The 280,338-nt window shown below is 47.7% G+C and overlaps 5 protein-coding genes, 4 pseudogenes and 2 gene segments (V, D, J or C); 4 read left to right on the top strand and 7 right to left on the bottom strand.

Moving 5' to 3' along the window:
• Positions 1-27,144: 27,144 nt before the first annotated feature.
• LOC100609233 (set1/Ash2 histone methyltransferase complex subunit ASH2-like) lies at positions 27,145-34,680 on the bottom strand (annotated as a pseudogene).
• Positions 34,681-57,144: 22,464 nt separating this feature from the next.
• Positions 57,145-57,968, bottom strand: LOC740965 (immunoglobulin lambda variable 9-49-like). The segment is given in 2 exon segments: positions 57,145-57,741; positions 57,878-57,968. Coding segments are annotated over 2 exon segments (372 nt in total).
• A 1,163-nt stretch (positions 57,969-59,131) lies between these two features.
• LOC100608930 (set1/Ash2 histone methyltransferase complex subunit ASH2-like) lies at positions 59,132-61,380 on the bottom strand (annotated as a pseudogene).
• Positions 61,381-79,501: 18,121 nt separating this feature from the next.
• On the bottom strand, positions 79,502-82,439 carry LOC107970312 (immunoglobulin lambda variable 5-52-like). The segment is given in 3 exon segments: positions 79,502-79,576; positions 81,905-82,257; positions 82,379-82,439. Coding segments are annotated over 3 exon segments (474 nt in total).
• Positions 82,440-89,205: 6,766 nt separating this feature from the next.
• On the bottom strand, positions 89,206-146,276 carry LOC100608824 (uncharacterized). Of its 8 annotated transcripts, none has more exons than XM_063808314.1 (10): positions 146,065-146,276; positions 141,583-141,695; positions 136,946-137,051; positions 131,404-131,731; positions 119,940-120,082; positions 106,707-106,876; positions 102,013-102,119; positions 101,457-101,567; positions 90,790-90,907; positions 89,206-90,464 (listed from the first exon to the last, which is right to left on the bottom strand). In XM_063808314.1, exons 3-10 carry the CDS (start codon positions 136,951-136,953, stop codon positions 90,436-90,438), a joined length of 1,014 nt encoding a protein of 337 aa, XP_063664384.1. In that variant the 5' UTR covers positions 136,954-137,051; positions 141,583-141,695; positions 146,065-146,276; the 3' UTR covers positions 89,206-90,435. The 8 variants fall into 8 exon arrangements, 6 of the variants coding, with proteins under 6 accessions (XP_063664384.1, XP_063664381.1, XP_063664382.1 ...); XM_063808311.1 differs by having other exon boundaries at positions 136,946-137,004; XM_063808312.1 differs by lacking the exon at positions 136,946-137,051 and having other exon boundaries at positions 131,404-131,736.
• Positions 123,311-135,404, top strand: LOC129135272 (ral-GDS-related protein). Of its 4 annotated transcripts, XM_054676075.2 has the most exons (13): positions 123,311-124,527; positions 124,966-125,127; positions 126,999-127,171; positions 128,561-128,754; positions 128,895-129,223; positions 129,991-130,206; positions 130,578-130,681; positions 131,181-131,250; positions 132,833-132,907; positions 133,390-133,464; positions 134,057-134,080; positions 134,433-134,554; positions 135,064-135,389. In XM_054676075.2, exons 1-13 carry the CDS (start codon positions 124,387-124,389, stop codon positions 135,101-135,103), a joined length of 1,725 nt encoding a protein of 574 aa, XP_054532050.1. In that variant the 5' UTR covers positions 123,311-124,386; the 3' UTR covers positions 135,104-135,389. The 4 variants fall into 4 exon arrangements, with proteins under 4 accessions (XP_054532050.1, XP_024208247.2, XP_024208248.2 ...); XM_024352479.3 differs by lacking the exons at positions 123,311-124,527; positions 124,966-125,127; positions 126,999-127,171 and adding exons at positions 128,169-128,435; positions 134,775-134,865 and having other exon boundaries at positions 135,064-135,404; XM_024352480.3 differs by lacking the exons at positions 123,311-124,527; positions 124,966-125,127; positions 126,999-127,171 and adding an exon at positions 128,169-128,435.
• Positions 146,277-151,111: 4,835 nt separating the features above from the next.
• On the top strand, positions 151,112-155,218 carry LOC458957 (sushi domain-containing protein 2-like; annotated as a pseudogene).
• Positions 155,219-162,325: 7,107 nt separating this feature from the next.
• Positions 162,326-227,627, bottom strand: LOC104003703 (uncharacterized). Of its 24 annotated transcripts, none has more exons than XR_010156190.1 (17): positions 227,514-227,627; positions 224,316-224,450; positions 223,560-223,671; positions 221,596-221,707; positions 219,495-219,606; positions 217,950-218,042; positions 212,986-213,098; positions 208,321-208,379; positions 202,752-203,106; positions 197,803-197,923; positions 191,284-191,426; positions 190,139-190,281; positions 178,049-178,218; positions 173,345-173,451; positions 173,044-173,210; positions 172,689-172,905; positions 164,179-165,561 (listed from the first exon to the last, which is right to left on the bottom strand). XR_010156190.1 is itself a non-coding variant. In XM_054676059.1 (17 exons), the coding sequence occupies exons 7-16, from the start codon at positions 213,025-213,027 to the stop codon at positions 172,202-172,204; spliced, it is 1,326 nt and encodes a 441-aa protein (XP_054532034.1). In that variant the 5' UTR covers positions 213,028-213,098; positions 217,950-218,042; positions 219,495-219,606; positions 221,596-221,707; positions 223,560-223,671; positions 224,316-224,450; positions 227,514-227,627; the 3' UTR covers positions 165,484-165,561; positions 172,159-172,201. The 24 variants fall into 24 exon arrangements, 20 of the variants coding, with proteins under 20 accessions (XP_054532039.1, XP_054532031.1, XP_054532034.1 ...); XR_010156191.1 differs by having other exon boundaries at positions 172,795-172,905; XM_054676059.1 differs by lacking the exon at positions 173,044-173,210 and adding an exon at positions 172,159-172,276 and having other exon boundaries at positions 165,484-165,561; positions 172,795-172,905.
• LOC107966288 (ral-GDS-related protein) lies at positions 195,555-206,770 on the top strand. Of its 4 annotated transcripts, XM_024353637.3 has the most exons (13): positions 195,555-195,871; positions 196,310-196,471; positions 198,341-198,513; positions 199,897-200,090; positions 200,231-200,571; positions 201,339-201,554; positions 201,926-202,029; positions 202,529-202,598; positions 204,208-204,282; positions 204,765-204,839; positions 205,432-205,455; positions 205,808-205,929; positions 206,439-206,770. In XM_024353637.3, exons 1-13 carry the CDS (start codon positions 195,731-195,733, stop codon positions 206,476-206,478), a joined length of 1,737 nt encoding a protein of 578 aa, XP_024209405.2. In that variant the 5' UTR covers positions 195,555-195,730; the 3' UTR covers positions 206,479-206,770. The 4 variants fall into 4 exon arrangements, with proteins under 4 accessions (XP_024209405.2, XP_063664376.1, XP_024209407.1 ...); XM_063808306.1 differs by lacking the exons at positions 195,555-195,871; positions 196,310-196,471 and adding an exon at positions 206,150-206,240 and having other exon boundaries at positions 198,382-199,771; XM_024353639.3 differs by lacking the exons at positions 195,555-195,871; positions 196,310-196,471 and having other exon boundaries at positions 198,382-199,771; positions 206,439-206,762.
• A 1,284-nt stretch (positions 227,628-228,911) lies between the features above and the next one.
• Positions 228,912-244,447, bottom strand: LOC740613 (ribosome biogenesis protein BMS1 homolog). 3 transcript variants are annotated; one of them, XM_054676073.2, is made up of 6 exons: positions 244,315-244,447; positions 239,184-239,257; positions 238,367-238,538; positions 235,440-235,628; positions 235,186-235,366; positions 228,912-228,999 (listed from the first exon to the last, which is right to left on the bottom strand). In XM_054676073.2, the coding sequence occupies exons 3-6, from the start codon at positions 238,442-238,444 to the stop codon at positions 228,950-228,952; spliced, it is 498 nt and encodes a 165-aa protein (XP_054532048.1). In that variant the 5' UTR covers positions 238,445-238,538; positions 239,184-239,257; positions 244,315-244,447; the 3' UTR covers positions 228,912-228,949. The 3 variants fall into 3 exon arrangements, with proteins under 3 accessions (XP_054532048.1, XP_054532049.1, XP_024208465.1); XM_054676074.2 differs by lacking the exon at positions 228,912-228,999 and adding an exon at positions 233,697-233,779; XM_024352697.3 differs by lacking the exon at positions 228,912-228,999 and having other exon boundaries at positions 235,175-235,366.
• Positions 244,448-248,219: 3,772 nt separating this feature from the next.
• On the top strand, positions 248,220-253,220 carry LOC134809749 (helicase SRCAP-like; annotated as a pseudogene).
• Positions 253,221-280,338: the final 27,118 nt, after the last annotated feature.

Genomic DNA, 280,338 nt, shown 5'->3' with positions numbered 1-280,338 from the left:
ACTCCATCTCAAAAAAAAAAAAAAAAAAGAAAACATTTTTACATAAAATAAGGAGCTTGTTTTCTTTGCTATTATCAGTCAGAATTACATCATAGAGAGATTTTTTTTTTTGAAAAAATATTTGACCATAAACTCTTCATCTAGTATACCTCTTATTGTTCCCTATGGATTGGAAAAATATTTGCATTCTATTTTTCCTAGACCCACTTTCTCCCAAAAGAAGGCAGAAGAATCATTCTAAAGGCTGATCTGAAATCTCTGTGAACCTGGGCAGTGACTGAGTGAGGAGGAGGAGAGGAGTCTAGACCACGGTGCTGAAGTTCCAAGGGCTCACTGGCCTCACAGCTAGTGTTGGACTCTCTAATGGCTCTTTTATGCCCTCCTCACCTCTTGCATAAAGGTTAGGTATTTGTGGGACACATTATGCAAATCTGAGCCTTTTATCTCTCCCTCCTCCTCCTATTCTGGTCTTTGTCCCAGGGAGCAACTCCATTGTCATGGGGAGGCCTAGGTGGCTGTGAGATCTGGCTTTGCCCTGTGGGAGGGAACAGCTGCTGTAACCTCTTGCAGGGCCTATGAGCAAGTGTCCAGGGTACCTAAAATATGAACAACCTGAACGTCAGGCTTCAGAGAGGATCCACGGCACCTTGCTGTGGTTTCCTGGGGTGGAGGATTGTAGTACCCCTCTCATTCATTTAACTTTTTTTGACATTTCTACTGTATTTCCTAGGCAAGCCCACATTCATTGTTTGTCTCTTTGTTCAGTCCTTTTTGTAGTTATTGTTGAAAATCCACTGCATTGTCTGTATTTCATTTCAGTGTTATCCGTCTTGTTTATCTGAGTGTTTTGAATGACTAAAGAAGTTATATTCATGACCATCTGATTTGAAGTTATTTACTTTGAACCTCATGCTGAATAAACTGCTTGCTTAAGATGAGAATTATTTAAATAATTTACTTTAGAGTATCTTATTTTATTTTAGTTTTTTAGACGGAGTCTCCCTCTGTTGCCCAGGTTGGAGTGCAGTGGTGCAATCTCAGCTCACTGCAACCTCTGCCTCCTGGGTTCAGTGATTCTCCAGCCTCAGCCTTCTGAGTAGCTGGGATTACAGGCGCCCGCCGCCACCCCGGCTAATGTTTTTTTTTTTTTTGAGATGGAGTCTCGCCCTGTTTCCCAGGCTGGAGTGCAATGGTGTGATCTCAGCTCACTGCAACCTCTACCTCCCGGGTTCAGGCGATTCTCCTGCCTCGGCCTCCTGAGTAGCTGGGATTACAGGCATTCGCCACCACGCCCAGCTAATTTTTTGTATCTTTAGTAGAGATGGGGTTTCACCATGTTGGTCAGGGTGGTCTGTAACTCCTGACTTCGTGATCCACCCACTTCGGCCTCCCAAAGTGCTGGGATTACAGGTGTGAGCCACTGCACCCAGCCTAGACTACTTTAAATAGAAAATACAGACACATAACCAAAGACTGACTATGCTAGTCCAGCACAGACATTAGGCTCTGAGAGACCAAGACAGGGAAGGGAAATCTGGAGCATTTCAAAATGGAGAGGCACAAACTATCTCTGTTCTGACTTAAGACAATAGCAGCCCCTCCTAAAGGTGCTCATCGACAGGAGCCATCAGAGCTTTTGATGACGTTTCCTGTAGGCTCTGCACATCAGGAGCTTTTGCTCTGTGTGTATGTGTGTAAGGTCCTAGTTTGTGGATTACTCTATTATCTATTATTTTAATAAAAGACATCTAGAGTGTACTACTGTCGGTAGATCAGTTGGCCACGTCAGGGTTCATCTACAGGGTGAAAAGGGTACCCTAGAAAGGATGTATCCGCCTTTATGCACTTTGGGGGGATTTCAACTTAAGTACAAAGCAGGAAAAGCCTTACTTTGTGACTGGAAACATCTGTGAGGTGACTCCTATATTATTATAATTTATTACTATTATTTTCATTTAATTTGTAGCCATAGTTCTATGGTAAATAAAATCTGTACAAAATTTTGCATACTTGTGTTGAACCAGATATTTAAGTTTAGGAATTTTTACAAAGTAAATGACTTGCTGTATGAATAGATGTAGTTTGAAAGAAGTTCAACATAGAATCCCTGTAATACTATGAATAAGTAATGATCTAAGGAGCTTTATATACTTGAAAACATGCAGAGATGTTGATTATGTATTACTAAATGGGAAAACACCTCGTAAGATAAATTGCATTCTGACCCTTCTTTCCTTGCCTCCTCCCTTAACCCCTTTCCCTGTCCCACCTCAACTGACATCTGACAGAGCAAATGCAGAAATCCAGAAGGGTATTTGTTGTCAAAATATATATAATGGTTATCTCTAAGTAGTGAGATATGGATAATTTTTGTTTTAAACTTTTTTTTTACATTGGCTATTACTTTTGTTCTACACACTCTTCCTTTTTACATTATTTAACCTCAAAAGAAAGTTTGGGAGAGGGGCCAGGTGAGGCGGCTCATGCCTGCAATCTCAGCACTTTGGGAGGCCAAGGCAGGAGGATGATTTGAGGCCAGGAGTTCAGGACCAGCCTGGGTAACATAGCGAGACCCTATCTATACGAAACATAAAAAAAAAAAAATAGCCAAGCATAGTGGCACATGCCTGTGGTCCCAGCTACTTGGGAGCCTGAGGTGGGAGATTTGAGCCCAGGAGGTTCAGGCTGCAATGAGCCATGTCTGCACTCTCGCCTGGGCAACAGCAGTGTTAAAAAAAAAAAAAAAATGTCTGGGAGAGGACAGAAGAGCTATCAAGAAAAAGAAGTGTGTCATCCCTGATCCTGGACAAGTCACTGGTGCCTACATCTTTCCTCTATGGCTCAACACAATTGGTCACTCAACACACAGTCATTGGTGCCTTTTATTTTTGGAGACGGAGTCTCAATCTGTCGCCCAGGCTGGTGTGCAGTGGAGCAATCTCGGCTCACTGCAACCTCCACCTCCTGGGCTAAAGTGATTCTTCTGCCTCAGCCTCCTGAGTAGCTGGGATTATAGGCTCCCACCACCACACCTGGCTAATTTTTGTATTTTCTGTAGAGATGGAGTTTCACCATGTTGGCCAGGCTGGTTTCGAACTCCTTGGCCTCAAGTGATCTACCTGCCTTGGGCTCCTAAAGTGCTGAGATTACATTCGTGAGCCACTGCACCCAGCCCATTGTGCCCTTTTATAGCTTCCTTTCCTGTGTTTGCCAGGCTGTCTTAGTTCAGGCTGCCATAAAAAAAATAGCAAAGACTGGATGGCTTAAACAACAAACCTTTATTTCTCATAGCTCTGGAGGCTGGGAAGTCTAAGATCAAGGTGCCTGCAGATTTGGTTCTTGGCGAGGGTCCACTTTCTGGTTTGTAGATGGCACCTTTCTCTGTAGCCTGGCATGGCAGAAAGCTCTAGTCTCTTTTTCTTCTTATAAGGACACTAATCCTATCATGAGGGCTCCACTCTCATGTCCTCTTCTAAACCTAATTATTTCACAAAGGCTCTACCTCCAAATACTATCACATGGGGGGTTAGGGTTTCAATCTAAGAATTTTGGGGGAGACAGAAATATGCAGTCCATACTATCACACAGTCCTTCTGTTGGAGTTGACCTCATTTCCTCCATACTTACTCTTCTTTTTCTAAGATCCCACATCCAAGGCAGACACTTTCTTGATATATCCAAAAAAGGGTGGTTGCTTTATTAGTTGAGCTTTCAAAAATCTGGTAATTCTCTGTAATAGTAATTAGCATAGAAGTTTCTATTTTATTTCTAGTATCTTCGAGTGTGTTCTCCTCGACAGAAGGAACCCTTCTCATTTGTCCTGTATTTATACTCTCACAGTCCAACCTAACATAATATGTCACCCAGAATGGGCCCTTAATAAATGTTTCATGGGCTGGGTGTAGTGGCTCATGCCTGTAATCCCAGCGCTTTGGGAGGCAGAGTTGGGTAGATCACGAGGTCAGGAGATCGACACCATCCTGGCTAACATGGTGAAACCCCATCTCTACTAAAAATACAAAAAATTAGCCAAGCGTGGTAGCTTGCACCTGTAGTCCCAGTTACTTGGGAGGCTGAGGCAGGAGAATCACTTGAACCTGGGAGGCAGAGGCTACAGTGAGTGGAGATCGAGCCAATGCACTCCAGCCTGGGCAATGGAGGGAGACTCTGTCTCAAAAAAATAAATAAATAAATGTTTGATGGTTGAGTGAATGAATTGATGAATGTATGGATGGATGGATGAAAATTTGGGCCTGAGATATATTTGTGAAAAGAAGGTTTTAGATTATATTATTATTTTAATATTATTATTTTTAAAAAAATTTTCCCATACCTACTCATCTGAGAGAATTTTAGATTAAATGATCATTGCTCCCACCTATAATCCCAGCACATTAGGAGGCTGAGGTGGGAGGATTGCTTGAGCCTAGGAGTTTGAGACTGGCCTCAGCAACACAGTAAGACCCCATCTCTATACAAATTTTAAAAACTCAGCCAGGTGTGGTGGCGCACACCTATAGTCCCAGCTACCTGGAAGGCTGAGGTGGGAGGATCACTTGAGCTCCAGAGGCAGAGGCTGCAGTGAGCCATGATTGTGCCATTGCACTCCAGCCTGGATGACAGAGAAAGACCCCATCTCAAAAATAAATAAATAAAAATAAATGGATTAAATGATGATTAATTTTCTCCTAATATTTTGTTGTTAAAAAAATAAAGATGGGACTTCATGGGTGATAATGAGATAGAATTGGAAAGCGAAAGAAAATTTTTTTAAAAAAAGCAAATTTTAGGGCACCTTAAAATGTAGCCAAATGGTAGAATTAGAGAAAATATACATGCAATGCTTGGAGATTATAAATATTCATTTCTTTCCTTTGCTCTGAAAGTTCTTCTTTTATCTGACAATTTAATACCCACCTGTAATTTTCTTTGACTGATAGGATGTTGGAGAATATATAAATTTTTAATTCTTAATTTTAGTTTTATTCAATGCTTTAATTATAGCAGTTATTTCCAATTTTAAATAAACATATCCATCTTAGACAATAGAAGAATATAAATAAATCACCCACGTAGCCCGATCTGTCATCACTCTCCCAGCTGCCTCCAGGGAGGCACTTCCAAGTTTCTTGGCCTGTTAGGATGCATCAGGGCCAGCATAAAAGGAAGAGTTGTTCAGATGGTCGTGCTCACTGCCCTGGTATTAGACTTCTCCACTGCTCTTGGAATTAGAGAAACTGCACCAAATAAGAATCATCCTCTTAGTTGAGTTGGTAATATTGATGACTGCCCTCTGCGGGAGAGGAATCTACATACATACAAGCCTGAGTGTTTTCACTCACCACACCAATATCCAGTGTCTGCTTTATGTTAGATGTATCATTCATATATTGCTATGTAACAGTCACAAATATCAGCATTTATTACTCACACGTGTTTATTTGGAAACCCAGCCTGAAGGGCCAAAAACTATCCAGGAAAAGATCTTAGTAATGAGAGTTGCAAAAGAGGGCAAACCAAGTGGTGCAAGGACATTTAAACTTAAGCTTGCATAAGGTCCACAAATGTTCCATTACTCAAAGTGAGTACAGGGCCAAGCACAAAGTCAAGGGGGATAAGTCACATGACAAAGATACACAGACACAGGTAGGAGTAATGTTGATAGGAGTAATATCAACAGGTGATATTTGGTTACATGAGTATGTTCTTTAGTGGTGATTTGTGAGCTTTTGCTGAACCCATCACCCGAGCAGTATACATTGTACCCAATTTATAGTTTTTACCACTTTCCCTCCTTCCCACCCTTTCCTCCGGGGCCCCCAAGTCCATTGTGTCATTCTTCTTATCAGGGGAACCTGCCCCCGATAATTCAATGTGGGTTCTTTTCTATTTTCCCTAAGTGTTGGCCGGTCTGAGAAATAAAGGGAAGGAGAGAAATTTTAAAGTTGGGTGTCTGGGGGAGACATCACATGTCGGCAGGTTCCATGATGCCCCCCAAGCCGCAAAACCAGCACGTTTTTATTAGTGATTTTCAAAGGGGAGGGAGTGTATGAATAGGGTGTGGGTCACAGAGGTCACATGCTTCACAAGGTAATAAAATATTACAAGGCAAATGGAGGCAGGGCGAGATCACAGGAGTGAAATTAAAATTGCTAATGAAGTTTCGGGCATGCATTGTCATTGATAACATCTTATCAGGAGACAGGGTTTGAGAAAAGACAACTAGTCTGACCAAAATTTATTAGGCGGGAATTTCCTCATCCTAATAAGCCTGGGAGCGCTGCGGGAGACCAGGGCTTATTTCATCCCTTATCTACAACCATAAAAGACAGACATTCCTAGAGTGGCCATTTCAGAGACCTACCCCTAGGAACACATTCTCTTTCTCAGGGCTGTTCCTTGCTGAGAAAAATAATTCAGCGATATTTCTCCTATTTGCTTTTGAAAGAAGAGAAGTATGGCTCTGTTCCACATGGCTCTCAGGCAGCCAGACCTAATGGTTATCTCCCTTGTCCCTGAACATCGCTGTTATCCTGTTCTTTTTTCAAGGTGCCCAGATTTCGTGTTGTTTAAACAATTTTTGCAGTTAACACAATCATCACAGGGTCCTGAGGCAACACACATCCTCAGCTTACAAAGATGATGGGATTAAGAGATTAAAGTAAAGACAGGCATAGGAAATCACAAGAGTATTGATTGGGGAAGTGATAAATGTCCATGAAATCTTCACAGTTTATGTTCAGAGACTGCAGTAAAGACAGGTGCAAGAAATTATAAAAGTATTAATTTGGGGAACTAATGAATGTCCATGAAATCTTCACAATTTATGTTCTTCTGCCATGGCTTCAGCCGGTCCCTCCCTTCGGGGTCCCTGACTTCCTGTAACACTTCTGCCTTTGCATTCTCATAGCTTAGCTCCTACTTCTTTTTTTTTTTTTAGATGGAGTCTCACTCTGTCGCCCAGGCTGGAGTGCAATGGCATGATATCAGCCCACTGAAAGCTCCACCTCCCAGGTTCACACCATTCTCCTGCCTCAGCCTCCTGAGTAGCTGGGACTACAGGCACCCACCACCATGGCCAGCTAATTTTTTTTTTTTTTTTTTTTTTTTTTTTTTTTTTTTTTTTTTTTTTTTTTTTGAGACGGAGTCTCGCTCTGTCGCCCAGGCTGGAGTGCAGTGGCGCGATCTCGGCTCACTGCAAGCTCCACCTCCCGGGTTCACGCCATTCTCCTGCCTCAGCCTCCCGAGTAGCTGGGACTACAGGCGCCCGCTACCACGCCCGGCTAATTTTTTGTATTTTTAGTAGAGACGGGGTTTCACCGTGTTAGCCAGGATGGTCTCGATCTCCTGACCTCGTGATCCGCCCGCCTCGGCCTCCCAAAGTGCTAGGATTACAGGCGTGAGCCACCACGCCTGGCCAGCTCCCACTTCTGAGTGAGAACATGCAATGTTTTCCCATTCTTGAGTTACTTCATTTAGAATAAGTCTCCAATCCCATCCAGGTTGCTGCTAATGCCATTAATTCATTCCTTTTAATGGCTGAGTAGTATATCATCATATATATATTGTTTCTTTATTCACTCATTGAGTTGTGGGCATTTTGGTTGCTTCCACATTTTTGCAGTTGTGAATTGTGCTGCTATAAACGTGTGTGCAAATATCTTTTTTGTATAATGACTTTTTTTCCTCTGGGTAGATACCCAGTAGTGGGATTGCTGGATCAAATGGTAGTTCTATGTTTAGATCTTAAAAAAATCTCCACACTGCTTTCCACAGTGGTTATACTAGTTTACATTCCCACCAGCAGTGTAGAAGTGTTCCTTTTTCACTGCATCTATGCCATCATCTATTATATGTTAATTATGGCCATTCTTGCAGGTGGTAAGGTGGTATCTCATTGTGGTTTTGATTTGAATTTCCCTGATCATTAGTGATGTTGAGCATTTTTTCATATGTTTCTTGGCCATTCGTATATCATCTTTTGAGAATTATCTACTCATGTCTTTAGCCCACTTTTTGATGAGTTTTTTTTTTTCTTTCTAGTTTGTTTGAGTTCTTTGTGGATTCTGGATATATCAGTCCTTTGTCAGATGTATAGAATGTGAAGAATTTTCCCCACTCTGTAGGTTGTCTGTTTACTCTGCTGATGTTCCTTTTGCCATGCAGCTCACCAGTCACTGTCTGTATTCACACATCCATGTTCTGATTCCCAGACGCCGATTTCATCATTCTATAAGTGATTATTTTGATTTCTTTAGTTCTTTAGCTCTTTAGTTTAATTAAGCTCTTTTTTTTCTTTAGCTCTTTAGTTTAATTAAGTTCCACCTATTGAACTTTGTTTTTGTTGCATATGCTTTTGGGTTCTTGGTCATGAAATCCTTGCCTAAGCCAATGTCTAGAAGAGTTTTTCTGATGTTATTTTCTATAAGTTTTATAGTTTCAGATTTTATATTTAAGTCCTTGATCCATCTTGAGTTGATTTTTGTATAAGGTGAGAGATGAGGATCCAGTTTCATTCTCCTACATCTAGCTTGCCAATTATCCCAGCGCCATTTGTTGAATAGGGTGTCATTTTCCCACTCTATATTTTTGTTTGCTTTGTTGGATATCACTTGGCTGTAAGTATTTGGGTTTATTTCTGGATTCTCTGTTCTCTTCCATTGGTCTATGTGCCTATTTTTATACCAGTGTCATGCTGTTTTAGTGACTATGACCTTATAGTATAGTTTGAAATCAGGTAGTGTGATGCCTCCAGATTTGTTCTTTTTGCTTAGTCTTGCTTTGGCTATGTGGGCTCTTTTTTGGTTCCATATGAATTTTAGGTTTGTTTTTTCTAGTTCTGTGAAGAATGACAAGAGACCATCACTTCTTCAATGTAGCCCACATCTACACTTGTGCTAATTGTAAATGGCCCCTGGATTTCTAGACTTACAAGGTGCTTTAGTAAATAATCTAGAATCAGGTCACTCACTTCCTTCAGACACTGTCTCCTCAAGGCATTCAGAGAGATGCTTCTCATTCAGATGTGGCATGTCACTCCCTGGCTTAAACACCTTCAGTGGCTCCTTGTTGTTTATATAAAACCTGAATCCTGTGGCCCCAGCAGCATGACCTGCACGTTGTGGCCCCTGCACACTCCCATAGCCCATCTCACAGCCCCTCCTCCTTCTGCTGGGACTCCGGCCTCACTCACTTCTTTGTCCTGGGAAACGCTGAGCTCCGGTCCCTTCCATAGCCTCCACACCAGCTCCTCCTTTGCCTGTTGGGAGAAGATGGGCTTCAACTTGAAGTCAGAATGTAAGCTTACATTTTGTCCACGTTGTTAAAAGCAGATTATATACCACATTGTTAAAATCAGGTTACATACCAATTAAAAGCAGGACATATACCTCTCATCACAGACATGGATTTTTTTAGACAGTGATTATCATGGAAATTTTTGAGTTATATAAATATACTGCGAATTGTCTAATGAATCCTTGGCACCCATCAGCTAGCTTTGACATCATCAGTGTGACTCATCTTGTTTAATCTTTCAACCCTTTTTACCCATCATCTTACTCCATCGCTGGATGATTTTATAGCAAATCACAAACATGATCACTAATGCCAACATTAGTGATCAGCCTTGTTCTCATCCTGGAGCCCAGAGATGCTCAGGAAGGCCTTTTTGGAAAACTGATAGCTTGAGAATCAGTCCTACATCCCTGAAGGTGTATATTGGCTTCTATGGATCAGAGGTTTGGGGACACTTCCTGTTCATTGTTGGTACCAGGACACAATCCCAAGACCCTTATTGCTGCTGCTTCCAGTGCAGGAGATGGTGACTGGTTTAGCCACAGACAGACTGTGCAGGTTACCAAGTGAGTTCTGACTGCCCAGGACCCTGAGAGTCAGGAGAGAGACACAGGGTGAGTGAGGTGGCTCAGTAAGCCAGGGTAGCAAGGAAGAGCCCTGGTCCTCCCAGTGCCATCCCTGCCTCCCTGTCTCCAGCTACTACAGGAGTTATTAATAAATAATTTTTAGGCAGCAAGAAAGGGTGAAAGTTCTTGGTGGAATTTTCTTTTAATAAAAAGCGACCCCCAAACCATTTCTTTGCTAACAGAAAGCGGCTTGAAAAACCAGACTGGCAAGCATTGATACGCAAATGCTGGCGGCTAGAAGCCAGGTCCACCCAATATGGTGGCTTTCGCCCTCTTCTCCTTGTCACCACATGTGCCAGGTGTCACGGCAGCTTCCACATAAAAGCCACATGTGCAGGACATCATGGCAACATGAATTTGCATATTAAAAGGCTAGGGTGGGAGGGCCAGTTTTTTTACAGGCTGCGTGAATGACACACCTGGTCAAACTCATTCCCTGGGCCCTGTGCAAATCAGACACTGCCTCCTCCAGCCTCCCAATATAACCAGCTGCTGTCCACCGCATGTGGGGTTTTCCGTTCGGAGCCCTTCCCCCTCTCTATGGGGGAGCTGTTTTTCTTCTCTCTTGCCTATTAAACTTTCCACTCCTTAAAACCACTCCACATATGTCCATCCATGTTGCTAATTTTCTCAGAATGAGACAAAAGACCCTGGTGTTTCTCCAGTCATCAGAGCCGTATCCTTTCTGGTGCCTTCACTGGGAATCCAAGGTACAAATTCATCGACGTAGTGATTAGAGGAGTGAACTCAAAGTCTGTTCTGTCATTCAGAGGTTCTTGGTCTCTATTTTAAAATCAAAATCAAATCAATTATGGGCATCCATTGGCCGTCTAGATACGCTTATCATGGCTGTTGTTCTAAAGACTTGAGTGTTAGGCTTGCTGGTGAGAACACGGAGAACCCGCAATACTCACGGGTCTTTGGGAATGTTGGTCATGCTTCAAATCAGTTTCTTTTCATGGGGAAACTTAGCCATCGCGTGTGGCTGGGAAAAGTTCTGAAGCAACTGAGAATTTCTGGCCAGGGCACACTCTGGTGTTATTCAAAGGTTTCTGGACTGGACCCAGCCTCCAACAGCCTGCTCTGGATGTTGGTAAAGGATCCCTAGCTATCCTGTCGCAGAACCTTCTTCCTTTTTTATCCGTGGTCGTTATGTCTCTTACTCTCTCTGTGTGTCAAATGTGCGGGAATTTCTACAGCGTAGGGAAGTAATCCTGGTAGGCAAGATCAGAAAATGCTGTAGTAACTGGGGAGATAGCTCAGGAAAATGCCATTGCAATCTTCTAGGAACAGAAGTCTTCCTTTGCCCCTCAGTGAGGTTACTCCCTAAAATTCCTCTGGTGAGCACATGGTATTTCTAGGCCAACAGCGCCCCCTAGTGGAAATAAAATCCTCTTTATGCGACACATTGCTGATCTCCGCGGTACACCGCAGCTTCTCAATTTTTTCTTTTTGCACCTTTCTACTGGAAACCAGGATTTATGCTGCTCCTGTGAACGGGAAAATTCTGCTTTTAACTATTAGGAGTAAAATTCATCTGCAGCCAAATTTGTGCCCCGATACTGTCCCATCAGCAGGAAAGTCGCCATTAGGTCCCCGCGTTCCTTTAAGACACCCGTTCTCTCTCCGATTAAAACAGTACTTAATTAGTAAGGAGATTTTAAGTCTGGAAGTTAACTGGAACCATTTTTCTAAGGGTAAATGCTTTAGCACAGGCCATAATAGCAGGCAATCTAGCACATTCCCTCCATTAAAGGAGCCTTTCCTTCCATATAGTTTCTGCCAAGATCTATTTTTTTGGGGGGGGGGGTGGGGTGAGACACACAGATCACACAAGTCTAGGAAGTCAAAGGGAAATCATAGGCAGAGGACTAGAGCTGCTTGGGGTAGCGCGACTAGGCCCACAAGCTTAGTTCCTCTGGTGCCATGGCTTGGAGGGTCACGCTTGCAAACATGGGTGGCACATTTAACAGGGTGCCAGGACCTGGGTGATTCTGGAAATTGAAGGAAAGTAGACGTCCTTCTAAATACTAAAGCCAATCTCTCTCTTTTCTTCTCTCTAATCCAGGCCTCCCCTCTTCTCATAGCATCACCATAAGGAGCATCTCAGGAAAAACTCTAGTACAATATTTTTCTCAACCTTAGTTGCAGTTAGGAGGACCTATTTACACATGCTTCCAAGCCATTGTCATGATAGCTTTACAGTTAGAAAAGCCTCCAAATTAATCCTGGGAAAGAACTTAACTGTTTACACCCCACGTAATGTGGCAGGATTACTGTCCTTTAGGGGGCGCTTTTAACTAACAGCCGGTAAAGCAAGAAATACATAAGGCAGGATAAGCAGTAGTCACTCTAAACAACATCTCTCCCCAGACACAAGCACTTAATTAGCTGAACTAATAGCTCTTACGAGAACACTTCAATTAAGCAAGGGAAAGGTAGCCAACATTTACACGGACTCCAAGTATGCTTTCTTAGCTCTCCATACTCATGCTGCCATTTAAAAGGAAAGACGTCCTCTTACCACTAATGGATTTCCTGTAAAATATCACCAGAAAATTAGCAGGCTATTATCTTCACTTTTTATGCCGTGAGAAATAGCAGGGATACATTATAGGAACACCAAAAGGCAGCAAATAAAGTAGCCAAAGGAAATAGATTAATCAGGCAGCTAAGTCAAAGGCAAGGAAGCCTCAAGGCATTAACACACTTCAAGCCCCCTTCTAATCTAGGAATGCTCCATAACAGAAATTAGACCTCAGTATTTTCCTGCAGAAACAGAATAGGCCACTTCTCAAGGGTATGCTTTTTATCTCTCAGGATGGCTACAGCCAGAGGATGGCAAACTCCATTTGCCAGCCTCCAGCCAATGGAAAGTTCTTAAAATCCTTCACCAAGCTTTTCACTTAGGAAAGGATAAAATTTGTCAATGTGCTCAGAGACTGTTTTCAGGCAGAAAACCTATAAATTGGTTAAGCATGTAACCTCTCTACCTCACTTCCAACAGAAATTGACACAACTGGCAGAAGCCCAACCCCAGGAAATAGAACCACCTTTATTTAACCCAGGAAATTTGGTACTAGTGAAAACTCTCACCTCTCTCTCCTTCCCTAAGCCAAGCTGCGAAGGGCCCTACACTGTTCTCTTTCAACCCCCTTGGCAGCAAAAGTTACAGGTGTCAACTTCTGAATACATCACACTTAAGTCAAAGCCTGAATGCCTGAGGGAGCAACCCCTGACAGCCCAGAGGAACGTCCTGAATATCAAAGTGGAGAAATAGAAGATCTTAAGCTGAAAATCACAAAAGATAAGTAACTGAGTGAGGGCTACTCATCCTACTCAGTCCCACTCCTACCTCACCAGATGCTTTTTATTTATTTATTATTTTTGAGACAGAGTCTTGCTCTGTCACCAGGCTGGAGTGCAATGGCATGATCTCAGCTCACTGCAACCTCTGCCTCCCGGGTTCAAGTGATTCTTCTGCCTCATCCTCCCTAGTAGCTGGGATTACAGGCGTGCACCACCACACCCAGCTATTTGTTTATTTTTTTTTTTTTGAGACGGAGGCTTGCTCCGTCGCCCAGGCTGGACTGCAGTGGCGCGATCTCGGCTCACTGCAAGCTCTGCCTCCCGGGTTCATGCCGTTTTCCTGCCTCATCCTCCCCAGCAGCTGGGACTACAGGCGGTCTCGATCTCCTGACCTCGTGATCCACCTGTCTCGGCCTCCCAAAATTTTTTTGTATTTTTAGTAGGGATGGGGTTTCACCATGTTGGCCAGGATGGTCTCAGTCTCTTGACCTCGTGATCTGCCCACCTCAGCCTCCCAAGGCGCTGGGATTACAGGTGTGAGCCACCACGCCTGGCCACTTTTTATTATTTCTACCCCTTCCTCTAAAAGTTTGCCACCAAATATTAGAACTTCTTTTTAATGCATATTCGCAGGGAGATTTTGATTATTCATAGAATTGCATTTGTAACCTTGTAGATTCCCAAAGGGAAATGTTATATCTTGGCAAGTAAAGTTTTCAATGGAAAGTATTTACTATGCCAGTCTTGTGGGAATTGTTACAGTCACACTACTATTTGCAATAGAACTATATACTATGGCACTCACAATGTGGAATTCTGGTTGTAAAATTCTAATTGCTGTAACATCTTGTCTAATTATCATCCTTATAACAGGATTAACAATTGCAGGAAAGATTTAGTCAAGGCTGTTTTGCTTATAGCAGGAGTAATAGTTATGGATATAGCATGAAAGTTTTACTATCATTAAGTTTGATAGGACTTTTTATTGAAGACTGGTTGTATGGTGCACTCTAAGCTATAGAAAGAAGGTTATAAAAGAAGGAACTTTATATAAGAAAAGATCTTGTGTGGGAAATTCTTGTCCTAAAAGCAAATGACTGGTTATTTAAAGGAAGGATGTTTAGGACAAGTCGGAAAGTTTGAGTATGTTGTAAGAGGGTCTGTGAAAGTCATGAAAGAATTTAATAATTAAAGAAAAGGAATTGTCAAGATTAACACTAAAGTTAATTTAGCCACCCAATAATGTATTTCTCCCAATTATATTGCAAGTTGTAAAAATGGTCTAAGCCTAAAACTATTCACTAATGGCAAGTAAAGGGGGGAAATGTATGGTTTTCTCAAGGAAAAATGTCACTTTCATATTAATCTTTCTGGTAATATTCAGTGACATCTAGTGGAGACAACCCAGTATTACAATCCACTGGTGTAACTAACAAGTATCAAACTCTGCTGTCATAGTTGTGGTCTATAGTACCCCCACTAACAGTGGTAATCTTAATACTCATATTCTAACCCTATATTTTAAACCTTCTTGTATGATTTATCTCTTTTCACCTAGAAGCAATCAAACTCCAAATAATGCTGCAGACAGAGCCACACATGGACATGCCATTCTTCAGAGAACCCTTAGATCAACCTCAGGAGGAGGCCCAACTGCTGTCCCCTTACATGACGCCCCTTTCCAGAAGGAAGTAGCCAGAAAGAATTGTTGTCCAACATCCCCTAACGACAGTTAGGTTTACTTCTCCTGAGGGGGGAAATAATACAGGAGTCATTAAGAAATAATTTTTAGGCAGCTAGAAATGGTGTAAGTTCTCAGTGGAATTTTCCTTTAATAAAAAGCGACCCCCAAACCATTTCTTTGCTAACAGAAAGCAGCTTGAAAAACCAGACTGGCAAGCACTGATATGCAAATGCTGGTGGCTAGAAGCTAGGTCCACCCAATATGGTGGCTTTCGCCCTCCTCTTTTTGTCACCACATGTGCCAGGTGTCATGGCAGCTCCAGATAAAAGCCACATGTGCAGGACATCATGGTGACCTGCATTTGCATATTAAAAGGCTAAGGTGGGAGGGCCAGTTTTTTTTACAGGCTGCATGAATGTCACACCTGGTCAAACCAATCCCCTGGGCCCTTTGCAAATCAGACACTGCCTCCTCCAGCCTCCCAATATAATCAGCTGCTTTCCATTGCATGTGGGATTTTCCATTAGGATCCCTCCTCCCTCTGTATGGAGGAGCTGTTTTCTTCTTTCTTGCCTATTAAACTTTCTGTTCCTTAAAACCACTCAATGTGTGTCCATGTCACTAATTTTCTCAGTGTGAGACAAGGGACCCTGGTATTTCTCCAGTCATCAGAGTCATGTCACAGCCACCTTTGCAGAGACTCAGGAGGGTGAGGAAGAGAGGGTCCAGGCCATGGTAGAGATGTCTGTAGTGCTCTGCTTCCTGAGCCACATAGATTAGGTGGAACAACTCCTTTTCCCTGGTGTCTCTTAGGGGAGGGGACTCAGTGGAAATCTATCCTGACCCCTGGCTGTGCCCCTCACATAAGATGCTGAGTCTGATTTTTCTTTTTGAGGAGTAGGTGGGTGGGAGGTAGGAGGGTGTGGTCAGTGATGCTCCAGGCACCCTGGGAGGACACAGCTGCTGTGAATGCTAAACAGCAAACGGCAGACAGGTGTCTGGTGTTCCAACTGAGTGCATCCATGAACTCACTTCCCAGGCTGCATAGAAATCCATAGGTCTCTCTTCCTATTTGATTCCTCACTAGATCAGCACATAAGGCAGAATGGTGGGGATTGGAGAAAATTGGCTAGTATATTTGTATGGTTCACTGGATTTGTTAGAAACAAGAGCTCAGAGTCACAAGGAAAATGAGCACTCAAACAGGATTTCTTGGCAAGGCAAATTTACTTCTGCAGAAGGGTGCCACTCACATCTCTGGCTGCTGTGAGAGCACACCAAATGAAGGATGGAAGGGGTTTTCATCCCTAACGTGGTTAGTCCCTGCTTCTGTGTCCTGTCCCCATTGGCTGGAGTTGTACTGCACAATCTACACTGACCTGATTGGCTACTATTTAAAATTGAATATGGCTAATTAGGTGGGAAGGGAGAGGCTGTCTGTTATGGTACAAGGTATGTTTGGGCAAGTCAGGGTGTGGCAAAGGCGGGAAGGGTAGTTTCGCGGGAGGGTTAGTTTACAGAATGGGTAGCCAGGAGTAAAAGAGGACTCTTTCCAAATAAGGAAGAGATGTGAGTTACAGATTGGGACTGGTGGGAGAAGTTGTTTACAGAGCAGGTAGCTTAGGAGAAGGGACAAGGAAGTTGATCTCAGGAAGAAAGAACAAGGAAGTCAGAAATTAAGCCTTTTAAGAGGAACTTACTGTATCTGACAGTTTCCCCCTTTTGATTTTTATAATTCTTCCTCTTCAAACCTTTTTAACATGGCTTGACTCTGTTGTTCTGCTTGGTTTTCTAAAAGTAGGAGCTTATCTGAATAAGGTGGGGGGGCAGTGGATTTGAAAAAGGTTTTAGTGAGAGTTGTTTCAATAAGCCTTTGTAGTAGGCCTCAGGTGCAGGGTATGATACAACATTCTACAAGAATAAGCAAACCTATTACAATGTCAAGAGAAGTAAAGATTGAGGACATAAGTCTTTTCCATTTGCTGAACCATTTCTCCATTAAATTAGTGAAGGGATCGTTTATTCCTGAATTTTTAGCTAGTTCATTGGATAAAGCAGTAAGACCTTGTAATGCTTTTGTTATGGTTCCATCAGGAGCAGTATTACTAGGTATAAAAGTACAACATTGAGTTCCAGTCATAACACAGACTCCACCTTTCTCTGCTAGTATCATGTCTAATGCTATTCTATTTTCCCAAACCATTTGGCTGGTGGGTCCTAACTGTTTAGCTATCCTTTTAATAGCATCTCTAGTATAGTTAACAAATCCTTGCTGGTTGTAATAGATGTAATTTATCCAATCTACATTTTTATTTACAGTCAACCACCAGAATAGTATGGACTCAAACCCTGCAAGTATCTGATTTTGGGGCTTAGATTCATCTGGCACTCCTCTTTGGACTCCAGTGACATCTATATAAGCATGAGAGTCAAAGGACCCATGAGGAGCATCTTTTGTTTTATGATGCTTTGTCTTTATCCTTTTTGGTTGACAAAATGCCAGAGTGAAAGGGATGGCCAATTAGATCAGAGTGCAAGTGCCGCTCCAGTTACTTGGAAGTGTCTAGTAATGGTCCGCAGCAATACCACCATACATCTGCTCAGGGATGGATCAGGGCAGACTGATTGATCAGCTCTTGGAATGGCTTAAGCTCACTGCATCCCTTTAGGTCTCCAAGAAATGCTAAGTTTTCCCCTTGTCGTGAGAGACATGGGGTGAAACTTGCATCGGGAGACAGAAGCTGGATGGCCCTCAGGGGCTGACCCACAGGGTGCTGGACTTCAGGAAATAGCAGAGAGAGAGCTCAGCATAATTCATTACCCCAGGCTGTGGGGTGTTGGAAGACAGCTACCATACAGTTCATGCCTGGTTGGCTGGAGGACCTTCCAAGTGGAAAGGGGACAATCAGGGCCTCTGGCCTGCCATGTGCACAAGTGTAACAATTGCTTTTTTTTAGAGTGTGGACAGGATATTTAATCCATTCCAGCCAGGCATTTGCATCTTTGTACCCTGTCTCTAGAGCTATAGTCTGCTTTAAATCTTTTACCTCCACAACCATTACCTTAGTTGGGTCATTCTGGAGATGGGAAGAGAATGCTGAGCCTGATATGTTTGGGGAGAGCATTGGCTCCCATAGGTTCCCTGGACTCTGGGTCTGGATTTCTTTATTGTTTTTAACTGATGGTCTAGCCAACCTCAGAAAGAAGATTCCTATGGGGTCCTGTCCTGTAACATCTGCTCCTAACCCATATCATTCGAATATGGAGGGTTCTTGGGTCATTGTTTGGGGATTATCTATAATTAGCAATAACGGGTTACACTGCAATGACTAACAATTTGGTGGGGTGGTACCACGAATAAGTTGGTGTTTCTGTTTCAGTCCTCAGAATTGTTTGAAAAAGGGGGCCTGGCTGTCCACCCTCCATATTGGGTGGTCCACCAAACATCTGTCCAGTCACCACAGGGACTTTTTAAGGCTCTCTACTTATACTTGGTTGACTCACTACGGTATGGACACAGATACTTATCTACATTTGATAGCTGCCTTTGAGCTCGTTCGTCTCTACATGAGGTGACTGAACAAGCATCGAACTGGAGGGTTAAGGGATGATTAGTTTGAGTCACACTGATGATGAGGTGACTTTCTGTTGGAAAGAAAAGGGAAAATAAACAAATGATTATTCAGCCCTTTTTAGAGTTAATTTGGTGCGGGTGGGCCCTGGGGTGACGGCCCATTTTTCTCTCGCTGTGAAAATCACTCCTTTCACTTGTGTGTGGGGTGTCCATCCCCTTTCAGCTGTGCGGACAGCGATTTCTGTAGTTAGAAGCACTAGATAGGGTCCTTCCCAAGCTGGTTCGAGTTTTCCTTCTTTCCAGCTTTTGATGAGAATGTGATCCCAGGCTGATGCTGATGTGCTGGGAGCTCCAAGGGTGGTGTCAGTGCTAAAAGGTCTTTAGTTCTGAGGGAAGAGAAAGTGGAAGACAGACCAATTATATAGTTCTTGAGAAATTGATCTTTAGTTTCAAATGTAGGAATGTCAGCAGTGGAGTGTAAATAAGGCAACCCGTATAGCATTTCATAAGGAGATAAGCCAATATCTTTCCGAGGGGCAGTTCGGACCCTCAATTAGGCAATAGGAAGGTAGTCGAGTCTCTAAAACTAGTTTGATTAGGTGGATTTTTAGGATTTGGTTCATTCTTTCTACTCTTTCTGATAAAGGTGGGTGCCAGGGATATGGTATTCCCATCTTATTTCTAATACTTGGGCTAGTTTTTAATGACATGTGCAGTGAAATAGGTTCCATTATCTGAATCAATATTTTCTATTAATCCAAACCTAGGTATAATATTTTCAATTAATGTCTAAACTACATTACTGGTGGCTACACTTGAAAAGGGAATAGCTTCTACCCAGCGAGTAAGGTGATCCACTATTACTAGTAGATACTTTAGGTGACCTATTGAGGCCATTTTGGTGTAATCTATCTGGATGCTTTGGAATGGCCTTAATTTCCTGGGTTTCTTCCTCCAAAGGATGGTTTTCTTAGGGTTTGCTTATTAGTTTTTTTGCATATTAAACAACTATCTGTAGCTTGTTTTGCTAGAGTATAAATTCCTATACATCCATAGTCTCTAAGAACTGCATCACACATAGCTTGAGGTCTCCAGTGGGTTCCTTGATGCAGCTGAGATAAAACCTCCCTCATGAGAGGCTTGGATAGCATTTCTCTTTGATCTGGTAACACCCATTTCCCTTCTGAGTTTTCCTTGGTTCCTATTGTTATTAATTTCTCCTTTTCAGCAGGGGAGAAGATGGCAATGGCGGTTGGGGGAGAAAGGCAAGGGGTGAGGTGAAACATGGGCGTTTCAGAGGAAATGGCGGCTTGTTTGGCTATTTGGTCTGTGAGGTTATTCCCTCAGCTTTCAAAAGAAAGATTTTGGTTTTTTACTACCTCCCCAGGAGTTTTTAATTTGGGCTTGATTGGAGGAACTGTAATTTCCCCCAATTTTCTTCTTTTGACCATGTGTCAGGATGGATACGCTCTTCATCCATGGTGGTGAGTAGGTTTAAGGAGATGAGAAATTTTCCCTGATTAATATAAAGGCCTAAGCCAAATTTTAGCATTAAATCTCTCCCTAATAGATATGTTCCTGCCTCTGGAATTAACAGAAATTTAATATTAGCTGATCTGCTTTTATATATGACTTTTGTTTCTTTTTCCCATTCAGGACATTCTCTTTTGAAGTGACCTATTTTTTCACATTTGAAACATTTGTTTCGTCCTCTTTCTCTCCCTCTGCCTCTCTTTCTCTCCCTCTCTGTCTGGGTCTCTGACTTTTCCTCACTGTCTCTCTGCCTCTCCATCTATCTGCCTCTCTGTCTCTCCCTCCCTCTCTCTCATTCTGCCTCTGTATCTCCCCCCACTCTCTCCCTGGCTCCCTCTGTTCCCTCTGTCAGTCTTTCTCTCTCCTCTCCCTGCCCTCTTGTTCCCTCTATAGGCCGATATTTCCAGGTCTCTATTTTCTGTAATTTCTTCATGATATCTGGCCAACTATTAGTAACAAAATGGAGTTTTAACATCCCTGCCTAAGGGGATCCTTTATGTTTAAGCCTGCCTATTTTCTCATCTGTTCCTTGAGTCTGTTTAAAAACTCCATGGCTCCCTGGTCTTTTCCCTGCTGTATATTAAATGCTCAGGAAATATTTTGGGTTTGAGGCACTGATTCCTGAATCTCTTTAACTACCATTTCCCTAAGGTCTTTCATGTTTTCTCAGTTGGCTGCATTGTTATTATCCCATTGGGGGTTTTGGGCCAGAAATTTTTGTTCTGCTGCAGGAGTATTTTGACCGGGAGGATATTTGCACTCCCAGGCTATCATAGTAGCCTTCTGTATCATGGTTCTTTCCTCCCCCGGAAAGAGAACACTTAAGATGGACATTAGCTCAGCCTAAGTGTATACTTGTGGTCCTACAAATTGGTCAATTTGATCCACGACCCCAAAAGGATAATCTAATAGTGGTTTAAGTTCTTCCCTCAGGTTTCTGACCTCTGAACTAGTTAAGGGGGCATTTACAAAGCCAACTCCCTCTCCTCCTAGAAACACTCCCCTTAAGGGAAAAACGGTTGGGGCAGACTCTTTTGAGGAGGAGGGGAAAGGGAAGTTTTGAATATCCTTTTTACATTGTTCTATCTCACGTTGAAGCCTTCTTGGGGGAGGGTGTTCAGGTTGGGGACAGCCCTAACAGTCAGGATTATAAGGAGGGAGGGCATAATGTGAGCAGGGGAAGGGTCTGGGTGGCTGCTTGAGAGAAGTTAGGGGTATCTGGTGGAGGCAGATGGTTTAAGGGATCCCACATGGATTGCTCAGGGGTGGGGCCTTAGTTCCTATAGGGGAATTAGTTTCTGGCTTATCCTTACTAGTTTTAAGGGGTAGAGGAGGACCGGGCCCTGCCACCAAGACACAGCAGAGTCTATTTCCTCTTGGGAAGCAGGACTTTTGTCATTTACATACTCTATTAAAAGTTGACAAATCCAACTCTCATTTGATCCAAACCTTGGCCAGAAAACTGAAGGTTTGAGAATAGGTTCTTTGGTCCAAATAAAACAATTCCCATATTTGATCATTTGTTGCTTTTTCTTGCGTTTAGTCCTTTCATTATCCCTCCAATATTTTAACATGAGACCTAGAAGGCTATCAGAGGGAATTGTGTTATCTCCTTTGCCCTTTGTAGTTCTTGTTTTACTAGGGTATTTCATATCCTGGAAGTTAATGGGGGCTCATATCTCTCATATTAGAGATTTCTTGCACTCCCGTCTTGGAGGTTAATGGGGGCTCAATCTCTCGTATTAAAGATTTCTTGCACCCTTTTCCCTGGAGGCTCAATCCCCACTACTGGAGGTTTCTCTCTCTCCTTTCCCTGCTGAGTGTGTGTGGGGCTCAACCTCTCCTACTAGAGATTTCTTGCACCATTTCCCTGGGGCTCAACCTCTCTTACTAGAGATTTCTTGCACCCTTTACTTTACTCCACACTCACTTTGCACTTAATTGTGCATCTCATTCACACATTTTCAACCTGCAGAATGTCCTGACCACCAAGGAAGTACTTCACTGCCCTAGTGGTTTTTCTTACCTTTGTCTGTGCACAGTTACCTGGTCGCCATGGTAACTGTAGGCCTTTTCTTCCTGTGTTGCTGAGAGTCTGGGTTTATTTATCATGCTGGGTGGGTCCTGATTCCTTACCCCTGAGGCCACTGCAATGAAGCAGTGGGATGCATCTCCTCCTAAGAGGTGATCAGAGGCCCTTCCTCAGAGGAGAATGGGAATCCCAGATGACCCCCTATTTTGTTAGAAACAAGAGCTCGGAGTCGCAAGGAAAATGAGCACTCAGACAAAATATTTCTCAGCAAGGCAAACTTATTTCTACAGAAGAGTGCCGCTTGCACTTCTGACCACTGCAAGAGCACACCGAACAAAGGAGGGAAGGGGTTTTCATCCCTAAAGTGGTTAGTCCCTGCTTCTGTGTCCTGTCCCCATTGGCTGGAGTTGGACCACACAATCTAAACTGACCTGATTGGCTACTGTTTAAAATTGAGTATGGCTAATTAGGTGGGAAGGGAGAGGCAGTCCATTATGGTACAAGGTATGTTTGGGCATGTCAGGGCGTGGCAAAGGTGGGAAGGGTAGTTTTGTGGGAGGGGCAGTTTACAGAATGGGTAGCAAGGAGTAAAAGAGGACTCTTTCTAAATAAGGAGGAGATGTGAGTTACAGATTGGGACTGGTGGGAGAAGTTGTTTACAGAGCAGGTAGCTTAGGAGAAGGGACAAGGAAGTTCATCTCGAGAACAAAGAACAATGAAGTCAGAAATTAAACCTTTGAAGAGGTACTTACTGTGTCTGACAGATTCACTGGAAATACAGAGAACCCTGGAAAGGAGAAGAAGAAGGTGCTGGCTGAGGTGAAAAAACAGAATCAATCAACTTCGGGCTTCTTCAGTTCTAAGCGTATCTGAGAGGTTCAAGAAAGAGATAAAAGTATGAGTGTCAACTTCAAGGACAGATGCAGAAAAAATGCCAGTGAGTTTCCTGTTATAAAGCCCTTGATAATTAACTCAAGAGATTAGAGGGGAGAAGTGGGTGGTAGCAAAGGGAGAGAGAACAAAGAAGGGAATTCAGGAATCAGAGATGTGGAAGGGGAGAGGGTAAGGATGGGCCACATTATAGGAAAGGCTGAAGGAGGAGCCAGTAAGAGTGTTGGACAGGAGCCAGAGGGAAGGTCAGGTTTGTTGTTTGTTTGCTTTTGTTTTTGCTCTCAAAGAAAGGGGAGCCTTTCCTAGCTTTGCAGCTGTCCTCCCTGGTCATCTCCCTCCATGGAGTGTGGGGTTCTTCTATCATGCAAGCTGGTAAATTCCCTATGTCAGAGATTTCTCCTAGGTTCTTGCCTGTCAAGGATTCTCCTTATTTGATACTAGTCTTATGGATATGTTGTCGTTTTTCTTATTATTATTAGAGACAAGGTCTCACTCTGTTACCCAGGCTCGAGTGCAGTGGCATGATCATAGCTCACTGCAGGTTTGAACTCCTGGGCTGAAGCTCTCCTCCTGCCTCAGCCTCCTTAGTACTTAGGGCTACAAGCATACAGCACTATGCCTGGCTAATTCATTTTTTATTATTTTAAAAAAAACTATAGAGAAAATATCTTGCTATGTTGCTCTTGGCTGGTTTCAAACTCCTGGCTTCGAGTAATCTTTTTGCCTCAGCTTCCCAAAGTGCTAGGATTACACATATGAGCCTCCACTGTTGGCTGGACTTGTTATTATTCAAATATATATGTGGATTTTGTGTGGCAGGCACATGTGAGAAATGCAGAGATTGTGTCCTCATTCCAGACCCACTGAATAAGAATCTGCATTTTATAAAATCCCCAGATAATTTGTATGCACAATAGAGTTTGGGAAGTACTGTTCTAACACATGCGTGGAGACATTGACGTAGTTTTCAATATAAGTTGTTCCTCGTACCTGAATCTATTGTGCTCCAGCAAACATGAGCGGGAAATTCTTGTTTCTCTATTTTCTGCATTGTGAAGTCAGGCATAATGTACTCAAGGCTTTCCATAGAAAATTGCAGGCATTTTGTTTGACTTCACTAAATCCACAGAGAAGACCAGGAGCATTTTAATAATAGCCCAATGTCACATCTTTGTCTGACAAGCAAACAATTTGAATTACCCCAAATTATAATTTTTCATTGGTATTCAAATAAAAATAAAATTAGCAACTACTCAAATATTTTACCCTTTCAAATAAATGGAAAACTACTTACATTAACATTAAATGACAGAGCAAAAAGCTGTATAAAACCAGAGGAATGAGCACAAGGTTTGATAACCATTGTGAAAATATTGACAACAAAAATGAGAGAATGCATCCAAATGAAGAAATGTACTTCTATTGATTATCTGGGATAAGGTAGCTTTGCAGAGAACTTGATGATTTTTAATACTTTCTGATTTCACATAATAGGCATGTATTGCTTTGAAAGTAACTCAATAAAACAAACTTTAGAAATATACAAAAGTAGAGTTTCTTCTCTTTACTCTTAGATCAGAAACCCCATACTTTGAAGATGCTTCTTTCTGGAGGAAATGCATTTAGCCTCAGCTGTTAGTGCTCCTTTTAGAATACAAAGCAATAAACTTCTGATTTTTTTTTTGATCCAGTTCTTCCCAGATCATTCTCACATTTCCTTCACTTCAGGGCTTAAGCAGGGATAGGAATCAATTCAGATCCTTTCCTTCCCCTTTCTATGGCTGGTCCACATGTAGGCTGCCTTGAGAGCTGGTGTGCGTGATCATATGATCTTCATATCACAAGGGCCTAGGGAGGTTTATGTCTCGGTTCCTCTTCTGAGTCTGTCACTGTGCCAAGCACCACTATGGTGCAGTAAGCAGTAGTACTGAGCTTCACCTCTCGGGCTGCACACCCAAGAGTGTCTGGGCAGCTTTGCTCCCAAGGACTGAGCCTGAGAACCGGGCAGGAGTCCAGGAGTGTTTGTTGCTTGCATGATAAATCAGTGTCCTGGGGGCTTGGCCAAGCTTCTGCTGGAACCAGTAAGGATAATGACCCCCATTGACTGCTCCAGTGCTGGAGCCATAGGTGAGAGTGACTGTCCCTCCTGGGGACACAGTCAGTGAGGGTTCCTGAGTCATCACAGCCTGAGAATTCGACCCTGAAACAAAAAACAGACACATGTTAGGAATTAGAAAGGGAGACACAGGAATCCCTCCAAAGGCTGGTATTTGAAATCTCTATTAACCTGGGCAGCAAGTGAGGAGGTACACGGGGAGAAGGAGAAGGAGAGGAGTCCAGGCCATGATGCTGATATTAGAAGGGACTCCTGGCTCCAGAGTCGGGGCTGGATTCTGATGGCTCTTTATGTCCTACTGAGCTCCCTATGTGGAGAGGGTGTGTTGTGTGGTACTTTATGCAAATCTTTACTACTTTTAGAACCACTCAGGTTCTTAGCCCTGAGGGCATCTACACTGTGAAGGGCCAGACCAGGGTGACTGTGTGCTGTGGATTTGCCGAGTGGGAGGAAGCAACTGCTCTAGCATTTTACATGAGCCAGTGAGCAACTGTGCAGGGTTTATTAAGTTTGAACCTCTTGAGCTTCTTAAGATGCAGAAGACTCAGACTGCCATGTGATGGCTTTCCTGGACTGAGAATGCCTGGTCTTTCACTTATTTAACAAATAACAATTGATTTATCTTTTTGACATTACCATGGTATTTCCGAGGTCAATTCCCACCCATTACTTGTCTATTCTTTGCTCATTCCTATTTGCACTACTTTTTCTTGCCATTGCTGAAATCCTGTCCCTGTGACTATAATTCAATTTTTGTATTACATGGTGTTAATTTTTATCTGAATGGTTTGAATGACTAAAGAAATTGTTTGAATGACCTACTGACTTTTTGAAACTGTTTATATTGAGCCTCATATTGGATAAACAGCTGTCTTAAGTGAGAATTTTAATAATAATTTACTTCAGAGAATTTTTAAAAAGAAAATAACCAAAGATTGAAGGTTTAAGTTTTATTGTTAATTCAATGGAAACTCAAGTGAGCCTTGAGGATGATCCACAAGGTCTACATAATAACCCCACTCTCACCCAGACCACCCCTTAAAAGCCCTCTGGACACCAAGCTTGGGTGAGCTTTCCTGGTTGGCTCACCCAGGAAATAGGTGTTTCATACATAGAATCACACATTGCTGTGAGCAAAATGAAGCACTATTTCTCCACTGGGAGAGGACAACTGGGTGCTTGTGCTTGGAATTCTCCTGAACTCTGCCCATGTGCCTCTTCCCTTGAATTATCTTAATCTGTATTATTTTGCTGTAAAAATCTGTATCAATAAATGTCACAGGTTTCAGGGAGTTATGTGAGTTTTTCTAGGGAATCATAAGAAGTGAAGGGCTGTTGGGGAGCCCTTAGGTTACAATTAGCATCAGAATTGAGAGTACTCTTGGGAATCCTCAGACCTCACAGGTTCCAATCTCACATTATTTTTTTTTTTAACTTCAAAGAAAGCTTTAATTTGGGAAGAGTTTCTCATTTTGTTAAAGCTGCAAACAGACTTCTTATACAATTACACTTCTAGAAGTCTAGTAGTTTCAGAGATCTCAGTGTTCAAAGGTATATTTCCAAATCAATAATAGAACCAAACCCACAGCAAAAGGAAATCACTTTTAGATTGGTTTGGAATGTACAACCATTGATTTTAGGTGTTCTCAGAAACAGCTTCACCACTTCTTTGGAAAACAGGTGGCATGGAGTCAGTGCCCACAGAAGAAAATGTCTTTAAATATGTTAGTTAATTGGACAAGATTATTCACTCCTTAGAAAATACAGTAAGATAACAAGTCCCAGCTGGCGAGGTATGCAGTACAGCACCAGTTTTACAGAGGGATTACGAGATCTTGGGATGAGCGGTTGTTGGCTTATGGCAAAGAATATAAGAGCAGTCACTGGAAGTGGAAGAAGAATGATGATGAGCAGGGCATCTCTCACAGTCCTACTCAGCCTTTTAACTTGGTAAATGGATAGGCTATGTTCTGTAGCATCTTTGGGAGAACATTTAAGACAGTTCAAAAACAATAATAACAACAAAAGCCACCCAATATTATTCCCCAGAAAGTCCATATCTGAAAAGAAAGAAGGACCTGTTCAGGGTTCCCATGGAGGACTGTGCCCCCCATCCTCTTTCGTCTCCAGAAAATACAAGACATCAGCCAGAGTGTGCTCTACCACAGCATCCCAGCCCATGTCACTCACAGGGCAGTAAGTGAGATTCTTTGGAGGATACTTGGAGCACAGTCCAAAGTTAATGGAAACTATGAAACTCTTGTCCAGTGAGATGGCTGAAAGTAACCCCCTAAAAATATCTTTTTAAGCCACATCTTGATTGACACCATGTTTATAAAATATTATTTTACTATATGGAGTCTGTTTTAGACTCTTCCCTGCTTTAGCCACAAAGTCTTTTTCCACAAAATAAAAATAATTGTTGAACTTTATCAAAGTCTTATCTTGGTAAGTGTCAGGCAATAACTTGGCTGTCTCTTGGGTTTTCAGGAAGATTAATATAAAATACTAGGATGTATCCCTGCCCATAGCTAAAACAGTAGTGTTCGCCAGTGGACTGGTGGAACTTGATTCCCTTTTGCTCTGCCAAGAATAACTAAATTTATCATAACCTAAGGGAGCTTCATAGTTACCTTAGGGCTGAGATCAACCCAGTCTGGCAGTGGCATCTCATTCATGGTGATTTCAAAGTACCAGGACTCTTTCCGTATCCCATGAGAGGTCTGCACCGTAAAGTAGACCTTCTTTCCAACCAGTCAGCCAGCCAGTCACTGGAGATCTCTAACTGGGGAGCTTAATCATGTTGGTCTAACAAAACCTGTTCATAGAAGCAGTCACTGTAGAGGTCTCCAGGAATAGGTTTTCCTGCCCAGCAGTTAATTTCAAGCTTCTGAGGACCAACCGTGTGAGGATCAGGCTAAGTTAGACTATACCAGTAGCCGTCTTCATTAAATGTGTGATCCAAGGGGTGTGAGGAGGACAGCCCTGAGCGGAAAACAAAAAGTCACTCTGGGCCTTCTTGGTGGTCCCTGTGGTCTCCCCATCCTTCTGTTTGCACTGAGCTGCTCTTCCTTTTTTCTGCTGCTTCCTGCTGCAGTTTCCTGACTCAGATTCCCACTGTAGACACAGCACTGCTTTGTTTTTGGTTGTCATAAACAGGGTCAATGTTACCAAGTCCTGATCCAAAAGTCCAAATCTGCGGTAGTGTTCTTTCTGGTCTTTACACCCTGGATCCAGGTGTTCCTTTACCAAGAGCACATCTCTTTTTTTACTTATTGTTTAACAATGTTATTCAGCCAAGTCATTTTCCCAGGTGTCTGAATGGTCATCGTGCACTCCTAGTATTTATCAATAAATAGTATAATATCTTTATCTTTGGAGAACCTTGTCTTTGGATATTCATTCAGTGTTCAGGACTGCCATGCCAGGTTGACCAAAGCACCAAGGGAAATTTCCTTCATGTTCGCTTGCTGCTGGATAAAATATGCCATTCTGATGGCATACTTTGCAATAAAAATTGTAGTTGATCACGACAGGTAGACAGGATGAGATTCTGTGCTAAATGTATCAACTGTGAACCATTTTGTACAACAGCAGATGCCCCACTCCAGCTGGAGGGGCTGTTACTGCTACCATCAGTTTCATCTCCCCCTTTTTGGCAGCTGCTGCATTTGCGGCTGCTCCTGGGCTGGGTCAGACACCCACCACTTACATCATGGTCACTCCCAGACTTTCTCACATTACTTTGAGTCACCAGTAATGAGGCGCTTCCAACTCTATTGGCCTCTTAGGAAGCTGCAGCCTGGCATAAAAGGAAGGGTGTCCTAAATACTCAGGCACACTCTCCCAATCCTGTATGTTTTGATTGTTCTTGGTAGAGAAACTACACTGAATATAAATCTTCCTCTTTTGTACAGTGGTAAATTATTCAAACGCAAAATTCATTATTTTAACCATTTTCAAGTGTATACTTCAGTGTCATTAAGTAAATTGACACTGTTTTACAACCACAGTACCACCATTTATCTCCAGAAATTTTTCATCTTCCCAAACCAAAACTTAACACCTGGAAAACATCATTCTACTTCTTGTCTGTATGGATTTGACTACTCTAGATACCTCATATAAGGGCAAGCAAACAACATTTGTCCTTTTGAAGCCAGCTTATTTCTGCTGGCGTGATGTCTTTAAGGTTCATCAATGCCATCGCATGAGTCAGAACTTTCTCTTTTTTTTTGATTTATTATTATTTACTTTAAGTTTTAGGGTACATGTGCACAATGTGCAGGTTAGTTACATATGTATACATGTGCCATGCTGGCGCACTGCACCCACTAACTCGTCATCTAGCATTAGGTATATCTCCCAGTGCTATCCCTACCCCCTACTCCCACCCCACAACAGTCCCCAGAGTGTGATGTTCCCCTTCCTGTGTCCATGCGTTCTCATTGTTCAGTTCCCACCTATGAGTGAGAATATGTGGCGTTTGGTTTTTTGTTCTTGCGATAGTTTACTGAGACTGTAAACTAGTTCAACCATTGTGGAAGTCAGTGTGGCAATTCCTCAGGGATCTAGAACTAGAAATACCATTTGACCCAGCCATCCCATTACTGGGTATATACCTAAAGGACTATAAATCATGCTGCTATAAAGACACATGCACACGTACGTTTATTGCGGCATTATTCAGAATAGCAGAACTTTCTTTTTAAGGTTGAATACTATTCCCTTGTGTGTGTATACTGTATCCCGTTTATCCATTAGATGACACTTGAGCTGCCTCCACCTTTTAGCTATTGTGAATGATGCTGCTATGAACAAGGGTGTACAATTTTCTCTTTGAGATCCTGCTTTCAATTATTTGAGGCACATACCCAGAACTGAAAATTCTGATAAAATGGCAATTCTATGTTTAACTTTTTTGGGGAAATGCCATAAGACCTCCACAATGGGTGCATCATTTTATAGTCCCTCCAGCAATGCATAACAGTGATAATTTCTATACGTCTTTGCTAGATCTTGTTATTTTTTATTATTTTGGTAATGCCATCCTAATGGGTGTGGAGTTGTATATTATTGTGGTTTGATTTTCACTGGCCTAATGATTAGTGATGCTGAACATCTTTCTATGTGCTTATTGCCCATTTGTAGATCTTCTTTGGAGTCTACTCAATATGAACTCAAGTTTTTTGCCCATATAATTCAGATTGTTTTCATTTTTGTAGTTACTCTTGACTGGTAGGAGTTCTTTCTACAGTCTGCATCTCTTATCAGATGCAAAATTTGCGACAATCTTTCCTATTCTATGATTCAAATGTTTGCTCGGTTGATAGTGTCCTTCGATGCCCATAAGTTTTACAATTTGATAAAATCCAATTTATCTATATTCTTCTTTTTCTATTTTTTTCTGTGCTTTTGGTATCATATTTAGGAAGTCATTTCCAAACCCTATATTATGAACCTTCTCCCTAATGTTTTCTCTTAAGATTTTGACAGTTTTGGCTCTTCCATTTGGGTCTTTCATCCATTTCCAGATTGCTGGTGAATATCCAGTTTTCTCAACAGTATTTGTGAAAAAGACTGTCCTTTTCCACTAAATGGTCTTGACAACTGTGTTTAAAATTATTTGACTATATAACTAAGAGTTTTTTTTTAGGCACTCAGTTCTGTTTTATTTGTCAGTATGTCTGTCTATATGTACCACTCTGCTTTGATTAGTGTAGCTTTGTAGTATGTTTTGAAATCAGTAAGTGTGAGATCTCCAACACTGTTCTTCTTTTACAAGATGATTTTGACTATTTAGATTCTCTCAATATTATATATAAATTTTAGGATTAATTTTTTTCTATTCTTTTTGTTTGTTTGTTTGGCTTGCACTTTTTAAAAACTATATACTTTAAGTTCTGGGATATATGTGCAGACCGTGCAGGTTTGTTACCTAGGTATACACGTGCCATGGTGGTTTGCTGTACCCGTCAACCCATCGTCTACATTAGGTATTTCTCCTAACGCTATCCCTCCCCTAGCTCCCATCCCCAAGAGGCCCCGGTGTGTGATATTCCCCTCCCCGTGTCCATGTGTTCTCATTGTTCAACTCCCACTTATAAGTGAGAACATGCAGTGTTTGGTTTTCTGTTCCTGTGTTAGTTTGCTGAGAATGATGGTTTCCAGCTTCAGCCATGTCCCTGCAAAGGATATGAACTCATCCCTTTTTATGGCTGCATAGTATTACATGGTGTACATGTGCCTCATTTTCTTTATCCAGTCTATCATGGATGGGCATTTGGGTTGGTTCCAAGTCTTTTCTATTGTGACTAGTGCTGCAACAAACATAAATGTGCATGTGTCTTTATAGTAGAATGATTTATAATCCTCTGGGTATATATCCAGTAATGGGATTGCTGGGTCAAATGGTATATCTGGTTCTAGATCCTTGAGGAATCATCACACTGTCTTCCACAATGGTTGAACTAATTTACACTCCCACCAACAGTGTAAAAGCGTTCCTATTTCTCCACATCTTCTCCAGCATCTTTTGTTTCCTGACTTTTTAATGATCTCCGTACTAACTTGGAATTTTGATAGAGAATGCAATGAATCTGTAGATTCCTTTTGGTTTGTTTACCTAGCTTAACAATATTGAGTTTTGCAGTAAATGAACAAATGATTTCTTTCCATTTATTTGTGTATTAATTTCTTTTTGCAGTGTTTTATAGTTTTCAATGTACAAGTCTTTCACCATTTTGATTAATATTATTCTTAAGTATTTTACTCATTTATCTTTATTTATTTGTTTATTTGAGACATTGCCTCACTCTGTTACCCAGGCTGGAGTACAGTGCAGGATCTTGGCTCATTGCAATGTCTGCCTACCATACTCGAGTGATTCTTGTGCCTCACCCCCGAGCAGGTGGGATTACAGACATGTGCCACCACACCTAGCTAATTTTAAATTTTATTTATTTATTTATTTATTTATTTATTTTAGTAGAGACAGGGTTTCACCATATTGGCCAGGCTACTCTTGAACTTCTAATCTCAGGTGATACCCCCAAATCAACCTCCCAAAATGCTGGGATTACAGGCATGAGCCACCATGCCCAGCCGTATTTTACTCTTTCGAATGATGTTGTAATTTGATTTGTTTTCTTAATTTCATTTTGAGTTGTTTCCTGTTTGCTTATTTAAGTATAGAATTATAAGAGATTTTCTTTCTTTCTTTCTTTTTCTTTTCCTTTCTTTCTCTCTCTCTTTCTTTTTCTTTCTTTCTTTTCTCTCTCTTCCTCTCTTCCCCCCACCCCCCACCGCTTTCTTAGAGACAGAGCCTTGCTTTCTTTCCCAGGCTGTTCTTGAACTCTTGAACCCAAGAAATCCTCCCACCTCAACCTCTCAAAGTGCTGGGATTACAGGCCTGAGTCACCATGCCTAGCCACGAGATGTTTTTACAAGGTGATTATGTATTATAAAACATTACTGAATACATTTAATCATTCTAATAATTTTTTGTGGGACTTTTAAGGGCATTTTACATATGACATTATGTCATCTGAAAACAGAGATTTTATTTTTTATTTCTAATTTTTATTCTGTTTATTTCTTTTTCTTGCCTAATTACTCTTGCCAGGTCTTCCAATACTGCTTTTAATAGAACTGGTGAAAGTGTGCATTATTACTTTGTTCCTGATATTACAAAAACCTCTTTGGTCTTTCAGATTGCATATGATGTTAGCTGTGGGATTTTCTTTTTTTTTTTCTTTTTTTTTTCTTTTTTTTGTTATTTTTTATTTTTTTATTTTTTATTGATCATTCTTGGGTGTTTCTTGCAGAGGGGGATTTGGCAGGGTCATAGGACAATAGTGGAGGGAAGGACAGCAGATAAACAAGTGAACAAAGGTCTCTGGCTTTCCTAGGCAGAGGACCCTGTGGCCTTCCGCAGTGTTTGTGTCCCTGGGTACTTGAGATTAGAGAGTGGTGATGACTCTTAACGAGCATGCTGCCTTCAAGCATCTGTTTAACAAAGCACATCTTGCACCGCCCTTAATCCATTTAACCCTGAGTGGACACAGCACATGTTTCAGAGAGCAAAGGGTTGGGGGTAAGGTCACAGATCAACAGGATCCCAAGGCAGAAGAATTTTTCTTAGTACAGAACAAAATGAAGTCTCCCATGTCTACTTCTTTCTACACAGACACAGCAACAATCTGATTTCTCTATCTTTTCTCCACCTTTCCCCCTTTTCTATTCCACAAAACCGCCATCGTCATCATGGCCCGTTCTCAATGAGCTGTTGGGTACACCTCCCAGACGGGGTGGTGGCCAGGCAGAGGGGCTCCTCACTTCCCAGAAGGGGTGGCCAGGCAGAGGCACCCCCCACCTCCCTCCCGGATGGGGTGGCTGGCCGGGCGGGGTCTGGCCCCCCATCTCCCTCCCGGCCGGGGAGGCTGGCCGGGCGGGGGCTGTCCCCCACCTCCCTCCCGGATGGGGTGGCTGCCGGGCGGAGGGGCTCCTCACTTCTCAGACGGGGCAGCCGGGCAGAGACGCTCCTCACCTCCCAGATGGGGTCACGGCCAGGCAGAGGCGCTCCTCACATCCCAGATGGGGCGTTGGGGCAGAGGCACTCCCCACGTCTCAGATGATGGGCAGGCGGGCAGAGACGCTCCTCACTTTCCAGACTGGGCAGCCAGGCAGAGGGGCTCCTCACATCCCAGATGATGGGCGGCCAGGCAGAGACGCTCCTCACTTCCCAGACGGAGTGGCAGCCGGGCAGAGGCTGCAATCTCGGCACTTTGGGAGGCCAAGGCAGGCGGCTGGGAGGTGGAGGTTGTAGCGAGCCGAGATCACGCCACTGCACTCCAGCCTGGGTACCATTGAGCACTGAGTGAACGAGACTCCGTCTGCAATCCCGGCACCTCGGGAGGCCGAGGCTGGCGGATCACTCACGGTTAGGAGCTGGAGACCAGCCCGGCCAACACTAGCTGTGGGATTTTCATAGATGGTCTTTACTGTGTTGAGGTAGTTTCATTCTATTCATAGTTCATTGGGTGTTTTTACCATGAAAGGGCGTGGAGTTTGTGAAATGATTTTCTGTAGCCAGGGTCTTACTGCATTACATTTGGAAGAGCCACTCTGCTCTATACCCACCCAGACCTGCTCCACTATATACCTGGTGTTAGAGAGGAATAAATACCTTGTGTTCACCAGGGTCTAGGGGCCACTCAACCAGACCTACAGTAGAGGTCACCTGTGTGAAGGGGTGGGGGAGCTGAAGAGGCCCTCATGGGTACAACTGTGGACTCTGCTTCAAGTCATAGTAGCTGTAGATGTAGACTTCTTTGTAGATGTTGACTGGGATGGAACTATCCCTGCCACTGGACTCAGACATGGGCAAGGGGTCCAGGGAAAACAGAGGCATGGACCAGAACCAGAAGCAATAAGGTGAGGGGACTAGGCTCAGGTTCCTGTGAGTAGTTTGGGATGACTGTTACAGCAAGTCACCCCATTTGCCCCAGAGTTGGTGGTTGTGTTGAAGAGTCTCTCAAGGAAGCCAGTTTCTCCCTCACTCTGACCACCTCCTGCTGATGGCCCTTCCTGTAGATTGATCAGGAATGAATCCTTCATAATTCCCAAATTTAGGAGACCAGCTAGACTTCTATGGATGGCCCCGGAGTTTCCATTAATGAGTTTTAGATGAAAGGAAAGGGTGTGCAATGCTTTCTTTATGCAAACCAGCCTGTCTCCCTCTTCTTGTCTCCTAGCCCCTTCATAGAACCTCAGTCCAGACAGTCACCGGAATACATTTCCCAGGTGGGGTGGAGAAAGCCAGGTTGGCTGAATCTGGTTCCCTGTGAAGACACAGCTGCTGAGCCCAGTGAGCAGTGAACAGATGATGGCTTCCCAGCTGTCATTATCTGCAGCCCCTCAAAGACAAGCCTATAGCACCCAGTGCTGCCCCAGTCTCAGACCTATTGAGCCCTTCAGTTTCTCCCTGCCTTTGTCTATTTTCTTCTTCACCAAAGTTATGACTATGAGGGCCCCTCTTAAGCTGCAGTTGTATTTATTGCTCTGCAAAGAATTCCGTACCATGACATACCTGTCTGGTCCATGCTGCTGTTTTTAGCAAAGTCCTGGGATCTTGGTCTCACTGAGGGAGATTCTCTGATAGACATCAGAGTAGGGAGTCCAGTTTGGTAAAGGGGAAGCCACCAGAAATGCACGCCTGTGAGCAGAGTTGCCTCCTTCTTCCCCACTCAAGAGTGTGGCCCCTTTTCAGGCTGCCAAGTCTTGTCCTGGAATCTCTGGGCTGTCAGGGTGGGTCTCCTCCTACTCTCAGCCCACCCACCTTCAGCATCAAAAGGACCCTGGAGTTTTCTCACTGGACAGAAGGAGAGCCATAAGAGCCATACTGAGCTCTTCTGTCTCTTACATGTTGCTTATGCACCCCTGGCTTAAACCTCACTGTGTGGGGACCGAGTAGTCCCCTTGCATCTGGTTTTGAAAGACTTATGAGGTCCCTCATCCAGAGCTCTGGCTGCAGCAACCCCTGGGGAGGTCCTGAGTCTGCAGACTTGGAGAATAATAGAAAGAAGAATTAGGGAAGTGAGTAGGCATTATTCATTGGAAATCGTATATGGTGTATTTAGTGCTAATTAACATGCTCACTGGAGGGTAGCTGTGTTAGAGAGACTCTGCCTTTGAGGTTCAGCTCATAGACCTGGCATCAGTAAGAGGAGACCAGCCCCAACACTGCCTCTTCCAAGCCTCGAATCCTGTGAGGAGTTGGTAGATAAACTACAGCACACCCAGGTAAGTTTGTATTTCAATTTAACAATATCATGTGGGAGATACACATACTAATTCTTTGTCATTGTTTTACCGAATTCAAATTTAACTGCACTCCAATGTTTTTATTTGATAAATTGGAGAACCCTACCTCCAGGCCACTAGCACTCCCTCTCTAATCATGGCCTACTGCATGAAAAGCAATCATAAAGTTGTTTTCGGGCATAAATGAGGTCACACTCTCAGGAATTAAAAAGCTATTGGTCAATAGTAAGGTTGCAGTTGTAGTAAATCTTAATACAACTTATCAAAACCTCTGGGATACAGCAAAAGCAATGCTATGAGGAATGTTTAGCATTAAATACATACATCACAAAGTCTGAAAGAGCACAAATAGACAATCTAAGGTTACACCTCATGGAAATGGAGACTCAAGAACAATGCAAACCCAAACCCAGCAGAAGAAAAGAAATAACGAAGATTAGACCAGAACTAAATAAAATTGAAACAAAAAGCAATGCAAAAAACAAATGAAACAAAAAACTGGTTCTTTGAAAAGATAAATAAAATTAATAGACCATTAGCAAGATTAACCAAGAAGAGGGAGAAGATCCACATAAGCTCAAATAGAAATGAAACAGAAGATATTAATACTGATACCACAGAAATATAAAAGATTATTCAAGGCTACTCTGATTACCTCTATGCACATAAACTAGAAAACCCAGAGGAGATGGATCAATTTCTGAATGTATACAACCCTCCTAAATTAAATGAGGAAGATACAGAAACTCTGAACAGGCCAGTAACAAGCAGCAAGATTGAAATGGTTATTTAAAAAAAATCAACAAAATAAAGCCAGGACCAGACAGATTCACAGTTAAATTCTATCAGACATTCAAAGAAGAATTAGTACTAATCCTATGACATTAATTGTGATGGTTAATACCGAGTGTCAACTTGATTGGATTAAAGGATACAAAGTATTGATCCTGGGTGTGTCTTTCAGGGTGTTGCTGAAAGAGATTAACATTTGAGTAAGTGGGCTGGGAAAGGCATACCCACCCTTAATCTGTGTGGGCACAATCGAATCAGCTGCCAGCATGGCTAGAGTATAAGCAGACAGAAAAATGTGAAAAGAGAGACTGGCCTACCCTCCCAACCTATATCTTTATCCTGTGCTGGATGCTTCCTGCCCTTGAACATCATACTCCAAGTTCTTCAGTTTTGGAACTCGAACTGGCTCTCCACTCACCAAGGGTGACCTAGCTATGGCTAATGCTGAGTGCCCAATTTGCCAGCAGCAAAGACCAACACTGAGCCCTTGATATGGCACCAATCCTTGGGGTGATCAGCCAGCTATCTGGTAGAAGGTTGATTATATTGGAAATCTTCCATTATGAGAAGGGCATAGGTTTGTCCTCACTGATATAGACACTTATTCCAGATATGGGTTTGCCTGTAAGACTACCATCCTCCATGGACTCATGGAATGCCTTATTCACCATCCTGGTAGTCCACATAGCATTGTTCTCGCCAGGGCACTCACTTTATTCATAAAGAAGTGCAGCAGTGGGCTCATGCTCATAAAATTCACTGGTCTTACCATGTTTCCCATCATCCTGAAGCAGCTGGATTGATAGAACAATGGAATGGCCTTTTGAAGTCACAATTACAATGTCAACTAGGTGACAATACTTTGCAGCGCTGGGGCTAAGTTCCCCAGAAGGCGTGTATGCTCTGAGTCAGCATCCAATATATGGCACTGTTTCTCCCATAGCCAGGATTCATGAGTCTAGGAATCAAGGGGTGGAAGTGGAAGTGGCAGCACTCACCATCACCCCTAGTGATCCACTAGCAAAATTTTTGCTTCCTGTTCCCACGACATTATGTTCTGCTGGCTTAGAGGATTTAGTTCCAGAGGAAGGAACACTGCCACTTGGAGACACATCAATGATTCCATTAAACTGGGGAAGTTAAGATTGCCACCTGGACACTTTGGGCTCCTCCTACCTTTAAGTCAACAGGCTAAGAAGGGAGTTACAGTGTTGGCTCGGGTGTTTGGGACAGACTATCAAGATGAAATCAGTTTACTACTCCATAACGGAGGTAAGGAAGAGTATGCATGGAATACAGGAGATCCATTAGGGCATTTCTTAGTATTATCATGCCCTGTGATTAAGGTCCATGGAAAACTACAACAGCCCTATCCAGGCAGGACTACAAATGAACCAGATGCTTCAGGAATGAAGATTTGGATCACACCATCTGGAAAAATATCCACGACCTGCTGAGGTGCTTGCTGAAGGCAAAGGGAATACAGAATACAGAATGGATAGTAGAAGAAAGTAATCATCAATACCAGCTATGGCCAGCTGCAGAAACAAGGAGTGTAATTGTCATGAGTATTTCCTCCTTCTTTTGTTAAAAACATGTTTGTGCGCGTATACCTTTGTCCTAAGAAAATATCTTCATGTTATTTCCTTTCTCCTTTATCATATGACGTAAGATTTATTGACTTCACATCAGCGTTTAAGTATCGTTAACTTTATGTAACAGTATTTGGGTTGGGGATTGATGTGTTTCTGTTTGTATGAATGATAGTTGTATTATGTTAGGTGTAATTATGACCTTATTATTGTCTTTATTTGAAGATTATGTATGATCTCAGAAGATATATATGGGTTGAAGTTGACAAGGGGTGGACTTGTGATGAGTAATACTGACTGTCAACTTGATTGGATTGAAGGATAAAAAGGATTGATCCTGGGTGTGTCTGTTAGGGTGCTGCCAAAGGAGATTAGCGTTTGAGTCAGTGGGTGGGAAAGCCATGCCCACCCTTAATCTGGGTGGGAACAATCTAATCAGCTGACAGCATGGCTAGAAAATAAGCAGGCAGAAAAATATGAAAAGAGAGATGGGCCTAGGCTCCCAGCCTACAACTTTCTCCCATGCTTGATGCTTCCTGCCCTCAAACATGGAACTCCAAGTTCTTCAGTTTTGGAACTCGGACTGGCTCTCCTTGCTCCTTAGCCTGCAGACAGCCTATTGTGGGATGTTGTGATCATGCTATATATATACAGATTCCATTAGTTCTGTCCATCTAGAAAACCCTGACTAATGCACTAATTCACAGGAAGGAGAAAGAGGAAATTCTTCCTAAATTATTCTTTGTAGCCAGTGTCACCCTCATACCAAAATGAGGGAAGGACATAACAAAACAAGAAAACTACAGAACAATATCCCTGATGAACATAGATGCAAAAATAATAAACGAAATACTAGCTAACCAAATCCAACAGCTATCAAAAACATAGTCTACCATGTTCAAGTGGGTTTCATACCAGGGATGCAGGGATGGTTTAACATATGCAAGTCAATAAATGTGATATACCACATAAAAAGCATTAAAAACAAAAATCACATGATTATCTCAATGCATGCAGAAAAAGCACTTGGCAAAATCCAGCATCACTTCATGGTTAAAAGCCTTTGCAAAATTGACATAGAAGAGACATACCTTATGGTAAGAAAAGCCCACTATTTCAAACCCATAGTCAACATTATACTGAAAGGAAAAAAAGTTGGAAACAATTCCCCTGAGAACTGGAACAAGACAAGAATGCCCACTTTCACCACTTCTATTCAACATAGTACTGGAAGTCTAAGCCAGAGCAATCAGACAAGAGAAACAAATCGAGGACATCCAAATTGGTAAAGAGGAAGTGAAACTGTTGCTGTTGGCAGATAATGTGATCATATACCTAGAAAACCTTAAGGACTCATCCAAAAATCTCCTAGAACTGGTAAATAAATGGCCAGGCACGGTGGCTCACGCCTGTAATCCCAGCACTTTGGGAGGCCGAGGCAGGCGGATCACAAAGTCAGGAGATCGAGACCATCCTGGCTAACACGGTGAAACCCCGTCTCTACTAAAAATATAAAAAATTAGCCGGGCATGGTGGCAGGCACCTGTAGTCCCAGCTACTTGGGAGGCTAAGGTGGGAGAATGGTGTGAACCCAGGAGGCGGAGCTTGCAGTGAGCTGAGATTGCGCCACTGCACTCTAGCCTGGGCGACAGAGCGAGACTCCGTCTCAAAAAAAAAAAAAAAAGAACTGGTAAATAAATACAGCAAAGTTTCAGGATACAGAAGTAAGGCACACAAATCAGTAGCTCTGTTATACAATAACAGTGAACAAGCTGAGAATCAAATCAACAACTCTAACCCTTTTACAAATAGCTGCAAAAAATATATACCTAGGAATATACCCAACCAAGGAGGTGAAAGACCTCTACAAGGAAAACTACAAAACACTGCTGAAAAAATCATATGTCACACATCCCCCGCTCATGAATGGGTAGAATCAATATGTTGAAAATGATCATGGTGCCAAAAGCAATCCACAAATTCAATGCAGTTCCCATGAAAATATCACCATCATTCATTACAGAACTGGAAAAAACAATCCTAAAATTCATATGAAACCAAAAAAGACCTGCATAGCCAAAGCAAGACTAAGCAAAAGGAACAAATCTGGAGGCATCACATCACCCAACTTCAAACTATACTCTAGCATAATTTGACTCTACAGTCACTAAAACTGCAAGGTACTGGTGCAAAAGTGGGCACATAGACCAAAGGAACAGAATAGAGAATCCAGAAATGGAGCCAAATAACTGATCTTTAACAAGGCAAACAAAAACATAAAGTGGAAAAAGGACATCCTGTTGAACAGATGGTGCTGGGATAATTGGCAAGCCAAACGTAGAGGAATAAAACCGGATCTTCATCTCTCACCTTATGCAAAAATCAAGCCAAGATGAATCAAACACTTAAATTTAAGGCCTGAAACTGTAAAAATTCTAGAAGATAACATTAAAAAAAAAACCTTCTAGACATTACTTTAGACAAATACTTCATGACCAAGAACCCAAAAGCAAACGCAACAAGAACAAAGATAAATAGATGGGACTTAATTAAACTAAAAACCTTCTGCACAGCAAAAGAATCAGCAGAGCTAACAGACAGCACACCGAGTGGAAGCAAATCTTCACAATCTATACATCCAACAAATGACTAATGTCTATAGTCTACAAAGAACTCAAACAAATTATGAAAAAAAATAAGCAGCCCCATCAAAAGATGGACTAAAGACATGAATAAACAATTTTCAAAAGAAGATATACAAATGGACAAAAGACATATAGAAAAATGTTTGATATCGCTAATGATCAGGGAAATGCATATCAAAACCACGATGTGATACCACCTTACTACCACAAAAATGGCCATAATCAAAAAATAAAAATAATAATAGATGTTGGCATGGATGTGGTGAAAACAAAACACTTTTACACTGGTGGTGGGAAGGTAAACTAGTACAGTCACTACAGAAAACAGTATGGAGATTCCTCAAGGAAATAAAAATAGATGTACCCTTTGATCCAGCAATCTCACGACTAGGTATCTACCCAGAGAAAAAGAAGTCGTTATACAAAAAAGATACTTGCACACGCATGTTTATAGCAGCACAATTGTAAAAGCATGGAACCAGCCCAACTGCCCATAAATCAACAGGTGGATAAAGCAAATGTGATGTATACATACACATACCATGGAATATTACCCAGCCATAAAAGGAACAAAATAATGGCATTCACAGCGACCTGGATGGAACTGGATGCTGTTATTCTAAGTGCAGTAACTCAGGAATGGAAAACAAAACATTGTATGTTCTCACTCATAAGTGGGAGATAAGCTATGAGAACACAAAGGCATAACAATGATACAATGGACTTTGGGGACTCAGGAGAAAGGGTAGGAGGGGGGTGAAGAATAAAAGACTACTCATTGGGTACAGTGTACACTGCTTGGGTGATGAGTGCACCAAAATCTCAGAAATCACCACTAAAGAACTTATTTATGTGACAAAGCAACACTTGTCCCCCAAAAACCTATTAAAATAAAAAAATTGAAAAATAACCAAAAAGAGAAAAATCACTAAAACCCTTAAAAACCCAAATAAATCAGTAAATAAATAAATATATAAATAAATGAAAGACGAGAACCTCTTCCACTATAGAGAGAATCAGAAGCAAGAGATGAAGAAGCAAGAATCCCGACAAGCCATCACAGACTGTCCTGTCACCTTAGATGAACATTGCCCCTAAAGTTTGATTTGGATGCACAATAAATTCAAACTTTAAAATAAATACATAAATAAAATCAGAAAAAAATGGCCTAAGGACCTTCAAAGGTAGTAAGGAGCCCTCTACGAGATGGGTACAATGCAGCAACAACAGCAAGAATCTCCAAAGAAGTGTGCAGAGTGAAAGAAGCCTGAACAAATGGGAAGATAATGTTTGATAACACTGATACATTCCAGAAAAGAGAAACCAAACAGTAGTGACAGAGGCAGATCTGCAACTTCCAAGGAGGGTGTTGGGGGAGGGAGTGAGGTGACAAGGGTCATGAGGAGCTATTGGGGTTGGTCACAGGTTGTATGTTGTATAGCTCCCGGTGGTGGTGATGTTTTCAAGGATCCAGAGAAATGCCAAAATTTGTCTCATTCCCTATTGTAAATCTGGGTGGTTTATTAGATGTGCATTATTCCTACATGAAAGGAGTTTTATTAAAAAATGAATAGGCTGGAGAGAAAGGAAGCACAGGGATTCACACTGAGGAGCAGGGGGAGGAAGACACCACTCTGGAGACTCCTGGAAATGGGAAAAGTAGGATGATGGAGACACAGGTTCCCCAACAGAGGTGGGTCTGTGACGACACAGCTGGACCTGCCACCTCAGCCCAGGACTTCAGTGCAGAGACCCTGTGTCCCAAGTTGCAGGAAGCAGGATGTTCTGTTTTCTGGACACCCTGTTCCTGACTCTGAGGACTCAGGGGAGGAGGAGCCTCCACTCTCAGGCAGGGCCCTGGATGCCCCGGACCCATGGGGGAAGCTGCAGCAGCAGAAGCCACAGGCCAGGCCTGAGCAGCAGCTGCCAGGGCTCACCCTCCTGACAGAGGAGGAAGGGGGTTCTTGTCTCAGTTCCCCCTAGGCCTGGAGCACTGTGGGACCACTCAGGCTGTCATCCCATGCTGCACAGTAATAATCAGCCTCATCCTCGGACCGGAGCCCACTGATGGCCAGGGAGGCTGAGGTGCCAGACTTGGAGCCAGAGAATCGGTCAGAGACCCCTGAGGGCCGCTGATTATTACTATAGATGAGGAGTTTGGGGGCCGTTCCTGGGAGCTGCTGGTACCAGTTTACAGTATTACTTCCGATGTTGGAGCTGCTTCCAGAACAAGAGATGGTGACCCTCTGCCCGGGGGTCCCAGACGCTGAGGGTGGCTGAGTCAGCACAGACTGGGCCCAGGACCCTGGAAGTGAGAGAGACACAGACATGGTGATTGACAAGAGACAAAAGGAGACAAGAGGAGAAAGCAGGGCCCCATGGGCTTCCCAGGGCCCCTCTCTTGGTCCCCATCCTGTCACCTGCACAGTGAGTGAGGAGGGTGAGGAGGAGAGGGAAGCCGGCCATGCTGGAGATTGTCCTGAGTCCTGTCTTCTCTACCCACAGCTGAAGCTGAGCTTCCCCCAGATCTCTCCCTCTCTTCATACTCTGAGAGGGGGAGAGTCCATCCATGCAAATCAGACCCCCCCCCAGCTTTGTGACCCCACCCTGAGCCCTGGGTCAGGCTCCTGGGCTTGAGGATGTCAGGGTGTGGCAGGGGTGGAGCTCTGTGGTCCCAGGGGGTGGGGAGGACACAGGACACAGCTGTCAGCCCCCAGCAGAGGACATCAGGCAGGGCAGGTGCCTGGTTCTGCTCTGATTACCCCCAGTCTTCTCAGAAATGGTCCCCATGCGCCCCCTAGTGTCCAGACTAAGGCAAACCGTTCTATGATCAGGTGACCAGAGCCTCTGAGATTCACCGCTGCCTCCGCCCCGCCCTGGTTTCTGGCCACTGCCCCCCGCTCCCAAGTCCCGGCCCAGTAAGGTGGCACCTGTGTCTCCCTCCTGTGACCTCAGGGCAGTCTTCACGCTCTACTGGACTCCTCAGGAGTGAATCTGTCTATGGCTCTTTGGCTGTACATTGTAGAGGACTCAGGTGATGTCTACACAAAGTCCTTTTATTTCAGGATCAAGCCCAGAGCGGGGACCGGCCCCACGGACTCACTTCCCCACCAGTGTTGGACACCGGGTCCTCTCCTCTCATGTGACTCCTCCCTGGTGGCCAGGGCTCCACTTCCTCTGTGGATCCTGCTGCGCTGAGGAGAAAGGGAGCTCTTCCCTCTGGGATGCCCTGGGGAGGAATTCCCAGAGGGTTTTCCTGGTCAATCTTTGTTCTCCCTCTACTTCCCCAGATTTGCAGTCATAGTCATCTGGATACTGTGACCAGGGATCTTGCCTAGGAGTCTGTCCTCCAAGCACTGAATGCCAGTCTGTGGGGGATCCTGGCAAATGTCTTTGGAGTGTTTCACTTATGAGCAAAAAGAGCAAAGATGTTCAGTCTTTGAACATGGGAAGAATTAAAATTTTAACTTGGGTTGACGACCAGAGTCTGTCCTCAGGTGAGCCTGATATGTGATAGCTCTTAGCATCGAGCACCCCAACTAGGATTTCCAGGGAAAAATTATGGTTCAAATTCAGTAGTGAGTCTTGTGGGGGTGGCTTGAAGATGATGAAAATTATTCATCTTTGGTCTGTAATGACATCTAGAATCTAATAAATTAAAATCAATAATCTTAAGAAAAAAGATAATTCTGTTAATCAAAATGAAAAATGAAATAGATTGTGTTTATGACTGCATGAGTTCTGGCATGATACACCCTGGACTCTTAACAAATATTTGTTTGGGGAATTTTACGTGGATGGAGGGAAACAGCTGGATGGTTATCTTGATATTTATACTTGTGAATGTATCATCAGGCAGTTGCAGTACAATGAGATTTTTTATTTATTTATTTGTTTATTTATTTATTTATTTTGAGCCGGAGTCTTGGTCTGTTGCCCAGGCTGGAGTGCAGTGGCACCATCTCGGCTAAATGCAACCTCCATCTCCCAGGTTCAAGCAATTCTCCTGCCTCAGCCTTCCAAGTAGCTGGAATTACCAGCGTGCACCACCATGCCAGGCTAATTTTTGTATTTTTTTAGTAGAGACTGGGTTTCACCATGTTGGCCAGGCTGGTCTCCAACTCCTGACCTTGTGATCGGCCCACCTCGGACTCCCAAAGTGCTGGGATTACAGGCGTGAGCCACCGCGCCTGGCCACAATGAGATTTTAAATGCTCCATTTAAACAACCAAATAGTGAGATTTATTGCAGGCATTTAAATAAAACCAGTCCGTATATGTAACTGAAATAAAATGGATGCTGTGTTTTGGGATTGCATTTCAAGGGTGTCATTATTTTAAATGTTCCTTTTAGTGTAAGCCATGTTCCTTTACATAATTTTCATAGTTTTTATAAAAAGTTTATTGTGTTTATATAACACATCAGGCATATTGTTTTATTTATTTCCAAGTAGAAATAAACTATTAGAGCTGGGCTTCACTTCCTGTTTCTTCTCATTGCTTTTTCTTTGATGATGCATAGATGTTCACAGTGAATTTTGTTTTCCTTTCCTCCCACCTTAATGAACAGGGGGTCACCGAGGCTGAGCAGTGTCTCACATACAGGAGAAGGCTGCCCACGGCCCCCTCCCTGCCCACGGATGCGCTTCCTGGTGGATGCCCCATCAGCTGTTAGGCTGAGGGCAGAGAGAGGAGCAGATCCACAGCTAAGGAACCTGGACACCCAGAGGATCCGGAAGGAAGGGGCAACAGTTGCGACAGTGAGCCCTGGACAGAAGACACTGACTGTGGATTTTTTATGTGATTCTCCTCAGGAACCCTCACAGACAAACCAAACCCCAGTCTCTACGTGTCTTCAGGGTGCCGGTCCTTCCAGGTCCTCTTTTTGTCACTGCCCTAGGCCCCAGGCATCCTTCTTCTATGAGTCACAATGGACAGTCTCCTCTGCAGGGTGCACCCTCCTTACCACATCTGACCCCACACCCATCTTCTCATTCCTCCATAAACCATCCCCTGCTCACTTCCATTAGCATTTTTACATCATTCTAGGATCACAGCCTCCCAAGGATGTCTCTGCAGGATATCCATGTTGCAGAGAGCTCAGACCTTTGACAGGACCACTGTGCCTGGGCCACCTAAGGCTGAGCATTTCTCTTGCTTCTCTTCTACAGCAGCTCTAGGCCAAGCCAGATCCAGACCTCTCAGAATGCTGAGCCCACGTTTTCTTAAGTGTCAGACTTCCGCTCTCACATATGGGTCTTGGGTCACACAGGCTGGATTCTCCTTTCTTGTCATCTTTCCCACAGTTTCAGAGCTCAGGAAATGATCAGCACACCTGCACCAAAAGGAGAGGACACCTGTGGGACCAGGCTGAAGGCTCCTGGACTTCTGGGTCACATTGGCTGGATTCTTTCTTGTCATCCCCACCTCATCCACACCCACCATGTGTGGGCAGCTCCTTTTGCTTCTAGAAACAAGTTGATTCTGTTTCCATTGGGGAGACCAGTAAGAAAAGGAGTTATCGTCCCTGAACCCTTGCTCTGCTTTCAGTAACACAAGTGACAGTAAAAGTCTTGGCATGAACTGGTGTTGGTCACAGGCAGGGATAAAGGAGGGATGGGGCAGATCTTTCTCTCATTTCCCCATGGAATAGGAACCCTTGGTAACATGGAGTCAGGATGCAGCTGTGTGACACTGATAACCAGCCAGTCCTCAGGCTGGAGCGCAGAAGTTGTCCAGGAGGCTGTGGGAATAAACCCAGAGCAGGAGAATCAGGCTTGGACCCCTGAGGGACAATCACTGATGTCCTAAGTCACAAAATTAGGGGCTCTTTCTGGGAGGGAATGCCTAATGTTTCTGCTGCTCCCCATGCAGAAAAAGGTGACATTGAGATGGGGGCCTTCTCAAGAGTTTCCTGGGGAGGAGTCACTTGAAGCAAACAGTATCTGTACCCAGATGTTCCAGAGACTCACTACTAGAACCTGACTCAGTGAGAACCTCCAATGGTGTAATAGAGGAGAAAAGAACACAGGCCCTGAGGGATCAGCAAACCCACCCTCAGCAGTCCCCGTGGTCCTGAGTGGAATGAGCTGCAGGAAAGTCACATCCCTGGGACCTACTTCCCCCATGGCCAAGGAGCAGCCTCAGCCTTGCCTCAGCCATGGTGGAGCCTCCCCTTGACTCTCTCATGTCCTACATAGAGGTTTTCCGGCCTCAGGTCCACAGTTACCCTCAGACGTAATCCCATCTCCTGACATTTCCACTGAAATGCAGGTACCCAGGACTGAGCCAGGTCAGCACTGTATCTGGAATTCCCTGACCTGTGTCCTCATGCAGCATTTCATATTTGAGTGCCTTGTTCCTGGGACACAGTGAGCCTCAGACAGCCCTGAGAACAGACTAGTGGGGATGGAAGGGGAGGTCTCTGCTTGTACGCTGGAAGAGCAGAGTCCATGCTGTAGGGGACCGTTCACCTGCTAGGATGTCACCAGGCTCTGACTATGATGTGAGCTAGGAAAGCCTCATTTTGCTTCCTTCAAGAATAAAAGTCCAGCTCCGCAGGCAGTGGTGTTAGCACATATGGACAACCAGCCGACACTTCAGGGTCATCAGGTGCTTTGGTTTTGTTTTGTTTTACTGAGACTTCAGAAGAATGGATGGGAAATTGAGAGAAGAGCCTTTTACAACTAGAAAGTTATTTCCAAATTTAGTTTGTCCCTTGGCTGGTTATTTTAAAATTTAAAAACTGTTACAGAACAAGACCCAGATCAGGGTGAAGTTTTTGTCCCGCTTCCCCATCTGTGTGTGTCACTGTGAGAAGCATTGCTTGGCCAAATCATACAGTAATAGTCAGCCTCATCCTCAGACTGGAGCCCAGAGATGACTAAAATCCCTGCATTGGTCGAAGCATCTTTGGATCCAGAGAAGCGGCTGGGGACTCCAGAGCCCTGATGCTTATCTGAGTCTGATTTGTACCTCAGGAGATACCGGGGAGGACTCCCTGGCTTCTGCTGGTACCAGTATATCCTGTAGCTACCAAGATTGATGCCACTGCGCAAGGTGCAGGTGAGTCTGGCTGATGCTCCAGGAGATGCTGAGAGGGAAGTTGGCTGAGTCAGCACAGGCTGCGAGAGGGAACCTGGAACACAGGCATTTATAGGCTTTAAGACAGAAACCAAGGTAATATTTTTTTTAGTGATCTTTGACACAAGAGTCAGAATCAGGCTGTGTGGCTGACCCTGGTCTCTGAGGCCTTTTCCTACCTGTGCAGTGAGAGAGGAACAGGAGGAGGAGAGGAGTCCAGGCCATGGTGGACACAGCCTCTTACCCCACAGTGGGACTGGGCTGCCCCAGGCCTCCTTTTCTTCCCACCCTTGCAGAGGAGGGGCTGCTCATGCAAATGTGTTTCCACCCAGGGATTGCTGGGCCCCTCCTTGAGACCTGGGGATGCAGCTCTGCTCTCTCTGCAGACTGAGCAGGAGGAAGGTTTGCTTTTCTTTTTGCAAGGCCCTGGGAGGAAGCACCTGTTGAGACCATACACAGGTCCCTGCTCAGGGAACTCTGCCAGGCCAGAGGGGACACAGCTGCCAAGTCTCCATCAGTGAGCACAGGGCCCAGCCTCAAGGCCTGGATTTCTTGGAGTGAATGCTCCTTACTGAGCAGCTGTGTCAGAACCACAGGGCAGCCCCAAAAGATCTGATGCTGGTCCCAGGAAACACACTTTCCCAAAGCTCAGAGACTTCAGAACCCAGCTGGTCTCTGCAGCTCTCCAGTCACTGTCTGTATTCACATATCCATGGTCTGATTCCCAGACACTGCTTCTATCATGCTATGCATTATTACTGTGATTTCTCACTCCCAGAAGTAGTCTTGGTCTGTGGGATGTGCAGCCATGTACATATATAACTTTTAAAGTTGTCAGCACCCCTGCATGGCATTCTAGAAAAATCGAATTTCCCACAAGTGCCATCAGGGTGGGCATCATGAAAAATGGGTCAGCTGAGGAGCTGGGTTGAAGGGCAGCTAGGGGTTGTTCAAAAGGACAGTGAAGAATGAGAATTTTCCAGGAAAAATAAATGATCCAATACATGTTAAAGACAGCAATTTAGCAAAAGTTATACATCTAATGGTTTCATATGTTTTATAGAGATTTGACTCAATTTTGTGATGTAGGAACATCAAGAGATTTTGTAGAGTTTCCTGTCACAGTGTGACATATATCTCTGTTTTAAGAGGTTAGCCATTATCTCCCTAAGTAAAACGTCACTTTCTTCACAGTCGTGTCATATTTTTTGGTAAACGATTTGTCCTAAATGTTATACAATTTGTTTGTATCTTGATATTGCCACCTTTATTTTTTTGCTGGATGCTTTCAGGTTATTTGAAATATCAGTATTTATTTTACCTGCAAAGTGTTTTTGCAAGTATTGAATGCCAGAGGAGACAAAGGCAGAGACCATCACTTCTCAATGTAGCCACGTCCACTCTTGCGCTAACTGTGCAAATGGCCCTTGGATTTCTAGACTCACGAGGTGCTTTAGTGAATAATCTAGAATCAGGATCACTCACTTTTCTGAGGCACGCTCTCCTCAAGGCATTTGGAGACAGATCCCTCTCATATAGATGAGGCAGGGAAGGTACTACCTGGCTTAAACCCCTTCAGTAACTCATCATTCTTATTATAAAATCCAAATCCTGTGGCCTCTGAAGCATGCCCTTCACACTGTGGCCCCTGCACACACCCACAGCCCAACTCACAGCCCCGCCCTTGCTTTTAGGGCTCCAGGCTCACTCGCTTCTCTGTCCTGGGAAACCCTGAGCTCCTGTGTTTTCCATGTTCTCCACACCAGCTTCTCCTCTGCCTGTTGGGAGAAGACGGGCTTCTACTCAAAGTCAGAGTGTAAGCTTACATTTTGTCAACATTGTACACCGGTTAAAAGCAGAACAGTTACAAACAAGGATATTTTAAACACTGGTTAGCATGGAAACTTTTGAACCATACAAATATACAGATACTTTTCTAATGAATTGTTTGCACCGATCAGCCAAATTTGACCATCATCAATGTGGTTCATCTTGTTTAATTTTTCAACCCATTTTACCCATCAGCTTACTCCCTCACCGGGTGATTTTTACAACAGATCAACGAAGCAGTAAAATATAATTGGTACATAAATTAACAAATATATACATTTGAAGTGTTCCGTAATTTTTGTGGATTAAAGCAACACATTCCAAGGACCCTCACATTAATTGATCTGTAATCATCCATGTCTAAAGTTAATTTATTGTAGTAATTGGGAAACTGAAGGAAGCACAATGAATGTTAACAATTTGCAGATGCAGGACTCACAGCATTGCATATTGGGTTAGAATAAAGTCCAGTTGGGCATCTACTTTCCTAATTATTTATCGGCTTTACCCAGTTCTCCTAGGGGAGAAATATCTCTTCTGTGGACACAGAGCTCACAAACCCATCCTTCTTCCTTCAAGAATTTCCTTATCAAAGTCTGCTATGGGACTTCGGGTGGATGAGTTTAATGTTTGAATTGCACTGATCATATGGATGATTTAAAGCTCCGTAATGAATATTGTGAAGGAAGGATATCTAATGTAAAGTTTCTTAGTTATATAAATATTGCCAGACATTTTCCCAACTCACCCATATTAGCAGTTTATTTGCTCTCGAGGGTTTTCTGTCCCCAGAATTTGCTTTATGATCTACTCGCTTCCTGTGGTTTCTTTAATCAGGACTGGGAAAGCCCATCGCATCCTCTCCACTTTCTCCACATGAACCCATGGGATCCAGTATATATGGATCCATGACAATCAGACCATAAATGAGTGAACAGAGGCTGCGATTGGCAGCTGCAGAGACCAGCTGGGCTTTCAGGTCTCTGGGCCATGGGGAGGTGTGTGTGATATATATTTGCATTTTTATATCCATATCCTTCTCCTGCTAACCAAATCCAAAGGCAAAAGTTCTTACTTAGTATCTTCCATTGAATGAGCTTGGAATCTCAAACACAAAATATTCAAATTTTTAAAAAAAATTATTATCTTGACCTCAGGTTTGCACCTCTTCCTGGGATTCCAATGTAGGTGAACTCACATATTTAATAAACATGTACTGAGTCTGTCCTTAGTGCCAGGAAGTGTTTTCAGCAATGACAAGACAGAAAACAGCCAATAAACAGTCTCATGGAGGTTGGATCTCAGCAGGGGAAACACAGTGAATAGAGTCACTAACTGTAAAGAAACATCTTCATGTGGATGATCCCATTCTAACAAGTTAGTCACCCTGGGGATTTGAAGCCCATTGCTGACAGCTGAGAGACATGCATTTCTATAACCCTGAAGAATGGATTGACTTGTGCAGAAGTTGATGGTGTTTTTTTTTGACCATGTATGTTATAAATAATCCTGCATCGACAGGATGGGGTCAATCTCCTTGGCCTCACAAATGGCTAGGATCTCACTGTAAGGGAGAAATAAAACAGAACATTCCCATCCTCAGGAAGAATTCCTAAGGACAATCAGACAACTGAGTGTGAAGAGGGAATTAGTCATCACATAACCTCTCTCTCTTGCTCTCTTTGTGATGGAGAAAGAGCAGCAGAGATACAACAGCCCTGGAACCCTGCCCTGGGAAGGAGACAAGGAAGAAGAGAGGTAAACAGAAATGTAAATAAGGATGCCTGGGCAGGAGCTGAACATCCGTCCCTCATCCAGACACAGAATCCTGCCTGTCCACTGCTCTCCAGCTTTTCAATTGACCTTTACCCCCACACATCACGGAGGACCCTGGCACATAAAGACACCTCAGGAACCTCTTGCCGATGCTGGGCTTCAGCCCTCACTGTCCCACACCTCCAAATCAGGACTGCACAGACCACAAATCAGTGTGCCCCCAAATCAGCTACTTCAGCACTGACACCTCCCGTCTCATGGTTTCTGACAGAGCTCTGGGAGGTTTGATCATGAGCCTTAAAAGCAGCCCCTTGAGTGTGTAGGGCATCATCCCATGAGCTCTACAGTGCTCTGTCCCGACCCTTAGTGCTTTTGCTCAAGAGAAAGTAACCAGGTCTCTGTCCAGGTGTGAAAAGTGATGGTTCAAATAAATCTCACTGAATAAGAGGGAAGGGCAGCAATGAGTCCTGAGTCCTATGAGCTTTCCAGAGAGAAGAGGAGAGTGACATGCTTGATCGCAGCTGCAGGCTGTTGTCAGGTTTCCATCACAAGGACAAGCTCAGGGCCTCAACCTAGTGACCTCTTTCCTCTAGTCCTTCTCACCATGGTGTGGGTCGTGCACATTCCTCCCAGCTCAGCTGCTATATCAGATGCTAGATACCTCATCTCTCATGTGCACAATGCCACTGCTTTCTAACTGGACCTTATGCCTTCACACTGTCCCCTCATTTTTTGTCTTCCTTGAAGAAGCTGGACTTTCCTCCTAAATCTCAAACAAAAGGCTGTGTCTTCCTTGCTTATGACCCACTAAAGGCGTTCTATCATTCTCCCCCTTCTGGCCAGTGTCACCTCTTTGATACACCACAATATGCCTTATTCCCGTTGACTTCTTGACTGTCTCTCTTTAGTTTGGTGTCAGCCCTATGAAGACAGGAACCTTGTCTGTCTTGGTAACTCTGTATCCTGAGCCCTCCCCATAGCCTGGCACATAGTAGGTGTTCAGTAGACAATAAGGATGATTAGACCTCTGCATTAGTGCATGTGCCTGAGAGAGAGCCACCTGGAATCTGTCCCTGCCTCCCCTGACCCATCTTGGGTCTGTCCCCAGAGCAGCCTGTTCCTGGAATCAAAGGCTTTCTGATTCTTTTGAAGCAGTCTGACAATGTGCCGTTGCTAAGGACTCCCTCTGTGGGCTGGCTCTGAGAGAACAAAGCTGCATTCTCTAGATCACTGTCCCTGACTTGAGTCCTGGGCACTGGTTAGTGGCAGCACCGGGAAACATACACACAAACGGTAAAGAGCCCAGTTGTCCTGACAGTGGGTGGTGCTGCAGGTAGCTCATACTCATTGGAAACCTGGTGTGCCTTTGTCTCACTTCCCCAGACTGCAGCACTGTGGGGACCTCGATGGAGCTGCCTGAAGCCAACAGTTGAGATCAGCCCAGAGATGCTCAGCAATGCCTCCTTGCCAGACCGGTAGCCTGAGATTCAGTCCTGGATCCCTGCAGGTGGATATTCGCCACAGGATATGGATATAAATATATGGATCCGTACATATGGATCAGAGGTTTGGGGGCACTTCCTGGTCATTGTTGGTACCAGGACACAAGCCCAAGACCCTTATTGCTGCTGCTTCCAGTGCAGGAGATGGTGACTGGTTTAGCCACAGACAGACTGGTTAAACTGTTATATTAACTATTATCTATATAAACTATTATATTGAACTCCACTTAAACTCTTGTGTCTGAAGAGTGAGCTCTATTTAAATACAGGGATATTATTTGTGGTATCCTTGTAGTGATTCGTAAGATGCAGTACACACTTACATTTATTGGCACTTTTTTTTCTAGATATCGCTGGCCTTTATATGACAATGTGCTGTAAGTGAATAGTTAGGATCATCAGCCTAGAGTTGATAACTGAGCTTGGAAAGGTGAGGAGAAACTAACAAGAGTATATTATGTGAAAAACGCCTAGCACTGAGGACATAAGATATTATTGAGTAGTGACACAGTACCCCAGGAAGGACACTGAAAGGAAGAGTCCAATGTGGGGGAAAAGCAGGAGAGGCCACTCAGGGCTCTTAATTGTAGGCTTTGGGTCAGATCAGGCTGACTCTGACTCCAGCTCCCAGGACACAGAGGAAGAGGGGCACTGGGATAACACTGCTGTGCCCAGGATCCCATGAGTGGAGAATCTCAGCAGCAGCCCCCAGATGCCTGGGGAGCAATTGTGTTGGGATGAGAGTAGATGGGGCCTCACAGGGAATGTATGGCCAGAGGGAGAGCTCATTGTGCTGAGCCCCTGGGTTTGGTTGTCACTTCAGGAGGGGCAGCTGAAGAAGAGGCACCTGTGTGCTGGTGGTCAGTTGTGCCACGGGTTTCATTTCTTTTTTAAAATTTAAAAAAATTTTATGGGTACATAAGAGTTGCTTAAACTTTCACTTTTTGAACTTTCTCCATTCTCATTATTAACTGTGGGAAGAGGAGACTATGATGAACCTTTTTTTTTTTTTAATGCTGCTTTTAAAAAATAAAAATGGGATCTCAGGCTTGTCTTGAACTCTTGACCTCAAGTGATTCTCTTGCCTTGGCCTCTCAACATGCTGGGATTACAGGCGTGAGCCACCACGCTTGGCCTAAAATGTTTCGATAGAAGATGTCATAATTACTTTTTCTTCCAATATTCTTTGTTATCTTAGCCTTGTATAATTTCACATATTTCTTTGCAGCTATCTTTGTGACTTTTTTTTTTTTGTAGAGAAGAATAAAGATAAATCCTGTAAGATAGGCTTGTTTCAGAGAGGAATGAAGCTTGTCTCTCTAACACTCTTACCCTGCAGACATTCTTGCCCTGTGCCACCCATGCCCCCTTCTCATCACAGAACCTCCACTTCCGGGCCCTCAGGAGACCATGCAGAGTCCTGCGGAGTCTCTGGAGGGAAGATGCACTGTGGGCAGAGAGGTTGGCGCTTTTCTACTGTTGTGGTGCTGAGGTTTTCCTCCAGCAAACAGGAAGGCTCGGTTTTGGTACACTGGATTAAATTGTGGAGAAAGAACCTGCCTTTACTGAGTATGAAGAGTGTGAAAGTTATGTAAACTTTATGTTTTGTATTATATTTTATAAATTAACTCCGTTTTGAGGGGATTTAAAATTTTTTAATTTTTTTTAGAATTTTCTAAAATTTGGTGAGAGGGAGATTTTTTCTGTGTTTCCATTATGTTTCTTCAAAGCTTTATATGGTCCATTGCTATGTTTATCATTATACATAGGATCATTGTTGTGTTGTGTCACTAATATCAAACTTTGCTCCTGTAATTAAATTCTGGCCTGCCCGAATCTGCGTGTGTGTGTGCGTAACTTTTTATTTTGCCACTCCTATAAATAACTCATAACTGTGCAATTGATGATAGATCTTAGTATTGTGCTTTATGAACACATTGTTATAATAACATGTTGTGTTAAAAATAAAAATTTTGCAGCTTAGAAGAATATATGTGACCACTTTCTCTTGGGCCCTGGAGAACCAGCGTCAGGAGCCCGTGTTAGCCAGAAGCAGCAGCAGCCTCTGTGTGAAGAAGATGGAGATGTTAGGAGCACGAGGTGAGGCTGAGCCAGGGTGTGTGTGTCTGACGTCCCCATCTGTGCATGGGGTCCCCACTTGATTCTCACGCTCTGTGCTTGAAGACAAGGCTGCCCTCACCATCACAGGGGCCTAGGCTGAAGATGAGCCTCAGTATTATTGTGCTCTGTGGTAGAGCAAGCAACCATCTCCACAGTGACAGATGCAGATACTCTGATATATTTAAAAATATTTTCAGTATAGGTCTAGTTTTGTACTTTTTAAAGTAGGAGGGTTTATATGAAAATAACAGTATTATAAGCTGAACTTGTCTCTCTCTCTTTTTTTTTTTCAGATTCTCCTCTGCTCCTGCAGAAGAAAAAAAAAAGCGTCAAGACTTCTTACCTACATTGGTACATTGGCACCCAAACAAGTTTATTTATTAAGAGCTTAATGGGGGAAGAGTTTATAATGTTTATATCTACAAGAATATATTTACCCAATGTAATCAACCAATGTAATTACCCAATGTAATCAACCAATGTAATTACCCAATGTAATATCAACCTAAAGAAACAAAGGGAAATATCAACCAAAATATCAACCAAAGAAACATAGGGAAACTGTTTAGAACTCACAGACCTAAACCTGGGGAAGTAAACCAGGGATAAGTCTGAGAGCCATGTCCTTAATGAGGAGGGGTCACCCTATACCTGGAAATTCAGGAGCTCCTCAAGAGTACAATCTCAAGAGAAAGAGAAACTCAACTTCCCTGAAGTTTCAGAGTTCAGGGAGTAACCAGCAAAGACTGGGCCAAGAGCAGGGACATGTATGGGCCAGGAATGGGGCTGCACATGCTAGACTTCTGCTCTAGTTGTCATCCCACCTAGCAACCCGAAAGGCTATTTGTGCTTAGGGGACAAAATTATTCTGTTAGCATTAAGAGGCCAGTAGAAAGGGAGGTATTTTCATTGAGTCTATAAACATAGACCAAGGATTGGGTATGAGAGGAGTTCAGGCAACAAGCCATGGGGGACACAGCCTCTGGACCTCACAGTTGGGCTGGGCTTCCCCAGGCTTGACTATTTTTCCTTCTGCCCTCAGGGAAAAGAAGAAGCTGTTCATGCAAATCCACTCCCTCCCTTCTGGCTAAATGAGACCCTACCTGATCACTGATTCAGGAACCCAAAAGGGGACATGAGGACAGAGGAGGTTGAGGAAGGAGCTGCTCTGAGTGTGGGCCCAGGAGGGTCCTCGAAGGAGCAGCTGTTGGGAACAGGCACAGGACCCTGCCCAAGAGGCTTTGCTGGACCCTGAGAGCACCAGGCTGCTGAGTCTCATCAGCGAGCACAGGGAGCAGCTCAGCCTCTGCCAGCCTGTGGCCAGTGGGGCTCACCCAGCTGTGAGCAGCCCCAAGGCAGGGCCTGGGACAGTTACCCATTGCTCCTGCTGGTCACAGCCCCATGTTGGTTGTCTACAAGGGTCCTCAGGCTTAATGCCTGGGAACTGGAGTCTGTAGTGGAGGTAGTCTTGAAAAGGGTTATTAACCTGTGAAATTTCACCTCAATCCAGGTATTTGTCATCAGAAAGCATTGCAGAGTGATTCCACCAGAGCTCTCTCCCTGCATGTGAAGGAATTCATTCTGTGAAGGCAGTGGGGGCCTCTTTCAGAATCTCAGATATAGAGCAGGCTCACATTCTCCTATCTTTGGTGTGTGTCCATTCTCTCTTTCTAGGGCAGCCAAGCACATGCACCATGAGAGCTCTGTGCACATGGAGGTGATTGGAGATGGCTGAAGTCCACGTCGATTATGTGACACTGTGAGTCAGGGTGAAGGCCTTGTGTCTCCAGGGAAATTGTCAGTTCCCATCATTGAATAGGCAGCTCACAAATGTTGAATATGGACAAAGGTCGTGGGAGCTGGTGACGGTGATTTCCTGATAAATGCACCTGTGAGCAGCTCCACAACCTGGAAACTTCAATCCCATCAGGGGACAGGTGAGTGGCAAAAACCACAAATGTTGGTGTGCAAACTTCAATGTTTCAAAAGCTCTTGAGAAAATATTTACACACAGGGAACATATGCTGTGAATTAGAACTCCAAAATGTCTGGGAAGGTGAAAACTTTAAATACAGAGTTAAGAGACAGCCCTCTGAAATGTGAGTCAGGCCAGTGGGAAGGAAGTGTGGACAGAGCAGATCAGCCGGGAGGTTTTTGTCTCACTTCCCCTCTGCCTGTGTCACTGTGGGTTACACGAAGTTGCTCCCACTGCCATGGTCTGCCCCACAGTGGTGGTCACTCTCATCCTCTTCCTGGATGTTCTTGATGGTCAGGTACCGATTCAGGCCTGAGCCCAAGACTGAGAAGCGATCAGGGATGCCATCCCCCTTGGATCCCACAATCCCACCAGTGCCCACTTGCATCACAAACCGGGGGCCCTTCCCTGGTCTCTGCTGGTACCAGTCCACTTTATAATTACTGTAGCCGCTGCTCAGGGTGCAGGTGAGTGTGACCGAGGCTCCCAGGGAGGCTGATGCAGAAGGTGGCTGAGTCAGCACAGGCTGGGAGAGGGACCCTGGAAACACAGACACCCATGAGGGCTCCTGTTGGTGGGTGGCTGATGAGCTGTTGGAGGGGAAGAGCAGGGATGGGGAGATGGAGGCTGGGAGGTGGGGGTCCCTTTGGGGGCCCAGCCCACTGCCCACCCTGACCTGTGAGGAGACTGAGGAGGGTGAGGAGCAGAGGAGCCCAGGCCATGGTGGAGCTGCTGCAATGCTGGGTTCTTCAGTCTCTCAGCTGAGCCTGAGGCCCTAAAGCCTCTTATCCCCTCAGTGAAGAAGTGGGCAGGGGCATCACATTCCATGCAAATCGGCTCCCTCCCAGGGCTGGTGATTAACAAGGGCAGGGCTCAGAGCAAGAGCTCAGGTCCCTTAGGATTCACAGAGTTTGCCTCCCCCTAGTGGCCAGGTGCTGCGTCACACTCAGGGCTCAGACAAGGCCTTCCTGGGCCCCTGCTTCACCTGGAGCCGATGTGGGTGTCCTGGAAACTTATCAGTCTCCATTTCTAATGTCTCAGGAATCTCCACAGTGCTTCTTTCCCTCTGGGGTCCCACAGTGGGATGCAGTGACTAGATCAGTTAATCCTGGAGCCCGCCCAAGGCACCTGTTCCAACTTTCATTATAGGATGGGCGAGCCCTTCAACTGTTACTCCACACAAACTGAAGATGTGTCCACACTTGTAGATGCCCACCTTCTCACTCTGTCCTCATCTCATTTTATGTTGTCCATTTTCTAATCTCCTCTTATAAGGATGCCTGTCCTTATGATCTCATTTCATCTTAATTGCCCTCTGTCATGCTCTGTCTCCAAATACAGTAACATTGGGGGTTAAGGCTTCAATGTGAATTATGGAAAATTTAGTACATAGTGACCAGTAATTACAGTACTTTTTTAATTGATGAGAATGAGTTAGAATAGGATAAATATATAAGTGTGAAAAGGAAAATTTTATGAATATAACATCATATATATTTTGACATTTGAACAAGTGTATTTTTAATCGTCATAGAATACACACAACATAAAATTTGCCATTTAAATCACTTTTAACTGTAAAATTCAGTGGTGTTAAGTACATTCACAATGTGATAGAATTGCCTGGCATGGTGGCTTGCACCTGTAGTCCCAGCTACTCAGGAGTCTGAGGCAGGAGGCTTGCCTAGACCCAAGAGTTCAAGGATGCAGTGAGCTATCATTGTACCACTGCACTCCAGCCTGGGCAACAGAGCAAGTTACCACCTCTGAAAAAAAAGTGATACAGTCATCACCACTATGAATTTCCATAACTTTCTCATCATCCCAAGTGAAGTCTGTACGCTTTAAACGTTTATTTCCCCTCCCCACTCCCCTAACCCCTGGTAACCAGTGGAGAAGAGGGCGATTGGGAAACTGGGTGAGGGAGAACTCAGGGCTCTGAGACACAGTCCAGGAAGAAGCAGAGCAGAGACAGCACCCATGCTGGCTCTTGGGAGATGCTGCTTGGGCAGGTGAAAGCTTTCTGTGGCTGTGTTTCTATCCCTGCATGACCACGTTGATGCAGGCTGCCCGCTGTGGGATGCAGGATCAAGTCTCGTGGGTCCCATGGCAGTGTGTCCTGTGACTCCACCTTTCTCCCCAACAATGTGTCAGAGACAAACACTGACAGCCTTTTGTTGGGGCACTTGACACATAATTCACTGCCTCTTCCTATGTGCATTCCCTCCAACAGTCATGTTACGTATCCTCCAGAGACTTCAGAAATGTCCTGCTTTCAGTCCAATTCTTTCATGATGGTCAAGGGGAATTGCATCAGTAGAACATGGATTCTGCTTGCCAATATGCTAAAGAGAGTTTGACTCTATGGTTAAAAACAAATGAGATTGTACTATAATTTTGATATCTAATACTATTCATATTGATTGTGTGCCATTCTTTTCTGGGATCAGAAATAACTTTGGATCATGCGATCTCTATTTGGTGTCCTTTGAACATTTTCTTCATGTGTGGTAGCATTGTCTCATGATGCTGCAGGGCTTGGACTTTTGAATGAAGATGTTTGATCATTTGATACACACATGCACACACACACACACATACACACACACAAGAGAGAGAGAGAAAGAGAGAGAGAGATCTGTGGACAGTTGCGCTAGCATAGGCTGGCCTAGGATACAAGTAAGGAGAGAAGGCAGGTAGAATAAGATGACCCTCAGTGTCCTTATGTTTGCCCCTGAAGGACTTTCTTGTCCAGTGATTGAATCCATTTCTAGCACCAAGACACCAGCCAGAGTGTGCTCTACCAGAGCATCCCAGCCCACGTCACTCATAGGGCAGTAAGCGAGATCCTTTGGAGGATACTTGAAGCACAGTCCAATGTTCATGGAAATTATGCAGTTGTTTTCTGGTAAGATTGCTGGAAGGTAAAGCCCCTTGAAAATATTTTTGTAAGCCACGCCTTGACTAACACCATTTTTATAAAATCTTATCTCACTGTGGGAAGTCTCTTTTAGGCTCTTCTCTGCTTTAGTCACAAAGTCTTTTTCCTCAAAACACAAATAATTCTTAAACTTTATCAAGGCCTTATCTTTGTAAGTATCAGGCAATGACTTGACTGTCTTTGTTTCTTCAGGAAGATTCATATAAAATCCCAGGATGTCTCCTTGTCTATAGCTAGAAGAGTAGTGTTTGCCAGTGGACTGGTGGAACTTCATTCCCTTTAATTCTCCCAAGAATAGTTAAACTTATCATAAACTAAGGAAGCTTGACAGTTATCTAAAGACTGGGACCAACCCAGTCTGGCAGCAGTGTCTGGTGGCATCTCATCCATGGTGATATCAAGGTAACCCATGAGAATCCCGTACCATAGAGTAGACCTTCTTGTTCAACCACAGTCAGCCAGCAGGTCACCGGAGACTTTTAACTGGGGAGCTCAATTATGTCAGGCTAACAAAACCTGTTCATACAAGCAGCCTCTGTAGAGGTCTCCAGGAATAAGGAATTTTGCCCAGCAGTCAAGTTCAAGCTTCTGAGGACCAAAGGCGTGGGGATCAGTCTCAGCTAGAATATACTGGTAGTTATCTTTGTTCAGTGGGTGCTCTAAGGTGTATGAGAGGGAAGGCACTGAGCAGAAAACCCTGGGCCTTCTTGGTGGTCCCTGTGATCTCCCCATTCAGCTGTTTGCACTGAGCTTCTTTTCCTTTTCTCTGCTGCTTCCTGTTGCTGTTCCCTCATTCAGATTCTCACTAGTAGACAAGGTATTGCTTTGTTTTTGTTGCATAAACAGGACCAATGTTACCAAGGTCCTGGTCCAAAAGTTCCAATCTAGGGTCATCTCCTTTTGGTTCTTTACTCACTAGATCCAGTGGTTCCTTTACCAAGAATATATCACTTTCTTTACTCATTGTTTTCACAATTGTATTTGGTCAAGTCATTTTCCCAGGTGTCTGAATGATTGTTGTGCACTTCCAGTATTTACAATAAATGGTATAATAAGCTTATCTTTGGAAAAGGTTGTCTTTGGATATTCATCCTCTTTTTGTGACTGCCATGTCAAGTTGGCCAAAGCACTAAAGCACATTTCCTTCACGTTTGCTTGTATCTGGAGGAAATAGGTATTCTCACTATGACTGCATATATTGCAATGAAAATATAGTTAGTCATGAAAGGTAGGCAGGATGAAGTATCTATGCCAGATATTTCAACTGTGAACCATTTTGGAAAGCAACAGATGCCCCTTTCCAGCTGAAGCAGCTGCTACCACTGCCACCAGCTTCATCTCCCCCTCTTCTGCAGCCCTTGCATTTGTGGCCACTCCTGGGCTGGGTCCGGCACCTGCGTGCTATCATTATGCCCCCACCCCGCCCCAGATTTCTTCACATTATTCTGAGTCCCCTGTAATGAGGCACCTCCTGCTCTCTTGGATTGTTAGGATGCTGCAGGGCTGGCAAAAAATGAAAGATGTCCTGGATACTTGTGCACGCTCTCCTACTACTGTATCTTTCTACTGTTCTTGGAAGTAGAGCAATGGTGCCAAATATAAATCTTCCTCTTTTTGACTGTGGTAAAATATTCAAACATAAAATTTGTTATCTTCACCATTCCATGTGTACACTTCAGTGTCATTAAGTAAATCAACTTGTTGTACAATCACACTGCTACCATCCATCTTCAGAAATTTTTCATCTTCCCAAACTAAAACTTCGCAACCATTAAACAAGAACTGCCCGGCTCGGTGTGGTGCTCACTTCCTTGATTTCAGCACTTTGAGAGGCCGAGGTCGGTGGATCACTGGAGCCCAGGAGTTCAAGATTAGCCTGAGCAAAATGGTAAAACCCCATCTCTACTGAAAAATACCAAAAGTTAGCTGAACATGGTGGTGCATGCCTGTAATCCCAGCTACTTGGGAGGCTGAGGCATGAGAATCGCTTGAACCCAGGAGGCAGAGGTTGCAGTGAGCCAAGATTGTGCCACTGCACTCCAGACTGGGTGACAGAGGGAGACTCAGTCTCAAAAACAAAACAAAGCAAAACTAAACTAACAAAAAACAAATAACTGTCCATTCTCCCCCTACTCTCCAGCCCAAGGACCTGGGAAACTTCATTATACTTCTTGTCACGGTAGCTTTTACTACTCTAGGTACCTCATATAAGGGTAATCAAACAATTTTTGTTCTTTTGAAGCCAGCTTATTTCTGCTGGCATGATGTCTTTCAGGTTTATCTGTGCCATAGCATGGGCCAGAACACTCTCTTTAAGGCTGAATACTATTCCCTTGTGTGTGTATACTATATCCCATTTATCCATTAGTTGGACACTTGGGCTGCCTCTACCTTTTAGCTATTGTGAACAACGCTGCTATGAACAAGGGTGTACAAATTTCTCTCTGAGACCCTGCTCTGAATTCTTTTAGGCACATACCCAGAAGTGAAAATTCTGTTAAAATTGTAATTCTATGTTTAATTTTTTGAGGAACTGCCATAAGGCTTCCACAGTGGATGCATCATTTTATAGTTTCTCCACCACTGCATTAACAGTGACAATTTCTACTCATCTTTGCCAGAACTTGTTATTTTCTATTATTTTGGTAACGCCATCCTACTGGGTGTGAAGTTGTGTATTATTGTGGTTTGATTTGCATTTCTCTAATGATTAGTGATGCTAAACATCTTTTCATGTGCTTACTGGGCATTTATTGATCTTCTTCAGAGAAATATCTATTCAAGTCTTGGGCCCATGTTTTATTCAGATTGTTTCTATTTTTTTATTCCTGTTGAGTTGTAGGAGTTCTTTCTATATCCTGGACACCTTACCAGATACAATGTTTGCAAAATATTTTCTGACTCCATGATTTGCATTTTCACTCTGTTGATAGAGTCCTTTGTTGCACATAAATTTTACAATTTGATGAAATCCAATTTATCTATATTCTTCTTTTTCTTTTTTTTTTCTTGGGCTTTTGGCGTCAAATACAAGAAATCATTTCCAAACCCAATGTTGTTAAACTTCTTCCTAGTGTTTTCTATTAAGATTTTTACAGTTATGGCTCTTCCATTTGGGTCTTTTATCCATTTCCACATTGCATGTGGATATCCAGTTTTCTCAAAAACATTTTTTATGGAGTCTGTCCTTTCCCCACTCAATGGTCTTGCTACCCTTATTTAAAATCATTTGACCATATAAGTAAGAGATTCTTTCTAGGTGCTCAATTCTATTCTATTTGTCTCTGTGTCTGTCTATCTGTACCACTCTGCTTTGATTGGTGTAGCTCTGTAGTATGTTTTGAAATCAGGAAGTGTGAAATCTCCAACACTGTTCTTCTTTTAGAAGATTATTTTGGCTATTTGGAGTCCTGTGATAGTCTATGTAAATTTTAGAATTAATTTTTTCTACTTTTGCAAAAAAAAATTATTGGAATTTTAATAGAGATTGAAATGAATCTGTAGATTTCTTTTGGTTTGTATTGATTTCTTAACAATATCAAGTTTTTCAATTCATGAACAAATGTTTTCTTTCCATTTATTTGTGTATTCTTTAATTTCTTTTAGCAATGTTTCTTTCCATTTATTTGTGTATTCTTTAATTTCTTTTAGCAATGTTTTATAGTTTTCAGTATAGAAGAGTCCCCTTCTTGATTCTTAAGTATTTTATTCTTTCTGATGCTATTGTAAATTGAATTGTTTTCTTAATTTCATTTTGGGTTGTGTCCTGTCTTCTTGTTTCCTGTTTGGTTGATTAAGTATAGAAATATAAGAACCCTGTTTGTTTGCTTGTTCGTTTGTTTGTTTGTTTTTGAGACAGGGTCTCACTTCATTTCCCACGCTGGTATTAAACTCTCTTGATCCTAACCAATCCTTTCACCTCAGCTTCCCCAAGAGCTGGGATTACAGGTATGAGCCATCATGGCTGTCCATTAGATGGTTTTATGTGTTGATTTTGTATTCTGAAATATTACCAAATGTATTTAATAGTTCTAACAGTTTTTGTTTTGGTGGGACTTATTTTATTTATTATTTATTTATTTGTTTGTTTATTTTACTTTAAGTTCTGGGATACATGTGTGCAGAACCCGCAGGTTTGTTACAGAGGTATATATGTGACATGGTGGTTTACTACACCTATCAACCTGTCATCTAGGTTTTAATCCCTGTATGCATTAGGTATTCATCCTAATGCTCTCCCTCCCCTTGACCCCCAGCCCCCCGGACAGGCCCTGGTATACGATGTTTCCCTCCCTGTGTCCACGTGTTCTCATTCTTCAACTCCCACTTATGAGTATGAACATGCAGTGTTTGATTTTCTGTTCCAGTGTTACTTTGCTGAGAATGATGGCTTCCAGCTTCATCTATGTCCCTGCAAAGAACATGAACTCATTCTTTTTTATGGCTGCATAGTATTCCATAGTGTATATATCCCACATTTTCTATATTCAGTCTGTCATTGATGGCCATTTGGATTGGTTCCAGGTCGTTGCTACTGCATAGAGTGCTGCAATAAACATATGTGTCCATGTGTCTTTATGGTAGAATGATTTATAATCCTTTGGGTATATACCCAGGAATGGGATTACTGGTCTCAAATGGTATTTCTGGTTCTAGATCCTTGAGGAATCGCCACACTGTCTTCCACAATGGTTGAACTAATTTACATTCCCATTGACAGTGTAAAAGCATTCCAATTTCTCCGCAGCCTCACCAACATCTGTTGTTTCCCGACTGTTTAGTAATGGCCATTCTAACTGGTGTGAGATGGTATCTCACTGTGGTTTTGATTTGCATTTCTCTAATGACCAGTGATGATGCGCTGTTTTTCATATGTTTGTTGGCCACATACATGTCTTCTTTTGAGAAGTGTTTGTTCATATCCTTAGTCCATTTTTTGATGGGGTTGTTTGTTTATTTCTTGTAAATTTGTTTAAGTTCCTTGTAGATTCTAAATATTAGACCTTTGTCAAATGGGTAGCTTGCAAAAATTTTCTCCCATTCTGTAGGTTGCCTGTTTACTCTGATGATTGTTTCTTTTACTCTGCCGAAGTTCTTTAGTTTGATTAGATCCCATTTTCAATTTAGCTTTTGTTGCCATCGCTTTTGGTATTTTCATCATAAAGTATTTGCCCACACCTGTGTCCTGAATGGAATTGCCTAGGTTTTCTTCCAGGGTTTTTATGGTTTTGGGTTTTACATTTAAGTCTTTAATCCATCTTGAGTTAATTTTTGTATACGGTGTAAGGAAGCGGTCCAGTTTCTGTTTTCTGTCTATGGCTACCAGTTTTCCCAGCACCACTTATCAAATAGGGAATCCTTTCCCCATTGCTTGTTTTTGTCAAGTTTGTCAAAGATCAGATGGTTGTAGATGGGTGGTGTTATTTCTCAGGTCTCTGCTCTGTACCATTGATCTATTTATCTGCTTTGGTACCAGTACCATGCTGTTTTGGTTACTGTTGCCTGGTAGTGTAATTTGAAGTCAGGTGGTGGGATGCCTCCAGCTTTGTTCTTTTTGTTTAGAATTGTCTTGGTTATCCAGGTTCTTTCTTGGTTCCATATGAAATTTAAAGTAGCTTTTTTCTATTCTGCAGAAAAAGTCAGTGGTGTCTTGATGGGAATAGCATTGAATCTATAGATTACTTTGGGCAATATGGCCATTTTCACGATATTGATTCTTCCTATCCATGAGAATGGAATGTTTTTTCATTCCTTTGTGTCCTTTCTTATTTCCTTCAGCAGTAGTTTGTAGTTCTCCTTGAAGAGGTCCTTCAAGTCCCTGTAAGTTGTACTCCTAGGCATTTTATTTTCTTTGTAGCAATTGTGAATGAGGGTTCACTCATGATTTGGCTCTCTGCTTGTCTATTTCTGGTGTGTAGGAATGCTTGCGATTTTTGCACATTGATTTTGTATCCTGGGACTTTGCTGGAGTTGCTTATCAGCTTAAGGAGTTTTTGGGCTGAGATGATTGGGTTTTCTAACTATACAATCATATCGTCTGCAAACAGAGACAATTTGACTTCCTCTCTTCCTATTCAAATACACTTTATTTCTCTTGCCTGATTGCCCTGGCTAGAACTTCCAATGCTATGTTGAACAGAAGTGTTCAGAGAGGGCATCCCTGTCTTGTGGTGGTTTTCAAAGTGAATGCTTCCAGCTTTTGCCCATTCAGTATGATGTTGGCTATGGGTTTTTCATAAATTCCTCTTATTATTTTGAGATATGTTCCATCAACACTTAGTTTATTGAGAGGTTTTAGCATGAAGGGATGTTGAATTTTATCAAAGGGCTTTTCTGCATCTATTGAGATAATCATGTGGTTTTTGTCTTTAGTTCTGTTTATGCGATGGATTACATTTATTGATTTGTGTATGTTGAACCAGACTTGCATCCCAGCGATGAAGCCGACTTGATTGTGGTGGGTAAGTTTTTTGATGTGCTGCTGGATTCAGTTTGCCAGTATTTTATTGAGGATTTTTGCATCAATGTTCATCAAAGATATTGGCCTGGAATTTTCTTTTTTTGTTGTGTCTCTGCCAGATTTTGATATCAGGATGATGCTAGCTTCACAAAATGAGTTAGAGAGGAGTCTCTCTTTTTCTATTCTTTGGAATCGTTTCAGAAGGAATGGTATCAGCTCCTCTTTGTACCTCTGCTAGAATTCAGCTGTGAATCTGTCTGGTCCTGGGCTTTTTTTGGTTGGTAGGCTATTAATTACTGCCTCAATACCAGAACTTGTTATTGGTCTATTCAGGGATTCAGCTTCTTCCTGATTTAGTCTTGGGAGGGTGTATGTGTCCAGGAATCTATCCTTTTTTCTAGATTTTCTAGTTTATTTGCATAGAGGTGTTTGTAGTATTCTCTGATGGTAGTTTGCATTTCTGGGAGATCAGTAGTGATATCCCCTTTATCTTTTTTATTGTATCTATTTGATTCTTCTCTTTTTTCTTATTTATTAGTCTAGCTAGTGGTCTATCTAGATTGTTAATCTTTTCAAAAAACCAGCTCCTGGATTCATTGATTTTTTTGAAGGGTTATTCACGTCTCTATCTCTTTCAGCTCTGCTCCGATCTTAGTTATTTCTTGTCTTCTGCTAGCTTTTGAATTTATTTGCTCTTGCTTCTATACTTCCTTTAATTGTGATGTTAGGGTGTCAATTTTAGATCTTTCCCACTTTCTGCTGTGGCATTTAGTGCTATAAATTTCCCTCTACACACTGTTCTAGTTGTGTCCCAGAGATTCTGGTACATGGTCTCTTTGTTCTCATTGGCTTCAAATAACTTCTTTATTTCTGCCTTAATTTCATTATTTACCCAGTAGTCATTCAGGAGCAGGTTGTTCAATTTCCGTGTAGTTGTGTGGTTTTGAGTGAGTTTCTTCATCCTGAGTTCTAATTTGATTGCTCGGTAGTCTGAAAGACTGTTTGTTATGATTTCCATTCTTTCGCATTTGCTAAGGATGTTTTACTTCCAATTATGTGGTCAATTTTAGAATATATGTTATGTGGCACTGAGAAGAATGTATATTCTATTGATTTGGGGTAAAGTTTTCTGTAGATATCTATAGGTCCACTTGGTCCAGAGCTGAGTTCATGTTCTCTCTTATTTCCTTGAGCAATGGTTTGTAGTTCTCCTTGAAGAGGTCCTTCACATCCCTTGTAAGTTGTATTCCTAGGTATTTTATTTTCTTCGTAGCAATTGGGAATGGGAGTTCACTCATGATTTGGCTTTCTGCTTGTCTATTGCTGGTGCATAGAAATACTTGTGAATTTTTCACATTGATTTTGTATCCTGAGACTTTACTGAAGTTGCTCATCAGCTTGAGGAGTTTTGGGGCTGAGACGATGGGGTTTTCTAAGGATGGGATATCCTTGTTCATTTTCTGTCTCATTGATTTAATATTGACAGTGGAGTGTCAAAGTCTCCCAGTATTATCATCTGGGAGTTTAAGTCTCTTTGTAGGTCTCTAAGAACTTGTTTTATGAAACTGGGTGCTCCTGTATTGGGTGCATATATATTTAGCACAGTTAGTTCTTCTTGTTGCATTGATCCCTTTACCATTATGTAATGCCTTTCTTTGTCTTTTTTGATCCTTGTTTGTTTAAAGTCTGTTTTATCAGAGACTAGGATTGCGACCCCAGCTTTTTTTTGCTTTCCATTTGCTTGGTAAATATTCCTCCATTCCTTTATTTTGAGCCTATGTGTGTCTTTTGATGTGAGATGGGTCTCCTGAATATACCACACCAATGGGTCTTGACCCTTTACCCAATTTGCCAGTCTGTGTCTTTTAATTGGGGCATTTGGCCCATTTACATTTAAAATTAATATTATTATGTGGGAATTTTATCCTGTCATCATGATGCTAACTCGTTATTTTGCACATTACTTGATGCAGTTTCTTCATAGCATCATTGGTCTTTATATTTTGGTGTGTTTTTGCAGTGGCTGGTAGCAGTTTTTCCTTTCCATATTTAGTGCTTCCTTCAGGAGCTCTTGTAAGGTAGGCCTGGTGGTGATAAAATACCTCAGCATTTGCTTATCTGTAAAGAATTTTATTTCTCCTTCACTTATGTAGCTAAGTTTGGCTGGATATAAAATTCTGGACTGAAAATTCTTTTCTTTAAGAAGTTGAATATTGGCTCCCACTCTCTTCTGGCTTGTAGGGTTTCCGCAGAGAGATCTGCTGTTAGTCTGATGGGCTTCCCTTTGTAGGTAACCTGACCTTTCTCTCTGGATCCACTTAACATTGTCTCCTTCATTTCAACCTTGGTGAATCTGACGGTTATGTGTCTTTGGCTTGCTCTTCTCGAGGAGTATCTTAGTGATCTTCCTTGTATTTCCTGAATTTGAATGTTGGCCTGTCTTGCCAGGTTGGGGAATTTCTCCTGGATAATATCCTGAAGTGTGTTTTCCAACGTGGTTCCATTCTCCCCGTCACTTTCAGGTACACCAATCAATTGTAAGTTTGGTCTTTTCACATAGTCCCATATTTCTTGGAGGCTTTGTTCATTTCTTTTCCTGCTTTTTTGTCTTATCTTGTCTTCACACCCATTTCAGTAAGTTGATCTTCAGTCTCTGACATACTTTCTTCCACTGGTTTGGTTCAGCTATTGATACTTGTGTATGCTTCATGAAGTTCTTCTGCTGTGTTTTTCAGCTCCATCAGGTTATTTATGTTTCTCTCTAAACTGATTATTCCATTTAGCTGTTCCTGTAACCTTTTATCAAGGTTCTTAGCTTCCCTTCATTGGGTTAGAACATGGTCCCTTAGCTGAGAAGAGTTTGCTATTTTGGTGGAAGTTTTATGGATTTTCTACATATAAGATGAGGTCATCTGAAAACAGAGATTATTTTACTTTTTCATTTCTAATTTCTTTTCTGTTTATTTCTTTTTCTTGGCTCATTGCTCTGGCTAGGTCTTCCAATACTATTTGGAATAGAAGTGGTGAAAGTGCGCATCCTTGCTTTGTTCCTGAAGTTACAGGAAATATCTTCAGTCTTTCAGATTGCACATGATGTTAGCTGTGGGAGTTTCATACATAGGGTTTACTATGTTGAGGTAATTTCCTTCTATTCATAATTCACTGAGTGTTTTTGTCACGAAAGGGTGTGGGGTTTTGTGAAATAATTTTTCTGTAGCCAGGGTCTTACCGATTTGCATCTGGAAAAGCCAATCTGTTCTATACCCACCCATACCTTCTCCACTATATGCCTGGTGTTAGAGAGGAAGGAATACCTTGTGTCCTTCAGGGGCCAGGGGCCACTCCACCAGACCCACAGCAGTAGTCACCTGTGTGACAGGGTGGGGGAGCAAAAGAGGCCCTCATGGGTAAAACTGTGGACTCTGCTTGAAGCCGTAGTAGCTCTTACCTCTCTATAGATGTTGACTGAGATGGGGCTACCCCTGCCACCCTGGACTCAGACATAGGCAAGGGTCCAGGGACAACAGGGGACTGGACCAGAATCAGAAGTAATAAGGTGAGGGGACTAGGCTCAGGCTCCTGTGGCTAATATCGGGTGACAGTTATAGGGAGTCACCCCATTTGTCCCAGAGTTGGTGGCTGTGTTGATGAGTCTTTCATGGAAGCCAGTTTCTTCCTCACTCTGACCACCTCCAGCTGATAACCCCTCTTAGATTGATCAGGTTTGGATGGCCCCAGAGCTTCCATTAATGGGATATAGTTTAAAGATAAGGGTGTGGAATGATTGCTTCATGCAAATCAGCCCTCTTCCCTTGTCTCCCAGCCCCTTCATAGGATCTCAATGCTGACAGTCACCTGCCCACATTTTCCAGGCGGGGTGGAGAAGGCCAAGCTGGCTGCACCCAGTTTCCTGTGAGGACACAGCTGCTGAGCTCAGTGAGCAGTGAGCAGATGACACAGGGTCACAGCAGGGGCTGGCTTCCTGGCTGTGGTCACCTGCAGACCCTTCAGGGATAAGTCCACAGCATCCAGTGCTGCCCCAGGCCCAGACCGACTGAGTCTTTCAATTTCTCCCTGCCTTTCTTCATCTCTTCCACTCCAAAAGAGACAACTGTGAGGGCCCTTGTGAATATGCATCTGTATTTATTTCTGTGCACAGAACTCTTGAACCATGACATACCTGCCTGGTCTACTGCTATTTTTAGTAAAGCCCTGGGATCTTCACCTTGCTGAAGTAGATTCCCTGACAGATATCAAAGCAGGGAGTCAAGCTTGATGAAGGGGAAGCCACTAGGAATGCAGGGCTGTGCCTAGAGCTGCCTGCTTCTTCCTCACTGAAGAGTGTGGCCCATTTCCAGGTTCCCAATTTCTCTCCTGAAAGCCCTGCACTCTAAGGCTTGGTCTCTCCTCTGCTCTCAGCTCACCAGCCTCCAGCATCAAATGAACCCGAAGTTGGTCTCTCACTAGATATAAGCAGAGCCAGGCTGAGCTCTTCTCTCTCTCACATGTTACTTATGCACCCCAGGCTGAAGCCCCTCTGTGTGGGGACAGAGTAGCCCCATGCATCTGGGTGTGACAGGACATGAGATCACTTGTCTAGAGCTCAGGCTGAAGCAACCCCTGGGGAGGCCCTGAATCTGCAGACTTGAAGGATAATAGAAAAAATAATTAGAGAAGTGAGGAGGCATCATTCATTGGGAATTATATCACATGCATTTCATGCTCACTGATGTGCTCACTTGAGTGTACCTTTGCTAGCAAAGCTCTGTCTTTGTAGTTAAGCCCCTAGACCCAGCATCAGTAAGGGGATGACTGCCCCAGCTATGCCTCTTCCAGGTTGTGACACTGTGTGGAGTTGCCAGATAAATTAAAGGGCACCCAGTTATGTTTATATTTAAATACACAATATTGTCTGGGGGATACATATACTGACTCTTTTTTTTTTTTTTTTGTATTTTTTTTGAGTCAGAGTGTCACTCTGTTACTCCACCTGGAGTTAGTGGCCCGGTCTCAGCTCACTGCAACTTCTGCCTCTTGGGTTCAAGTGATTCTCATGCCTCAACCTCCTGAGTCACTGGGATTACAGGTATATGTCATGAGGCCCAGCTAATTTTTGTATTTTTAGGAGATACGGGGTTTCACCACATGGGTCAGACTTATCTCGAACTCCTGGCCTGAAGCAATCCATCAACCTTGGCTTCCAAAAGTGCCAGGGTTAAGGTGTGAGCCACGGCGCCCAGCCTACATATTGATTCTTCATCATTGTTTTACCGAATTCAAATTTAACTGACCTCCAGTGTTTACATTTGTTAAATTAGAGAACGCCATCCCCAGGTCACAAACAGTTCCTCTCCAATCAGGACCACTGCCTCAAAAGCAATAATCGGGCTATTGTCAGGATTACATGAAGTCACAGTCTCAGGAATTAAAAAGTTGTTTGTCCATAGTAAGGTTGTAGTGATACTAAAGAAAACATAATGTGGTTGCCCACACAGACACAGACAGACCCCCTTGTTTCTACACACAGATCCTGGCTGGGAGGGAACATAAATGTAAGCATTCCTGGTCACTTCAGCTGAGAGAAACCAACAGGTCAGGAGACAGGATGTAGGAGGGGGAAGTGCTTTCCATAGTTCTCATGTGGCATCTTGTTTGTGTATTGCCTATTTAAAACCAAGAGAATAAAACAAAATTGTTGAATAATGGCGAGAAGTGAGTATAATCGCATGAGATGCAAGTAGGGCTGAGCATCACTGGAGAGAGAAGATCAAATGCCTACGGGACTCGACACTGTTAGGGGCCCCAGAAAATGTATTGATTTTTTAAAATTCAGATTAAAAGGAATATAGGCTACCCTGGATTCTATATGTGTATATACAAATGCAGGAATGGGCATGAAAGGCAAAATGGCTAGGGGCCCTCAAAGGTACTGATGAGCCCTTTATGGGATGAGATGTCATTCAGCAACAACAGGGAGAATCTCAAAAAGTGTGCGGAGTGAAAGAAGCCTCAACAAATGGCAAGAGAATGTTTGTGAACACTAATACCTTCCAGAAAATGGAAACCAAACAGTAATGACAGAGGAGGATCTGTGGCTTCCCGGGAGGGCATTGGGGTAGAAAGGGAGATGACAAAGGGTTATGAGGAGCTGCTGGGGTTGGTCACAGCTTTCATAGCTCGGTGGTGGTGATGCTTTCAAGGATCCAAAAACATGCCAAAATGGGTGTCATGGTATATTATAAATATAGGTGTTTTCTCGTATGGACATTATTCCTCCTTGGAAAGGGTTTTATTAAAAAGAGTAGGCTGGGGAGGAAAGAAGCCAAGCGATTCACCCTGAGGAGCAGGGACAGAAGGCCAACAGTCGGAACTTCCAGAAATCAGGAAATGAGGTTGATGGAGACACAGGTTCTGCATCAGGTTTGTGATGACACAGTTGGACCTGACACCTCAGCCCAGGACTTCGCTGCAGAGACCCTGTGTCCCAAGGTACAAAGAGATGGATGTTCTGGTGCCTGGAGGCCCTGTTCCTAGGAAGGAGCTGCTGTGCATGATTCTCAGAACAGAAAAAAAGAGAAGCCTCTACTCTGAGGCAGGGCCCTGGATGCCCCTGGACCATGGGGGAAGCTGCAGCAGCAGAAGCCACAGGCCATGCCTGAGCACTAGCAGCTGAGCGCTCACCCTCCTGGTAGAGGAGGAAGGGGGTTCTTCTCTCACCTCCCCCTGGGCCTGGAGCACTGTGTGAGCATTCAGGCTGTTATCCCATGCTTTGCAGTAATAATCAGCCTCATCCTCAGACTGGAGTCCAGTGATGGCCAGGGAGGCTGAGGTGCCAGACTTGGAGCCAGAGAATCAGTCAGAAACCCCTGAGGGCCGCTTATTATTTTCATAGATGAGGAGTTTGGGGGCTGTTCCTGGAAGCTGCTGGTACCAGTGTACATCATAACCTGCCCCGATGTTGGAGCTGCTCCCAGTGCAGGAGATGGTGACCCTCTGCCCTGGGGCCCCAGACACTGAGGGCGGCTGCGTCAGCACAGACTGGGCCCAGGACCCTGGAAGTGGGAGAGACACAGGCATCATGACTCTGCTTCTAGAGACAAGAGGAGAAAGCAAGAATCCATAGGCTTCCCAGGGACCCTCCCCTCGATCTGTATCCAGTCACCTGTGCAGTGAGCGAGGAGAGTGAGGAGGAGAGGAGACCAGGCCATGCTGGAGATTGTCCTGAGTGCTGCCTCCTGTGCCCACAGCTGAAGCAGAGCTTCCCCAAATCTCTCCCTGCCCCTCTTCATACTCTGAGAGTGGGAATCCCTACCTTGTGCAGCTGACCCTGATGAAAACACAGGCATAGGAAGAGCACAGGAGTCCTCAATTCCACCCCCTTAATCCCTGGGGCAGAGACCAGAGAAGTCCCTGCTGCACTCCAGGGTCTGAGAAGAGATCTCCACTTGGTGGGATCACAGGGGAAGAAGGAAGAAGGGACTCCAGGAGAACTAAGGTCATATGGGCATGACCTGAAGATTCCTGGGGTTCAGGTGAAGATGTAGGGAAGTCCACCACGTAGATACAGATGTATAACATTAGATAAATAACAGGATCTAGGAGAAGTGGACTCCCGGGAAGGAGAGATTGTGATTGGGAAAGACACCCTGGCAGGGCAGGTCCTCAGAAATCCAAGAAGTCCAGGAGCTTGTTGACTGGTTGGGCCTGATCTGCTGGGGCTACTGGAGAGGAAGGCAGGGAGGAGCCACGTGTCAGCAGGAGAGGTGAGGAGAGGGGGAGAACATGAGCAGAAGAAGAGGAGATGCCACTTTAGGACAGCCTGGATGGGAGGTGTGCGATGGGAATGTCCACATGTACAGGAATATTTCTAGATATGTCATATAAATGGGATCAAGTTAATTTTTAGATTGCTGTGAGAGAAGACAAATTCAAACTATCTTGCTATTATTCTAAAAGGCGGTGTATCTTCAGCAAAGGAAATTTGCTTCACAGGTGCTATCCTGGTGGACTGTAAGCACTGTGTTTTACAAAGGCTTTTTTACATTTCTTTTACCATCATACTGCTTTTTTTTCAGAAATATATATACCAATTAAAATTGTTGACATGTTAATACTACTTTTTTTGAAAGTTATGCACTTACCTTTTTGAAAATATACTCTGAACCTTTCAGACGTTATTCATTGAGAAGACCAAGAACATTCACTACCTAATGTATTCATGCTGTTGTTTCTGAGGAGTAAACTCTTGAAGAACTGGAATTAATTTTCTTAGATCTCGGGGTAATTCTTTTTTTTTTTTCTGAGACAGAGTCTCGCTCTGTTGCCCAGGCTGGAGTGCAGAGGCATGATCTCGGCTCCCTGCAAGCTCCACCTCCCGGGTTCACGCTGTTCTCCTGCCTCAGCCTCCTGAGTAGCTGGGACTACAAGTGCCCACCACCATGCCCAGCTAATTTTTTGTATTTTTAGTAGAGATGGGTTTTCACCATGTTAGCCCTGATGGTCTCGATCTCCTGATCTCGTGACCTGTCTACCTTGGACTCCCAAAGTGCTAGGATTACAGGCATGAGCCACCACGCCCGGCCAGATCTTGGAGTAATTCTTAAGAGGTAATGAAACTTTTCTTTGCTAACCCTGTATTTATCTAAGGAACTCTTCCATCTCTCTTTTTTGTGACAATGGGGGGTAGATACATGATTAGCATCATTAGCTGCTGAGGGAAAATGAGCCATGACCGGGAATGAGAACAGAAGAGTGAGTATAGAATTTTGGAAATCAAATAGCTCTAGACCTGAGGAAATAACATGAAATCATTTAGTAGAGGCGGCACTTTCTAGAAGGACACTGAGAAGGAAAATCTAAGGTTGAGTGAACTAGGAGAGTTCAGTTATCCCTTTAATAGTGGGCTTTGTGTCCTGAAGGGGCAGGGTCAGAGCTGAATCAAAGCCAGGTTGCTGCTGATCCCAGACCCTGTGACCAGGACCCAGGGAAGACTCTCAGCAGTGATATGGCTGACCTGGCGGAGCAGCCACCTTGAGATGAGAGCAGAAGGAGGCTCCCTACACAGTGCATGGACAGAGGGGGAGGTGCAGGTGCTGTGCCCTGAGTCTGGTCCTCACTTGAAAGAGGGGCAGATGGAGGACAGGTGCCGAGGTGATGGTAATCAGTGGCTTCTAGTGTGGCTTCTTGAACTTCTTCCCCTCCAACTTTTTTTTTTCACCTCTGGGCTTAGGAGGCCAACATGAGGGTGTTTATCTGCTTCCTGTCTCTCTAGAGGCTACCCGATTCTCCTATCCATGCCTTCTTGATGAGCATGGATGTGTCTTGGCCCAGAATTGATGTGTGAAAAGAATATCAGAAAGGCCAGAGAGCCCACGATGGAGATTTGTGAGTCAGAGACTCTCTTGCCTGTGTCCCAGCCCAGCTTTCAGTTTTCACAAGACAATAGCCATCACGAACTGAAGATGAGGGTGGAGGGTAGAGTGATTCACACAGGGGGGCTACTTAGGCAGAGCTCCTGGTCTTTTTCCTTTTCCTGTCATGTCTAGACCCCAGATCTCCCAGCCATGAGTTCAGCATGTAAGTGTCCTCAGCTGCAATGCTAGGGACAGGCAGTGTGTGGCCCAAACCCATAAGGTAGGCTCCCTGGTCCTCATGATGCTGTCATGGGAGATGGCATGAATGATTTAGTCTGGTTGTCCTGAAGGCTGAGATTCCTCACCAGTGGGTCAGGGAGGGCAGATCTTTCTCATTCTGGAACTTTTTTTGTGTGAGGATGTCATACATAAAACTGGAGAGTCATTTTGTTTCCAAATAGGAATTCAGCCAGGGGACAGGAGAGGTTATGGAGAACTAACATCTTATATATCTCAGAGATAAGTTTTCTTCTCCCCGTTGCCATGTGGAGAGGAAAAAGTCCTGTGACACCTTTGAACAAGGCTGGGGAGCTGTTCTCTGAGTTTTCATTGCGACAATGAGCTCAAGCCTTCCTGCAGCCCCCTTGCACTTGAAGGACCCCCCAGCAGTGTGATCACTGTGCCCCACTCAGGTCCTAAGGCCAGCCTTGAGCCTCTCCCCTCACCCAGGCTTCAGTCCCTCCTCCCCAGACACTGGTGCTGAATCTCACCACTCACTCCCGGTGACCAGAGCTGGTCCCATGGCCTTCACACTGCCTACCTCCTTGTCCATCTTCTCTGAAGCATCTGGAGTTTTCCTCACAAACTTACCTCAGACTCTGTGTCCTCCTTGTCCAACCCTCTAATGGCTCCTCTACCCTCCCCCACGCAAGCTCTCCTCCCCTCACTGTGCGATGCCACCTTATCACACCAATATTCTAACTTGATTCTCTTTTCCACGAGATGGTGCCAGCTAGAATATTCTAGGCTTATCTATCAGCCTTCATCCATTTTGGTATCAGTGCTGGGTTCGGCTACGAGGGCATAAGTCTTAGATGTCAGAGTCTCGGAGCTCAGTACAATCAAATTCCCTTGAAAGCCCCCAGTTCTATTGGCCTGAGAGTGAGGCTCAGCCTCCCCTCAATGCCTGAGTGGCCAATAATCCTTTACGAATTCTTATCTGAGGAAAGGAACCTCTTCAAAGCCTTTTTTTTTTTTTTAGCCTATTCTTACCCAAACTGGAACACACGAAGAAATGAGTAGATGGCTCAGGAGATCTGGTCCACCATCTGGGCCTCAGTTTATGCCACCCGTCCTCACTTCAGTAAGAGGGTCCTCACTATTTTCTGGTCCCAGACACCTCCTCCACCTCCCTCTACCATCTGGGGGGACTGGCTGGCTCCGCTGCCTGGTATAATGCCTGGGCCTCCCCTCGTCCTTGGTGGCTGCCTCCTTGGTGTTTCTGTAGAAAGAGAAAGCCAGGGGAGGCTGGGAAAGAGGAGAGAGGGGAGCCCTGAGTAGATTCCTGATTTCTAACTCTTTCTTCTCCTCATTGGGGCACTAAGAGGTGAGGAGCAGTTTGCAAGGGGTGGGGTTGGTGCCCTCTAACCCAGTCCTGGGCACATAGAAATAACTGTTTCTACAGATTCAGAGACAGCCCTTACAGAGTTTGGAAACAATGCCTGGGATGGAGGCCCTGGGCTGAGCAAGGTCCTCAAGTAGTCCTGAGCCCTCACCTGGCCATAGCTACAGTGAGGAGAGTGATGGCAGGAGGGTGAGGGAAGGAGTCCAGGTCTTGGGGAGCACCTCTGCTCCCTCAGGTCTCTAGTGAAGCTCAAAGGCCCACACCCCCTCCCCCCCTCCCTCCCTCCCCACACCATGGGCAGGCACAGGAAGGACTGTGAAGACACAGCTGGACCTGCCACCTCAGCCCAGGATGTCAGTGCAGAGACCCTGTGTCCCAAGCTGCAGGAGCAGGATATTCTCATTCCTGGAGTCCCTGTTCCTGACTCTGAGGACAAAAGTGGTGGAGCCTCCACTCCTAGGCAGGGCCCTGGCTGCCCCGTGGCCCATGGGAGAACCTGCAGCAGCAGAAGCTACAGGTCAGGCGTGAGCAGCAGCTGGCGGCACTCACCCTCCTGGGGGAGGAGGAAGGGGGTTCTTGTCTCAGTTCCCCATTGGCCTGGAGCACTGTGCCAGCACTCAGGCTGCTATCCCATGTTCCGCAGTAATAATCGGCCTCGTCCCCAGTCTGGAGTCCGGTGATGCCCAGGGTGGCTGACGTGCCAGACTTGGAGCCAGAGAATCGGTCGGAAATCCCTGAGGGTCGCTTATTATTGTCATAAATGAGGATTTTGGGGGCTGTTCCTGGGAGCTGCTGGTACCAGGATACATAATTATTCCCAATGTTGGAGCTGCTTCCAGAGCAGGAGATAGTGACCTTCTGTCCTGGGGCCGCAGACACTGAGGGCGGCTGCGTCAACACAGACTGGGCCCAGGACCCTGGAAGTGGGAGAAACACAGACACGGTGATTCTTGGTCTAGAGAGAGAAGGAGAAAGCAGGGCCTCATGGGCTTCCTGGACCCCTCCCCTGACCCTGTGTCTGGGCACCTGTGCAGTGAATGAGAAGGGTGAGGAGGAGAGGGGAGCAGGTCATGATGAAGATTGTCCCGAGTCCTGCCTTCTGTGCTCACAGCTGAAGCAGAGCTTCCCCAAGTCTCTCCCTGCCCCTCTTTATACTCTGAGAGAAGGAGGGTCCATCCATGCAAATCAGACCCTCCAGCTTTCTGATCCCACCCTGGGCCCTGGGTCAAGCTCCTCTGCCTGAGGATGTCAGAGAGTGCCAGGGGTGGGGCTGTGTGGTCCCAGGGGGTGGAGAGTTGACATCTGTGAGCCCTAAGCATAGGGCACCAAGCAGGACAGGTGGCGCTGGTCCTGCTCTCATCACACCCAGTCTTCTCAGGAATGGTGCGCAGGCGCCCCCTAGTGTCCATGGTGCGACATTGTACACCACCATTGTATGACAAGGTGACCAGAGCCTCTCAGAGACACCCCTGCCTCTCCGTTGTTCTGTCCATGGCCCCCTCCATCAGGGCCAGGCCAGGCAGCCCCGAGTCTTTTCTTCATGACCTCAGGGCAGACTTCACATTCTACTGGGTTCCTCAGGGGTGAATCTGTCCATGTCTCCTTGGCTGTTCACTGTATAGGACTCAGGTGGTGACTACACAAAGTCCTGTTATAGCAGAATGAAATCGAGAGCACTGACCAGCCCCATGGACTCACTTCCTCACCTGTGGGGACACCGGGTCCTCTCTTGTCGTGTGGCTGCTCCCTGGTGGCCAGAGCTGTCCTTCCTGTGTGGATTCTGCAGTGCTGGGTCGATAGGGAGCTCTTCCCTCCAGGATGGCCGGGGCACATTCTCAGAGGGTTATGCTGGTAAATCTTTGTTCTGTCTCTTCTTTTCCAGACTTGCAGTCATAGTCATCTGGATCCTGTGACCAGGGATCTCACCTAGGAGTCTGTTCTCCATCACTGAATGCCAGTCTGCAGGAGATCCTGGCGAATGACTTTGCAGTGTTTTGCTAAAGAGCAAAACAAGCAAATATGCTCAGTATTTGAAGATGGAAGAATTAAAACTTTAGCTTGTTTAGACCACAGTCTGCACTCAGGTGAGCCTGACACATGGTAGCTTTTAGGATCAACCATTCCAACTAGGATGTTTAGGAAATAATACTGTTCAAAATCACTAATGAGTGTTTTCAGCATGTCCTAAAGATGAGAGAAATTATTCATCTTTGATGTGTAATGAAACCTAGAAGATGATACATTAAAAACAATAAACTGAAGAAAAAAGATAACCGTATTTATTAAAATGAAACAAATTATGTGTATGACTGCAAGAGTTCTGGCATGATGCATCTTGGACTCAACAAATCTTTGTTTGGGGAATCCCATGTGGTTGGAGAACAGCAGGATAGTTATTTACTCTGGTGAGTCTGTCACCAGGCAGTTGTAGTACCATGAGGTTTTACATGCACCATTTAAACAATGTACTAGGCCGAGCACTGTGGCTCACGCCTGTCATCCCAGCACTTTGGGAGGCTGAGGTGAGTGGATCACTTGAGGTTGGGAGTTTGAGACCAGCCAGGTCAACATGATGAAACCCCATCTTGGGCCGGGTGCAGTGGCTCACGCCTGTAATCCCAGCATTTTGGGAGGCCAAGGCGTGCGGATCATGAGGTCAAGAGATCAAGACCATTCTGGCCAACATGTTGAAACCCCATCTCCACTAAAAAATACAAAAAATTAGCCGGGCATGGCGGCGGGTGCCTGTAGTCCCAGCTACTTGGGAGGCTGAGGCAGGAGAAGGGCGTGAACCCAGAAGGCAGAGCTTGCAGTGAGCCGAGATCATGCCACTGCACTCCAGCTTGGGCAACAGAGCGAGACTCCATCTCAAAAAAAAAAAAAAAAAAAAAAGAATGGTCTCTTTACGCAAGAATGATGGATGTGGATTTTGTGTTTAAGTCTTGAAAAAAGAGTCAGTGACCTCGAAATCTCTTGAAAGAATATGCAGAAAGCTTCCTGTGCACTCTCCTAGAGTCACCTAGTTCCTGAATTTTGAGAAGCAAGTGATAGGTCACTTGGGCCTTCAATGGGGAAAGTGATGTTCAGAACCATGTCACCTCAGGTGTACACTGCAGGTGACAACACAGTCTCAACCCAGCCATCCCCCATCCCACGCCAGCTGCAGCAACATTCTCTACACTCTCACATAAAAAGGGTTATCTGGGGCCAGGCACGGTGGCTCATGCCTGTAATCCCAGCAGTTTGAGAGGCCAAGGCGGGCGGATCATAAGGTCAAGAGATCAAGACCAAACACGGTGAAACCCCGTTGCCACAAGGAAAAAAAAAAATTAGCCGGGCATGGTGGCACATGCCTGTAGTCCCAGCTACTAGGGAGGCTGAGGCAGGAGAATCACTTCAACCGGGAGGCGGAGGTTGCAGTGAGCCGAGATCGCGCCACTGCACTGCAGCCTGGGCGACAGAGCGAGACTCCTGCTCAAAAAAAAAAAAAAAAAAAAAAGGGTTATCTGGGCTGGGCGCATTGGCTCACGCCAGTAATCCCAGCACTTCAGGAGGCCGAGGCGGGCAGATCACCGGAGATCAGGTGTTCGAGACCAGCCTGACCAACATGGAGAAACCCCATCTCTACTAAAAATACAAAAATTAGCCAGGCATGGTGGCACATGCCTGTAATCCCAGCTACTCGGGAGGCTGAGGCAGGAGAATCACTTGAACCCAGGAGGTGGAGGTTGTGGTGAGCCGAGATCCGAGATCATGCCATTGCACTCCAGCCTGGGCAACAAGAGTGAAACTCTGCCTCAAAAAAAAAGGATTATCTGTGCATTTACTCAGGTCTTCTTTAAGACCTGCGTCTAAACAATGTTTTAGGACTTCTAATGTGTAAAACAATTTTTGTCATACTTATCCTAAAGTATTTCATGCTTTATGCTATTTTCAATGTATTGACTTTTCAATTACTGATGGTTCGTTACTGACATAGAGAATACAATTCCCATCTGCATCCCTGTATTGTATCCCAAGGCTCATATTAAAACTCTCAGACCAGCAGCATCTCTGAGTCACTTCTAGACTCTGAGCTGAGATGAACCCCAACCCAGCCCTCTTGCCTTCTTCAATGTCAACACTGAGAGATTTTACCCCTGAGCAAGGGATGTCTGCCTGTGAAATGCGAGCAAGGTAGGACTTTGTTAGACCTACTTCTCCGTGGGAGCTCCAGTGCTGTTGATGAGACAACAGATGTCACCCCCTGAGCTAGATTTGGTCAGAGCCACCAGCAGGGGTGATTTCACTAGGCCAGGAGAGTAGAGGGGAGGGTTTTGTCTTACTTCCTCATGGGTCTGGAGCACTGTGTGAGTCTTAGAGTTGCTGTGCCATGTACCACAGTAATAGTAAGCCTCATCCTCAGGCTGGAGCCCAGAGACACGCAGAATCCCTGCATTGGCTGATGCATCATTGGATCCAGAGAAGCGGCTGGGAACTCCAGAGCCTTGGCCCTTATTGGAGTCTGAGTGGTAGTACAGGAGATACCGGGGAGGGTTCCCTGGCTTTTGTTGGTACCACCTTATCCAGAAGTCCCCAACACTGAAGCCACTGCTCAGCGTGCAGGTGAGTCTGACTGATGCTCCAGAAGATGCAGAATGGGAAGATGGCTGAGTCAGCACAGGCTGGGAGAGGGAACCTGAAAACACAGACATCATGGGTGATAAGGCAGTTCCCAGGGTAAAGCTTCTTGTAGGTCTGAGCCACAGGGGATGGTGTAGGTTGGACACTGAGACTCAGTTTATAAGGACTTTCCCTACCTGTGCAGTGAGAGAGGAGCACGAGAAGGAGAAGAGTCCAGGCCATGGTGGACACAGCCCCTGAGCCCTAACAGTGGGCCTGAGCTGCCCCAGGTCTCCTCTTCTTCTCCATCCTCTGCCAGAGGAGGGGCTGCTCATGCAAATATGTTCCCATCCAAGGACTGCCCAGCCCCTCGCTGAACCCTGGGGCTGAATCTCAGCTCACACTGCAGACTGAGGAGGAGGAAAGTTTGGTTCCCCCTTGGGAGGGCCCTGGGAGGAAGCACCTGCCGAGACCATACACAGGTCTCTGCTTAGGGGACTCTGCCAGGCCAGAGAGGACACAGCTCCTGAGTCCCCATCATTGAGCACAGGGCACAGGTTCCTTGGAGTGAATGGTTCTTACTAAGCAGCTGTGTAGGGACCATAGGGCAGTCCTGCAGCATCCCCTGATGGTTGCAAGGCACACACCTCCTGATATAGTGTGGATGTGTGTCCTCTCTCAATCTCCTGTTGAAACGTAATCCCCAATGTTGCATGTGGCACCTGGTGGGAGGTGGTTGGGTCATTGGAGAGGATTCTGCAAGGCTTGGTGCTGTCCTCATGACAGTGAGTGAGTTCTTGCAAGATCTGATTGTTTAGATGTGTGGAACCTCCCTGCTTACTCTCTTTCTTGCTCCCACTCTTCCATGAGAGATGTCTGCTCTCACTTCATGTTCCACCAAGTAAAATCCCCTTGAGGTGTCCTCAGAAGCCAAGCAAATGCAGGCACCATGACTCTTGTACAGCCTGCAGAACCATAAGTCAATTCAACCTCTTCTGTTTGTAAATTTCCCAACAAATTTCTTTGTAGCAATGCAACAATGTCCTAACACAGATAATTGGTAAATAAAGTATTGCTAAAAGATACCTGATAGTACAAAAGCAGCTGTGGAACTCAGTCATGGCCAGAGGTTGGAAGGGTTTGGGGGGCATAGGAGAAGACAGTGTGAAAGGAAAATAAATCTTGGGACCCCACTCAACCTGGGAACTGCTTAGAGCAAACCTGCCTCCCAGTCTATTGAAAGTCTCCCCTCTGCTCACTGAGAGAAACACATATCTGATGGCCTCCTTTTGGAGAGGCTCATCAGAAGCTCAAAAGAATGTAACCATGTGTCTCTTATCTATCTAAGACTGGAAGCCCATTCCCCGCTTCAAGTTGTCCTGCCTTCACCTGGAGCTGTTCCACCTTTCCAGACTGAACTGATGTACATCTTACACATGTTGATTGATGTCTCATGTCTCCCTAAAATGTATAAAACCAAGCTGTACCCCTACCACCTTGGACACATGTCATCAGGATCTCCTGAGGCTGTGTCACAGATGTGCCTCCTCAACCTTGGCAAAATAAGCTTTCTGAGTTAATTGAGACCTGTGTCCAATTTTGGGGGTTCACAACAGGAAGATTAGAAAATGCTTCAGACTTTATAGAGACTGGTTAAATGGTTGTGATCAAAATGCTGATGGTGTTAGGAACAATGAAGCATAGGCTGTCGACATCTCAGATGGAAAGTGAGTAACTTATTGGGAACTGGGGCAAGTATCTCCCATGTTATGCCTTAGGAAAGAGTTTGGCTGAATTTTCTTCATGTTCTAGGAATCTGTGGAAGTTGGAACTTCAGAACAATCATTTAGAGTATCTGGCAGAAGAAATGTCTAGGCAGAAAGAGTTCAAGAGGTGGCCTGGCTGCCTCTAACAGCCTAAACTCAGATGTGAGATCAAAGAAATGACTTTAATTTGGAATTTATATTTAAAAGGAAAGCAGAGCATAGAAGATTGAAAAATTTTCAGCTTGACTATGTGGCAGAAAATAACATCCCCTTTTCCTGAAAAGAATCCAAGTGGGCTGCGAAACAATCACTTGCTAGAGGTATTTGCGTAACTAAAGAGGAGCCAAGTGTTGATAGCCAAGACAATGGGAAAAAGACCTCAAAGGCATTTCAGATATCTCTGAGGCAGCCTCTCACATTACAGGTCCTGAGGCCTAGGTGAACTGAATGGCTTGCTGGGTCTGGCCTAGGGTCCCACAGTCCTGTGCAGCCTCATGGATGATTCAGCTCCAGCCTTGGCTCAAGAGGCTCTGGATACTGCTGTGCCACTGTTTTGGGGAGCAAATGCCATGATAAGCCTTGGCAGCTTCCATGTGGGTTAAACCTGCAGGTGTACAGAATGCAAGAATGATGGAGCCTTGATAACCCCCACCCAGATTTCTGAGGATGTATGGAAAAGCCTGGGTGCTCAGGCAGAAGCCTGTTGCAGGGGCAGGACCCTCCCACAGAAACTCTACTAGGTCAGTGTGGAGCGGAAATGTGGGGCTGGAGGCCCCAGACAGAGTCCCCACTGGGGCACTGCCTAGTGGAGGTGTGGGAAGGAGGTCACTGTCCTCCGTATTCCAGAATGTTAGATCCACTGGCAGATTGTATCCTACACCTGGAAAAGCTGCAGGCACTTAACAGCCTATGAGAGTAGCCACAAGGGCTGAACCCCACATAGCCAAATGGGTAGAACTGCCCTCAGCCTTGGTAGCCCGCCCTTTACATCAGTGTGCCCTGGACGTGGGAGATGGAGTCAAAAAAGATTACTTTGGAGCTTTAACATTTAATGAATGCCCTGCAGGGTTTCAAACCTCCATGACATCTGCAGCCCCTTTTTTATGGCAGATTTTTCTCTTTTGGAATGGGCATATTTACCCAATGCCTGTACCACCAGTGTATCTGTTGCAGGCACGTCTGAGGCGCACAGCCCTGATGGGAGCAGCTTGGCTGTGAGCACCAGGCCAAGACTCCTGAGAACAGGCAGCCCAGTCCTGTGATTCCCACAGCCCCAGGACCAGACACCTGGGACCTGGACACTTGATACCTGGGCCTTTAACCCCTTACTCTGTCATCTCAGACCCCAGGCAGGAGGCCCAGTGTTCCAACACCCAAGCTCCGTGCTAGCAGTGCTCCGTGCTGTTCCCCAAATACTCATGGCTCTAATTCCCCAAACCTGAAACTTCATACCCTGGGATTCTAATACCTATGTCCTGAGCCCCGACACTCCCAAACCTGAGCCTCAGATTCCAATACCTCACTCCCCAGAGCCTGACGCCGGGGCCCCTGACCCCTGATCTACGGAGGCCTGCTCCCTGACCGTGCGGGCACCAGTGCAGTGCTGCCTTGGTTCCTGGACCCCTGGGCCCACCCTGGGACCCCAGATGGGGTGAGGAGAGGCCCCAGAACCCCAGAGCAGACAGCGAGACCCCCAGCGGCAGAGACCTCCCTCGGGACTCCAGGCTTGTAATTTCGAACTCTTCTGGAAGGTCACTCAGGAACACCCTCCCTGCCTGTGCAAGGAGAAAACAAGCGCCTCGTTTCCTTCCCTGGTCTCCTGGTGTTCATGCTGCACCCTGGTTCTGGAGAGTTCCATGACCGCCTCCCAGGGTCACCACCAACCATATCCAGAGTGAGGCAGGTCTGAGCCCTGCCTGCTTCCTCCACACCCAGGTTGCCAGGGATGCTCCCTCCCCAGGCTCTCTCTCCATGTGTGCAGTGGGATGGAGAACTGTGGCCACCTCGTGGGGTCGGGGAAGCCCCCAACACAGCACAGGGCTCACTTGGGTCGCTCAGGAGATGGAGAGGGACAGCCTGGCCCACCCTCCCCCAGCACAGGTGCCACCCCCTCACCACGTCCTGGCGCGCTCTGGCAAGCACTGCCCTGCAGCCTCCGCTCCTTGGCTGGGCGCAGTCACTGGCAGGATCAGCTCCAAGTCCTCAGGAGACCAGCGCCCAGGCTCCTTAGCCCAGGAATGTCCAGAATCTGGGCACAGAGCCCAGGCCTCAGGCCACCGTGGCCCACCTGAGCAGCTCTTCGTCGGCACTTCCTGTGGGGCCCGGCATGGAGGCACAGACCCAGAGGCAGCTGGAGAATGACCAGGGCCCATCAACCTTTGTGGAGAGGGTCCCGAATGGGGGCTCAGGCAGGGTAGCATTGGTCAGATTTGCCCCTTAGGTCTCAGACAGACAAAGTGCTGGAGAGGGTGAGGCTGGAGGTTGGAGGCCCAGTGGAGAACACTGGGTGGGGAGTTGAGTGGCCTCGGTGTGGCCTGCAGCACTGGAAGTGGCCACATGGGGACAGCAGAGGGTAGGAACATCAAGCCTGGGTGGCGGGAGGTTGGGAGGGCAGTCAGCCCTGCCCTGTAGCTGGGTCAGCAGGCTTGGTCACAACCGCAGCCAAGGTGTGAGCACAGCCCACCCCTCTGCCTCCCTTCACCTGGTTCATCCCCCTATCTCACGAGTGTTGAAGAGGTTGCACAGGTCGCCCCAGGTCATTCAGCAGGCACTGACCATGGGATGGGAGTCCAGGCCTCCCACTTGCTCAGCCTTGCCCTTGGCGAATGGGAGAGCTGGGGAGGCAGAGACAGGTCTCATCTGAGGCCTTCCTGGAGGAGGTGAATGTGCATGATGGGGCACGTGTGTGGGAACCGAGCTGAGAGGGTTGCAGGGCAGGGGTGGCGGGAGGCTAGCGGAGGGGAATGGGGTCTGGCCTTCTGTCTTTCTAGAGCTCACTCCGTTGCTTCCCCATTCCCCTGGGTTTGCACCTCCAGGCATGGTGGGGCTGAGGGCCAGCCCCTTGCCTGGCTGGGCAGGTACTTTCCTCCCTACAGATGAGGTAAGGCAGGGCTCCCCTCCCACTGTCTGAATCCCCAGCACACCCCTGTGCCACGCCAGGCCTGGGCCGGCCACGTGTCAGTGGGTGAGAGGCCAGTTTCCGGGTCAAGGCCTGGACATGAGGGAGTGGGCACAGGTTTCCAGGGGGCCCAAGAGGGCAGGGGCAGCTTGGCAGCTCATCAGGTCCACTAGAGGGTGTCCCAGACAAGAGCAGCCCCTGAACTGAGGTCAAGAAACAGATTGGATTCTCAGAGCTCTGATTGGTTGGACAGGGGTTCCGGATGGACAGGGGTTCCGGGTAGAGGAACAGTCTATGCAAAGGCTCAGAGAAAGAGAAGTGCAGTCGTGTCTGCGGAATGGCAGGGGTGGGGGCCAGCCAAGGCCTCCCCTGCCAGGCCAAGGCATTTAGATTTCATCCTAAGAGCAAAGTGTGGCCTGCCTCGGGCTCCCCCACCCCCACCAGTCTCCCTCCAGGATGGGCCCTTGGTCTGCCCCCCGACCTCCCCTTTCCAGCAGGAGAAAGGGTGCCCTGACTGGGCCCCAGGCCCAGACATCAGACGTTCCCAGTGCCAGGGGCAGGCCAGGCTGGGAAGCCCCACCACCTGCCAGGGGCTTTTCCTGGGGCCCGAAAGAGACAGAGACAGGGCCTGTGCAAAAGCGGAAGGCCTGGAGCCGGTGCAGACTCTCTAGAGACATCAAAGGAAGGGACCGCTGCCTCAGGGAGATGGTCTCCCAAACAGCAGCCCAGGGCTTGCAGGACAGGCAGCCATGGGAGCTTGTGGGTGGTCCACGGTGGGGTTGAAATGATAGAGTATCAGAGTCACCCAATGGCCGGTATCATCGTGGTGGTACCAGTCAGAGTGGGGCAGATGGTAATCCAGGGCTTTGGAAACACAGGTGATGAGAGAGCTGGGGGGTCAAACAGGAGCCCATGAAGTCCCTGCAGGATCCGAAGACCCACCTTGGGCAGAAGGGCAAAGGGAGGAAGGAGTGTGCTATGGGAGCCAGGCCCAGGTCCCCGTGGAAGGGGGCGTCACGCAGGCCTGTGGGCCAAGGGGAGTCACAGAGGTGATAGCCCAGCTGCAGGTCCCCTGCTGGCTAGAGCAGGGAAGCCCCACTTCTCTGTGCCCCCTGCCCTCCAGCCTCCCACTAGGTCTCCTGTTGGCTGAGCACAGTGGGTGCGGCTGACCTGGGGGCCAGGATCTGACTCAGTACAGTACAGTACAGGCACAGCTGGGGAGCGAGGGACCCCCTCCTCTGCCAAGCTGCTTCCTTCTGCAAGCCCCAGGGTGGCCGAGTGCCTGCTGTGGGCCAGACCTCTGCTAGGCCCATCAGGACACCCCTGTCCTCAGGGTCCAATGATGCCAAGGAGGAGGGGGGGTTGGTGCAGCACATTGTAGGAGTGGGAAGTCAGGGAGGCATCGTGGAGGAGTGCGGCTTCCCACAGGCACCCCTCCAGGCTTTCACCAGCTCCCTTTGTTGCAAGGATGTGAGGATGACTGACTTTGGAAGCCATGCCAACCAAGTCCCTGCTGACCTGATCACCCACCTACTACTGTTCCAGGACCAGGAAATAAACTTCTTTTGTGATTAAGCCTTAATATGTCCGATTAAGCCTTAATATGGACTATTTGCTGAAGCAGTTGGTTGGTCCTGAGAAAGGAAAGAAACTTTTCTTTTGTGAGACAGGGTCTTACTCTGTCACCCAGGCTGGAGCGCAGTGGTGCGATCATAGCTCATGCAGCCTCAACCTCCCAGGCTCAGGTGATCCTCCTGCCTCAGCCTCCCAAGTAGCTGGGACCACAGGCACACCCAGGCTGGTCTTGAACTCCTGGGGCCAAGCAATCCTCCTGCTTCAGCCTCCCAGAATGCTGGGATTACAGGCGTGATCCACTGCGCCTGACCAAAAAGCAACTTTTTATCTGAGGAATGAGAGCCCCCTTTAATTATCAGGCCCAGAGAGGCATTGAAATGCGATGGGGTGTCATAGCAGTCACGCCTCACTCCCACCTTGACGCCACTTGCTAGGAGGGTTCTAGACTAACCGATGTCAAGTAGCCATAAAATGCCATATGCTGGACACCATAATGTAGGGCCAAGGGAAAACTTCCCCTTCACCCTCTGAAGGTTCAAGGAAAAATCAACTCACAAAAAGCAGATTAATTGGAAAACAAGGTATACAAAGTTATTAGCATGCATTGGGGAGAATCATAGAGTCATTGCCGAATATCCCAGTGGGATAAAGATGCTGATACACCCTGCTTCTTAGGGGAAAGGGAGATGGGAATCTTTCCTTTGATACTCAGCCGGAGCCAGACTCCTCCAGGAAGCCCCCCCCCGACTTCCCACTCCTACAAGGCACTACACTGGCCACTCCCTCCTCCTCGGCAGCACTGGACCCTGAGGAGAGGGGTCTCCTGATGGGCCTAGCAGAGGTCTGGCCCACAGCAGGCACTTGATCACCCAGGGCTGGCAGGAGATAGGGAGTGTGGATGATTTTAAGAGGACAGTACATGATTTGGCGTGGGGAGGATTTTTTTGTTTGTTTGTTGTATTTTAAGACGGAGTCTCCCTCTGTTGCCCAGGCTGAAGTGTAGTGGTGTAATCTCGGCTCACTGCGACCACTGTCTACTGGGTTCAAGCGATTCTCCTGCCTAAGCCTCCCGAGTAGCTGGGACCACAGGTGCCTGCCACCACGCCCAGCTAATTTTTGTATTTTTAGCAGAGATGACGTTTCACCATGTTGGCCAGGCTGGTCTTGAACTCTTGACCTTAGATGATCCATGTGCCTCAGCCTCCCAAAGTGCTGGGATTACAGGCGTGAGCCACTGCCCCTGGACTGGGTGGGGATAATTTAATGGATTTAAAGAACATACAATGGGTCTGGCTTGGTGGCTCATGCCTCTAATCCCAGCACTCCAGAGGGCGAGGCAGGTGGATTACGAGATCAGGAGATGGAGACCAGCCTGGCCAACATGGTGAAACCCCATCTTTACTAAAAATACAAAAATTAGCTGGGCGTGGTGGCGCATGCCTGTAATCCCAGCTACTTGGAAGGCTGAGGCAGGAGAATCGCTTGAACCTGGGAGGCGGAGGTTGCAGTGAGCCTAGATTGCACCACTGCACTTCAGCCTGGGCGACAGAGTAAGACTCCATCTCAAAACAAACAAACAAACAAATGAACAAACAAAAAACCATACAGTGGCCTGGGACAAAGTCTGTTGGGCCTCAAGAGCAAACAATAGATTGTGACAAGTCTGTCCAGGTGTGCTGACGGATTTCAGTCTTTCTTCCTGGGATAGGAGTTCAGTTAAGGAAGACTCACAGGAGGGACCAGAGCTCATTGTTTTCTTCTTTGGCAGGTCCAGACTTTAGGCAGATAAGGAACTTCAGAGAACAACTTCATCCTGAGCTCCGGCTGACAGATTGACACAGAGGCGGGGAGAAGTCAGAGAGACCTTGTGGCTTCTTCTTCAGTTCAGTGCCATATTTTGGGGTATCAGTTTCTGAGCCCCAGCAATAACTCATACTCTATAGTTCAACAGTAACCAGCCAGACAAGGAGCAGTGGCTCACACCTGTAATCCCAGTGCTCTGGGAGACGGAGGTAAGGGGATCGCTTGAGGCCAGGAGTTCGAGACCAGTCTGGGCAACATAGTGGACCCTGCCTACACACACACACACACACACACACACACACACACACACACACACACACACACATTTAGCCATGGCAGCATGCACCTGTAATCGCAGCTACTTGGGAGACTGAGGCAAGAGGATCATTTGAGCCCTGGAAGTTGAGGCTGCAATGAGCCGTGATGGCACCATGCACTCCAGGCCAGGCAACAGAGCGAGATCTCTAAAAAAAAAAAAGTATAGCCAATCACTAATCCATGTCATTGAAACTGCCTTTGCAAAAGTATAACTGAGGAAATTATGACAGTGAAAGAAATCAGAGGTAACCGACTCCATCTTGCTTCTAACCTTTAAGCTGTCCTTCTTCATTCCTGGGTGTAGGCTGAACTAACCTTGGGAAGGAACTCAGTTCATGCTTTGACTCTGAAACAAAACTGGTAACAGCCCTTCCCCGAAAAGACCCCCTTCTTGCCTGGGGACCAGTCTGCATTTGCAGGACTAACAAGTTAGCTACAAGGTTAAAAATTACCATTTAGGCCAGGTGCGGTGGCTCACGCCTGTAATCCCAGCACTTCAGGAGGCCGAGGCAAGCTGATCACAAGCTCCAGAGTTCGAGACCAGCCTGGCCAACATGGTGAAACCCCATCACTACTAAGAATACAAAAATTAGCTGGGCATGGTGACACGTGCCCATAATCCCAGCTACTTGGGAGGTTGAAGCAAAAGAATCATTTGAACCCGGGAGGCGGAGGTTGTAGCGAGCCGAGATTGCGCCACTGCACTCCAGCCTGGGTGACAGAGCAAGACTCCGACTGGGTGGGTGGGTGGGGGAATAAATTACAGTTTAGGGGTCATGCCGCCTCTGGCTCCAAGAGTCTGAACCTCCCCAAATTGCTCCTGGGGATAACATCACTATTGTAAAACTTAAGATCAGTGCTTGAGATATTTTGCAGACCCTGCACTCCATGGATCAGGTGACACCACCCAGACTGCTAATCTGGTTCAACCAAGTTCTGCCATCGCACCCAGGAACAGAAGACAGCAAGAAAAACTCACTTCTACCCGCTGTGATTCCATCTTCAACCTGACCAATCAGCACTCCCCACTTCCCAAGCCCCTTACCGCCAAATTACCTTTAAAAACTGATCCCCTTGGTCGGCACCGAGGCTCACGTCAGTAATCCCTGCAGTTTGGGAGACTGAAGCAGGTGGATCACTTGAGGTCAGGAGTTCAAGACCAGCCTGGCCAATACGGCGAAACCTCATCTCTACTAAAATCGCAATAATTAGCTAGGTGTGGTGGCACACGCCTGTAGTCCCAGCTGCTCGGGAGGCTGAGGCATGAAAATCACTTGAACCCAGGAGGTGGAGGTTGCAGTGAGCGTCTCAAAAAAACAAAAAGCAAAAAACAAAAAACTGTGATCCCTGAATCCTTGGGGAGACTGACTTGAGTGATAAAACTCCAGTCGACTCTGCATGAATTTCTCTTTGTCCACTGCAATTCCCCTGTCTTGATAAATAGGCTCTCTCCAGGCAGCTGGCAAGGTGAACTCATGGTGCGGTTACATTACCTCTATAAACCAGTGACAATTCCTGCTAAGCAACTTTGTATCAGCCCACTCCTTATGCTCTTTTTTATTTTTTATTTATTTTTTTGAGACAGAATCTCGCTTTGTCGCCCAGACTGGAATGCAGTGGCATGATCTTGGCTCATTGTAGCCTCCACCTCCTGGGTTCAAGGGATTCTTCTGCCTCAGCCTCCCAAGTAGCTGGGACCATAGGTGCGTGCCACCACTCCCAGCTAATTTTTTTGTTTTTTTTTTTTTGAGACGTTAATTTTGCTCTTGTTGCCCAGGCTAGAGTGCAACGGTGCAATCTTGGCTCACCGAAACCTCTGCCTCCCAGGTTCAAGCGATTCTGCCTCAGCCTCCCAAGTAGCTGGGATTACGGGCATGGGCCACCACACTCAACTGATTTTGTATGTTAGTAGAGTGGGGTTTCACTATGTTGGCCAGGCTGGTCTTGAACTCCCAACCTCAGGTGATCCGCCTGCTTCGGCCTCCCAAAGTGCTGGGATTACAGGTGTGTGCCACCATGCCTGGCCTCCTTAACCTCTTTTGCCTTTAAAAAAAACTGCTTTTGGGGCCAGGCACAGTGGCTCATGTCTGTAATCCCAGCACTTTGGGAGGCCAAGGTGGGTGGATCACGAGGTCAGGAGTTCAAGATCAGTCTGGCCAAGATGGTGAAACCCCATCTCTACTAAAAAATACAAAAAATTAGCTGGGCGTGGTGGTGGGCGCCTGTAAGCTACTCGGGAGGCTGAGGCAGAGCCCAGGAGGCAGAGGTTGCAGTAAGCGGAGATTGCGCCACTGCACTCCAGCCTGGGAGACAGAGCGAAACTCCGTCTCAAAAAAACAAAAACAAAACAAAAAAAACCTGCTTTTGGGCCAGGCATGGTGGCTCACGCCTGTAATCCCAGGAATTTAGGAGGCTGAGTTGGGAGGAAAACTTGAGTTCAGAAACTGGAGGCCAGACTGGGCAACATACAGATGGGGCAACACCATCTCTCTAAAAAAAAAAAACTGCTTGTAACAAAGGTCAAATGAAGCACTCCCCAAGCAACTTGGAAGTGTGTCTGGGGCAACTGTTCTCAACCTTGGCTCAAATAAGCTATATTAATTTTGCCTCAGTTTCTTTCTTTAGGTCGACAGTCCCTGTAACAATACACCAGAGGCATAGGTATAAAAAGATGGCCTTACCTTTTTCATTTTCCATTAGTGTGGAAAATAAATACTGTGTGTGCAAGATGAAAAAAAAATCTAAACAATTCAGGGAACTAGCCTCTGGCTAGGGGACACTGAAGCTGTGCTCAGCCTTTTGCTTCTTTAAACACTGTTGTACCGTGTAAATAAGTTCAGGTTAACCTGGAGGAGAAATTCACACAAGTAGATCGGCTGGTTAAATGGCACAAGCATTTTCTGTCTAGAGTTGTACTGGTGCAATCTCAGCTCACTGAAACCTCTGCTGGGTTCAAGCGATTCTGCAAATATTCACCCATTCTGAGTTGCCTTTTCACTGTTTCAGTGATGTCTTTTGTTGAATAGAATTTCTTAATTTTCATATAGTCCAATTTATTGTTTTTTTTCTTCTGTAGTAGTTTTTGTGTACTGTTTAAGAAAAATTTTTGGTATGCAACAAAATAAAAAAACAGAATTAAAAAAAGAGAAACATTTGCCTACTCTGAAGTCACAAAGATATTCTCTTTCTGTAAACACTACTTCATATTTTATTTGATTATTGATTTATTTATTTTTGGAGATGGGGTCTTACTATGTTGCCCAGGCTGGTTTTGAACTCCTTGGCTCAAGTGATCACTCGGTTGCTGTATTTTTAGTAGAGACAGGATTTAACCATGCTGGCCAGGCTGATCTCGAACTCCCGACCTCGTGATCTGCCTGCCTCGGCCTCCCAAAGTGCTAGGATTACAGGTGTGAGCCACCACGCCCCGCCTGTTTGTTTTTGAGACGGAGTCTTGCTCTGTCACCCAGGCTGGAGTGCAGTGGTGCGATCTCAGCTCAATACAACCTCTGCCTTCCAGGTTCAAGCAATTCTCCTGCCTCAGCCTCCCAATCAGCTGAGATCACAGATGCCCGCCACCATACCTGGCTAATTTTTTTGTATTTTTAGTAGAGACAAGGTTTCACCATGTTGGCCAGGCTGTTCTTGAACTCCTGACCTCAAGTAATCCACCTACCTTGGCCTCCCAAAGTGCTGGGATTGCAGGTGTGAGCCACCGTACCCGGCCTATATATTTTGGTACTTATTTTCTTTTTTTTTCTTTTTTTTTTTTTTCTTGAGACAGAGTTTCTTTTTTTTTTTTTTTTTTTTTTTTTTTTTGAGACGGAGTCTTGCTTGTCACCCAGGCTGGAGCGCAGTGACACAATCTCAGCTCACTGCAACCTCTGCCTCCTGGGTTCAATGAAGCCATTCTCCTGCTTCAGCCTCCCCAGTAGCTGGGATTAGAGGTGCGCACCACCACGCCCAGCTAATTTTTGTATTTTTAGTGGAGATGGGGTTTCATCAGGTTGGCCGGGCTGGTTTCGAACTCCTGACCTCGTGCTCCGCCCACCTCGGCCTCCCAAAGTGCTGGGATTACAGGCGTGAGCCACCACGCCCAGCCGAGATGGAGTTTCACTCTTGTTGCCCAGGCTGGAGTGCAATGGCACGATCTCAGCTCACCACAACCTCCGCCTCCCAGGTTCAAGCAATTCTCCTGCCTCAGCCTCCCAAGCAACTGGGATTACAGGCATGCGCCACCACGTCCGGCTAATTTTGTATTTTTAGTAGAGATAGGGTTTCTCCATGTTGGTCAGGCTCATCTCAAACTCCCGACCTCATGTGATCTGCCCGCCTCCGCCTCCCAAAGTGTTGGGATTACGGGCGTGAGCCACCACGCCGGGCCTTGATTCTTATTTTCTATGTAACTATTTAAGCGATGAATTTTCCTCTGAGCCCTTCATTAGCTGTACCCTGTAGGGTCTGACCTGTGCTGATTACAGTGTTACTTGAAGATGCCACCCTTTTGGTGTTGATTTCCTCTGTGTAACAAGATGTTTCAAGAGCCAGCTGTAAGAGTCTCTGGCTGGGCTGGGAATGCATATTGGCTGGCACGGCTGGTGGTGCAGAATGGATGTGGGGGCAGGACCTGGGCAAGTCCCCCAGGGTGGGATAAGCAGGGAGGGAGAGGAATGGGCTTCCTCCAGGGCCCTCAGGAACCAAGGAAGTCTCCGCACTACCTCCAGGCAGGGTCAGATGTGCATTTTCCAAAGCTTATTGCATTAGGAGTGGGGAGTAGACTGTGGTGGTGCCAGCAGCAAAAAGACAGAAAAGAGATAAGGAGGTGGAGTCAGGGCTGAACCACACAGCTGGAGGGGAGAGGCGGGGTTCTACCAGTAGCATACGAGGGACACGAGGCAGGCACCGCAGAGCTTCCAGCTGCCTCAGGGTCGACTTCCACTTGGCATATTGAGTCCAAGGTGCCTGTGCACTTTGTCCAGATGCTCTGGAGGTGGTTGCTCGTGTATGTGGGTCTGAGACTCCAGACAGCTCGGCCAAAGCCGACATGGAGATCCATCAGTTCACAAGTGGTGAACGAGCTTTCACTGGGTGGGTGGCAGTCCCAGGGTGGCCAAGGGTCCAGGGAGTGCACCCTCACTCTGCAGGTGAGTCAGAATCGGGCACCATGGAGCCAGGGTTGCACCCCTGCTGGGGGGAACAGGAACCCCTTTTCCTCTCCCCGATACACAGGGACAAAGTTATCATGCTCTGTGGGTGCCACTGGGAGCACTGATGGGAGAGACTGGCCAGGCCTTCCCAAGCAAGCTCCAGGCAGCCTCCCAGCACCCCGGCCCAGGCACAGGTGTGGTCTGGGAACACAGAGCCAGGTTCCCACCGTGGGGCACCTGAGGTTTATGCCTAGCAGCCTCCCCCTCCTTTGGTTCCCTTTTCCTTTTTGGCCCACAGGGTTTGGGACAGGTGGCTGCTACCAACAGCTCTCAAGGTGGCCCCACAGACCTGAGCCAACCACTTCTCCTCAGCCCTCCCCTGCCCATGAAGACTGCTCAGAGGGGCCTCATTGAGAGCTGGATCTGGGACTTTGGTTAAACTGCAGGGGGAGAAGCTTTGTCACCCTGCAGGGTGTGAAGTTCAGCTGAAGCCATTGGGATCATGGCCTGGGAGCCTATCTAGCGGGAGGCTACCGCACGGAGGGCCCTGACGGTGTGAGTTCAGCCTCTGGATCCCACCACACTGAAGCACTCCAGAGACTCCCTTCTCTCTAAACCCACCAGTTCTGCTCCCTGGACCCCTGACCCAGCCGTGCTGCTTTCAAAGATCTGTCTTCCACTGCCTCCCAAAGCCAGATCCCAGGAGAAGCTGGTGGTCTTGCGTCTGCCTGAATTCTGGCAGCGGCCCACGAGAGTCGGTGATGACGGCAGGTCTGCCCAAGTGGTGGGCCGGCTTTGCCCCCTCATTTCAAAGTGAGCCACGTTTTGCTCCCAGACCTTCCTCCTAGTCTGCCAGACCACCTCTTCCAGACACGCAGTCAAGCCCAGATTAGGAATTAGCCCCATCCAGCCCCTTTCCCACATACAACCTCCAAATACGTCCATGTCCCAATCCCTAGAACCCAAGATTAGACCTTATGTGGCAAAAGTGAAGATGTGATTCAATTAAGGAATTTGAGATGGGGAGATTATCCTGGACTATCCAGGTGGACCCACTATGCCCCCAAAATTTACATGTTGAAAGCTAATCACCAATGTGATAGTATTAGCAGGTGTGGCCTTTGGGATGTGGTTAGGTCATGAGGGTAGAGCCCTCATGAATGGGATTAGCACCCTATAAAAGAGACCCGAGAAGCCAGGCATAGTGGGCTGCACCTGTAGTCCCAGCTACTGAGGAGGCTGAGGCAGGCAGATCTCTTGGGTACAGGAGTGAGCTATGATCATGCCATTGTACTCCATCCTTGGTGACAGAGTGAGACCCTGTCTCTAAAGTAATTAAATAAAAGAGACCCCAGAGAGCTAGCTAGCTTCTTCCACTATGTCAGTTAGAAGGTGCCATATATGAGGACATGGGCCCTCACAGGACATCAAATCTGCCAGCACCTTGAACTTGGACTTCCCAGCCTCCAGAGCTGTGAGCAATAAATTTCTGGAAAATGCTATAAGCCCCCAACTTTCCAGTATTTTTATGGCAGCCCAGGCAGACTAAAACAACCTCTGTGGCACATTTGGGGTGATGGAGGAACAGCCGATGTTCCCAGGAACCAGTTGAGGGGCAGGAGTCCCAGATCCCTCTAGTGAGATCCCCAGAGAGTGCCATGTACCCGCCCTGCAGCTGGCAAAGCTGTTTATGGAAGTTAGGGGCCTGTTGGTTTAGAGCGGCCATTCTCTACCAGGGGGGATGTGGCACTGTCTTGAGACAGGTTTGGTTGTCATGAGTGGGTGTGTGTGGTGGGGAGTGCAACTGCATCACACAGGCTGAGGCACGGGATGCTGCTCAACATCCTACAGTGTGGGGACATCCCCCTAAAACAAAGAATCATTTCATTCAAAACATGGATGAGGGCCAAGCGCAGTGACTCATGCCTGTAATCCCAGCACTTTGGGACGCCAAAGCAGGAGGATTGCTTGAAGCCAGGAGTTTGAGACCAGCCTGGACAACATGGTGAAACACCGTCTTTACAAAAAAAGCAAAAAATCAGCCAGGCGTCATGATGCACACCTGTACTCCAGCTACTTGGGGGCCTGAGGTGGGAGGATTGCTTGAGCCCAGGAGGTCGAGGCTGCAGTGGACTGAGACTGCACCATTTCACACCAGCTTGGGTGAAAAAGTGAGACCCTGTCTCAAAAAAAAAAAAAAAAAAAAAAAAAAAATTAGCTGTGCATGGCAGCGTGCATGGTGGTTTGTGCCTGTAGTCCCAGCTACCTGAGAAGCTGAGTTGAGAAGATAGCTTAAGCCAGGGAGGCAAAGGCTGCAGTGAGCCAAGATCGTGCCACTGCATTCCAGCCTGGGTGACAGAGCCAGACCCTGTCTCAAAAAAATGACAGAACAGACTCTGTAGCAATAAGATACCAAATTATAAAGAGGACCCAAGGCCAAGCCAGGCAGGGGTTAATTCATGGACCCTGCACTTAAAGAATAAACTATGTTCTAACAGCAATGAGGCTTTCCTTTTTCTCCAGCAGCTAACCAAGCACCGGCCTGAAGCAACATTAATACACTTTGCAGCTCATCCAGCTCACAGATGCCGACTTACTGACCCCCTGTTCTTCCAGCCATAACTGCAGCTCTGACTGGACAAGAGATCAATTTAATTAACTTTCTCCTGACAAGAGACCATTGACCATGAACTGGCTCTGGTTGGTTTTCAGAGGCTGCTCACTTGCAGGCCTTCAGGCCCTGAAAAGATGTTTTGACAGATGGGGCCTAATTGTAATACATTTTATTTTGGTTTTTTTTTTTAGATGGAGTCTCGCTCTGTCACCCAGGCTAGAGTGCAGTGGCACCATCTCGGCTCACTGCAACATCCACCTCCTGAGTTCAAGCAATTCTCCTGCCTTGGTTTTCTGAGTAGCTGGGATTACAGGTGCCCACCACCGCACCCGGCTAATTTTTACATTTTTAGTAGGGTTGGGGTTTCTCCATGTTGGCCAGGCTGGTCTTGAACTCCTGACAGGTGATCCACCCGCCTCGGCCTCCCAAAGTGCTGGGATTACAGGCATGAGCCACTGGGCCAGCCTTGTAATACATTTTAATGTTAAGTCTCCACTGTCAACAACCAGCGGCGAACATGGGTCCTATGTTACATGCATGTTTGTTCAATACGTGTCAGTTCCACCTTCATGAATATTCACAGCTGTTTCTGTAATCTGTTGAATATTTATGTTTAGCCAACCCCTTCAGCATACAGCTCCTGCCCCAACCTCTCTCCTCCTTAGATGAACCTATCTCTGGTTTCTGCCAGAGGCTATGCTTTTGAAAGTGGCGGATGGCCACCCTGCAGGCTGTAACCCTTTATAAAAGTGCCACTGTGGCTCACACCTGTAATCCCAGCACTTTGGGAGGCCAAGGCAGGCGGATCACTTGAGGCCAGGATTTTAAGACCAGCCTGGCCACATGGTGAAACCCCGTCTCTACTAAAAACACAAAATGAGGCAGGTGTGGTGGCACATCCCTGTAATTTTAGCTACTTGGGAGGCTGAGGCAGGAGAATTGCTTGAACCTGGGAGGCAGAAGTTGCAGTGAGCTGAGATCGTGCCACTGCACTGCAGCCTGGGCAACAGAGTGAGACTCTGAAAAAAAGAGAAAAGAAAGGAAGGAAGGAAGAAAAGAAAAGAAGGAAAGAAGGAAGGAAAGGAGGAAAGGAAGGAAGGAAGGAAAGTAAGTCAGGGGATGGGGGAGAGCTTCAGGAAGAATAGCTAATGGACGCTGGGCTTAATACCTAGGTGATGGGTTAATCTGTGCAGCAAACCACAAAGGCACATGTTTATCTATTTAATAAACCTGCACATCCTGCACATGGACCCCTGAACTTAAAATACAAGTTGGAGAAAAAAAATGAATAAATCCTGTCAGGGATAGTGGCTCAAGCCTGTAATCCCAGCACTTTGGGAGGCCAAGGAGGGAGGATGGCTTGAGACCAGGAGTTCAAGACCAGCCTGAGCAACATAGCGAGGCCCTGTCTCTACAAGAAATTTTAAAAATTGGCCAGGTGTGATGTTGCACATCTGTAGTCCCAACTACTTGGGAGGCTGAGGCAGGAGGATGGCTTGAGCCCAGGAGGTTAAGGGTGCAGTGAGCCGTGATTGCACCACTGCACTCCAGCTGAATGACAGAGCAAACCCTGTCTCAAAAAAAAAAAAAAAAAAAAGCAAAGAAAGAAAGAAAGAAAGAATAAAAAAAGACTCCTTTCGCAATTTATAAATTGTGTGATTTTTTTTGTTTGTTTTTTTTTTTGAGATGCAGTCTCGTTCTGTTGCCTAGGCTAGAGTCAGTGACACAATCTCGGCTCATTGCCCCCTCTGCCTCCTGGGTTCCAGTGATTCTCCTGCCTCAACCTCCTGAGTATCTGGGACTACAGGCATGTGCCACCATGCCCAGCTAATTTTTTTGTATTTTTAGTAGAGACGAAGTTTAACCATATTGGCCAGGCTGGTCTCGAACTCCTGACCTCGTGATCCACCCACCTCTGCCTCCCAAAGTGCTGGGATTACAGGCATGAGCCACCACGCCCGGCCGCTATCAATCTTTTAAATAGATCCTAACAAAGGGCATCCATCAACCCAAAGATGCTCTGAGGAAGCTGAGTCTCTGTCTAAGGATGGAGAGGGAGTCAGCCAGGAGAATTCAGCCCCTGGAGCTGCACCATGGGCTTCTGTGGGGAATCAAAAAAATGTTTGTAGGCTGGGCATGGTGGCTCACGCCTATAATCCCAGCATTTTGGGAGGCCAAGGTGGGAAGATTGCTTGAGCTCAGGAGTTCAAGACCAGCCTAGGCAACATGGTGAGAGACCCTGTCTCTATGAAAAACACAAAAAGGAAAACTATCCAGGTGCGGTGGCACACACCTGTAGTCCTAGCTCCTTGGGAGCCTGAGGAGGAAGGATCACTTCAGCCCAGGAAGTCAAGGCTGTAGTGAGCTGTGATCGCAACACTGCACTCCAGCCTGGGCAACAGATTGAGATGCTGTCTCAAAAAAAAAAAAATTATATATATATATATAGAGAGAGAGAGAGAGAGAGAGAGAGAGAGAGAGAGAGAGAGAGACAGAGACAGAGACAGAGTAAAAATTACCACCAATGCCCTAGTGCCCCAGAAGAAAATCACTTTACAGACTGCCACAGGAAAAACAACCTCTTTTACAAATAAAGTTGCAAATATAAGTTACAAATCACACAAGGAAAAAGACAGCCAGGAAAACTCACTTCTGAAAAATGGCATCAACCACAGACCAGAGACCAAGGTGCTGAGATCCTCAGCCTGGGAGCAGCATAGACAACACCCTGCTCTCTGTCTTAGAGGCCACAGAACTGGCCTGGAGGCCACTGACAGCCTCACCCATCAAGGTCCCCAACTCCTATGGCCCCCAAAGTTGAAGTGTACCTGGCCTAAGAATCTCAGTGACTGAGTTCCTCCCAGGTGGCTTTGAGCAGCACGGACTTGGGGAGTGGGCTCTGCCCTAGGCATCCACCTCGGACCTCAGCCTCACCTGGCTGAAGTTGGGCTCGTACTCCACACAGCCCTTGCTGTTGACATGCAGGATGGGGGCTGCAATGGCCGCTCTCAGGTCAAAGCCAAGCCACAGCTTGTTCATGATGGCCTGGGGGAGAGAGGAGGGTTGCAGGGAGAAAGGGGGCACCCTGCTACCCTACATCAGCCCTCACATCCCCACTTCAGAGAGAGTCAGACAGTATGCCGCCCAGAGAGGAGACACTTGAGCCAGGAGCCCCAGACTCACCTGGGCCACGGCAGAGACAATGAGCTCCCCGCCAGCCCCGCCAGCCCCGCCAATCACTAGCTTCAACCCCTGGGCTTTGTTGATCAAGACAGAGGGCACCATGGATGGGGTACGCTCACCTGGAACTGGGGGCCAGCACCTTCCGGGAGCTCCACCCACCCTGTCTCCACTCACTGCTGAGCAAACAGCGTCTTGGCGAGTGCAGTGACCCATCCAGGGGTTAGCATGCAGCCCCAGCCCAGCCCCCTCCCTCCTCTCCCCTGGTGGGGGGCCCTTGTGCACCCCGGGTGGGAAGCCTTGTTCTCACCAGGTGAGGGGGTGGTGCCGGAACCCCGGGGGCATCGCTCGCATAAGTCCAGGAGCTCGTTGTTGAGGATGATGCCTGTCCGTGGTGAATACACCATCGCTCCAAAGCTGCAGCCGTGGAGGCAGAAGAGCCTGGGCTAGGACCCGGGGCTCCCACCACACACCACTTACCCTGCACGCTTTGCAGGACCCCCTCGTTTTACAGCTGCCCCGAAGCATGCTGAAGCCGCTATTCTCTCCCTGGCACCACCCAGGAGGGGTCCCCAAAGACCCACCTGTGCCCCCACATCAGGGCACCCTTCTGAGTGAGGCCTCCCATTCCCAGGTAAATCTTGGCTCAGGGCCACCCCAGCAGCAGCCTTTCCAGCCAGCGATGTGAGGGGTGGGAGCCTCTTTTGAAATAGAGGAGGAGAAAAAGGGCAAAAGCAAGGTGCTGCCTTATGGGGACAAGTGAGGGGACATGGGGCTGGGGGAGTGCAGGTCTAGGAGAGGAGGAATGAAGCCATCCACCTTCCCCCCCACACCCGCACACGGTGTGTTGATGATGCTGGTGGCAGCCACGGCGCTGACATCCTCCTTCAGCACAGACACATGGGACATGCCTGTCCCGTGGCCCCAAGCCCCGGCCAAGCTGTAGTGGCTGAGCTGGTGGTTCCCCCGGCCATCAATCAACAGATGAGCTGGGCCAGGGTCTCCCCCAGCAGGTCCCAGGAGGCATTCTGGGGTGGGTGGGCAGGCGGCAGGGTCAGTCAGTGAGGGCCAGGCAGGATCCGCAGAACCAAGGGCAGGATGAGATCAGCCCCCATGGGGGCCACCTCCAGTCTGTCCTCTACCTTGTGGCCAGGCCTCCCTCAAGCCCAGGCTAGGTCTAGACTCTGCTCACCCTCCAGGTCCTTTGAGATATGGTGCCACTCCTGCACCTGACTCCTGTACCTGCCACCCCAGGATCCCTTTCAGTCCTGCCCTGGCCTAGAACCACATACATATCCCTCCAACTTCCCCCTACCAGGCCTGACCCTCGTTTCATGCCAAGTCCTGAGCCAGGGAGGAGGACGGCCCACCAGCCCGGCAACCTCAGCAACCTCACCTGGAGCTTCAGGTGGCTTAGAGGGTCCCCCAGCCTCCACCTCTGCCCCTGACAAACTTGAGCGTCTCCACAAGGTGGTGGTACATGTTCACCCTCCCTTCAGGCCTGGCCACAGACTCTGCTGAGAAGTTGAACCCTGGAGAGGGGTTGGGACACAGGTTGGGGTCACCCTATGGGTTGAAAGTTGCCCCCCGCCCCAGAAAGATCCACCCGCATCCTAATTCCCAAAACCTGTGGATATTACCTTATACAGCACAAGAGTGACTAATACCTTAAGTGGAAAAGTATGTTAAAGATTTTTTTTTTTTTTTTTTTGAGACAGAGCCTCACTCTGTTGCCCAGGCTGGAGTGCAACGGCGTGTCTCAGCTCACTGCAACCTCCGCCTCCCAGGTTCCAGTGATTCTTGTGCCACAGTCCCCTGAGACTACAGGCGTTCGCCACCATGCCCAGCTAATTTTTTTGTATTTTTAGTAGGGACGAGGTTTCACCATATTGTTCAGGCTGACCTCAAACTCCTGGCCTCAAGTGATCTGCCTGCCTTTGCCTCTCAAAGTGCTGGGATCACAGGCATGAGCCACCATGCCCGGCCTTTTGCGTGTGTGTGTGTGTTTTGTTGTTGTTGTTGTTGTTTTTTGAGAGGGAGTCTTGCTCTATCATCCAGGCTGGAGTGTGTGGCACGATCTCGGCTCACTGCAAACTCCACCTCCCAGGTTGAAGCGATTCTCCTGCCTCAGCCTCCTGAGTAGCTAGGACTACAAGCATGCACCACTATGCCTGGCTAATTTTTGTATTTTTAGTAGAGATGGTGTTTTACTGTGTTGGCCAGGCTGTTCTCCAACTCCTGACCTCAAGTGATCCACCCTCCTTAGCCTCCCAAAGTGCTGGGATTACAGGCATGAGCCACCGCACCTGGCCTAAAGTATGTTAAAGATTTTGAGAGGAGGAGATGATCCTGGATTATCTAGATGTGCCCTGAATGTGACCACAGTGTCCTTGTAAGACAGACACACAGAGGAGAGGATACACAGCAGAGGAGAAACCAGTATGACCATGGAGACAGAGACTGGAGTGAGGCAGCCACAAGCCAAGGAATGCTGGCAGCCACCGGAAGTGGGAAGAGGCTGTGAAAATTGTCAAAATAGAGCTGCGGCCAGGCACGGTGGCTCACACCTGTAGTCCCAGCACTTTGGGAGGCTGAGGTGGGTGGATCACCTGATGTCAGGAGTTCAAGACCAGCCTGACCAACATGGTGAAACCCCATCTCTACAAAAATACAAAAGTTATCCAGGTTATCCAGGCATGATGGTGGGTGCCTGTAATCCCAGCTACTGGGGAGGCTGAGGTGGGAGAATCGCTTGAACCCAGGAGGCAGAGGTTGCAGTGAGCCGAGATTCTGCCACTGCACTCCAGCCTGTGCAACAGAGCGAGACTCCATCTCAAAACAAAACAAAACAAAAAAACAAAAATCAACTCTGAAAAATAGAGCCAGGGAAAGGCCATGAAGAGAGGACTCTCCTGCACAAGTGCCCCATTCTCGGCTGGGTATAGTGGCTCATGCCTGTAATCCCAGCACTTTGGGAGGCTGAGATGAGAGGATTGAGGTGAGAGGATTGCTTCAGTCCAGCAGGTTGGGGCTACAGTGAGCCTTGACAGTGCCACTGCACTCCAGCCCAGGTGATAGAGCAAGACCCTGCCTCAAAAACACAACTCACAACATTACACAAAGGCCATCACAACCTTACACAAAAAATACTTCTGCAAAGACATCTGCCCAGGAGTGGCCTGTCCAGCCTCAGTCTAGTGTCACCCTTATCACTGATCCTAGTAGCCAAGGATGATAATTCCAAAACAGTTTTATACCAAAGCTAAGCTATGAGGATGCAAAGACATAAGAATGATATAACGGGCTGGGCGCGGTGGCTCATGCCTGTAATCCCAGCACTTTGGGAGGCTGAGGCAGGTGGATCACCTAAGGTCAGGAGTTTGAGACCAGTCTGAAGAACATGGTGAAATCCCGTCTCTACTAATAACAGAAAAATTAGCTGGGCATGGTGGCACACGTGGGTAGTCCCAGCTACTCGGGAGGCTGAGGCAGGAGAACCTCTTGAACCGGGAGGTGGAGGTTGCAGTGAGCCAAGACTGCACCATTGCACCCCACTCCAGCCTAAATGACAAGAGCAAAACTCCATCTCAAAAAAAAAAAAAAAAGAATGATATAATGGGGTCCAGCATGCTGGCTCATGCCTGTAATCCCAGCACTTTGGGAGGCCAAGGCAGGCAGATCACCTGAGGTCAGAAGTACAAGACCAGCCTGGCCAACAAGGTGAAACCCTGGCTTTATGAATAATATCAAAAAAATTTAGCCAAGCATGGTGGTGGGTGCCTGTAATGCCAGCTAGTGGAAGGCTGAGGTAGGAGAATCACTTGAACTCAGGAGGTGGAGAAGGTTGCAGTGAGCTGAGACCACACCATTGCACTCCAGCCTAGGCAACAGAGTGAGACTCCATCTCAAAAAAAAAAAAAAAAAAAAAAAGGATGATATAATGGACTCTGGGTACTCAAGGGGAAGAGTGGGAGGGGAGGGTGATGAAGGATAAAAGACTACACACTAGGTACAGTGTACACTGCTTGGGTGATGAGCGCACCAAGATCTCAGAAATCATCACTAAAGGCCAGGTGCGGTAGCTCATGCCTGTAATCCCAGCACTTTGGGAGGCTGAGGCAAGTGGATCAATTAAGGTCAGGAGTTCAAGACCAGCCTGGCCAACAGGATGAAACCCCGTCTCTACTAAAAAGATAAAAGTCGGCTGGGTGTGGCGGCTCATGCCTGTAATCCCAGCACTTTGGGACGCCAAGGCGGGTGAATCACCTGAGGTCAGGAGTTCAAGACCAGCCTGATCAATATAGTGAAACCCCATCGCTACTAAAAATACAAAAATTAGCCGGGTGTGGTGATGCATGCCTGTAATCCCAGCTACTCAGGAGGCTGAGGCAGGAGAATCACTTGAACCTGGAAGGTGGAGGCTGCAGTGAGGTGAGATCACGCCACTGCACTCCAGCCTGGGTGACACAGCGAGACACTGTCTCGGGAAAAAAAAAAATACCTGTGCATGGTGCTACATGCCTGTAATCCCAGCTACTTGGGAGGCTGAGGCATAAGAATCACTTGAACCCGGGAGATGGAGGTTGCAGTGAGCTGAGATCTCGCCACTGCACTCCAGCCTGGGCGAAAGAGCGAGACTCCATCTCACAATAAATAAATAACTAAAAATAAAAAGAGAAACAAGTAAAAATAACAACCAAACAACAAAACAGTGCAGTTTATCCACTGAAAAGTGCATAAACTGAAAGTGCAGTTTAGAACTGAAAAAAAGGGCCCTGTTGGGCTCTAGGAGACCCACACCCTGCTCTCGGGGTCACCGTCCCCTACCCAGAGGCTACTGAGACAGTCCAAGCAAAGAACAGGTGGCTCTATGCACCTCGGACACCCCATGCCCAGGCAGCCTGCTTACATGTGGGGAAACTGAGTCTCAGAGAGGCTAAGGTATTGCCAAGGTCCACTTGCCCAGTTTCCAGGGCCCATGCCCCCATGCCCTGCCCTGCTTACCTCCCAATCTCTGAACAGTGCTTGGCATCCGCAGCTGCACAGCCCTTGCGTACACATGGTTGTCAGGTTCCTTGGAGGCCAAGGGCAGCCAGAGACAGAGGCCAACAATGACCAGCACCAGGACCACAGCCAGCAGACCCAGCACCACTAACTTCATCTTCATGGCTCTGCTGCATCCACGGGGCAATGAGCAGGGTCAGGCCCAGCCTCAGACACTCCCTGGCACCTCCCCAACAGAGCACAGTCTAAAGTCGGGCCTCAGAAACACAAGCCCAGTGTCTCCTTCCCTCCTCCCAGAACGTGTGCATGCTGTCCAGTCCTGGGAGTGGGCGCCTCCAAGGAGGAGCAGAGGCAGGGAAGGAGCAGGAGCTGCCAGAGAACCCATAAGCTTACCTAGTCCCAGAGGGGACAAGAGGCCAGCCAGGGGGTGCCCAGCAGCCCTGGGGGACAGTGGAAGGCATCTACACAGGGTGCAGGACAGGCAGGCCTCTCACAGAGGCCCAGCCTAGCCAGGAGGATGGGGAGGCTGACGTCACAGCAGCAAGGAGGCACACAGTGACTCTGCACGGTAACTCAGCCTGTCACCAGGTGACTAAACTTCATGCAGCCCTGGGAGGGCCCCGGGTGGGAGGTGTTGTGAGCCGGGGAATAGGGTTCCCACGTCCCAGGCTCGGTTCCCTCCAAAGGGCGCTGTCTGCCCACGAACCCCTCCAGTGAGCCCCAGGCTGGTTCCCTCTCTGGCTCTCCCTGTCCCTGTTCAGAACATCTGAACGCACAGCCAGTGTCGCAGAGATGGCTCTGGAGGCGGTGGATAGTGGCGCCCCTGGCACTAGACCAGAACCCAGCCTAAGGGGCCTCACCACACGCTGCTGTCAATGCCAAAGGTGTGTTCCGGGAACATGGCCTGGGGCCCTGAGTGCAGACTGGTTCTGCTGCCCATCCAGAAACATTAGCACCCCAGGCCCAAGGAACCACCTGAACAGCCCAGAAAGGCAGGGCCCAGAGAGGGCCTGAGCTGGCCCAAGCTCACACAGCCCAGCAGTGCACGCTTGGCCACTTGGTAACTGCCCCAAGTTACTGCATGTTTCTGACCAGCCCACCAAGAAGTCTGAGCCAGGAACAGCCGCGGGCCCAGCCCAGGGGACCTTGGACACTTCTGCCCATTCCCCTGTGGCCCTCATCTGCCAAGGATATGGGCCAGAGGCTCCCTGAGTCATGGCTCCCTCCCCTGCTCCTGGGCCTGCTGTGCCTACAGTGCCGGAGAGCCCCTGCAGCCTCCACCTGAGGTTTATTCCGTGCCCATAACACCTACCCCACAATCATGCTTCCAGGCTGCCCCAGCTGACAGAAGGGGACATGAAGGCTGACCCAATATTGCTGCCTGCCTGGGTCACATAGGCCTGTCCTGTCATCCACTGCTCTCAAATGGGCTCTGGACAGAACCCACCAGACACACAACTGTGAGATCCTCAATAGCCCTAGGGTGGAGGTGCTATGACCAAGTCCTTTCCCTGGCTATTCCTCCCGCTGAAGATCAGGGTGACTGGGAAGATGTCAGGGCAGGAACCAAGGCCCCATGACCTGTCCCTGAAGGCTAGACAGCCAACAGGAACATCAGGGGATTTGGCCCTGCTAAGTGGCTGCATTCCATGGCAGTCAGCCGGGAGGGGTCTAAAGTGGAGAGCCACAGGGCTCTGTCCCCTGCCCCGGCCTGCTCAGCAGTGTCCTCTCTGCCTGAGAGCATATAAGACAGGCAGGATTCACAGCAGCAGGTGGGCAGGAAGAAAGTCTGAGTGCGCAAAGGATGGCTCAGACCCCCGCAGCTGACCCCAAAAGGAAAACCCTGGGCTGGGGAAAGTAGGGAGACAGAGCTGCCTTTGATGGGGCACAGTTGAAGCCTGGCAGCAGCTGAGGATTCCAGAAAGGGGAGACAGGAGGGGAGGCACTTTATCAAAGGCCATGTCAACAGAGGTAGGGCCTACAGAACGAAGGAGGCTTCTCCTCGCATGCTGAGTGTGTCACATTTTGTCCCAGTCAGCCCTCTACCCCCTGAATGCAGACAGGGCACCTAGGGGGAAGTGGGTCTGGGGAAGCCATGTCACCCAAGGAAAGACTGCAGGGGCTGGCCTAGAAGTCTTCTGCAGACCCCACAGCTCTTGTCCTGGGCACATAAGGTAGTGAGTTCCCTGTCCCCAGAAATGTGCAAGCCTCACTCACCCAGAGACACTGACTCTGGTGTCAGTACCACCCACTTCCAACACACGTGCAAGCACGTGCGCACACACACAACTGAGCCTCATCTAGGCTGAGCAGAGCAGCTTCCCAGGATGCAGCAGAGAGAGGAGTATGAGGAAGAGATAGACATGGCAGCCAGTCTGAAGTTTCCTGGTTAATCCTTCAACCCAGCTTGATGGCTTTGTCACCACAACCCCAGAGCCACAAGGGTGAAACCAGAGCACAGCCCCAACCCCATTCACAGGCAGGAAACTGAAGCTTAGACAAAAGGGATTTACCGAGGTCAGCTGGCCCCAGGAGGTCTGCAGACCTGCGGGTAAGCCCAGGACCCACCCACCCCTTACCCTGCCAGCCCCCAGAATGGAGTCACTATCCCTGGGTATGAGAACGCACAGATCTCTGTGGCTTCTCCAGGCCTGTCTACATCCCTGGACTGGATGCTTACTACCCAGACCTGGAGTTGGAATCCATCTTCCACGCTGTCTACCCGTGCGGTGCAGTGTTGAGAATTAGAAAAAACACCCCTTCAGTAAGATTTAATAACCACTACCTGCTGGAAACCTGTGGAAAGAACTATATATATATCCCCATATATATAGCTGAGAGGTGGCAGGCGCCCCCTGGAGTTGGGCAATGACCCCTCGCACACCCGGCCCTGCCCCACCCCAATCCACAGCCACAAACAGAACCCAGGAGTGAGGCAAGCATGGCCCAAGGACACAGGGTCCCCCAACCCCATCACAGCTCTGGCTCTACTCCAGAGCTGACCCCCCACCCCCATTCAGGGCTGCCAGATCCTCCTGGGTCTGTTTCTTCATGCTGCACTCTCCCCTCCTTTTTTTTTTTTTGAGACAGAGTCTCACTCTGTTGCCCAGGCTGGAGTGTAGTGACGCGATCTCGGCTCACTGCAACCTCTACCTCCCGGGTTCAGGTGATTCTCCCACCTCAGCCTCCCGAGTAGCTCAGATTACAGGCATGCACCACCACGCCCAGCTAATTTTTCTATTTTTAGTAGAGAGGAGGTTTCACCATGTTGGCCAGGATGGTCTCGATCTCTTGACCTCGTGATCCGCCCGCCTTGGCCTCTCAAAGTGCTGGGATTACACGCATGACCACTGCGTCTGGCCCACTCTTCCCTCTCAATTCCAAGAAGCCACGGCTCTCTCAAGGGCTTCTTCGAGTAAGTCAGGTGACTCTGCCCCAGCCCTCCCTCACCCACCGGCATACCTCTCTCAAACCCACTTAGCCAAGAAACAGAGGCGCCCCCTAGCCCAGACGCAGTTGGATAGAGAACCCAGGGCTCTCCCCTTCTGTGGGATCCCTCTGCAGGATGTGCCCATGTGAGTTTCCCCCTTCACCCCGAAGTGCAACTCACTCCCACTGCGCAGGTGCATAAACCGAGGCTCGGAGAGGAAGAGGAACTCCTCTAGAGCGCAGCAAGCACACGGCAGAGCTGAGAATGGGACTCAGGCCTCCAGACACTCCTGGGAGTCCCCTGGCCTGAGCTTCCCCACCTATGATGTCCAGCATCTCAGAGAGGGTGAGTGGCTCCTCCGGGTCACACAGCGCTGGGCCACAGCCAGCTGCCCTCACTCACTGGCTCACCGGACTCTGGATCTGGTCGTCCAGCAGCACACTAAAACCAAGCTAAGATTCCCTGCTGTGACCCAGCTCCTCTCCTCCCCGCCTCCCCAGGCAGCATGGGGGCGGGCAGTGCGGTGCGGGGGAGGCATTAAAGGCACAAGAACTGCTGCAGGTGGGACAATGGCTGGCTGCTGGTCCCATCCCTGGGGCTGTGTGATCTGGGACCGCTGCAGGTCTGAGGCCGGTGGGGTCTCAAACCCTGAATGAGAGACCTGAGCTCTGACGGCCTTGGTGGGGCTGAATGAGGCCAGGTTTCAGTGGAAGACAGATTAGACCAAAGATTCCCTGGGAGATGGGGCCACAGAGCTGGGCTGCAGCCAGATGCCCACGCCAGGAGGGGCTGGAGATGTAAGCATCTGAGGCCCCACAAGGTCTGAGGAGCCTAGTTCACCTCTACAACCCCAGGGCAGGGGATGCCTCTCCTAACAGGCCCTCTCCCCAGCTTGCAGAGCTACAGGTGGGGCTCTAAGAGATGTCACTCCAAGGACCCTGGTCACCTGGACTGAAGGGAGTCACATGATCCAGGACGGTCCTTCCTCAACCCCCAATTTCAGGGGTCTGACAAGACAGGCTGACAGAGGACCCCAGACAGTGGGAGCAGGGGGACGAGGCCCATCCATCCATCACACCCTCACCTGCTCTGCCCCATTCAATGAGATGGCGTGGGTGCCCCCACAGGGCTGACAGGCCCAAGCCTCTAAGCCCTCAGATCAAGGTCCACACATGGTCTGCAGCCTGCCAGTATTGTCACTCTCAGCAAGGTGCACGCTTACATTCCTTCTTTCATTCCATCATTCATTCTCTCATCAAATCCTGGCCCCTCCAGATTCTTCTCTCAAGGAGCCCTGACCTGGCTGGGCATGAGACAGTATGGTCACCCCAGGGGGAAGAGCCGTACGGGAGGGGCAGACACCAGAATAGGGGCTTTGGGAATCCAGCCGGAGGTGGGATTGGATTTGGGGAGGACCTGACAGGCAGAAGGAACCACCTGAGCCTGAAGGCCAGGAAATGGAGCCTTTTCCAGGAAGTGAGGGCTGCAGGGGACCTCTTGACCACCCTAGGCCCGTCCTGAGCCCCGAGGTGTCAAAGCTGGAAAAGGAGGTGGCCGAGCTAAGACCTTCAAGGCCAGGCCAGTCTGGACTTTGAGAGCCCTGGGAGGCTGGTCAATGTGTCACCGGGCCCAGTAACCCATTAACCCTGGCTCACTCATTAAGACCCTGGTGGGTGTCCATTAGCTCCTTGGCCGGTTTCAGGAGCCGGGCAGAGGGTAGGGGTCATGGGAAGAAGGGAGTGCTGATTGGGGTGCTAGGTGGAGGCTGGCTGAGTTGGCTCTCTGTGTCCTTGTTCCTTGAGGAGCGTTCCAGGGCCAAGCTGGCCTCCAGCCAGGGGCAGCTGCAAACACAGCCCGGCGGGGATGCCGCCCCACCATCCTAGTGACTTTCATCTCCTTATCACTCCTGTGTACTGGCACCAGCAGCCCACAGTGCCTCGGGGGCCTCAGCCTGACAGGAGGCTCAAGGGGCCAGTCCAGTGCCTGGCTCAGCACCCAGCCACACTGCCCCTCTGAGAAATGGGCCCAATGTGGCCTCCAAAACCTTGTCTGTTTCAACGGGCTGGGATCTGCCCCACCTCTGTATCTGGGAAAACAAGGCCCTGGTGGGGCAAGAAGGGAGCTCCTGGCATAGGAACCTGCAGGCTGAGAGGGGAAGGGACCTGCCCAAAGCCACTCGGCCAGACAGTGACCCATGACACCAGGAAGGCTGTGCAAACCACTTCCTGCAACTGGCGTCTCATTGCAGCCCCACCCCACTGTCAGGTCCAGGAAGCTGACCACAGGAATCACCCGGAAATCCTCGTGCCCTGAGTGGGCCATGGTGAAGGCCATGGCGGGGTGGGGTTGGGGGGTGCATGGGGGCATGACATCCTCAACTGCAGTCATGAGGCTCACAATGAGCGAGCAATGCGGATGGGTCCAGATGCAAGCTGTGCCTGGCCCATACTCCAGAACCGCTGGAACAACATCTCAGGGACCCCTGGGAGCCAGAAACCCAATATTATCCCGGACATTTTGTGTCTCCTGGTGTCCTGCACCAAGGAGACACTTGGTAAACTGGCTAAATAGAACTGACTTCAAATCCAAGCATCATAGCATTGGAGTCAATATTAGGATCACGGAATCTCAAGTGTTTGCCCTCTGATCTTCCAGCATCCCAGAAAGGTCAGCTTACATACCTTCCCCAATGGGGAGCTCACTACCTCCAAAGATAGTGGGACTGTGTTTGGTTGGCGAGTTCTTCCCAACATTAAGCGCCAATTTGCCTCTTTGTAACACCTGCTGCAGGTGGGCCTGGCCTCAGATCCTGCCCACTGTCAAAGGCCACAGAGCAGAGAAACAGGGGCCACCCCAGATCCTGTACCTGGCCACAAATTCTCTGAGCCACAAAGACCACACTGAAGGAATGGGAGGAAGACTTCAGCTCAATGGAAGTGCTGGTGCCACTCAGCTGTGATGGAGGGGGGTCAGCACAGGCCAACTGTGGGCATGGGCAGAGCTCCTGTGCCCCCAGAGCCTGGCCAACACCCCCAGTGCCATTTGCAGCATTTGTTATTCCAGCACCCACCTGTGATGTGAGGACACAGACTGAAGCATGGCCAAGTGCGTGGGCCCTTCAGAATTGTCAGCTTGTGAATGCCTGGGAGCACCCAGCAGCAGGGCTGGCCTGGCACTTGATGGAACAAGTCCAACTCCCAAACTCAGAGGCAGGATGGCAGAGGCATGGGTCCTAGAGTCCCTGGGTTCAAACTCAACCCCAGCCACTGATAGTGTGGGTATCACAGCAGCCTTTCCCTTCCTGGCCTCAGTCTCCTACCTAGAGAGCAGGGATAACTACAACAGTTACTGGGTGGATTCCCTGAGACGGCCACGCACAGACTGTAGGGAGCATCTGCTACTTTCAAGACCTCACAGGGTCTCGCCAGGCTCTGACACCAGGCCTGTAGGAGCTTCTCACCTTTCCTGATGAGCAGCTCAGAGCAGGGGCCCAAAGGGTACCCCTCCTGGCCGCCCTGTCCTCCCTGCCCAAGGCACCCTCCACAGGTAGTATTTATCACATCACCTGGTAATTATCTGCAGTGTCTGAAAGCTCCAAGGAGGGGTTGGGGGTGCAGGAAGACTGTCCATGCCTCAGCCCCGACACTATCCCACGTCCTGGTCTCCAGGAAAGCCAACCCGAACCCGCTCATGTCTCAAGGCCTCCCTGGTGACATGCCCAAGCACACCTGTTCGCACACAGCCCCCTGTGACTTCACTGATGCCAAAACTGCGCAGCACTTTCCACGCACGCCATGCTCTCATCTGGACTTCTGGGGACCTCCCCCTGCCTCATAGCAGCACCTTCCCGACCTCCCTTGCTTCTTGGATACTGGGCTCAGGAATGCTCTCACTGACGAGTCTGCGCCCTGCTGGCTTATGTTTCAGACACACCAGATGGACGTGCCCAAGCCTGAGCTAAGCAGCTGCCTCCCCAGACCTCCTACCACCAGGGCAGCCAGAGTCTAGCCCTGGGCAGCTGCCCCTGCATCCTCACTGGGCCTGTCCAGCTGCTCCCACCTCTATACCCCACTCCCAGCCTCACCTGATCCCCAGTCCCCACAGGCCACCCCTCTCACCTGGAGACTCCCAATCACAGGTCCCAGCCCCTCTGCTGTTTCCCTACTGCAGCCCAGGCGCTTGGCATGCACATCTGAGCACACCCCTCCCCCACTGGAAAAAAAACACTCCAGAGGTCCCCCTTGTCCTACCTTGCTGGCACCTGTCCTTTCCTCCTTTTTTTTTTTTCTGGAGTGGGGCAGCTGGATATGAACCGTCCTTTCCCCTTGCTCCTTCCCGGTCTTTGGGACTTTGCACTGACTCCATTATCATGGAGACACTCTTCAGACACCAATCACAATGCCACCTCCTCCTGAAGCCCTCCGGCACTGCATCTCACTCTGCAGGCCGGCTGCGACTGCTGCCTCCTCCACAGTATCCACAGTGCCCAACAATTTTCACTGAATGGATGGATGCCAGCTGTCAGGTGGCTAGCTGTTTTTACTAAAATGCGTCTTCTAGGACTTTACACTGAATCTACCTAGCCACCTGACAGCTGGCATCTCTAATCTTGCAATCCCAGCACTAAGGGAGGACGAGGTGGGTGGATCACTTGAGACCAGGAGTTTAAGACCAGCCTGGGCAACATAGTAAGACCCTGTCTTTAATTTTTTAATTATATATATTTTTTACAAGGCCAAAGAGGACAAGGTTTGGGGAGCTTCATGTGGAGGCCGACAGGAAGGTGAATAAGAACTCATCCACGGCCAGGTGCAGTGGCTCATGCCTATAATCCCAGCACTTCCGGAGGGCGAGGTGGGTGAATGGCTCGAACCCAGGAGTTCACCACCGGCCTGGGCAATATAGAGAGACCCCATCTCTACAAAAATAAACAAAAAAATTAGCTGGGTATGGTGGCACATGCCTGTGGTCCCTGCTACTTGGGAGGCTGAGGGGGACGATCACTTGAGCACGGGAGGCAGAGGCTGCAGTGAGCTGAGATAGTGCCACTGTACTCCAGCCTGGGCAACAACAAAAAAACCCAACTCATCCATGTGTCCAACTCCATTAGGACAGAAACTTCTGTACTTGGGAGTCTTCCAGTCTTTGCCTTATATTATCTCTTCATCTGACTGTTTATTTGTAGCCTTTATTTATTTTATCTTTTTTTTTTTTGTGATCCGCCCGCCTCGGCTTCCCAAAGTGCTGGGATTACAGGCGTGAGCCACCATATACCACGTTCTCACTTCAAGTGGGAGCTAAGCACTGGGTACACATGGACATCAAGATGGAACAATAGACACTGGGGACAACCGCAGGGGGCTGAGAGGGAGAGGGGCAAGCACTGAAAACCTACATATTGGGTCCTGTCTGGGTGCTGGGGATCATTCATACCCCAAAGCTTAGCACTGCACAATATACCCACATAACAAACCTGCACATGTACCCCTTGAATCTAAAGTGAAAGTTTTTTTAAAATCTCATGGGATTCTTTGGAGGAATTAAAAGAGGTTGAGTCCATCCATGCCCCATTCAAAATCCAGGAGTGGCTTACAAATGCTCTGGTTTTAGAGCTTCAGTATGAGTTTTGTGATACAACACAAACAGGCAGAAGGGAACTGTATTCAATATACTTGAAATGAACCATCGCATATAAAATAAAACGATACCATTTGTGGCCAGGCCTGGTGGCTCACGTCTGTAATCTCAGCAGCACTTTGGGAGGCTGAGAAGTCCGGCGGATCATTTGAGGTCGGGAGTTTACATTCCCACCAACAGTGTTTGAGGGCTTCCCTTTCCCCACGACCTCACCAGCGTTCATTATTGCCTGTCTTTTTGACAAAGGCCTGTTTTAACTGGGGTGAGATCTCATTGTGGTTTTGATTTGTGTTTCTCTGATGATTAGTGACACTGACACACCACTGTGCCCTCGGTTGGCCTTAGCTCACTTATACATCTAACATTCACACGACTAAAATAGTCCCCATGAAGCCAATAGTGCCATTGGTATCACGTAGAAGGATACAAGACACGAAACACCGTGTGCCAGCAGATGTATCCTGTCTGTGTCTTTAGCAGGAATCCTCACGGCTGTCCACACTTCAGGCCAGGAGCTATTCTCTGGATCCTGCTCCCCAAGTGACACCTCACGTGCAAAGCAACAAGGTCACATGGGTGGGCACAGGGCTACCAAGCTTAGAAGCCTGTGTCCCAAAAAGAAACTGAGATTTCTTTTAACAGTCCCATGGTCAAAGTTTTCAAGGGTCCCAGCAACGGACATGCCTAGTTACAAACACCACTGCGCTCAGGGAAACCCAAAGTATGGTTTACCTCTTGATTTTTTCTCCAAAGCCAGCCACGAAAAAGTTGACCACAGACTTCAAAACATTTCTAACAATAGCAAAGTCCAATTGATGGCAGACTTCAAAAATTGCAAATACTCTTCTCTAACTCGAGATGCCCCCATTGTTTCACAATTCATTCATAGCTCTCCCAATTCAGATAATGATGACCAACTCTGGGCCATTTTTATTTGTAGTCTGGTAACCCAACACAGATGACATTCCACCTTTTCCATGTTTCCAAGGGAACTGACTCAGAAAGTTAATCCAAGTTCATATTCATTTCTAGAGAAAGATAAAAGAAGTTTTCTAACTTTATTCATGCATACGCAATACAAGGATCCGTGGAATTTCTGAGAGACCTTCAACCTCACTGCCAAATTTTCAAGAGCTGTGACAAACCTTAATGTCAAAGAAAGACTGCTTTCATAGCAGCAGAACTGCCATCACATCTGTCAGCTGGATCTGCCACGGGCTTTTTTTTATGTCGTATCAACTGCTTCCCCATGTCTCTGAGTTGTTGAAAGTATCACAGAGGCAAACACATTTTTCTTTCTCACTTTTTTTTTTGCTGTTGAGATGGAGTCTTAATCTATCCCCCAGGCTGAAGAGCAGTGGCGCAATCTTGGCCCACTGCAACCTCCGCCTCCTGAGTTCAAGCGATTCTCCTGCATCAGCCTCCAGAGTAGCTGGGACTACAGGCGTATGCCAGCACGCCTGGCTAATTTTTGTATTTTTAGTAGAGACAGGGTTTCACCATGTTGGCCAGGCTGGTCTCAAACTCCTGACCTCAGGTGATCCACCCGCCTTGGCCTCCCAAAGTGCTGTGATCACAGGCGTGAGCCACCATGCCCAGCAGGCAAACACATTTCTAGTTCATGCATACATATGCCAGGTGGGATGAACCTGCCCCGGGGCCCCTGATGGTGCTCATGGGTAGAGCAGGGTGATCCCCAGGTCCCACGATGGCATGGGACCTGATGCTGGCATCAGGTGGTCTGGCCTGTTGTTAGGCCCCCTGCTGGTGCAAGCACATGCCAGAAGTGGAGGGCAGGGCAGGTCTATACCCAGGTCCCTGGGTGAAGTACTTGGGTACTTGTGGGGTGGGGGTTCTCTGGGAGGGGTCAGCCTGTCCTTAGGCCCTGTGGGAGCCTGCATGGACACAGGTTGTGGTTGGTGGGCTGGGGTGATCCCCAGGCCCCTGAATGTCATCCTTGGGGACCAGGGGCAGGTGGGCTGGGTCTGTTGGCAGTCCTCCCTATGGTATGTGTCTGTGCCCATGGCAAGAGGTGGGCAGAGCAATTTCCAGGCTCCCAGGTGGCTTGCTTGGGTGGCAGTGGTGGTGACTGGTTTTGAGTGGGTTGAGTCTGCATTCAACAGTCAACTCAGAAACCCCAGACGCCATTTTCCATGCCAACTGGCCTGTCCACCACTCAGAAAGGCCCTGGACACTGTGCCATGTGGCTGGCCCCGCATTGGGCCAGGCTTCCATGGGAGGCAGGAGGTCTGGGCCCTGCCCTGGGGAGGGAGAAGAATGGGACACAGGCAGTGGTCATTGAGCGGAAGAGACAGAATGAGCACAGGATGCTGTGAGGCGGTAAGTATAAGGAATCATGGAGCTGAAGGTGTTCATCTGACATATACCAGAAACTAACATAAAGTAGGAAAATACACAAAACCAACTAATCCAACAAAACTTGGGTAAAGAACTGATAGACATTTCTGAAAAGAAGGCAGGAAATGAACAGGTAAAAAAAAAAAAAGCTTGCCCACATCACTAATCATCACAAAAATTTAAATCAAATCACACTAAGACAGTGTCCCCATCCACATAAAATGAATGTTGCCAAAAGCAAAAACAGAATTTTTAAAAGGCAATCACAAGTGTAAATTTACAGAGAGGGAAACTCTTAGACACTACTGGTGGGAATGTAAATGGGTGTACACACTATGAGCAATAGTTGGCAGTTCCTCCTCAAACTAAAAATACAATTACTAGGTCATCTAGCAATCTCACCACTGGGAAATACAAAGTACATGGATGTATTATGCTCCCTGATTACAAATGACATAGAAGAGCTATAGTGGTCCAAACAATACGGTATTGACATTAACACAAAAATACAGAACAAGACACAACGAGGGAACCAAATACCAAACCCAAATTCATATATGATGGACACATTTTTAACAAATATACCCAGGGGATGGGAGACCCCGGGCTGCCTTCGGTCGGGGCTGCAGAAGTGTCCTGGGGGGACCTGCAGCCACCTCTCACCTGGGCTCTGGATGGTTTCTACTCCATGAGGATTTCCAGAGTTTCCCCTCAGCCACCCTCAGAGTCAGCGGGGCTTCCATGGGGCTGCAACCATCTGTCCCAGTCTTTCCTGTCTCTATGACACACCGTGTGACCTGCGTACACTGCGAGATGTAGGTGCGTGCATTGAAACCGTGCAGTTAAGATGACCTACAACCGATGCTACTCTAAGTCTTCCAGAGATTTTTCAGATATCCCCAGAGTCAAACAAACTAGTGATATCCCATGGTTTTGCAAACCAGAACCAACAACTGCACAGAAACAGCTCCTTATGTGCCATCAGACACTCTCCAGACCTGCCCCTCACTCACAAATGTAACAAAGCAGCATGAACCCAGGCAGTCTTCACTCCTCAGGGCCACATAACAACCTCTATCGGTCAGGAAGCCTTTGATCTGGGCCAGGCTGCCGACCCACAGGGGTTAATTGTGCCTCTCATGCTGAGTGTTGTTTCCCCTCACTGGACTAACCCCCACCCTTCCACCAAGAAGGGCCCCCAGGGAAACTGCTGTTTGACATCCAGGAGCCCATGTGGAATGTTCCAGCAACCTGGATGGCCTTGGCCACCTCTAATACCAGCCTTTCCCTCTGTGGGGCTCCCTTCCTGGCTCTTGCTCATGCAAGTCAATCTCAAGTGGCTGAGATGTCCTGCTCTCTCACCCTCCTGGGTCACCCTGATGGCATAGGCAGGTGTCTGCATTCAAGAATGAGTTACCCACAGGCCAACTTCCCTGGTGTGGGGGACAATGCCTGGGGCCTCCAGACAGCCAGCCCCAGGTAAACAGTCCAGCTCTGACACAGCTCAAAGACTGTGTGGCGTACCTGGAGAGAGTCTCTGGTCCTGTGCCCTCTTCTGGCTCACTGGATTCTTAGGATTATTGAGAGACTGGGCTTAAAGCTCTCAGCCTAGGGCCCCCAATGCCACAGGGAATCAAATCAGCATGACCAGGGATCGAAGACCTCTCCTTGGCTGGGAATGGGGAATCAGGGTTGCAGAGACAAGGGGCACAGAGAGATGCCTGTGCCATCAGAGAAGGGACTGGGGATCTGGTCCACTCTGGGCTCCTCAACCTGAGCGTGAGGCCTTGCTGCGGCCATGAGCTCACCTGCCCCTTGGGAGTCCACTGTGACTGCAGTCCAGCGGGGTCAATGTCCACACTGATGCCAGAAAGAAGTCCTGGGAGATGCGGAGGGCATCCTGTAGCCGCAGGCAGTCTGGGTGGTCCACGGGTGTGAGCTTCAGCAGGTCCTGGGAAGGGATGAGGTGGTGAATTGGGGGCCGTGTTTTTGGGGTTCGATGAGAAGCTCCTGGGGGAATGCTCAGTCCTCACCAAAAGAATTCAAAGGGCAGGTACTCAGGGACCCACACTCATGCCTGCAAAATCTGAACTGAAAATTAGAATCGGAGCAGCAGGGTTGATTCTAAAAGGGGCTGGGCTCGCTTTTCTCCCTGCTGCAGTCATTACTCGTTTCCCCTGGCAGAGGCAGCCGGGTGGAGGCTCATCTCTTCAAGCAGCTGGGAGAGACACCCCACTACCCACCCTGCAGCTGCTCCAAGGATACTGGAGACAAAAAGACAGGGGTTGGGGAAGCAAGACGTTCCTGCCTCCACCAAGACAGCAATTGGCCAAATGCCCTGACCCTGCTGGCATGGTTACCGCAGGCCAGGCAGGCATATTCAGGGCTCAGGATCCCTCTGCCTGACTTTTCAAACGGGCTGTTCTCAGTGACTCTGGCCCCCTCCCACCCTGGGCTCACTCTTGAGAAACTCCTAAGCCTTCTCTGGCCCTTCAGGGGCCTTAACGCTTATGTGTAGGACCAGGATGCTCTGAGTGACCTACTTGGTCAGTGGGCTGCTACAGCAGAGCTGTTGGGGAAGGCAGAGAGAAAAAGGACAATGACATACAAAGAACCACTCAACACCTCAGAAACCAGCTTTGTCCCCCACCCACCCGCCTTGCTCCCCACATGAACACCTGCTTGCAGGAAGCCAAAGTGGGTCCACAGCAGCCCACCTCTGTTCTCACTCCCAGGGCAGACAAAGCAGCAAGAACAGGTGACACACAGCCCTGGTGACCCTGTCCCCTCCCTACCCATGACTACTCTCCCATCAGACCTGGCTTCGAGGGCTGCCCCCCAGTCCTGTCCAGGCCTTATCTGGCTCAGAGCAGATGATCCCCTGCACCTCCCACCCTGAATCACACAGCTACACCCAGCACATGCTACAGAGGCCCAGTACACTCTGGATCACATCCAGAAACTCCACAATAGGGGAGGAGACATGCCGTTTCCCAGGAAGGGCAGCTCCCCAGGCTTGGTCATTCTCAGACTCCTCCAGTCAAAGGCCGGGCACAGCCAGCTGGGATCGCCATGCTTCACTCTGACCCACACGACTGGCCTTGCCTCCTCTATGGGAAGAGACCCCTCCGCACAACCTCAAACCGAGACATAACAGGACAGGACAGGCTGGATGCTAGAGAGGCCAGCCAGATCTCCACACAAAGGCTCTGCTCTTAAGCAGGAGGTAGCCTGAGGGTCAAAGGTTTCCTGAAGCAACTCAGGTGAGACCTCACATACAAGAGCCCCAAAGAGGCTGCAAAAGCACCAGCTCAGCCAGCCAAGAACCCAGGTGCCACACGCTTCTCAGACCACTGAGGATCGCTGGGATTCAGCAGGAAAAGGTGGACATGACAGCTGATGGACCAATACTTCCCAACACCCTTCCAGCAAGCAGCTGTGCCCCGCCCCTCCCCACATGAGTCACTCAACTTCGGTCCCGTACATGGATGCCTTTGACCATGGGGTCATGGCTTTGGTCTCCTGCCATAGGGGCAGTGAGAGGCAGGATGGTGGTCTGGGAAGGAGGATCCTAGACTGGGTGTTCCACAGGACCAGGCTGTGACAGATCCCAGAGCCAATACTCATGTGCCAGCCAGTCCCCAAACCCAACAGCTCCCCAAAGCCCAGGATATAAATAGCCTGTGCACTGCTAAGCAGACACTTCAGGGAATGATCTGCTGGCTGTGAAGAAGATGCGGCCTCAGTAGGGTTCCACGAGCCTTCTGCCAGCAAAATCTTCTTTGCTTGGATGCCCATTAGAAACACTAAGGGAGCTCTTCAAAGAAACAGGCCAGACATGGTGGCTCACATCTGTCAACTCAGCATTGTGGGAGGCTGAGGCAGGAGGACAGCTTGAGGCTAGGACTTTTAAGACCAGCCTGGGTGGAACAGTGAGACCCCACCTCTACAAAAAACACAAAAATTAGCATGGCATGGTGGTGCATGCCCATAGTCCCAGCTACTTGAGAGGCAGAGAAGGGAGGATTCCTTGAGCCTGGGAGATCAAGGGTGCAGTGCCCATGATCGTGCCACTGCGCTATAGCCTGGGCAACACTGCAAAGTCCCGCTTTCAAAAAAGAAACAAACGAAACAAAACAAAACCAAAGATGCCTGTCTCCTGCCCCATCAAATAAATCCAAATCTCTGCAGGGTGACACAGGGTATTAACATTCTTAAATTTCGCCTTTGCTGAAGTAAACATATAGTAATGGCTGAAAACCACTGCGTTATGTAAATACACTTCCTATGACTTATTTGTAGTCTTTTCGTATCTAGCAATTTCTACAGACCCTCTCTGTGGGCTTCGGAAGCCAGAATGGGCAGGGCCAGGTGTGAGGTGTCCTAGGACACTGAGGGTAGAGCACAGCTCCCAGCTCAGGGGGACCCATTTCTGAGGCTAAGGCACCCACCTGGGGCTCAGCCTATCTTCAGAGGGAAAATCACACCTCAGAACACCAGACACCCAAAAGAAAGCTCCAGTTTGGCAGATACCTGCCAATAGACCCTGGAGTGGCTGCCCCAGGGAAAACTGCCATTGCACTGTCAGCTCCCTCCAGCCCTCTCTCAGGTCTCAGGTCCCAGCAGGAGCAGATTTCTGACTAAGCTCAGAGGTCTCAACAAATGGCAGGTTGAACATCAGAGGAGTTATTAATAGGCCTATAGTTACCTCAAGACTCCACCTTACCAGGGCCAAAAATGAGTCCTGGAAGGGCAGCCAGAAAGAAAGTAGGGCAGAGAGGAAACACAGGGAGAGGGGCCCTGGGACCACGTCAGATATGGAGGGAACCAGGGGAACGAGAGCAGCCCTGATGATTGTACTCCCCACAGCCCCTGCATGCCTGTGAACCCTGAGAATTCAGGGTGAGGAGCTCACTCTTGCCCTTCACCTGTTCCTGGGCTCTGGCAGGCTGGCCTGCTTCCTGCCCCAGCCTCACCCACTCTCCGCACTCCTCGCCACTGATGTGGGCAAGCTGATCTCTCTGGTTTGCTGGGCTCTCACCCTCTGCCCAATGGCACCGAGTTAACTTCTTCGCGTGCTTTATTTTCTGTGATTAAAAAGGGAAACGATTCTCACTAACGCCATTTCTCAGAGGAGAAAACAGGCACAGGGATGTTCTATGACTTCCTCACGATCACCAAGCTACAAGGGGGAGCTGGGCTTTGAATGGAGGTCTACCCATGCTCCTAAAGTTGAGGCGTCCTCCAAGGAAAGGACAGCGCCTGTAAAAGCTCAATGAATGGGGCGGCAGTGTCACCACTAAGCCCGACCACGCTGCTGCTCTGATATCCAACTTCCAGCCTCCAGAACAGGGAGAAATACAGTTCTGTTTTTGATGAGCTCCCCAGGCCGTTACGGCTCTTTCTTTGCTGTAACAGCCTGAACTAGCCCAGAAGTGCTATTCCATCATCTGTGTCATATTCCACCATTCAGAAGGGAGTCACTAACCCCTCAGTGCTGTCTCTGTGGACGCTGCCCACCCTAGGCTGAGATGAGGCACAGGGTCTGGGTCTAAATAAAATGGGAAGGCCCTGGAAGGTGCAATGTCATAGGGGGAGGATGTCTGAACTTCATTTCATCTCAGCCTCTACTGGCGCAGCATGAAAGACGAGGCCCAGAGCAAAAGTGTCTTTTCCCGAGATCACACTGTGGACCCCAGGCCCACTGGAGTTGCATTCCACGTTACCTCTCACCCCTTCTTGTATTTGTTCCATTTCTAAGTGTGTGCAATATCCACAGGGAACACCACACCATGAGTTTTTAAATATTTATCTCAAACATACCTCATGAGTTCCCTAGGAAAGAGATGCTAGCATAACCCCCATTGTGCATGCTGGGGAGACCCCAAAACACCAAAGGAGTTCTCTAGGGTCTCACAACTGCTAAGATAAAGGCTGTTTGACCCAGCACTGTCTCCTCAAACCTGGGACCCTGGTTATATCCAGGTCTTCCCAAGGTGCTGAAGGGGCACACTTTTTCATAATGGTGAATACGTAAGCAGGTGACGGGGGAGGGTGAGCGGTCAGAAGCCCAGAGGGGCCTTTGAGTAGGACTTATGGAAAGGAGGAGCTTACAGGATGGAACCTACAAGATGTGACCTCACTTCCTTGCCGACAGACCCCCAACAGAACTTACAATTCTGGTAACTAGGCACCCACATTCTAGAGACAGCCCCATTTCCAGCTCACTTCGTAGGCGACGCTCGAGAGAACAACATGTTCTCCTGCTGTGTCCCGACGTGCTGCCGACCTCCTCGTCGCAGAAGAGGCCAAAATGAGAGTCTTTCCCGAGAATATAGACCTTGGTTCAACCCTCGCCCTCGACGCCTCTGGCCCTTTGCCAGAAGGCACCCACAGGTAACACAGGGCCCAGGGCAGGCCCGTCCAGGCTAGGCCTCAGCTGTGCCCATCAGGGCAGCCCCAAGCCCCTCCCCATTTGTTTGGGGGAAACAGGAGATGAGGGGCCCTCCCTGGATAGGAGCAGGTAGGTTGTCAGGTGTTTGGAGCCTGGTAGGTATGTCAGGTTCACAGCCCAGGCCGTGCCTGGCAGGATGGGAAGGTGAGTGTCAAGGACACAGTTTGTCTGCTCACATCTGAATCCCAAGTCCTCAAGCTGTCATCTGCCGGAGACCTCAGGCTTCTCTGGCTGGAGGTCTATGCAGACGCTCCTATGTGCCAAATCCTGTTGGGGAAGGGGGTGCCAGGGAGGAGTTCTAATGGGGGTGTCCCACTGTGGGGTCAGCCAGACAGGCCACTGACACCTCTTGGCCCGGCTCTCGGGCACTCTCTTTGCAGAGCTCCGCACAACAGACCAAACAAGAGCTGTTGGATGGATTCAATTTCTCCATATTCTTCAAAGAAGGGCACGTGCACCACACCACCAACCACGTCCAGTGCCGGTCTGCGGTGAGATTGGGCACAGAAGGGTCTCCACAGACAGGACTTGTGAAAACCAAGGTGGGCCCAGGACTCAGACACGAATATGGGGACTCCCTAAGCTCCATCCTAGGGCGTTCCCACTTGAGTGACCCACTGTCCTCTCCCAAAGGAATCTGGCTGCCATTAGTCCCCAGTGGCAACTTGGTTACAGGCAAAGTCCCTTTCACCTATCAGAGGAAGACCAGAGAAAATCCTTCTGTTTTCACTTCAGGCTATGCCAGGAGTATCTCGGCATGTTGCTTTAAGAATTGAGTACAATGGTAACATTGCAGCAAAATACTCACACTGTTATCATTTTAACTCCCCACCCTAAGTGGAGTTCCAGCAACAGGCAGCTCCACTGCCCTGCCAGACCTCCTCCAGGACTTAAAATCCAACACTTTTGCACAAACAAGGGGTGGGGGTGGGGGGGGGGGGTGCATTGATGACAACAAAAGAAGGTGAAGCGACTCTATACATTAGTCTTTAAAGTGTCATCTCACAGAACTCATCCCTGCAGCCCCATCAGGCAGGAGTTGTACCCTCGCATGTCATTGTAACATTCCTTAAGGGAGGCCATTTTCCACAGCGGGTCAGCCTCTCAGTGCTGGTGGAGCCTGTCATGATAAAATTCCCTTTCGAGGCAGCCTTTCTACAAGGAGCATAATCCTATGCGTGTCCTAACAGGCTGGAGCAGTTTGCCAGGGCTGCCATAACACGGCACCCTGACTGAAGGGCTTAACCACAGAAATGTGGTTCCTCACAATTCTGGAGACTGGAAGTCCAACGTCAAACTGTCAGCCTGGGGTGGTTTCTCTGGGCCTCTCTCCTTGCCTTGGAGATGGCGGACTTCTATCTCAGTCAGCACAGGGTCTTCTCTTGAACTTCTCTGTGCGCTGACCCCCTCTCCTTGTAAGAACCCCAGGCATATTAAATTAGGGGCCACCCTAATGAACTCACTTCACCTGAATTACCTCTTGGAGGACTCTGTGTCCAGACACAGTCACATTCTGAGTCTCTGGGGTTGAGAATAGAAACAGTTACATTTGGGGAAGGGGACACAATTCAACCCATAAAATAAACAAATCCCCTGCAGCAGACAGACACCCAGGAAAGGGATATCTGGGTGAAAGGATATGCAGGTATCAACTTTCAACAGCTCTAGCTAGCTGACTTTCCAAAAGGGCTCCAGCTGGTCACACGGTCACCAGCAGCCTCTGAAGGTAGCTGCTTCTCTGAACGCAGCCTCCCCTGAATACTAACATGCTTTTAACTTTTTGCCAACCTGCCGTCTGTGTGGCAGAGAAAATCCTTGTTTCATTTCCACTTTCAAACATACATTTGCATAACCTTTCACGGGTTCAATACCTGCCTGCGTTTTCCCCGAGTCGCCTCGCAGATCCTGGGCCTTGGGACGCGCTTCCTCCCACCCTGGAGTCTTCCGGCATTTTCCCCTTGGCCAGGGCTGGGATGGCCGTAGCTGTTTCTCCAGACTCACGTTCATGTTAAAGGAACAAAAACAATCATATACCTTTAAGTCAAAGAGTTCTTCTAGAGCGTATTGTCCTGTGTGCTGTTGCTGAAATGAGGACGGGATGAGGCCTCCCCAGGCCTTGAGGACTTGGAGGGATGATGCTCTTCATGCAGGTTGCTGACACAGAGGGTGCTGTTGCCCCACAGCTGACAAACACCGGGACGATGCCTTGAAGGCAGGAATCGTTTTATCATTCTCCATCCTCACATGCAATGTTACTCTGAAAGCCTAGAACGCTTTTCACCATGGGCACCCAGGTTCTCCACATGCACAAGTCCCTGAAGGGTTGGTGCTTCTTGGTGTGAGTTCCAGATCCCGATCCTCTGGTGGTCCATGGTGTTACCACTGACTCCCATGTCCCTCCTTGTCCCCCTAGTATGAAAATGAGATCTGCAGGATGCTAACTTTCCAGCCCGGCACTGGGGAGAAGCTGTTGGAGTCCCTGGTTCCAGCCTTTCTAACTAAACCCATCTCCTCCTATGCCACCTGCTTGGGCCCCTCCTGGGACTTTATCACTGTGCCACACTTTTTGGAACTACTGGTTAGAAGGTGAGTGTCCATCCCCCTCCAAGACACAGAGGTGCCTCTGTCCCCTACTGGCTCTGTCTTGAAGATGCACCTCTCGGGGCCTCGGTTGGCTCCTCTGGAACAGGGAGTAGTGAGAAGACGAACCTCACAGGGTTCTTGAAGGGACTCAATGATCTAAGACACAGCAAACAAAGGGGTCCCTAGAGCCTAAAACTCTGGAAAATCTGCTGGGGGTGCTGTGATTCATGTTTGTTACTTTTCTCTTCCCCCTCACTTGAAGCAGCTCTCAGCATTCTGCCTCAATGGCCTATATCACTCACTGTTTGGAAAAACACATAGAAACCAAGTCTGCGATGGCACTGGTAAAGGATGTCTGAGATTCCTTCTGGCTGGTCTTTCTCCTTGACACAGACAGAAGAGGGGTCCCTTGGTGCTGAAAAAGGAGCCACAGGCCCACTCAGACATCTGGAGAGGCTCACTGGGGTTCTCCAAAGGTTGGGGTTCACTCATTCAACACATACATTCAAAACACCTCATTTGTGCATCGCTCTTCTTGGGGCTTGGCATCATTTCATAAACAAAGCAGATGACATCCCCCGGCCTTGATTCTACTCAGAGTCAGGCACTCACAGTAGACAGAATAAACAAGTCACATCTACAGAATGTTACAGGTGAGACCCTCATGGCCTCCTCTACGTATGGTGGCATCCTCCCAGACTCTGACTAGAATGACGCAGCCCAGCAACAAATATAAACCGGGTGGATTTAGGGTTCTGAAGGGCCTTTTCACCCACAAAACATGGGGGAAAATATGTGGACTCTGGCTGGGGAGAGACTAAAGGAGCCCTGGGGCTCATACTTCTTATAATTCCCACGAGAAGGCTGACATCTGGGGACTTCCCCCACAAGAGGCAAAAAGTGAGTTCTGTAAATGGAGACTTAGGTCCCCTGCAAAGCAGAGGGGAGGCTGGGGTCACAGCTGGCCACTGAGTAGACCCATCCCCCTCAGCACCGTGGCTTCCCAGCTCTCCCTGTCCTCCTCCCCCGCCGACATCTGCCCCTTCCCTCCTAACCCCAGGACCAGGGGACCCAGATCTGGAGCTTTGATGAGGAAGCTGCTCACAAATCTGCCTGCAGCTGCAGTCTTGAGTGCCCAGGTGTACAGTGCTGTGCTCCAGGGCCTTTGGGAAGAGAACGTCAGTGGGACGCCAGGGCTTATGGGGGTCTGTACAGCCCTGCTGCATGGGCAGGTCTGCCCCTTCCAGGACAGTACTGATGGCTTGGAGTAGGGTGGAGCTGTCCTCTGCACAGGCAGCAAGAGGCCAGGGACCCAGAACCATGCAAGGGTGCCCTGTAGGGTTGTGTGGGAGAAGACCAGGCCTCTGACTCAGCTGTCCACTCCATCACCAGCACCACCACCTCCATTTTGTTCACCTGGCCAGCTGAAAACTCTTCAGGTTGCTATCAGTCCCTGCAACAGTCATCTTTCTGGATAAAGCTGGCCTTCAAGAACTTTGCCTGGCCTGGACTGGGCTTGGAGGACCATCAGGAAATTGTCCTAGGCCAGTTGGTGCTTCCGGAGCCCAACGAGGCCAAGCCAGATGGTGAGGGGGCTTGCAGTCTGCAAGACTTTCCGGGGGTGGTGTTTTGGGGCTACAATTCCCTTAAATTCCACCCGGTCATTTCTGTGCTTGGAAAACCCAGTGAAAAATGACTGGTGTGGTGACCTTTTCTCCTTTTCCAGATCCTGCTCCACGTCCTGGGCAACACGCATTAACAATGCCGGCCCTGGAGCCAGCACCACCACTGCTGGCGGACCTGGGGCCTGCTCTGGAGCCAGAGTCACGTGCAGCCCTGGGTGCGCCCGGGTATCTACATTCAGCACCAGGGCCAGCACCAGCACCAGCACCAGGGGAAGGGCCCCCTCCAGGGACAGTGCTGGAGCCACAGTCAGCCCCAGAGTCCTCCTGTCCCTGTCGCGGGTCTGTAAAGAACCAACCCAGTGAGGAGCTGCCTGACATGACGACCTTCCCTCCCAGGCTGCTGGCAGAGCAGCTGACCCTCATGGATGCGGTGAGCAGCTGAGCTTTGCAGGCTGTGTCTCTGGCACCAGCTGTCTCAGACCAGCCTCTCCCTGAGGAGCAGCCAATGCCCTGGGTCCAATTTCAGCCCCACTTCTTACCAACCGTGGGATCTGGATGAGTTTCCTCACCCACAAGCCTTCCCTGTCTGCATGTGGACAGCAGAGATGGGACATCACCAGCGCCAGCTGCACAGAGTGACTGTGCAGACTGAGTGACAGGGGATGGACAGAAAGCAGGGCAGGGCAGGTGCTCACTGTGGCGCAGGCAGGGCCATGGGTCACTCACCCAGCTGCTCAGGAGCCTCACTACCCTCAGCACTTATTAGGTACCTGATGCATACTGGATTCTATGGCAGACACCCAAACAGAGCCCATAGTTGCAGCTGCCACAAGGGAAGTGCACCGGTACGGAGAGGAGTAGTAGAGGGCTGATTGGGATGGGAGGAAGACCAGGCCTCAGGATGGGCAGGCCTGAGCCACCTTCTAGTTCTTGGAGTGTGGATGGCCTGGGAGAAAATGTCACTCTCTCTTCCCACCCTTGTTGGGTTCTGGGCCATGATGCATTCAGGTCCCTCGGGGGCAGAAAACCAAACCCAGGGACTCCCACAAGTCTGGAGCCCATTTTAAAGCTTTCTGAGCTCCAGCTTGGTTCCTGCCAGAGACCGTGGATGACTGTGAGCTCAGTCCCTGCCTGGGACTGTGGGTGACTCTGAGCTGCAGTGTGCTGTGTCCGTGACACTCTCCTCCTCCCCCAAAGGAGCTGTTCAAGAAGGTGGTGCTCTACGAATGCTTGGGCTGCATCTGGGGCCAACGACATCCGAAGGGGAATGAGCACATGGCACCCACAGTTCGTGCCACCATCGCACACTTCAACAGGCTCACCAACTGCATCACCACCTCCTGCCTCGGGGACCACAGCATGAGGGCCCGGGACAGGGCCAGGGTGGTGGAGCACTGGATCAAGGTGGCCAGGGTAAGCTATGGTTGGGCCTGGGGATTCCCTCTTTAAAAATGGGGAACTTCCTCTTCTCCTCCATCGGCTTTCAGGATCGGCATCTGTATCTCTGGCCTGGACCCTGCACATCCCCTAGGCTCTTCTTGCCAGAGCTTCACTCACCTTGACTCCCACGGCCCAGTGGTGGCTGCTCACTTCCGACCTGGGGTCTTCCTTGGGTTGAACTAAAATCCTCCTAGAGGAGTGACATCCACTGGGCCCCAGGTCTGCCCTCCTGAGGCTCCCCAGGCCTCTGCTTCATCCAGGAGGGGAGATCTCAGCAGAGGGGGCTGAGGCTGAAGTGGGCCGGGCTCTACTCTGAACCGCACAGCTCACTCTTCCCTCTCCAGGAGTGCCTAAGCCTCAACAACTTCTCCTCGGTGCACGTCATCGTCTCTGCTCTGCGCAGCAACCCAATAGGTCAGCTACACAAGACGTGGGCAGGAGTGTCCAGGTGAGGAGGGCTCTCTCCATGGCAGCATCAGGGTTGACCTAGGGACTCACAGGTCTCCCCCCATGTGCCCTCAATGACTCTGAAAGGTTCTTGGAGTCCAGGGACACTGGAGGCAGGGATGGGCCGGTGGCTGTGGTCACTAAGCTGCCCTGGACTGCTAGGCAAGGATTTCCAACTCAGGACTAAGGTTTTTTCACCATCAGGAACAGACTGGAGCCAACTGGAGGCTTTCAGGTGTTTGTACCCAGCAGTGGAACTCTGTGTCCAACTGAAAGCTAACTGTAAACACGCAGTGGCTCATGTGAAGTGGAGATGGGGCCCAGGGGAGGAGCATGAGAGGTCCCACCCTGGTCCTCTGGAGCCCCTGTGATCAGAGGACTCCACTGAAAACTCTCACCCAGTAAGCTGGGATTCACTGGGTTTTCAAACAAAAGGGACTGGAACTCACAAATCTCCCCCGATTCCCAAATTTCCCCTTCTTTCTTTCCTCTGCCCATAGCAAAAGCATGAAAGAGCTAAAAGAACTCTGCAAAAAAGACACTGCAGTGAAGAGGGACCTGCTGATCAAGGTACAGTGGAGTCTGGGAGATGCAGGACAAGTGTTTCAGGGTCAGAGAAAAGAGTGAGTTTGGAAGGGCATTGGACCAGGTGTGGAATGGTTATTTTGTTTGGTTTTGACTTACCTACTAAAAGTGGACTTGAAAAATTCCCTCCATGCCTACCTTGGGCCAACAGGAAGAGTGGTGTGTCGGTCCATGGGCACGTGGGGGCATGGGGGCAGGAGGCCCTGGAAATGGGATGTGGCAATGGCTGCTGGGCTGCTGGGCTGCTGAGCAGGGGTGATGAGCTGCAGCATTAGCAGGGCTCTGGCTCCCATGCTGGTCCATGCTGCTGGCATGGAGCTTCCTCCAGGCTGGAGGGTGATCATGGTAGGTGGGACTTCCTTCCTTCCTCAAACCGGCCAGCAATTCCTCAGGAAGCCAGGCCTCTGCTGCTGCTGCTGCTGCTGCTGCTGTCTGCAGCACACCTCCATGGGCAGGGGGCCTTGGCCTGCACTGGGGGAGAGGGGGAACAACAACAGAGGAAGCTCATGTGGCAGGGAGTCCAGTAACTGCCCAGCTTTGGGTACCAATGGGCATACTGGGGACAGACGTAGCTGTTTGCTGGGACTCCCCACTCTGCCCTTTGCAGACACCCAGAAACGGTCATGTCAGAGGATTCTCACTGGTTAGCAGCGACGCATGCTCATGACAAGTATCTGGGGGATTCATACATTGCTAGGGGATCCTCCCTGACCAGATCTCAGAATCGTCCATGCAAATGAGAAGGCAACATGTCACCCCACCCAGGACTCTGGAAAACCCTGCCATCGCAGTCAGAGATGGCGCATCAGGAGGCTACTTCCTCAGTGGAGAAAGAGAGAGTTCCGTGCATGGAACTCCCCTGGGGGATCATTGGCGAGGCGAAGCCTTTGGCATGGCTCAAACCCAGTTTGCGTGGCAGAGATTCCAGTGGGGCTGGGATAGGCAGGTGCCACTTAACCAGGTCTCCTAAAATGCCCTGTCCCTTTCCCATCACGACTGTATGTGGCTGGAGATCTAGACACTCAAAGACTCCAGAGAACACGACCCTGATGGGTGGTGGTGCTGGGATGTGGGCTGAAGGCAGCCGAGACGGAGCCTCCAGGAGCAGAAGGAGGCGTCCTCTCTTTTGGGGCCCTGGGGAGCCACTGCCCGCTCTGGGCCTCTGTTTCCTCATCTGGAAAATGAAGGGATGCTGAGCCTGTAGTGCAGGCCTCACAGGGTAGAAATGAAGTTCAAGAAAAGAAAGCAATTTGAGGGTGCTCGTGCCTGGTTCTTCCTCAGAGGGATGACGGTGAGAACAACGGCAACAGCTACAGGAAACTGAGCCCTCAGAGGCCCTGTGAGGTAGCTGTGGTTTGCATCACTCTTTACAGAAGGGGAAACAGTCTCAGGGAGGCCCGGCTGCAAGACTGGGTGACACACACAGGGAGTGTGGATCTGGGCCAGTGGTATGAGCACGGTGCCAGGTGGCTCCCGCCACTCCCTGGGGATCCAAGTGCGGGGTGGCTGGGGTGTAACTGGGGGAGAGGAGGAGAGCCTCACTGTCTTTGTCACTGACACCTGGCAGGCGGGGAGCTTTAAGGTGGCCACCCAGGAGAGGAACCCCCAGAGAGCCCAGATGAGGCTGCGGAGGCAGAAGAAGGTGAGTGAGCCTGTGGCATGGACGGGCCGCAGGGGATCAGAGGACAGGGCTCCCTTCCCCGCCAGCTGGAGGCCTCCATATCAAGACAGCGGGGGCTTCCTCCCCAACCCTGTCCTCCTGTGGCCACTGGGCCTGGAAAACCTCCATCTGAGCGACCAGAGGAAGGGTCTGGGAAAGCTGGACTCAGACTAGATGTGGGGAAGGGTAAAGCTGGGACCACAGGCCTTTGTGACTTGTTAAAATCCCACCATAGAGGTTAACAAGGAGTGCTTGCTAGACTTGGAGGTCAGCTGGGATAGAGGAGGCAGAGAATTGGGAAAGGCAGCTGAGGGTCTTTGGCTGCTCCAACCGGGAGACCTGAGGAGGGGGCTCTGGGAGACAGGGGCTGATGGGATTTCATGGGACAGGACCTTGGGCAGGCACCTGAGGGCCAATACTCATCACCACTACCCCTCCCACCTCCCCACCCCTCCTTGGCACAGGGTGTGGTCCCCTTCCTGGGGGATTTTCTGACTGAGTTACAGAGGCTGGATTCGGCCATCCCGGACGACCTGGATGTGAGTGAGCCTGGGGCAGGGTGCTTGGGAACCGAGATCCTGAAGCTTGGGAGGAGAGGGTCCTGGACCGAGCCTTTAGATCTCAGCCCTTGGCAAACCTCCTCTCCTAAGAGCCTCACAGCTGCTCCTGTGGGTGGGGGTGTCAGGCCCATCTCATCACCTCTCAGTGATGGAGGCTCCATGGCAGCCACCAGGCCCTATTCCTGAGTGGTGAAGCTGCAGAGCTGCCTGACTGCAAAGCTGCTGAGGTGTGGGCTGAACTGGGCTCAGCTTCTCCCTAGGGTAGTCCCGTAATAGGAGGGTGAAATTGAGCCTCTCCAAGGGCAGGCAGTTCCAAGGTCACTGAGCGCTTTCTTTCTATGAGAGACCTCAGTTTCCCTGTCTGTCATCACAGAGGGTTGGGGCACAAGGTCCCTGGGCCTCAGCTCCCATTCCCCCTGCTCTAGAGCCCGGAGCCTGAGGCAGGTCCAAGTCCTGTCGTGTGCACATCCCCTGACCCTGGTGGCCCTGGCAGTAGTGCAGCATGGGAAGGGGTGGGGTGGGGCTGGTTGTGGGCCAGGGGCCTTTCTGATGGACTCTGTCTGCCTTCCAGGGCAACACCAACAAGAGGAGCAAGGTGAGCAGCTGGGGCACTCACGTTGGATGAGGGTGGGGATGTGGACGTCACAGTCCACCCTGGGCAGGACACTCCCCGGCTCCATCCTCTACATCTTAGGCTTACTGGGAGTGTTTGACACACACAGGAGGAGGGGACCTATCCCAGTGGAGAAAATGGGAAAAGCACTGGAATCAAAGACCAATTCCTGCAGGAGGGGCTGTTTATATCCAACTCTGAGAACAGGCTGGGGGCGCTGCATGGGACCCCTTCAGAAAACTGCCCCAGGGACCAGCCCCTTCTCCCTGCCTGCCAAAGGCCCCCGCAGCAACTTCCACCCAGGCCCTGTCAGCCTCCTGTCCTCTGTCTCTAGGAGGTCCGAGTTCTGCAGGAAATGCAGCTGCTCCAAGTGGCTGCCATGAATTACAGGCTTCGGCCTCTTGAGAAATTTGTCACCTATTTCACAAGAATGGAGCAGCTCAGTGACAAAGAGAGGTGAGGGCCTAGCCCATGGGCTGAGGGTGGGAGAAGGCTCTCCATTTTTTTTTTAAACACGGTCTGGCTCTGTCGCCCAGGCTGCACTGCAGGGTCACCATCTCTGTTCACTGCAATGTCTGCCTTCTGGGCTCAAGCCCTTCCTCAGCCTCCCAAGCAGCTGGGACTACTGCTGTACACCACCATGTCCGGTTGTTCTGCTGTTGTTGTTCTGGTACAGATGGGGTTTCACGATGATGTCCAGGATGGTCTCAAACTCCTGGCCTCAAGCAATCCACCCACCTCAGCCTCCCAAAGTACTGACGTTACAGGTGTGAGCCATCCCACCTGGCCTAGAGGAGGCTCTCCCGTGGCCAGCTGCAGAGAGCCTATGGCCATGACCCCACGGCCAGCATCAAGCCCTGTTGCATGGGGACCACTGGGGACCCAGGATTCCAGCTGGGCAGGCACTGACAGGGGACCTGATGTGTGGCTCATGGTGGCCTCACAGCTGCTTCTCTGTCCTGCAGCTACAAGCTGTCCTGCCAGCTGGAGCCCGAAAACCCGTAGGCTGGCAACATCCTGCAGTGGCTGGGAACCCACCGGGATGCTGGCCAGAACACCGGCTCTGCACCATCCCTCACCCAGACCGTAGACACCAGGGAACCACATCTAGGAGGCTGGCAGCTCAGCTGCATCTTGCCCTGGATCCTCATCACCAACTGCTCCTGCTGGCCAGGATCAGGCCATGGGACTTTTGCGAGTCACGCGGGAGACCATTTTATGTTTATTTTCTTTAGTGGATAAGTAAGGGTTTTTTCTTAACTTTCGTTAAAATAAAATTTTAAAAAACTATTCAAAATGTTCTGTAGTTGTTGGAATGAGAAAAGTAACTCCAGTGCGGTAACCATATACCAGTCTTTAGGATTCATAGCCTAGCATGTCAAATTGAGGCTATGGCTGAACAAGTCATGGAATAGCGTTCACATTACACATGCCAAGCATTTAATGTTTTCCTTCTTTATTCAAATTATTGTTAACTCTGTTTAAGAAAACAAACAGAACAAAACAAAACCCCTTAAAAGCCATAGTATGTCACCCAATCTATGTCACCCATAGTATGTCACATTTGGTCTACTGACCAGCTACTCTCAAACTTAAATTCTAGTTAAATTCAAGTTCCACTGGGTTACTCAACTTTCTTAAGGTTTAAATATTTAACAAATCACTTAAATATTTACTGAAGGGCTGGAGATGGGAGGTATTTAAGCAAGTGGTAGGGCTGGCCTTCTCCAGAAGTCCTGGGCAGAAGGGAGCTGGCCATCAGTCTCCACGAAATACAGATAAACTTTTTCCACTGTGGATCTTCCCAGACCTTCTGACACCGCTCCCCTAAATGAACATCAAGGAAGGTCAGAACTGTTTGAACCCAGTATCTAAAGGATGTCCCACAGCTTAATTTGAACACAACCCCCATTGTGGGATATCAGACAAAAACAAGCCAAAGAAATCAACATTTCAGGGTCTGAAACATGTAATACCCCCAAATCAACACAAAATAGACACCTAAATCCAATCCTGGAGCCGCAAAGCTCCTATAAGAAAAGCGGGAGTTTCTATTTCGGCAAAACTTGTATCTATGCACGCAGTTTGCAAAAAAGAAAGAAAAGAAAACCAAAAATTATCTATGGCAAGAAACCCTTTGACCATGCAATTGATTTGGCAATACTTTTTCTTATTTTTTGTTCTTTTTGGATGGAAAACAAAAACGTGAATACAAACACATAGGACTAAACATCATTTTAGAGCTTCCGCATGGGGAAGAGAAACAATGAACCATTAAAGAAGGCATCCTACAGATTGAAAGAAAGTTCAGCAGAATCATCTGTGAAAGGGGTTGTTATCTAACATGTACAAGAAACTAACACTACTCTTAACTGGAAAAATGAACAAAACCTAATACCCAAGCTAAAACTGGGCAAAGAACCTGAACAGGCACATCTGAAGAGAAAACACGAAATTGACTGACAGGTCAAAGAGAAGTTGCTCGACTTCACTAATCCTCACACAAATGTCTAAGTGCAAACCAGACTCAGATACCTCTCACTCTAATTACAATGAAACTTACCAAAAACAACAAAAAACCCATACGTTCACAGGCAGTGGCCAACGTAGAAACGCAGAAAAAGACACTTTTATAAATTATTGGTGGGAAGGTACATTACTAGACACATGAAGCGAAGCAGTTGAAGGTGCCTTAAACATTTTACATTACAACTACCCGTTCACCTATCAATCCCACCACTGGTTATACACAGAAAGCGCATGGAATCTGTTATGTTGAAGAGATATCGGCCTTCCTATGGTGACTGAAGCACTACTCACAATAGCAAAGGTATCCAATCCACCTACCTGTTCATGCACAGATAAAGGGATAAAGAAACTGCAGCACACGGTGGAATCCTCTTCGGCTGTAGAAATTCATGAAATCATGTCATCTGCAGCAACGTGCAGAAACCTGGAGGACATGACCTTCAACAAAATGAGTCAGGCAGAGAAAGACAAACAGCATGATTTCATGCATGTGAGAATGAGATCAACTTTCTCTCTAAACGACTTTATCTCCTAGAACTAGAAAGTTCCACAGTGGTGAAGAGAGGCGGGGGGTTGGGGAGTCCGGGCAGGAACTGGAAATGGATACAATGTTACACTCAGATGACAGGAATAAATTCAGCTGTTCCACTCCACAGTAGGGTGTCTAGAGTTAACAGTATCCTACCATATTTTCCAAAAAAGGCTGAAAAGAAGGATTCTGCATATTGCAACCACAGAGAACTAATAAATAATAACTACACAAGGTAACAGAGACAGTCAATGCCTTGCTTTCATCATTACACAAGGTATATATGCATGATCAAAATGTCCCACTCTACTCTTTAACTGTATACCTTTACCACAGAGCAAATTGGTTTTAAGGACACAGAAATAAACAATGCTGGAGTTCATGTGACACCAGGAAATGCCCTGCATTTCCAAAGCAATTCTGAGAAATCCAAACTACATTGGATGCATCACATTCTCTGATTTGAAATTTCACTCAAACTCTAGGGACCTGCTTCCACATGGATGAGTGGAAGAGAACCTGAAGTAAACCCACACACCTCATACCACCTGATTTTGGATGAAATACACACTGATAAGTAATGGGGAAAGAACTCCCTTTTCAATAGTCTTGGGGTAAGTGGCGAGCCATATGCAGAACAGTAAGTAACACTGGGCCTCTACTTCTCACCATGTACAAAAGTTCACTCCGATGAATGAAAGATGTAAATGGAAGACCTCAAACTACAAAAATCCTACAAGAGACCCTAGGAAGTGCCCTTCTCGACATTGGCTTTGACAAAGCATTTCTATGCCTAAGACCCCACATGACACTGCAACAACAGCAATAACCGACATGGGGGACCTAATACACTGAAGAGCCACCGCACAACACAAGAAATTACCAACACAGTAGACAGACAACATACAGGATGAGAGAAACTCTTCCCAAACTATGCACCTGATCAAGGTCTAATATCCAGAATCTACCTTAAAGACCTTGCACAAATCAATTAGCAACCCCCCCAAATAATTAATAGGCAATGGATATAAACACACACTTCTCGAAGGATGATGTACAAGCAACCAACAAATGTGAAAATATGCTGAACCTAATTGTCAGAGAAAGATAAATCAAAAGCACAAGGAGATATCATCTCATACTGGTCAGAATGGCAATTACACAGTTAAAAAAAAAAAAGGACACTGGCAAGGCAGCAGAGAAAGGGGACACTGGTCCACTTTTGGTGAAAATGCAAAGTAGTTCAGACACCATGGAAAGCACTTCAGAGATTGCTCAAAGAACTTAAACCAGAACTACCATCTGATCCAGCAATCCCACCACTAGGATATACACAAAGGAAAATGAATCCTTCTGTCCAAAACACACATGCACACACACGGCCATGGTGGCAGTATTTACAATGGCAAACACGTGAAATCAACCTACCTACCCAACAACAGTGGATCAGAAAAGGAAAATGGGGTACATATACATCACAAAAAACTAGGCAGCCATAAAAAAAAAAAAACAAGGAAATCACGTCCTTGGCAGCAACATGAAAAGAGCTGGAGGCCATTATCTAAAGAGAAATAAGGAAAAAACAGAACACCAAATGACACATGTTCTCACTTATAAGGTGGAGCTTATAACATTGAATACACCCTACCATAAAAGTGAAAACAACAGACACTGGTGACTATCAGATGAAAAAGGAAGAAGGGATGAGGTATGGGCTAAAGACCTATCTGGTGGGTACACCCACTGCCTGCATGATAAGGTTGCTTGGACCCCAAGTCTCAGTGTCATACAATATACCAAAAGCAGTAAGTAATCTGCCTTTGTACAATTTAGTCTATAATAAACATAGAAATTATGTTAAAAAATACAAACTTAGAAACTAAAAAAAGAATGAAAAACACAAACTTTTATAATTATCCAAACAATCTTTTATTGGCATAAACTAAGAAAGTGGACAGAATGAGTAAACCAAATACTCAACTCCAATTTACATACAGTGAACACATTTTTCAAAACAACACCAAAAAGACACAATGGGAAAAAGAGAGCCTGTTCGATAGATGATTTTGAGCAAACTGAATATTCACATACAAAACACTGAAATAGGACCATTAAATCATGCAACACAAAAATCAATGCAAAATACATTAAAGACCTAAAACTCAATCCTGAAACCATAAAACTCCTACAGGAAAACACAGGGTGCGCGTGTATTTTAGAAAAGAAATCTATGCACGCAGGCTGCTAAAGTTATTTTAAAAACGTTAAAACAAAGGAAACACTCTTAAGAAAACACCCATAGACAACGTAATGGCTTGGCAGATTCACTGAAAAGCTGGGGACCCGGTTCCACAGAGCAGTGGAACAGATTAGAAGACCCAGATATAAACCCGCACACCTGAAACCATCTGACGCTTGAAAAAAATCAACAAAAATAAGCGATGGAGAAAGCACTCCCTATCAGTAAGCGGTGTTCGGATAAATGGCTAGCCAGATGCAGAAGAAATAACACTGGGCACCTGTGTTTCACCACGTAAGAAAGCAACTCAAAATGAATCAAAGATTGAAACGCAAAACCCGGGGCCAGGGGCAGTGGTTCATGCCTGGAATCCAAGCACTTTGGGAGCCAAAGCGGGCAGATGACTTGAAGTCGGGAGTTCGAGACCAGCCTGGCCGACATGGTGAAACCCTGTCTCTAAATAAAAAAACAAAACTTAGACAGGCACGTGCCTGTATTCCCAGCTACTCAGGAGACAGAGGCAGGAGAATCACTTGAACCCGGAAGGTAGAGGGTGCAGTGAGCCGAGATCGCTCCACTGCATTCCAGCCTGTATGACAGAGCGAGACAAATCCAAGACCTGAAATGAAAAAATCCTGCACGAGAATCTAGCAAATACCCTTCTTGACACAGGCTTTGGCAAAGCATTTACATATCAAGTCCCCAAAAGCAATGGCAACAAAAAAAATTACGATAAGTGGGACCTAATACACAAGAGCTGCTGCACAGTGCAAGAAACTACCAACAGAGCAAACAGACAGCCTATAGAATGAGGGAAAATATTCCCCAACTATGCATCTGAAAAACATCTACTATCCAGGATTTATCATAAAGAGCTTAAACAAATAAAATCAGAAAAAAAAAAAACAACTTATAAATAGGCAAGGGACATGAACACACACTTAAAAGGAGGTGTACCAGTAACCAATGAGCATGAAAACATGCTCAATTTCACTGATCATCAGAGAAATGCAAATCAAAAACATACTGAGATACCATCTCACACTGGTCAGAATGGCAATTATGACACACGGTCCACAACAACAGAGGCTGGTGGGGCAGATGAGCAAAGAAATGCAGGTCCACTGTTGGGGGAAATGCAAACTAGTTCAGACCCCCTGGAGAGCAGTGTGGACATTTCTCAAAGAACTTAAAACAGAACTACCACCCCACGCTGCAACCCCACTCCTAAGGATCTACTCAAAGGAAAATCCTTCCATCCAAAACACACATGCACTCGTATGTTCATGGTAGTACTACTCACAATGGTAAAAACATGGAATCAGCCTTGGTGCCCATCAGCAGTGGATCAGATAAAGGAAATGTGGTATATACACACCAGGGAACACTACACAGCCATAAAAAACAAGTCCATGCCCTTACCAGAAACGTGGGCAGAGCCGTTACGAACAAAAGGCAAGAACAGAAAACCATAATTTTCAAAATAGCTGCAAAGGTCAGTTGTGAATATTCTCTCCACAGACAAATCATAACTCTGGAGCTCACAGAGATGCTAGACACTGCAACTTCATTATGGTGATACGTTTACATAGATCAAATTGTCCCCTACAGCCGCTGGTTATACACACATACTCTACGGCAATGAAATTGCTATCCCATTTTGGTAACATTCATTCTCACCGGAGTGAGATGATATCTCAGTGTGGTTTTGATTGACTTCTCGTGAGGATCAGTAATGTTGATTCAGAATCTTTTACCTGTGCATCCATCTCAGGTCTTCAGGTCCTTCACCCAGTCATACACATCAAATTGAAACAAGTTCACAATAAGTTGGCAAACATCGCTAACCACAAGCAAAATCTAAATTAAAACCACACTTAGATACCATCTCATTTTTTGCAACAAGAAAAAGACAAAAAAACACTCAAAGAAAGGTAAATGTTGGTGTGTGTTTCCAGAGAGAGAGACACTCTTCTCCACAGTTTGTGAGAAGGTAAACTAGTACACACGCTACAGAAACCGCTTGGAGGTTCCTCCAAACCTTAAAAGACTCCAACTACCATTTCAATCAGCAATTCTACTAGGAATACGCTCAAAGCCATTGAAATCAGGACACCAAAGATAGATCTACCCACCCGTGTGGATTCCAGCACTGTTCCCAAGAGCCACTATAAGCAGTCAACCTACCTGCTTATCCCCAGATGAAGGGATAAAGAAGCTGCTCCACATGTACACACTGGGATACTCTTCAGACAGAAAACCACAATGAAATCATATCGTGGGGAACCACACGGTTGCACCTGCAGGACATGATGGTAAATTAAATGAGCGAGGGGGGGAGAGAAACAAACCTTGAGTCATCTCACTCATGCAGAATCTGAGAAACTCTATCTCAAAGACCTGGCGACCACAATGTTGGTTTCCAGAGATTGGGGGAAAAGAGGGGTAATGGGCAGGGTTTGTAAATGGGTACAAAGTTACACATAAATGAGAGGAAGAAAATTCTGTTGTGCTATTCCACAGCAGGGTGACAATGGTTAAGAGTATCAGCACATCACTTTCAAAGCAGCTTGATAGGAGAATACTGAAGGTTCTCACCATAAAGGAATAAACAATGGGAAAAGGTAACAGAGACAGTAAGTACTCTGATTTCCTCATTCCACAATGTATGCATAGACCAAAATGCCCCACTCTACCCTCTCATTGTATGGTTCCTTTACTATGCAACACATTTGTTGAAAGAAATAGAAATGTGCGCTGCTAATACTCACATGGGACCATGAAGTGCCCTGAGTTTCGTCCTCAGCAATCCTGAGACATCCAGACTACATCGGATACATCACTCCCTGATTTCAAATTTCAGGGAAAAGCTAGGGACCCGCTTCCACACAGAGCAGTGGAACACAAGAGAGGACCAAGAAGTAAAACCACACACTGAAAACTATCTGATCTAACACAGAATCCACAAAAGTAAGCAAAGGGAAAAGGACACCCTATTCAATCAACGGTGCTGAAACAAGCGGCTAGCCATGTGCAGAAGAATAACACTGGGCCCTCCCTCTCACCAGACACAAAGAGGAACTCAAGATGAATGAAAGATTTAAATGTAAACACTCAAACTATTAAAATCTTACAAGAAAACTTGTAAAATATCCTTCTCCACATAGGCTTTGGCAAAGCACTTAGATGGCTAAGTCCTGAAGAGCAATGGTGACAAAAACAAAAATGGACAAGTCAGACCTAATATCTCAAAGAGGTGCTGCACAGCAAAAGAAACTACCAACACAGTAAACAGACAGAGTACAGAATGGGAGAACATGTTCCCAAACTGTTCATCTGAACAACGTCTAATAGGCAGAATCTACAAGGCCCTTCAACAAGTCAATCAGGGGAATAAACAGAAAAAGAATATCCCATTAATAAACGGGCAAGGGACGTGAACACACACTTCTCAAAAGTTGACAAGCAACCAACAAATAGGAAAACGTGCTCAAACTCACTCATTATCAGAGAGCTGCCAATCAAAAGCATGACGAGATGCCATCCCACACAGGTCACAATAGTGAGGACCATGCAGGCAAAGAACACATGCTGGCGAGGCAGCCGAGGAAAGGAAACGCTGGTATGCTTTTTGTGGGGATGAAAACTATTACAGACACCGTTGAAAGCAGATCAGGGATGTCTCAAATTGCTGAAAACAGAACTACCATCTCATCCAGTAAGCCCATTCCTATGCATCTACCCAAAGGAAAGTTAATCCTTCTATCCAAAAGACACAGGCACTCATATGTTCATGGCAGTGTTATTCACAATGTCAAAGACATGGAATCAACCTAGCCATCAACAGTGGATGAGAGGCCGGCAAATGGCTCACACCTGTAATTTTAGCACTTTGGGAGGCCAAGGCAGGTAGATGGCTTGAGTCCAGAATTCGAGACCAGCCTGAGCAAAAGGATGAAACCCCATCTCTACAATAATACAAAAATTACCAGATGTGATGGTGGGCACATGTAGTCCTATCTAATCTGGAGGCTGAGGTGGGAAGATCACCTGAGCCCAGAAGATGGAAACCACAGGCCACTGTCATAAGTGAACTAAGGCCCAAATAGAAAACCAAATGCCACATGTTCTCACTTGTAAGCGGGAGCTAAACTTTGAATGGACTCAAACATAAAGAAGAGAACAACAGACACCTGGAATGACCACTAGACCAATACAAAAAATAAGGAAGGGGAGCATGTGCTGAACACCCATCCTGTTGGCCCTCTGCTCACTTCCTGTGTTATGGGGTTGCTGGCACCCCAAGACTCAGTGTCATGCAATCAACAGATGTAACTAACTTGATTATGTACCCTTTAAACTATAATAATGAGAGTAGAAAGCATTAAAAGAAAAATCCAAGGTTAGGGTGCTGTGGTTCATGCCTCTAATCCCAGCACTTTGGGAGGCCAAGATGGGCAGATCACAAGGTCAGGAGTTCACGAGCACCCTGGCCAATATGGTGAAATCCCGTCTCTACTAAAAATACAAAAACTAGCCTGGCGTGGTGGCGGGTGCCTGTAATCCCAGCTACTTGGGAGGCTGAGGCAAAAGAATCACTTGAACCCAGGAGGCGCAGGTTGCAGTGAGCCGAGATCGTTCCACTGCACTCTGGGCAACAGAGCGAGACTCGGTCTCAAAAAAAAAAAAAAAAGAAAAGAAAAAAAAACAGAAAAGAAAAGAAAAGAAAAATCCAAGGTTAGAAGCAAAGAAAATAATAAGTGAAAAAGCAGTCTGTAGTTATCCGAACAATCCATGACTGTCACAAACACAGAATGAGGACCCAAGTGACAGAATGAGGTAGCCAGATACTCAACCCAATATGTTATGTAGGGAACCCATTTTTCAAAACCCCAAACAGACACAGTGGGAAAGGGAGAGTCTGGTTCAATCAATGATTTTATCTACAGGCAAAACACTGAAATAGGACCCTTACATTTCACAATACACAAAATCAACACAAAATGAATTAAAGACCTAAACTCAATCTTGAAACTGTAAAGGTCCTATAAGAAAACACAGAGTGGGTGTATATTTTAGGAAACCTGTATCTATGCACACAGGCTGCAAAAGGTAAAAAAGCATCGTAACATTAAAAAAAAAAAAAAAGTGGACGGGTGAGGTGGTTCATGCCTGTAATCCCAGTACTTTGGGAGGCTGAGGCAGGCAGATGACCTGAGGTCAGGAATACGAGACCAGCCTGGCCAACATGGTGAAACCCCATCTCTATTAAAAGTACAAAAATTAGCCAGGCATGGTAGCAGCCGCCTGTAATCCCAGCTACTTGGGAGGCTGAGGCAGGAGAGTCGCTTGAACCTGGGAGGCAGAGGTTGCAGTGAGCTGAGATCGTGCCATTGCACTCCAGCCTGGATGACACAGCGAGACTCTGTCTCAAAAAAAAAAAAAAAAAAAAAAAAAATTGTAGATTCCTCAAAAAATTGAAAATGCAACTACCATACGATCTAGCAATCCCACTACTGGGTATACCTCCAAAGCAAATGAAAACAGTATCAGAGATCACAAAGCCTCAACGGGGATAGGAGATTTTCTTCATTAAATGGTTTTGAGAAAACTGATGTTTGTATGAAAAAGAATGAAATAGGACCCTTCTGGTATACAATACACAAAAATCAACTCGAAATGGACTGAAGACCCAAACACAAGACCTGAAATTATATATCATCATCACCTGTAAGGAAAAAGGACGGGGGAGATGATGCAGCACGTAGTTTTGGGGCAACTTGCATGTAAGCTCACAGGTTGGAAACGGGAAAAGAAAAAATAGACAAAAAAAGAAAGCAGAAAGGTAAAATCTCGTGGAGAATGGAATGGCTTGTGAATATATTTATTTTTTACATTGGGAAAGCGAATCACAAGTAACAGAAGCAAAAACAACCACGTGGGGCTACATCCAACTGGAAAGCTTCTGTACAGAAAGGAAACAATGAACCAAATGAAAAGGAATCCTACAAATGCGGAGACAGTTTGGGGTAAGCATATATCTCCTAAGGGGTTTTTATAAAAAGTATGCAATACGTTTACAGTGCTAAGCAGCAACAACAACAAGATAATCAACCCCAAATTGGGCAGGGACCCTGCACAGACATTTCTGCACAGGAGACATAACACTGAGCAGCATGGAGAGAACCAGGTCCTCAGCATCCCCGTCACCAGGGACAAGTCCCCGTCAGGCTCGCACCTGGGTGTCCCTCCTCCCTGGTTAGGTGGTCGCGACCCGATGGACAGGAGGGGACACAGGCTTCTCTGGGGGCGGGGGGTTGGTGGGGGAGTCAAAGAGTCCGGATGTGTCTCGATGGCGAGAGGGCAAATTTAAAAATTCGTCAAATCCTGGAGGCCGCTGGGATCGTTTTTCCTCCATCTGAGGCTTGGACAGGAGGCGGCCAAAAACCCAGGCCTGGCCCCCACTCCCACCTGGGCCCGGCTTCCCCTTCCTCCTGGGGCTTTCCTCTCTCCCCATCTATATAGGACAAGTTCCCTCACAAAAAGTCCTCAAACCCTAAAAATACCACAGTCTGCTACACTTGCCACCCTCAAAAGCAAAATTAATGGTAAAATAAATACTAAAATACTATAAGAGAAAGAGGAAAACTAGTGAGAAGTTGAGCATACAGGGAAAGTTCCAGGAAACAAGCTTCTGTAGTCACCGTGTAGAAAAAAGTGCCCTGGAGAAGCTGAACTGCAGGCAGCTCCCACCTAAACAGGCAGGGCCACAGACAGGAGCTGTTTCCTCCCCGGAAGGAGTCTCCAAGTCATCCCCAAGCCGCCGCGGTGCACCCTCAAGCGGGTCCCGAAGGAACCGGAGCAGTTTACACCACGCACTCCACGAAGCCTCTGCGTTGAGAACACGCATGCGCGCCATGTGGGGCAGAAAAGGCGGTTTCGGCGCCCCCTGCCAGTCACAGTGCACAGTGCAGGATGATCCACTTCATGGTCCGCATCAGCCCAGGTCAGTCTAGGAAGGGTAGAAGGGTGTGTTGTGCGACACCAGGGAGCAGGAACTCCCCAATCTATGCATGTGGACCTCCCCCTGTGAAGCTCTTATTTTCTTTTTGTTTGGACAGGGTCTCACTCTGTCGCCCAGGATGAAGTGCAGTGGTGCAATCACAGTTCACTGCAGTCTCAAACTCCTGGGTGGGAGGCTGTACGGTGGAAGGGCAGGCAGGGCTGGGGCTGCTGAGAGGCTGGGAGGAGGGGGCTGTCAGGGAGGGAAAGGGGAGATGGGGCCGGCAAGGAGGACACTTACTACCAGCACAGTCGCCCTAACAGGGCCGGTCACAGAATAGCTGTGCGGCTCAGTGCAAGACGCAAATATGGAGCCTCTTGTTCAAAAACGATTGAGGATTTTTTTTTTTCTTTTAGACGGAGTCTCACACTGTCTCCCAGGCTGGAGTGCAGTGGCACGATTTCGGCTCACTGCAACCTCCACCTCCTGGGTTCAAGAGATTCTCCTGCCTCAGCCTCCTGAGTAGCTGAGACCATAGGCACACGCCACCACACCCGGCTGATTTTTGTATTTTTAGTAGAGACGGAGTTTCACCATGTTGGCCAGGCTGGTCTCCAACTCCTGACCTCAAGTGATCCACCCACCTTGGCCTCCCAAAGTGCTGGGATTACAGGCCTGAGCCACCGTGCCTGACCAAAAATGATTAAGGATTTTAAGGCAGCCCTCACAGAGCATTAAACAAGCCCCTAGAGCTGGCCCCAACCCCGAAGGCTCCAGGCCCATCTGTCTGGGGGATGCACAGGTTCCAGGGGCCCAAACCCACCCTTCACAACTCTCTTCCCCTCCCAGCACCACAGGGGCCCTCCTGGCCCCGGGACCTCCCATGGGGCAGGCTCTCTGTCCACGATGGAAATGGGGGTCCTTCTCACTGCCCTGTGTCCCTCATGGGCTGGACACACCCACCACCCACGAAGAAAGGCCTAAAGGGCTGGGCACCGCCCTTTTGGAACCAGAGGCTTGGTGGCCCTAGATGGGTCTGGCTGAACTCACCTTCGGAGGGCTGAGATGAGCCGGCTGCAGTTACTCAGCTGACACCCCCTCCCTGCAGGGCCTGTGGTATGGAGCTTCCCAGACTGCACACCTAGCCCCTACCGCACTTCCATCGTCTCCAGACACGCGCAGCAAGAGTGCCTAGGCCAGAAACAAGAAGCAGCAGCTCTCCCTCCTCCAGTTCCTGGGAACTGTCTCAGCCGAACCCCCAGCACCCTTCCCCGGAGCCTCACCTACAGGAGGATGGACACCTGCACCCAGTGCTGTAGGGAGCAACCTCAGCCCTGGGCCTGGGATGAATGTCCTCACCAGCCTGGGGCCAGGAGACAGGCTCTCCCTGGCTCAGCACCTGAGCGTCCACTCACAGGACACTCACCTGCAGAGGTGCCCTGAGCGCCATTGTGGGTTAAGGGACTTTCTCCCCTCTGGAAACAGTCCCTGAGAAGCTGAAGGTCTTGGGGGCCTCTCACCAAATGTCTATGGGAGGTGGGAAGACAGCAAATGCGGGTGTGGCTTCCCTGGAACAGCTCTGTGTGGGGACAGGAGCCAAGTCCCCCAGTGCATGCCTCTAACACCTTCAGTAGGGGCCACCTCTCTGGAGCCACGGGTGGCTGCCAACACCCTGTGGTTCCCAGCAGGCACCACCCAGGCAAGAGAGAGAACAGGCCGGGGAACAATGGGCTGGCCTGGCCGCAAGCGCTGGGGCAGATCACAGACCAGATGGCCTAAGCTCATGCCCTGGGGCCAGCTCTGACTCCCCGCAAGTGTGGCAAGAGTCCCTTTTGGACACCTTGAGAAGCTGCAGCTGGGAGAGGACCACCCACCTGTCTGGATGTCCAGCCCAGGTGGCAGGGCCCAAATGACCAGTCCCAGGCCGCAGCCCTTACCACCCGCCCTGGCTGCAGGGGCTCCCAGAAGCCACCAAGGGCCTGGCTCAGCCTTGCCTGTCTGCATCTGAGGTTCAGTTTCCTCATCTGCTCAAGAAGGGGAGGGGAACTCTGATTAAATTATGCAAACTCTGAGTGGCAGCATTAGGTGTGGCTGGGACAGCCAAGGCTCCCCAGGGTGGTGGCATCTCTGGAGCCGGGGGATGGGACCTGTCTCCATTCTGGGCCCCCAGCTGGGCACGCACCCGCCCCAGTCCCTCCCTGCAAATCTTCCTCCATGCCAGTCCCTGGAAATAGGGCCCTGCCATGGGTCTCATGGCCCATAGGAGATACTTTGGGCCCGGCGCCCACAGCCCCTCGCAGTGTGCACCCCCACTTCCCTTTCCCCACTGCTGGGACCCCTGCTGGAAACGTACCTCCTTTCCCAGAAAGGAGGGGAGCAGCCCTGACCTTCTGCCCTGAGGGCGGACCTCTCTTTGGGGTCTCAATTGCAGCCCCTGGGAGAGTGAGAAGGGTCAAGTTCAGACCGTGCACCATTCCCTACCAGACCTTGAATGGGACTCTTGGCAGCCATATCCCCCATCCCAGTCCAGGCAAGCAAGAGGGGTTCTTCTGCAGTCTTCAGGGCCCCCAGAAGGCGCACTGTTCACAGACACCCTGGGGAGCCAAGAGAGGTCGAGGCCTCCGGCTACCATGGCCCTCTGAGGACCCCCGCCTGTGGGATAGAGGACTTGGTGGCTGAAGGGCAGTCGTGCCCAGGGGTTTCTCCTGACCCTGCAGGGCTGAGCGGGTGCAGCCTTTTGCGTCTTCTCGCTGCATTCTAGCCCGTCAGTCAGGGCAACAGACAGATTGTCTGTGCTAAGATTCATCCCATCCCCACGGGCCCGTGGCTTTCTACCGTGTCCACATGGTGGCCTGTGCAGTTCCCAGCCAGCGTTCTCCTGGGGATGCTGCTGTCTAATGGGCTGCGGGAGAAACAGAGACAGGCCCTGCACATGGGGCAGCCAGTCCAGCACCCACCGGGCCAGGCCCTCAGCATCCTCTCCTCCAGATGCCCAAGAGAGCTGCTCCATGCGCTGTGGCGCCCTGGACGGGCCGTGTTCGTGCCACCCAACGTGCTCCAGCCTTGGTACCTGCTGCTGCTTGGATTTCCAGGACTTCCGCCTGGAGATATTGCCCTACTCAGGCTCCATGATGGGCGGCAAGGACTTTGTGGTGCGGCACTTCAAGACGTCCAGCCCCACAGACACCAGTGTGATCTGCAGGTTGGGAGGCCCAGGAGGCCGGGCACTGGGGCCCCACGCCCCCATCCCTGTGCATGCTGAGGGCTCAGACCCACTGGCAGGCTGAATGGAGCCCCTCAGACCCAGGACAGGCAGGAGGGCACAGAGACAGCTGGCTGGATGGGTTCCCCGGTGAGGTTGGGGGCCCAGACTGTCGAGAGGCTCAGCCTGCAATGGCCCAGCCCCTCCTACCACCACCACGCCCACAGGTTTGCATGCCACAGGAGAGCATCCAGATCCTCAGCCATGTGGACTCCTCTGGGCAAGTGCACTTCGTGTTGCCCCTGCTCTATGAGAGCGGCCGCGTCCCCTTCACCATCTCACTGGACGATGGCCACTCCTTCCCTCGTGCGGGCACCTTGTTGGCTGGTGAGCCCTCCTCCCTGCCCACAGCCTGCCCCCACGGGGACTTTCCCCAGCGCTAATCTATGCACACCGAGACTTGGCCCATCCGTGCCCTGCCGCTCTGGCTGAACCAGTCCCTTGGGAGGCCTGCCCGCCTGCGAGAGTTCCTTCAGCTCCTTTCCACTCCCTGGCATCCAGACTGCGGTCCCAGCCCAGAGCGAGTGGGAGCTGCAGGGGTCCCTAGAGAGGTGGGCCAGTGCCTATCCACTGAGCTCCGCCACGCCAGGGCAGGGGAGAAGCCAGGTGGAGGCTAGAGGCGTGGGCAGTGGAGGGAGGGCAGGCCCCTGCCTCTCCAGCCTCAGCGTCCTTTTCTGCTGTGAGAGCCAGAGAGACCATCACCCAGCTGCTGCCATGCATTGGCCCTGGAGGCCCCCACAGCCCTTGAAGACTTAGGGCCTCCTCCCTGCTTCCCTGAGCCCAGGCCCTCACTCACCCCTCACCTCCCCTGCCCAGTGCACCCCAACAAACTGTCAATGATGGAGAAGAGCGAGTTGGTGAACGAGATGCGTTGGCAATACTACAGCACCGCGGACACCTCAGCCAACCTCAGACTGACCTGGCATGTCAAGTCACTGCTCACGCAGACCATCACCATCCAGCTGTGGGGTTACAAGGAGGCAGGTGAGGCTAGCTGAGGGCTGGGGTGGCATCCAGAGCTTTGGGCCCCCGGAGGTGGGAGAAAGGGAGTCCCAGCTGTGTGGGAGGAGGAGGGGAGCTTCCAGGTGGGGCTGAGGAGGGAAGGGAATTCCAGATGGAGATTGGGGATTCGGATGGAGGGAAGTGCAGGCCAGGGCGGTCAGGCAGGTGGGAGGGGGCAGCTGCGTGGGGCCTGGCTCCCGGGGAGGAGGCTCATGAGGAACTCCTGCACGGCTGGCATGGCCCTGGGCCCGGCTTCCAGCAGGGACAGGGATTCTGGAGTGTGGCAGGAGGTGGTGGTCTCCCAAGCCAGGGTCCCTGCTAGAACAGCCCCTCCTAAGGGGACCGCCTGGTGGTCCATCCGCACATGTGTCAGGCTGCTCCAGGTGTCAAGGCTTGGGGCCAGGCCTTGAAGGAGCCCCAGGGCTAACCAGGCCTCCTCTCCCTCAGGAATGCCCTACTCACAGGAGTGGACTGCAAAGTGGTCGCACCTGTTCCCCCTAGCCACACATCCCCAACTCCGGCTCTTTCACCTTCACCCCAAAACCTGCTCCTCCCAGCTACCAGAGATGGCGAGTGGATGCACTTCGGATCATCGACAGCAAAAATTACGGGGGCAGGCTGGTTACAGTGGCTCACGCCTGTAATCCCAGCACTTTGGGAGGCCGAGGTGGGTGGATTACCTGAGGTCAGGAGTTCAAGACCAGCCTGGCCAACATGGTGAAACCCCATCTCTACTAAAAATGCAAAAATTAGCCGGACCTGGTGGCACACCCCTGTAATCCCAGCTACTCGGGAGGCTAAGGCAAGAGAATTACTTGAGCCCAAGAGGCAGAGGTTGCAGTGAGTTCAGATCGTGCCTCTACACTCCAGAGGCTGACACTCTGGCTGACAGAGCAAGACTCTGTCTCAAAAAAAAAAAAAAAAAAAAATTACGCGGGACAGAAGTAAGAAGGCGTGGAGGTGCAGGTGATGGATAGAGGGCCCGGCCGCCTGTGGCCCATCATGCTTGCCTGGACAGTCTAGTCCAGGGGTGGGAAGAGTGAGGCGACCATGGGGTGGTGCAGCCTGGCCCCAGTTCCAGCATCATTGCCTCCACAGAGACATGCAGGCACACTGGGCAAATGACCATGCACTGGCTTGGCACCTGCGCGATGACTTCTGAGAGGACCTTGTGGCCTGGGCACACACTCAGTGCCAGGCCTGGGAGGAGCTGGAGGAGCAGCTGCCCAACTTCCTGGAGGAGCTGCCGCCCAACTTCCTGGAGGAGCTGCCGGACTGCCCCTGCACCCTGACCCAGGCCCGGGCTGACTCCGGCCGCTTCTTCGTGAGCCTCCCATCAGGGCCCAGGAGAGGGGATGAGGAGGTAGCCTCCCCACTGAGGACAGCACCAGGGGAGGCAGACAGAGGTGTCCTGGAGGGTGGGGCTGGGGTCTCAGGGCCCCTGCAGGGTTGGCCTCAGGGAGGGGATGACAGAACCCGAGGCCACTGGGTGACGGCCACCTGCTGCTCTGCAGACGGACTACAGCTGTGACATGGAGCAGGGCAGCGTGTGCACCTACCACCCCGGGGGCCATGCACTGTGTGTGCTCTGTGCAGGCCAGGTGAGCCCCCAGGCCGGGGCCAGGGTGGGTATTGGGGGCGGGGGTGGGCTCCCAACAGTGGCCTGGCCCTGACCCACTGGCTCCCGCAGCCCCCTTTACAGCTGGGGTCAGCAGTGCTGCTACACAGCGGATGGGACGCAGCTCCTGATGGCTGACTCCAGTGGCAGCAGCACTCCCAACCACGGCCATGACTGGGGCGCACCCACGTTCCGCACACCACCCCGAGTGCCCGGCCTCTCCCACTGGTTCTACGATGTCCTCAACTTCTATTACTGCTGCCTCTGGGCACCCGACTGCCCCCGCTACATGCAACGGTGGCCCTCCAATGACTGCCGCAACTACCGGCCCTCAAGACTGGGTGGGTGCCATCCTGTGCCCCAGACCCTGGGATAGATCGGGCTGGGCTGGGGTGCACCCCACGTGACCCTCCACTCTCACCCCAGCCTCCGCCTTTGGAGACCCACACTTTGTGACCTTCGATGGCACCAACTTCACATTCAATGGGCGCGGAGAGTACATGCTGCTGGAGGCAGTGCTGACCGACCTGAGTGTGCAAGCGCGGGCCCAGCCCGGGACGATGTCCAACGGTGAGGCCAGGGCTACAGGCTGCTCTGGGTGGCATGGGGTAGATCCAAGGTGAGAGGCTGGAGCAAGTGGCTCCCGTTCCGCTCCCACCACCACAGGGCCGGAAACCCGCGGCACTGGGCTGACCGCAGTGGCCATTCAGGAGGGCAACTCAGACGTGGTGGAGGTCAGGCTGGCCAACAGGACCAGAGGTCTGGAGGTGCTGCTGAACCAGGAGGTGCTGAGCTTCGCTAAGCAAAGCTGGATGGACCTGAAGGGTGAGTAGTCCAGCCACACGAGGCTGCGGGCTGCCCTCACCTCCTCCCCATTCCTGCAGGGAGGCTGAGGGGAAGCCCTGAGCCTTCATGCCTCTCCCAGCCCTGGCTAGAGGCCTGGGTGGCGTCCGGGACTCAGATGCAAAGACAGAGGCCACTCTGCGCTCAGAGGGCTCCGGCATGGCACAGCACAGCTGGGTGGGTGAATCCATCCCCTGCAAACAGCTGTCCTAGGCCAGAAATTGCTGAGGCCCAGCCAGAGGTCCGACCTCAGGCCTTCACACCCACCGAGGTGCCCCCATCGTACCCACCTGGTCAAAAGCCGAGAGGCCGGAACGGTGGGACATGTCCTCCCTACGGAGGATCCCGGGAGCTGTCTGGAGGGAACTCACCCTGGTAACGTTCACAGCTGGCCTGCACAGAGCCACTCCTGTGCTCCTGTCACTCCCTCAGTCCTCAAAAGCCACTGCAAGGTCGCCAGCCCTGCACGGTTAAGGATGCCCCTGGCAAGCAGTAGCTCCTGCATCTGAACCCCTTGCCTCAGGGAACCGAGTGAATGAAATGATTCCTGGTTGGGATGGATGGGGACCTGGGAGGGGCCTGTCAGCACTGAGGGTTCAAGGACCCTCGGGACATGCCCACGCAGGTGTGGCTGCTGCAGGCAAGGCCAGAGGGACCCACACGTGCATCTCAACATGGGGGGTTCACCGCAGGGGCTGCACCTCAGGTGCCGCTGGGGGTTCCACCGCAAGCATGGCAGGGGTGGCGGAGGGTCATGGTCAGCAGAATTGGCCCTGGGAACGCCCTCCCTTCCCCTGCAGGTGCCCTCACCCACAGCCCCTGGGTGCTGTACACCCTGTCCTGGGGCTGCGGGAGGTGACACGATGCCCACAGCCGGTGACCCTGACCCGCCCCCCTTGTGCCCAGGAATGTTCCTGTCAGTGGCTGCCGGGGACAGGGTCTCCATCATGCTGGCATCAGGGGCCGGCCTGGAGGTCAGCGTGCAGGGCCCGTTCCTGACTGTGTCCGTCCTGCTGCCTGAGAAGTTCCTCGCCCACACCCACGGTCTCCTCGGGACACTGAACAACGACCCCATCGACAACTTCACCCTGCGCAGCGGGCGCGTCCTGCCCCCGGGCACCAGTCCCCAGGAGCTGTTCCTGTTTGGGGCTGACTGTGAGTGACTGTGGAGTATATGGGGCAGATGGGGTGGGGGGGTACTGGAAACATGGCACGGGCAGGGCTTGGGGACCAAAGGGAGCCATGCCCAGCCAGGCCCCGGTCATGTATCTTCCAGGGACCGTGCACAATGCGTCCTCCCTGCTCACCTACGACTCCTGGTTCCTGGTCCACAACTTCCTGTACCAACCCAAGCACGACCCCACCTTCGAGCCCCTCTTCCCCAGTGAGACCACCCTCAACCCCAGCCTGGCACAAGAGGCAGCCAAACTATGTGGGGACGATCATTTCTGCAACTTTGATGTGGCAGCCACTGGGAGCCTGAGCACGGGCACTGCCACTCGGGTGGCCCACCAGCTGCACCAGCGTCGCATGCAGAGCCTGCAGCCAGGTGAGGGTGGGCAGGTGGGGGCGGGCGGGGAGGTGGGCACCTTGTCCTGGGACACGACCCCCCGGGGTGGCCAGATGTGTGCATGCATGGCAGCTCAGGCCTGTTGTCTGCACTCTGTCCCCATCCCAGTGGTGTCCTGTGGCTGGCTGGCTCCACCTCCCAACGGACAAAAGGAGGGCAACAGGTACCTGGCGGGTTCCACCATCTACTTCCACTGTGCCAACGGCTACAGCCTGGCCGAGGCAGAGACCAGCACCTGCCAGGCTGACGGCACCTGGTCCTCACCCACCCCCGAAGTGCCAGCCAGGTGAGGACACCCTGCTCATACACCTGCCTGCACCTGTCCCCACTAACCACCCCAGAGAGCCCCCTCACTGACACTCGCTCCCTCACCAGGACGCAGCTACGCGGTGCTGTTGGGCATCATCTTTGGGGGCCTCGCGGTGGTGGCGGCGGTTGCGCTCGTCTATGTGCTGCTGCGCCGCAGGAAGGGCAACACGTGAGACCCCCCAGCCCCTCTCCCGAGACGCCGGGGCAGCCGGTGGGACCGCCGAGCCTACTTCTAACTGCCCAGCCTGGAAACAGGAACCTAAAAGTATTAATGACGGAGATAGGAGAGGGCTGGGGCCCTGCTCATTTTGTCTGGAGCTTAACTCACTTGAGGTAAAAGTTTGTGGCTGGCAGAGAGGTTGGTAAATGAGGGAGAAACTGCAAAAAGGAGAGTCACTGATTGTAGGAACCCCAAATTCTAAATATAACTGAGGACAAAGCCCTGGCTGCCCCTGCACTCTGTGTGTGGAGGAAGACTGTATGGAGCCCAGCTTCCAACTCACTTGGTCAAATGAGGAAACTCTGGGAAAAACACAAGCCTCTACAGTCAGCACTGCTTGGGGAGGAGAGTGGCTGTAGGTGCTCAAGGAGGCAGAACTTCATTCCCCAGGCCTGGGCACCGGAGGAGGGCGGCCTGTGTGCTGTGCTGGACAGTGATGTTCAGCTTCTCCCCAAGTGGGAGCCAGGAGCTGCTGAGGAAGGATGATATGGAACAAAAGAGGGAACCTGGGTCTGAGGCGTGTGGTGGTTTTAACGGATCTGGGTTTCTAATGAGACACCCCCGGTGCTGATGTGACAAAATCACACTGTTGTGTCCGGTGTTGTGTCTTCCAGGGCAGGAGATGGTGGTTTCTGTCCTGGGGGCTGAGCCCTGCAGGAGGCTGGACTAGCACGGAGAGATGCAGAGATCCATGAGCACAGGGCAGGGTCCACCCTGGGGTGGCAGAGCTGGGAGGGAGGCCTGCAGGGGCCTCAGGGGCCTGTGCTTGGGTCATATGCGAGGACAGTGAGGAAGAGGGGACCCAGGCAGGATGGGGACACCCATAAACCTCCTCCTGAGGACCCAAAGAGAAGGCAGAGCTGCCTCAAATCTTTCCATATGATAATTCATTTTGTGTGTCAAATTAGGTAGGCCCCAGAACCCAGTCATGTGCTCAAACAGAATTCCAGATGTGTCTGTGAAGGTATTTTTTAAGATGGGATTCACATTTAAAGCAGTAGACTTTGATTAGCCTTCATCTGTTTTTTGCTTTTGATTTTGTTTTTTGTTTTTGTTTTAAGACAGGGTCTTGCTGTGTTACTCAGGCTGGAGTGTGGTGGTACAATCATGGCTCACTGCAGCCTCAGCCTCCTAGGCTCAAACAATCCACCCACCTCCGCCTCCTGACTAGCTGGGACTACAGGTGTACAGCACCACACCACGTGTGGCTAATTATTTTATTTTATTTTTTGTAGAGACTGGGTTTTGCCATGTTGCCCAAGCTGGTCTCAAATTCCTGAGCTCAAGTGACCCACCCACCTCAGCCTCCCAAATTGCTGGGATTACAGGTGTGAGCCACCACACCTGGCCAAGTTCATCATTTATAATGTGAGTCATGTCCTTTACCCAATCAGTTAACAGCCTTGATAGAAATAAGATAAAGACTGAGCTATCTGTCACCTCTGAGATGACAATAAGAAACACATCACCCAGGTGGAGATGACAGAGACCTTGCTTGGGTGAGAGCCCTATCAGATCCATGTCACCCCAGGTCCATGTTATAGGTGACAGCACAGTTTTAGCCCAGCAATGCCCAGCCCCAGGCCTGCTGCACCCACACTCTGCCCATCAGCCCCAGAGCAGTGTGTCCTGCACCGGTCTGTGCCTCTTCCCAACTGCAGCTGTGCTCCCTGGCTCACCTTCTCTGGTTCCTCTAACTTTCAACGAGCATCCTTCACCTCCCCTTCCTCAGATACAAGCAGGCCATGTGGACCCAGAACAGGATTCTTTCAGGACTTAAGTTTTACTTCGATTTTTTTTTTACACTTTTCAAACTAAGCTTGGCTTGACCCAAACCAACATCTTTCAACCTCCACCAAAGTCTCCAATGAGATATTTTTATCTTAAACAAAGAATTTCTCCTTGAAAAAACATAATTAGGGTGAGGCAATATGAACAATGGATACAGCTAAAAGTTAAACTGAATATAAATATATGTCAGATCTAGTTGTTTTAGGAAACTCAGATGTTGTTTGAAGAACTGACAACAGAAGTCACTCCTGAGCTAGACTCGGTAAAAGTCACCAGCCAAGATGACTGTACAAACCCTGAGAACAGAAGGGAGGTTTTTGCTCGCTTCGTATCCTCATTCTCAGGCTGCAGCCCAGAGATGTGCAGAATCCCTGCATTGGCTGAGGCATCTTTAGATCCAGAGCCACCGCCGGGGACTCCAGAGTCCTGGTGCTTATTTGAGTCTGAGTAGTATTCTCAAGAGAAACTGGGGAGGGATCCCTGGCTTTTGCTGGGACCAGAGTATTGAGAAGTCACCAACACTGAAGCCAGTGCTCAGGGTGCAGGTGAGTCTGGCAGATGCTCCTGGGGGTGCAGAGAGGGAGGGTGGCTGAGTCAGCACAGGCTGGGAAAGGGAACCTGCAGACAGATAGTCACAGGTGCTGGGACAGTGACCAGGGTTAAGCTGTTTGGGGGTATGAGCCAGAGGAGGATGACACAGGCTCAGGACCTGACCCTGGACATCAAAAGACTGTTCCTACCTGTGCAGTGAGAGAGGAACATGAGGAGGAGGGGATCGAGGCCCAGGTGGACACGGCCCTCCTGAAATCTGAGTGCTGTGCTGGGCTGCAGAGGCCTTTGTTATCTTCTCCACTTGCCTGGTGGGGAGGGGCTGTTCATATAAATTTGTTTGATCCACTGGCGATCTCTGACCCACCCTGAGGATCAGTTGAGGTCTGAGCTTGGTTCTTTAGACAGAGGGTCTGAGAGGTGAGTTTGCCCCATGGGAGGGACCAAGGAGGAAGCAGCTGCTGGGACCTTCCACAGACCTGTGAGCAGGAGACTCTGCCCAGCTCCAGAGGACACAGCTGCTGAGTCCTCAGCAGCAAACACAGGCTTTGCTGCCCTAGCCCTGGGGAGATTGGGGGGTGGCACAGCTGCAGGTGCTCCCGTGCAGACCCTGAGACAGACCCGCAGTGCCCTCTGCTGCTTGCTGGCCACCCTGCGGTCTCTCAGTGGGAATTGTGTGAGTGGAGTCAGCTGAGAGCCAGGCCAGTCAGGCCACAGAATCTGTGAGTCAAGACTCTGGCTCTGCCCCATGTTACTGATAGGAATAAAAATCCTTTACTCATGAGGCTTTTCTGGATTTCCAAGAGAAGCCCCTGTGGGAAATCTGATGACCGTCCAATGTGAGGAGGCTGCAGGGAGCAGGGAATGCAGAGGGCTCTGGAAGCAAAGACCTGAACAGCTCCTTCCACAGGGGCCAGAGAAGGAGGCAGCTGGGTTGGATATTGTAAATGGGAAAATGTCTCACATTTCTGGGCTCCATCCTGGATGATTTTGCTCTTAGGCCACAGATGTTGCTGCCTCTCCTGCCACACAGGATGTTTCCCCTGAGACCCCAATACCATGGATGGGAGGATCAGCACAGCGGGGGCCCTGGTCCCTGAGAGATGAGTGTGGTGTCTGCTTTGCATGGTGCAAAGGGACATGCTTTAGTCCATTCCGGAAGTATTAGGAAAAGACCAGGACAAAGCAGCAGTGAGACAGGCGTGAGGATGTCAAGGGGAAACCATGGAAGGCCACTGTGGTGAAGCAGAGGACAGAGAACAGGAGCAGTAGAGGCGTCCCCAGGGGCAGCACCAGGTTTTGTCCACTGAGGTACAAACTTACTTCTTCAGGTCACCTTAGTCCCCTGGACCTTCATGAAGTGAAAAGTCACTGAAGTCTTGGTGCTTTCTGACATTCTGGGCCTCTCTTCCTTCATCTTCCTTTGCTGCCCCAGCTTGAAGAGGGTGTGCAATGCCACATTCACTGAGGAGCTCTGAGGTGGTGTAGTCCTCCCTGCATGGACATTTTCCATCAGAGGCTGAGACTTGATTCTCTCCTCCTGAGGTAGATCAAGTGCTGAGCGCCTCTTCTCAAATGCAGCTCACTCCCCGGCTCACTGAATGAGAAACTGTTATCTATGTGTTTCTCTTATTTCCACCCAGTGACCCTCTTGTTAAAACAATACATATCTCCTTTGTTTAAGGGGCAGCGGTGGCCGCAGGTGCTCCTCATGCTTGAAGGAATGGGAGAGGAGTGTCCACGTTGGCCTTCACCTCTGATCAAGACTGAAGAGAACGACAAAGATAATAAGGAGGATCACATTCCTCACGTGGAGGAATTCTACTTTAAAATGTCAATGCGTGAAGAGGCCCTTGTCCTTTGATAAATTTATAGTCAAAGATTTAACCCTTGTTCACTTTCATTACAGCAACAATGAGGATGTGATTTTTAGACACACACGTGCACACAACTTTCATATCACTGCAGTTTTGAAATTAAAATAACAACACAGACCGTAGGTTAAACCACTTATATTTCCACCGCTATTCCAGCAAGTGCAGAAGAAATCCAGGCCGTTTTGGAATTCTGACGTGTGTTCAATAGCACCTTGATTCTTGTATATGTTCAGAAGTGACATGAGGAATGGATTCCGTGTGATCCAGGACCTGTTGTGTCAAGACCTTTCCTGAATTCTTTGAAACAAAAGTCAGCACTGTGGTCACTGAGTTTCCAAAGCTACCCACAGAGATGAACTTTGCTGCAGAATTAATTTTACCATAGAAGCATGCTGTATTTCTCGGTTTTACCTGCTATATTGAAATCTTAATCTAATTAAATAGCATTCTCCATTAAGCGATGACAACAGGTGGGATTTGTGAGGGTGCAGGCTTTAGTGTCCTATGAACATTAGTGAAAGTGTCGCATCTAAATACAAAGTAGACGCCAGACGTGAGCACTAACCTCCTGGCACCCGGAGTCTATTGACTCTGTGAACTAGTGGATGAGAATATTACATCATGCCAGCCCCACCTCCATTGCTTCAGTCTCTTGTTTTCTTTGCCACCACGCTCCTCCTTACAACCAAGTCTTTAATTCTCAGCAGTACATTTGTCAGCCTGCTGTGGGCAAGGCCAGCCCTGGTGCTGCCCCTGCTGTGGACACTGAAGGGAGGACAGAAGTCTCCCTGTGCCAACGGGGGGATCTCTGAGCCAAGGAAAAGACACTGGGGAGGGTGGCAGGTCAGCTCAGGCATAGACTGAATGAGACCCTTCATTGCAGGCTGCCTTCTGGGTGTGATTGAACCTCAGCATCGTATATACATTAGTGGTAAAATTCCTCTCAGACCCTTGCAATTGTATGGTTGCATTCAATTAAGTTTGAAAAATACTTTGTGTTTATTTGATGACATTCTGGGTGACAGCTTTGCACATGGATATTTACTTTTTGTAATAGTAGAAATACATGTTGTTAACATTAATAAAATAAACATCATACGCTAGCACCTGCAGAGATTGTATTTGTGTTACATTTCCCCATCTTCCTGTGCAATTCTGAGAGTCGAGATGGTACCAGATCACAGAGTAATAGCCTCATCCTCAGGCTGCAGCCCGGAGATGAGCAAAAGCTCTGCATTATCCAAGGCATTTTTGGATCCAGAGAAGTGGCTGAGGAAGCCAAAGCCCTGGTACATATTTGAGTCTGAGTAGTAGGTCAGGAGATAGCTGGGAGGGCTCGCTGGCTTCTGCTGATGATCGTGTATTGCACAGATACCAATACTGAGGCCTCTGCACAGGGTGCAGGAGTCTGGCTGGTGCTCCCAGAGATGCAGAGAGGGAGGGCGGCTGAGTGGGAAGAGGGAACAGTCTGGGAGAGAGAACCTGGAAACACAGACACTCATGGGTTCTGAGTGTCTCTGCAGTGAGAGAGGAGCACAAGGAGAAGAGGAGCCCAGGCCATGGTGGACATCGGCTGCTGTGGCCCCACCCACGTGGACCTGGGTTGCCTCAGGCCTCTCTTATCCCTGGCCCATGGGTCCCCCAAAGAAGGGGATGTTTATGCAAATGTGTTTCCATGCAATGTCTCTCTCTCCTCCATGTATTCAGAGTCTGAGGCCTGGGGATGAGTAAGTGCAGCAATCAGCAAGGCTTCTGTTTACCTGAGGGGAAGGACCTGGGAGGAGGCTGATGGTGGGGCCACACAGACCACACACAGAGAGGACACAGCAGCTGAGTCCACATCAGTGACAACAGGGCCCACCTCCCTCTGCCCACATCCATCCGGATTTGCAGTTTCTATGGGATTTCTCCATCTGAGAACACACTGTATGGGCACCCAGCAACTGCTCCCTCATTGCCCCTGTGGAGCACACGAGTCCAGAGTCTTTGCCATTCATATTTTCACTGTGAGTCCATACATATTTATTGCAATATTTGATTGCAAGCACCGAGTTCAGTTCAATATAATTAACATAAATGGGATCTGTGTTTTTGAGAGATTAATAGTTTCAAAGTAAAAATTCACCAGGAATCTCATCCCCTTGAGTGTGAGCAGGACCTATGACTTGCTTCTAATAAATAGAGAATGACGACAATGATGGAATATATGTAATTATATTACAAAAGACTGTAGCATGCTTCTTGCAAGGAAACTTCCCCTTGCTGGCTTGGAGGAAGCACGTGGACACGCTGGGGAGGTCCATGTGGTGAGGAACTGAGAGTGACCTCCCACCAGCAATCACCGGGAAACTAAGGCCCTGGCTCTAGCAGGCCCCAAGGAACTGAGTTCTGCCAATAACCACGGGGGCCTTGGATGCAGATGTTTCTCAGTCAAGCTTTAGGTGAGCCTGCAGCTCCAGTTGGCATCCTGACTGCAGCCTTGTGACGCTGGAGCAAGAGAACTCAACTCAACCACACCCAGACTCCTGACCCGCAGGAACTGTGAAGTGATACATTTGGGTTGCTTTAAGCCGTGAAGTTTGTAATATTGTTACACAGTAATAGATAACTACTATGCTAACTATAATCTGGTATTGACTTATTGGTGCTTAATCTTAAGAATTTTTATTTATCCTGAATGATTTCTAACCAATAAACTCTGTAATTTGCCAATTAGAAAAACTCATTAGAAATTAATAACAGTGAATATAAAAGTGCCATAAGAGGAATGAATTTAGAAACTCGCACTATTTGAAGCGTTTAGAAAAACAAAATTTTAACATGTATATAAACAGAATATTATATTGAATCTTCACACACTTATCACCAAGATTAAATAAGTATAAATAATTTTAAAAATCTGCTTTATTGTAATCTTTATTTTTATTTTTGGCTCTTTATTCAGAAGGCCCTTGGGACTGGGCCAAAGCCCCCAGCCTATATCACATTATGCTGTCACTCTCTGACCAGTCCTGGGTCTCCAAGCAAACACAGAAACTCCCAACAGGTAGGAGAGTTCTTGGGGGCGTACAGAAGGCTTCTCAGGAGCCATGGGCAAGGGCCAGACCTACTTTTTGGAGACATGAAGTTCTTTATCCCACTGTGGTCTGCAGTGTGCTTAGACTATGGCTTGCAAAGTTGGGTGTGTGCTTGTGGGACAATTTCCTCACCAGAGATTCAGGGGAGTGCCACAGCTCCTGGTGTTCTAGTGGACCTGTGAGGACAGGGTGAGAGTGGGCATTGTTGCAGGTTACATTAAGTGATGGCTGACATAACAGCATCAGACCCCTCAATTCTTAGGGAAGAGCTGACAGAGAAATGGATCCTTCAGCTGCTGTTGGTCACAGGCTATTACAATGAGTGACTGACAACCCAGGGAGGCAGAGGGCAGGTTTGTGTCTCAGTTTTTCGTGTGTCTGGAGCACTGTGTGGGTGTTCATGCTTTTGCCCAAAGTTGAACAGTAATAATCAGTCTCATCCTCAGGCTGAGCCCGGAGATGGTCAAGGAGGCTCTGTTGCCTGAATGAGAGCTAGAGAACAAAGCCAGAATCCCTGAGGGTGTATTGGTGCTACCACACATGAGGAGTCTGGGGCAGCACCAGGAAACTTGCAACCAGTCAGCACCATTGTATCCAGTGTTGTTGCTGTTCCCAGTGCAGGCGATGGTGACCATCTGACTCAGAGACCCTAATACCAAGGCTTCCTGGGTCAGCCCAGGTTGTGCCCAGGACCCAGAATAAAAAAGAGAAGGACACAGGGAGGGTGATTCTGGAGTTCCAGCCAACAGCATAGCCTGGGCACCTGGGGAAGGGCAGAGCTCCTACGTCCTCCTTGGGCCATGTTCCTAGAATCTGAGGGATCGGGCACCTCTGTAGGGAGTGAGAAGGGTGAGGAGGAGAGGGGTCCAAGCCATGGTAGGGCACTACTGGGCTCTACCTTCTGAGATTCTCCGCGTAGACAGAACACCTCTAATTGCTTTTGTTCCTGCCCATACCCTAGGGGAGGGAAGCGGCCTTCATGCAAATCTATTCTTCCCCTGACTGTCTCAGCCCAAGCCTGTGCCCTAAGTCTGTCCTTTTAGGGTGTTTATTTGAAAAATGAAAGATGGGAAGAGCCTGGCCTGGCACTCCCCCGGGGCTCCAGGGAACACCAGGCAGTAGGGCCCACACTGGGAGCCAGATGGCTGGTTCCCGGTGAGAGCACACCCACCAGACCTTTGGAGTTGCTGCTGGATGACACCCCTTGCCGTCCCAGGCAGCGACTGGCTGTGGCTCTGGTTCACTTCATCTTCATTCCAGGATGTGGGCGGGCAAACCAGATTCTCCTGAGACCCCTGATGACATAATGTCAGAGAGACAGGAGAACTTGGAAAAGCACCAGCCAGTCTCCCGCCTCCTGCTCAGAAATGACCCATGTCCTGTCTGTTCATCTCATTGGCCAAAGCTAGTCACATGGCCAAGCCTGAGGACAGCAGGGTGAGAAGGCACAACATGCATTTCCAACAAAGAGGGGTGTTGCCCGTTACAAGTTAGAATTTTACTTTATTCCCATTTTGAAGGTGAGGAAACAGAGGTAAAGTTGTGCTAAGTCACCGTCCAGTAAGATCTTCTGCCATGATGGGAATGTCCTGCATCTGCACTCTCTGGCATGGGAACCACGGGTCACATGAGTTAATGACATAATTGAAACGCAGCCAGTGGGACTGAGAAATATAATTTTTAATCTTATTCAAATAATTTAAATGTAAACATCCACATGCAGTTACTGGGGGTATACTGGACACTGTACGTTCGAGGGCATGAAAGTAGAGGTGGGACCAAATTTGATCCAGCCCTATGGGAAAAGGAAGGACATCATTGTCCACTCAGCTCGGTCACTGCTCTTGTTTATTGTCTCATATATTCTAAAAACTAAACTCCGAGGGTACAAGAACTTGTGTTAGATTATTATTCATCTTTGTATCCTATGCTTGAAAAGTACTCCCTGGAAGAATAAATAAAGATGGGGGTCTATGTATTTTCATGAACTTTCTGTAAAAAATTTAAAGTATTTATGGGACATCTAGTTTGCCAAAAGTTAAACTGCACAGTGAGTGAGAGAAGATTCCATCTGAATAGGTAATAGGTTGTCTGACCCCATTTTGCGTAGAACATTATCCATCCATGAAACCGTAATTTGAGTTCTAGGCACCTGTTTTCCTACCAGATGGGAAAGCAGAAGCAGAGAGCTAATGCCTCCAGCCTCATGTCCAGCTGAATGGTACGAATGGGATTCCTTGCCAAAGCCTTCTTGACAGATGCAGCTTTTCTACATTCTCCTGTTCTCAAACTAGTGTGACCCCTCCCTGGACATATACAGAAATAGTGATATATTATTTTTGTCATAACAGGGAGCAGGTTGCTACTGGCGTCTGACTTATGGACACAAAAGTTGTTTCTAAATGAACTGTAATGCAGAGAGCTTCCCTCATCACAAGGAATGATCCAGCCCACAGTGTCAATAGCGCCGATGTTTAGAAACACAGTTTTGAATTACGTGTGTTCCATGCAGTGATCACAAAGGGATTAGAGGATCACCCGTCAAGACTGGGGAGAAAATGTTTGTGTTTTGGAAAGAAAATACAGAAACTATGAACAGAAAATTTTACCTCCAAAGTTCAAGCAGGAGACAGGAAAATGCAGCCCTCGCTGGTGGGGACAGGCTGAGGGCAGATCAAGGTAGGGACATTCTGGGGAGATTTTGTCTCACTTCCCCATGGGTCTGGAGCACTGTGTGATAACTGCTGCTGTCATAAGACTGACAGTAGTAGTCAGCCTCGTCCTCAGACTTCAGTCCAGAGATGGTGAGGGAGGCAGAGTTGGAGGAGCTGCCGATGGAGCCAGAGAACCGATCAGGGACCCCAGAGGGTCTTCGGTTATCCTCATAGATCACAGTGGTGGGGGCACTGCCCGGGCGCTGCTGGTACCACTGCACATAGTCGCTGGCAATGCTGCCACTGCTGCGGGTGCAGGAGATGGTGACCGTCTGCCCCGGAGACTCCGACACAGAGTGGGGCTGAGTCAGCATAAAATTGGCCCAAGAACCTGCAAGAAGAGAGCAACACAGAGATCAGTGGGGAGAGATGAAGACTGGTTCCCAGGCAGGAGGAACAGATCATCAGCCCAGGTGACATCCAGGAATGCTCCCTGAATTCCTTGCAGGCAGCCACCTGTGCAGTGAGCGAGGAGGGTGAGAAGCAGTGGAGCCCAGGCCATAGTGGAGATGCTCCAGGCTCTGCTTCCTGAGCTACCACCAGGACTGATCCCACCAGCCCTTCTTATCTGTCACCCATATCCTCAGAGTGGGAGGGCTCCATGCAAATTTCTCCCTTTCTGGAGGTTGCACAACCCCCTCCTTTGACCTCAGACAAGGTTATGGCTGAAAAGTGGAAAGGTCGTAGAAGGGGGAGGAGCAACACCATCTGGAGGGCACAGAAACACCAGCAAGTGGAGGGAAAACAGCAGAGGATCTGGGGAGCTCTGATTAGTTGCTTAGACCACAGCGCCCTCTGGTGGATGCGGTAGTCATGTCCACCCCGGGCAGGTGCAGGTGCAGGTGCAGGTGCAGGTGCTCAGGGCCCCTGACCTGTCCTTCCATCCTGCACTGCTCCCAACTCCAGCCACTGTCCAGGGGGCCTCTGCTCAGCATCCTACGCTCACTGTACATTTAAGCTTTGAAATATGTTCAGATAGGCCAAGACCCAGTACTCTGGTTAAGACATTCCCTTTCACTTTGTGTTATTGGAGATCGGGAATATCAGTGAGAATGGGCTCTGCCTTCTGGAGGTGCCACATAGGGTGAGGTTGGGAACCCTTCACTGCTAGGTCTAGCCCTCCGAGCATGAAGAGGGAGGAACCCTGGGATCAGGGGCCAGATTTCACCATCAGGGACACCAGGAGTTTTTTTTTCAGGCCTCTCACTTCTGAGCAGACCGATTGCTCGCCCTGCTGGGCTGTGATAACTATGGTTTGTGCTTCTCTAGTTAACAGTGTTAAGTGTCTTCTCTAATGCGTGGATTTTAGTTTCATAGTTACTTGTTCTTGAGTCTCTCCAGAGAGGTATTTTTAAATTTTTCATTTATTTTATTTGTATTTATATTTAGTTTGATTTTATGACTTCTACTTTTTCTGAGAATTTATCCTTTTTCATTTTTTTCAAGAATGCCTGAAATTGCTCATCAACAGGATTTTACGGTGGCTGATTTCAATATATCTGTCAGGTAATTTCAACCCTAAATCATCTCAGCATTGATGTCTGGATTGCCTTTTCTCATTCAAATGGTGAATTTTTCTACTTCTTGATATAACAAGTGTTTCTTTGAATTGTATCCTAGATATTTTGAATATTATATTATGAGACTATCTTGAGGATTTTCAATAGATCTGAAACAGTGTCTGCTTTTGGTTTGTTGGTTTCCTCTACTATTTTTTGTGTTGTCATTCTCAGGAGAAATGGGTCCCAGTCTCCTTTGGAAGTGTTTAGTTTCAAGGTTTTCAATCAGTCTAATCATATTGGAAATGCAGCTTCCAGCAGGCTTTCTATCGGCTAAGATATTCCTGAGGCCTTATGTCTCTCTCATCCTCTATCTTAATCTTCCTCTATAAAGTTAGTCAAATATGTTTCAGTGTTGCTGACACCTTGGGGAAGGGGAAATGCACTTTTGATCTGAAGTGGCATCTTTCACCAAATCAGTTACTCACATGCCTAGTGACCCCCATTATACACTTCTCTGGAAAGCTATAGGGCTGAAGGATGAGCTGCATGAATTCTCAACATCCTCACAAACCTCGTCTTCCCCAAGCCTGCCCCCAGTGCTGCGAACAGTTTCTTGCCTTTACAGGTGAAATAATTTCATGTCTTCTTTGAGGGTGACTGATGCAGGCTCCTCCCTCCAGCAGTGAGACAACTGCAGAATCTGAGCCCATGACTGGGAGTGTAAAGGAACAGGGTGTCCCACTGACTCAGTCCTGTAAACTGTGTCCCCTAGGTGCACTGGAGGGATCAGGGCTGAGGGTGCCTGTAGAGCAGCACTGCCAGGCTAGGGGGCTGACTCTTTTTATTATTAATATTATACTTTAAGTTCCAGGGTACATGTGCACAATGCGCAGGTTTGTTACATACGTATACATGTGCCATGTTGGTGTGCTGCACCCATTAACTCGTCATTTACATTAGATATATCTCCTAATGCTATCCCTCCCCCCTACCCCCACCCCACGACAGGCCCTAGTGTGTGATGATCCCCACCCTGTGTCCAAGTGTTCTCATTGTTCAATTCCCACCTGTGAGTGATAACATGTGGTGTTTGGTTTTCCGTCCTTGTGATAGTTTGCTCAGAATGATGGTTTCCAGCTTCATCCGTGTCCCTGCAAAGGACATGAACTCCTCCTTTTTTATGGCTGCATAGTATTCCATGGTATGTATGTGCCACATTTTCTTAATCCAGTCTATCATTGATGGACATTTGGGTTGGTTCCAAGTCTTTGCTATTGTGAATAGTGCCGCAATAAACATACGTGTGCATGTGTCTTTATAGAAGCATCATTTATAATCCTTTGGGTGTATACCCAGTAATGGGATGGCTGGGTCAAATGGTATTTCTAGTTCTAGATCCCTGAGGAATTGCCACACTGTCTTCCACAATGCTTGAACTAGTTTACAGTCCCATCAACAGTGTCACAGTGTTCCTATTTCTCCACATCCTCTCCAGCACCTGTTGTTTCCTGACTTTTTAATGATCGCCATTCTAACGGGTGTGAGATGGTATCTCATTGTGGTTTTGATTTGCATTTCTCTGATGGCCACTGATGATGAGCATTTTTTCATGTGCCTGTTGGCTGCACAGATGTCTTCTTTTGAGAAGTGTCTGTTCATATCCTTCACCCACTTGTTGATGGGGTTGTTTTTTTCTTGTAAATTTGTTTGAGTTCTTTGTAGATTCTGGATATTAGCCCTTTGTCAGATGAGTAGATTGCAAACATTTTCTCCCATTCTGTAGATTGCCTGTTCACTCTGATGGTAGTTTCTTTTGCTGTGCAGAAGCTCTTTAGTTTAATTAGATCCCACTTGTCAATTTTGGCTTCTGTTGCCATTGCTTTTGGTGTTTTAGACATGAAGTCCTTGCCCATGCCTATGTCCTGAATGGTATTGCCTAGGTTTTCTTCTAGAGTTTTTATGGTTTTAGGTCTAACGTTTAAGTCTTTAATCCACCTTGAATTAATTTTTGTATAAGGTGTAAAGAAGGGATCCAGTTTCAGCTTTCTACATGTGGCTAGCCAGTTTTCCCAGCACCATTTGTTAAATATAGAATCCTTTCCCCATTTCTTGTTTTTGTCAGGTTTGTCAAAGATCAGATAGTTGTAGATGTGTGGTATTATTTCTGAGGGCTCTGTTCTGTTCCATTGGTTTATATCTCTGTTTTGGTACCAGTACCATGCTGTTTTGGTTACTATAGCCTTGTAGTATAATTTGAAGTCAGGTAGCATGATGCCTCTAGCTTTGTTCTTTTGGCTTAGGATTGACTTGGCAATGCAGGCTCTTTTTTGGTTCCATATGAACTTTAAAGCAGTTTTTTCCAATTCTTTGAAGAAAGCCATTGGTAGCTTGATGGGGATGGCATTGAATCTATAAATTACCTTGGGGAGTATGGCCATTTTCACGATATTGATTCTTCCTATCCATGAGCATGGAATGTTCTCCCATTTGTTTGTATCCTCTTTTATTTTGTTGAGCAGTGGTTTGTAGTTCTCCTTGAAGAGGTCCTTCACATCCCTTGTAAGTTGGATTCCTAGGTATTTTATTCTCTTTGAAGCAATTGTGAATGGGAGTTCACTCATGATTTGGCTCTCTGTCTGTTATTGGTGTATAGGAATGCTTGTGATTTTTGAACATTGATTTTGTATCCTGAGACTTTGCTGAAGTTGTTTATCACCTTAAGGAGATTTTGGGCTGAGATGATCGGGTTTTCTAAATATACAATCATGTCATCTGCAAACAGGGACAATTTGACTTCTTCTTTTCCTAATTGAATACTCTTTATTTCTTTCTCCTGCCTGATTGCCCTGGCCAGAACTTCCAACACTATGTTGAACAGGAGTGGTGAGAGAGGGCATCCCTGTCTTGTGCCAGTTTTCAAAGGGAATGCTTCCAGTTTTTGCCTATTCAGTATGATACTTTGTGGGTTTGTCATAAATAGCTCTTATTATTTTGAGATACGTCCCATCAATACCTAATTTATTGAGAGTTTTTAGCATGAAGGGCTGTTGAATTTTGTCAAAGGCCTTTTCTGCATCTATTGAGATAATCATGTGGTTTTTGTCTTTGGTTCTGTTTATATGCTGGATTACGTTTATTGATTTGCATATGTTGAACCAGCCTTGCATCCCAGGGATGAAGCCCACTTGATTATGGCGGATAAGCTTTTTGATGTGCTGCTGGATTCAGTTTGCCAGTATTTTCTTGAGGATTTTTGCATAGATGTTCATCAGGGATATTGGTCTAAAATTCTCTTTTTATGTTGTGTCTCTGCCAGGCTTTGGTATCAGGATGATGCTGGCCTCATAAAATGAGTTAGGGAGGATTCCCTCTTTTTCTATTGATTGGAATCGTTTCAGAAGGAATGGTACCAGCTCCTCCTTCTACCTCTGGTAGAATTCGGCTGTGAATCCATCTGGTCCTGGACTTTTTTTGGTTGGTAAGCTATTAATTATTGTCTCAATTTCAGAGCCTGTTATTGGTCTATTCAGAGATTCAACTTCTTCCTGGTTTAGTCTTGGGAGGGTGTAGGTGTCGAGGAATTTATCCATTTCTTCCAGATTTTCTAGTTTATTTGCATAGAGGTGTTTACAGTATTCTCTGACGGTAGTCTGTATTTCTGTGGGATCAGTGGTGATCTCCGCTTTATCATTTTTTATTGTGTCTATTTGATTCTTCTCTCTTGTCTTCTTTATTAGTCTTGCTAGCAGTCTATCAATTTTGTTGATCATTTCAAAAACCGGCTCCTTGCTGGTTTTTTGGGCCTGACTCTGGTTTCTGCCAGAGGCTATGCTTTTGAAAGTGGCGGATGGCCACCCTGCAGGCTGTAACCCTTTATAAAAGTGCCACTGTGGCTCACACCTGTAATCCCAGCACTTTGGGAGGCCAAGGCAGGCGGATCACTTGAGGCCAGGATTTTAAGACCAGCCTGGCCACATGGTGAAACCCCGTCTCTACTAAAAACACAAAATGAGGCAGGTGTGGTGGCACATCCCTGTAATTTTAGATACTTGGGAGGCTGAGGCAGGAGAATTCCTTGAACCTGGGAGGCAGAAGTTGCAGTGAGCTGAGATCGTGCCACTGCACTGCAGCCTGGGCAACAGAGTGAGACTCTGAAAAAAAGAGAAAAGAAAGGAAGGAAGGAAGAAAAGAAAAGAAGGAAAGAAGGAAGGAAAGGAGGAAAGGAAGGAAGGAAAGTAAGTCAGGGGATGGGGGAGAGCTTCAGGAAGAATAGCTAATGGACGCTGGGCTTAATACCTAGGTGATGGGTTAATCTGTGCAGCAAACCACAAAGGCACATGTTTATCTATTTAATAAACCTGCACATCCTGCACATGGACCCCTGAACTTAAAATACAAGTTGGAGAAAAAAAATGAATAAATCCTGTCAGGGATAGTGGCTCAAGCCTGTAATCCCAGCATTTTGGGAGGCCAAGGAGGGAGGATGGCTTGAGACCAGGAGTTCAAGACCAGCCTGAGCAACATAGCGAGGCCCTGTCTCTACAAGAAATTTTAAAAATTGGCCAGGTGTGATGTTGCACATCTGTAGTCCCAACTACTTGGGAGGCTGAGGCAGGAGGATGGCTTGAGCCCAGGAGGTTAAGGGTGCAGTGAGCCGTGATTGCACCACTGCACTCCAGCTGAATGACAGAGCAAACCCTGTCTCAAAAAAAAAAAAAAAAAAAAAAAAAGCAAAGAAAGAAAGAAAGAAAAGAATTAAAAAAAGACTCCTTTCGCAATTTATAAATTGTGCGATTTTTTTTTTTTTTTTTTTTTTGAGATGGAGTCTCGTTCTGTTGCCTGGGCTAGAGTCAGTGACACAATCTCGGCTCATTGCCCCCTCTGCCTCCTGGGTTCCAGTGATTCTCCTGCCTCAACCTCCTGAGTATCTGGGACTACAGGCATGCGCCACCATGCCCAGCTAATTTTTTTGTATTTTTAGTAGAGACGAAGTTTAACCATATTGGCCAGGCTGGTCTCGAACTCCTGACCTCGTGATCCACCCACCTCTGCCTCCCAAAGTGCTGGGATTACAGGCATGAGCCACCACGCCCGGCCGCTATCAATCTTTTAAATAGATCCTAACAAAGGGCATCCATCAACCCAAAGATGCTCTGAGGAAGCTGAGTCTCTGTCTAAGGATGGAGAGGGAGTCAGCCAGGAGAATTCAGCCCCTGGAGCTGCACCATGGGCTTCTGTGGGGAATCAAAAAAATGTTTGTAGGCTGGGCATGGTGGCTCACGCCTATAATCCCAGCATTTTGGAAGGCCAAGGTGGGAAGATTGCTTGAGCTCAGGAGTTCAAGACCAGCCTAGGCAACATGGTGAGAGACCCTGTCTCTATGAAAAACACAAAAAGAAAAACTATCCAGGTGCGGTGGCACACACCTGTAGTCCTAGCTCCTTGGGAGCCTGAGGAGGAAGGATCACTTCAGCCCAGGAAGTCAAGGCTGTAGCGAGCTGTGATCGCAACACTGCACTCCAGCCTGGGCAACAGATTGAGATGCTGTCTCAAAAAAAAAAATTATATATATATATATATAGAGAGAGAGAGAGAGAGACAGAGACAGAGTAAAAATTACCACCAATGCCCTAGTGCCCCAGAAGAAAATCACTTTACAGACTGCCACAGGAAAAACAACCTCTTTTACAAATAAAGTTGCAAATATAAGTTACAAATCACACAAGGAAAAAGACACCATGAGGGAGAGTCTGAGAGGCCTCAGCCAGGAAAACTCACTTCTGAAAAATGGCATCAACCACAGACCAGAGACCAAGGTGCTGAGATCCTCAGCCTGGGAGCAGCGTAGACAACACCCTGCTCTCTGTCTTGGAGGCCACAGAACTGGCCTGGAGGCCACTGACAGCCTTACCCATCAAGGTCCCCAACTCCTATGGCCCCCAAAGTTGAAGTGTACCTGGCCTAAGAATCTCAGTGACTGAGTTCCTCCCAGGTGGCTTTGAGCAGCACGGATTTGGGGAGTGGGCTCCGCCCTAGGCATCCAGCTCGGACCTCAGCCTCACCTGGCTGAAGTTGGGCTCGTACTCCACACAGCCCTTGCTGTTGACATGCAGGATGGGGGCTGCAATGGCTGCTCTCAGGTCAAAGCCAAGCCACAGCTTGTTCATGATGGCCTGGGGGAGAGAGGAGGGTTGCAGGGAGAAAGGGGGCACCCTGCTACCCTACGTCAGCCCTCACATCCCCACTCCAGAGAGAGTCAGACAGTATGCCGCCCAGAGAGGAGACACTCGAGCCAGGAGCCCCAGACTCACCTGGGCCACAGCAGAGATGATGAGCTCCCCGCCAGCCCCGCCAATCACTAGCTTCGACCCCTGGGCTTTGTTGATCAAGATGGAGGGCACCATGGAGGATGGGGAACGCTCGCCTGGAACTGGGGGCCAGCACCTTCCGGGAGCTCCACCCACCCTGTCTCCACTCACTGCTGAGCAAACAGCGTCTTGGCGAGTGCAGTGACCCATCCAGGGGTTAGCATGCAGCCCCAGCCCAGCCCCCTCCCTCCTCTCCCCTGGTGGGGGGCCCTTGTGCACCCCGGGTGGGAAGCCTTGTTCTCACCAGGTGAGGGGGTGGTGCCGGAACCCCGGGGGCATCGCTCGCATAAGTCCAGGAGCTCGTTGTTGAGGATGATGCCTGTCCGTGGTGAATACACCATCGCTCCAAAGCTGCAGCCGTGGAGGCAGAAGAGCCTGGGCTAGGACCCGGGGCTCCCACCACACACCACTTACCCTGCACGCTTTGCAGGACCCCCTCGTTTTACAGCTGCCCCAAAGCATGCTGAAGCCGCTATTCTCTCCCTGGCACCACCCAGGAGGGGTCCCCAAAGACCCACCTGTGCCCCCATATCCGGGCACCCTTCTGAGTGAGGCCTCCCATTCCCAGGTAAATCTTGGCTCAGGGCCACCCCAGCAGCAGCCTTTCCAGCCAGCGATGTGAGGGGTGGGAGCCTCTTTTGAAATAGAGGAGGAGAAAAAGGGCAAAAGCAAGGTGCTGCCTTATGGGGACAAGTGAGGGGACATGGGGCTGGGGGAGTGCAGTTCTAGGAGAGGAGGAATGAAGCCATCCACCTTCCCCCCCACACCCGCACACGGTGTGTTGATGATGCTGGTGGCAGCCACGGCGCTGACATCCTCCTTCAGCACAGACACATGGGACATGCCTGTCCCGTGGCCCCAAGCCCCGGCCAAGCTGTAGTGGCTGAGCTGGTGGTTCCCCCGGCCATCGATCAACAGATGAGCTGGGCCAGGGTCTCCCCCAGCAGGTCCCAGGAGGCATTCTGGGGTGGGTGGGCAGGCAGCAGGGTCAGTCAGTGAGGGGCCAGACGGGATCCGCAGAACCAAGGGCAGGATGAGCTCAGCTCCCATGGGGGCCACCTCCAGTCTGTCCTCTACCTTGTGGCCAGGCCTCCCTCAAGCCCAGGCTAGGTCTAGACTCTGCTCACCCTCCAGGTCCTTTGAGATATGGTGCCCCTCCTGCACCTGACCCCTGTACCTGCCACCCCAGGATCCCTTTCAGTCCTGCCCTGGCCTAGAACCACATACATATCCCTCCAACTTCCCCCTACCAGGCCTGACCCTCGTTTCATGCCAAGTCCTGAGCCAGGGAGGAGGACGGCCCACCAGCCCAGCAACCTCAGCAACCTCACCTGGAGCTTCAGGTGGCTTTGAGGGTCCCCCAGCCTCCACCTCTGCCCCTGACAAACTTGAGCGTCTCCACAAGGTGGTGGTACATGTTCACCCTCCCTTCAGGCCTGGCCACAGACTCTGCTGAGAAGTTGAACCCCTGGAGAGGGGTTGGGACACAGGTTGGGGTCACCCTATGTAATGGGTTGAAAGTTGCCCCCCGCCCCAGAAAGATCCACCCGCATCCTAATTCCCAAAACCTGTGGATATTACCTTATACAGCACAAGAGTGACTAATACCTTAAGTGGAAAAGTATGTTAAAGATTTTTTTTTTTTTTTTTTTGAGACAGAGCCTCACTCTGTTGCCCAGGCTGGAGTGCAACGGCGTGTCTCAGCTCACTGCAACCTCCGCCTCCCAGGTTCCAGTGATTCTTGTGCCACAGTCCCCTGAGACTACAGGCGTTCGCCACCATGCCCAGCTAATTTTTTTGTATTTTTAGTAGGGACGAGGTTTCACCATATTGTTCAGGCTGACCTCAAACTCCTGGCCTCAAGTGATCTGCCTGCCTTTGCCTCTCAAAGTGCTGGGATCACAGGCATGAGCCACCATGCCCGGCCTTTTGCGTGTGTGTGTGTGTTTTGTTGTTGTTGTTGTTGTTTTTTGAGAGGGAGTCTTGCTCTATCATCCAGGCTGGAGTGTGTGGCACGATCTCGGCTCACTGCAAACTCCACCTCCCAGGTTGAAGCGATTCTCCTGCCTCAGCCTCCTGAGTAGCTAGGACTACAAGCATGCACCACTATGCCTGGCTAATTTTTGTATTTTTAGTAGAGATGGTGTTTTACTGTGTTGGCCAGGCTGTTCTCCAACTCCTGACCTCAAGTGATCCACCCTCCTTAGCCTCCCAAAGTGCTGGGATTACAGGCATGAGCCACCGCACCTGGCCTAAAGTATGTTAAAGATTTTGAGAGGAGGAGATGATCCTGGATTATCTAGATGTGCCCTGAATGTGACCACAGTGTCCTTGTAAGACAGACACACAGAGGAGAGGATACACAGCAGAGGAGAAACCAGTATGACCATGGAGACAGAGACTGGAGTGAGGCAGCCACAAGCCAAGGAATGCTGGCAGCCACCGGAAGTGGGAAGAGGCTGTGAAAATTGTCAAAATAGAGCTGCGGCCAGGCACGGTGGCTCACACCTGTAGTCCCAGCACTTTGGGAGGCTGAGGTGGGTGGATCACCTGATGTCAGGAGTTCAAGACCAGCCTGACCAACATGGTGAAACCCCATCTCTACAAAAATACAAAAGTTATCCAGGTTATCCAGGCATGATGGTGGGTGCCTGTAATCCCAGCTACTGGGGAGGCTGAGGTGGGAGAATCGCTTGAACCCAGGAGGCAGAGGTTGCAGTGAGCCGAGATTCTGCCACTGCACTCCAGCCTGTGCAACAGAGCGAGACTCCATCTCAAAACAAAACAAAACAAAAAAACAAAAATCAACTCTGAAAAATAGAGCCAGGGAAAGGCCATGAAGAGAGGACTCTCCTGCACAAGTGCCCCATTCTCGGCTGGGTATAGTGGCTCATGCCTGTAATCCCAGCACTTTGGGAGGCTGAGGTGAGAGGATTGAGGTGAGAGGATTGCTTCAGTCCAGCAGGTTGGGGCTACAGTGAGCCTTGACAGTGCCACTGCACTCCAGCCCAGGTGATAGAGCAAGACCCTGCCTCAAAAACACAACTCACAACATTACACAAAGGCCATCACAACCTTACACAAAAAATACTTCTGCAAAGACATCTGCCCAGGAGTGGCCTGTCCAGCCTCAGTCTAGTGTCACCCTTATCACTGATCCTAGTAGCCAAGGATGATAATTCCAAAACAGTTTTATACCAAAGCTAAGCTATGAGGATGCAAAGACATAAGAATGATATAATGGGCTGGGCGCGGTGGCTCATGCCTGTAATCCCAGCACTTTGGGAGGCTGAGGCAGGTGGATCACCTAAGGTCAGGAGTTTGAGACCAGTCTGAAGAACATGGTGAAATCCCGTCTCTACTAATAACAGAAAAATTAGCTGGGCATGGTGGCACACGTGGGTAGTCCCAGCTACTCGGGAGGCTGAGGCAGGAGAACCTCTTGAACTGGGAGGTGGAGGTTGCAGTGAGCCAAGACTGCACCATTGCACCCCACTCCAGCCTAAATGACAAGAGCAAAACTCCATCTCAAAAAAAAAAAAAAAAAGAATGATATAATGGGGTCCCCAGCATGCTGGCTCATGCCTGTAATCCCAGCACTATGGGAGGCCAAGGCAGGCAGATCACCTGAGGTCAGAAGTACAAGACCAGCCTGGCCAACAAGGTGAAACCCTGGCTTTATGAATAATATCAAAAAAATTTAGCCAAGCATGGTGGTGGGTGCCTGTAATGCCAGCTAGTGGAAGGCTGAGGTAGGAGAATCACTTGAACTCAGGAGGTGGAAAAGGTTGCAGTGAGCTGAGACCACACCATTGCACTCCAGCCTAGGCAACAGAGTGAGACTCCATCTCAAAAAAAAAAAAAAAAAAAAAAAGGATGATATAATGGACTCTGGGTACTCAAGGGGAAGAGTGGGAGGGGAGGGTGATGAAGGATAAAAGACTACACACTAGGTACAGTGTACACTGCTTGGGTGATGAGCGCACCAAGATCTCAGAAATCATCACTAAAGGCCAGGTGCGGTAGCTCATGCCTGTAATCCCAGCACTTTGGGAGGCTGAGGCAAGTGGATCAATTAAGGTCAGGAGTTCAAGACCAGCCTGGCCAACAGGATGAAACCCCGTCTCTACTAAAAAGATAAAAGTCAGCTGGGTGTGGCGGCTCATGCCTGGAATCCCAGCACTTTGGGACGCCAAGGCGGGTGAATCACCTGAGGTCAGGAGTTCAAGACCAGCCTGATCAATATAGTGAAACCCCATCGCTACTAAAAATACAAAAATTAGCCGGGTGTGGTGATGCATGCCTGTAATCCCAGCTACTCAGGAGGCTGAGGCAGGAGAATCACTTGAACCTGGAAGGTGGAGGCTGCAGTGAGGTGAGATCACGCCACTGCACTCCAGCCTGGGTGACACAGCGAGACTCTGTCTCGGGAAAAAAAAAAATACCTGTGCATGGTGCTACATGCCTGTAATCCCAGCTACTTGGGAGGCTGAGGCATAAGAATCACTTGAACCCGGGAGATGGAGGTTGCAGTGAGCTGAGATCTCGCCACTGCACTCCAGCCTGGGCGAAAGAGCGAGACTCCATCTCACAATAAATAAATAACTAAAAATAAAAAGAGAAACAAGTAAAAATAACAACCAAACAACAAAACAGTGCAGTTTATCCACTGAAAAGTGCATAAACTGAAAGTGCAGTTTAGAACTGAAAAAAAGGGCCCTGTTGGGCTCTAGGAGACCCACACCCTGCTCTCGGGGTCACCGTCCCCTACCCAGAGGCTACTGAGACAGTCCAAGCAAAGAACAGGTGGCTCTATGCACCTCGGACACCCCATGCCCAGGCAGCCTGCTTACATGTGGGGAAACTGAGTCTCAGAGAGGCTAAGGTATTGCCAAGGTCCACTTGCCCAGTTTCCAGGGCCCATGCCCCCATGCCCTGCCCTGCTTACCTCCCAATCTCTGAACAGTGCTTGGCATCCGCAGCTGCACAGCCCTTGCGTACACATGGTTGTCAGGTTCCTTGGAGGCCAAGGGCAGCCAGAGACAGAGGCCAACAATGACCAGCACCAGGACCACGGCCAGCAGACCCAGCACCACTAACTTCATCTTCATGGCTCTGCTGCATCCACGGGGCAATGAGCAGGGTCAGGCCCAGCCTCAGACACTCCCTGGCACCTCCCCAACAGAGCACAGTCTAAAGTCGGGCCTCAGAAACACAAGCCCAGTGTCTCCTTCCCTCCTCCCAGAACGTGTGCATGCTGTCCAGTCCTGGGAGTGGGCGCCTCCAAGGAGGAGCAGAGGCAGGGAAGGAGCAGGAGCTGCCAGAGAACCCATAAGCTTACCTAGTCCCAGAGCGGACAAGAGGCCAGCCAGGGGGTGCCCAGCAGCCCTGGGGGACAGTGGAAGGCATCTACACAGGGTGCAGGACAGGCAGGCCTCTCACAGAGGCCCAGCCTAGCCAGGAGGATGGGGAGGCTGACGTCACAGCAGCAAGGAGGCACACAGTGACTCTGCACGGTAACTCAGCCTGTCACCAGGTGACTAAACTTCATGCAGCCCTGGGAGGGCCCCGGGTGGGAGGTGTTGTGAGCCGGGGAATAGGGTTCCCACGTCCCAGGCTCGGTTCCCTCCAAAGGGCGCTGTCTGCCCACGAACCCCTCCAGTGAGCCCCAGGCTGGTTCCCTCTCTGGCTCTCCCTGTCCCTGTTCAGAACATCTGAACGCACAGCCAGTGTCGCAGAGATGGCTCTGGAGGCGGTGGATAGTGGCGCCCCTGGCACTAGACCAGAACCCAGCCTAAGGGGCCTCACCACACGCTGCTGTCAATGCCAAAGGTGTGTTCCGGGAACATGGCCTGGGGCCCTGAGTGCAGACTGGTTCTGCTGCCCATCCAGAAACATTAGCACCCCAGGCCCAAGGAACCACCTGAACAGCCCAGAAAGGCAGGGCCCAGAGAGGGCCTGAGCTGGCCCAAGCTCACACAGCCCAGCAGTGCACGCTTGGCCACTTGGTAACTGCCCCAAGTTACTGCATGTTTCTGACCAGCCCACCAAGAAGTCTGAGCCAGGAACAGCCGCGGGCCCAGCCCAGGGGACCTTGGACACTTCTGCCCATTCCCCTGTGGCCCTCATCTGCCAAGGATATGGGCCAGAGGCTCCCTGAGTCATGGCTCCCTCCCCTGCTCCTGGGCCTGCTGTGCCTACAGTGCCGGAGAGCCCCTGCAGCCTCCACCTGAGGTTTATTCCGTGCCCATAACACCTACCCCACAATCATGCTTCCAGGCTGCCCCAGCTGACAGAAGGGGACATGAAGGCTGACCCAATATTGCTGCCTGCCTGGGTCACATAGGCCTGTCCTGTCATCCACTGCTCTCAAATGGGCTCTGGACAGAACCCACCAGACACACAACTGTGAGATCCTCAATAGCCCTAGGGTGGAGGTGCTATGACCAAGTCCTTTCCCTGGCTATTCCTCCCGCTGAAGATCAGGGTGACTGGGAAGATGTCAGGGCAGGAACCAAGGCCCCATGACCTGTCCCTGAAGGCTAGACAGCCAACAGGAACATCAGGGGATTTGGCCCTGCTAAGTGGCTGCATTCCATGGCAGTCAGCCGGGAGGGGTCTAAAGTGGAGAGCCACAGGGCTCTGTCCCCTGCCCCGGCCTGCTCAGCAGTGTCCTCTCTGCCTGAGAGCATATAAGACAGGCAGGATTCACAGCAGCAGGTGGGCAGGAAGAAAGTCTGAGTGCGCAAAGGATGGCTCAGACCCCCGCAGCTGACCCCAAAAGGAAAACCCTGGGCTGGGGAAAGTAGGGAGACAGAGCTGCCTTTGATGGGGCACAGCTGAAGCCTGGCAGCAGCTGAGGATTCCAGAAAGGGGAGACAGGAGGGGAGGCACTTTATCAAAGGCCATGTCAACAGAGGTAGGGCCTACAGAACGAAGGAGGCTTCTCCTCGCATGCTGAGTGTGTCACATTTTGTCCCAGTCAGCCCTCTACCCCCTGAATGCAGACAGGGCACCTAGGGGGAAGTGGGTCTGGGGAAGCCATGTCACCCAAGGAAAGACTGCAGGGGCTGGCCTAGAAGTCTTCTGCAGACCCCACAGCTCTTGTCCTGGGCACATAAGGTAGTGAGTTCCCTGTCCCCAGAAATGTGCAAGCCTCACTCACCCAGAGACACTGACTCTGGTGTCAGTACCACCCACTTCCAACACACGTGCAAGCACGTGCGCACACACACAACTGAGCCTCATCTAGGCTGAGCAGAGCAGCTTCCCAGGATGCAGCAGAGAGAGGAGTATGAGGAAGAGATAGACATGGCAGCCAGTCTGAAGTTTCCTGGTTAATCCTTCAACCCAGCTTGATGGCTTTGTCACCACAACCCCAGAGCCACAAGGGTGAAACCAGAGCACAGCCCCAACCCCATTCGCAGGCAGGAAACTGAAGCTTAGACAAAAGGGATTTACCGAGGTCAGCTGGCCCCAGGAGGTCTGCAGACCTGCGGGTAAGCCCAGGACCCACCCACCCCTTACCCTGCCAGCCCCCAGAATGGAGTCACTATCCCTGGGTATGAGAACGCACAGATCTCTGTGGCTTCTCCAGGCCTGTCTACATCCCTGGACTGGACGCTTACTACCCAGACCTGGAGTTGGAATCCATCTTCCACGCTGTCTACCCGTGCGGTGCAGTGTTGAGAATTAGAAAAAACACCCCTTCAGTAAGATTTAATAACCACTACCTGCTGGAAACCTGTGGAAAGAACTATATATATATCCCCAGATATATATAGCTGAGAGGTGGCAGGCGCCCCCTGGAGTTGGGCAATGACCCCTGGCACAACCGGCCCTGCCCCACCCCAATCCACAGCCACAAACAGAACCCAGGAGTGAGGCAAGCATGGCCCAAGGACACAGGGTCCCCCAACCCCATCACAGCTCTGGCTCTACTCCAGAGCTGACCCCCCACCCCCATTCAGGGCTGCCAGATCCTCCTGGGTCTGTTTCTTCATGCTGCACTCTCCCCTCCTTTTTTTTTTTTTGAGACAGAGTCTCACTCTGTTGCCCAGGCTGGAGTGTAGTGACGCGATCTCGGCTCACTGCAACCTCTACCTCCCGGGTTCAGGTGATTCTCCCACCTCAGCCTCCCGAGTAGCTCAGATTACAGGCATGCACCACCACGCCCAGCTAATTTTTCTATTTTTAGTAGAGAGGAGGTTTCACCATGTTGGCCAGGATGGTCTCGATCTCTTGACCTCGTGATCCGCCCGCCTTGGCCTCTCAAAGTGCTGGGATTACACGCATGACCACTGCGTCTGGCCCACTCTTCCCTCTCAATTCCAAGAAGCCACGGCTCTCTCAAGGGCTTCTTCGAGTAAGTCAGGTGACTCTGCCCCAGCCCTCCCTCACCCACCGGCATACCTCTCTCAAACCCACTTAGCCAAGAAACAGAGGCGCCCCCTAGCCCAGACGCAGTTGGATAGAGAACCCAGGGCTCTCCCCTTCTGTGGGATCCCTCTGCAGGATGTGCCCATGTGAGTTTCCCCCTTCACCCCGAAGTGCAACTCACTCCCACTGCGCAGGTGCATAAACCGAGGCTCGGAGAGGAAGAGGAACTCCTCTAGAGCGCAGCAAGCACACGGCAGAGCTGAGAATGGGACTCAGGCCTCCAGACACTCCTGGGAGTCCCCTGGCCTGAGCTTCCCCACCTATGATGTCCAGCATCTCAGAGAGGATGAGTGGCTCCTCCGGGTCACACAGCGCTGGGCCACAGCCAGCTGCCCTCACTCACTGGCTCACCGGACTCTGGATCTGGTCGTCCAGCAGCACACTAAAACCAAGCTAAGATTCCCCGCTGTGACCCAGCTCCTCTCCTCCCCGCCTCCCCAGGCAGCATGCGGGCGGGCAGTGCGGTGCGGGGGAGGCATTAAAGGCACAAGAACTGCTGCAGGTGGGACAATGGCTGGCTGCTGGTCCCATCCCTGGGGCTGTGTGATCTGGGACCGCTGCAGGTCTGAGTCCGGTGGGGTCTCAAACCCTGAATGAGAGACCTGAGCTCTGACGGCCTTGGTGGGGCTGAATGAGGCCAGGTTTCAGTGGAAGGCAGATTAGACCAAAGGTTCCCTGGGAGATGGGGCCACAGAGCTGGGCGGCAGCCAGATGCCCACGCCAGGAGGGGCTGGAGATGTAAGCATCTGAGGCCCCACAAGGTCTGAGGAGCCTAGTTCACCTCTACAACCCCAGGGCAGGGGATGCCTCTCCTAACAGGCCCTCTCCCCAGCTTGCAGAGCTACAGGTGGGGCTCTAAGAGATGTCACTCCAAGGACCCTGGTCACCTGGACTGAAGGGAGTCACATGATCCAGGAGGGTCCTTCCTCAACCCCCAATTTCAGGGGTCTGACAAGACAGGCTGACAGAGGACCCCAGACAGTGGGAGCAGGGGGACGAGGCCCATCCATCCATCACACCCTCACCTGCTCTGCCCCATTCAATGAGATGGGGTGGGTGCCCCCACAGGGCTGACAGGCCCAAGCCTCTCAGCCCTCAGATCGAGGTCCACACATGGTCTGCAGCCTGCCAGTATTGTCACTCTCAGCAAGGTGCGCGCTTACATTCCTTCTTTCATTCCATCATTCATTCTCTCATCAAATCCTGGCCCCTCCAGATTCTTCTCTCAAGGAGCCCTGACCTGGCTGGGCATGAGACAGTATGGTCACCCCAGGGGGAAGAGCCCTACGGAAGGGGCAGACACCAGAATAGGGGCCTTGGGAATCCAGCCGGAGGTGGGATTGGATTTGGGGAGGACCTGACAGGCAGAAGGAACCACCTGAGCCTGAAGGCCAGGAAATGGAGGCTTTTCCAGGAAGTGAGGGCTGCAGGGGACCTCTTGACCACCCTAGGCCCGTCCTGAGCCCCGAGGTGTCAAAGCTGGAAAAGGAGGTGGCCGAGCTAAGACCTTCAAGGCCAGGCCAGTCTGGACCTTGAGAGCCCTGGGAGACTGGTCAATGTGTCACCGGGCCCAGTAACCCATTAACCCTGGCTCACTCATTAAGACCCTGGTGGGTGTCCATTAGCTCCTTGGCCGGTTTCAGGAGCCGGGCAGAGGGTAGGGGTCATGGGAAGAAGGGAGTGCTGATTGGGGTGCTAGGTGGAGGCTGGCTGAGTTGGCTCTCTGTGTCCTTGTTCCTTGAGGAGTGTTCCAGGGCCAAGCTGGCCTCCAGCCAGGGGCAGCTGCAAACACAGCCCGGCGGGGATGCCGCCCCACCATCCTAGTGACTTTCATCTCCTTATCACTCCTGTGTACTGGCACCAGCAGCCCACAGTGCCTCGGGGGCCTCAGCCTGACAGGAGGCTCAAGGGGCCAGTCCAGTGCCTGGCTCAGCACCCAGCCACACTGCCCCTCTGAGAAATGGGCCCAATGTGGCCTCCAAAACCTTGTCTGTTTCAACGGGCTGGGATCTGCCCCACCTCTGTATCTGGGAAAACAAGGCCCTGGTGGGGCAAGAAGGGAGCTCCTGGCATAGGAACCTGCAGGCTGAGAGGGGAAGGGACCTGCCCAAAGCCACTCGGCCAGACAGTGACCCATGACACCAGGAAGGCTGTGCAAACCACTTCCTGCAACTGGCGTCTCATTGCAGCCCCACCCCACTGTCAGGTCCAGGAAGCTGACCACAGGAATCACCCGGAAATCCTCGTGCCCTGAGTGGGCCATGGTGAAGGCCATGGCGGGGTGGGGTTGGGGGGCGCATGGGGGCATGACATCCTCAACTGCAGTCATGAGGCTCACAATGAGCGAGCAATGCGGATGGGTCCAGATGCAAGCTGTGCCTGGCCCATACTCCAGAACCGCTGGAACAACATCTCAGGGACCCCTGGGAGCCAGAAACCCAATATTATCCCGGACATTTTGTGTCTCCTGGTGTCCTGCACCAAGGAGACACTTGGTAAACTGGCTAAATAGAACTGACTTCAAATCCAAGCATCATAGCATTGGAGTCAATATTAGGATCACGGAATCTCAAGTGTTTGCCCTCTGATCTTCCAGCATCCCAGAAAGGTCAGCTTACATACCTTCCCCAATGGGGAGCTCACTACCTCCAAAGATAGTGGGACTGTGTTTGGTTGGCGAGTTCTTCCCAACATTAAGCGCCAATTTGCCTCTTTGTAACACCTGCTGCAGGTGGGCCTGGCCTCAGATCCTGCCCACTGTCAAAGGCCACAGAGCAGAGAAACAGGGGCCACCCCAGATCCTGTACCTGGCCACAAATTCTCTGAGCCACAAAGACCACACTGAAGGAATGGGAGGAAGACTTCAGCTCAATGGAAGGGCTGGTGCCACTCAGCTGTGATGGAGGGACGTCAGCACAGGCCAACTGTGGGCATGGGCAGAGCTCCTGTGCCCCCAGAGCCTGGCCAACACCCCCAGTGCCATTTGCAGCATTTGTTATTCCAGCACCCACCTGTGATGTGAGGACACAGACTGAAGCATGGCCAAGTGCGTGGGCCCTTCAGAATTGTCAGCTTGTGAATGCCTGGGAGCACCCAGCAGCAGGGCTGGCCTGGCACTTGATGGAACAAGTCCAACTCCCAAACTCAGAGGCAGGATGGCAGAGGCAGGGGTCCTAGAGTCCCTGGGTTCAAACTCAACCCCAGCCACTGATAGTGTGGGTATCACAGCATCCTTTCCCTTCCTGGCCTCAGTCTCCTACCTAGAGAGCAGGGATAACTACAACAGTTACTGGGTGGATTCCCTGAGACGGCCACGCACAGACTGTAGGGAGCATCTGCTACTTTCAAGACCTCACAGGGTCTCGCCAGGCTCTGACACCAGGCCTGTAGGAGCTTCTCACCTTTCCTGATGAGCAGCTCAGAGCAGGGGCCCAAAGGGTACCCCTCCTGGCCGCCCTGTCCTCCCTGCCCAAGGCACCCTCCACAGGTAGTATTTATCACATCACCTGGTAATTATCTGCAGTGTCTGAAAGCTCCAAGGAGGGGTTGGGGGTGCAGGAAGACTGTCCATGCCTCAGCCCCGACACTATCCCACGTCCTGGTCTCCAGGAAAGCCAACCCGAACCCGCTCATGTCTCAAGGCCTCCCTGGTGACATGCCCAAGCACACCTGTTCACACACAGCCCCCTGTGACTTCACTGATGCCAAAACTGCGCAGCACTTTCCACGCACACCATGCTCTCATCTGGACTTCTGGGGACCTCCCCCTGCCTCATAGCAGCACCTTCCCGACCTCCCTTGCTTCTTGGATACTGGGCTCAGGAATGCTCTCACTGACGAGTCTGCGCCCTGCTGGCTTATGTTTCAGACACACCAGATGGACGTGCCCAAGCCTGAGCTAAGCAGCTGCCTCCCCAGACCTCCTACCACCAGGGCAGCCAGAGTCTAGCCCTGGGCAGCTGCCCCTGCATCCTCACTGGGCCTGTCCAGCTGCTCCCACCTCTATACCCCACTCCCAGCCTCACCTGATCCCCAGTCCCCACAGGCCACCCCTCTCACCTGGAGACTCCCAATCACAGGTCCCAGCCCCTCTGCTGTTTCCCTACGGCAGCCCAGGCGCTTGGCATGCACATCTGAGCACACCCCTCCCCCACTGGAAAAAAAACACTCCAGAGGTCCCCCTTGTCCTACCTTGCTGGCACCCGTCCTTTCCTCCTTTTTTTTTTTTCTGGAGTGGGGCAGCTGGATATGAACCGTCCTTTCCCCTTACTCCTTCCCGGTCTTTGGGACTTTGCACTGACTCCATTATCATGGAGACACTCTTCAGACACCAATCACAATGCCACCTCCTCCTGAAGCCCTCCGGCACTGCATCTCACTCTGCAGGCCGGCTGCGACTGCTGCCTCCTCCACAGTATCCACAGTGCCCAACAATTTTCACTGAATGGATGGATGCCAGCTGTCAGGTGGCTAGCTGTTTTTACTAAAATGCGTCTTCTAGGACTTTACACTGAATCTACCTAGCCACCTGACAGCTGGCATCTCTAATCTTGTAATCCCAGCACTAAGGGAGGACGAGGTGGGTGGATCACTTGAGACCAGGAGTTTAAGACCAGCCTGGGCAACATAGTAAGACCCTGTCTTTAATTTTTTAATTATATATATTTTTTACAAGGCCAAAGAGGACAAGGTTTGGGGAGCTTCATGTGGAGGCCGACAGGAAGGTGAATAAGAACTCATCCACGGCCAGGCGCAGTGGCTCATGCCTATAATCCCAGCACTTCCGGAGGGCGAGGTGGGTGAATGGCTCGAACCCAGGAGTTCACCACCGGCCTGGGCAATATAGAGAGACCCCATCTCTACAAAAATAAACAAAAAAATTAGCTGGGTATGGTGGCACATGCCTGTGGTCCCTGCTACTTGGGAGGCTGAGGGGGACGATCACTTGAGCACGGGAGGCAGAGGCTGCAGTGAGCTGAGATAGTGCCACTGTACTCCAGCCTGGGCAACAACAAAAAAAACCAACTCATCCATGTGTCCAACTCCATTAGGACAGAAACTTCTGTACTTGGGAGTCTTCCAGTCTTTGCCTTATATTATCTCTTCATCTGACTGTTTATTTGTAGCCTTTATTCATTTTATCTTTTTTTTTTTTGTGATCCACCCGCCTCGGCTTCCCAAAGTGCTGGGATTACAGGCGTGAGCCACCATATACCACGTTCTCACTTCAAGTGGGAGCTAAGCACTGGGTACACATGGACATCAAGATGGAACAATAGACACTGGGGACAACCGCAGGGGGCTGAGAGGGAGAGGGGCAAGCGCTGAAAACCTACATATTGGGTCCTGTCTGGGTGCTGGGGATCATTCATACCCCAAACCTTAGCACTGCACAATATACCCACATAACAAACCTGCACATGTACCCCTTGAATCTAAAGTGAAAGTTTTTTTTAAATCTCATGGGATTCTTTGGAGGAATTAAAAGAGGTTGAGTCCATCCATGCCCCATTCAAAATCCAGGAGTGGCTTACAAATGCTCTGGTTTTAGAGCTTCAATATGAGTTTTGTGATACAACACAAACAGGCAGAAGGGAACTGTATTCAATATACTTGAAACGAACCATCGCATATAAAATAAAACGATACCATTTGTGGCCAGGCATGGTGGCTCACATCTGTAATCTCAGCAGCACTTTGGGAGGCTGAGAAGTCCGGCGGATCATTTGAGGTCGGGAGTTTACATTCCCACCAACAGTGTTTGAGGGCTCCCCTTTCCCCACGACCTCACCAGCGTTCATTATTGCCTGTCTTTTTGACAAAGGCCTGTTTTAACTGGGGTGAGATCTCATTGTGGTTTTGATTTGTGTTTCTCTGATGATTAGTGACACTGACACACCACTGTGCCCTCAGTTGGCCTTAGCTCACTTATACATCTAACATTCACACGACTAAAATAGTCCCCATGAAGCCAATAGTGCCATTGGTATCACGTAGAAGGATATAAGACATGAAACACCGTGTGCCAGCAGATGTATCCTGCCTGTGTCTTTAGCAGGAATCCTCACGGCTGTCCACACTTCAGGCCAGGAGCTATTCTCTGGATCCTGCTCCCCAAGTGACACCTCACGTGCAAAGCAACAAGGTCACATGGGTGGGCACAGGGCTACCAAGCTTAGAAGCCTGTGTCCCAAAAAGAAACTGAGATTTCTTTTAACAGTCCCATGGTCAAAGTTTTCAAGGGTCCCAGCAACGGACATGCCTAGTTACAAACACCACTGCGCTCAGGGAAACCCAAAGTATGGTTTACCTCTTGATTTTTTCTCCAAAGCCAGCCACGAAAAAGTTGACCACAGACTTCAAAACATTTCTAACAATAGCAAAGTCCAATTGATGGCAGACTTCAAAAATTGCAAATACTCTTCTCTAACTCGAGATGCCCCCATTGTTTCACAATTCATTCATAGCTCTCCCAATTCAGATAATGATGACCAACTCTGGGCCATTTTTATTTGTAGTCTGGTAACCCAACACAGATGACATTCCACCTTTTCCAGGTTTCCAAGGGAACTGACTCAGAAAGTTAACCCAAGTTCATATTCATTTCTAGAGAAAGATAAAAAAAGTTTTCTAACTTTATTCATGCATACGCAATACAAGGATCCGTGGAATTTCTGAGAGACCTTCAACCTCACTGCCAAATTTTCAAGAGCTGTGACAAACCTTAATGTCAAAGAAAGACTGCTTTCATAGCAGCAGAACTGCCATCACATCTGTCAGCTGGATCTGCCACGGGCTTTTTTTTATGTCGTATCAACTGCTTCCCCATGTCTCTGAGTTGTTGAAAGTATCACAGCGGCAAACACATTTTTCTTTCTCACTTTTTTTTTTTGCTGTTGAGATGGAGTCTCAATCTATCCCCCAGGCTGAAGAGCAGTGGCGCAATCTTGGCCCACTGCAACCTCTGCCTCCTGAGTTCAAGCGATTCTCCTGCATCAGCCTCCAGAGTAGCTGGGACTACAGGCATATGCCAGCACGCCTGGCTAATTTTTGTATTTTTAGTAGAGACAGGGTTTCACCATGTTGGCCAGGCTGGTCTCAAACTCCTGACCTCAGGTGATCCACCCGCCTTGGCCTCCCAAAGTGCTGTGATCACAGGCGTGAGCCACCATGCCCAGCAGGCAAACACATTTCTAGTTCATGCATACATATGCCAGGTGGGATGAACCTGCCCCGGGGCCCCTGATGGTGCTCATGGGTAGAGCAGGGTGATCCCCAGGTCCCACGATGGCATGGGACCTGATGCTGGCATCAGGTGGTCTGGCCTGTTGTTAGGCCCCCTGCTGGTGCAAGCACATGCCAGAAGTGGAGGGCAGGGCAGGTCTATACCCAGGTCCCTGGGTGAAGTACTTGGGTACTTGTGGGGTGGGGGTTCTCTGGGAGGGGTCAGCCTATCCTTAGGCCCTGTGGGAGCCTGCATGGACACAGGTTGTGGTTGGTGGGCTGGGGTGATCCCCAGGCCCCTGAATGTCATCCTTGGGGACCAGGGGCAGGTGGGCTGGGTCTGTTGGCAGTCCTCCCTATGGTATGTGTCTGTGCCCATGGCAAGAGGTGGGCAGAGCAATTTCCAGGCTCCCAGGTGGCTTGCTTGGGTGGCAGTGGTGGTGACTGGTTTTGAGTGGGCTGAGTCTGCATTCAACAGTCAACTCAGAAACCCCAGACGCCATTTTCCATGCCAACTGGCCTGTCCACCACTCAGAAAGGCCCTGGACACTGTGCCATGTGGCTGGCCCCGCATTGGGCCAGGCTTCCATGGGAGGCAGGAGGTCTGGGCCCTGCCCTGGGGAGGGAGAAGAATGGGACACAGGCAGTGGTCATTGAGCGGAAGAGACAGAATGAGCACAGGATGCTGTGAGGCGGTAAGTATAAGGAATCATGGAGCTGAAGGTGTTCATCTGACATATACCAGAAACTAACATAAAGTAGGAAAATACACAAAACCAACTAATCCAACAAAACTTGGGCAAAGAACTGATAGACATTTCTGAAAAGAAGGCAGGAAATGAACAGGTTAAAAAAAAAAAGCTTGCCCACATCACTAATCATCACAAAAATTTAAATCAAATCACACTAAGACAGTGTCCCCATCCACATAAAATGAATGTTGCCAAAAGCAAAAACAGAATTTTTAAAAGGCAATCACAAGTGTAAATTTACAGAGAGGGAAACTCTTAGACACTACTGGTGGGAATGTAAATGGGTGTACACACTATGAGCAATAGTTGGCAGTTCCTCCTCAAATTAAAAATACAATTACTATGTCATCTAGCAATCTCACCACTGGGAAATACAAAGTACATGGATGTATTATGCTCCCTGATTACAAATGACATAGAAGAGCTATAGTGGTCCAAACAATACGGTATTGACATTAACACAAAAATACAGAACAAGACACAACGAGGGAACCAAATACCAAACCCAAATTCATATATGATGGACACATTTTTAACAAATATACCCAGGGGATGGGAGACCCCGGGCTGCCTTCGGTCGGGGCTGCAGAAGTGTCCTGGGGTGACCTGCAGCCACCTCTCACCTGGGCTCTGGATGGTTTCTACTCCATGAGGATTTCCAGAGTTTCCCCTCAGCCACCCTCAGAGTCAGGGGGGCTTCCACGGGGCTGCAACCATCTGTCCCAGTCTTTCCTGTCTCTATGACACACCGTGTGACCTGCGTACACTGCGAGATGTAGGTGCGTGCATTGAAACCGTACAGTTAAGATGACCTACAACCGATGCTACTCTAAGTCTTCCAGAGATTTTTCAGATATCCCCAGAGTCAAACAAACTAGTGATATCCCATGGTTTTGCAAACCAGAACCAACAACTGCACAGAAACAGCTCCTTATGCGCCATCAGACACTCTCCAGACCTGCCCCTCACTCACAAATGTAACAAAGCAGCATGAACCCAGGCAGTCTTCACTCCTCAGGGCCACATAACAACCTCTATCGGTCAGGAAGCCTTTGATCTGGGCCAGGCTGCCGACCCACAGGGGTTAATTGTGCCTCTCATGCTGAGTGTTGTTTCCCCTCACTGGACTAACCCCCACCCTTCCACCAAGAAGGGCCCCCAGGGAAACTGCTGTTTGACATCCAGGAGCCCATGTGGAATGTTCCAGCAACCTGGATGGCCTTGGCCACCTCTAATACCAGCCTTTCCCTCTGTGGGGCTCCCTTCCTGGCTCTTGCTCATTCAAGTCAATCTCAAGTGGCTGAGATGTCCTGCTCTCTCACCCTCCTGGGTCACCCTGATGGCATAGGCAGGTGTCTGCATTCAAGAATGAGTTACCCACAGGCCAACTTCCCTGGTGTGTGGGACAATGCCTGGGTCCTCCAGACAGCCAGCCCCAGGTAAACAATCCAGCTCTGACACGGCTCAAAGACTGTGTGGCGCACCTGGAGAGACTCTCTGGTCCTGTGCCCTCTTCTGGCTCACTGGATTCTTAGGATTATTGAGAGACTGGGCTTAAAGCTCTCAGCCTAGGGCCCCCAATGCCACAGGGAATCAAATCAGCATGACCAGGGATCGAAGACCTCTCCTTGGCTGGGAATGGGGAATCAGGGTTGCAGAGACAAGGGGCACAGAGAGATGCCTGTGCCATCAGAGAAGGGACTGGGGATCTGGTCCACTCTGGGCTCCTCAACCTGAGCGTGAGGCCTTGCTGCGGCCATGAGCTCACCTGCCCCTTGGGAGTCCACTGTGACTGCAGTCCAGCGGGGTCAATGTCCACACTGATGCCAGAAAGAAGTCCTGGGAGATGCGGAGGGCATCCTGTAGCGGCAGGCAGTCTGGGTGGTCCACGGGTGTGAGCTTCAGCAGGTCCTGGGAAGGGATGAGGTGGTGAATTGGGGGCCGTGTTTTTGGGGTTCGATGAGAAGCTCCTGGGGGAATGCTCAGTCCTCACCAAAAGAATTCAAAGGGCAGGTACTCAGGGACCCACACTCATGCCTGCAAAATCTGAACTGAAAATTAGAATCGGAGCAGCAGGGTTGATTCTAAAAGGGGCTGGGCTCGCTTTTCTCCCTGCTGCAGTCATTACTCGTTTCCCCTGGCAGAGGCAGCCGGGTGGAGGCTCATCTCTTCAAGCAGCTGGGAGAGACACCCCACTACCCACCCTGCAGCTGCTCCAAGGATACTGGAGACAAAAAGACAGGGGTTGGGGAAGCAAGACGTTCCTGCCTCCACCAAGACAGCAATTGGCCAAATGCCCTGACCCTGCTGGCATGGTTACCGCAGGCCAGGCAGGCATATTCAGGGCTCAGGATCCCTCTGCCTGACTTTTCAAACGGGCTGTTCTCAGTGACTCTGGCCCCCTCCCACCCTGGGCTCACTCTTGAGAAACTCCTAAGCCTTCTCTGGCCCTTCAGGGGCCTTAACGCTTATGTGTAGGACCAGGATGCTCTGAGTGACCTACTTGGTCAGTGGGCTGCTACAGCAGAGCTGTTGGGGAAGGCAGAGAGAAAAAGGACAATGACATACAAAGAACCACTCAACACCTCAGAAACCAGCTTTGTCCCCCACCCACCCGCCTTGCTCCCCACATGAACACCTGCTTGCAGGAAGCCAAAGTGGGTCCACAGCAGCCCACCTCTGTTCTCACTCCCAGGGCAGACAAAGCAGCAAGAACAGGTGACACACAGCCCTGGTGACCCTGTCCCCTCCCTACCCATGACTACTCTCCCATCAGACCTGGCTTCGAGGGCTGCCCCCCAGTCCTGTCCAGGCCTTATCTGGCTCAGAGCAGATGATCCCCTGCACCTCCCACCCTGAATCACACAGCTGCACCCAGCACATGCTACAGAGGCCCAGTACACTCTGGATCACATCCAGAAACTCCACAATAGGGGAGGAGACATGCCGTTTCCCAGGAAGGGCAGCTCCCCAGGCTTGGTCATTCTCAGACTCCTCCAGTCAAAGGCCGGGCACAGCCAGCTGGGATCGCCATGCTTCACTCTGACCCACACGACTGGCCTTGCCTCCTCTATGGGAAGAGACCCCTCCGCACAACCTCAAACCGAGACATAACAGGACAGGACAGGCTGGATGCTAGAGAGGCCAGCCAGATCTCCACACAAAGGCTCTGCTCTTAAGCAGGAGGTAGCCTGAGGGTCAAAGGTTTCCTGAAGCAACTCAGGTGAGACCTCACATACAAGAGCCCCAAAGAGGCTGCAAAAGCACCAGCTCAGCCAGCCAAGAACCCAGGTGCCACACGCTTCTCAGACCACTGAGGATCGCTGGGATTCAGCAGGAAAAGGTGGACATGACAGCTGATGGACCAATACTTCCCAACACCCTTCCAGCAAGCAGCTGTGCCCCGCCCCTCCCCACATGAGTCACTCAACTTCGGTCCCGTACATGGATGCCTTTGACCATGGGGTCATGGCTTTGGTCTCCTGCCATAGGGGCAGTGAGAGGCAGGATGGTGGTCTGGGAAGGAGGATCCTAGACTGGGTGTTCCACAGGACCAGGCTGTGACAGATCCCAGAGCCAATACTCATGTGCCAGCCAGTCCCCAAACCCAACAGCTCCCCAAAGCCCAGGATATAAATAGCCTGTGCACTGCTAAGCAGACACTTCAGGGAATGATCTGCTGGCTGTGAAGAAGATGCGGCCTCAGTAGGGTTCCACGAGCCTTCTGCCAGCAAAATCTTCTTTGCTTGGATGCCCATTAGAAACACTAAGGGAGCTCTTCAAAGAAACAGGCCAGACATGGTGGCTCACATCTGTCAACTCAGCATTGTGGGAGGCTGAGGCAGGAGGACAGCTTGAGGCTAGGACTTTTAAGACCAGCCTGGGTGGAACAGTGAGACCCCACCTCTACAAAAAACACAAAAATTAGCATGGCATGGTGGTGCATGCCCATAGTCCCAGCTACTTGAGAGGCAGAGAAGGGAGGATTCCTTGAGCCTGGGAGATCAAGGGTGCAGTGCCCATGATCGTGCCACTGCGCTATAGCCTGGGCAACACTGCAAAGTCCCGCTTTCAAAAAAGAAACAAACAAAACAAAACAAAACCAAAGATGCCTGTCTCCTGCCCCATCAAATAAATCCAAATCTCTGCAGGGTGACACAGGGTATTAACATTCTTAAATTTCGCCTTTGCTGAAGTAAACATATAGTAATGGCTGAAAACCACTGCGTTATGTAAATACACTTCCTATGACTTATTTGTAGTCTTTTCGTATCTAGCAATTTCTACAGACCCTCTCTGTGGGCTTCGGAAGCCAGAATGGGCAGGGCCAGGTGTGAGGTGTCCTAGGACACTGAGGGTAGAGCACAGCTCCCAGCTCAGGGGGACCCATTTCTGAGGCTAAGGCACCCACCTGGGGCTCAGCCTATCTTCAGAGGGAAAATCACACCTCAGAACACCAGACACCCAAAAGAAAGCTCCAGTTTGGCAGATACCTGCCAATAGACCCTGGAGTGGCTGCCCCAGGGAAAACTGCCATTGCACTGTCAGCTCCCTCCAGCCCTCTCTCAGGTCTCAGGTCCCAGCAGGAGCAGATTTCTGACTAAGCTCAGAGGTCTCAACAAATGGCAGGTTGAACATCAGAGGAGTTATTAATAGGCCTATAGTTACCTCAAGACTCCACCTTACCAGGGCCAAAAATGAGTCCTGGAAGGGCAGCCAGAAAGAAAGTAGGGCAGAGAGGAAACACAGGGAGAGGGGCCCTGGGACCACGTCAGATATGGAGGGAACCAGGGGAACGAGAGCAGCCCTGATGATTGTACTCCCCACAGCCCCTGCATGCCTGTGAACCCTGAGAATTCAGGGTGAGGAGCTCACTCTTGCCCTTCACCTGTTCCTGGGCTCTGGCAGGCTGGCCTGCTTCCTGCCCCAGCCTCACCCACTCTCCGCACTCCTCGCCACTGATGTGGGCAAGCTGATCTCTCTGGTTTGCTGGGCTCTCACCCTCTGCCCAATGGCACCGAGTTAACTTCTTCGCGTGCTTTATTTTCTGTGATTAAAAAGGGAAACGATTCTCACTAACGCCATTTCTCAGAGGAGAAAACAGGCACAGGGATGTTCTATGACTTCCTCACGATCACCAAGCTACAAGGGGGAGCTGGGCTTTGAATGGAGGTCTACCCATGCTCCTAAAGTTGAGGCGTCCTCCAAGGAAAGGACAGCGCCTGTAAAAGCTCAATGAATGGGGCGGCAGTGTCACCACTAAGCCCGACCACGCTGCTGCTCTGATATCCAACTTCCAGCCTCCAGAACAGGGAGAAATACAGTTCTGTTTTTGATGAGCTCCCCAGGCCGTTACGGCTCTTTCTTTGCTGTAACAGCCTGAACTAGCCCAGAAGTGCTATTCCATCATCTGTGTCATATTCCACCATTCAGAAGGGAGTCACTAACCCCTCAGTGCTGTCTCTGTGGACGCTGCCCACCCTAGGCTGAGATGAGGCACAGGGTCTGGGTCTAAATAAAATGGGAAGGCCCTGGAAGGTGCAATGTCATAGGGGGAGGATGTCTGAACTTCATTTCATCTCAGCCTCTACTGGCGCAGCATGAAAGACGAGGCCCAGAGCAAAAGTGTCTTTTCCCGAGATCACACTGTGGACCCCAGGCCCACTGGAGTTGCATTCCACGTTACCTCTCACCCCTTCTTGTATTTGTTCCATTTCTAAGTGTGTGCAATATCCACAGGGAACACCACACCATGAGTTTTTAAATATTTATCTCAAACATACCTCATGAGTTCCCTAGGAAAGAGATGCTAGCATAACCCCCATTGTGCATGCTGGGGAGACCCCAAAACACCAAAGGAGTTCTCTAGGGTCTCACAACTGCTAAGATAAAGGCTGTTTGACCCAGCACTGTCTCCTCAAACCTGGGACCCTGGTTATATCCAGGTCTTCCCAAGGTGCTGAAGGGGCACACTTTTTCATAATGGTGAATACGTAAGCAGGTGACGGGGGAGGGTGAGCGGTCAGAAGCCCAGAGGGGCCTTTGAGTAGGACTTATGGAAAGGAGGAGCTTACAGGATGGAACCTACAAGATGTGACCTCACTTCCTTGCCGACAGACCCCCAACAGAACTTACAATTCTGGTAACTAGGCACCCACATTCTAGAGACAGCCCCATTTCCAGCTCACTTCGTAGGCGACGCTCGAGAGAACAACATGTTCTCCTGCTGTGTCCCGACGTGCTGCCGACCTCCTCGTCGCAGAAGAGGCCAAAATGAGAGTCTTTCCCGAGAATATAGACCTTGGTTCAACCCTCGCCCTCGACGCCTCTGGCCCTTTGCCAGAAGGCACCCACAGGTAACACAGGGCCCAGGGCAGGCCCGTCCAGGCTAGGCCTCAGCTGTGCCCATCAGGGCAGCCCCAAGCCCCTCCCCATTTGTTTGGGGGAAACAGGAGATGAGGGGCCCTCCCTGGATAGGAGCAGGTAGGTTGTCAGGTGTTTGGAGCCTGGTAGGTATGTCAGGTTCACAGCCCAGGCCGTGCCTGGCAGGATGGGAAGGTGAGTGTCAAGGACACAGTTTGTCTGCTCACATCTGAATCCCAAGTCCTCAAGCTGTCATCTGCCGGAGACCTCAGGCTTCTCTGGCTGGAGGTCTATGCAGACGCTCCTATGTGCCAAATCCTGTTGGGGAAGGGGGTGCCAGGGAGGAGTTCTAATGGGGGTGTCCCACTGTGGGGTCAGCCAGACAGGCCACTGACACCTCTTGGCCCGGCTCTCGGGCACTCTCTTTGCAGAGCTCCGCACAACAGACCAAACAAGAGCTGTTGGATGGATTCAATTTCTCCATATTCTTCAAAGAAGGGCACGTGCACCACACCACCAACCACGTCCAGTGCCGGTCTGCGGTGAGATTGGGCACAGAAGGGTCTCCACAGACAGGACTTGTGAAAACCAAGGTGGGCCCAGGACTCAGACACGAATATGGGGACTCCCTAAGCTCCATCCTAGGGCGTTCCCACTTGAGTGACCCACTGTCCTCTCCCAAAGGAATCTGGCTGCCATTAGTCCCCAGTGGCAACTTGGTTACAGGCAAAGTCCCTTTCACCTATCAGAGGAAGACCAGAGAAAATCCTTCTGTTTTCACTTCAGGCTATGCCAGGAGTATCTCGGCATGTTGCTTTAAGAATTGAGTACAATGGTAACATTGCAGCAAAATACTCACACTGTTATCATTTTAACTCCCCACCCTAAGTGGAGTTCCAGCAACAGGCAGCTCCACTGCCCTGCCAGACCTCCTCCAGGACTTAAAATCCAACACTTTTGCACAAACAAGGGGTGGGGCTGGGGGGGGGGTGCATTGATGACAACAAAAGAAGGTGAAGCGACTCTATGCATTAGTCTTTAAAGTGTCATCTCACAGAACTCATCCCTGCAGCCCCATCAGGCAGGAGTTGTACCCTCGCATGTCATTGTAACATTCCTTAAGGGAGGCCATTTTCCACAGCGGGTCAGCCTCTCAGTGCTGGTGGAGCCTGTCATGATAAAATTCCCTTTCGAGGCAGCCTTTCTACAAGGAGCATAATCCTATGCGTGTCCTAACAGGCTGGAGCAGTTTGCCAGGGCTGCCATAACACGGCACCCTGACTGAAGGGCTTAACCACAGAAATGTGGTTCCTCACAATTCTGGAGACTGGAAGTCCAACGTCAAACTGTCAGCCTGGGGTGGTTTCTCTGGGCCTCTCTCCTTGCCTTGGAGATGGCGGACTTCTATCTCAGTCAGCACAGGGTCTTCTCTTGAACTTCTCTGTGCGCTGACCCCCTCTCCTTGTAAGAACCCCAGGCATATTAAATTAGGGGCCACCCTAATGAACTCACTTCACCTGAATTACCTCTTGGAGGACTCTGTGTCCAGACACAGTCACATTCTGAGTCTCTGGGGTGGAGAATAGAAACAGTTACATTTGGGGAAGGGGACACAATTCAACCCATAAAATAAACAAATCCCCTGCAGCAGACAGACACCCAGGAAAGGGATATCTGGGTGAAAGGATATGCACATATCAACTTTCAACAGCTCTAGCTAGCTGACTTTCCAAAAGGGCTCCAGCTGGTCACACGGTCACCAGCAGCCTCTGAAGGTAGCTGCTTCTCTGAACGCAGCCTCCCCTGAATACTAACATGCTTTTAACTTTTTGCCAACCTGCCGTCTGTGTGGCAGAGAAAATCCTTGTTTCATTTCCACTTTCAAACATACATTTGCGTAACCTTTCACGGGTTCAATACCTGCCTGCGTTTTCCCCGAGTCGCCTCGCAGATCCTGGGCCTTGGGACGCGCTTCCTCCCACCCTGGAGTCTTCCGGCATTTTCCCCTTGGCCAGGGCTGGGATGGCCGTAGCTGTTTCTCCAGACTCACGTTCATGTTAAAGGAACAAAAACAATCATATACCTTTAAGTCAAAGAGTTCTTCTAGAGCGTATTGTCCTGTGTGCTGTTGCTGAAATGAGGAGGGGATGAGGCCTCCCCAGGCCTTGAGGACTTGCAGGGATGATGCTCTTCATGCAGGTTGCTGACACAGAGGGTGCTGTTGCCCCACAGCTGACAAACACCGGGACGATGCCTTGAAGGCAGGAATCGTTTTATCATTCTCCATCCTCACATGCAATGTTACTCTGAAAGCCTAGAACGCTTTTCACCATGGGCACCCAGGTTCTCCACATGCACAAGTCCCTGAAGGGTTGGTGCTTCTTGGTGTGAGTTCCAGATCCCGATCCTCTGGTGGTCCATGGTGTTACCACTGACTCCCATGTCCCTCCTTGTCCCCCTAGTGTGAAAATGAGATCTGCAGGATGCTAACTTTCCAGCCCGGCACTGGGGAGAAGCTGTTGGAGTCCCTGGTTCCAGCCTTTCTAACTAAACCCATCTCCTCCTATGCCACCTGCCTGGGCCCCTCCTGGGACTTTATCACTGTGCCACACTTTTTGGAACTACTGGTTAGAAGGTGAGTGTCCATCCCCCTCCAAGACACAGAGGTGCCTCTGTCCCCTACTGGCTCTGTCTTGAAGATGCCCCTCTCGGGGCCTCGGTTGGCTCCTCTGGAACAGGGAGTAGTGAGAAGACGAACCTCACAGGGTTCTTGTAGGGACTCAATGATCTAAGACACAGCAAACAAAGGGGTCCCTAGAGCCTAAAACTCTGGAAAATCTGCTGGGGGTGCTGTGATTCATGTTTGTTACTTTTCCCCCTCACTTGAAGCAGCTCTCAGCATTCTGCCTCAATGGCCTATATCACTCACTGTTTGGAAAAACACATAGAAACCAAGTCTGCGATGGCACTGGTAAAGGATGTCTGAGATTCCTTCTGGCTGGTCTTTCTCCTTGACACAGACAGAAGAGGGGTCCCTTGGTGCTGAAAAAGGAGCCACAGGCCCACTCAGACATCTGGAGAGGCTCACTGGGGTTCTCCAAAGGTTGGGGTTCACTCATTCAACACATACATTCAAAACACCTCATTTGTGCATCGCTCTTCTTGGGGCTTGGCATAATTTCATAAACAAAGCAGATGACACTCCCCCGGCCTTGATTCTACTCAGAGTCAGGCACTCACAGTAGACAGAATAAACAAGTCACATCTACAGAATGTTACAGGTGAGACCCTCATGGCCTCCTCTACGTATGGTGGCATCCTCCCAGACTCTGACTAGAATGACGCAGCCCAGCAACAAATATAAACCGGGTGGATTTAGGGTTCTGAAGGGCCTTTTCACCCACAAAACATGGGGGAAAATATATGGACTCTGGCTGGGGAGAGACTAAAGGAGCCCTGGGGCTCATACTTCTTAAAATTCCCACGAGAAGGCTGACATCTGGGGACTTCCCCCACAAGAGGCAAATAGTGAGTTCTGTAAATGGAGACTTAGGTCCCCTGCAAAGCAGAGGGGAGGCTGGGGTCACAGCTGGCCACTGAGTAGACCCATCCCCCTCAGCACCGTGGCTTCCCAGCTCTCCCTGTCCTCCTCCCCCCGACATCTGCCCCTTCCCTCCTAACCCCAGGACCAGGGGACCCAGATCTGGAGCTTTGATGAGGAAGCTGCTCACAAATCTGCCTGCAGCTGCAGTCTTGAGTGCCCAGGTGTACAGTGCTGTGCTCCAGGGCCTTTGGGAAGAGAACGTCAGTGGGACGCCAGGGCTTATGGGGGTCTGTACAGCCCTGCTGCATGGGCAGGTCTGCCCCTTCCAGGACAGTACTGATGGCTTGGAGTAGGGTGGAGCTGTCCTCTGCACAGGCAGCCAGAGGCCAGGGACCCAGAACCATGCAAGGGTGCCCTGTAGGGTTGTGTGGGAGAAGACCAGGCCTCTGACTCAGCTGTCCACTCCATCACCAGCACCACCACCTCCATTTTGTTCACCTGGCCAGCTGAAAACTCTTCAGGTTGCTATCAGTCCCTGCAACAGTCATCTTTCTGGATAAAGCTGGCCTTCAAGAACTTTGCCTGGCCTGGACTGGGCTTGGAGGACCATCAGGAAATTGTTCTAGGCCAGTTGGTGCTTCCGGAGCCCAACGAGGCCAAGCCAGATGGTGAGGGGGCTTGCAGTCTGCAAGACTTTCCGGGGGTGGTGTTTTGGGGCTACAATTCCCTTAAATTCCACCCGGTCATTTCTGTGCTTGGAAAACCCAGTGAAAAATGACTGGTGTGGTGACCTTTTCTCCTTTTCCAGATCCTGCTCCACGTCCTGGGCAACACGCATTAACAATGCCGGCCCTGGAGCCAGCACCACCACTGCTGGCGGACCTGGGGCCTGCTCTGGAGCCAGAGTCACGTGCAGCCCTGGGTGTGCCCGGGTATCTACATTCAGCACCAGGGCCAGCACCAGCACCAGCACCAGCACCAGCACCAGGGGAAGGGCCCCCTCCAGGGACAGTGCTGGAGCCACAGTCAGCCCCAGAGTCCTCCTGTCCCTGTCGCGGGTCTGTAAAGAACCAACCCAGTGAGGAGCTGCCTGACATGACGACCTTCCCTCCCAGGCTGCTGGCAGAGCAGCTGACCCTCATGGATGCGGTGAGCAGCTGAGCTTTGCAGGCTGTGTCTCTGGCACCAGCTGTCTCAGACCAGCCTCTCCCTGAGGAGCAGCCAATGCCCTGGGTCCAATTTCAGCCCCACTTCTTACCAACCGTGGGATCTGGATGAGTTTCCTCACCCACAAGCCTTCCCTGTCTGCATGTGGACAGCAGAGATGGGACATCACCAGCGCCAGCTGCACAGAGTGACTGTGCAGACTGAGTGACAGGGGATGGACAGAAAGCAGGGCAGGGCAGGTGCTCACTGTGGCGCAGGCAGGGCCATGGGTCACTCACCCAGCTGCTCAGGAGCCTCACTACCCTCAGCACTTATTAGGTACCTGATGCATACTGGATTCTATGGCAGACACCCAAACAGAGCCCATAGTTGCAGCTGCCACAAGGGAAGTGCACCGGTACGGAGAGGAGTAGTAGAGGGCTGATTGGGATGGGAGGAAGACCAGGCCTCAGGATGGGCAGGCCTGAGCCACCTTCTAGTTCTTGGAGTGTGGATGGCCTGGGAGAAAATGTCACTCTCTCTTCCCACCCTTGTTGGGTTCTGGGCCATGATGCATTCAGGTCCCTCGGGGGCAGAAAACCAAACCCAGGGACTCCCACAAGTCTGGAGCCCATTTTAAAGCTTTCTGAGCTCCAGCTTGGTTCCTGCCAGAGACCGTGGATGACTGTGAGCTCAGTCCCTGCCTGGGACTGTGGGTGACTCTGAGCTGCAGTGTGCTGTGTCCGTGACACTCTCCTCCTCCCCCAAAGGAGCTGTTCAAGAAGGTGGTGCTCTACGAATGCTTGGGCTGCATCTGGGGCCAACGACATCCGAAGGGGAATGAGCACATGGCACCCACAGTTCGTGCCACCATCGCACACTTCAACAGGCTCACCAACTGCATCACCACCTCCTGCCTCGGGGACCACAGCATGAGTGCCCGGGACAGGGCCAGGGTGGTGGAGCACTGGATCAAGGTGGCCAGGGTAAGCTATGGTTGGGCCTGGGGATTCCCTCTTTAAAAATGGGGAACTTCCTCTTCTCCTCCATCGGCTTTCAGGATCGGCATCTGTATCTCTGGCCTGGACCCTGCACATCCCCTAGGCTCTTCTTGCCAGAGCTTCACTCACCTTGACTCCCACGGCCCAGTGGTGGCTGCTCACTTCCGACCTGGGGTCTTCCTTGGGTTGAACTAAAATCCTCCTAGAGGAGTGACATCCACTGGGCCCCAGGTCTGCCCTCCTGAGGCTCCCCAGGCCTCTGCTTCATCCAGGAGGGGAGATCTCAGCAGAGGGGGCTGAGGCTGAAGTGGGCCGGGCTCTACTCTGAACCGCACAGCTCACTCTTCCCTCTCCAGGAGTGCCTAAGCCTCAACAACTTCTCCTCGGTGCACGTCATCGTCTCTGCTCTGCGCAGCAACCCAATAGGTCAGCTACACAAGACGTGGGCAGGAGTGTCCAGGTGAGGAGGGCTCTCTCCATGGCAGCATCAGGGTTGACCTAGGGACTCACAGGTCTCCCCCCATGTGCCCTCAATGACTCTGAAAGGTTCTTGGAGTCCAGGGACACTGGAGGCAGGGATGGGCCGGTGGCTGTGGTCACTAAGCTGCCCTGGACTGCTAGGCAAGGATTTCCAACTCAGGACTAAGGTTTTTTCACCATCAGGAACAGACTGGAGCCAACTGGAGGCTTTCAGGTGTTTGTACCCAGCAGTGGAACTCTGTGTCCAACTGAAAGCTAACTGTAAACACGCAGTGGCTCATGTGAAGTGGAGATGGGGCCCAGGGGAGGAGCATGAGAGGTCCCACCCTGGTCCTCTGGAGCCCCTGTGATCAGAGGACTCCACTGAAAACTCTCACCCAGTAAGCTGGGATTCACTGGGTTTTCAAACAAAAGGGACTGGAACTCACAAATCTCCCCCGATTCCCAAATTTCCCCTTCTTTCTTTCCTCTGCCCATAGCAAAAGCATGAAAGAGCTAAAAGAACTCTGCAAAAAAGACACTGCAGTGAAGAGGGACCTGCTGATCAAGGTATGGTGGAGTCTGGGAGATGCAGGACAAGTGTTTCAGGGTCAGAGAAAAGAGTGAGTTTGGAAGGGCATTGGACCAGGTGTGGAGTGGCTATTTTGTTTTGTTTTGACTTACCTACTAAAAGTGGACTTGAAAAATTCCCTCCATGCCTACCTTGGGCCAACAGGAAGAGTGGTGTGTCGGTCCATGGGCACGTGGGGGCATGGGGGCAGGAGGCCCTGGAAATGGGATGTGGCAATGGCTGCTGGGCTGCTGGGCTGCTGAGCAGGGGTGATGAGCTGCAGCATTAGCAGGGCTCTGGCTCCCATGCTGGTCCATGCTGCTGGCATGGAGCTTCCTCCAGGCTGGAGGGTGATCATGGTAGGTGGGACTTCCTTCCTTCCTCAAACCGGCCAGCAATTCCTCAGGAAGCCAGGCCTCTGCTGCTGCTGCTGCTGCTGCTGCTGCTGCTGCTGCTGCTGCTGCTGCTGCTGTCTGCAGCACACCTCCATGGGCAGGGGGCCTTCGCCTGCACTGCGGGAGAGGGGGAACAACAACAGAGGAAGCTCATGTGGCAGGGAGTCCAGTAACTGCCCGGCTTTGGGTACCAATGGGCATACTGGGGACAGACGTAGCTGTTTGCTGGGACTCCCCACTCTGCCCTTTGCAGACACCCAGAAACGGTCATGTCAGAGGATTCTCACCGGTTAGCAGCGATGCATGCTCATGACAAGTATCTGGGGGATTCATACATTGCTAGGGGATCCTCCCTGACCAGATCTCAGAATCGTCCATGCAAATGAGAAGGCAACATGTCACCCCACCCAGGACTCTGGAAAACCCTGCCATCGCAGTCAGAGATGGCGCATCAGGAGGCTACTTCCTCAGTGGAGAAAGAGAGAGTTCCGTGCACGGAACTCCCCTGGGGGATCATTGGCGAGGCGAAGTCTTTGGCATGGCTCAAACCCAGTTTGCGTGGCAGAGATTCCAGTGGGGCTGGGATAGGCAGGTGCCACTTAACCAGGTCTCCTAAAATGCCCTGTCCCTTTCCCATCACGACTGTATGTGGCTGGAGACCTAGACACTCAAAGACTCCAGAGAACACGACCCTGATGGGTGGTGGTGCTGGGATGTGGGCTGAAGGCAGCCGAGACGGAGCCTCCAGGAGCAGAAGGAGGCGTCCTCTCTTTTGGGGCCCTGGGGAGCCACTGCCCGCTCTGGGCCTCTGTTTCCTCATCTGGAAAATGAAGGGATGCTGAGCCTGTAGTGCAGGCCTCACAGGGTAGAAATGAAGTTCAAGAAAAGAAAGCAATTTGAGGGTGCTCGTGCCTGGTTCTTCCTCAGAGGGATGACGGTGAGAACAACGGCAACAGCTACAGGAAACTGAGCCCTCAGAGGCCCTGTGAGGTAGCTGTGGTTTGCATCACTCTTTACAGAAGGGGAAACAGTCTCAGGGAGGCCCGGCTGCAAGACTGGGTGACACACACAGGGAGTGTGGATCTGGGCCAGTGGTATGAGCACGGTGCCAGGTGGCTCCCGCCACTCCCTGGGGATCCAAGTGCGGGGTGGCTGGGGTGTAACTGGGGGAGAGGAGGAGAGCCTCACTGTCTTTGTCACTGACACCTGGCAGGCGGGGAGCTTTAAGGTGGCCACCCAGGAGAGGAACCCCCAGAGAGCCCAGATGAGGCTGCGGAGGCAGAAGAAGGTGAGTGAGCCTGTGGCATGGACGGGCCGCAGGGGATCAGAGGACAGGGCTCCCTTCCCCGCCAGCTGGAGGCCTCCATATCAAGACAGCGGGGGCTTCCTCCCCAGCCCTGTCCTCCTGTGGCCACTGGGCCTGGAAAACCTCCATTTGAGAGACCAGAGGAAGGGTCTGGGAAAGCTGGACTCAGACTAGATGTGGGGAAGGGTAAAGCTGGGACCACAGGCCTTTGTGACTTGTTAAAATCCCACCATAGAGGTTAACAAGGAGTGCTTGCTAGACTTGGAGGTCAGCTGGGATAGAGGAGGCAGAGAACTGGGAAAGGCAGCTGAGGGTCTTTGGCTGCTCCAACCGGGAGACCTGAGGAGGGGGCTCTGGGAGACAGGGGCTGATGGGATTTCATGGGACAGGACCTTGGGCAGGCACCTGAGGGCCAATACTCATCACCACTACCCCTCCCACCTCCCCACCCCTCCTTGGCACAGGGTGTGGTCCCCTTCCTGGGGGATTTTCTGACTGAGTTACAGAGGCTGGATTCGGCCATCCCGGACGACCTGGATGTGAGTGAGCCTGGGGCAGGGTGCTTGGGAACCGAGATCCTGAAGCTTGGGAGGAGAGGGTCCTGGACCGAGCCTTTAGATCTCAGCCCTTGGCAAACCTCCTCTCCTAAGAGCCTCACAGCTGCTCCTGTGGGTGGGGGTGTCAGGCCCATCTCATCACCTCTGAGTGATGGAGGCGCCATGGCAGCCACCAGGCCCTATTCCTGAGTGGTGAAGCTGCAGAGCTGCCTGACTGCAAAGCTGCTGAGGTGTGGGCTGAACTGGGCTCAGCTTCTCCCTAGGGTAGTCCCGTAATAGGAGGGTGAAATTGAGCCTCTCCAAGGGCAGGCAGTCCCAAGGTCACTGAGCGCTTTCTTTCTATGAGAGACCTCAGTTTCCCTGTCTGTCATCACAGAGGGTTGGGGCAGAAGGTCCCTGGGCCTCAGCTCCCATTCCCCCTGCTCTAGAGCCCGGAGCCTGAGGCAGGTCCAAGTCCTGTCATGTGCACATCCCCTGACCCTGGTGGCCCTGGCAGTAGTGCAGCATGGGAAGGGGTGGGGTGGGGCTGGTTGTGGGCCAGGGGCCTTTCTGATGGACTCTGTCTGCCTTCCAGGGCAACACCAACAAGAGGAGCAAGGTGAGCAGCTGGGGCACTCACGTTGGATGAGGGTGGGGATGTGGACGTCACAGTCCACCCTGGGCAGGACACTCCCCGGCTCCATCCTCTACATCTTAGGCTTACTGGGAGTGTTTGACACACACAGGAGGAGGGGACCTATCCCAGTGGAGAAAATGGGAAAAGCACTGGAATCAAAGACCAATTCCTGCAGGAGGGGCTGTTTATATCCAACTCTGAGAACAGGCTGGGGGCGCTGCATGGGACCCCTTCAGAAAACTGCCCCAGGGACCAGCCCCTTCTCCCTGCCTGCCAAAGGCCCCCGCAGCAACTTCCACCCAGGCCCTGTCAGCCTCCTGTCCTCTGTCTCTAGGAGGTCCGAGTTCTGCAGGAAATGCAGCTGCTCCAAGTGGCTGCCATGAATTACAGGCTTCGGCCTCTTGAGAAATTTGTCACCTATTTCACAAGAATGGAGCAGCTCAGTGACAAAGAGAGGTGAGGGCCTAGCCCATGGGCTGAGGGTGGGAGAAGGCTCTCCATTTTTTTTTTTAACACGGTCTGGCTCTGTCGCCCAGGCTGCACTGCAGTGTCACCATCTCTGTTCACTGCAATGTCTGCCTTCTGGGCTCAAGCCCTTCCTCAGCCTCCCAAGCAGCTGGGACTACTGCTGTACACCACCATGTCCGGTTGTTCTGCTGTTGTTGTTCTGGTACAGATGGGGTTTCACGATGATGTCCAGGATGGTCTCAAACTCCTGGCCTCAAGCAATCCACCCACCTCAGCCTCCCAAAGTACTGACGTTACAGGTGTGAGCCATCCCACCTGGCCTAGAGAAGGCTCTCCCGTGGCCAGCTGCAGAGAGCCTATGGCCATGACTCCACGGCCAGCATCAAGCCCTGTTGCATGGGGACCACTGGGGACCCAGGATTCCAGCTGGGCAGGCACTGACAGGGGACCTGATGTGTGGCTCATGGTGGCCTCACAGCTGCTTCTCTGTCCTGCAGCTACAAGCTGTCCTGCCAGCTGGAGCCCGAAAACCCGTAGGCCGGCAACATCCTGCAGTAGCTGGGAACCCACCGGGATGCTGGCCAGAACACCGGCTCTGCACCATCCCTCACCCAGACCGTAGACACCAGGGAACCACATCTAGGAGGCTGGCAGCTCAGCTGCATCTTGCCCTGGATCCTCATCACCAACTGCTCCTGCTGGCCAGGATCAGGCCATGGGACTTTTGCGAGTCACGCGGGAGACCATTTTATGTTTATTTTCTTTAGTGGATAAGTAAGGGTTTTTTCTTAACTTTCGTTAAAATAAAATTTTAAAAAGCTATTCAAAATGTTCTGTAGTTGTTGGAATGAGAAAAGTAACTCCTGTGCGGTAACCATATACCAGTCTTTAGGATTCATAGCCTAGCATGTCAAATTGAGGCTATGGCTGAACAAGTCACGGAATAGCGTTCACATTACACATGCCAAGCATTTAATGTTTTCCTTCTTTATTCAAATTATTGTTAACTCTGTTTAAGAAAACAAACAGAACAAAACAAAACCCCTTAAAAGCCATAGTATGTCACCCAATCTATGTCACCCATAGTATGTCACATTTGGTCTACTGACCAGCTACTCTCAAACTTAAATTCTAGTTAAATTCAAGTTCCACTGGGTTACTCAACTTTCTTAAGGTTTAAATATTTAACAAATCACTTAAATATTTACTGAAGGGCTGGAGATGGGAGGTATTTAAGCAAGTGGTAGGGCTGGCCTTCTCCAGAAGTCCTGGGCAGAAGGGAGCTGGCCATCAGTCTCCACGAAATACAGATAAACTTTTTCCACTGTGGATCTTCCCAGACCTTCTGACACCGCTCCCCTAAATGAACATCAAGGAAGGTCAGAACTGTTTGAACCCAGTATCTAAAGGATGTCCCACAGCTTAATTTGAACACAACCCCCATTGTGGGATATCAGACAAAAACAAGCCAAAGAAATCAACATTTCAGGGTCTGAAACATGTAATACCCCCAAATCAACACAAAATAGACACCTAAATCCAATCCTGGAGCCGCAAAGCTCCTATAAGAAAAGCGGGAGTTTCTATTTCGGCAAAACTTGTATCTATGCACGCAGTTTGCAAAAAAGAAAGAAAAGAAAACCAAAAATTATCTATGGCAAGAAACCCTTTGACCATGCAATTGATTTGGCAATACTTTTTCTTATTTTTTGTTCTTTTTGGATGGAAAACAAAAACGTGAATACAAACACATAGGACTAAACATCATTTTAGAGCTTCCGCATGGGGAAGAGAAACAATGAACCATTAAAGAAGGCATCCTACAGATTGAAAGAAAGTTCAGCAGAATCATCTGTGAAAGGGGTTGTTATCTAACATGTACAAGAAACTAACACTACTCTTAACTGGAAAAATGAACAAAACCTAATACCCAAGCTAAAACTGGGCAAAGAACCTGAACAGGCACATCTGAAGAGAAAACACGAAATTGACTGACAGGTCAAAGAGAAGTTGCTCAACTTCACTAATCCTCACACAAATGCCTAAGTGCAAACCAGACTCAGATACCTCTCACTCTAATTACAATGAAACTTACCAAAAACAACAAAAAACCCATACGTTCACAGGCAGTGGCCAACGTAGAAACGCAGAAAAAGACACTTTTATAAATTATTGGTGGGAAGGTACATTACTAGACACATGAAGCGAAGCAGTTGAAGGTGCCTTAAACATTTTACATTACAACTACCCGTTCACCTATCAATCCCACCACTGGTTATACACAGAAAGCGCATGGAATCTGTTATGTTGAAGAGATATCGGCCTTCCTATGGTGACTGAAGCACTACTCACAATAGCAAAGGTATCCAATCCACCTACCTGTTCATGCACAGATAAAGGGATAAAGAAACTGCAGCACACGGTGGAATCCTCTTCGGCTGTAGAAATTCATGAAATCATGTCATCTGCAGCAACGTGCAGAAACCTGGAGGACATGACCTTCAACAAAATGAGTCAGGCAGAGAAAGACAAACAGCATGATTTCATGCATGTGAGAATGAGATCAACTTTCTCTCTAAACGATTTTATCTCCTAGAACTAGAAAGTTCCACAGTGGTGAAGAGAGGCGGGGGGTTGGGGAGTCCGGGCAGGAACTGGAAATGGATACAATGGTACACTCAGATGACAGGAATAAATTCAGCTGTTCCACTCCACAGTAGGATGTCTAGAGTTAACAGTATCCTACCATATTTTCCAAAAAAGGCTGAAAAGAAGGATTCTGCATATTGCAACCACAGAGAACTAATAAATAATAACTACACAAGGTAACAGAGACAGTCAATGCCTTGCTTTCATCATTACACAAGGTATATATGCATGATCAAAATGTCCCACTCTACTCTTTAACTGTATACCTTTACCACAGAGCAAATTGGTTTTAAGGACACAGAAATAAACAATGCTGGAGTTCATGTGACACCAGGAAATGCCCTGCATTTCCAAAGCAATTCTGAGAAATCCAAACTACATTGGATGCATCACATTCTCTGATTTGAAATTTCACTCAAACTCTAGGGACCTGCTTCCACATGGATGAGTGGAAGAGAACCTGAAGTAAACCCACACACCTCATACCACCTGATTTTGGATGAAATACACACTGATAAGTAATGGGGAAAGAACTCCCTTTTCAATAGTCTTGGGGTAAGTGGCGAGCCATATGCAGAACAGTAAGTAACACTGGGCCTCTACTTCTCACCATGTACAAAAGTTCACTCCGATGAATGAAAGATGTAAATGGAAGACCTCAAACTACAAAAATCCTACAAGAGACCCTAGGAAGTGCCCTTCTCGACATTGGCTTTGACAAAGCATTTCTATGCCTAAGACCCCACATGACACTGCAACAACAGCAATAACCGACATGGGGGACCTAATACACTGAAGAGCCACCGCACAACACGACAAATTACCAACACAGTAGACAGACAACATACAGGATGAGAGAAACTCTTCCCAAACTATGCACCTGATCAAGGTCTAATATCCAGAATCTACCTTAAAGACCTTGCACAAATCAATTAGCAACCCCCCCCAAATAATTAATAGGCAATGGATATAAACACACACTTCTCGAAGGATGATGTACAAGCAATCAACAAATCTGAAAATATGCTGAACCTAATTGTCAGAGAAAGATAAATCAAAAGCACAAGGAGATATCATCTCATACTGGTCAGAATGGCAATTACACAGTTAAAAAAAAAAGGACACTGGCAAGACAGCAGAGAAAGGGGACACTGGTCCACTTTTGGTGAAAATGCAAAGTAGTTCAGACACCATGGAAAGCACTTCAGAGATTGCTCAAAGAACTTAAACCAGAACTACCATCTGATCCAGCAATCCCACCACTAGGATATACACAAAGGAAAATGAATCCTTCTGTCCAAAACACACATGCACACACACGGCCATGGTGGCAGTATTTACAATGGCAAACACGTGAAATCAACCTACCTACCCAACAACAGTGGATCAGAAAAGGAAAATGGGGTACATATACATCGCAAAAAACTAGGCAGCCATAAAAAAAAAAACAAGGAAATCACGTCCTTGGCAGCAACATGAAAAGAGCTGGAGGCCATTATCTAAAGAGAAATAAGGAAAAAACAGAACACCAAATGACACATGTTCTCACTTATAAGGTGGAGCTTATAACATTGAATACACCCTACCATAAAAGTGAAAACAACAGACACTGGTGACTATCAGATGAAAAAGGAAGAAGGGATGAGGTATGGGCTAAAGACCTATCTGGTGGGTACACCCACTGCCTGCATGATAAGGTTGCTTGGACCCCAAGTCTCAGTGTCATACAATATACCAAAAGCAGTAAGTAATCTGCCTTTGTACAATTTAGTCTATAATAAACATAGAAATTATGTTAAAAATACAAACTTAGAAACTAAAAAAAGAATGAAAAACACAAACTTTTATAATTATCCAAACAATCTTTTATTGGCATAAACTAAGAAAGTGGACAGAATGAGTAAACCAAATACTCAACTCCAATTTACATACAGTGAACACATTTTTCAAAACAACACCAAAAAGACACAATGGGAAAAAGAGAGCCTGTTCGATAGATGATTTTGAGCAAACTGAATATTCACATACAAAACACTGAAATAGGACCATTAAATCATGCAACACAAAAATCAATGCAAAATACATTAAAGACCTAAAACTCAATCCTGAAACCATAAAACTCCTACAGGAAAACACAGGGTGCGCGTGTATTTTAGAAAAGAAATCTATGCACGCAGGCTGCTAAAGTTATTTTAAAAACGTTAAAACAAAGGAAACACTCTTAAGAAAACACCCATAGACAACGTAATGGCTTGGCAGATTCACTGAAAAGCTGGGGACCCGGTTCCACAGAGCAGTGGAACAGATTAGAAGACCCAGATATAAACCCGCACACCTGAAACCATCTGACGCTTGAAAAAAATCAACAAAAATAAGCGATGGAGAAAGCACTCCCTATCAGTAAGCGGTGTTGGGATAAGTGGCTAGCCAGATGCAGAAGAAATAACACTGGGCACCTGTGTTTCACCACGTAAGAAAGCAACTCAAAATGAATCAAAGATTGAAACGCAAAACCCGGGGCCAGGGGCAGTGGTTCATGCCTGGAATCCAAGCACTTTGGGAGCCAAAGCGGGCAGATGACTTGAAGTCGGGAGTTCGAGACCAGCCTGGCCGACATGGTGAAACCCTGTCTCTAAATAAAAAAACAAAACTTAGACAGGCACGTGCCTGTATTCCCAGCTACTCAGGAGACTGAGGCAGGAGAATCACTTGAACCCGGAAGGTAGAGGGTGCAGTGAGCCGAGATCGCTCCACTGCATTCCAGCCTGTATGACAGAGCGAGACTCGGTCTCTAAATAAATACATGAATACATAAAAATCCAAGACCTGAAATGAAAAAATCCTGCACGAGAATCTAGCAAATACCCTTCTTGACACAGGCTTTGGCAAAGCATTTACATATCAAGTCCCCAAAAGCAATGGCGACAAAAAAAATTACGATAAGTGGGACCTAATACACAAGAGCTGCTGCACAGTGCAAGAAACTACCAACAGAGCAAACAGACAGCCTATAGAATGAGGGAAAATATTCCCCAACTATGCATCTGAAAAACATCTACTATCCAGGATTTATCATAAAGAGCTTAAACAAATAAAATCAGAAAAAAAAAAAACAACTTATAAATAGGCAAGGGACATGAACACACACTTAAAAGGAGGTGTACCAGTAACCAATGAGCATGAAAACATGCTCAATTTCACTGATCATCAGAGAAATGCAAATCAAAAACATACTGAGATACCATCTCACACTGGTCAGAATGGCAATTATGACACACGGTCCACAACAACAGAGGCTGGTGGGGCAGATGAGCAAAGAAATGCAGGTCCACTGTTGGGGGAAATGCAAACTAGTTCAGACCCCCTGGAGAGCAGTGTGGACATTTCTCAAAGAACTTAAAACAGAACTACCACCCCACGCTGCAACCCCACTCCTAAGGATCTACTCAAAGGAAAATCCTTCCATCCAAAACACACATGCACTCGTATGTTCATGGTAGTACTACTCACAATGGTAAAAACATGGAATCAGCCTTGGTGCCCATCAGCGGTGGATCAGATAAAGGAAATGTGGTATATACACACCAGGGAACACTACACAGCCATAAAAAACAAGTCCATGCCCTTACCAGAAACGTGGGCAGAGCCGTTACGAACAAAAGGCAAGAACAGAAAACCATAATTTTCAAAATAGCTGCAAAGGTCAGTTGTGAATATTCTCTCCACAGACAAATCATAACTCTGGAGCTCACAGAGATGCTAGACACTGCAACTTCATCATGGTGATACGTTTACATAGATCAAATTGTCCCCTACAGCCGCTGGTTATACACACATACTCTACGGCAATGAAATTGCTATCCCATTTTGGTAACATTCATTCTCACCGGAGTGAGATGATATCTCAGTGTGGTTTTGATTGACTTCTCGTGAGGATCAGTAATGTTGATTCAGAATCTTTTACCTGTGCATCCATCTCAGGTCTTCAGGTCCTTCACCCAGTCATACACATCAAATTGAAACAAGTTCACAATAAGTTGGCAAACATCGCTAACCACAAGCAAAATCTAAATTAAAACCACACTTAGATACCATCTCATTTTTTGCAACAAGAAAAAGACAAAAAAAACACTCAAAGAAAGGTAAATGCTGGTGTGTGTTTCCAGAGAGAGAGACACTCTTCTCCACAGTTTGTGAGAAGGTAAACTAGTACACACGCTACAGAAACCGCTTGGAGGTTCCTCCAAACCTTAAAAGACTCCAACTACCATTTCAATCAGCAATTCTACTAGGAATACGCTCAAAGCCATTGAAATCAGGACACCAAAGATAGATCTACCCACCCGTGTGGATTCCAGCACTGTTCCCAAGAGCCACTATAAGCAGTCAACCTACCTGCTTATCCCCAGATGAAGGGATAAAGAAGCTGCTCCACATGTACACACTGGGATACTCTTCAGACAGAAAACCACAATGAAATCATATCGTGGGGAACCACACGGTTGCACCTGCAGGACATGATGGTAAATTAAATGAGCGAGGGGGGGAGAGAAACAAACCTTGAGTCATCTCACTCATGCAGAATCTGAGAAACTCTATCTCAAAGACCTGGCGACCACAATGTTGGTTTCCAGAGATTGGGGGAAAAGAGGGGTAATGGGCAGGGTTTGTAAATGGGTACAAAGTTACACATAAATGAGAGGAAGAAAATTCTGTTGTGCTATTCCACAGCAGGGTGACAATGGTTAAGAGTATCAGCACATCACTTTCAAAGCAGCTTGATAGGAGAATACTGAAGGTTCTCACCATAAAGGAATAAACAATGGGAAAAGGTAACAGAGACAGTAAGTACTCTGATTTCCTCATTCCACAATGTATGCATAGACCAAAATGCCCCACTCTACCCTCTCATTGTATTGTTCCTTTACTATGCAACACATTTGTTGAAAGAAATAGAAATGTGCACTGCTAATACTCACATGGGACCATGAAGTGCCCTGAGCTTTGTCCTTAGCAATCCTGAGACATCCAGACTACATCGGATACATCACTCCCTGATTTCAAATTTCAGGGAAAAGCTAGGGACCCGCTTCCACACAGAGCAGTGGAACACAAGAGAGGACCAAGAAGTAAACCCAAACACTGAAAACTATCTGATCTAACACAGAATCCACAAAAGTAAGCAAAGGGAAAAGGACACCCTATTCAATCAACGGTGCTGAAACAAGCGGCTAGCCATGTGCAGAAGAATAACACTGGGCCCCTCCCTCTCACCAGACACAAAGAGGAACTCAAGATGAATGAAAGATTTAAATGTAAACACTCAAACTATTAAAATCTTACAAGAAAACTTGTAAAATATCCTTCTCCACATAGGCTTTGGCAAAGCACTTAGATGGCTAAGTCCTGAAGAGCAATGGTGACAAAAACAAAAATGGACAAGTCAGACCTAATATCTCAAAGAGGTGCTGCACAGCAAAAGAAACTACCAACACAGTAAACAGACAGAGTACAGAATGGGAGAACATGTTCCCAAACTGTTCATCTGAACAACATCTAATAGGCAGAATCTACAAGGCCCTTCAACAAGTCAATCAGGGGAATAAACAGAAAAAGAATATCCCATTAATAAACGGGCAAGGGACGTGAACACACACTTCTCAAAAGTTGACAAGCAACCAACAAATAGGAAAACGTGCTCAAACTCACTCATTATCAGAGAGCTGCCAATCAAAAGCATGACGAGATGCCATCCCACACAGGTCACAATAGTGAGGACCATGCAGGCAAAGAACACATGCTGGCGAGGCAGCCGAGGAAAGGAAACGCTGGTATGCTTTTTGTGGGGATGAAAACTATTACAGACACCGTTGAAAGCAGATCAGGGATGTCTCAAATTGCTGAAAACAGAACTACCATCTCATCCAGTAAGCCCATTCCTATGCATCTACCCAAAGGAAAGTTAATCCTTCTATCCAAAAGACACAGGCACTCATATGTTCATGGCAGTGTTATTCACAATGTCAAAGACATGGAATCAACCTAGCCATCAACAGTGGATGAGAGGCCGGCAAATGGCTCACACCTGTAATTTTAGCACTTTGGGAGGCCAAGGCAGGTAGATGGCTTGAGTCCAGAATTCGAGACCAGCCTGAGCAAAAGGATGAAACCCCATCTCTACAATAATACAAAAATTACCAGATGTGATGGTGGGCACACGTAGTCCTATCTAATCTGCAGGCTGAGGTGGGAAGATCACCTGAGCCCAGAAGATGGAAACCACAGGCCACTGTCATAAGTGAACTAAGGCCCAAATAGAAAACCAAATGCCACATGTTCTCACTTGTAAGCGGGAGCTAAACTTTGAATGGACTCAAACATAAAGAAGAGAACAACAGACACCTGGAATGACCACTAGACCAATACAAAAAATAAGGAAGGGGAGCACGTGCTGAACACCCATCCTGTTGGGCCTCTGCTCACTTCCTGTGTTATGGGGTTGCTGGCACCCCAAGACTCAGTGTCATGCAATCAACAGATGTAACTAACTTGATTATGTACCCTTTAAACTATAATAATGAGAGTAGAAAGCATTAAAAGAAAAATCCAAGGTTAGGGTGCTGTGGTTCATGCCTCTAATCCCAGCACTTTGGGAGGCCAAGATGGGCAGATCACAAGGTCAGGAGTTCACGAGCACCCTGGCCAATATGGTGAAATCTCGTCTCTACTAAAAATACAAAAACTAGCCTGGCGTGGTGGCGGGTGCCTGTAATCCCAGCTACTTGGGAGGCTGAGGCAAAAGAATCACTTGAACCCAGGAGGCACAGGTTGCAGTGAGCCGAGATCGCTCCACTGCACTCCAGCCTGGGCAACAGAGCGAGACTCTGTCTCAAAAAAAAAAAAAGAAAAAAGAAAAGAAAAGAAAAGAAAAATCCAAGGTTAGAAGCAAAGAAAATAATAAGTGAAAAAGCAGTCTGTAGTTATCCAAACAATCCATGACTGTCACAAACACAGAATGAGGACCCAAGTGACAGAATGAGGTAGCCAGATACTCAACCCAATATGTTATGTAGGGAACCCATTTTTCAAAACCCCAAACAGACACAATGGGAAAGGGAGAGTCTGGTTCAATCAATGATTTTATCTACAGGCAAAACGCTGAAATAGGACGCTTACATTTCACAATACACAAAATCAACACAAAATGAATTAAAGACCTAAACTCAATCTTGAAACTGTAAAGGTCCTATAAGAAAACACAAAGTGGGTGTATATTTTAGGAAACCTGTATCTATGCACACAGGCTGCAAAAGGTAAAAAAGCATCGTAACATTCAAAAAAAAAAAAAAGTGGACGGGTAAGGTGGTTCATGCCTGGAATCCCAGTACTTTGGGAGGCTGAGGCAGGCAGATGACCTGAGGTCAGGAAAACGAGACCAGCCTGGCCAACATGGTGAAACCCCATCTCTATTAAAAGTACAAAAATTAGCCAGGCATGGTAGCAGCCGCCTGTAATCCCAGCTACTTGGGAGGCTGAGGCAGGAGAGTCGCTTGAACCTGGGAGGCAGAGGTTGCAGTGAGCTGAGATCGTGCCATTGCACTCCAGCCTAGGGGACAACAGCGCGACTTCATCTCAAAAAAAAAAAAAAAAAAGGCTGGGCACAGTGGGTCATGCTTGTAATCCCAGCACTTTGGGAGGCCGAGGCGGGCAGATCATGAGCACAGGAGATTGAGACTATCCTGGCTAACACAGGGAAACCCTGTCTCTACTAAAAATACAAAAAAAAAAAAGAAATAAAGTAGGGAAACTACACCCACAGACAATGCAAGTCTTGGCTGTGTGCGTGCGTGTTTGTGTGTGTTTTGTACAAGTGGGGTGTTGAACACAAAAATCACTGCTAACATGTGAAACTATAACCATATGAGACTAGGGACACTTTACAACTTCTACAAGGAAAAGAAAACGATGAAACAAAAAAAAAGGCATCTTAAAGACTGGGAGAAAATTATTAAAAATCCTACCCCTGAAAAAGGTTCTTATCTAACACATAAAATAAACTGACATGACTAAGTGAAAAACAACAACAAATATCCAAGGTCAGAGGATCTAAATAGATCTGAGTGAAAAGAAGGCAGGAAACTGACTCACAGGTGACAGTTTCTCAATATCACTAATCCTCACAAAAATGTGAATGAAAACCATACTCGGTTACCATCTAATTCCACCTAGAATGAGTATTATAAAAAACAAAAGTCAAAACTGTTGAAGGCAATGGTCAGTGTAGACTTGCAGAAAAACAAATCTTCTACACCCTTTGTGGAAATGAAAATTTCTATACACACTACAAGAAACTTTTGGAAGCTTCTTAAAAAATAAAAGGTAGGCCAGGTGAGGTGGCTTACACCTGTAATCCCAGCACTTTGGGGGGCCACCACGGGCGGATCACCAGGTCAGGAGTTCGAGACCATCCTGGCTCACACAATGAAACCCCGTCTCTACTAAAAATACAAAAAATTAGCCAGGCATGGTGGCGGGCACCTGTAGTCCCAGCTACTTGGGAGGCTGAGGCAGGAAAATGGTGTGAACGTGAGAGGTGGAGCTTGCAGTGAGCCAAGATCATGCCACTGCACTCCAGCCTGGGTGACAGAGCAAGACTCCATCTCAAAAAAGAAAAAAAGTAAAAGGTAAAAGTACAACTGCCACTCCAACTAACAATCCCACCACTGGGTACACGTTTAAAGAAAACGATATCCCTGTGTTGAAGAGGTATCTGCCTTCCCATGTGTCCTGAAGCATGAAGCACTAGTCACAATAGCCAAGATGTGGAATCAAGCTGTCTATCCACAGATGAAGGGATAAAGGTTGAACCGCAGTATATATACACGATGGAACACACTTCAGCTGTAACACTTGGGGAAATCATGTCATCTGCAACCACATGGAGAAACCTAGAACACAATTAGGCAAAATGAAATGAGTCTGCTAGGGAGACCCACGCTGCATGACATCAGGCATATGGAATCCAAAAAACATTGTCTCCTAGAAGCAGAACTTCCAGTAGGGGTTACTAGAGGCTGGGGAGAGCAGGGAGCCTGGGCAGGGATGGGTAACGGGTACAGAGTAACGCTCAGATACGAGGAATCCATTCTGGTGTTGTATTGCACAGCAGGGTGACTAGGTGGCTAGGGTCCATAGAATCTAGGAGCTCCACTCATCCAAAGACTACAGTAGTGGCATAAAAATGAATCCATTAACCTAGGGACATAAGACAACCTAAACACACACCTCTATGCAGTCAACATATTTTTTTCAAAGGAACGCCTAGAAGATGCAATGAGGCCGGGTGCTGTGGCTCATACCTGTACTCCCAGCATTTTCAGAGGCCGAGTCGGGTGGATCACTTCAAGTCAGGAGTTTCAGACCAGCTTGGCCAAAATGGTGAAATCCCATCTCTAGTAAAAATAATAAAAAAAAATTAGTCAGATATGGTGGCACACACCCAGCTACTTGGGAAGATGAGGCAGGAGAATCGCTCGAAGCAAGGAGGCAGATATTGCAGAGAGCTGAGATCCCACCACTGAACTCCAGTCTGGGAGATGGCATGAGTGAGACTCTGTCCCGAAGGGAAAAAAAAAAAAAAAAGATGAGATGAGGGGTCAAGAGTCTGTTCAACTGAGAAGTCTGAAATGACTGGATAGCCACATACACAAGAATGAAATAAGACCTTTATGTTATACAATACACAAATATAAACTCAAAATACATTAAACCCTACACACAAGACCCAAAAGCATAAAATTGCTACAGGAAAACACAGAGTGAGCTTAAGTTTTGGAAAACCTGAATCTAAGCTGGCAGCTTATAAAAGAAAACAATAGAAAAAAATAAAAACAGAAAAAAAACCATTTCCAATAATAGAAGTCAAAAATTCTAGTTTTTGTTATTGACCTTACCTTACAAAAATAATCACTGCTGACTGGGGACAGTGGCTTATGCCTGTAATTCCAGTACCTAGGGAGGCCGAGGTGGGCAGATCACTTGAGGTCAGGAACATGGTGAAACTGTGTCTCTACTAAAAATACAAAAATTCGCCAGGAGTGGTGGCGCACACCTGTAGTCCCAGCTACTCAGGAGGCTGAGACAAAAGAATTGCTCGAACCCAGTAGATGGAGGTTGCAGTGAGCCAAGGTTGTGCCACTCCACTCCAGACTGGGCAACAGAGCAAGACTCCCAAAAGAAAAGGAAAAATAAAAAAAAAAAATTACCACCAACTAAAATAATAATCAAGAAATAAAGACACAAAAAACCTGAAAAAATTCTGCCAGTAAACAATGTACCAACCAACACTCAGAAGGCATTCTTCAAACAGAAAGGATATCATGATAAACCCTGTATCTAAAAGAGGTTATCTGACATTTGGAAGAAACTAACACCCCACTGAGGAGCAAAACACCCAAAACCAAGTAACCCAGCCAAAACTGGGCAACAAACCTGAACAGACATTACTGAAGAGACAACATGCAATTCACTAACAGGTTAAAAAAAAAAAAAAGGTGGTTCTCAACATTGCTAATCATCTCTAAACTGTAAATGAAAATCACACTCAGATACAAACTCACTCTAATTCAAACAAAAAAAAGAAACCAATTATTTCAAACAAATACCCTGGGGGGAGCTATATACATAGATACTCTTATATACTGTTGGGAGAAATCACTGTTATCATAGGCACTATGAAAATCTCTTGGAGCTTTCCAATCCCAAAGTTAACTACCATTTCATCTGGCAATTCCAACAGTGGGTATATACTTACGGACACTGAAATCACTATATGGAAGCCATAGCTGCCTTCCCAGGTTGAGCGAAGCACTACTCACAATAGCCAAGGTATGCAATTAACCTACCTGTCCATCAATTAACGAAGAGATGAAGTAATATCGGCATACAGACACAGTGAAATACGCCCCATGAACAAAAACTGATGACGTAACGTCCTTTGCGGCAACATGGATGGACCTGGAAGACATTATGTCCAATGGAATCAGCCAGGCAGAGAAAGACAAACACTGCATCATCTCACCCAAGTGGAAGCTAAAAAAGAATTATCTAAGTGAAACGAAGGTACAGTGGTGGTTATCAGAGGCTGGGGGGAGGAGAGGGCATGGGCAGGCACTGGTGATGGGTACAAAGTGGCACTTCCAGGGCAGGAACCAATGCTGGTGATCTACTCCACAGGAGGGTGACTACAAGTAACAATATGGTAGCCTCTTTTTCAATAGACCTATAAAGGAGGAGAACACTGAAGGTTCACACCACAAACGAAAACTAGCCATGGGAATAGACATGCAAAACATGCAGATCTCATCATTCCTCAAGGATATACATGTAGGAAAATATCGCACTGTACTCCCTAATTTTGGACATGTATTACAAACTTAATTTTAAAACTATAAATGAACAATGCTAAAATTCATAGAACCATGGAAGACCCTGAAAATCCAAAGCGATTCCCAGAAATAGAAACTCACTTGAAGGCTTCACCTTCCTCGATGTCAAATTACACTGAAAAGCTATACTTATTCAAGCTCAAGAAACTGCCATAAAAAGAGAAACATACACCATTGGACAGTATTAGGCAGCCAAGAGACAAAAATGCATGTACTTATAGTCAACAGATTTCTAAAAAGAACCCCAAACAAAATGGGAAACGACTGGTTCATTCTGAAAATGGCTTTGAGGAAATGGGAACCCCACACACAAAACAATGAAATAAAACCTTGTTTTCCATGACACACAAAAATCCATTCAAATCACTTCCACCTACAAACACAAGACTTTCAAGCTTAAAACTTCTATGAGAAAACCGAGGGTGAGCATTCGCTTAGCGAAACCTGAATCTATGATCACAGGTGGCTAAGAGAAAAGAAGATCAAGAAAACCAGACAAATATACTCACTGCCAAGGGAATGAAACAGAAATTAGTATTTCTCTTGAGTAAACATAAACCCACTGCCAACAAAAGAAACACGTATGGGAACACATACAAAAATGAAGAGCTTCTTCACTGGAATAAAAAGAAAAAAAAAAGTGAAACAGCAGGCATCGTACACACTGGAAGAAACTGGTAAGTAATCACGTATCAAAGGGAGGTTTCTAGTGAACATTTACCAGAAATTAACACTACTATCAATGAAAACACACCCAACCAATGAAAACTGGGCAAGGAACCTGAGTAACACAACAAAAACTAGGCAGGAAACCTGGGTAGTCACGTGGCATAAGTACACATGAAATGGGTTACCAGGTACAAGAGCCGGGCGCAGGGGCTCACGCCTGGATTCCAAGCACATTGAGAGGCTGAATAAGGCAGATCACCTGAGGTCAGGGATTCGAGACCAGCCTGGCCAACATGGTGAAACCCCGTCTCTACTAAAAATACAAAAATTACACGGGTATGGGGCGCACACCTCTACTCCCAGCTACTCAGGAGGCTGAGCAGGGAGAATCGCTTGAACACAGGAGACGGAGGTTGCAGTGAGCTGAGATGGCACCATTGCACTCCAGCCTGAGCAACAAGAGAGAAACTCCATCTCCACAAAACAAAAACAAAAAAACAGGTAAAAGAAGGGGTTTCTCAACATCACTGTTTGGGATCAACTCATTTCAAACATATAAATGAAAACCACACTCAGGCACCATCTCAATCTAACTGATATGAATATTGCCAAAAAGAAAGACTGTGTTTGAAATAAGGCAAAGGCTGGTGAGAAGGCAAAGAAAGGGATAATCTTACACACTACTAAGTGGAATTTTAATTAGGAGGCGCTCTAGGAAAAACAGTGGAAGGTCCCTGAACAAATTAAACATGCGCCTAACATGTAATGTCATCATCCCACCCATGGCTACCCATGGAGAGCAAATGAAATTAGTATGCTGGAGACAAAGCTTCCTTCCCCTCTTTCTTGACACACTACTGACAATAACCAAAAGATGAAATCAACCTACCTGTCCCTCCACAGATGAAGGGATGAAGAATCTCCAGGACACAGGCACAATGGAATACTTTTCAGCCATCAAAATTCAGGGCATTTTATCATTTCCCGCAACATGCCCGCACCTGCAAGATATTATGTTCAGTCAAATCAGAAAGGCAGAGAAAAGAGAAAGATCAACCCTGCATGTTCTCATTCATGTGGGAGCTGAAAAGTTTTACTCACTGAAGGTGAAAATACAGTAGTGGTCACCACAGGCTGGGTAGAAAACAGGACATGGGCAAGGATTGGCAATAAGTATGCAGAGAGTTAAAGGAGAGTTATTCTGGTATTCCACTCCACAGCAGGAAGAATGTGCGTAACTATATGGTTGTGTCTTTCTCAAAATAGCTACCAAGGAGGATACTGATGTTCATATCTCCAAGATATAAGACCTATACATGGTCGCCAGGCGCGGTGGCTCAAGCCTGTAATCCCAGCACTTTGGGAGGCTGAGGCAGGTGGATCACCTGAGGTCAGGAGTTCGAGACCAGCCTGGCCAACATGGTGAAACACTGTCTCTGCTAAAAATACAAAAAAATTAGCCAGGCATGGTGGCAGGCACCTGTAATCCCAGCTACTCGGGAGGCTGAAGCAGGAGAATCACTTAAACCCGGGAGGTAGAGGATGCAGTGAGCCGAGATCACACCATTGCACTCTACCTTGGGCAACAAGCGCAAAAGTACATCTAAAAAAAAAAGACCTGTACATGGTCACAGGCACAAGAAACTCCTTGATTCTATCCTTATGCAAGGTATACAAGTTTCACAATGTCCCACTTCACTGCTATTTCTGGACATGTGGTATGAACCACACATTTTACAAAATGTTAACTATACACAGCTAAAAATTCACATGGAACCACCAAAGACCCTGAATATGCAAAGCAATTAATACGAAATACAAACTAGATTGGAGGCCTCATGCTCTTCATCTTCAAATTACAGGTAAAAGCTCTACTTATCCAAAGACTACGACGGTGGCATAAAAAGAATCCATGCACCTGTGGACATTAACAGCACCTAAACGCACGCCTGTATGCAGCCAACACATTTTTCTCAAAAGAACGTCTAGAAGATGCCATGAGGCCGGGTGCTGTGGCTCACAAATTAAAACCTAAACACATGACCCAAAAGCATAAAATGGCTACAGGAAAACACAGAATGAGCTTAGGTTTCAAAAAACTGGAATCAATGTTAAATAGTGAGAAAAACAAAAGAAGGAAAACACTTCCAACAATAGAAGTCAAAAATTCTTGTTTTTATTATTGACTGTATCTTACAAGAATAATCACTGTGAACTAAAATAATAACCAACCAGTAAAAAAAAAAAACCTGAAGAAATACTGCACAGTGAAGAAAACAATACACCAACCAACACTCAGAAGGCATTCTTCAGATAGAAAGGACAGTATAAGGAATCATCTATCTGAAAGGGGTCATCTGACATTCGGAAGAAACTAACATGCCACTGAGGAGCAACACAAACAAAACCAAGTAACCCAGCCAAAACTGGGTGACAAACCTGAACAGACATTACTGAAAAGACAATGCACAATTCACTAACATATAAAAAAGGCGGTTCTCAACATTACTAGTCATCTCTAAACTGTAACTGAAAATCACGCTCAGGTACGGACTCACTCTAATTTGAAAAAAAGAAGCGAATTATTTCAAACAGATTCCCCGGAGGAAGTTGCATACACTGATACTCTCGTTGGGAGATACTCTGTTGGGAGAAATCACACTGTTACTACAGGCACTACGAAAACCTCTTGGAGCTTCCCAAACAAACAAAAAGAAAACTACCATTTCATCTGGCAATTCCAGCAGTGGGTATATACTTATGGACAATGAAATCACTGCATGGAAGACATAGCTGCCTTTCCAGGTTGACCGAAGCACTATACACAATACCCAAGGTATGCAATCAACCTACCTGTCCATCAACTGATGAAAGGATGAAGGAACTTTGGCATACAGATGCAACAAAATACACCCCATCAACAAACATCGATGACATAATGTCCTTTGTGGCAACATGGATAAACCTGGAAGACATTATATTCAGTGGAGTCAGCCAGGCAGAGAAACACAAACACTGCATCATCTCACCCATGAGGAGACTAAAAAAGAATTATCTAATTGAAAGTGAAAGTACAGTAGTGGTTATCAGATGCTGGGGGGAGGAGAGGACATGGGCTGGCACTGGTAATGGGTACCAAGTTGCACTTCCAAGGGAGGAATTAATGCTGGTGATCTACTCCACAGGAGGGTGACTACAAGTAACGATATCATAGGCTCTCTTTCAATAGAGCTAGAAAGGAGCGGAACACCACAAACAAATAAAAACTAGACATGGGAATAGATACGCAAAACACCCTGACTTCATCATTCCTCAAAGAATGCAAGTAAAAAAAATCCCACTGGACCCCCTAATTTTGGACATGTATGACAAACCCAATTTTAAAACTATAAATGAACAATGGCAAAATTCACAGAGAACCATGGAAGACCCTGAAAATCCAAAGCACTTCCCAGAAATAGAAACTCACTTGAATGCCTCACGCTCCCTGATGTCAAACGACATCAAAAAGCTATACTTACTGAGGCAGCAAGGAACTGGCATAAAAATAAGAAACATATGCCATTGGACAATATCAGGCAGCCAACAGACAAACCTGAATATACTTACAGTCAACAAATTGCTCAAAAGGCTGGGCACGGTGGCTCACATCTGTAATCCCAACATTTTGGGAGGCCACAGCAGGTGGACCACTTGAGGTCAGGAGTTTGAGACCCGTCTGGCCAACATGGTGAAACCCCGTCTCTAATAAAATGAAAATACAAAAATTAGCCAGCGTGGAGGCGTGTGCCTGTAATCCCAGCTACTCAGGGGCTGAGGTGGGAGAATCGCTTGGATCCTGGGGGTGGAGGTTGCAGTGAGCCGAGATCACACCACTTCACTCTAGCCTGGGCGAAAGAGCGAAACTCCATCTCAAAGAAAAAGAACCCCAAACAAATAAACTGGGAAACGGCTAGTCCGTTCTGTAAATGACTTTGAGAAAACTGGAAACCCACACACAAAACATGGAAACCTCCTTGACTTTATCCTTTATCCTTATGCAAGGTACACAAGTACTGCAATGTCCCCATTGCACCCCTAATTCTGGACATGTAGCATGAACCAAACTTGTCATGAAATGTAACTACACACAACTAAAAATTCACATGGAACTACCACAGACTCTGAATATGCCAAGCAATCCTAGGAAATACAACCTCGTTTGGAAGCCTCACACTGCTCAATTTCAAATTACATGGAAAAGATCTACTCATCTAAAGACTATGGTAGAGGCGTAGCAGTGAAACCCTGCGGACATAACTGAACCTAAATGTACATCTCTATGGAGTCAACACATTTTTTTCAAAAGAATGCCTGGAAGACGCAATGAGGAGTGGGATGTCTGTTCAATTAATGAATCTGAAAATACTGGATATCCACATGAAAAAGAATGAAATAGGACCTTTATGTTACACAATACGCAAATATCAACTCAAAATAAATGAAAACCTAAACACAAGACCCGAAAGTGTAAAACTCCTACAGAAAAACACAGAGTGAGTGGAAGTTCAGGGCAACTTAATCTATGCTCATAGGTTGCCAAAAAACAAAAAACAGGAAATATATGGAAAATACACTCAAAATCAATGAAATGCATCCAAATTGTGATTTTTCTTTCTGGCCTGACCCAAAATCGCTGCTAACAAAAGGAAAACTCAACACGTGAAAAAGAAAACTCAAGAACTACAGCATGGTAAAGGAGGCAATGAACCAATCAACAATGAGAAGGTATTCTTCATACAGGGAGGGCATCATGAGGAATCATTTATCTGGAAGAGGTTGTTACATGGCATGCACAAGAAACTAATGCTACTAAGAAGCAAAACATGCAAAACCAAGTAACCCAGCCAAAGTTGGGCGATGAACCTGAAGAGACGTTTCTCAAAAGTCCCAGCCACTCGGGAAGCTGAGGTGGGAGAATCACCTGAGCCCCGAGAGGTCAAGGATGCAGTGAGCCGAGATTGCACCACTGCACTCCAGCTTGAGCAACTAGAGCCAGACACTATCTCAAAAGAAAGAAAGAAAGAAAGAAAAATAATAAAAGAGAAGAAATAAACTATGCAGAGAAAGACAAACCACATCGACTCACTCAGGAGGAATCTAAAAAACTTTATCTCATAGAACCAGTAAGCATAACTGTTCTTCATGCATAAGGGTTCTTCATGCATAAGCATAAGGGTTCAAAGGTGGGGCACGGTCAGGGATTGGAAATGGGTACAAAGTTACATATTCCATGAGAGGAATGAAACCTGTAGTTCTATTCCACAGCAGCAGAGTGACTAGGTCTAACATTATTCGTGTGTAGTTTTCAAGAAAGCTAGAAAAGAGGATTCTGAATGTCTTCACCTCAAAGGAATAATAACTCTATGAGGCAAGAGAGGTGCATACCCTGACTTCATCATTACACAATGTACACATGGACCAAAGTGTCTCATTCTACTCTCTGGTAGTACACCTTTACCATAGGGTAAATTTTTGCAAAGAAATTTAAGGGAACAGGCTGAGCATGATGCCTCATGCCTGCAATCCCAGCACTTTCAGAGACTGAGGCAGGCTCATAGCTTGATGCCAAGAGTTCAAGACCAGTCTGGCCAACATGGTGAAACCCCGTCTCTGCTAAAAATACAAAAATTAGCTGGGCATCATGGCACACACCTGTAATCCCAGGTACTCGGGAGGCTGAGGCAGGAGAATTGCTTGAACCCAGGAGGTGGAGGTTGCAGTGAGCCAAGATTGCACCACTGCACTCCAGTCTGGGCAACAAAGAGAAACACTGTCTCATAAAATAAAAAAATAATAAAAAAAGAAGACGTTCAAGTAATCAACGGACATGAAAAAATGCACAACCTCACTAATCATCAGTGAAATGCAACTCACAAACACAATGGGATACCATCTCATGCTGGTAAGAATGGCCATTTTTCCAAAGTCAAAACAACATGCTGGCGAGGCAGGAAAGGAAAGGGAATGCTGCCACATTCTTGGTCAACGTGGAAACGTTCACACTGTGCAAAGCAGTTTAGAGACTCTCAAAGAACTTAAAACAGAACTACCATCAGGCCCAGCAATTCCACTACTTGGTACCTACCCAAAAGTCAATAAATCCTTCTATCAAAAAGACACATGCTCTCGTGCATTCATGGCTGTGCCATTCACGAGAACAAAGACGTGGAAGCATCCTAGGTGACCAGCAACAGAGGATTCGACTTTTTTTTTAATGTGGGGCATGCACACCACAAAATACTACGCAGCCATAAGAAAAACACACAATCATGTCCTAAGCAGCTTGGATAGACCTGGGGACTATTATGTTTAGCAAACCAAGGCAAGAACAGAAAACCAAATACTGCATGTTCTCACTTATGAGTGGGAGCTAAACAGTGAATACACTGGAACATAAAGATGGAAACAATAGACACTGGGGACTATCAGATGAAAGAAGGAGGCAGAAAGGGGGTGTGGGCGGAAGAACCACCTGACGGGCACTTTGCTCACTGCCTGGGTGACGGGATCAGTGGCCACAAGCCTCAGTGTCATCAAATGTTCACATGTAACTAACCTGCAATTTAATCAAAATAAGTCGATTATATAAATTTTTTAAAACAGGGTTTCCCCGGGCACAGTGGCTCCCACAAGTACTCACAGCACTTTGGGAGGCTGAGGCAGGCAGATCACTTGAGCCGGGGGTTCGAGAGAAGTCTGGGCAACATGGCAAAACCTACCTCTACAAAAAGTACAAAAAAATTAGTGGGGCATGGGGGTGCCCACCTGTAGTCCCAGCTACTTGGGAGGTTGAGGAGGGAGGACTTGAGCCTGGAAGGTCAAGGCTGCAATAAGCCAAGATCGCAGCGCTAAACTCCAGCCTGGGTGACAGAGCGATAACCTGTCTCAAAAAAAGCAAACAACAAAAAAATAGGATTAGAATATATTATAGATAGATAGACACATACATACATGGATGATAGATAAAACCTACAGTCATCCAAGCAATCACGACTGGCATAAATATAGAAAGACAACCGAATGGACAAAATGAGGGAGCCGAGTAATCAACCCAGAATTATATTTAGGGCACACATTTTGCAAAAGCACACCAAGGCGCAACAGTTGAGAAAACTGGGTAGTCATGTGCACAAGATTGAAATAGCACCCCTATGTTGCCCAATACACAAAAATCTATGAAAAATAAATCAAACAGTTAAATTCAACCCTGAAAGCAAAACACTCCAAGGAGAAAACATGGGATTAGTGTATATTTGGGGGAAACGTGGCTCTGTGCACATAGGTTGCAAAAAGAAAAAAGAAAAAGAGAAGGAAAAATGAGGGGATAAATACTTGTAGACAATAAAATGGCTTAACAATCTCTTTTTTTGTATGGGACACTGAAATCACTGACAACAAATGCAAATAGAAACCTGAGAGACTAAGTACAACATTAGAGCCTCTGCACAGGACAGAATAAATGAACCAAAGAGAAGGCATCCTACACATCCTAGACCAGACATGCTGGCTCACAAGGTCAGGAGTTCGAGACCAGCCTGGCCAACATGGTGAAACCCAGTCTCTAGTAAAAATACAAAAATTAGCCAGGCATGGCTGTGCATGCCTGTAATCCCAGCTACTCAACAGGCTGACGCCAGAGAATTGCTTGAACCCAGGAGGCGGAGGTGGCAGTGAGCTGATATCACGCCACTGCACTCTAGCCTAGCGACAGAAGGAAACTCTGTCTAAAAAAAAATGAAAAAAAAAAGCGGGCAGGCGTGGTGGCTCACGCCTGTAATCCCAGCACTTTTGGAGCCCAAGATGGGTGGATCACGAGGTCAGGAGATCGAGACCATCCTGCCCAACATGATGAAACCCCGTCTCTGCTAAAATACAAAAAAAAATTAGCCAGGCATGGTGGTACGCGTCTGTAGTCCAAGCTACTCAGAAGGCTGAGTCAGGAGAATCGCTTGAATCCTGGAGGTGGAGGTTGCAGTGAGCCGAGATCACGCCACTGCACTCCAGCCTGGCGACAGAGCAACACTCTGTCCAAAAACAAACAAACAAAAAAAATGTAAATACACAATGCTAATATTAATGTGGAATCACAAACAGCCCTGAACATCTAAGGAATCCTGAGAAATACAAACTAACTAAGTTGGAAGACTCACAATTCCTGATACCAAATTGTGTTGCAAGCTGTAGGTAGCCAATATTCCAATCTACATGGTCATGTGATATGCCACTGTGCTCCAGCTTGGGTGAGAGTGACCTGTCTCAAGAAAGAAAAAGATTGTGAGAAAATATGAGGGAATCACAGAAGTGATAACTGGTTGTTATCAAACATGTACACAGAAAAAATATATCAAATAGCATAAAAAAACACGTATCCAAACTAAAACTGGGCAAAAAACCTGAAAAGACATCACTGCAAAAACAACATAAAATGCACAAACACGTAAGAGAAAAGGTCCTCAACATTATTATTCATCAGAAAAGAATGTACTCCAAAACCACATTCAGATACCATCCCACACCTACTGGAATACATGTTACTGAAAATATCTTAACAATTTAAAAGAATGCTGGTGTGGATTTGGATAACAGGGAAATCTTATACACTATTGCTGTAAAGATAAATTAGAATATACACTATGGAAAAAAGGTGTAGGCCGGGCGCCGTGACTCACGTCTGTAATCCTAGCACTTTGGGAGGCCAAGGCAGGCGGATCACCAAGTCAGGAGATCCAGACCATCCTTGTTAACACAGTGAAACCCCATCTCTACTAAAAATACAAAAAATTAGCCAAGCATGGTGGCTAATTTCTTTGTAAATTTCTTTGTAAATCATCCAGTCTCAGAGATTTCTTTATAGTAATTCAAGAATGGCCTTACACACCTCCCCATGGTGCAGAGACCTGAGAGCCCAGCTGTCTTGTTCGCCAGGCATTGTCTTGGTTCACACATAGAGGATCTGACTTCTAGACACATTGATGATATTATGGTGTGTAGATTATGGTGGAATTTCTCACTGCTAGATGGAGTGCAGATCTAGGTGAGGTGCTTACATGTATGGTAATAATGACTTAGGGGGTTAGCATCCCCAGAGAAGATGTTGCAAACATCACATTTCTTCACTGATATATGATTTAGAATATACACACAGTGTTAGTGTCTCATCTCTTTTGTTCTAAGCAATACACTCCAACTACTCCACACTGAAGCAGAGCACAGGTGCCCTGGAGTCTCCACCCCACCCAGGGATCCTCCAGCAGAAGTGCGTGTGCCCCTGCATACCTGCAAGTCCCATATCCAGACCTAGTGTTCAGGGCCGTGGGATAACAGCCAAAAATAGGAAATCATTTCACTCATCAATGGAAAAATGGTGACACAGTCATATAATGGAACCCAACAGTGACGATAAATCAATGTCTGCCATAGACAAGAACATGGATGTGTTCTGTAATACTGAACCAAAGAAGCCAGGCTAAATAGAATGTGCTGTATTTTATAGAAGTCAAAACCAGGCAGAACAAATCTACATCAGGAACTGGGAAAGTAGCTATTCTGTGGGTTGGGGCAGCAGTGCCTGGGAGAGGCCACAGGGCGAGGCTACTGCTTGGTCCAGGGCGTGGCAGCCTGGTGTGCTACAGTTCATCTAGATGCACACTTATGATTCGGGCACTCTTCTGTATGGACATTAACATTTCAATAAAAAGCTTATTAAAACATTAAAACTTTCAGAAAAATCCACATTGCTTCAGTAGAAATTAGCACATTAACGTTTAAAAAATACATGTATATGGTGGGGGAAAAAATAGTTCAAAAGAGTACCCAGTGAAAAGTTTAAGAGGGAGTGATGCCAGCAAGGGGCTGATCAATAGCCCCTTGCACTCATCCCCTGACAAAGACAGCCAAAGCAGCAAACAACTATATTTTGATGAAAGTCACTAAAAGAGAGCCCCAGAGTGCATCAAGGAGTAGCAGAAATCCAGCAGAGCACAGAAAACCAGGACGGTCACATAAAGGAGGGAAGGAAACATCTGGCCCCCACCACCCACTCCCCCAGAGGGATCAGCCTGAAGCAGAGGGGATGTCTCCCTGCAGGGATAAGGAAGCAAGAGGGGCCCAGTAGCCCCAGCACTCCCCTCAGAGAAGGAACTGACATTGTGCCCCACCCCCATGGACCAGCTGCTGCTGCAACGTGCCCTCCTGGACCTGGACCACTTCGGGAGCATGTCCCACCCAGGGTGAGCAGCCACCGCACCCTTCTGCCATCCTCAGGCTTTGTTGCTCTATATCACACCCACCTAGTGGCCCACCACCCCCGAGCCGCTGTTACACTGTCTTAGGCCATTTAGTGTGGCTGTAACAGAATACTTGAGACTCGGGGTAACTTATTTTATAAAAAAGGTTTATTTGGCTCACCCTGCTTGTGTCTGAAAAGTCCGAGATCGGGCAGCACAACTGGCGAGGGTCTTGTGCTGCTTCATCTCATGGGGAAAGTGGAAGGGGAAACAGGTGTATGCAAGGGGCTCACATGGCAAGAGAGGAAACACGAGAGTCTAGGAAGCTGAACTCACTCTGATAACAATCCACTCCTGGTAACTAATCCAGTCCCATGAAAAGGCATTAATCTATTCATAAAGGATCTGCCCTGTGACCCAAATACCTCCCACAAGGCCCCACCTCCCACACCACCACATTTGGAATCAAATTTCAAATGGATGAAATTTCAAATGGCTGGTGGGAACAAATGATGTCCACATCACAGCATACACCCCACCTGCGGGGCCACGCTGCTGTGCCCCTCCCCTCCCAGCTGCCATTGCGCCCTGCCCCTTGGAACCTGAGCTGACTTAGTGCCCTGCTTTCCAGGGAATCAGTGCCTTGGCCAGTCTGAGCAGTCACACCCCCCACTGCATGAGAGCTGAAGCACTGCCCTGCTTCACAGGGAATCAGTGTCTTGGCTGAGCTGAGCAGCCACACCTGCCAGGGATGAGCCAACATGGCACCCCCATATCCCAGGAAAACAGCATTGGCTGAACTGGGGTACCTTGCCCTTCAGGACAAACAACTGTAGAACCCTGCTTCCTTGGAACTGGACTAGCCCTGGAGAATCTGAGTTGCCCAGGCACCTGCCTCCCCAGGGAGAGAAGTAGTTGCTGCACTGGTCCCTGCCCCCGAGGGCCCAAGCCACAGTAGTGCTCCACCATTCTGGGGTCCTTGCTGATGCTGCGCCTGGCCTCACAGAGACTGAGATGCTGCTGTGTCCCACCACTGCAGGGTCCAGAGTCACTTTCATGTCACTCCCATGTCCAGAGTCACTCCCATCCCCTGGGAGTTTACTTCTTAAACTCTTTGCAAAAACAGAGCGAGAGGAAATAATTCCAAACACATTTTACCAGGCCAGTATCACCTTAATACCTAAGCCAAACCAAAACAAACACACACACACACACACACACACACACACACACACCCCAAACAAACAAACAAAAACTACAGGTCAACTTCTCCAGTAAATTAAACACTGATGCAAACATCCTAAAAAAATTTTAGCAAATAGAATTCAACAACACATCTAAAACATTATACATCTTGTTTAAGTGGGATTTATCCCTGGCATGCAAGGCTGGTTTAAAATATGTAAATCAATCAATGTGATATATCCCATCAACAAAATGAAAGATAAAACGACACGGTCACCTCAATTGATGCAGTAAAAGCATTTAACAAAGTTTAGCAACGTTTCTTGATAAAACCTCTTAATAGTTTATGTATAGAAGGAAAGTTCCTCAACATAATAAAGACCATTTATGAAAAACCCACAGTCTAATCATAGCTAGTGGGGAACAACTAAAGCTTTTCCACTAAGATTGAGTACAAGATAGGGATGGCCAGCCTCATCACTTTTATTCAATAGAGTACTTGCAAGAGCAATCAGATGAGAAGAAAAAGGCAACTAAATTAAATAAGTAAAATTATCTCTATTTGCAGATGACAAGATCCTTTACGTAAAAAACTCCAAAGATTCCACAAAAAACTGTGAGAACTACTAAATCAATTCAGTTAAGCTGCAAGGTATAAACTCAACATATAAAAATCAGTTGCATTTCTACATACAAATAACCTAGCTGACGAAGCAATCAAGAAAATAATCTCATTTACGATAGCATCAAAGAAAAACAAAAACTTAGGAATAAATTTAACCAAGAAGGTGAGAGATGTGTACACTTGAAAACCATAAAACATTGATGAAAGAAATCTAGACATGAGCAAATGAAAAGACATCCTATGTTTATGGATCAGAAGAATTAATATTGTTAAAATGTTCACACTACCCAAAGCAAATATACAGATTTAACACAATCCTCATCAAAGTTCTGATGGCATTCTTCACAGAACAGAATAAAACAATCCTGGCCAGGCACAGTGGCTCACGCCTGTGTTTTCAATAGAAACATCCGCACTAATGAAATTGTCAATAAATGCTGCTCAAACCACCCTCCCCAAATACTGAAAAACAGTACATCCGTTTCTCTGTACCCTTGCCAAGTTGTCTGCAAATGCTTTGTCGATTTTTCTACTGAGTTAGACAAACTTGTGATTTTTTCCCCTTTCTTAATACAAATTTAAAAAGTAAGAAACAAAACCTAGTGGATAAAATGACATATTTTCAATATGAGTTCTGTGGCAGTCTCACATGGAAGTCAGGAGTAACAGCCTCAATTCCTAAATAGCTGTTTACCACTGCTTTTTTGAGCATATTTAAGTAATACAGAATATAAAGGAGCAAACAAAATATGAAGTTTATAAAAGATTTCAAACACTTTTCTAAAAATGAGGCCCATATTTTAGAGGCATTTCATTCCTTTTCTCAAACAATATGGACATTTATAAATATGAGAATATATAGATATACAGACCTTAATAAATGAAGTGTTCTTGAAAATTTTATATGGAAAACCAGTTAGCTTTAATTTCTTCACAATTTTTATGGATTTATCCAGATCAAGGACAACTCCTGTGGCAGCTATCCGAAAATTAGGCTAACAGGAGCCCCAAAATTTGAAAATAGGAATAATATTAGCAAGAGAAAAACTTCAATTCTATGTGACACAATAAATTACCAAAGTGAATTTTACTTACAATTAGCTAAGAAAAACAAGAGAGACCATCTGAACTTGCAACCAGTGGTTTGACAAAAGCAATCCAAAACTTTAAAGTTGGTAAGCCAAACTAACAAGGGTGACTTGAGGCCGGGCACAGTGGCTCATACCTGTAATCCCAGCACTTTGGGAGGCCAAGGCAGGTGGATCACCTGAGGTCAGAAGTTTGAAACCAGTCTGGCCAACATGGCGAAATCCCGTCTCTACTAAAAATACAAAAATTAGCTTGGCATGATGGTGCACACCTGTAATCCCAGCTACTTGGGAGGCTGAGGCAGGAGAACTGCTTAAACCCAGGAGGCAGAGGTTGCAGCGAGCCAAGATTGTGCCACTGCACTCCAGCCTGGACGACAGAGTGCGACTCTGTCTCAAAAAAAAAAGAAAGAAAGAAAAAAAAAAAGGCTACTTGAGTACTTTCCTGAGAGTGATTTCAGAGGAATGTAATTTTACTATAATGATTTATTTGGAACGAAATGGAAAAGAAAAATACAGTTGCAATGTTTAGGAAATTAAAATTTGGACCTCCAGGGAAGATTCCATCTGCTCATTATTCTGCTTTCTTCTCTGTTAAATGGGACCAGTAAACCCTGCCCTGCCTGACTGGTCAAATGAAAATGGAGTGAACAGACTGCTACCCCAGCACAGCTGCAGGGAGTCTTGTGTCTGGGTGGTCTCTGATGGCTCCTCACAACCTCATACAGTGCTTAGCACATGGTGAGCACTGCTTAAGTACTTGCTTAGATAAATAAATGCAAAAGATGCACAAAAATAGGAAATGTACCATTATAATTCTTCCACCTCCCCTCCTCTAATCCCACACCCTACTGAAAAGGATGTACGAAGATTAAAAGCAAAGGGAAATTTACTTTATATTAATAAAAATGAGTAATTTTCAACTTAAAGTCTCATGTACATAATAACCCACATTCAGGATATATTTCTCAAAACCAATCTGTAAAAGAAATCATCCAAGATAGTTACCATTATGCCACTGACAGACTGTATTGCCAAGAAACCAGTTCCCTGTGGAGTGATAGGGTCTTAAAGGAAAAGGAAAAAAAGAAATATAGCAAACCACAAATTTTAGATTCTAGTTTAACATACTGGATATGGACATTTAGATTTGGATATAGATTTACATATATACTCCAAACCACCTCCCTGCTCCCAGAAAAGAGAAAAATCTTAGGAGTGGAATTTTATGAAAGGAAAAGCACAAAGCTAAAATAACGCAGCCTGTAAGGTTTAATCTCGGCAATAGGCAAGTTATTGTAATCATATTTTACCCCAAAAGGCTGCTCCACAATGCACGTGCTGTGGGGTATACTTTAGAAGCCTTTGTCTTCCATTGTGGTCTTCGATATAACAGAGCGGGATGGTCTGAAACCTCCTCCACCCTACAGAAAATATGATTGGATCTCGGGACTTGAGGATTTTCTTATACCAGCGATGTTTCTTCAGACGCATCTGAGGGGGATGAGAGGGTAAGATGATTGATGGAGGGGAAATCCACAGAGCCTCACGCAGCAAAGGGACCCACCTGCACGTATCCAACATTTCCCTCGCTGTTGCCCAAGCCACCCAGGATAATGGGGTAATGGGGGTCAAAGTTCTGCACAAATTCACAGGGAACATTTTCAATCTCAACGCGGACGTACATCCCAGGTCGAAAACCCTCATACTGAACTCTGGCTTCATCATCTTGATCTTCAAATTCTGCGTGATTCAGCTGTACATGACGGGGGCGGGGGGGATCCTGTATGCTGTTATCTGTAATAAACATAGGATTAACATGAACAAATGAGCAATTTCTAAGTAAAGGAACTGTGGACAGAATTACGTAGGCTTTATCCTATTAAAAATACTACACATTTGGCCGGGTACAGTGGCTCATGCCTGTAATCCCAGCACTTTGGGAGGCCGAGGTGGGCAGATCACATGAGGTCAGGAGTTTGACACCAGCCTCGCCAACATGGTGAAACCCCGTCTCTACTAAAAATACCAAAATCAGCTGGGCGTGGTGGTGCGTGCCTGTAGTCCCAACTACTCAGGAGGCAGAGGTGAGAGAATCGCTTGAACCTGGGAGACGGAGGTTGCAGTGAGTCAAGATCGTGCCACTGCACTCCAGCCTGGGCAATAGAGCGAGATTCCATCTCAAAAAACAAAAAAAAACTACATATTTTACCTCTACAGTCTGCTCAGAATATGTCCCAACCGTTTTTTTCTCTCCTGCTCCAAGGGACAGGAAATGTAGATAACTGTGGAGCCCTGCGTGCTCGAACATTGGAAACATCCCCAGTCCACACCTTCTTTCCTTCCTCTCCAAACAATTCTTTCACAGTTTTCCCTTGTCTTCAAACACCCACCACCACCCTCACCTTCACTCAGCTGATGGCTGTTTCCTGATTCACTCCAAAACCAAAAGAACCTCTACGGTCAACCCTCTACCAGGGTTTCCTCCCATATCCAGCCTTATCAGAGCTCTGACCTGGCCCATAGAGGAGCTATGTGTGGCTATTTAAATTAAAATTAATTACAATTACATAATATTTAAAATGCAGTCCCTCAATCACACTAGTCACACTGGAAGTGGTCCATATCAACCTGCGGCCAGTGTTACAATATTGGGAAGCACAGACGTGCATCTCCATGATCACAGAAAGTTCTACGGGCAGCTCAGGCACAGATGATTTGTCCATGCCTCTACTCAGGGCCACACATCACTTGCTCACTAGACACCATCCACTCTTCCTGGACTTTATTCCAACAGCTCTTCCCTCTGTTCTCTCTCTTATCTCAAAACCTTTTGATTCCACTTCTTCCACCAAAAACTGCTTCATTTCTCTGCTTCTCTCTGCAGGAAAACCCCACAAAAGTTTTCCGCAGTTGCAGCCTCCAGTTCCTCTGCTCCCATTCTCCTACATCCACGAAAATTGGTGCTTGCCAAGATCGCTGAAGGCCTCCACGCTGAAGGACTCCTCCAGTGGTCAACTCTGCCTTTACCGTAGTTAACACTGCAGCGGGATCTGAACAGTGCTTCGCCTCCGTGTACAACTGGACTCCTGCGTGCCTGCATGCTCACACTGCTTCTCCCTCTCCCTCCTAGGCACTGCTCAGGCCTCACGGCCGCAATCGCCCCATCTCGCCCATGCCAGTCTTGCTCCTCCCAGTCACTCTGCACTCACTCCCCGGCCACCTCACAGCGTTAAGTGGCATCTACATGCTGAGGGCTGTACATCTAAGTCCCTGGCCAGACCTGTCTCTCCAGACTTGACACTCCGCTTGTCTGCATGATACCCAGCCGAACCAAACATCATCTTCCCAAAACTGCATCTGCAGAGGGTTTCCTATCTAACCTGCAACAACCCATCCTTCTAGGAACTTCCAGTCGCCATCCTCATTTCCTCTCACACACCCCACATTCAGTCCACCAGGAAATCCTACTGACCCAGCTTCCAAATCAACTCTATCCGGGTTTGACTCTTTGTCTCATCTCCACTGCCAGCCCTCTGGTTTGTGCCACTGGACTGATCTCTACCAGACTGATCTCTTGGCAGAGTGATCTGATTACCTGAATGTCTCTCCTCTGCTCAAAACCCTCCAAGGACTCCCATTTCAGAGTGAAACATTCAGTCTTTTCCAATGGCCCACAAGGCTCTAGGTAATTTTAAATTGTAAATGGTGTGAAGCAACAACTTCAGAGTTAGCCTAGTCATGCCTTTCAAAGGTCAACACAGACTAGCAACCACTAAGCTAATGCCTAATCAGGAAACAGTCCTTTGACTAGATGAAGACATAGGATGAAACTCCGTTTCACAAATCATATACCTAATCTGTTCCAGCTTACACAGGCACTCCTGGCCTCACTAACAAGACGCAACTCAGATGCTCACCATCAACTGTACACACGTTTCTGTGTCTGTCTCCTTCAGAGTGAGATCACCGCCTCCAGCAACCTGCTCAGCACCCCCAGGCAGGAGGGCCACACCGTCTCCCTTATCTCCGCATCTGACCTTATACTCCACATGTCCTTCTGAACTCTGACCAGGATGTTTTCAGAGCACTTCCCCTGGGAGCTCTGGTGTGTCCATAAGCCACACGGGCCACTGATCACCTGCCATTCAAATCAGGGAGCAGCGATCGGAATAGGCAGCATTGGCTTGCACTGAAATGAACACACTATCTCAGATCACTACATTGTAAAAGTCTCAAAAGTAGAGACCATGTCTAAGTCATTTCGGTTTCCTAATTCTTGTTACAAAATAGGTATGGATCTTTTTCTGGTGACCTTCTGACTGTAGAAACAATGAGCTCACTGCATGAATAAACACACTCACATGCATCTACCCAGGAGTCCAAGTGAAAGGCACAGAAGCAGGATAGGAAGCAGGGACCCAAAGCAAGTCAGGGATTCCTACACTATGTGATAGTCTTGACAAGGGGCTGAGAGGAACTGAGGTTTCTCACCTGTGCTTGTTTCTGCATTTCTCCTTTAAGATCATCAAAATATATGCTTTCTCCTTCATCATATTCCACATCAAACATCTCCTTCAATTTTCTCTTCTTATCCAAATGCTTTTTCTTGGCACTTTCTTCTTCGTCAGGGTCAATTTCTTCCTTGTTTCTCTACATCTTCATTCTTAAATTTCCAGAAGAAAAAATTTTGTATATGTTTATGAAGGTCTTTTCTTTAAACATTAGATTTTTTAAAGTTCTATTTAAACAAAAATCTTAGCAAAAATCTGTTATCATTATCAATAAAACAAAACAAAACACAACATAACCTTTGTCTCTGAATAACATGGTACTGCTACAGGAAATTGTTACATCTGCATTACAACTAGCTGCTATTCCTTAAGCTGGCTGGGAACACAAACTAGAATAAAAATAACAGACATGTCCCTCACCCAGATGCTCCCAGACCCTGTTCTAAAGAAATATTAGGGAGAACAGGGACTTCATTCTTTTAAATGACACTTAAATTTAAAAAGAGGAGAATGATGGCAATGGTTGAATGTAAGTCTGAGAAGCTAAGACTTCTGTGAGTGAAAAATCACAGTGGACTTGGCAAATGACTATGGCAAGAAACGGTAGTAACTGTCGTCCAAAACTTAACAAGTAAACAAGAAAGCTTCTCTTTGGTCCCCACATCCCCACACTTTAGGAAGGAATCTATCCATGCGGTCTGCAATCTTCACACATCACAAGTAAGATTTGCATTTCTCAATGTGGGCCTCTCTCAGAATACAATGACCAAGAACAGCCAGCTACGACAAAGTCATACCTGAGTATCGGGGCCCGATTTTCCCTTGTGCACGTCCCCTGTTTCCAAGTCTTCAAAGTCACCGTAGAGCTCCTCTGGGAAAAGAACACCCAAAGGCTGCTCTGTGAGCCCGGCATGCATGTGCTGCTGGCCCCACCCACGACGGGCCCACAATGCGCTCCGTGTTCCAAGCCTCATTCTCACTGTTCCCATCACTAGACACACAGGCAAAACTTTGCACTAGGGAATGCTTTGTAAAACAGTTAGTATTTCATCATCTGTTTAGGTAAACTAAATGGACCCAATCCACATTTCCGCACTTCATGTCAAAATCCCAATCTCAATTTTTCTAGTATAGATAATGGACACTCTTTTGTTTTTGTTTTTGTTTTTTTTGGATCGGAGTCTCACTCTGTCACTCAAGCTGGAGTGCAGTGGCACGATCTCAGCTCACTGCAACCTCTGCCTCCCAGGTTCAAGCAATTCTACTGCCTCAGTCTCCCGAGCAGCTGGGATTATAGGCACCCGCCACCAGGCCTGGCTAATTTTTGTATTTTTAGTAGAGATGGGATTTCACCATATTGGCCAGGCTGGTCTCGAACTCCTGACCTCGTGATCTGCCCTCCTCAGCCTCCCAAAGTGCTGGGATTACAGGCATGAGACACTGCAACCGGCCAATGGACACTCTTTATGAAAGACACAGAGGTCTATCTGTGTCCCCCAAACGAATAATTCAAAGAGTGAATGGAAAAGTCCCACGCTGATAACCAGCACATGTGAAAAGCAGTCTCAATGTAAGTTCAACACAACACAATCGTGTAACACACCTAGGGGAAATTTTAGATTATATAAAACATAGCATTTAGATTAAGAGTAGAGTCCCAAACCACACCAAACCCATGGGAAGAGCTTATTCACTCATTCATTTCTTCATTTGTTTTTGGAGCTCTGGGCTCAATTATAGTTCCCACTCTTAAAAGAAATAGACAAGTAAGGCTGGGTGCAGTGGCCCACACCTGTAAACCCAGCACTTTGGGGGCCCAGGAGGCAGAGGTTGCAGTGAGCCATAATTGCGTCACTGAACTCCAGCCTGGGTGACAGAGTGAGGCCCTGTCTCAAAAAAAGGAAAACAAAAGAAAGAGGCAAATTAAAACTCATTTGGGAGAGCAATGTTTAGAAGGCTATTAAAACATTTTCACATAAGGGCCAAAGAACCAGGTAGACGTTATAAAAGATAGGAAGCTCCTATTTGTAATAAAAGCAAAAAAGGATAAAATAGGAATAAACCTAACAAGAAGTGCACCGGAACTTTATTTTTTTAAAAAAGAAGAAAAGCTTTAATAGGCTACCAAAGGACAAAAGGAATAGCATCACTACCAACACTCGTAAGTGCTCTCCACACCAGGCACTGCATTAAGTACTTTCCTTGCCTTAACCACATTCTTCAACCCAAGGAAGTAGGTGTTGTAAATATTATATACTGAATAATGATATGTCCTCATTTGAAAAGAAAGACTCGACATCACAAATACACCAATTCTCCCTTTAGCACAGTTACAACCCGCAACCACCACTAAGGATTTCTGGTCTAGAGAAGATAACACATTATACCCTCCTAAGAAATGTAACCCAAACTCTAGAAATAATAGACAGGAGAGGATCAATGGAGAATTCCGAAAGGTGGACAGAAAAAGGCTGCTGAGGGACTCTAGGACTAGGGAATGCATAGTGGCCAGGTGTCTCCCTGGACCTCATCCAATAGGAAGGTGACCCAGGCCCAGAGTTTCCCAACTCCCAACGTAGCAACAGAAGGCAACCCAGGCAGACTCAGTCCCCGCAGATCAAAGGAGATCTTCCCCACAACAAGAAAACCAGCTCCACACACCAAGACAACCACCATTCCCCACCCACCTAGCTGCAGCAGGTGGCCCAGCCTAGGGCGGCTCCCCTGTTCCCTCAGGTGGGCAACAGCAGGGACTGGTGGGAGAATCCCAGTGATACATATAAGCCAAAGAGACCAAAAGAACACCATGAAGGCTCTGAAATTAAATTGCCATTGGAATCACAGCCCACAAAGTAGACCAAGACCTACAGACTAAACCTAAACAGGAGGACTGCCTGCAAAAATAAAAAAATTACATAGGCAGATGTTGGAACCACCTGACTCATCACTTATAACACTCAGTATAAAAATGCTTCAACAAGCAACTACAAATCCTATGGCAACAATCAAAGAACTGAAAACATCAGCAAAGAAACTGAAGAATCAAATGGAAATTACAGAAATATAAAATACAGTAACAGAAATTTTAAAAAAACTAACTGGATGGGCTCTATTGAGTAAAAGTGGAGACGACAGAGGAGAGAATCAGAGAAGCTGAAACCTGATCAACAGAATTCACCCAGTCTAAACAATAGAGAGAAAATAACCTGAAAACAAATGAACAGAGCTGCACGGACCTGTGGGACGATAACAAAAGACCCCGCATTTATGTTATCTGAGTCCCACAGGAGACCAGAGCTGTGAAAGCATGCAAATAACTAATTCCTGAGGCTTCCCACATTTGGTGAAAGATATAAACTTACAGATTCAAGAAGCTGAGCAAACCTCAAAGTATACCAAAAGAAAGCAACACTGATTAAACTTTCAAAACTAAAAACAAAGACCAAAAATGGCAGAATGCCTGTAGGGACACGCCAACTCAAATGCCATGGAGGCCAGAAGGAAGTGGCACAACATTTTCAAGTGCTTAAAAAAAAAACAACCAAACAAAAAAACCAACCAAACAAAAAAACTGTTCGCTGCAAATTCTATATCCCATGAAACTACCCTTCAGAAATGAAGAGAGAAATAAAGACATTCTCAGAGGAAGAGAATATAGGAATTTGTCACTGGTCAATTTAGAAATGCTAAAAAGTGGCTACAGAAATATGTTCTGTCATTTCCACAATACAAAAAATTAAAACAAAAAAATCAAAACAAAAAAAATGGCTACAGAAAGTTCTTATGCAGAAGGGATGAATATGGGACTATAGGAGGAGTGACAAAGGAAAGACCAGAAATGTGGATACATACGCGAGACAAACCACAGTTCTTAAAATCACATTTGACGACTGAAACAAAAACTATACCACCACCTAATACTCAAGCCAGTGATTTATACAAGTGGAAAAGGTAAAGAGACATAAATGCAAGGCAGGTTTCCACACTTTGAAGTGGTAAATACTGGTACCAGTAGACTACTGTATTACAATACACATATTGTAACATCCAGAGCAAACACTTTAAGACTATACAAAGAGATACAAGCAACAACATTATACAGAAATAGATCAAGATGGAGGGAAAGAAAAAGGAAACAAAAAAGCAAATAATAAAAACATCAGACATAAGCAATTATGTAACAATAAGCACCTTAAATGTAAATGGTCTAAATAAACCAAAAGACAGATTGATGGAGAGCCTATAATAAACACATGGCCCAACTAAATACTGTTCATAAGAAACTTCAAACTCACTTAAGGACCTAAGTAGGTTGAAAGTAAAAGAATGGAGAAAGATATCCTGTGAAATCATTAATTTTTTAAGGAAGCAGGAGTGAATATATTAATATCTCATGAAGTAGACTTCAAGCAAAATAATTTACCAGAGCTGGAGAGGGTCTTCGCTGAATTTTAAGATCTAAAATTTCCTATGCTACCTTGACATCTTTGAGCCTCACAGGGCCCCAAAGGCCTAGCCGTGGGTTTTCCTGTTTCTACCAGACACCCCCTACCCTGCCACCCAACAGGAAAGGCTCCCCACCTGGCTAGTTCTTTTATCAGCCAAACAGTTGCACCTCAGCCTAAGAAGTTTCACTTCACCTGTCTGCCAGCCCATGAATTTATTCAAACAAGCCAACTGCATTCCCCCTCGGGAACCATTGGTCATTGTGTGCTCTTGTTACTACCAAGCCTGCCTGCTTCCTCAGCCCCCAGCCCTCACTCCGCTACAGAGTGCGGTGCCCATCTGACCCTGTGTGGCATGCAGTGTCCTCCTCTGAGCTGTGGGTATATGTGACTAAAACACTGCTGTCAATCTCATCCATCCACGCCAGGTGTCGTGTTCAGCCATCTCCTACACTTTAGGGCAGGGACCCCTCCTTCACCAATGGGGTGAAAAGGAAGTGACCGTAACAACTGCTTAATGACAAAAGGATTGACCCACCAAGAAGACACCTACTTCAACATCCTCCTCTTAGCAACTGTTAAAACTAGGCAGAGGCCGGGCACAGTGGCTCATGCCTGTAATCCCAGAACTCTGGGAGGCAAAGACAAAGGATAGCTTGAGGCCAGGAGTTCGAGCCTGGGCAACATAGCAAGGCCTCATCTCTCCAAAAAATTTTAAATTTAGCCAGGTGTGGCGGCACACACCTATAGTACCAGCTACTCAGGAGGTTAAGCCAGGGGAAGTACTTGAGCCTAGGAGGTCAAGGCTGCAGTGAGTCATGTTCGTGCCACCGCACTCTAGTGTAAGTGACAGAGTGAAACTAGGCAGAAAAGGAGCAAGGATTTACAAAAGATCTGAACAGTCAACCAGCAAAATCTGACATCCGTATAACACCCCACTCCCCAACAGCAAAACACACACATTTTTAAAGCCAATAGAAATCTACCAAGATGAAGTACATTTGGGGCAATAAAAGAAATCACAGCAAATCTCGCTGTGCGCCCCTCTGCGCCGGCGCCGGCGCCGTGCCCCTCTCTGCGCCTTCTTTTCTCACCATGGGGAAGTGTTTGGGGGCCTCTTGAGGGACCCCCTAGATGCTTCTACTCAGAGCCCCCAAAGCCGGGGAGCCTCCACTCCTCTGTCTGCAGCCTCCCCTGTCGGTTCTCGCTACCCAGGGTTCAGTGGCCTGGGGGCTGACGGAGGGGGTCGCCTCTGCCAAGGCCCCTCCCGGCGCCTCCCTGGCTCATCCAGCCCACCTTCCTCCCACGCTGGCTCACGCAAAGTGCTCTGGTCACCAGGAGCCCTTCCTGACCAGCCCCGGCCCCTTCTTGGCCTTCGCCCCACCTGGCCTCCCCTGGAGCCCTGACCTGGGTGCCGGGCCTGCTGGGTCCAGAGCCCACCCGCCCTGAACAACCCCGAGTCTCAGCCACCCTCAGTTCTTACCCTTTCACAGCTGGGGAGTGGAGTCTGGGCCTGCGCCTCTCCGCCGCTGTCCGCCTCTCCGCCGCTGTCCGCCTCTCCGCCGCTGTCCGCCTCTCCGCCGCTGTCCGCCTCTCCGCCGCTGTCCGCCTCTCCGCCGCTGTCCGCCTCTCCGCCGCTGTCCGCCTCTCCGCCGCTGTCCGCCTCTCCGCCACGCCGGCGCCGGCGCTGTGTGCCTTTGCGAGGGCGGAGCTGCGTTCTCCTCAGCACAGACCCTGAGAGCATTGCGAGGGCGGAGCTGAGTTCTCCTTTGCACAGGCTTCGGAGATACAGCGAAGGCAGAGCAATGTTCTCCTCAGCGCAGACCCGGGCGGGCGGGCCGGTGGCACCGCGAGGGCGGAGCTGCGTTCTGCTCTGCACAGACCTTGGGGGCACTGCCTCGCTTTGGGACAACTCGGGGCCGCATCGACGGTGAATAAAATCCTTCCTGTTTGCAGCCCTGTTTGTGGTTGGTGGCAGCGATGGACACTGCAGCCAGCCAGAGCGTAGAAAGGCGTTGGGGTAAGTGCGCTATCCAGGCTGCACTGCGGGTGGCCTGGGACGGGTTGGGAGCCCTATCTCAGGCGTCACTGCCCGTCTTGGGTAGCTGGTTGGGTGTGCTATCTGGGGCTGTGCTGCCTGCACCGGGGGGGTGGTTTAGGGGCCCAAACCGGGGCTGCACTGCCTTTGGCGGGGAGCCGGTTGGGGGCACTATCCCAGACTGTATTGCTAGCAACAGTGAGGTGGGCTAAGTGTGCTATCCGGGGCTGCACTGTGCCGCTGTGGGGGGTGGGGGTGGGGGTGGCGGTTTCGGGTTGAGGGGCTATGGGGTGCTGTAATGCCCATGGTGCGGGGAGGCGGGGCGGTTTGGGTATGTTGGGTGTGCTATTGGGGGGGGGCGACGCTGCTGGTGGTAGGGGGCAGGGTGGGTTGGGGGCCATTTCAGGGGCTGCACTGATTGCTTTAGCTAGGATTTCTGGTACTATGTTAAACAACAGTGGTGACAGGGGGCATCCTTATCATGTTCCAGATCTTAGAGGAAAAGCTTTCCATTTTTCCCCATTCCATATGATTCTAGCTGTGGGTGTCTTTCCTGTAGTTTTTATTATGTTGCGGTATGTTTCTTCTGTGCCCGTTTCTTTGAGGATTTATAGCATGAAGGGATGTTGAATTTCATCAAATGCTTTTTCGGTTTCAGTTGACGTGATCATACTGTTTTTGTCGTTTATTTGGTTGATATGATGTATCACATTGTATGTTGAGTGACCCTTGCATCCCAGGGATACATCCCACTTGATCATGATGAATTATCTTTTTAAGGTATTACTGAATTTGATTCACTGGTATTTTGTTGAGGATTTTTGCATCAATATTAGAGATCCTGGCCTGTAGTTTCCTTCTTTGATGCTTTTGTCTGATTTTGTTATCACAGTAATAATGGTCTCATAGAATAAGTTTGGAAGTATTCCCTCCTGTTTTTCAAAATAGTTTGAGCAGGATTCGTACTAGGTCTTTAAATTGTTTGGTGTGAAGCCATCAGCAGTGAAGACATCAGTTCCTGGGCTTTTCTTTACTGGGAGACTTTTTCTGATGGCTTCAATCTCATTACTTGTTACCAATCTGTTCTGGTCTTGGATGTTTTCATTGTTTAACCTAAGTAGGTTGTATGCATCTAGGAATTTGCCAATTTCTACTAGGCTTTCCAATTTATTGGCATATAATAGCCAGTTATGATCCTTTGAATTTCTGAAGTATTAGTTGTAATGTCTCCTATTTTTAATCTGTTGATTTTATTTATTTGAATCTTGTCTCTTTTCTTAGCCTGGTTAAAAGTTTGTCAATTTTGTTTAGCTTTCCAGAAAACCAACTTTTCGTTTAATCTTGTGTGTTTTTTATTTCAATTTTGTTTCTGCTACGATCTTATTTATTTTCTTATTTTCGGTTTAGTTTGTTCTTTACTAGTTCTTTAAGATGTATTGTTTATTTGAAGGTTTTCTTTTGTTTGGATGGTAGGCACTTATAGCTGTAAATCTCTGCCTTTGTACGGCTTTCTGCGTAACAAGTTTTGGTATACTGTGTTTTCATTACCCTTTGTTTCATGAAATTTTTGAATTTCTGTCTTAGTATCTTCATTGACCTGCTAGTCATTTATTCAGGAGGGTAGTGTTTAACTTCCATGTGATTGTATTGTTTCCAAAATTACTTTTCTTATTGATACCTAGTTTTATTCCTTTGTAGTGAAAGAAGATGGCCACGGAGACAGACAGCAGCATGGTCAGAGTGGTAGGAGCCGGCCATCAGCGAGAGCTGCTCCATGCCTGGCTGCTGGGTGCTAGAGCCTGTGGCCCACTGGCTTGCCTCACTGTGGTTGCTGGTGGCGGTGACAGAGACTGCAGCACGAACAGAGTGGTAGGACAGGGGCTATCCAGGGCTGCACCTTTCGCAGTGTGGGGTGGGTTGGGGGCGCTATCCAGGGTGTCATTGCCTGCATTAGGGGTACTGGTTGGTAGCACTGTACAGGGCTGCACTGCCCACAGCAGGGAGGGTGGGTTATGGGCGCTTTCTGGGGCTTCAGTGCCCATGGAGGAGGACAGGTTAGGGCATTATCGGGTATACGCTACTGGCAGCATTGGGGGACGGAGGTGGGGGGCGCTATTGAGGGCAGGACTAGCCGTGGAGCGGGGGCGAGTTCGGTGCTATCAGGGGCTGCACTGCTGGCGGCGGTCAACAGAGTTGGCATCCAAGGAAGGAGTGGTTCTCCTCTCCCTGACTCCACACTCCAGAGGGCGACCCACTCTTGGTCATACTGAAGTGCGGCAGGGCACACAGCGTTTGCGTGGGAATCCTGAGCATGGCACAGCCCCCACACCCACCGTGGTTCCTGGGCCTGTGCACTCTGGGTCTGTGCCTCAGAGGCTGCCAGGCACCCCTGGGGACACCATGGGGGACAGGGCCCTGTGCATGGAGGCGTCTGGAACAGGAATTGGCACCTGGGTGCGGAGGGCTGGCTGGGTCTGAATTTTTCTGCTTCTCCTGCTCCCCGAGGAGTGCAGCCCCGGTGGGCCCAATGGTTCCTGTGGAGTGGGGAGGTGCTGTGATGTCTCCAGCACCCACCCCAGACCCCAGTTCCCGGCCAGCTTGGGCCAAAAGGAGAGGCTGGACTTTGGAGGGTGGGTGTGAGTGCCTTTGCTGAAACTGGCCCCTGCCACCCAGTGGCCGGCATGACAAGTTGAGGCTCTAACCCTTCCACCCCTCACATCTTCCTCTAGGCTTTTCTGGCTTTGCCTGCCCAGCTGCTCCGTGCCAGGAGGAGGAGGAGACACCTTGAGCCTGCGACACCACAGCTCGCCTCGCTGCAGGTGGGTGGCAGTGACGGAGATTGCAGTGCACCAGAGCGGTAGGAGAGCAGCCGCACTAGGAGGGCAGGTGGCTGCAGCCAGGGTTGGGGGTCAGGCTTATAGCGATGGACGGGCTGCAGCAGTGGCCAGGTGGTAGGAACCTTGTAGGGAGGGCTGGTGCATTGGCAATGGGCCTGGCTTTGCCCTGCGCCTGCCATGGATCTGGCCCTGTACTGCCCTGCCTTGCCCTATACCTGCTCTACTGTTACCTGGACTTTCGGCCCTGTCCTGCTCTGGTCCCATCCTGACCCTGTCTTGGCCCTGTGCTACCCTGTCCCTGCCCTGGTCTTGCCCTGGCACTGGCCCTGCCCTGAACCTGCACTGGCCTGACCTTGGCTCTGGCCCTGGCTCTGGCCTGGCCCCTTGTCCTGACCCTAGTCCTGTCATGGCACTGGCCCTGCCAATGGTCATGGTCCTGCTCCTGTTCTGGCCCTGACCTGGCCTTGGACATGTCCTGGCCCTGCTTTGGCCCATCCCTGCCCTGGCCCCACCATGGGCCTGCCTGTTCTGCCCTCTCCTGGCACTGACCTTGCCCTGTCATGGCCCAGTGGTGCCATTGTCCTGCCTTACCCTGCGCTGGTTGTGCCTTGGCCCCGCTTGGTGCTGTCCGCTCCCTGGACCTGCCCTGGACCTGCCCTGACCCTGCCTTGGCTTTTGCCCTGCCCTCACTATGGCCTGGCCCTGGCCCTAGCCCTGGTCCTGCCATATCCCTGGCCGTGCCCTTATCCAGGCCCTGCCCCTGCTGCTGCCCTGGCCCTGGCCTGGAACCTGGTCCTGTCAAGGACCTGCCCTGACTCTGCCATGGCCCTGGCCCTGCTCTGCCTTGTTCAGACCCAGACCCTTTCCTGGCTCTGCACTGGCCTTTCCTTGGCCCTGAGCTGGCAGTGGTCTGCCCCTGGTCTTGCCATCACCCTGCCCTGTTGTGCTCTGGATGTGTCATCACCCTGACCTGGCCCTACTCTGCCTTTGACCCTGCCCTGGCCTTACCTTGGCCCTCACCCTAGTCTTCGCTAGACCCTCATCTGGAGCTGGCCCTAGCACAGACCTGGCCCTGATCCTGGCCCTGGTCTTTGTCCTGCCATAGCCCTGGGCCTGAAGTGGACTTGGAGGTGTCCTGGCCCCGGCATGACATGGCTCTGCATTGGCCTGTCCCTGCCCTGCCGCTACCATCGCCTTGCCCTGCTCTGCCCTGTCCCAGTACTGACCCGGCCATGCTATTTCCCTGCCCTACCCTGTCTTGGCTGTGCCCTGGCTCGGTTCTGTCCCTGGCCCCAGCCCTGCCCTGAACATGCTCTGACACTGCCTCAGCTTCAGCACTAGCCTGGCTCTTTCTTGGCATCAGCCCTGCTCTCTCTGTGGACTGGCTCTTGTCCTGTCCTGCACTGGCCATACCATGCCCTGCCCTGCCCTGCCCTGACTCAGCCCTGGCTCAGCCCTGGCCCAGCCTTGGCCTTGGCATTGCCCCTGGTCCTGCCATATTTCTTGCCCTGTCCCTACCCTGGCCTTGGCCCTGACCCTTACCTTGCTCTGGCCCTGCCCTTGCCCTAACGCAGCCCCTGGCCCTGTCATGGCCCTGCCCGGGACCTGTCCTGGCCCTGGCCCTTCCCTGCTTGAGACCTTGCCCTGGTTCTCCCCTGGCCCTGACCCTGAAATGCCTGGCCCTACCCTGGCCTTGCACTGCTCTGGCCCTTGCCCTGACTCTGGTCCTGTCACTGGCCTAGCCCCAGCCCTGTTGCTGGTCTTACCAAGGCCCAGACCCTGCCTTGGCCCTGCCCTGACACTGTCCTGGACCCTGGCTGTGCCAAGAACCTGCACTGTCCTTACCCTTGTTTTGCTCCTGCCCCGAACCTGGTCCTGCCTAGGCTGTGGCCGTGGCCCTGCCCCTGGCCCTGCCCAGGTCTTGGTACTGGCCTGGCCCTGCCCTGCCTTGGCCCTATGCTTTCCTGGCCCTGCCTTGCCAGCCCTGGCCCTGCCTTGGCCCTAGCCTGGCTTTGACCCTGCCCTGGCCCTACCTTGGCCTTCTACCTAGCCTTACCTGGGCACTGTGTTGGACCTGGCTATAGCACAGACCTGGTTGTGGCCCTGGCCCTACCATGGCCCTGTCCCAGACCCTAGCCCTGCCAGGTACCTGTCCTGGCCCATCTCTGGGCCTGGCTTTGTCCCTGATTCTTAGATGAACCTGGCCCTGCCCCGCCCTTGCCCTGGCACTGGCCTTGGACATGTCCGTGGTCCTAACCCTGGCCCTGCCCTGGAGCTGCCACTGTCTTGGCCCTGCCCTGGCTCTGGCCCTGCCCTGGCCCTGGCCCTGCCCTGGCCCCAGCCATAGACCTGCCCTGGTTGGTCGTGCCCTACCTTAACCCTGTGCTACCCTGGGCCTGCATCACCCTGCCCTGGCCCTGCCCTCCCTTTGGCCTTGCCCTGACCCCGCCTTGGCCCTCACACTGGCCCTAGCACAGACCTGGTCCTATGTGTGGCCTTGGCCTGGCATTGACCCCTGCTCCTGACCCTGGTCCTGCCATGGCCCTGGCCCTGCCAATGACCCTGGCAGCCCTGACCCTGGCCCTGCCAATGACCCTGGGAGCCGTGACCCTGGCCCTGTCTTGGCCCTGGCCCTGAACTGGCCCTGCCCTGACCCTGGCCCTGAAGTGGATTTGCAGGTGTCTTGTCCCTGATTTAATCTGGTCTTACCATGGCCCTGTCCCTCCCCTGGCTCTGTCCTGGTCTTGTGCTTACGCTGACCCAGACCTTGGCCCTGCCCCAGCCTTGTCCTAGACCTGGCCATGGCCCTGCCTCTGCCCTGGACCGGCGCTGGCACTGGTATGGACCCTGGCCCTGGCCATTCACTACTTAAGGCCATACCCTGGCCCAGCCCTGGTCCTGACCCTGTCCTGGCCCTAATTTGGCCTGGCTCTACCCTGGCATGCTATTCTGGCCCTAGCCCTGACCCTGTCCCTGTCCCTGTCCTGGCCCCAGCCCCGTTGCTGGTCCTGCCATGGCCCTTGTCCTGACATTGCCCTTTCCTGGTTCTGGCCCTGGCCCTGTCCCTGTCCCAGCCCTGCTCTGGCCCTGGTCTGAACCCTGGCCCTGCAATAGACCTGCCTTGGTCCTGCCCAGACCATGGCTCTGGCCCTACCTCTGCCCTGGCCATACCCTTGCCCTGGCCTGGACCCTGGTCCTGGTCCTTGTCCTGCCCCAGCTGTGGCCCTGGCCCTGCCCTGCCTGTGCCCTGTTCTATCCTGGGCTGGCCCTGCCATGGCCTGGTCTTGCCATTGCCCTGCCCTAGCCTGCTCTGCTTGTGCCCTAGATCTGCCCCGGCCTTTGCCCCTGTCTTGGTTCTAGCCTTGACTCAGCCCTGGACCTTCCCTGACCTTGCCTCAGCCCTGGCACTACCCTGGCCTTGCCTTGGCATTTGCCCTACTCTCTCTATGGCCTGGCTCTGGTCCTGCCCTGCTCTGCTGTTGTTCTGTCCTGGCACAGCCCTGGCCCTGGCCCTGGCCCTGCCGTATCACTGGCTCTGGTCCTGCCCTTATGCAGCCCTGACCCTGCCACTGCCTTGGCTTTGGCCTGGACCTTGGCCATACAGTGACCCTGCCATGACCCTTTCCTGGCCCTGGCCTGGAACCTGGCCCTGCCAAGGACTCGCCCTGGCTCTGTCATGGCCCTGGCCCTTTCCTGGATTTGGATGTGTCCTGTCCCTTATTTGCCCCGGCCCTTCCCTGGCTCTGCCATACCCCTTCTGTGGGGTAGGGCCAGGGTCAGGACCAGACCAGGGCAGGGTCAGGACCAGGGTAGGGCCATGGTAAGGCCTGAAGATGGGAAGGGCCAGGGCAGCAGCTGGACCAGGGAAGGGTCAGGGCCAGGGATGTAGTAGGACTAGGGGCAGAGCCGGCACTAGGGCTGAGCCAGGGCAGAGCAGGAGAGATTACATTAGGCTATTATGTAAAATTTTTATTTTAGATTTTTAAGATAACTATAGTAGTAGTAATGTCTATACTATGTTGTTTGTAATAGTAATAATATTTGCAGTAATCACTAAATTTTAACTAATACTGTCTTTGTTTCCAGTAGTGTTCTATGAGTATAATTTTATCAATATGTAAATATGTGAGGCATTGATTCTCACAATAATTCTATGTGCTAGGTACTTAAAGCATCCCCATTTTCCAAATGTAGGAAACAGGCATAAAGCAGTTAAATACTTGGCCAGATTACTCCTGTAATCCCAGCACTTTGGGAGGCCAAGGCAGGCAGATGGCTTGAGCTCAGGAGTTTGGAACCAGCCTGGGCAACATTGTGAAACCCCATCTCTACTAAAAATGCACCAAAAGAAGTAATTTAAGTTTCTTGTAGGATTCTGGTTATAAAACACTGGTCAAACACACAGGGCATGGATAGGGCAGGGCCAGGGACAAGGTCAGGCCAGGAAGGGGCCAGGGCCAAGGCAGGGCCAGAGCTGGACTTGGAGGTGTCCTGGTCTGATTTGCCCTGCCCCAACATTGGCCCAGCCCTGCTCTGGCACGTCCTGTCATGCCCTGTCCCTGGCCTGAGCATTGGCCCTGGCCCTGTCCTGCTTCTGGCCCTGCCCCGGAGTTGACCAGGCACTGCCATGGCCCAGTCCTGCATTGCCCTGCCCTCCTCTGCCCTGGTGCTACCATGGCCCTGCTTGGGCCCTAGCTCTGCCTCGACTCTGGACCTGCCCTGACTCTGCTCAGCCCTGGATCTACCCTGACTCTGCCTTGGTGTTGCCCTCCCATCTCTATGGCCTGGCTCTGGCCGTGCCTTGCACAGGCCATGCTCTGCCCTGCGTGTCCCAGCCTGGGCCCAGCCCTCGTCCTACCATATTCCTGACCCCAGCCATACCCTTGTTCTGGCCGTGACCCTGCCGTGGCCCTCTCCTGGCCCTTCCTTGGTCCTGCCCTGCCCTTCCATGCCCTGGCCTTGCCCTCACCCTGCGTTGGCCCTGCACTAGTCCTGCCCTGCCCTTGGCCCCGGCCTTGCCTTCTCCCTGGCCTTGCCTTTGCCCTGCCCTGGCCTGACCCCAGACCTACCGAGTCCATGAAATGGCCCTGGACCTGCCTTGCCATCCTCTGTCCTGGCCCTGTGTTGTCCCCACCATGCTGTGGTCCAGCGCTTGCCCTGGCCCTGTTGCTAGTCCTGCCACTGCTATGGCCGTGCCCTGTTTTTGGCCATGCCCTGTGCTACCCTAGCCCTGCCCTGCCTTGGCCTTGGCCCTATCATGGCCTTCTCCTACCCTGGCCTGGCCCTACCCTGGCCTTTTCTACCCTGGCCTTGCCCTTCCCTGGTCTTGCCCTGCCCTGGCCTTGCCCTGCCCTGGCGTTGGCTTTGCCTTATCCTGGTCCTGGTTCTGCCCTGACCCTGGCCTTGCTCTGGATCCTCTCTGGTTCTGCTTTCTCCCTGGCCCTGCCCTTGCTCTGGCCCTGTCCCTGGCCCAGCCTTGACCCTGACCCTGGCCCTGACAATTCCCAGGTCTGACACTGACCATGCTTGGCCCTGGCCCCTCCTTTTGGCCCTGCCCTGGCCCTGCCTTGGCCGTGTGCTATCTTAGTCTTGCCCTGGCCCTGAACTCGCCCTGGCCCTACCCTCACCCTACACTGGCCCCGCCCTACCCTGGCCTTGCCCTGCCCTGGCCCTGCCTTTGGCCTGCTCTGGCTCTGGTTCTGCCCTGGCCTTGCCCTTGCCCTGGACCCTCCCTGGCCATGTTTTTTCCATGGTCCTTCTCTGGCCTTGCCCTTGCCCTGTCCCCTTTCTGATCCTGCCATGTTTCTGGCCCTGCCCTGTCCATGTCCTGGACCTGACTCTGGCCCTGGACCTCCCTGTCCCTGCCCTGCCATACCCTGGCCCGTTCCTTGCTCTACACTGACCCTGCCCTGCCTTGGCCCTATGCTACCCTAGCCCTGCCCTGGCCTTCTGCTGACCCTGATCCTGCCATGGCCCTGGCCCTGCCATGTCCCTGCCCTGGCCCTGGTTCTGCCCTGCTTCTGGCCCTGGCCTTGGTCCTCTCATGTCCCTGGCTGTGACCCTGCCCCTGGTTTTTCTCTGGCCATGACCCTGCCCCGGTTCTGTCCTATCCCTGGCCCTGTCTCAGTTCTGTCCTAGCCCTGGCCTTTCACAGTACTTTATGCTTAGTAAGGGCTCCATGGTGTCTGTGAGTTGAATGTTGTGTTCATAGTATCTGCCAAAACAGAAAGAAAAAAAAAATATTTTGATAAGAAGTTAAAGCTTTGTATATAATATGCCTTGAATTGTAAGTGCCTGTTATTAGTTGTAGTACATATAGGTCATGGTTTTGTACACATAACTGCAAACCATTGATACTGTTAAAAGAATATATGAATATATGAAAGAATGTATAAACGTAAGAATGTGTATCTAATGACCTTTCCAAATTAATTTTTATTTTTAGCTCTAGTAGATTTTTCTCAGTGTAACAAATGTTTATTCCTATGTAATTAAGGGCTTATTTCCTGTACAGAATATTCATATTACCTAATTGAAAATTATATGATACAAAAATATAATACTATTTTTAGGCCAGGCATGGTGGCTCATACCTGTAATCCCAACATTTTGAGAGGCCAAGTTTGGAGAATCATTTGAGTCCAGGAGTTGACCAGCCTGGGCAACATAGTGAGACCTTGTCCTTATTAAATAAATAAATAAATAAATAAATAAATAGGTTGGGCACTGTGGCTCATATCTGTCATCCCAGCATTTTGGGTTGCCAATGCAGGAGGATTGCTTGAGCCCAGGAGTTTGAGACCAGCCTGGGCAGAATAGCAAGACTCCATCTCTACAAATAATAAAATATTAACCAGGTGTGGTGGTGCGCACCTGGGATCCCAGCCACCTGGGAGGCTAAGGTGGGAGGTTTGCTCGAGGCTGCAGTGAACTGTGAATGCACCACTGCATTCCGGCCTAGGCCACAGAACAGGACCTTGTCTATAAATAAAGAAATAAGTAAAAATATAAATAAAAGTAAGTAAAAAGAAATATAAGTAAATATAAATATAAATACATATAAATATAAAAATGCATACATGAAACAATTTTTAAATTTAACATCACTGAGGGCATCCTATCCATTTCATTTTGTGATTCCATTACATCATTTCACTTAGATGAAATGATAAGGTGACTTGAGATGAGATGAAATGATGAGATGAAATGACGAAATGATGAGATGAGATGAGATGATGAGATGAAATTTTGAGATGAAATGGTGAGTAGAAACGATGAGATGAAATGATGAGACGAAATGACAAAATTGGAAAGAAATTGAAAGGAGATGAGATGAGATGAAATGAGATGAGATGATGGATGAAATGATGAAATGAAACGAGATGAAATGAGATGAAATGAAATAATGAAATGATATGAAATAATGAAATTGAAATGAGATGAGATGAAATAATGAGATAAAATGAGATGAAATGAGATGAACGATGAGATGAAATGATGAGATGAAATGAGATGAAAAATGATAAGATGAAAAATGAGATGAAATAATGAAATGAAATAATGAAATGAAATGAAATAATGAAAGGAAATTATGAAATGTAATGATGAAATTGAAATGAAATTGAAATGAGATGAGTTGAAATGATGAGATGTAATGATGAAATGAAATGATAAAATGAGATGAGATGAAATGAGATGAAATAATGAGATGAAATGAGATAACGAGATGAGATGAGATGAAATCATGAGATGAAATGATGAAATGAAATGATGGATGAAATGATGAGATGAAATGAGATGAAATGTAATGAGATGAAATGACAATGAAATGAAATGAAATGAGATGAAATGAAATAATGAAATGATGAAATAATGAAATGGAAATGATGAGATGAGAAGAAATGATGAGATGAAATGATGAAATGATGAGATGAGATAAAATGAGATGAAATGACATAATGAAATGAAATGATGAAATGGAATAATGAAATGGAAATGATGAGATGAGATGCAATGAGTTGAAATGAGATGAAATGAAGAAATGATGAGATGAAATGATGAGATGTGATGAAATGATGACATGAAATGATGACATAAAATGAGATGAAATGAGATGTAATGATGAAATGAGATGAGATGAAATGAGATGAAATGATGAGATGAGATAAAATGATGATATGAAATGAGATGAGTGATGAGATTAAATGATGAGATGAGATGAGATGATGAGATGAAATGATGAGATGAACTGATGAGATGAAATGAAATGAAATAATGAAATGAAATTGAAATAAAATTGAAATGAGATGAGATGAAATAAGATGAGATGATGAAATAAAATGATGAAATGATGAGATGTGATGAGATGAAATGATGAGATGAAATGATGAGATGAGATGACATGAAATAATGAAATGAAATAATGAAATGAAATTGAAATGAGATGAGAAGATACGAGATGAGATGAAATGATGAGATGAAATGATGAAATGATGAGATAAGATGAAAAGAGTTGATGAGATGATGAGATGAAATGATGAGATGAAAAGATGAGATGAAATGATGAGATGAAATGGGATGAAATGAAATTAGACTAAATGTAATGAGATGAAATGAAATGACATAATGAAATGAAAAAATGAAATGAAATAATGAAATGAGGTGAAATTAAATGAGATGATGAAATTAAATGATGAAATGAAATAATGAAATGGCAATGATGAGATGAGATGAAATGACGAGATGAATGATGGATTTGAAATGATGAGATGCAATGATGAGATGAAATGATGAAATGATGAGATGAGATGTAATGATGAGAGGAAATGATGAGATGTAATGAAATGAGATGAAATGAATGAGATGAAATGAAATAATGAAAGGAAATTGAATTGAGATATGAGATGAAATGATGAGATAAAATGAGATGAAATAAATGATGAGATGAAATGAAATGCTGAGGTGAGATGAGATGAAATGAGATGAAATGATGAGATGAAATGAAAGGATGAGATGAAATGTTGAGATGAAATGATGAGATGAGGTGAGATGAGATGAAATGAGATGAAACGAGATGAAATGATGAAATGATGAGATGAGATGAGAAGAAATGATGAGATGAAATGAGATGAGATAAAATGATGAGATGAAATGAAGTGAAATGAAATGAAATAATGAAATGAAATTGAAAAGAGATGAGATGAAATGAGATAAAATGATGAGATGAAATGATGAGAAGAAATGAGATGAAATGATGAAATGATGAGATGAGATGATGAGATGAAAAATGATGAGATGAAATGATGAGATGAATTGAAATGAAATAATGAAATGAGATGAAATGAAAAGAAATGAAATGATGATATTGAAATGAAATTGAAAGATGAGATGAGATGAAATGATGAAATGTTGAAATGAAATGATGAAATGAAGAGATGTGACATGAAATGATGAGCTGAAATGATGAGATGAAATGAAGTGAAATGAGATTAAATGATGAGATGAAAAATGATGAGATGAAAAATGAAATGATGAGATGAAATGAGATGAATTGAGATGAGATGAGATGAAATAATGAAATTAGGTGAAATAATGAAATGAGATGAAATAATGAAATTGAAATGAGATGAGAAGAAATGAGATGAAATGTTGAAATGAAAGGAGGAAATGATGAGATGAGATGAAATGATGAAATGAATTGAGATGAAATGAGATGAAAAATGATATGAAAAATGATATCAAAAATATGAGATGAAATGAAATGAGATATGAAATGACAATGAAATAAATGAACTTAGATGAAATGAAATGAAATAGTGAAATGAAATGATGAAATGAAATAATGAAAATGAAATGGAAATGAGATGAGATTTGATGAAATGAGATGATATGAAATGAGGGGATGAGATGGGATGAGATAAAATGATGAGATGAAATGATGAGGTGAAGTGATGCACTGTCACGTGTGTGTCTATTCTTTTTCCCAACCAGCAAAAATTATAATTCATTAATTTTAATTTTATTATTTAAGAATATTCTTAAGAGTTGAAGGAAAAATAATATCTGTACATTATGGGTTACAATCTAAGTATAAATAATACATAAATATATTAAAACTTACAAAGAATATGTTTTGGAATCGAATATACCATGCTTCTGTGATGACAGTTATTTCATGCTGGTTGTCACAATTTTACATGAAAAACTAATGAAAAAATGTTTTTAACTGTTTCTAAAAATAAGTTTCCAAAACAGTTTTACATTCGAAATATGAAAAAGATGTCTTTGTGTTCCTTAATCTGATGAGATTTTCACACTCCGCACATGATAATTGTTAGATTTTTATTGTGTTGATAAATTGTATATCAAAAAATGTTATTACCTCTTAAATTAGGATTTTTAGGTGATATAAGCAGAAAGGAAGGCAAGTTTTTATAACTTTGTCTAAATGAACTTTCTAAATGCCTGAGTATTAAAAGATAGCATGTCTATAAATCACAATGTATATATTACTGTATGACCTAGGACCAATCAAAATCGTTACCTCTGATAACATTATATTGTGCCCAGTATAAAATAGATATAATAATACCTCAAACTTAAATCCAGGCATTGTCATTGAATATCTTAAGAATATGCAGCAAAGGTGCTTTTAAAAATACAAGCTAGTGATTGTACTAAATTTGTAAATCACATAGGATAGTGGGTCATTTTAAGAATATTATTTCAATCTATAAACGTGGATGTCTTTCCTTTTTCGTGTTTTCTTTAATTTCTTTCATTAATATTTGTCATTTTTGTTGTCAAAATCTTTTACTTCCTTGGTTAAATTTATTTCTAAGTACATTTTTGTAGCTATTGTAAAAGGAATTGCTTTCTTAATTTCTTGTTTCAGCTAGTTTACTATCAATATATACAAATGCTACTGATTTTTGTATGTTGATTTATATCCTGCAACTTTATTAATTTCATGTATCACCCTAAGAAGCTTTTGGTAGAGTCTTATTTTTTTCCGTGTATAAGATCACATTGTCTTTAAACAGGGAAAATTTGACTGTCTCCTTTCCAATTCAGATGTCCTTTATTTCTTTCTCTCACCTAATTGTCCTGGCTAAGACTTTTACTATGTGAAATATGATTGGTGAGAATAGGCATCCTTTTCTTGTTCCAGTAAAATCTTTTTCTTGTTCACAGTAAAATATTTCACGTTTTCCACACTCAGTATGATCTTAGCTGTAGATTTGTCCTTTATGTCCTTCTGTGTTAAGGCATATATTTTCTATACTAAATTGTTGAGAGGTTTTTTGTCATGTAAGAATATTTAATTTTGCCAAACGCTTTTATTGTGTTTATTAATTTAATCATATGGTTTTCAGTATATATCCAAAGGAAAGAAAATCAGTATATCAAAGAGTTACCTGCACCCCCATGTTTATTACAGCACTATTCACAATAGCCAAGATATGGAATCAACAAAAGTGTCCATCAACAGATGAATGGATAAAGAAATGTGACATACATATATAATGGAATATTATTTAGTCATAATAAAGAACAAAATCCTGTTATTTGTGGCAACAAGAATGCAAGTGGAGGGCATTATGTTAGGTGAAATAAGTCTGGCATAGAAACATAAACACCACATAACTACGTGTTCTCACTTATGTATGGAAGCTAAAATTTTTAATCCCGTAGAAGTAGATAGTAGAGTTTTGGTTACCATATCCTGGAAAGAGTAGGAGAAAGAAGAGTATAAGAAAAATGTGGTTAATACATACAAAATTACAGCTGGAGAGAAGGAAGAAGTTCTAGTTCTCTACAGCACTGTTGGGTGACTGTAGTTAATGGGAATTTATTGTGTGTTTTCAAATAACTAAAATAAAAGATTTTGAATATTCTCACTGCAAAGAAATAATACATGATTTAGGTAATGGATATGATAATGACTCTGACTTGATCTTTACGCATTGTATAAATATATCAAAATATCACTCTGTACCCCATAACATGTACATTTATTATATGTCAATTAAAGTAAATTTAAGGGGGAGGAGCCAAGATGGCCGAATAGGAACAGCTCCGGTCTGCAGCTCCCAGTGTGAGCGATGCAGAAGACGGTGATTTCTGCATTTCCATCTGAGGTACCGGGTTCATCTCACTAGGGAGTGCCAGACAGTGGGCACAGGTCAGTGGGTGCGCGCACCATGCGCGAGCCGAAGCAGGGCAAGGCATTGCCTCACTTGGGAAGTGCAAGGGGTCAGGGAGTTCCCTTTCCGAGTCAAAGAAAGGGGTGATGGACGGCACCTGGAAAATCGGGTCACTCCCACCCGAATACTGCACTTTTCCGACGGGCTTAAAAAACAGCGCACCACGAGATTATATCCTGCACCTGGCTCGGAGGGTCCTATGCCCACGGAGTCTTGCTGATTGCTAGCACAGCAGTCTGAGATCAAACTGCAAGGTGGCAGCGAGGCTGGGGGAGGTGCGCCCGCCATTGCCCAGGCTTGCTTAGGTAAACAAAGCAGCCAGGAAGCTCGAACTGGGTGGAGCCCACCACAGCTCAAGGAGGCCTGCCTGCCTCTGTAGGCTCCACCTCTGGGGGCAGGGCACAGACAAAAAGCAGTAACCTCTGCAGACTTAAATGTCCCTGTCTGACAGCTTTGAAGAGAGCAGTGGTTCTCCCAGCACGCAGCTGGAGATCTGAGAACGGGCAGACTGCCTCCTCAAGTGGGTCCCTGACCCCTGACCCCTGAGCAGCCTAACTGGGAGGCACCCCCCAGCAGGGGCACACTGATACCTCACACGGCAGGGTATTCCAACAGACCTGCAGCTGAGGGTCCTGTCTGTTAGAAGGAAAACTAACAAACAGAAAGGACATCCACACCAAAAACCCATCTGTACATCACCATAATCAAAGACCAAAAGTAGATAAAACCACAAAGATGGGGGAAAAAACAGAACAGAAAAACTGGAAACTCTAAAAAGCAGAGCGCCTCTCCTCCTCCAAAGGAATGCAGTTCCTCACCAGCAACGGAACAAAGCTGGATGGAGAATGACTTTGACGAGCTGAGAGAAGAAGGCTTCAGACGATCAAATTACTCTGAGCTACGGGAGGACATTCAAACCAAAGGCAAAGAAGTTGAAAACTTTGAAAAAAATTTAGAAGAATGTATAACTAGAATAACCAATACAGAGAAGTGCTTAAAGGAGCTGATGGAGCTGAAAACCAAGGCTCCAGAACTACGTGAAGAATGCAGAAGCCTCAGGAGCCGATGTGATCCACTGGAAGAAAGGGTATCAGCAATGGAAGATGAAATGAATGAAATGAAGCGAGAAGGGAAGTTTAGAGAAAAAAGAATAAAAAGAAATGAGCAAAGCCTCCAAGAAATATGGAACTATGTGAAAAGACCAAATCTACGTCTGATTGGTGTACCTGAAAGTGATAGGGAGAAAGGAACCAAGTTGGAAAACACTCTGCAGGATATTATCCAGGAGAACTTCCCCAATCTAGCAAGGCAGGCCAACGTTCAGATTCAGGAAATACAGAGAACGTCACAAAGATTCTCCTCGAGAAGAGCAACTCCAAGACACATAATTGTCAGATTCACCAAAGTTGAAATGAAGGAAAAAATGCTAAGGGCAGCCAGAGAGAAAGGTCGGGTTACCCTCAAAGGGAAGCCCATCAGACTAACAGCGGATCTCTCGGCAGAAACCCTACAAGCCAGAAGAGAGTGGGGGCCAATATTCAACATTCTTAAAGAAAAGAATTTTCAACCCAGAATTTCATATCCAGCCAAACTAAGCTTCATAAGCGAAGGAGAAATAAAATACTTTACAGACAAGCAAATGCTGAGAGATTTTGTCACCACCAGGCTTGCCCTAAAAGAGCTCCTGAAGGAAGTGCTAAACATGGAAAGGAACAACCGGTACCAGCCACTGCAAAATCATGCCAAAATGTAAAGACCATCAAGACTAGGAAGAAACTGCATCAACTAACGAGCAAAATAACCAGCTAACATCATAATGACAGGATCAAATTCACACATAACAATATTAACTTTAAATGTAAATGGACTAAATGCTCCAATTAAAAGACACAGACTGGCAAATTGGATAAAGAGTCAAGACCCATCAGTGTGCTGTATTCAAGAAACCCATCTCACGTGCAGAGACACACATAGGCTCAAAATAAAAGGATGGAGGAAGATCTACCAAGCAAATGGAAAACAAAAAAAGGCAGGGGTTGCAATCCTAGTCTCTGATAAAACAGACTTTAAACCAACAAAGATCAAAAGAGACAAAGAAGGCCATTACATAATGGTAAAGGGATCAATTCAACAAGAAGAGCTAACCTAAATATATATGCACCCAATACAGGAGCACCAAGATTCATAAAGCAAGTCCTGAGTGACCTACAAAGAGACTTAGACTCCCACACATTAATAATGGGAGACTTTAACACCCCACTGTCAACATTAGACAGATCAACGAGACAGAAAGTCAACAAGGATACCCAGGAATTGAACTCAGCTCTGCACCAAGTGGACCTAGTAGACATCTATAGAACTCTCCACCCCAAATCAACAGAATGTACATTTTTTTCAGCACCACACCACACCTATTCCAAAATTGACCACATACTTGGAAGTAAAGCTCTCCTCAGCAAATGTAAAAGAACAGAAATTATAACAAACTATCTCTCAGACCACAGTGCAATCAAACTAGAACTCAGGATTAAGAATCTCACTCAAAACCGTTCAACTACATGGAAACTGAACAACCTGCTCCTGAATGACTACTGGGTACATAACGAAATGAAGGCAGAAATAAAGATGTTCTTTGAAACCAACGAGAACAAAGACACAACATACCAGAATCTCTGGGATGCATTCAAAGCAGTGTGTAGAGGGAAATTTACAGCACTAAATGCCCACAAGAGAAAGCAGGAAAGATCCAAAATTGACACCCTAACATCACAATTAAAAGAACTAGAAAAGCAAGAGCAAACACATTCAAAAGCTAGCAGAAGGCAAGAAATAACTAAAATCAGAGCAGAACTGAAGGAAATAGAGACACAAAAAACCCTTCAAAAAATTAATGAATCTAGGAGCTGGTTTTTTGAAAGGATCAACAAAATTGATAGACTGCTAACAAGACTAATAAAGAAAAAAAGAAGAATCAAATAGATGCAATACAAAATGATAAAGGGGATATCACCACCGATCCCACAGAAATACAAACTACCATCAGAGAATACTACAAACACCTCTACGCAAATAAACTAGAAAATCTAGAAGAAATGGATAAATTCCTCGACACATACACTCTCCCAAGACTAAACCAGGAAGAAGTTGAATCTCTGAATAGACCAATAACAGGATCTGAAATTGTGGCAGTAGTCAATAGCTTACCAACCAAAAAGAGTCCAGGACCAGATGGATTCACAGCCGAATTCTACCAGAGGTACAAGGAGGAACTGGTACCACTCCTTCTGAAACTATTCCAATCAATAGAAAAAGAGGAAATCCTCCCTAACTCTTTTTATGAGGCCAACATCATTCTGATACCAAAACCAGGCAGAGACACAACAAAAAAAGAGAATTTTAGACCAATATCTTTGATGAACATCGATGCAAAAATCCTCAATAAAATACTGGCAAAATGAATCTAGCAGCACATCAAAAAGCTTATCCACCATGATCAAGTGGGCTTCATCCCTGGGATGCAAGGCTGGTTCAATATACGCAAATCAATAAATGTAATCCAGCATATAAACAGAGCCAAAGACAAAAACCACATGATCATCTCAATAGATGCAGAAAAAGCCTTTGACAAAATTCAACAACCCTTCATGCTAAAAACTCTCAATAAATTAGGCATTGATGGGACGTATTTCAAAATAATAAGAGCTATCTATGACAAACCCACAGCCAATATCATACTGAATGGGCAAAAACTGGAAGCATTCCCTATGAAAACTGGCACAAGACAGGGATGCCCTCTCTCACCACTCCTATTCAACATAGTGTTGGAAGTTCTGGCCAGGGCAATTAGGAAGGAGAAGGAAATAAAGGGTATTCAGTTAGGAAAAGAGGAAGTCAAATTGTCCCTGTTTGCAGACGACATGATTGTATGTCTAGAAAACCCCATTGTCTCAGCCCAAAATCTCCTTAAGCTGATAAGCAACTTCAGCAAAGTCTCAGGATACAAAATCAATGTACAAAAATCACAAGCATTCTTATACACCAACAACAGACAAACAGAGAGCCAAATCATGAGTGAACTCCCATTCACAATTGCTTCAAAGAGAATAAAATACCTAGGAATCCAACTTACAAGGAATGTGAAGGACCTCTTCAAGGAGAGCTAAAAACCACTACTCAAGGAAATAAAAGAGGATACAAACAAATGGAAGAACATTCCATGCTCATGGGTAGGAAGAATCAATATCGTGAAAATGGCCATACTGCCCAAGGTAATTTACAGATTCAATGCCATCCCCATCAAGCTGCCAATGCCTTTCTTCACAGAATTGGAAAAAACTACTTTAAAGTTCATGTGGAACCAAAAAATAGCCTGCATCGCCAAGTCAATCCTAAGCCAAAAGAACAAAGCTGGAGGCATCACACTACCTGACTTCAAACTATACTACAAGGCTACAGTAACCAAAACAGCATGGTACTGGTACCAAAATAGAGATATAGATCAATGGAACAGAACAGAGCCCTCAGAAGTAACGCCACATATCTACAACTATCTGATCTTTGACAAACCTGAGAAAAACAAGCAATGGGGAAAAGATTCCCTATTTAATAAATGGTGCTGGGAAAACTGGCTAGCCATATGTAGAAAGCTGAAATTGGATCCCTTCCTTACACCTTATACAAAAATCAATTCAAGATGGATTAAAGACTTAAACGTTAGACCTAAAACCATAAAAACCCTAGAAGAAAACCTAGGCATTACCATTCAGGACATAGGCATGGGCAAGGACTTCATGTCTAAAACACCAAAAGCAATGCCAACAAAAGACAAAATTGACAAATGGGATCTAATTAAACTAAAGAGCTTCTGCACAGCAAAAGAAACTACCATCAGAGTGAACAGGCAACCTACAAAATGGGAGAAAATTTTCTCAACCTACTCATCTGACAAAGGGCTAATATCCAGAATCTACAATGAACTCAAACAAATTTACAAGAAAAAAACAACCCCATCAAAAAGTGGGCGAAGGACATGAACAGACACTTCTCAAAAGAAGACATTTATGCAGCCAAAAAACACATGAAAAAATGCTCATCATCACTGGCCATCAGAGAAATGCAAATCAAAACCACAATGAGATACCATCTCACACCAGTTAGAATGGCAATCATTAAAAAGTCAGGAAACAACAGGTGCTGGAGAGGATGTGGAGAAATAGGAACACTTTTACACTGTTGGTGGGACTGTAAACTAGTTCAACCATTGTGGAAGTCAGTGTGGCGATTCCTCAGGGATCTAGAACTGGAAATACCATTTGACCCAGCCATCCCATTACTGGGTATATACCCAAAGGACTATAAATCATGCTGCTATAAAGACACATGCACACGTATGTTTATTGCGGCATTATTCACAATAGCAAAGACTTGGAACCAACCCAAATGTCCAACAATGATAGACTGGATTAAGAAAATGTGGCACATATACACCATGGAATACTATGCAGCCATAAAAAATGATGAGTTCATGTCCTTTGTAGGGACATGGATGAAATTGGAAATTATCATTCTCAGTAAACTATCACAAGAACAAAAAACCAAACACCGCATGTTCTCACTCATAGGTGGGAATTGAACAATGAGATCACATGGACACAGGAAGGGGAATATCACACTCGGGACTGTTGTGGGGTGGGGGGAGGTGGGAGGGATAGCATTGGGAGATATACCTAATGCTAGATCACGAGTTAGTGGGTGCAGCGCACCAGCATGGCACATGTATACATATGTAACTAACCTGCACAATGTGCACAGGTACCCTAAAACTTTAATAATAAAAATAATGATCATAAAAAAATAAAATAAAATTACAAATAAAAAATAAAGTAAATTTAAAAGAGAAAAAATGAGGTAAAGGTAAATGTACAGAATTTAATTACTTTTTCTTCTATAAAACCCGAGTCAGTACCAAGAAGAGTCAATTTATTAGTTTTCTAAAATAAAAATCAAAATCACCAAAAAAGAGCAATATCCAAGAAAACATTGAAAATGAAACACAACATTTAGTAAGAATAGAAAACTTGGGCACTGTATCACCCTGTTCCTAGATACCGATTTACTGATGGCCATTTAAATAGAATTTTATTCTATCTAATTCATTTATACTCCCAGAGTTTGAAATTACATTTCACCTACAATAAATGAGATAACACTTGTAAATTATATGGTACTCTGCCTAACACACGTTAATAACTCAATACATGTTAGCAATAAACTTTTAGTATAGTAGTCAAAGTATTAATTTCTCACACTGCAATTTCCTTCAAAGACATGGATACAACCTTTCTAATGACTCCTTGTTCATCAAGATACCTCTTCAAATTATTCTACTTGTTTCATTCAGTATATTATCTGTGTATACCGATATTACACTCTTTTCTTTTTTTGAGATGGAATCTCATTCTGTTACTGATGCTGGAGTGAGGTGGCATGATCTCGGTTCACTGCAACCTCCACCTCCCAGGTTCAAGCGATTCTCCTGTCTCAGCCCCACAAGTAGCTAGGACTACAGGTGCGCACCACCATGCCTGGCTAATTTTTGTATTTTTAGTACAGTCAGAGTTTCACCTTGTTGTCCAGGCTGGACTCGAACTCCTGACCTCAGGTGATCCACCCACCATGGCCTCCCAAAGTGCTGGGATTACAGGCATAAGCCACCGCACCCAGCCCGATATTGCATTCTTGGATTTTGAACACTGAATATCTTTTTGAAAGATTACACCTCTTTACCTCTTTGTGCTTCAGAAATTATTTTCCTTCAAGTGTTCTAAGAGTCTAATGAAGAATGAAGTCATGTTTTATCACTTTTGTCCTTAAAGATTTCAGACATGCTGAAACTGATTGAAGTATCATTTGCTACCAGATAGATTAATTATTTCTAGTTGTAGGAGTGGATACATCTTTAATGGTATATTTTGGGTTATTGTCTTATTTTTGATGCAGTATTCTATAAATAATTTATTAAACCTGGCATCCTTGGGTGAGCATAGATTTTTCAACTTTGGTGTTATATTGTGTTTGCTTTTAAAAACTGCTTTTGAGGCCAGGTATGGTGGCTCTTGCCCGTACCCAGCACTTTGGGAGGCCAAGGTGGGCGGATTACCTCAGGTCAGGAGTTCAAGACCAGCCTGGTCAACATGGCAAAACCATGTCTCTACTAAAAACCCAAAATTAGCCAGGCATGGTGGTGCATGCTTGTAGTCCTAACCACTCGAGAGGCTGAGGCAAGAGAATCACCTGAACCTGGAAAGCAAAGGTTGCTAGGTTGCTGTGAGCCAAATTCACACCATTGCACTCCAGCCTGGGTGAAAAGAGCAAAACTCTGTCTCAAAAAAAAAAAAAAAAACCCACCAAAAACTGCTTTTGAGTGGAGTTGTACATACAATTTTTATGAAAAAAATTATCAAGTGCATAAGTTCATAATAGAAAAACCAATAATACTCCAGGCACAAGTTAGTACTAAAAAAATTATGTTGAATATTCTCTAATACAACATGCTTTTTCCCGTCATGAACAATTTGTGTTTTACTGAGAAGAGTCATTGTTTATGATAGACATTAGACTACAGGTGAATATGTATTTTAAACACTCTTAGTTGCTTTCTTAGTTTTATATCTGCTGCTTTGTGCTTCTGTTTATTATCATTCTTTCCAATGTCCACATTCTAGTAAATTTGAATATTTTAATCCAAGTTTATATACTATTTAATATTGCTTGTATAGTTTAGTATTGTTAAGACTCAAAAAGGTTTACAGAAAGAAGAAAAAGATCAACATGTTATTAATCATTTAAAGATCATTTTAAAATCTTTGACCTTTATATTTTAATGAATAAAATGTTAGTAGTTATTAGTGTAAAATAATTTATGTCTTTTGGACTTAGCATCCAGTATTTTTTAATAAAGAAAATAATTATTCTCTTGCAATATACTATGTTTATCTGGGTTTTGAAAAGTGATGTTTCCGAATATGAGAAAGCCATTTACATTTTTAAATCTACAAAGGCAAATGGAATGGTACTAAATTATTTACATAATAATGTTTAGATGGTGGCCCTTATAACATTCTTTCTATACTTCCTACAGAGTTGGGGATATGCAATCCTAGAATATTTCTGGGAGCTAATCCTTTAGCTTGATGAATGAAACAAGACCTTTAAATAAAATTAAACTTTCAAATTATCCAGGTAATGGGCCTGTCTTTTAATTCAATGGATATGGAGCATAATGAATTATCCCCTGTTCATTGGGTAATAAGTTCTCATTCTTAACTTATAATACTCAAAATGTCCTTTAATTTTTAATTTTTGATAGTCATATCATTATCCCTAGGTATTTTAGCTTCTATTTTAATTCTAAAATAATTTTGAAATAGGAGAAAGTATTCTTTATTACTATATGTATTAAACATCATGGTTTTCAAATTTAACTGCAAATGTATCTTTTCATTGCTTCTTGATGACGCCCTTCACCCTATCCATATTGTCACTACCAAGTGGCGATTACTTTTCAGGTTCACATACTTATTCTTCAGAAAAATCTTCTCTGTGCCTTATAAAGAATATGATTGTTGGCATTCAAAAGCCAGCGACGTATACATTATTAGCCTGTTGCCTAACTCATTTCTTTAAGAAACTACACTAATTACCCACATACTTATGTTTTTATTTCCTCATTATTTCTGGAGAAAACAAATACTGCTAACATGATTTTGTAAGAGAGAAAAAAGTCTTTTCTTGAAAAGTGCTGTCATTGTAGTACTAACTTATAGTATCAACTTCTTTATAAACTCCTTATACACTTTTTATTCTGAGAGAAATAAAAAAGCTAAAAGTGAAATGACTTTTTTTACTCTCCATATTAAGCAACCATCTTGGTAACTTAGGGTCTTTATAGTTAGGGTAAGTTGTATCATACCGAGGTTACAAAATAAAAAGTATTTTGTCTCTTGGGGCCTTTCCTTATTCAGTAATACTGTCAGTTTGGCTTTTTTTGTAGGTCAACTTATTGAACTCAGTATTCTGAAATAGTATGTTTACTATCTTTTGATAAGCATTTAAAATAATAGATTTATTGTTACTCTTCTGCCTTTATTGGGCTGGAAGAATAATTGTTTCACTCCACAAAAGCCAAGTTGCAGAGAAAAACACATAGACATTCAACTGCAAAGCAGAGAAACTTGACTATTTTCTGCAATTTTAAAGTGTATATTGAATAAAACTATCTTTTTATTTTCTTTTTTGCTCACTGGCAAATATTAACAACATCAAGTGTATTATTATAATGTTATCTAGTTTAAAATCTCAAAAAGTTTTCATAATTACCATTTTAAAATATATAAATAGGTGACCTAATGTTAATTTTTATTGTCTGAGACCATGTCTGTTATTTCACTCTTTAAATTCAGTTAGTAATGCAGAACCTAGCACTTAGTAGATACTCAAAAATTATTTGCTGAATAAAAAAAGGTTAAACATGTAATATATACAAAATGTACTGGAAAAAATGCACCAAACAATTTTGTTATACCAGTTTAATGTAAATATTGCCTTTAAAAGATAATATAGTTTTCAGGTGTCTACAGTGATTTTGTAATATTTGTGCACATATAAAATAATATTTCCAAAAATGTAATCCAGTGGGGAAATATACTTTCTAAATTCTACATTTATAACTTAGGGTTTAAATTATAAAATCATTAAATAAGACACAAGTGAAATATAGCCAAATATCCCCTTGGAAAAAAATTAAGTGGCCTCTAAAGTGAGGTATTCATATATGTAATTTTACAAGCCTCTAGTGATAGAATTAATTAAATACGCCATCAAATTGATTAATTCCTACAGTGTTAAAAGAGAAGCACTAAGAATGCCAGTGACCATGTAACATGGATTTAAGCTATAAGTCATAGAAATGTGATGAGAAGCCTCAGCGCTGTAAAACAGAGGGTGGAGGAAAGCTTTTCCTCTCTCAAATGAGCTTTGCGAGGTATACTTCTTGAAGGATAGGAAGTTGAAGTGTTCAGGACTTTTATGTCTATTCTACTTTGGCTTAGTTTACATGATTCTTAGTTTATTAGCCTATAAATGGCCAAGAAAACTTAAGGTTCAATAATTAGTTATAAATATGAAATATCCCCAATTTTTAAGATAAAAACAACTTATAAATGTATTTGTCTGTAAAAATTGTGTATATTTTTACAGAACATCTATTTCTTCTTTTTTTATTTTTTTATTATACTTTAAATTCTAGGGTACACATGCACAATGTGCAGGTTTGTTGCATATGTATACATGTGCCATGTTGGTGTGCTGCACCCATTAACTCATCATTTATATTAGGCATATCTCCTAATGCTATCCCTCCCCCCTCCCCCACCCCACTACAGGCCCTGGTGTGTGATTTTCCCCTTCCTGTGTCCAAGTGTTCTCATTGTTCAATTCCCACCTATGAGTGAGAACATGCAGTGTTTGTTTTTTTGTCCTTGCAATAGTTTGCTGAGAATGATGGTTTCCAACTTCATCCGTGTCCCTACAAAGGACATGAACTCATCATTTTTTATGGCTGCATAGTATTCCATGGTGTATATGTGCCACATTTTCTTAATCCAGTCTATCATTGTTGGACATTTGGGTTGGTTCCAAGTCTTTGCTATTGTGAATAGTGCCGCAATAAACATACGTGTGCATGTGTCTTTATAGCAGCACGATTTATAATCCTTTGGGTATATACCCAGTAGTGGGATTGCTGGGTCAAATGGTATTTCTAGTTCTAGATCCCTGAGGAATGGCCACACTGTCTTCCACAATGGTCGAACTAGTTTACAGTCCCACCAACAGTGTAAAAGTGTTCCTATTTCTCCACATCCTCTCTAGCACCTGTTGTTTCCTGACTTGTTAATGATCGCCATTCTAACTGGTGTGAGATGGTATCTCATTGTGGTTTTGATTTGCATTTCTCTGATGGGTCTATTTCTTTAAAACAAAGTGAGGGGAGTCTCTCATTTACATTAGTTTTTTTCATAGCCTTTTGAACTTTGCAATTTCTATGTTTCAGAACCTATTTCTTACAGTTTTTCTATGCTAAACTCTGTCCTAGTCAGTTCTAGAGTGTATGAAGAACCAAATGATGTAATTGTATGCGACCTGGCTGTAGTGGAACAAATTTGACTCTAAAGTATGCAGGCTCTAATTTTCCTGTCTGGTTTTGGTAAGTATTCCTTACATAGGTTTTTTCTTTGAAAATCTGGGATTGAGAGGTTGATGAATGAAAATTAATCCTTTCACTTTGTCGTATATAGGTTTGCAATAATTAGGTCAGGGTGGAGTTTTAAGGTCATGGAGGAGTCTGATGACTTACAAATAATGGGCTCTGATTGGGCAAATACTCATCTGAGTTCCTTCCATTTGACCTAATTAAGCTTGTGAAATTTACACTAAGCCATGAGCTCATCTTTAAAAAGTTTTATTAAAAGATTTTCAGCTGTTCCAAATGGGACTTATTAGTGGAATGTGTTTTAAAGGATCATATCAGATGAATGAAAGGTATTTGGTCCTTCGTTTCCTTAATAATAAAATGATGGTTTGGAAAAACAGGCTACAGTCTAACCACAGTGCTATTATTAGGCTTTCTTGTTAAACATAGGTCTAAGCCTAAGTATGTCAATACAACAAATACTTACTGTTTCATTTCTAGTAATGAAAAAAAAAACAAGTCTTTCTGGCATAAGGATGACTTTCATCTGGTTATTTTGAAACATTTTTGTAAAATAAATTTACATCTATAAAGAACATTTTTATTTGTAAGGAGGGGTATGTCTCTGTGCACTGGAAGAGAGGGAAGACTAAATCACTGGGAAGTCTTATGATAAAGAAGCCATTGGCTTAAATCAGCAAAGCAAGCCGTCCCTTGGTTTAAGGTGTTTTTCCTGGCCATCCTGTCTTGACTAGAACTTTACCTACACCTTCCTTTTTGGTTTAGGCAAATTATAGTATCTAAAACTGAAGTCTCAGCTCTGTGTCTTTGAGATATAAATGTTCTACCATGTCTTCTCTGGAACCTGATAACTATCTATCTCTTTAAAATGCAAGTCTAGGGAGATGACTTATCAGAAAAAGAAAAAAGAGGTATTTGGAAATTGTGCAAATTAAAGCAGCCCCTGATGCCAAAGTCTACACATTCCTGAGTGAGTCAGTTCTGGCCAGTTCTAGCTGGATCAAGAGAGCTCTGCTGGGCAGGCCTGAAGAGCAGCTGGATGGCAGACACCTGAGGAGCCAGGTGCCTGAAACTTCCTCCACCTGCTTGAGGAGCGCCAAAGCCCAGGTGCTGGCTGGACAACCCCTTCTGGCTGCCTAAGCAGGTGGCAGAAGAAGGAAACAAGGTCAGAGGCAGAGTGTTGAACCCTGCCTCCCAGGTGGGTGGAAGATGCCTGTCGCCAAACTAGGTCCCAGCTTGCCAGGTGAGATGGGTGAACTGGTGATCCCCCGAGAGAGTGGACGTCAGAACTACATGTTTCCGGACTTCACCTCGGCCAGCGAAGGAGAGAGAGGGTTAATGTTAACTGCACGAGGCCCACTCTAGCCTTAAATTCTGTAATTCAAACCCTTCCCTTGGAGACAAAACAAACATGACAAGGAATTCTGAGGTCAGGGGACAAGAATCACAAGTTCCCTAGTGGGAGACTGAGGAGGCAGTGTCCTTCCTGCCCTTGGTCTACTGGCTAAGAACCTTCCTCAGCCTGACCTTTCCACATTGCGCTTTCAGCTCTCTTTGCAATTTTCCTCCTTTAGTGCTGAGGGAATCCCAGTGTTCGATCCTGAAATCTATAGGTTCCTAATGGGTGGTTAAAAAAAACCTCAGCGAGAGAAGCAGAAAATGTTTCCTCTTCCTGAAAAACTGTAGAAAGGCAGGCACCATTCTGGGTGAGGACATGGTCCTTGCAAATGTCTTTGTGTTTTGTGTGTGTGGTTTTTTTTTTTTTTTTTGAGATGAAGTTTTGCTCTTGTTGCCCAGACTGGAGTGCAGTGGTGTGATCTCTGCTCATTGCAACCTCCGCCTCCTGGGTTCAAGCAGTTCTCCTACCTCAGCCTCCTGAGTAGCTGGAATTACAGGCACCCGCCACCACACCTGGCTAATTTTTTGTATTTTTAGTAGAGATGGGGTTTTGCCATGTTGGCCATGTTGGTCTCGAACTCCTGACCTCAAGTGAGCCACCCGCTTCTGCCTCCCAAAGTGCTGGGATTACAGGAGTGAGCCACTGCGTCCAGCCTGCAAACATCTTTAAAGACAGCGTGTTTCAGAGGCTGTGACGGTGCCCTGTGAACATGCCAATTCTCGCAGTCCCGGGAGCTCTGAGGAGCAGGCCCAGCTCCTTGCCAGGCTGATGGTACTGAAACTCTGCTCTCCAAGACATAACCTGATGGCCGTGCAAGATTTCTTAATCAACTGTGGACCGTGAGAGTCTGCATCTCATTTTAATTAAGATGGGAAAAGAAAGAACAAAAGAGCAACTCCCAGGTTATAGAGAAACTGGATTTTAGTATAATATTCAAGTGTAGCATTGCTAATAATAACAAACCTTTCCCCTCCCAAACGGTAAACACTTGCACTGCCTATTATACAAAAATTCAACCACCCTCTCTGTTCCCCCGATATCTCCTCCCCAGTGACCCCCCTCTCATGCGGCCTCATGAGCCTGGCCAGTGGTGAATGGCACTTTCATGGGCATGAGACCACGTGAGTGGGACTCAGCTGGGACCCCTCTCCCCGTGGGAGCTGGAGAAGCCACCCTAGTGCCAGCTCAAAGTGTCCGTGATGTCCCTCCTGCTGAGGTAGGGGCCGCCTCTGAGCTGGTCTCGGGGTGTGAGCTGCTGCTGGTAGTGGGCTCTGCCCTGAGGGCCTGGTGGCTGCTCAGAACGGCAGGCACACATGGGTGACTCCCCAGGAACTCAGGCCACCTCCCCACCACAGCCCTGCACTGTGTGCTCCAGGCATGTGCTGAGTGCCTGATCAATCACCAGTGCCCTATTGATCCCAGTCTCCAGAGAGAGCATTTAGTGTCACTCCACAGAGGGGGAAACTGAGGCCCAGAGAAGTAAGGTGACTCTCCCCAGTCACAGGGCTGGTCAGCAGTAGGATGGGAGGCTAGTCCCTTGCTGTCTGACTCCCTGAGCCCACCCATATCCCAAGGCAGCCAACCTCTGCCCGCCCTGGTTCAGGCCCCGACTGGCCCCTGTGGTGGGTGATGCCTATCTTCCTGGCCTTTGTGCTCCCAGCCAACTGGGATGGAGCCTCCAGCTGGCATGACATGTTGTAGCTATGGACAGAAGAGTGGCTGTGAGGCTGCCAGGAATCTCACTAGGGCCCCCTCCCAGGGCCTGTCCAGAGTGAGGTCTGGGTACCCCAGGCATTGCCAAACCACAGGATCTGATGTTGACCAAGAGACCATGGCCACAGGCTTTCTGAGGCTGGCCCCCAGGGAGAGTTCAATCCTACTATCCCAATTCCTGCCGTGGCCTTACCTCTCAGTCTCACCGAGCCGCTTCATGGTCCCAAACCAGGACCCAAAGTGCTGCTTGGGCTCAAGGTTGTAATTATTTGCAGCCAGCTGGAGCAGCGGACCTCCTTGCTTACTTTGAATTCCTGGGTCCAGAGGGAAAAACTGGGTGGTGACAGGGACTGGACAGGGATGCCACAGGGGCCCTGTGGGGGTGTTAGATGGGGTGGTGACCAGTCTTTGCTCATAGGGCACACCCTCCTCCTCTCCAGTCCTGTCCCCACCTGTTCTCAGAGCTGGCTCAAACAGCAGCTCCTCCAGGAAGGTGTCCTTGGTTTCATCCTGGTACTCCCACCTGCAGGTCTTCCTGGAGTGTCTCTTCTTTGTCTCTGTCTCCCCATAAATCTAAGATGAGGGGGATGGATTTGCCCACCGCTACTCACCGTATGACTCTTGTGAGGTTGATCAGTCTCCCCTGGAAGGCCAACAGCTGAAGTCCATCAGAAAGGGTCCTCTGGCCCAGAGCCAGCCCCTGCCCACCCCTGTCATGCTGCACCCAGGGTGCAAGACCCAGATCAGGTCTGGGTGACAGGAGGGCTATAGAGGGGCTGAGGCTCAGGGGCCTTCTAGCCTAACTTGTCTGGAGACAGTTGGGGAAACTGAGACCCCAAGCAGGGAGGTATGGCTCCGAGAGATTATTCTCATTAATCTGGAACATTTTTGCAAGCTGTTAGGTATAGGAAGTCTGTCACAGGTAAGAGAAATGCTTTTTGAGAGCATGAGAGACAGCAGGGTTGTGACAATATTGAAACACCACCATGCAGATTCACCAATTGCCACCACCGGGAGCCCCCTGAGAGCCATTGCAGATGCACAGCCCTCCCCTGCAACCCCTGGACCTCCCCATGGTCTGGCACCTAAAGGGTTATGCCTCATGGCAGGAATCAGGGCCCTCAGGATGCCCTGCTCACTCCAAGGTCTGCCTCTGCTCTGATTGGTCACTGACATTCAGATAGTCACCCAAATATAAGGACGTTAGCAGAAAGACTCATTCAATACAAGTGGACTCAGACATAGATAGGAATTGGGTTGCAAAAAGCCCCTTTTGTTTATTTTATTTTATTTTGGAAAAACTTTTATTGTGAAAATTCACATTATATATAGAAAAAAATTCAATCAATGCAAAAGGATAGACAATGAACAAATGAATTCCCCTTCCACTCCAGATCCCCAACTCAGATCCAGACCTCCTGAGCCCACTTCCCCCATCTCATCACAGATCCAGACCTCCTGAGCCCACTTTCCCCATCTCATCACAGATCCAGACCTCCTGAGCCCACTTCCCCATCTCACCACCAGTGATTTCTTGGGCTCTGCATTAGTTTTCTATTGCTGCTGCAACAGACAGCTACAGACTCAGTGGCTTCCATTTCTGTCTTATAGTTCTGGTTGCCAAAAGTCCTAAGAGGATCTCACTGGGCTAAAGTCAAGGTGCTGGCAGGGCTATGTCCCTTCTGGAGGCTCAAGGGATGAATCGGGTCCCTGCCTTTTCTAGCTTCTAGGGGCTCCAGCTTCTAGGTTTGTGGCCTCCTTCCTCCATCCTCAAAGCCAGCAACAGCAGGTGAAGTCCTTGCCCATCGTGCATCACTCTCCCTTCTGCCTCCTTCAACATTTTTTTTTATATTTAGGGGGAATGAGTACAGGATTCTTACATAGTCAAAAAGCTCCTTATAGAGAAGCTCGGAACTTTCAATACAGCTTTGCCTTTTTTGCCATTTTAATTTTCCATTTAATTTAAATGTATTCTCTCATTTGACCTTCATACTCTGTGGAGAAATATTTCTATTTCAGCTTGTATTGACAAGCTGTTTTCACACAGCCCCCGCATCACCCAACCAACCAGCCGAGATCCTCATTCCCATGAAACAGATAAAGAAACTGAGGCCCAGGGAGGCTAAGAGTCCTACCAGGATCATTCACCTTCCAAGGTAAGGAGCCAGTTCCAGACCTGGGTTTGTGCAGCTCCAAGCTCCCCCGTCTTTCTACAATGCTAGATTTAGACTATAGCAATCTAGCAAGTGTGGCCACACAATGGTCAAGTTGGATTTAGATGATGTTCCCTATAAATCCATTCTCCTCTCCCGTGAAAGCAAGGCAAAGTACTCCAGGCCATGGGGAGTCCCTGAAGACTCGATGAACTGCAGTGGCCACATCAGGAGGTTGCAGGTTGACCAGAACTCACCGACACAGCAGGAGAGCAGCTTGGAACCTGCAACCCAGCCAAGACCCAGTGCCTTGGATTGGGGAAGAAAACATGCAGCCATTCCTCTCTCTCTATTGGCTACAGGGGATTCTGGCTTTTCCTGCCAGAGCCACCCCTTTCCCTCCTCCTAAAGTTGATGGTGGTTCTTTAAGGAAAGGGAGAAGGGCACGGTGTGATAGGGCAGGAAGAGAAGAAAACGGAGGAGAGGAGGGGACTTTCCCATAAGCAGGCAGAAGAAAAGGCAGCTGTGGTGTGTGATGGACATGGATGCAGTGGTGTCCAATGTGGGGTGAGCCCTAGAGGAGAGACAGAGAGAGAGACAGAAAAGTGAGAGAGTCCTGACCCTTACGATTAACATGGGATCTGCCTGCAAATGCTGTTTAGGGCCATCACCTCTTCCTGTACTGCTATTTTTGAGAGTGATGCTCCTGAGCCCCATGACCCAGTCAAATTTGATGTCCCCTCGAGCCAGATTCAGTGCTGGGAGTCCAGTGTGATCTGCCTGGATCTTGCTGCATTGAGAACAGGCCAGATCTTGACCCCAATACAGGGGCTGGATATGAACAGGCAATAGCTGGGTTTCTGAGTCAGAAAGACTTGGTTGATTGCTAATTGCTTAGGCGAGTAATTTAATTTTGTTGAGTCAGATTCCTCAGCTACAAAATGTAGATGACAGTACTTATTCCTCCACGTTGTGGGGAAAATGGAGATTCTGAGCACGATGTCCATTTCACAGAAAGGTACCAATTTGGTGGCTTATTTTCCTTTCTACCTTCAGAAGTGGCTATCCCTGCCACCCAAACAGACCCTTGACTCTCAAGTGGACGGGGTCCCATTTGCACAGGGGGAGAGCTTACAGCCTACGTTGAGTCTATACTTACCACTTAGTGAGCATGGTATCCGCTCAGGGGCCTCTGTGGGCATCCATCTCCTCTGCAGCATCTTTCCTCCCCACCGCTGGGCCTGCACATGACCCCCTCCTTGGGTTAGGCCTCTGATCAGTGATGACCTTGGTATGCTGGTGATGGTCAGTCTTGGCACCAAATGAGCCAGTTTATATCATCAGCTATTCAATAAAACACTAATCTAGGTGTCACCGTGAAAGTATTTTGTGACATTGTTATGTACGTGTTGTTACAAATGTGCATGATGCATTTACTACAGCATAGAATTTTGCCTGGGTGCCAGCCTGAAGTCTGTCCGACAGATCATAGCCGTGTTAGTCCCACAGTCACAGAGGCCAATGGATTAAATTATTTTATCTCCCTTGAGAACAAAAAATAAAATCCTAAGCCTCCCACCCGACTTAACAGACCCCCTGTTGGCCAACGGACCCTCAAATAAATCTTAAAATTCAGTTCTCGGCCATGACAGGACAGGAGGTCAGACATACCTCCCTGTACCTCCCTCCCTCTTATGGTTTAGACCCAACAACTGAGCAGCATTAATGTTAAAATAGAGATCATGAGACTGACAGAACAGACTCTTTGTGGCAATAAGACCTCAAATTATAAACAGGGCCTAGGGCCATGCCAGGCGAGGGTTAAGTCTTGTACCCTACTCTTAAAGAATTAACTAGATTCTAACTACCACATGGGTTTTATTTTTCTCTAGCAGCCAAGCAAGCACTGGCTGTGAGAGAAGCAAGATTAAAACAATTACAACTCACCCAGTTCACAGACGCTGAGTAACTGATCTCCTGCCCCACTAACCTTAACGACAGCTTTCACTGGACAAGGGACTGATTTCAGTAACTTTCTCCTGATAAGAGACCATCCTCCATGGACTGGTTCTGGCCAGTTTTAGAGGCTGTGCCTTTACAGAGGCTGAGCCTTTACAGAGGCTGAGTACCTTTATGTCCCTGCTTCACTTTTTGATGTGTAGGGCCTAATTATAATACATTTAAATGTCAAGTCTCCACCCCAGAATGAACATGCATGTTTATTGAATATGCATGCGTTAGGACCTCTTTTATGAGTATTCTCATAAAATGATGTAGCTCCTCTGATATCCTATTGAGTATGTATATGTAGCCAACTCATTTGGCTCAAATTCCTGTCCTCTCCTTCCCTCCCTGGAAATGCCTGCCTCTGGCCTTGGCTGTAGGCCACACTTCCCAGCCTGTCATAATGGCCACCTTGCAGACTGCAAACCTTTATAAGAAATAAAGCTCTCTTTTCTAAATTTATAAAATTGTGTGATTTTTCAGTTGATGCTCTCTTTCTACACACATACACCCACACACACACACACGCAATTTATACAGAAGGAAATCTGGAGAATATATGTGGGAATGGATATTAAGTGAGTGGCACCATGGTGGAAGTAACATAAAGTTGGATTAGGCTAAATTTATTAATGTTGGCCCACTAAACAGAGATTCTGGACTCAGGGTTGTAAGTCAAAGCTTTAGAAAGGGCTCCAAGTGTTGGTTTGATCGGTTACTTGGTTGCTTGCTTGCTTGCTTGGTGCTTGCTTCCTTGCTTGGTTGTTTGGTTGGTTTGTTGCTTGCTTGTTGGTTGATTGGTTGGCTGTTTGCTTATTTGTGTGGTGACTTGGTTGGTTGGCTGAAACAGAATCAGAGTACACCTAAGGTACATAAAGTTGAGATGCCACAACTTCCTTGGTTTATGTGTACAGAAAGGTATGCAAAAACTCAGGGAGACTGGATTTATTATGTCAGACCTGCTCACTCACACTGGAGGGTCTACAGAACATACTTCTCACAACGATCATGAGAAAGAATATTGTGAGAGGAGCCCAGTATCCTGGAAGAGCTTTGAGCTTGTGCTCTCAGGAGGCAAAATGTTACAGCAGGAACTGCAGCCACTGGACTGGGATCTTTAAGTAAAATGAGGATAATTGAATCCTGGGGTGGCAGGGAACATGGGCTGTCCTTAATCACCAAAGATGAGGTGGGTGTGGTCCCCACAGTGGAAAGCAGTGTCAAAGCAGCAGTCAGAATGGTTTGACTCACAGACACCCACGGCGTTGTGTAATCCATGGTATCCACAGGGAGAGCTAATGGGCTGTACCAAAGTCTTAGTTGTTCTTTAAAAAATGAAGAATTCTAGGTCAACTGAATAAAAGACTAACTCAAATTAATGAAACACAGATCTAAAACCCTCAATCAATTCCCAGACTTGAGCCAGTTCACAGGCCCACAACCCCTTAAGTGAAGGGGAGGCTGGGTGATCTTGGGGAAGTACGCTGCTACATTGCCAAAAATTTACATTGTTAATCTTTTCCCCAGTCTTCCCCAAAGGGACCTACAGCCTTCTGCCAGGATGACTGTGACTTAAAGAAAAGAAAATTCTCAGATATTTGGGGAATTACCAGACACTGGCTCTGATTTGACACTATTATCACTATGTTGCCTAGGATGGATTCATGCTCCTGGGTTCAAGCAGTCCTCCTACCTCAGCCTCCCAAAGTGCTGGGATTACAGACATGAGCCACTGTGGCCAGCAGAGCTTTGAAACTAGAACATGGAGGTCCAGTGGTAAAGATTTGACAAGAGATTGGGCCAAGGCAATGTTGATGATTCTTTTTTCTTTTTTTTTTTTGCAACAGAGTCTTGCTCTGTTGTCTAGGCTGGAGTGCAATGGCGCGAT

Source organism: Pan troglodytes, chromosome 23, assembly GCF_028858775.2.
Source record: "Pan troglodytes isolate AG18354 chromosome 23, NHGRI_mPanTro3-v2.0_pri, whole genome shotgun sequence".
Classification (NCBI taxonomy): Eukaryota; Metazoa; Chordata; class Mammalia; order Primates; family Hominidae; genus Pan; species Pan troglodytes.
Note: the sequence above shows the minus strand (reverse complement) of the source record. Positions and strands in the feature narration are given on the sequence as shown.

What these genes read in the sequence shown, in the direction of transcription:
- LOC129135272 (XM_024352479.3), top strand. Translation starts at nt 128,257, where the DNA reads ATGAGGAAGCTGCTCACAAATCTGCCTGCAGCTGCAGTCTTGAGTGCC. An exon ending in AGAGGGACCTGCTGATCAAG is followed by an intron (nt 131,251 to 132,832) that starts GTACAGTGGAGT and finishes GACACCTGGCAG; the next exon opens with GCGGGGAGCTTTAAGGTGGC. An exon ending in CCATCCCGGACGACCTGGAT is followed by an intron (nt 133,465 to 134,056) that starts GTGAGTGAGCCT and finishes TCTGCCTTCCAG; the next exon opens with GGCAACACCAACAAGAGGAG.
- LOC100608824 (XM_063808311.1), bottom strand. Translation starts at nt 141,624, where the DNA reads ATGTGGAGCAGCTTCTTTATCCCTTCATCTGGGGATAAGCAG. An exon ending in CTTCATCTGGGGATAAGCAG is followed by an intron (nt 137,005 to 141,582) that starts GTAGGTTGACTG and finishes GAATTTCTACAG; the next exon opens with CCGAAGAGGATTCCACCGTG. An exon ending in CTTTATCTGTGCATGAACAG is followed by an intron (nt 131,732 to 136,945) that starts GTAGGTGGATTG and finishes CCCCCAGTGCAG; the next exon opens with GCCAAGGCCCCCTGCCCATG.
- LOC107966288 (XM_063808306.1), top strand. Translation starts at nt 199,593, where the DNA reads ATGAGGAAGCTGCTCACAAATCTGCCTGCAGCTGCAGTCTTGAGTGCC. An exon ending in AGCTGACCCTCATGGATGCG is followed by an intron (nt 200,572 to 201,338) that starts GTGAGCAGCTGA and finishes CCTCCCCCAAAG; the next exon opens with GAGCTGTTCAAGAAGGTGGT. An exon ending in CCATCCCGGACGACCTGGAT is followed by an intron (nt 204,840 to 205,431) that starts GTGAGTGAGCCT and finishes TCTGCCTTCCAG; the next exon opens with GGCAACACCAACAAGAGGAG.
- LOC104003703 (XM_054676053.2), bottom strand. Translation starts at nt 213,027, where the DNA reads ATGTGGAGCAGCTTCTTTATCCCTTCATCTGGGGATAAGCAG. An exon ending in AGAAACCATCCAGAGCCCAG is followed by an intron (nt 178,219 to 190,138) that starts GTGAGAGGTGGC and finishes CCGTGGATGCAG; the next exon opens with CAGAGCCATGAAGATGAAGT. An exon ending in CGGCACCACCCCCTCACCTG is followed by an intron (nt 172,906 to 173,344) that starts GTGAGAACAAGG and finishes TCTCTCCCCCAG; the next exon opens with GCCATCATGAACAAGCTGTG.
- LOC740613 (XM_054676073.2), bottom strand. Translation starts at nt 238,444, where the DNA reads ATGTTTGATGTGGAATATGATGAAGGAGAAAGCATATATTTTGATGAT. An exon ending in GAAATGTTGGATACGTGCAG is followed by an intron (nt 235,367 to 235,439) that starts GTGGGTCCCTTT and finishes CATCCCCCTCAG; the next exon opens with ATGCGTCTGAAGAAACATCG. An exon ending in TTGTGGAGCAGCCTTTTGGG is followed by an intron (nt 229,000 to 235,185) that starts GTAAAATATGAT and finishes TTCTTGAGACAG; the next exon opens with GTCACTCTCACCCAAGCTGG.